General features: G+C 41.9%; 3 protein-coding genes and 3 long non-coding RNA genes across 22 annotated transcripts; 3 read left to right on the top strand and 3 right to left on the bottom strand.

Moving 5' to 3' along the window:
- The first annotated feature begins 79,674 nt into the window (after positions 1-79,674).
- GLRA2 (glycine receptor alpha 2) lies at positions 79,675-195,088 on the top strand. 13 transcript variants are annotated; one of them, XM_079972792.1, is made up of 11 exons: positions 79,675-80,855; positions 83,604-83,737; positions 106,947-107,075; positions 107,176-107,243; positions 118,914-119,137; positions 134,355-134,437; positions 135,352-135,489; positions 137,224-137,438; positions 172,762-172,911; positions 173,737-173,856; positions 193,586-195,088. In XM_079972792.1, exons 1-11 carry the CDS (start codon positions 80,845-80,847, stop codon positions 193,865-193,867), a joined length of 1,554 nt encoding a protein of 517 aa, XP_079828918.1. In that variant the 5' UTR covers positions 79,675-80,844; the 3' UTR covers positions 193,868-195,088. The 13 variants fall into 13 exon arrangements, with proteins under 13 accessions (XP_079828918.1, XP_079828922.1, XP_079828913.1 ...); XM_079972796.1 differs by having other exon boundaries at positions 79,675-81,264; positions 137,362-137,438; positions 193,586-195,087; XM_079972787.1 differs by having other exon boundaries at positions 80,323-81,264; positions 193,586-195,084.
- Positions 188,636-197,362, bottom strand: LOC307214386. Its single transcript, XR_013838019.1, has 2 exons — positions 197,112-197,362; positions 188,636-188,841 (listed from the first exon to the last, which is right to left on the bottom strand). It is a non-coding gene; the product is annotated as an uncharacterized lncRNA (long non-coding RNA).
- A 17,487-nt stretch (positions 197,363-214,849) lies between these two features.
- FANCB (FA complementation group B) lies at positions 214,850-228,692 on the bottom strand. Of its 2 annotated transcripts, XM_079972599.1 has the most exons (10): positions 228,377-228,692; positions 226,770-226,871; positions 225,200-226,234; positions 223,934-224,086; positions 222,718-222,810; positions 221,131-221,259; positions 220,321-220,469; positions 219,337-219,773; positions 218,362-218,599; positions 214,850-217,247 (listed from the first exon to the last, which is right to left on the bottom strand). In XM_079972599.1, the coding sequence occupies exons 3-10, from the start codon at positions 226,121-226,123 to the stop codon at positions 216,842-216,844; spliced, it is 2,529 nt and encodes an 842-aa protein (XP_079828725.1). In that variant the 5' UTR covers positions 226,124-226,234; positions 226,770-226,871; positions 228,377-228,692; the 3' UTR covers positions 214,850-216,841. The 2 variants fall into 2 exon arrangements, with proteins under 2 accessions (XP_079828725.1, XP_079828724.1); XM_079972598.1 differs by lacking the exon at positions 226,770-226,871.
- A 226-nt stretch (positions 228,693-228,918) lies between these two features.
- On the top strand, positions 228,919-253,541 carry MOSPD2 (motile sperm domain containing 2). Of its 2 annotated transcripts, none has more exons than XM_079972817.1 (15): positions 228,919-229,081; positions 229,732-229,792; positions 232,017-232,172; positions 232,956-233,042; positions 235,290-235,444; positions 236,936-236,996; positions 238,146-238,184; positions 238,512-238,636; positions 239,558-239,728; positions 242,970-243,082; positions 245,413-245,509; positions 246,747-246,843; positions 248,437-248,566; positions 249,630-249,732; positions 250,980-253,541. In XM_079972817.1, the coding sequence occupies exons 1-15, from the start codon at positions 229,073-229,075 to the stop codon at positions 251,124-251,126; spliced, it is 1,551 nt and encodes a 516-aa protein (XP_079828943.1). In that variant the 5' UTR covers positions 228,919-229,072; the 3' UTR covers positions 251,127-253,541. The 2 variants fall into 2 exon arrangements, with proteins under 2 accessions (XP_079828943.1, XP_079828942.1); XM_079972816.1 differs by having other exon boundaries at positions 229,729-229,792.
- Positions 252,036-277,564, bottom strand: LOC307214323. Of its 2 annotated transcripts, XR_013837912.1 has the most exons (9): positions 277,463-277,550; positions 276,890-277,103; positions 275,118-275,277; positions 274,283-274,392; positions 258,500-258,673; positions 255,353-255,436; positions 255,118-255,190; positions 254,001-254,040; positions 252,036-253,911 (listed from the first exon to the last, which is right to left on the bottom strand). It is a non-coding gene; the product is annotated as an uncharacterized lncRNA (long non-coding RNA). The 2 variants fall into 2 exon arrangements; XR_013837911.1 differs by lacking the exon at positions 276,890-277,103 and having other exon boundaries at positions 252,036-253,268; positions 277,463-277,564.
- On the top strand, positions 275,273-282,037 carry LOC307214419. 2 transcript variants are annotated; one of them, XR_013838062.1, is made up of 3 exons: positions 275,273-275,375; positions 277,547-277,750; positions 281,847-282,037. It is a non-coding gene; the product is annotated as an uncharacterized lncRNA (long non-coding RNA). The 2 variants fall into 2 exon arrangements; XR_013838063.1 differs by lacking the exon at positions 281,847-282,037 and adding an exon at positions 280,847-281,810.
- Positions 282,038-288,358: the final 6,321 nt, after the last annotated feature.

Genomic DNA, 288,358 nt, shown 5'->3' with positions numbered 1-288,358 from the left:
AGCAACATTCTCAGTAGGGTGGTCACTTATGCATTGCCAAAAGAGAGAGAAAATGTATTAAAAACTTCCCCCTGAAAAAGAGGGCACTGGTGTGCATAAAATTTGCACATACTAATTTATAGGTGCAAATTTAGAAATACAGCACATCTCTTTATAGTGGAGAAGACCTGCTCAGTTTGCTGTCTTGGTGCAAACCATTAAAGGACAACTTCAAGGCCCCTTTTCTCCCTTCTTAGGGTCTTTTATATCTAAACTGGGCTTGAAATGGACAGACAAGCCTTCAAACAGAGGATGCCTTCAAATAGATGACTTTCCTCTGACAGTCCTTCTCATTTGGTGCTCCTCTGTGGAGCAGGAATGCATGACCATGCTCTGTTCACTAGGGAGAGAGGTGTTCCTTGTGGCCTGTTGAGCAACAAGAGGGTTGAGTACAGGAAATTTGACAGCACTGACCCTCCAGTGCCTCTGGCCAGCTTTCCCAATTAAGAGTCTTGGGAACTGGGAGCCATTGATTCAACTTGCCTGATTAGGATGAGAAGTTACTCATAAAGGAAGAGTGAAAATGAAACTGTAGTGAAATTTTAGTAATCTGCTTTGAGAGCTTTTTGTCAAAAAGCCTTATAAATATTCCAGATGAGTGAATAATAATGAATCCTTGTAAATAAAGCAATATGGGGTTTTGGAAAGATGAGGCAGTGGATTATGGATTTATCTCTTCGCCTGAAATTACCATTTTATGAAAGGCTAATGATCTAGGACTCTGTAGGACAATGCATGTTGTTTATTTATTGACAGCTGCACAGAGGAATGGATTCTGAATGCACCCAGAAAAAGAAGGAGCAAAGCTTTTAATCTCTGAAAGCAAAAAGGCCAAGGGTTAGCTTTGGAAAGGCGGTTTTGCTGTTGTGTGTTTCAGGGCCTATTCCCAAAGTATCCACTGTGTCCAAACGTAAATGCAGAAATGCAGATAGAAAAGTTTGTCCAAGGTCACCACCTTCAATGCTCTTTGGCAATCCATAAATTCATTGCTTTCTTTGATCTCATCCTTCATCTTAAAGGTCAAATTTAAGTGCTTTGAACTTTCCATAGTCTCTTGGAATTTGCTAGAGAAATGACTTCAGTGTTCCCGCTTGAATCACTTACTGGTGGAATGCTGTGTTCCACTGAGTAGACTCTATGCAGACAGTCCTGACTAGTGGTGCAGTTAGATGATTTTAGACTCTGAGCTTCGTAGTCCTACAGGGCATCTTCTCTTTAGATGGTAATATGTGTTACTTTACTTTCTTCAAAATGTAATAAACCAACCCACTGCATCTGAGGGCCCTCCTGCTAATTTTACGGAGTGGCACATTGGACTTCTGCCTTTTAATGGAGGTGGTTCCCAATTCGGCTCTGAGTTGCTGATAAGACCATGACAGATCAACTGTCCTTCATGCCCGCAAGAATCATTCCTAAGTAAGTAAGCTATGCAATTACTGCCCAACTCTCCAAATTCCTGTCAACATACTGCAAATATCTAATAATTTCAATCTGAGAGTTAAGAAGATGGTTGCACAGTGTCAATGAACCAATGGCAAACTTATTTGTTATTCCTAATTTCTCATGAGTATTCCAAATGTGCTTTTATTTTTATTACATTTATCCTTATGACAACCATAGGAAATAGGTTAAGCTGAGAGACAATAACTTACTGAAGGGTCTCCATTAAGCTTCCTAGTAGAGCAGTGATCTGAACCTGTGTTCCCAAAGTTCAAACACAATATGGCACCCATTGCAGCACCATGACCTACTAACTAACATGTCCAAAGTCAGCATATGCATAATTGTCACTTGTTGGCAACACTACACAATGTCTTGCATGTATGAAAGAGCCCACATCAATCAAACATCTATCCATCCACCCATCCACTCATTTATCCTGTAATATAATGATTCTCAATAGAATGTTGAATGATCAAGCTATGAGAGATTAAGGCTGTAGTCTTAAATACAGTTAAAGGTAAAGGCCCCTGACAGTTAAGTCCAGTCGCGAAAGACTCTGGGGTTGCAGCGCTCATCTCGCTTTACTGGCCGAGGGAGCTGACATTTGTCCGCATACAATTTTTCCGTGTCATGTTGCCAGCATGACTAAGCTGCTTCTGGCGAAACTAGAGCAGCGCACAGAAACACCATTTACCTTCCTGCCAGAGCGGTACCTATTTATCTACTTGCACTTCGACGTGCTTTCAAACTGCTAGGTTGGCAGGAGCTGGGACCGAGCAACAGGAGCTTGCCCCGTCACAGGGATTTGAACTGCCTACCTTCTGATCAGCAAGCCCAAGAGGCTCAGTGGTTTAGACCACAGTTACTAGGCAGTAAATCACATTGAAGACATTGGGGCTTACTTTTAAGTAAATGCTGTATATGGTACCAGCTGTTCTGTAAGTGATGAACATGTATTTGTCCTTCAAAATCTTCGACAAATTCCTTTATTGTATTAGCACAGCTCTAAAAAAACAAACAACCATTGCCATCTCATGTTTCATTTCATTTCAGCTTCTTTTCATGTCTGTTCTTCATACTCCTAGCACTCTTTGTCTCAGTTAGCGGGTGGGTTAATCTGTCAATTTCAGCTTGTCTCAATATTCTCATTTTTCTAAACTTAGGTTCAGCTCTTCCCATTTCCACATCATTTTGCAATCAAGTTCCACATCATGAAAATTCATCAGCATTTTAGTGCAATTTTCTCCTAATATGCACATTTCTATGTACAGTTTTGCCAAATAAGCACATTTTTAGGAAATCAATTTCCGCTAACATTTTTGTATATTTTCACCAAACTTTATGCACGCTTTACGATATGCATTTTTGTAAACATTACTTAGCTGGAGAACGATGTAGCAAAATTCAGAGAAGTGCAAATGTTGATGCATGCCTGTGTGTCAGTTCTCATATTTTTCAGGAAGTCCAAATCAGGTAGATTCACTTTTAAATGTGAAATGAATTTTCCCCTCATCCCTATTCATCCCTATTCCCAGCAGGTCTTTCTCACTTGAGCACCTTTCTCTAGAAGTTATGGCCTGTGATCCATGAATCAAGTCATTAATTCTGGGTGCCCAGGAATTTGGGTTTGCATTTTTTCCAGAGCAGTGTGTCATGCCACATGCCAAGCTGCTTTTGAAACATTGCGATGTGGCATGTGTGTGGATTCAAAGAGAGAAAAAACCCTATGTTACTACTGAGCACACCCAAGGCCCTGGCAAGCCAAGGTGGATCGTGTCCATGGGCTATAAAAGTGGAAGCCCAACAAGATGGATGATCATTCATTAAGGCAATTTGTACAATATACGGAGAGGATTTACTTTATACAAGAGACAGTGTACATGCTGTAATTGCAGTATTAACAATTCAAGGGTAATAGTTAACATCAGTTTGAAAAACGCTATTTAGCAGTAAATCCTTAATTAACTGGAAATGTGTCTGCCTGTTTTTATGAGGCCAGGTATATTGATACTTAACTCCTAATTGGTGTTGGCTCCTGTAGCATAATGATTTAACCTGGTTTTCCTTCCTATGACTGCATACCCAAATGTGCTTGCCTGAGAGCAAAGTCTCACTGAAGTCAGTGGGAGTTACTTCTCAGTGATCATATATACTGAGATGTGTGCAGATATACACTGCATCTGTACTCAAAAGGTAGAGTAGAAATGCATTTTCGTGAGTTTTTCACAGATATGAAACAGCACATAGGAGGCCCTATAATGAGAATATTTTTGGCACTATGCCACAAATACAAAGTAGAAGAGCTATATTTGACAGGTGTCCTTTTGTGGGAATGTATAGCAGAGTTTTCCCAGTAGTGATGTATGGAAGTGAGAGAAGGACCATAAAGAAGGCTGATCGCTGAAGAATTGACACTTTTGAAGTATGGTGCTGGAGGAGACTTTTGAGAGTCCCATGGACTGCAAGAAGATCAAACCTATCTATTCTTAAGGAAATCAGCCCTGAGTGCTCACTGGAAGGACAGATCCTGAAGCTGAAGCTCCAATACTTTGGCCACCTCATGAGAAGAGAAGACTCCCTGGAAAAGACCCTGATGTTGGGAAAGATTGAGGGCACTAGAAGGGGACAACAGAGGACAAGATGGTTGGACAGTGTCCTCAAAGCTACCAACATGAGTTTGACCAAACTGCGGGAGGCAGTGGAAGACAGGCGTGCCTGGCGTGCTCTGGTGCATGGGGTCACGAAGAGTCAGACATGACTAAACGACTAAACAACAGTAGCAGAGTCAATGGGGGCTTTTTTTGGCAGGGGGATAAGGACCCTCCACAAGCGACCTGGTCCTGTGTCTGGATAAGCAGTTGTAAGTGATGCCCCCCGTAATTTGTGAAAAGGCATGGTGAGAGAAAAGTTAGGGCTTCTAGAAGGAAAGAGGTTTGTTTATTCAGTGGCTTAAGGAAATTTGTGTAGGTCATATGAACATGTGAGAAAGACAGTGGGTCACAATGATTAGGGGGTACATACATATTGAGAAAGTGAGAACCTAAATTGCAGGATCAGAAAGGCAAAGCAGTGATGGGAGAAGTCTGGGCTCCAGCATTGTGGAGTCATGTGATGGCATGGCACATAAATTAATCTACCTGGGACTAATGCATGCCTTCATTATATTTGCATTGGAGAAATGCAAGTGTTTGCCTGTTTCAGGTTCTGGTGTAGGAGAACAGATGCTATGCTCCAGCGCAGCTCCTGGCCAGAGGACAGACTACTAAGTTTGAGACCTTGATTCCCTCTTTGAACATACTAGTATGTTTTGTGCCTGTCTAGTAGTCTTCAGAAGTAGTAGTACATTCACAACGGGATTCTTTCTGGTACTCCTTTCTCCTGTAATGTCAAGGACAAGATCATTCCCTCCATGTGCAGAAGCTGATTGGAGTGGCATCTGGATCTTACCTCAGTACTAGCACTGGGATAGCATCCTCCAGCTTAGGGAGTGTGGCGCAGGCTGCAGAGTGCACACAGCTCTGTCCTCTATCATCTCACTGCTACTCCTCATCCCCTATATCTGATGCCTGAGCTAGCCACCTCACTCTTTCTAATAGCAGGTCTGGCCCTGGGTAAGAAAGAACCACCTGTGCTAATAATGAAATCAAGAGGATGCGCGTTGAAATAGCTGCATTTCAAAGACACTAGTAAAAATAATAAGATCAATGCATCTGATCTTCTTCTTGCACGGAGTGGGAGTTTTGACATTGACTTCAACTGGCTAATTATCAGTCCCTTAATTACCAAGTAAAGAACATCGGAGAGATAATTAACATTCCTCATCTTGGGGAGTCTTATTTAATTACTCAGAATGATAACTCTAATATTTATTTGCCATTTCATCCTTATGGCTTGTTAGTTATGTACAACATGCATCAAAGACACATTGAAAACAGGAGCAAAGGAGGGCAAAAAAGAAGCTCAAGCTAGCACATCAAATCCTAGCACACAAACAAAATCACAAACATTTCATCAAGCCAACTATTTAATAATCCCTAATTGTTGCATTGCACACAAAAGTTGATACACACACACACACACACACACAGCCAAAGCTTGTCATTTGCATCTCATCTTAAAAAGGCCAGCAGACAAACAAGACATTAGTATTATCTGCAAGGTCTTTTAGAACATATTTTAGAACGTCTTTTAGCCCAATGTGCTCTTTGTCACTTCAGGAATATACAGTGGTACTTCTGGTTACGTACTTAATTCGTTCCGGAGGTCCGTTCTTAACCTGAAGCTGTCCTTAACCTGAAGCACCACTTTAGCTAATGGGGCCTCCTGCTGCCGCCGCGCCACCGGAACACAATTTTTGTTCTCATCCTGAAGCAAAGTTCTTGATCCCGAGGTACTATTTCTGGGTTAGCAGAGTCTGTAACCTGAAGTGTATGTAACCCGAGGTACCACTGTGTGTGCATAGAGCGCCAGTTCAGATATTTTAGAGAATGGTGAAGTCCATGCTAGTTGAAGCCATCTCGGTCAGGGATGGAGAATCTGTTGCTCTCTAGATGTTGTTGGATTCCAATGCCCATCAGCCCCAGCCAACATGGATGGTGGGAGTCATAGTCCAGCAACAACTTCTGGAAGGTTAAAGGCTCTTGTTCCTCTTCCCCATTTTCAGTTTAGGATGCTGTTATCAAATCAATATCTTCATTAATCAGTATCTTCGTTAATTTGTCTAGATTGAAATGTAAACATTGATGGATATTCAACAAGGATTGTTATATCATTCACTTTAAATCTTCATCGTCACTCATTGCACTTATTAGTTGTTTGTTTTAGAAAATGAACCTCAAAGAGACTTATATTGCAAAAATCAAAACCAACATAAAATGAAAACAAAATGAAAGCTTAATAATGTTCACATACATAAAAGGAAGTCTAACACATCTCAGCTGCTAAGGGAGGCCACAAAACACATTTCTAAGACATATTGGGTAAGGCTAAGATCTCAGTTTTCCAGCACAAGTCCCAAAGAAAGGAACAGGTTCCATGAAAAAGGAAAGTCAAGTTCACAGGCTATCTGTCTAAAGGAAGAGGTCATTCATTTCCAGATGGCATAATCTGTAGGCCATAAATCCACAGATTAGCTTGCTTTGTGGCAAATTAATTCTCCTATTGATTCAATTTCCTTCTAATGTAAGATACTTCTTGACAGGCAAAGTGGCGTTTAAAAAATGCCCCCTAGAAGCGATTAGCTATTTCATGCTGTAAAAGGCTCCAATTCTTTCTCTCATCTGAAACTTTAACTATAGTTTTAAATTACTCATTTAACACGCCCTCAAAAAATTTAGTTACATTAAATTCAGTGCAAGGATGTAATGCATTTGTCCAGCGTACAGGATATTAGGTTTTCTTTCCTACCTTTCCGTAAGTACAGTATCCAGATTCAAATATATGAGCCCGTTGCTCTTAAGCAGCTGCTCAAAAAGTATAAATCCAGATTTTAGACGAAAAAGACTATCATGTGAATGGTACCAGTATATTTTATTTTTTAAAAAAATAAAATACCACGACACAAGAGATTCCAATGATATTAATAAAAGCTGCAGTACTTTACCCGCTTATTTGGGGAGTATGCTTAACAGTGCTCACTGGAAGGACAGATTGTGAAGCTGAGGCTCCAATACTTTGGCCACCTCATGAGAAGAGGAAACTCCCTGGAAAAGACCCTGATGTTGGGAAAGATGGAGGGCACAAGGAGAAGGGGACGACAGAGGATGAGATGGTTGGATAGTGTTCTCGAAGCTACCAGCATGAGTTTGACCAAACTGCGGGAGGCAGTGGAAGACAGGAGTACCTGCGTTCTCTGGTCCATGGGGTCACGAAGAGTCGGACACGACTAAACGACACAACAACATGCTTAACAGTGCAATCTTTTGCATATCTACCTCCCACGAAAGCCATGGGGTTTGCTCCCAAGTGTTCCTAGAATAACAGCAGGGACTGGGAAATTCCAGGTGTCCAGCTCCTATAATTCCTGACCATTGGCCATGCTAGCTAGGGCTGATGGAAGTTGAACTTCAACAACACCTGAAGAGCCATAGGTTCCCCACTCCCAGATTAGAGTTAAAAAAAATGTAGTGTAAAGGAAAATCAGACACTAACCAAATTCACTGAAAAAGAATAGAATCTGTACAAAAGTGTTCACATACCATCTCTTTAAAAGAGCAGGCCATGCACATATGCCTCATATTGCCCCGGAAATTTATACTTTCTGATGCAATTATGCAACTCAAAATGAGTTCAGTGACAGCAATTCAGATACAAGTTGCTGGGAAGTTTCCTATTTTCATTTAAGGATTGCTGAAAGGTGTGTTGCCTCTTTGGTGTCTGTGTTTCTCACTTCCTCACAAATGACCCTACTTGACTCTCCCTGGAAAATTGGGCACTTGGAAGGTATGGAATTGGGCAAAAGAACTTTCCAGCAACTTGTATCTGAATTGCTGTCGCTGAACTCATTTTGAGTTGCATGAATGCATCAGAGAGTATAAATTTCCAGGGCAATATAAATGAAAATATCCTTATTTTGATCTGAAGCATGTTGGAGGGTATGCAATTCCCAATGAAATGAGTAAAAGTTGTGGAAGCTGTCTCTCACACAACTGTGCACACCTCACATCCATCAATGGAGCATGTGCAGAACTTTTTGGTGGATTGTGGCCTTTGAATAAAATATAGAGAAAGTAACACGTTATTCCCTCAAGGAATTATTTTGAGAATAGTGGGGTGAGAACCTTTTTCCTATTCAAATATAGCAATTTGAATTGGATTTAGATAAGGCTGCTTTGTGAATGCAAATATGAACATAATTAATACAAGAGAAGGAATAGCATTCTGATGATCATGCAGTTAAAATTATTTAGGTGTGGAGGAAGCTTAAGCATAAAATTGCTTCCATTCTTTAACAAGCATTAATGAAAAAAGAGGGCAAAAGAGTCACAGACAAGCTGACACCATACAAATGTCCTTGCTGTATATCAGCTATAAATAGCTTACTGACTAAAGTAGATATATGTATATGGACTTACAATGGAGAGGCATGAAAAGAACAACTATATGCACTATGAAGGGCCTTTCCATCATTTGATTTACTACTGGAAGCCAATAGGCACCATCCATTTTTCCACCTTTGGGTAATTTAAAAGCAAGGAGTATACACAGGATTTTTAATAGGCTGCATTGTTCAAGAAATCAGCGAAAATATGTGCATATTTAAAATATGGAAGCTCTGGGAATTGCCTCGAATGTCTAATTTCTTTGAAGGTTTCCCCCTTTCCAACGAGCAGAAATGGGACTAATTCTCAAAGTCAATGTCTAGTAGATGATTTAATTCAGTAATGGAAAAGTGCTGTGGCACAGGTAGATGCAAATGCAACTTATTCACATTGTTTGTACATGATTTTCCACCACCCCAATTCAGCTCACATGTGGGGTTAAATGGTTCTCAGTCACCTCTTCAGAGTGTGATAATTCAGTGGTCCTTCAGGGCAAGAAGACATACAAAAGCCCTGTTGGCTCTAGCACTTTGTCACTAGCCATATCAGTGCTTCATTTTACTGGAGTGTAAAGCATCCTTCATTCATGGTGGCAGCGAGTTATTATTGATCCAAGGGACAGATATACTCTATAAAAATAGGGAGCTGCCTTATACAGAGTCAGACCATTCCCTGCCTGGCTCTGTATTCTCTACACTGATTGACAGCAGTTTCTCAGCGTTCCGGACAGGGGATGTTCCAAGCCCTACCTGGAGATGCTGGGGATTAAACCTGGGACCTTCTGAAGGGAAAGCAGATGCTCCACTAATGGCTATGACCCTACCCCATCAATATGGTTCCTGTCCATGCTTTCTCTGCACACAACATCAGTGGCATGCAGTGTTCCATCTGCACATCTCAACAAGGTGAAAAAGGTAGACAAATGTGAGTCATATTATGGTGAGAGTGACTCACAAAGGATTATAAAGTTGCATAAGAGTATAGTGAGATCCAATATTTTTTTGCCCTCATAGCTAGGTCCCTTCCATCAGGTATGGAATAGAGAGAGAGAGAGAGAGAGAGAGAGAGAGAGAGAGAGCGGCACACTTGTTTTATTATAGCAAGTATGGCCAATTTGTGGAAAGGCTACAGTCCACTTCTCCCAGGTAGTGTGAGGACCAATTGGGGTCACGCCAGCCCGAAAAAACCCCTCTAGCCATGCTCACCTTCAGTTCAAAGGGGTGGGAAGGCCCCATATCACAATGTTGCCTGACCGTGCATGGTAAGTGGATTTCATGCTTGGAACTAGGTTGCCCAAATACTTTCTTTTAAAAAAGTAATAGAATGGGGAATCACAATAATCTTACTCTATGTGTGTATTTTCAGACATAAGTCCCACCAAATTCAATTGTGATAGGATCTATTTCTAAGTTAGTGGGCATATAGGAGTGTAGTCTGAGTTTAACTTATGTCAGATTGTGGCTAGTTTGAGCAAAAGGATTTGTTTACACTTTCTATTTTGCATTCATATCGCATGAGGAAAACAGCATTCAATCATTGCATCCCCTTTCACCACAAACCAGCCAGGAGTTATCATACCATAACATTTCAGATTTTGATCATTGTAGGAATGATTCACAGCCTACTATAACTCATTTCACATTCATTCTTTATACTGTTATCCCGGCTAGCCTAAAATTGTGTCCTTTGAGAAATCTGCAGATGGCTCTCTAGATTGTTGGCATCAGTCTATCTGACATGTGGGGCAGCATAAATCTATCAGGCCTTTTCCTACAAGGCAGCATGGATTTTGTGCTGGGTCTGACTTTCAAAATCTATTTAAAGGTTCCAGCTGCTTACATTGATATTCACCTTGTATCAGAGGCTCAGTTTAGCTGCATGTTTTTATAAAGCCAAAATGTAAATTTTTTGGGGGGGAGGGGAGTCATAAGAAAGAAAAGAAGGAAAAAGATGTCTGGGATGTTGCAATTACTTTCTTGAATGATTAAATATAAATTTCTCCTTTAACACTCTCCTTGCTAGTGAAGCAGCTGTTGACTGGATGAGCTAAGAGAGAGAACAGGTGTTGATACCTGCTGCCAGGAATGATCTTGGAGGTATATAGGAAACTCTTCATGACAGTTTGAAAAACTGCAGCTACATGTTCACGAGTGTTGTAGATGGTGGTCACTTCCAGATGGCCGGTTTCTTGATCATTCATCCTGATTTGTTTGCACAAAGTTTATGCAGAGGTGAAATGATGTCCACTTTTCATTGAACATAACTTTGGATTTCTTTCAGGGAAGTTAGATGATGTTGCACCAAACAAATGTTATCCTACGCTTTCACATTAAAATGTTAATGAATTTTCATGAGGAATTATTTTTAAAAATTGCAAACTGATGTGGAAATGTAAAGAACTAAACCTAAAAAATTGGAAAAATTGGAAACCGAGAGAAATGGAAACTGACAGATCTTCCCATCCCTTGTTAGAAGGCACGCCCCCCCCCACTAGTCTGAACTGATCTGTGTCAGCCATGTTCCTTCAAGAAAGTTTTTTCCTTTATTTAATCACATTTATTGGTGCCTGCCTCTTCTTCCCCCTCACTACCAATGGAGAGTTACAGACTGAAGAACAGAGCAGTTTCTGAGGTGGAGGTGGAAAAAAAAAAGCATAGTTAAGGAAGACAGTCTATAAAGAAGAATAGAAGATTATATTGATTGGAGAAAAAGGGAGAGAGAAATATGGTAAATATGAGAACATTCTATGTCTAAGGAAAGAAGGAAGGGGATAATGGAACATTAAAAACCCTGCAGGGTTAAACTAAAGGTCTTTCTAGTCTGGCGTTTAGTTTCCCACATTGACCAATCAGATGCCTCTCAGAAGCCCTGGAGGTGGCATGAAACCCAGCAGCTGACTCTTGTAGTTGCTGCTCAAATAGGGTGGCCCTGTGTCCTACTTTATAGCGGAAAGTCCTGCACATGAAGAGCTGTCAGAAGACAGCTTTTTGTTTAAAGCTGCCCTCTATTTGAAGTACTGTCTGTCCCACATCCAGTTCAAATATAAAGAACAGGATGAGAACAGGTGGGGCCTTGAAGTTGCCTATCAACTGTTACTCCTTGGACAGCAGCCTGAGCAGGCACAAAGGTACCCTGGTCCCTGTCTTCAACACTATGATGAGATTTTTTGTTTATTCAGCACTTATGTCTAAATTAGCATAGATACATATACATCTGCATATGTAAATATTATGCAAATCTTTACTCTATTTTTGGTGACACTTTTTTCCTTTTGAGCAACTCGTAAGTGGCCGCCCAGCATAGGGTTTCTGAAACTGGAGATTGCACACAGCCAGTTCTTTCCCCCCAAGAAAAATAGGTTCCGGTATTCACCATGAATTTGTTACAGTAAGTAGGAGAAGTCAGTAGGTCCTAGGAGAAGGGGGGTCTGGAATGCTTTCTAACGATAACGTGTCAGCCAGCTGCTCCAGCTCTGCTGCTTCCCCCTCCTCTTCCATTATCTCCCAGCTTTGTTCCTCTTCTGTCTCAGAGTCATGATCTTCTACAGACCACCCATCTAAATCTATACTGTCCTCCTCTCCTCGGGAAGGTTCAGGAGAAGGCGGAGCAGTCTCCCCCATTCTTCCTCAGTCTAGTCCCTGACAGCAGTCAGACAGCAGGCTGTTGTGCATTGCCTGCTGCTTTGCCCCTTATATTCAATGCCCAGAGACATTCTTTTATGACCTGTTCTTGACTGTCTCTTAGGCAGATTCCCCCCAGGAAGTGCCAGTCGAGTTGCTGATAAAGATCTCCAGATTACACATCTGGTAGCCAAATTTGCTCTGGCAACTAAGAAGCTCCATTCTAGATATGTTAATGCTTTCTAATTTTAAAACCTCATGCTGTAAATTTTTATGCTTTAACTTTTATAGGTCTTGATTTCAGCCTTGTTCTTATCCCCCACTGTACATTGTAAAGGCCTTTGGCTATATAGAATAAATTGACTGATTGAATTAAAATAGCCCAAAAGCAACATAACAAAACAAAAATACAAACAGAAAAAAATCAATGGAAAGCAATACAATTTAAAAAGAAAACACTGCACAATGCAAAATTCCTAAGATGCTCATCAAACAAGGAGGCCATGTTTCCATGTTTTAGTTTCAGTTTCTCTTCTGACACTGGGCAATGTTGGCTGCTGCAAACTTTATAAAATGAGGCCAGAAGAGACTGATGTCTATAGCAAACAAACTTCATATATACCCTACCCCAGCTTGGATGGCTTTGAAAAAGGAGTAGACCGATTCATGGCTCTCATTGGCTATTAGCCATTCCCATTGCTGAGGATCACAAGCTGGGACAACACTCTTGGCACTCAGGTCCTGCCTTCAAGATTCACATATGCATCTGGTTGGCCACTGTGAGAACAGGGTCGTGGATGAGATGGGCCTTGGGCTTGATCCAGCACAGCTCTTCCTATGTTCTTACTGCAATAACTGAACACAGAGTAGCTGCTGCCCTTGGTTTCAATTCTCTTCTGGTGTTTTGCAGAACTGCTCCTCACACCCACTCCCAGAATGATTTGTTTCATACTTTCATTACAAACCTAATGAAGAATGCAGGAGAGACTTATATACCTATAACTAGAATATGCGTTGGATGACATGAAATCCCAACATGGAAATTTGTCTTATGTGAAGGGATGTTAAAACGTGCCAGCCCTATAAATAGTCAAATTACTGTGGAAGGCTATTGCATGGTTGCCATCAAACATCCCGGTGCCCCCTAAAAGGAGGATGTTGGCACACAGCAATTTTTACACACACCACAAAGCACCAAATACTTGTTTTACAAAGCCATGTTGCCCTTTTTGCAGTACCTCATAAATAAATCTCATCTTCTCCGTATAATAAAATATGACATGCCACTGAATACAAGAGTGTGTGTATTGGGCGGGGGAGAGAACCTGTGCTTTTATTTTGCATAAACTATTTCTACTTGCCTCACAAGGGCTTAGAGTTTTAAAATAAAACCTCGTCATGGGTTATGACAGCATTTTGCAGTATTGTAATATACGATTTTTAGAAGCCTTTTCCAAATGTTCAGCTGCTGACATATGAACTGCCTCTGCTCAAAGGTTACTGATTTTTGCCATGAAGTGGAGTGCTGCATAAACCTTTATTTTATTTCCTCTAAATTAGAGGAACATTTCCTTCTGTTGAGGCCTGTCTTGTTTCAGGGGTAATCCACTGCATACTAGTGGCATACGTTGCTCACTTGTGTGGCCGCCACTTCTTCCAATGCCTTCCATTTGCATTTTGAGGCCCCATTTGAGAAAATGAGTAAGGTCACATCCACGCCATTCGTCTAAAGCTCTTATACCACTTTAACAGTCATGGCTTTCTCCAAAGAACCCTGGACACTGTAGTTTGTTAAGTGTGGCATGAGTTATTAGGAGACTCCTATCCCCCCCCCCCCACAGAGCCACAGTTCCCAGAGTTTCCTGGGAAGAGGGACTGACTATATTAAACCACTCTGGGAATTGTAGCTCTGCTTGGGGAATAGAGGGGTTTCCTAACAACTCTCAGCCCCCTAAAAAGCAACAGTTTCCAGGATTCTTTAGAGGAGGCCATTTCTTAATCAAAGTGAAGTCTGGGGTCCTTTGATGCTGTCCTCATTTTGGTACAATGACATATTTTCTAGAATGGAGCCATGTGGCTCTTCTTGTTCTTAGTAAGACTCTCTTATGGTTAGTAAGACCCTTTATGGTTCTATTAAAGGAAGAAAAGAAATTGCCAATGCCAAGAGAATCTTTCTGATAGGGTTCAAGCCCATTTGGTGTTTTTCGTCATTTATGGAGATATTACAGCTGTGGCAGTTAACATTGTCATTGAAATGAAATATCACTTTCCCCAAAAATGTTAACTGCTCCAAAAAGGTAGAATCTTCTCTCATGTTTCTTAGAAACTGCTCACATAAAGCTTCCCTTAGTGGCAGAACCCCCTTCCATTAAGTTTATCATTTTTTTTTCTAAACTGCCTTATGAAATGTCACCATTAACAGCAATAGCTGATTTCATATAATTTTTGAGGAGCCTGTTTTGATCTCTTGCATGGGGTCGGGGAAAGGTCCTGTAACAAAGTTGTGACTTCGCTATATATCAGAGGGCCAAACTTGATGAGACAATGTATATCCAACTAGGGATCTCCCATCTCTTTACATTTTGATAAAAAAACACACCAACCTGGCCTTTTCTCCAGTGGCTCCCTGGTTGTGGAATGCTCTCTCCAGGGAGGCTTGCCTGGTATCTTTAAGCGGGGTGCTTATTGTTTTTGCTTTTTACCATGGTATGTATTTTGTGTTTTTATCTTGTAAACTGCCCTTCAAACTGGTCTTCAGATGAATGACGGTATAGAAACTTAACAAATAAATGATAATAATACGTTTTCATAATCTTGGCCTCATTTGCAGTGTGATGCAAATGGCTATACCAAGGGTATATGAAAACCCTGATATAGGTTTAAAGGGTAGGATGATCTGTTGTGGACTTATTTCTTGTTGGCTCAAGCTTGTTTGCCGAAGAGTGTCCACCTGTGGATGTCCTTCCACTGTCACCATCACAATTATGACGGTGGCTTTACTTTTTCCTGCCACATTTACAACACAGGATTGCTTTTCCAGAATCTTCTGGATAGTTGGATACCCCCCACCCCTCAAATGATAGAGACAGATACATCCATTCTTTATATGAAAAAGCACACCCATTCACAGCACAAGCCTATTCACCTTTACTGAGAAATAAGTCCCACTGAGCTTAATGGGGCTTACTCCCAGCTAAGGAGGTACAAGATTACAGCCTCAACTCCCAAAATGAAAAGGTATCACCTTCGTTACTATGTGGGATCAAGCATTTATTCCACACACACACACACACACCTCATTCTTACAGCATAAACAGGTCACATCTGTGCTGTTCTGAACAGGAATAATTTTAAAGCTTTAGAAATCTATAAAGAAATTCACTTTGGGGCCAGAAACGTCAGAGAGCAACCAAAAGGAGAGGGGGAAAAGCAATTCACCTCTGTAAATTTTTCCAGGGCTGCACAGCAGGGATGCTTTGCTGCTCACCCAGATTTCTTTACGAAGATGAAGGAAGACAGGGGTTTTGTTTTTTAAAGATATATATGATTAAAAAACCCCAAACTTCTGTTTTTCTCAAATATGCAAATTTGGGTCTCCCTAATTCATAATTTAACATTCTGTTAAGGTATTTCTTTGCTTCCCCTCTCCGCTCTCCCTACCTCAACTTTGTCTTTGTTTCTAACAATGGTGCCAAAGAATGCTGAATGAGTAATTGCAACAGAGGAATTGCAGACTTTAGGTTTGATGCTTTTCAGTTTAATATCCACAACACTGCAGGATTTTCAGCTACTCATTTATAGCCCTTGCCTGTGCAATCAATCAGTTACCCTAAATAAAAAAGAATAGCAACACCAAGCCTATGGTGTGTGAAGCTTTTCAAGTTATTATTTCAAGATTTTTTTAATATAAAAAAATCCAGCCATTATTATCCACACAGATTGCCATGAGCAGCTGTATATTCTACCATTTGCATGACTAAATTAAAAGCTATCGCATGCCTTGTGTGACTCACTCGGCATCATTGTGAGGAAGGCTGTGAACATTCACTGCAAATTTCACAGCATTCAATTTAAGCAGCCCTACAGCAAAAGGGCCTCATTCAATGCCTAAATGGCATCAGATGCAAATTGATTGGATGACTGTGTCATGTGATGCCATCTCACATCTTCTCAATGCGCTTGGCACTTGGGATGACACAAACCAGAAATCGAGGCGTTCCCAATAGAAAAGAATAACATCTGAAGATTTATTGAAGTATTTTAAATTACCAGATCTTACCTAAATAAAGAGGGACACAGGTGGCGCTGTGGGTTAAAGCCTCAGCGCCTAGGACTTGCCGATCGAAAGGTCGGCGGTTCGAATCCCTGCGGCGGGGTGCGCTCCCGCTGCTCGGTCCCAGCGCCTGCCAACCTAGCAGTTCGAAAGCACCTCCGGGTGCAAGTAGATAAATAGGGACCGCTTACCGGCGGGAAGGTAAACGGCGTTTCCGTGTGCGGCTCTGGCTCGCCAGAGCAGCGATGTCACGCTGGCCACGTGACCCGGAAGTGTCTCCGGACAGCGCTGGCCCCTGGCCTCTTGAGTGAGATGGGCGCACAACCCCAGAGTCTGTCAAGACTGGCCCATACGGGCAGGGGTACCTTTACCTTTACCTTTACCTAAATAAAGACAATGTACATGCACACAATACAGTGTGATGTGGTTGTTAGAATCTCTGGCTAGGAAGACTCAGATTCTCTCCCTCCCCCTTCCGCCATTTTTAAAAAGTAGGGGTTTTTTTGTGGGATGATCCATATTGATAGAAGTAATGCAAATGTAATGGAAAATGTGTCATATAAATACATTTGACTATAACTAAATCCCTGCTCAACCAAGAAGGTTACTAAATGACCTTGTGCCAGTCCCTCTCTGTAATCTGCAATACAGGGTTGCTATGAAGACATAAAGTATGTGTTTGCAACATATAAGCATCCTACATCTCTTGGGAAGAAAGGTGAGATTTTAGCATCATAGTGAAATACTGTAGATCTCCTTAAAATGACCACAATGGGAGATGCAAGACTTTTGAGGCGATAATTGTGTGGCCATTTTATGGCCTAGAAAACTTAAATAAGAATTAGTCATGGGATAGTTATTTATTTAATAACACAATGTACACATCCCTTGACTGGAGTAAAACCTCTAAGCAGTTTACAATATTACTACTTAATTTCCTGCAAGCTGCAACAAAGATAGAAAATACTCTTGGTCAACCATTGCTGGCTAAATGGTTTGCGTATCATGTACCATTCTCATGTTTCTCCACTACAGATTCTTCGTTCTCCATGAGCCAACTATAGAGGGTATCTACAAATGCTGGATGTTGTCCAACAGAGACTTTCATGTGCTTAAGCCCACTGAAATAAATGTGCTTTTATGTACTTGGGGCTCTGCTGGATTGTGGCTGCCTCTGCTCTTTTGTCTCCAGGACTGGTCACCCTGCTGACACTGGCATTACTGCCACACACCAAGTTGGTACAGACCCTCCAGTTGTCCCTATTTTCCAGGGACAAATTATTTCCAGGGACAAATTATTTCCAGATTATTTTCAGAAGCCATCACAGTTTCTGATTTGTTCCTGGAATGTCCCACTTTTCCTTACAGGTAAAGGTAAAGGGACCCATGACTGTTAAGTCCAGTCACGGATGACTCCATGGTTGCAGTGCTCATCTCGCTTTACTGGCTGAGGGAGCTGGCGTTTGTCCGCAGACAGCTTCCAGGTCATGTGGCCAGCATGACTAAGCTGCTTCTGGCAAACCAGAGCAGCGCACGGAAATGCTGTTTACCTTCCCGCTGGAGCGGTACCTATTTATTTACTTGCACTTTGACATGCTTTCGAACTGCTAGGTTGGCAGGAGCAGGGACCGAGCAACAGGAGCTCACCCCGTCGTGGGGATTCGAACCGCCGACCTTCTGATCGGCAAGCCCTAGGCTCTGTGGTTTAACCCACAGCGCCACCCGCGTCCCTCCCACTTTTCCTTAGGACGTCCCTATTTTTATCAGACAAATGTTGGAGGGTATGATGTTGCATTGGTGAGGCTGGGGTTGTGCAGATGCACTGGCAAAGCCAATCCAGCCCTCCCATTGGTACGCTATGCAGCCTTAATAATAATAAGTGACCTCAGGTGACCTCAACCCACCCCCCTCCACTTCCATACTACTCAGAATGTGGTGTCAGGAGACCAGCTTTGCAGAACCATCCTATTGTTCCAGCTTCTCCTGATGGTTTCTTTTTGGGGACAGAAGTGGGTTTGAACACACACACCAAAAATCTGAATAAAGCCATGTGGTGCTAGGCAATGAGAAGGAAGCATTTCCTGCTTAGTAGCTCCCTCCCAAGAAATCAAAGCCAGCCTTAGGTTGTTCTAGTTATACTGACTGTGCCTTTTACATAGGAACCCCACAGACAAGCTTAAACATCAATAAGTATAAGCAATTAACTAAATTACCTGTGGAGAGGGCACATCAAGCCAGGCAGAAGGCAATTAGGCATCTTTTAGTTCTCCATCCCCTTGCACATTAACACTACCCGAGCAGCATGGAGTAAGGAAGCTGAACTCTTGAGAAGTTCGCCTGAACAAATAAAATGTATCACAAGCGTTCCTGTCAGTTATCTGGGGGGTGGCTAGTGGGAAGTGGGTGTCACCAAGAACTGGGCTTCCCAGCACTGGTGTCACTGCCCTGTGCTGTGATGGTATGGGGGACAGAGTGGTGGCAAGTCTGAGGCAGTTCTAGGGCTGGAGTGGAGCCAATTCAGTGTTCCTGCAGCTGCTCCCACACCAACCTCAACCCCATAATGCCCTCACCCATTCAGGTAAGCGGTAATGATGCCGGTTCTGGAAGCACAGTCCCTGCCGACTGCCAGAGTCCACCTCTGTTTTTCTGTTTAAGTCATAGCAATTAGATTTAAGTTTGTGTCTATATAAAATAGGATCATAGAATCACAGAGTTGGAAGGGGTCCTAAAGAGTCATCTAGTCTAATCTCCTGCAAGGCATGAATCTCAGCTAAAGCATCTCTGCCAGAACAGTTTATGTAAATGTGCATCCCCATTTATCTTCTTCTTTTGGGGTGGTGCATTTTCATTTTTGCTATGTGTACACAGTTACTCTACTTTAGCACACCAGAAATTCCTGCTGTTGCCTATCCCCACTCTTCTGTGCTCTTCCACCTCTTTGTAAGCTCACTGTGGGTGACGGACCAGGGAAATACTTGGCCAGGGGCCCCCTTCAAACCTGGCACTCACCATTATTACTATTATTACTATTATTACTATTATTACAATTATTATTATTATTATTATTATTATTATTATTATTATTATTTTATTTTAATCCTTTATTTCCCATTCTTCCTCCCTAAGGAGATCAGTGTTTCTGGGTCAGGACATTTCAGTAAACTAATATAAATAAGTGCTAAAAAATAAGTAATGCTCGCAGCAGACCAAATAACTAGGGTGTCTCAAAAGCCTGAATGAAAAGTCCTAACTGCCCTCCTTGGTGCAAGCAGTGAAGGAGCCATATTGATTTACTTAGGGAAAGTGTTCCAGAGACGGGGGGGCCACCACAGAAAAAGCCATCTTACACCTTTTCTTTAATTTTCTATGAATAATCTAAGACTGTTGTTTTGTTCAAGTAATTTAGTGAAATCATCTTTGATTTAATAATATATTCTTATTAACAATCATCTAGTATCAGATTTAGCATTTCTTGTCTACAAGCAGCTAATTGACATCAATGCAGTTCTTGCCGGACATTATTACTTCGGACGAGGGATGGGGGAGAAATTGGATTCAGTGAGCATTTAAAGCCGAATCTACCAAATTTGCACTTTCTGAACCAAAACATATGGCTATCTTTCAAAATTTGAAGTTACCTGGATTTTGTGATGCCTTAATCCAACCAATGTTTACAAAAGTACATACTGGTTTATGAAGGGAAAGTACATAAAAATGAAGATATTCATGAAAATAATGTAGAAAGATGTTGATGGATTTTCATTAGGACTTAAAACCTCCCCACCCCATGCCGGCAAATTGCTGCATAATGTGGAAAACTGAATTTAAGATAGGAAAGATGAGAAACTGAGAGAAGTGAAATTAGCAGGTCCTCCCATCCCTACTTTAGACCATCGGGGTCAGTTGTTAGGTCCTATATAAAGGCCCTTGAGCAGCATGGCTTGGCTGCTCCAATCCTTGTGGCAGAGAGGCTTCAACAGAGCAGGTGACAAACAGGTTTAGAGCTCTAAACAAAGACCAACAAACTTAGCTGGCCTATTTCATCCAATAAAATGCATGGAAAACCTGATATTTCCATGATGTAGGGGGAAAGAGTAGCTGTGTGTTTCCCCTGCCCGCTACTCCCCGCTTCGAAGGTTACCTCTAATACATATCCGTAATGCTGACTGACAAGGGAGGAGGGATTCCAAAGAATCAAAAGCCTGCGAAGCCTTTTAAGGAAGTTTATCTGTAAAGAAAAAAACATTCTTATGGGTAACTGTAATGAGAACTTGCATAGCCGACTCGACAGGATTTAATTTCTGTGCCAACCTAATAAGTCACAACTGTAATGCATATATGGTATGAATGTTCTCTTGCCTCTAATGGGCTATTTCCGTTGATAGCATCACAGAACAACATCAGCTGGGCAACATGCTACTGTTGACTTGTGCCGGTGAGATTTATCTTTCCAGATGTGGGTTAATCTGTGGTTGGTGAGCAATGGCCTGCTTAGCATGCCAAATGATTCGCCTGCCTTTCTAAATAATAATGCTCAAGGTCAGCCCTCATTCTCAGTGTTGTGAAAAAGAGCTGTCGAGGGTTGAATGGCTGAATCCATTGACGGAGCCAGAGTATTTTCTTGATTGGAACATTTAGAGGGCAGAAGATATTACATTAATCCATCTTTGAGTGTAATGAGACTCCATATCACTTTCTCGTGCTGGCAGGCAGTTTTCCAAACGGAGTTGTTACTGAGTGTTTCCTTGATCTTTCTGTGCTCACAGGGCTACCTTTTAACTTATTCAGCCTTTGGCAAGTGGACACATTGCACTGGAGTTATGGTACATGCCCTGTGTTCATTAATAGACATGAGCTGGGCTTTTCTCCCAAAGCATGGTGCCTTGCTGAAGACCCCAACAGATTAGATATATATCTATCTATATGGCTTTAAAGGAGAGAAGCAGTTCTTGCGCATGTAAGAAGACATAAAATACCTGGTTACATTTGGAAAGGTCATTCTCTTTTCACTTCCCAAGAACTAGTGCTTTGGAAGAGAGCATAGAGCTGAATTTATTAATCCAATTTTTTCACCCTTCCTCCAATCTTCAGAAGCCTTTCTGTGAGTGGAATGATCAAGCAGATTCTGGAACAGAGTCTGTGCAACCAAAATGTAGTAAAGGTAATCAGAAAGAAAATATGAATAGGAAGGGGGGGACAGATGACCAAGGCTTTGCATGTGGATTTGTGAATGGCCACAATCTGGCTAATGTATGTTTTGCAGCTGAAACTCCTAAACGTGCTCACAAAACAGGAACTGCTTGCCCTTGTGCTGGGACTTGTGTGAAGGCATTCCCTGGGTGTTATGTGACGTTAGTTACAGTAATCCCACTGAAATCAATGAACTTTAGTATCTTGCCCATTGATTTCAGTGAGCCTAATCTGAGTATCACCAAAGCTGCAATCCTAATCATGTCTACTGAGAAATAAGTTTTATAGAATTCAATAGGGCACGTTCCTAGGTAAGTGGGGCTTGGATTCATTTGATAACACCCTCTGTGTTTTTTAAATTGCTTTCTACCATCACCATCTTTACCATCAGCCCCTACCTGTCTTAAATAAGACCCAGCAGCTGCAGATAATAGCCAGCTGCCTGGTCGGAGGAGATGCCTCTATGGATCAAAACATCTGGCACTACCTGGACCTGGGTTGCTAGGCAGCACACACTGGAGAGAAGAGACTCTGCTCCTGTGGTCACTACAGAACCTTTGCAGAGCAGCAGCTGAAGCAGCCAAACCACCAGCAGCATCTAAGTCACCCCACCCTAACTATAGCCTTCATAAATCACTGCTGCCTTTAAAAACCCTTTCTTATATTATGTATTAATTTTCATTTATTGGCAGCCATATTGGGCATCTGTCATCACACAGAAGGGTGGAATATACATATTTTAGATAAATAAAAAATCAAAAAGATTATGCTGTTGCTGTGTGTATGCACAGGGAAATAACCTCTGTGTGAAACAATCTTAGAGACTCAGAGCTGGCGTCCTGTTCCTCATACCGGTTGCTTCATCCCTAGATGAAAGTGTGGGGTTTTTAAACTGTAAGATGGGGCCTAATTAAAGCACAAGGAAGGGGGACTTTTATGAAAAAGAATCTCCAAGGGATGGGGGTAGGCCAAGGTTTTGAAAACGGTATAGGTGCAATATATTCTAAACAAAAAGCTAAGTTAATTGTAAATAATGTGGTAACAGAAGAAATATCCATAGAAAAAGGTACACGGCAGGGATGCCCAATATCCCCTCTGCTTTTTATATCAGTCCTGGAGGTTTTGTTAAATATGATTAGAAAGGACCAGTTGGTTAAAGGAGTTCAGGTCGGAGTTAGACACTACAAACTAAGAGCATTTGTAGATGACCTAGTATTGACCCTGCAACAGCCAGACACTAGCACTAAAAGAGTATTAGAACTAATTGAAATATTTGGTCGAGTAGCAGGTTTTAAATTGAACAAACAAAAAACGAAAGTGTTGGAGAAAAATTTAACAATGGAAGAAAGAGAGAGATTTCAGAATGAAACAGGCTTGGAAATAACAAAAAGGGTAAAATACCTGGGGATAAACTTAACGTCCAAGAATGTGAACTTATTTAAGGATAATTATGAAAAAGGTTGGTTAGAAGTAAAGAAGGATCTGGAAATATGGTCAAGGTTGAAACTTTCCTTGTTAGGCCGAATTGCTACTATTAAGATGAATGTATTGCCTAGAATGCTATTTTTATTTCAGACGTTGCAGATTTTGGGACAAGATGGACTGTTTCAAGAAGTGGCAGAAAGACATATCAAAATTCGTCTGGCAGGGCAAAAAGCCCAGAATTAAATTTAAGATTTTAACTGATGCAAAGGATAGAGGGGGGTTTGCCCTGCCGGACTTAAGACTCTATTATGAATCGGCAGCCTTTTGCTGGTTGAAACACTGGCTACTTCTTGAGAACACAGACATTTTGGATCTGGAAGGGTATGACAATAGCTTTGGTTGGCATGCATATTTATGGTACGACAAGGCAAAGGTGTATAAAGTCTTTAAAAATAATATTGTAAGGAAAGCATTGTATAATGTTTGGATTAGATACAAAGATTTGTTGGAAAGTAAAACCCCTAGGTGGGTGTCACCAATGGAAGCTAGGGAAGTAAAAAAGCTTAATATGGACTCTAAATGGCCAAAATATTATGAAATTCTAGAATATGATGGTGAAAGGGTTAAACTTCAGAGTTATGAGAAACTAAAGCCCAAGGTTCGAGATTGGTTGCACTATCATCAGATAAATGAGACATTCAAACAGGACAGGAAAATAGGATTCCAGAAAGAGAGGTCAAAACTAGAAACAGAATTGTTGGAACCCAATACTAAGAATTTATCAAAAATGTATAACTTGCTGTTGAAATGGAATACACAGGATGAAACGGTGAAATCAGCTATGATTAAATGGGCACAAGATATTGGACATGATATTATGTTTGCTGACTGGGAACAGTTATGGACCACCGGTATTAAATTTACTGCATGTAATGCTTTAAAAGAAAATATTATGAAAATGATCTATCGGTGGTACATGACCCCAGTCAAGCTTGCAAAAATTTACCACTTGCCTAACAATAAGTGTTGGAAATGTAATGAGACTGAAGGCACTTTTTACCACCTTTGGCGGACCTGCCCAAAGGTTAAAGCTTTCTGGGAAATGATCTATAATGAAATTAAGAAGGTCCTTAGGTGGACTTTTCCTAAGAAACCAGAGGCTTTTCTCTTGGGCATGGTTGGCCAATTGGTGTTAAAGAAGGATAGGATTTTCTTTATGTATGCCACCACAGCAGCAAGAATTCTACTGGCAAAGTATTGGAAGATGCAAGAACTACCTACTCTGGAAGAATGGCAAACAAAGGTGATGGACTTTATGGGACTGGCTGAGATGACGGGCAGAATCCGCGACCAGGGGAAAGAGACAGTGGAAGAGGACTGGAAGAAATTTAAAATATATCTCAAAAACTATTGCAAAATTGAGGAATGTTAAGATGTCAGGGGGTAAGAGGTAAAGAACTGCAGCAGTAACTAAAAAACTAAAGGAAACTTTATGAAAGGGAATTAAGACAATTGACTTAAGGGTTGCTAAAGAATCACTAAACAAGGATGCAGGGATGGGGAGGTATGGGGAAGTCAAAAGAAAGAAGGGTATGAAATGTTGATTTTGAAGCTATATTGGTCTAATTGTTTTGTGTGCTTTGATTTTCTTGGTTTTCTTCTGTTTGTCTTGTATTGTTTTTATTATCTGTCTGAAAAACGAATAAAAATTATTTAAAAAAAAAAATAAAGCACAAGGAAGGGGATGCTGTGGCCCACTAGAAATTGTTGTACTACGACTCCCATATTTCCTTGACCATTGGCCATGCTGGTTGGGGATCATGGGAGCTGAAGACCAGGGATACCCAAAGAACCACAAGCCCCCCCACCCCTGTTTTTCCACTTACCTAGAATATATCTGAAGTAGCACAGAATTAATGGCAGGGAAAGCCTTCATTGAATTCCCGGCAATTGCTTCCTCATTCATTCATAAAAACCTTTTTAAAAAGGCCCAGTTGGATGGAGCGAGTTGCCCATCAACTCCAGCATCATATTCTCACAATGGCCAACCAGTTGCCTGTGGGAAGCCCCAAAATAGTGCAACAGTGTTCTCCCCATTTGTGCTGCCAAGCAGCTGGTCTTCCAAGGCACACCCCTACACTGACATTCATTGATTTAGTCATTGGTTCATTCGTAGCTCTGAAAAGGAGTGAGGCATGGAAATCAGCTGCCTTGGTAAAGATGCAAGAGATATTCCCTTGTGGCTAGGTAAAGGTAAAGGTAAAGGTAAAGGACCCCTGACCATTATGTCCAGTCGTGACCGACTCTGGGGTTGCGGCGCTCATTTCGCTTTATTGGCCAAGTGAGCCGGCGTACAGCTTCTGGGTCATGTGGCCAGCATGACTAAGCCGCTTCTGGCGAACCAGAGCAGCACATGGAAACGGCGTTTACCTTCCCGCCAGAGTGGTACCTATTTATCTACTTGCACTGCATGCTTTCAAACTGCTAGGTGTGCAGGAGCAGGGACCGAACAATGGGAGCTCACTCCATTGCAGAGATTCGAACCGCCGACCTTCTGATCTGCAAGCCCTAGGCTCTGTGGTTTAACCCACAGCGCCACCTGTGTCCCCTTGTGGCTAGGAAGGTGATCTTAAATCATTGTCTGAAACTGATCTAGCTCTGCACCTTGGACTACTGATTGCCCATTTCAGTCCATAAGCATAATCTGTGGACAATGAAATATGTGGACAATGAGGTGGTAGTGCTAGCAATGTTAATTTATCAAAAGACTTATAAAAGAATATTACTGTTTTCACAATAATACCACAAAAGAAGAAATGATATATTTGCACTCAGGTGCCAATTAGTTCACTATGGAGCCACAGGCAAAAGCGAAAACATATGGAATTCTTAGTGTGTCACTTAAAAGCAATTGTTTGCTTTAATGATAAAATCTGCCTAGCCTTCCCGACTCTTCCATGTAAATTCCCATTTAATTTCACAGATGGCATCTCTGTCATCATTTCTTTCGCCAGAGAGAAGCTCCATTTCTTGAAACAATTAAATTTCAATTTGTTTGGTAGCTTGCATGTTCTCAACCACATTTTTAGCCTTCTAGGCACAGTGGGAGGAAATTCAGAGCTGTGATACCAAGAAGGGGGGTGGGGGGTGGGCAGGGACAGGCAGGCAGGGAGAGATGGGGAGAGGGAGAGAGAGAATGGAGTCAAGTTGAGGATAAACGCCTTGCCTTGCAATCTAAGCCACAAATCTGCTTTTGGGAGCAGCAGCGCAGCTAGAAGAGGTTGTGATTCAAATTGACAAGGAGCGAAATTGACAGTGCTGGTTTATAGAGTCTGAGCACAAGCATATTAATTAGAGTCAATCAATGGGAAAGCGGATGCTTGGATGAGAAAAGAGAACCAGATCACAACACAGAATCTGATCTGCTGAAACTGCCTCCAAAAGTCCATCCAATCCATCTTTTTTTCCATGCTAAGGAAAGTGGGGTGAGGAGCAAAAATGTTGGGGGGGGGGCCCTATTCAGACTGCATGGGAAAAGTACACCTTATTAATATGCAAGCTGAAACTGACAAAAATGTTAGGCGGTGGCTGATGGGTTAGACGTTATTGTGTACAGCTTTTTCTTTTTCCCATTCTAGTAGCATTACTATTATTATTATTTAAAGATGCAGCCTCATATATTTTAAATGCATGGCTCTGTGTCAAAACACCATGATCCTAGAAAGTCTGTGCAAAGCATGGAAGGGAAGTGGGATTGTGGCTGGAGGCGTTTTGAATGTTATTGCAGCAAGTTACCCTGCTAAAAAAAAAAAGGGACACGGGTGGCACTGTGGGTTAAACCACAGAGCCTAGGACTTGCCGATCAGAAGGTCGGTGGTTCGAATCCCTGTGACAGGGTGAGCTCCCGTTGCTCAGTCCCTGCTCCTGCCAACCTAGCAAACTGCCCCAGGAGTGCCTGCCCCCCAAGCCTGTCCCTTCCAGTGTTGTGATTCAGCCACCTGATGCAGATTACTCCATTGCAACCTGTGCTAAGTTACTCCCTGGAACGTATCCAGTAGATCTGGAATGTGGAGTTAGGTGTAAAGTGTATCAGCTTTATGTTAAAATAGGAAAAGGACTCAGGGCTGCTCAACAGCATCATCACGATGATACTTGTATGGAAAAGCTGCAAATAACTGCTATGATCCCTATGAGAGTTCCCTGCAAATAACTGCTATGATCCCTATGAGAGTTCTCCCCATCAGCCCCATATCCGCTCTCCACCACTGTGGTTAAAAGAGCTCTGATAAGTGGTTCTGGCAACTCCAGCAAAGTCACAAAACTTGCTTGTCAGAATCCCTTCTCCAACCCCAGTCTCCCCAAAACCTAGCTTCTGACTTTTATTTCTATTTATTTACTTTCCTAGCTGTATATTTCCCTCAAACTGAACACATTATGTGGCTATTGGCCCACCTCCAAGTAATATTTCAACCATGCCTTGGGTGGCAAGGGGTGAAGGCATGGTGGGCGTGAAGTGTCCCATTCCTTGTTGTTTGTCAGTTGTTGTGGAAATGCGCTGCCTCACTGTGCCTAGAATGTTTTATCCTGAGATGATCTGCAGGGATTATATTTGGGCAGCTCTTGACTGGATGTACATCTCTTCTATTTATTAGATGCTAAAACTAGACTGATTGGCAAGTGACATTTTTCGCTTCACCTATAGCAGATGGCATAGCTCGTTTGACTGAATGTGGTTCACCTTGGCCAGTTCTGTTTCCTGCCTGTGGCATATTATAATTTGGGTGAGAACGAGCCAATGATTTACTTAGACAGAGGACCCTTTTGTGTTGGCTTGTATGTGATGACCTCCAGGCTTTTTCCATCCCTATACTTCTGATTCCATTGCATCTTTTTAAGTGTGTTACTTCAAAATGTAAAGTACCATTCCAAATCCACCTGAAATTTAATTGTGTGAAGCTCCTCTTTGTGAAACTTGAATGAATCTGTGATTGATTACCATGGCTTTGTGCATCGGTTGTGCTTTTGTTATGTCATACAATCTGTTGACCAAAGGCAAGCAGAACTGACAGAAAATAAAATACTTCTCTACTTTTAGGATGCACCTCCTTCAGTTAGGGATTTTATTTCTCTGGAGGTAACTAAATACAGATAAAAACTATTCTGAGAGACTCTGGAGTTGAGTTGCATTTAGGTAAACCTTGTCTTCTCTGTCTCTGGTTCTTTCGGGGATAAAAAAATCTAGTAATGAGCTCGCTGAGTAATCATGTTCATCACAAGCCCTAAATATTAACAGTGCAACCCTACTCACATGTAAGTCTTACTCTGTTCAGTTGGGCTTCCTCCAAGGTAAGTGAGGTTAGTATTGCAGCCTCTGGCATCAAGCAGTTTAGGAGATGATAATTTTCCAGAATGGGTGATTAATACTGATTATATGCAACCTAGTTCAAATGAAAACCATGGGAGCTTTTATAGTCACCTTACTGGGATGTTAATTGCACTCAAAGTTAGTTCTTTAATTTCTTACATGTTTAAAAAGTGTTTTGAAAAAGTGTTTTGGTTTCAGTATTTTATTAAACCAGTATGAAACACAGGGCTTATTGTTTTTCCCAAAGGCTTCAATTGAAAGTGTGACTTTGTAGCACCCTGCTTGTGGTTAACGCTTAGCTGGAATGAAATATTCAATGCAGCAATAGAGAAATTAAAATAATAATTTATTTGTCAGACAAATAAATATGAGGCACAGTGGTATATGGTTACCAAGCTCTGGCCTGGCCTCCTGCCATTCTGGCCAGCACTTATATTTCCTTAATCCAGCCCCCTTGCTCCTCCTGTGGCTGCCTCTGTCCAATCAGCCTGGTTGAAATTCCTATTGGCTGTTTGCTAGAACCAATCACAAAAGATACACCCATTTCCTCTTGTCCTTTTATGGGAAACAAAAAGCTATATATTCTTCTATCTATAAATGACAAATAAGTAGTAATATATCTTACATGTGTCTCAACAAGGAACCTTAATTACCAGCTCACCTCGCCCTATTGCCCTCCAAAACAAATGGTTTAATCTCAAATTTTTATCTTAAACAGATGTCAAGGATCTTGAGTTCACATCATCATTGCAAGATCTCCTTCTCTTGAAGGTCTTTTAAACAAAGGCCTGACAACCATATGTATGCTCTAATGATGTTTCCTGCTTGGCAGGGGGGCTGGGCTGGTGGCTGATGGCCCCTGTGATCTCTTCCAACTATATGAAATAAGAATCTAGCATAAGGATTTAACATTTCTTGGCTTCTAATTCCTTTGCATAATTACATTTAAGCCAATATATTTAATACATAACATAGATAGCTTTTTAGAAGAATAAACCTTTTCAAAGTAAGGAACAGTTTCCAGCCTCAAAATAAGATAGAAAGAAAACCTCTTCTCCAGCCAAGCCAGTTGCCTTTTTCACTGCTCTTGACCTTTCAACCTTAGGAAAATATGGCTCAAGTTTAATGGGAGGCACATGGTTTTATTTTACTATTTATCAACTCTTAATTATGTTTTTCTCTGCTTTTTTATCTTCTGTAATATGTAGGGTCAGTGTAACCTTGGCTGTCAGCCTGTAATTCCCTTTTTACGACTTTGAGAATTGTTTTCTGCTATAAATCAGGGGGCCCCCTTATCCAGGAGAATAAACATCTTGCCAAGGTTCTTAGGCAGCTGGTCTTCTGCCTGGCATGAACATTTGAAAATCTTTAAGCTCATTTTAAAATACAGGCCCTGATCAAGCCTCAATAAAAATGCAGGCTATGATTAGATGCCTCAACTTGGCCTCATGCACTTTTTCCTCTTTCTCTCTTTCATGGGTATCCACAGGGATTTATTTTTTTCCAGAAAGAGGGACAAAATAAACACTTCAAACAAATAAACATAATTATCATCAGAGAACACATCTACACATCTCTGATGACTGAGTGGTGGTGGTGGGCTGACCTGACCTCTGATCTCTGACCTAATCCTGGTTTATCCCTCCACTGTTCCTCAATGGGTAGACCTGCTGCATATCTGAGTCTTCTCTCCAATCAGAACTACACTAAACATGTGGATACCTGACAGTGCCAGATTTACATATAGGCTAAGTAGGCTGAAGCCTAGGGCCTCTAAATCTTGACATGGAATGCTCTTCTATTGGAGTCTCCAGGTCCAGTACAAAGACCATAAGAAGGGAGAGCAGGGACCTTGAGGTTCCCAAAAGCTGTTAAGCAAGCAAACAAGCAAGCAAGCACACATGTCACATTTGTCACAGTCAGGATGCCTATGTCCTGGCCAGGCCTGCGCCCAATCTTGTTTTTGTACAATCTTGTTTGTTCTCAGTAACCAAAATTATATTATCAACATATACAAGCAGAAAAGTTGTTTTCCTTCATTTGCAAGGAATCGTACAAAACAAAGTGGCACTAATAAAGAAAAGTTCCAGGGTGGCAACAGAAAGCAAAGTAAAAATGCTTTTGCAGTTTGTCAAAACTATCCAGCAATATCAAGTTATAGAAAAACTGGTGCTATTAACAGTAATCCTTCTAGTTGGTTAATTGGTTCGGCAACTTCCATGCACATGATGTGTGATGCTAATTATTTCCCCAAAGAGTTAAATGATAACTAATCAGAGGCATCTACAGTTGCAAATGGCAACAAAATATCTATGAAAGGAAGAGGAGCAGGTTTGCTCAGATGTCTTGCAGGTAGAAATACTGTTTGTAATGAAGTGAGAGCAGTAGTTTACTTGCTTGAATTAACAAATAAGAAAGTTTTGAGAATTGAAATTCTAGATTAAAATTGATTACTTAATTGAGAAGGGGAGTGTAAGAAAAACACTGGGGCCTAATTTGAATAGTAGAGTGCCTGGTATCTGGTAGGCAATCTCATCCTTTATTTCAACACTGTGGCTGCAGACCAAATAATAATAATAATAATAATAAATTTTATTTATATCCCGCCCTCCTCAGCCGAAGCCGGGCTCAGGGCGGCTAACAACAATCAAATAATCCAAGATTCTAAAAACATTTCATTCTAAAAATTAATTAAAATCAAATTGATGGCAACCGTTAAGCAGGAGAGTTGTGAGATTCAGGTGAGGGTCAGATGCTTTGTCAATCCCAGCAGGTAAATGAGAGGCCTTCGCCCTTGCCAGGCCTTTGCTCTGGCCCGTGCCCCCTGCCCTGTGGTCACCCATGCTCTCTCTAGTGAAAGTTCATCCTTAAAGAAAACCATGGGGAGGTAGCATTTATACAATGACTTTGCCCTTGGTTCTAAAGCTAGGTTCTCCATTCATTGCTAAAAGAGAGCTCCTAATAGTGTACTTCACAGAATTATTCTAAGGCTGAATGAACTAAAAATGGCCATGTTCAAAAGTGATAAATAATTCAGTCCTTCGAAGCTATCACTCTCAGTGATGCAGTGAGTGCAATGCATCACATGGGGACCAGATTGCGCCATTTGTGTGGATATCGGAATATAGCTCTAGCTTTTCTTTGGGGACTGCTAGTTTATGATAGAAAGCCAGATGTGAAGGAATGTGCACATACCCTAATGTGAGACTGTCATGTTTGTCAGACAGAGGCAGCTTACTAATTAAGATTCTTATTTTTTTAAAGGAAAAAATGTTACGTGCCCTGTGTGTGTGTGTTTTCTCTACTCCTGTTTTTTCTGATCAGCAGGAAGTTCTGGGCGTTTTCCCCTCCCCCCTTTTACAGGGATCAGTTTCCTTTCAGAGGAGAGAACATTGTACACAAGTGATGACTCTGCAATGCCCTTTTATAATTTGGAAATGTTCAGGGACTGCAGATGTCTTGGAGCATAGAAACAAGTGCACATGTGCAGTGCAATCCTATGCATCATTACTGAGACGTAAGACCTGCCATGTTCAATGATGCATGCTCCTTGGGAAGTATGCATAGGATCACATCTACGGTCAGCTACATCAGCTTCAAAGCAAAGATCTAAAGGAGCTAATCTGGGTCTCTCTCAAAATCTCTAAGCAACTTAGCTAGCCAGCTGCAATGCCCCCATCCATTTATTTTCCATGTGTTCTGGAAAGGATCTGTGAGTTTTTTTGCACGAGTTTTCTGTGTATGCAAGAAAGTCATACCTGGATCTGTCCAAATTATTATTATTATTGTATATTTATTTATACCCCGCCTTTTCCCCTGAAGGGACTCAAGGCAGCTTACAACTAAAAGCAAGAACCACTAAAAACATAGAAGAATCCATCATTAAATTACAATTGAATACTGATAGAATTAAAACTATATACATGTATAAAATCAGTTTAAAATGTACTGGCAATTGCAATAAAAATAGCATGGCACCAGCCCTTTAACTAAAAAAGTGGTAGCAGCTCCTGAAGCCCACAAACTCATCATCTCCTGATTCTGACATAATTAAAAAGGTAGCCATTGCTATCATCTATAAATAAACTAAAGGGATTATGAAGCATCCATTTGTTGGTCACATGGAAGTTTTAGTGTGTACACTTACCTGTCTCATTGAAACGCTAGTTAGCATTTGCTAGATTATGCCAGATCATGACCACTATCTGCATCATCATCTCCACTCCCTTCTCCATCAAAAAGCGAAAAGGAAGTAATTTTGCTAGGAATGGGGTACCTGTTGCCTTTCAGTTGTTTGGTCAGCTTCCATCAGCCCCAGACAGCATACCCAATGGATAGGAAGGGTGGGAGTTGTACCAGCAACCTCTGTGTGGTCACAGGTTCTCCATCCCTGGTCTAGGATATACTGAATGATGAGCTGTTGCTGTGTCTTAATGAAGCATTTTCTCATGTGACTTATTGGTAGCAATGTCATGGGTAGAAGAGAAAGACGTCTCAATGTTTTTCATTTTCGTCTATCATTCTAGTAGTCTTTAGTATATTTTGCAGAGCATTCACCAATAAGAATAACACTTTTTTGCAGTTGGCTCTATTCAAATGATTCTGCATATTATTGATTTTTGGCTGGGAACTTACTGCAGTTCCTTTAATTATTTATTGGGAATTTGGAAGGAAGGCTTAAGGAATATGTTGGAAAAAAACCTTTTCCTTCTGAATATTAACAATTAAATATTAATTGTATACATTAGTATTTTTAAATGCCACAGATCCTTTGAAAATGGCAACACTTCCAAATTAGAAAGACATTCAGACAGCTATTTGCACATAAGAAATTGACAACTCTGCAGTTTTAAAATCTTCATAGGTTTCAGTTTGAATGCAACTTCCACAAGTTGTGTTAGTTCCCCATCAGAGCAGCATCCAAAACATTCGACCTTTGCTTTCTGCATTCCTGTTATCCATTGCTCTCCCATCAGTTTGCATTGACTACCATAAATTCAGCTGACACATTTTCAACCCAGTAAATTTCCAAAGTTGGCACCATTGATAGCTGGAGCTTCTCTGCAGCAATAACACATAGTTAAAATTGTGCGTATGTGGCGCAACCAGAAGTGTGCATTTATTTCAGAACAATGGAGCTGATCCACTTACTACAAAATGACTGTCACGGGTAATTTAAGGAGGAGCAAATGGGCTTCATTTTTGTTACCTAATTCACACCCAATCATCACTCATTGAAGATGGCTGATTTCTCAGTGACTGCCTCCTGTCATCCATCCATTTTATCTTTCCAAAATCCCCCAGAAATTGTCTCATTACAGGTCACTCTGGGGAGAAATGGTGGAAGCCACAAAATCATGGTGTCTGCTGTTTGGAACTGCCATGTATTGTTTGGGCTGATGCCAGTTCTCCCCAGAATACCCCAGGAAGAAAGCAACATCCAGAAGACCTGGGGAAATAAAATGACTTCTGATAGCATCAGTGCTACAGATCCATTAAGGAAGAAAATGAATGTGATAAATGATAAACGCAGTTTTTATGAGTGAATAATCAAATGAAAGGGTTTAAGTGCATAATGAAATGGAAATGAATAGAATAACAAAAGGGTGGAAATTCATGTACATCCCTTGATGTTAAGAGAGCTACAGAACTGCCACAACTCTGTCACACCAGACATTTAAATAAAGCACATATAAATCACAGAGAGAGGGAAAAAAAATCATGGGAACTGTAGTTCATTAAGGCTGCTGGATGTTGTAGCTCTGTAGAGGGCAGTAGCGGCTGGCACCCACTGGCTTCTAGAAGACAGGGAGACCAAGGTCATCGACAGGTGGAGTTTTGTCTCCATCCTTCTCCCTGCTCAGCTCTACAGGGGCAACACTGAGGCCAAGGAGGATGAAGCTGATGCAAGTAAGAAGTCAGTCCCGTGAGGTCTGATTGAGGGCAGGCTGAGGTTAGTGAGTCAGTGCCCCATTCACCCTAAGGGACCAGCCTCCAGTGCATCTTTTTCCTATGTGTCCCCTATTAGATTCCTGTGATTTGGGCTATCGGTGTGGGATGACCTGGCCAATAGCTCAGCCATGACCAGATAGTGTTGATAGCCCATAACATTCAGATGACTTGTCTCTGTGGGAACTAAGATGGTCCCAAAGGTCAGGGGATGGTCTGCCTGCATTGATATAACTATACAGTGGTAAATCTGGTTACGTACTTAATTTGTTCCGGAGGTCCGTTCTTAACCTGAAACTGTTCTTAACTGAAGCACCACTTTAGCTAATGGGGCCTCCCGCTGCTGCTGCTGCGCCGCTGCACGATTTCTGTACTCATCCTGAAGCAAAGCACAACCTGAAGCACTATTTCTGGGTTAGCAGAGTGTGTAACCTGAAGCGTATGTAACCTGAAGCGTATGTAACCTGAAGCGTATGTAACCTGAAGCGTATGTAACCTGAGGTACCACTGTATCTCCAATTGCTTTAAGTGTTGAGTATTGTATTCTCGGTTTTGCTTTTAATGTTGTGTTTTTAGGTTTTGCTAACCACCCTGCGCTCTGTGTGAGGAAGGGTGGATGATAAGATAGATTTCTGTGCGAAAAGTAACAAGGAGCAGAACTGCAGTGGACACATAATGTATGTATATTTTTAAGGATGCACAAATATTAGGAAATTACAATAAGCCTTTAAGTGGCTTCCTTCCAAAAGAAGCTAAATGCAGGGAAGGACTGCATCCCTGGAAGTTCCTCCTACTTACAACAATGGGGGATATGGGGTACAAGACTGTCTTCTGCTTGCTGGAGCCAAAATCCCTTCCAGGTTTTTTGTGTATTTATTTGTTGACAGCTATGTACATGAGACAGGTATAGGAGCTCTGAGGCAAAATGTTGGCAACTCAAATAGGCATATTTTCCTTCCATGTCTCCAAATGGCCCTGCCTTCCCTTGAGCTGCCTCCTCCTCCTGCTGGGGCTGCTCCTTCCCTGCACCCCCTCCCACTAGTAATTGCCTCTTTCCCTTTAGCCCATTTGCCCAACTGTGACACCACAGGGAGCCAGCGGCAACAGCTGAGGAAGCATCTGAACAGCCTCCCATTACCCATCTCGGTGGGGTGGGCAGGGGAAAAAGCTTTAGTGAACACTACTTAGTGTTTGTATGGATGGTTTTGTTCTTTGGCATTTGGTGGATTGATTTTATTGTCATTAGAGCTTGCATTTATGTGTTTTATTCTGCTTTTACCACGTACGCCACTTTGATGGCTTTATATTCTGAAGCAATCTATTATATTTGTTTAATAAATAAATAAGCAAGCAATAGTCACCTCCCATGCACCTCACTTTGACTAATGGCTTTACCAGTTAAGTGGGCGTAGGATTGCAGCATTTGTCTGCTAGAGCAAGGAACTGCCTTCCAATGATTGAGATAATTTGTGAGTTAATAGCTCAGATGTGATTTCAGGAAAGCAATTTCAATCTGAGTTTAGAGAAACAAGCCATAGCTGCCACTTTATTAACTGATAAGGTTATAAAAGTTACCGGGAAGTAAGGTTCCTACCAGCTCAGTGCATTTATTGCTGAGAAAATTACTTAACTTTCAGGGGATCTGTACCAGCAACATTCTCATTAACAGAAAGCCAGCCTGTTTTATCTTTGTGGGCTTCTAAGCACAGAGATTAAAATTCATTTTCCTGCAAAATTTAGGATTAGAATTAGTTCAGCAAATAAATTTCCCTTTGAGTGATCCATGCACATCTAGAAAAATCTGACCAGTGAAAGTTTGTTTTTCTTTTAGTAGAGTTGGATCAAGCCTACACCCTTGGGAGTGCTTTTGGGTTGCCTGAAAATAATTCACAAAAAGAAACTTCTACTGGGAATGTTAACCCATTTTATATCCATCCACCACTCTTGTCCCCTTCACCACTCACTGATGCTTTGGTACCACCACTGCCCTGCCAATTGTAAGGACATATTTCTCCTTCACAACATAGCCAATTAGGGATCACATGGCAAATGCATCCAGCAAATTAACTATACACTTTCCTCTTAAAGTCACCCTTGCCTCCAGCCTCTCCCTTTCCCTCTTCTCTTTTAAACTTGGGGAAGCTCTTCTGCACACTGCTGTCTTGGAGCCTGCCTGAGTACTGTATGTAAGTAAATACATCAGTTAAACTGCCAACACCAGTGCGGAGCCTAAATTCAGTACAGACAGCACAGCAAACATGATGACGTTCACGTTAGATGCTTAAGGTTTCACACACAAAAACAACTACCCCCCGTACATCTGTAATGGCATCTGTTGCAGTCGTAGCTTCAACATTCTTGGAGACGACAGATGTGATCCTATGCACTCGTAACATGTACGAAAGCTACACTGAAATCATTGTAACTAGGAACCAGGCAAAATGACCATTTACCTGGTGGCAATTTACTATGAGGTGCAAGTTCTCAATTTTGCCACATATTGGGCCAAATGTTGCCACACTTTTGCTCCTGATACATTGCAGGATCCTCTTTACCAGTGTGGTGTAGTGGTTAAGGGCAGTAGTCTTGTAATCTGGTGAACCAGGTTTGCGTCTCCGCTCCGCCACATGCAGCTGCTGGGTGACCTTGGGCTAGTCACACTTCTTTGAAGCCTCACTCACCTCACAGCGTGCTTGTTGTGGGGGAGGAAGGGAAAGGAGAATGTCAGCCGCTTTGAGACTCCTTAGGGCAGTGATAAAGCGGGATATCAAATCCAAACTCTTTTTCTTCTTCTTCTTCTTCTTCTTCTTCTTCTTCTTCTTCTTCTTCTTCTTTACTACGTCGCAGGATTGGTTTGATAGGCTGATTTAGTTCATTTATATGCCGCCTTTCCACAAGATGCGGTGTCCAAAGCGGTTTACAACAAATGTCCGCTTATTATTGAAACACAAAGCACTGGGATGGGGTGGGGAGAGGAACCGGTTTACAAAATGTATCAACAAATTCAAATAGGGCAAAACCCAACCATTTAATGAACATAGAATAAATTCAGTATTACAGATGAAATAATCTAGACTTCAATACATAAATATTGAGCAAAAAGAAAGTTAACAGGCATTAAAGTTCCAACTGCTTGTACGTGTCTTGCTTCACTTCAGAAGGGAGGAGTCATCTCACCACCAGTCTAGATGTCTTACAAGTGAATGATAAAGAGAACTACATCTTGCCATCTGTAGGCTTAGTGTACCATCCTGCTAAGTGATAAAGAGACTTATAGCACACAGCAGATACAGAGAGATGGTAAATGGCCATCTATGGACAACCTTCCTTCATAAAGTACAGAGATAGCCGGTACTTCTCAGGTTCAGACGTGTACCAGACGACAGTCATATCATTACTGTCACATGAAGTATTAAATTACATTTCAAAATGCTGCTTTGAGACATAATGCATCAGCTAAGAGAGGACTTGTATTTGGGGGGGGGGAGAGATTTCAATGGCTTCTTTAGATGTCATTCTGGTATTCGTGAGGCATTTTTCCTTTTTCTTGGTCCGTGACTGCTTTCTTTGAATTATTTCATTTCATGATGCTGTGGACCTTTTTGCCAGTGAAAGAGCCTTCTGTCTCACCCTTGAGAAGAGCCTGAATGAACAACAACAACAAAAAGTATACATTTTAAAACCTTCTTCTGAATAAGTAGTGTGATCTTAGATTAGTCTTTCTTAGAATATTTTAAACTGATATTTACAAAAGAGATTCCCAGTAGACATTTACTTCAAGGCATTGCGTTTCCAGTAGAACCTTGAAGTTTTACGGTTTTGTGTTGTTGTTTTTTAAAAAAGCAATCTACAAAGGCTGACAGCAGCAATGGCTATCCACTCAGATGACTTGGAAGATTAATATCTCTCTTAGCAGATATTATATGTGATAGCTAATTTCTAGTCTATTCAAAGACAGTGTATGGCTAAATAATGAGAAATAGCCATGCTTTGCTCGAAAACTTCCTAGACTAGGCTAGATGGGTGCAGAAGTGTTAAAGCCCATGCTTTAGGTCCCAGGTCCACAAGATATCGGTCATGATATTATGTTTGCTGACTGGGAACAGTTATGGACCACCGGTATTAAATTTACTGCATGTAATGCTTTAAAAGAAAACATTATGAAAATGATCTATCGGTGGTACATGACCCCAGTCAAGCTTGCAAAAACTTACCACTTGCCTAACAATAAGTGTTGGAAATGTAATGAGACTGAAGGCACTTTTTACCACCTTTGGTGGACCTGCCCAAAGGTTAAAGCTTTCTGGGAAATGATCTATAATGAAATTAAGAAGGTCCTTAGGTGGACTTTTCCTAAGAAACCAGAGGCTTTTCTCTTGGGCATGGTTGGCCAATTGGTGTTAAAGAAGGATAGGATTTTCTTTATGTATGCCACCACAGCAGCAAGAATTCTACTGGCAAAGTATTAGAAGATGCAAGAACTACCTACTCTGGAAGAATGGCAAACAAAGGTGATGGACTTTATGGGACTGGCTGAGATGACGGGCAGAATCTGCGACCAGGGGAAGGAGACAGTGGAAGAGGACTGGAAGAAATTTAAAATATATCTCAAAAACTATTGCAAAATTGAGGAATGTTAAGATGTCAGGGGGTAAGAGGCAGAGAACTGCAGCAGTAACTAAAAAACTAAAGGAAATTTTATGAAAGGGAATTAAGACAATTGACTAAAGGGTTGCTAAAGAATCACTAAACAAGGATGCAGGGATGGGGAGATATGGGGAAGTCAAAAGAAAGAAGGGTATGAAACTATGATTTTGAAGTTATATTGGTTTAATTGTTTTGTATGTTTTTGCTTGTGTTTTGATTTTCTTGTTTTTCTTCTGTTTTTCTTCTGTTTGTCTTGTTCTGTTTTTATTATGTGTTTGAAAAATGAATAAAAATTATTTAAAAAAAAAAGAAAAAAAATAAAGCCCATGCTTTAGGTCCCAGGTCCAAGAGCTATGGCTCAGTGGTGGAGCATGAATGTAGAAGACCTCAGGTTCTGTTAGTTTCTGTTTGTGCCACTAGTGCAGTGCTTTTGAGTCACAAGACTCTGTTTACATTCCAGAGATTCCAGGCTGTTGGAAGTCTCACAGAAGACAGGATGTTACTGGTTTCCTGTTCCTTTGTTTTTCAGTTGCTCTCTGCTCTTGCAGAGAGAGGATGTATTTTCTTTTCTGTCTGCGTAGCAAGAAATAAAACTCTTTAGCCATGTAGCTCATACTATCTCGTCCTTCCGCATGCTGCTGTATACTCTGCGTAATGGGGAAACGTGCTTGGAGCCTTATCAAAGGCTCAGGTCGTTAATCATCATCAGAGGAGATTTGGAAGGCTCGACCGGAGGAGTCATTCGGTCGAACGCAAGTCCGACAGGTTCAACCCCTGGCATTTTCAGAAGAAGAAGGAGAAAAGGAAAGGGATTTTTTTTGGGGGGGGTCCTGGACTTTCATCCTGAGGTGCAGCCCTACTCGCACCTCTGGTGGGGCTCAGAAAGGAGTCCTTGGAAGTAGGGGCTCAGAAAGTAGCCATCCTATTCCCTTCCTTGTGAGTGAACATCAGTAGAAATTAAATGCATCTTGGCTAACAAGCTGTGGTTATTTACTTTATTTCATCCCTGGTTCTTCAGTAAAATCCAAAGTCACTCCAGTAAAGATGTTTCATGAGGACTCCACAAGAGACCTGTAGTGGCTAGGAGCCATGGCTGAAGGCTCAGGAAAGCACAACATGTGCTTCCATTACAGCTGAAATGACAGTTTCTACCATCACAAATTAAAACTGGGGGCGGGAACCCAGCAGCCACTTCTGTTCTTTGCAATATTACAAAGCATAAGGGTTCGATTCTGCTACACCTTTCCTAGAGCTTGCCTCTTTCCCATCTGAGGCTGTCTGTGATGTTTTCTTCTGATCAGTGCTCTAAAAGGCTTCCCCCCTCACCTGTGCCATCATTCACCTGGAGCCTTAATAGCCTTGCCAGCCTACTGAAGCCACAAAACGAGAATGAAAAGAACAATTTAGGGAAGAGGCAGCATAAGGAAATTCTTCAGCACTGCAACATCTTCAAACATATATTTCTTTCCACTTTCATGCTTGGCAGGCCTCTTGCTATATTAGTTTCCTGCGACGGCAATGCCTTTTTGAAAGTGCTTTTAAGTTGTGGCTGTTTTTAAATGGAGGTTTCGCCCAACCCCAAATATAATTGAAAGTGTTCAGAACTTGATGGCTGGGGCCTAAATGGCATCACTTGCCTCCATCCTCTGCATTTATTAGCACATGGACTATTTTTTAAAAAATATATATAAAATGGTTGCAGGTTGCATTGCCCATTCTCTGCCACTTTTTCGTTTGACCGTCTTCCATTTTAAAACTCAGGGCAGCTTAGTATGCACACTGTAAGTTTATTGCTGAAAATGTTAGTGGTCACCTCCTTTGTATATTTATCTCTCTATGCTGGGAAGACTAAAAGCTCGTCCACACTTCTGGTTGTCCTGTGCCTGGAAAACACGGGTCTGAGAGATTTCCCACTTGTCCTGTGCTTTCCAAGTAGTTTTTCATTTGTCCTGCCATTTTGGCATGCATTCAACCAGTGCATCTTTCATTCACCTCTTCATAGGCAGGCTAGTGATTTGAAAATATGAAGAAATGAGCTCATATTACTGCTTTAGTGCTGATTGGGCCCAATCTAGATGTGATGTAAACACATCACGAACCTGGGAGATCCATCATCGACTCTCCCATTCTTTTCTTGTAAGGGTTAAAAGCAACTGTTTCCCCCTAGATTTGTTTGGGACTGCAGTGCTGAATGAAAGAGATCAATCCTTTCTCCTGTAACTTTTTCCTCCACTAAATTGCTCTCCTGTAGTTATTTGCATGTTGTCCTCCAGGACAAGTTTGAGATGCTTAGTTGAGGTTGTTATTTATTCTGCAGGGGAGAACATGCAGGAGCACATAAACAAGGGATCAAATACAGCCACAGGAAAGACACCACAAGACACACACACACACACACAGAGAGAGAGAGAGAGAGAGAGAGAGAGAGAGAGAGAGAGCTGCATGGATTTGCATTGTTCCCAGTGCAATTTGAAAATTCATCTTTATCAAGGGAAACAATATTTATATTCCTCCCTGAAAGCTGCTTGGCAGGTGGGTGGTAGGTGGGGAAAGACTTTCATGCCTCAGCTCCCTAAAACGGTCCTTTTGTCTTTGGAAAACGTAAGACTCGTGAAATAGGCAGAGATACCTCTGACACAGTTATCCATGCTCTAGCAACACATAGTTAGATTAATGTGCTGCATCTGAGGTGCTGCCTTTGAAGACTGTCCTGAAACTTTGGTTGGTTTGGAACGCAGCAGCTAGGCTGTTATCTGAGATGTGCCAGTTTTAACTGATCAGACTTTGTGCACAGTTTGAGACTGGGAACATGGGCCACCAGCAAAAAAAATGGCAGAAAAAATGCTGGCTTTGATGTGTAAGTGCAAAATAATTTGGGACTCCCATCTCATTTTATCCAGTCTTTAATGTACGCATCAGAGCAAATTTTATTTGTGGGTAACCCACCTTTGCAATGACAAACCTAGACAGCATCTTAAAAAGCAGAGACAAAACCTTGCCAACAAAGGTCCTTATAGTTAAAGCTATGGTTTTCCCAGTAGAGATGTATGGAAGTGAGAGCTGGACCATCAAGAAGGCTGATCGCCAAAGAATTGATACTTTTGAATTATGGTGCTGGAGGAGACTCTTGAGAGTCCCATGGACTGCAAGAAGATCAAACTTATCCATTCTTAAGGAAATTAGCCCTGAGTGCTCACTGGAAGGACAGATCGTGAGGCTGAGGCTCCAATACTTTGGCCACCTCATGAGAAGAGAGGACTCCCTGGAAAAGACCTTGATGTTGGGAAAGATGGAGGGCACAAGGAGAAGGGGACGACAGAGGACGAGATGGTTGGACAGTGTTCTCAAAGCTACCAGCATGAGTTTGACCAAACTGCGGGAGGCAGTGGAAGACAGAAGTGCCTGGTGTGCTCTGGTCCATGGGGTCACGAAAAGTCGGACACGACTAAATGACTAAACAACAACAACTCACCTTTAGGGATTAGGCAGGAGTGGTGACAAGAGAGGGCCTTTTCAGTGGTGGCACACTCAACAGACATATTTGTGAAGTGCATCCACTACTAAGCAGCGAGTTAGCACTTTTTATTTACCAAGGCTTGAGATAGTCAGATGGTGCTTTCAGTGTCATACTAGATCTATTGGTTCAGTTACAGATTCTTAACAAAGACATTGGATTCTTATCTCATTATACATGACAAAGCCATTTTTCACCTTCTCACCCCTTGCTTTTTCCTGCAAGACCTATTGCAGTCGTTAAGAGTCGTCAACAGGCTCATCACAGCTATCTGCCAATCACCCAGTCCCACCACCCTTCTGAGTAATACCCCTCCCCACCTTCTCACTATATAGAAGGGTCTGGTGACTTCTGTTTCAGTGTATCTGAAGAAGTGTGCATGCACACGAAAGCTCATCCCAAGAACTAACTTAGTTGGTCTTTAAGGTGCTACTGGAAGGAATTTTTTATTTTGTTTTGACTATGGCAGACCAACACGGCAACCTATCTGTAACTGGAACTATGGAAGGTACCACATTGAGCCGCATGAAATGGAAGTCCATCAACCTCACCAAGAAACTTGCACAGGTACAGACTGATATCTTCTTTCTTACTAAATTTTGTTTAGATCTATTGGGTTTATTGACCAATCCTTTATTGACTGCTGTTTGCTATTTGCATTTATTTTATCTTTGGTTAAATTGCCTTTTATATTCATTGTATCTTTTGATTTAGTCTTGTATTTTGGGTTGTTGTTTTTTACAAAAAGACACACTGCAGGCTATTTCGGAAATCTTTTTAGTGGAAATGAAGGAATGATGAAAGGAAAAGGGGGAAGGGATTTTGGGCAGATAATGACAAAAGCTGCCCAGTTAGAAACACAGTCTAACCTGAAAGTTATAAATTCAGTAAGCATATTTGCTTTCCTGCCACATGGAGAGAAGAACAAATGCATTTCTATTATCAGGGTGCTCTTGGCTGTGAGGCTGTTGTTATTTTTTGTATATTTTTATTCTGGATGATTTACCGTGCTTTTACACATGACGTGGACAGTGCTCTTTTGCAATTTGTTTTTAATTTATTTTGAGAAAAGCATAAATAAAGACTGATAAGAGTATTATTTTCTGCTGCTTTCCACTTGAGCAATTAAAGGTGAAATGAATGTGAAAGATGTATTTTATAAAGGGAGCGATAGTCCTGGAAATATTGTGACCTTCAGACACATCTACACGACACATTTAAAGCATTCTTATACCACTTGCACAGTCACGGCTTTCCCCAAAGAATCCTGGCAACTGCAGTTTGTTAAGGGTGGTGGGAATTGTAGCTCTGTGAGGGGTCTCCTAACAAATTTTAGGAGATTACAGCTCCCAAGGTTCTTTGGGGGAAGTCATGACTGTGAAAGTGGTATACGAGTGCTTTAAGTGTATGGTATGAATAGCTAACAATTCGCTTCCTTTTTATGAAACCCAAGACCCGCCTGCAACATGTCATTTATGCAACAATATCACATGGTAGATTTAGACTGGGCTGTCCACTTTATTAGTTGTTCTGCAGTGCTTCCTCAGAAATTGGCACATGATTGCTGTTTAGAGGGGCAATCTTGAAACAGCAGCCCCCATGCCCCCAAAAAACCTAGAAAATGTGTGGCATAATGCTGTTTGTGTTGCTGTGATGTGGCAGGTCAGTCTGCTAAAACCCAAAGATTTGCTCGCCTCCCATCCCAGGTAAGCTTACTCCTGAGTTTGCTGCCACAGTGTGTAAAACTGCAGGGACCATGTTATTCTCCCTTCCTAGTCTCTTATTTCGTAGAGCTCATGAATTTAGATGGAAAACAGTCAAAGCCTAGATGAATTACCAATTTATATTTGCTTTATTCTACTTTGACTGCCATGGCTTCCCACAAAGAAAGAATGCTAGGCATGGGGGTTTGGTGGGCTGCTGAGCCTCCTCTGACAGAAATCTCTGTCCCCCTCTGAAAAAGTACAGTTCTCAGGCAAGAGGAAATGTCTCTTAAACTAGTTTAACTGAAAAGTCCTGTGAAAGTTAACTTTGGAAGTAAGGTATTCGTCACAATTTGCTTGTACAAATTTTCTAGGGTTGGATCTACACACAGGAGGAAAGCGCTATAAATAAATAACAAATAAAATCTTTATAACAAAAGGAAAAAAACCTATGTAAAAGCACATAGAAATGTTTGGTGCTCTACATCACCCTCTGGTGTTGCATGTTTATAACACACTTAAAATGCTGGGGTTTTTAAAAATAATGTAGCTGAGTCCCAGGTAGGCTGCTAACAAAGCATTCCTTCTGATTTGTGGGGAGGTTCTATGATGCAGAGTCAAGTAATTTTTACCCTGCACTTTCTAGCACACTTCCCCGTCACTTACCTGATCACAAAAAGTCCCGCTTTTTTTTTTTTATTTGAAGTGGGTTTGCCACGCAAAAGCACAAATCCAGTTGAAATTGGCACCCTGAATTTGCCAGCATGTATTGAATCTCACTTGAAAAATGGCAACAGTCTATTGCGTTCAATTGGGCTTCCTCCCAGGAAAGTCTGCTTTAAGGTTGACAGCCTAAGGCTGAAGTCTGATGTGAGCAAGCCCTGTAAAATGTACTTAACTTACAAGAAACATGCACATAATTGCACTGGGCATCTGCAGTGTGATTTTCCCTACCGTTCAAGCCACTACACAGTTATTTTAAATCACATGCATCGTATAGGGAGGAATTCAATGCCAGGATCTTCTGATCATTCTGCCAGCATAAGCATTCCCACGTGCCAGACAGAATGGTCCCCCTCCCTCTCCCCCTGCACGGGTTCTGTGGGTTCTCACAATCCTCCAGAGCATTTTTTTTTTTGGGGGGGGGGGAGAGAGATGGGGAGATGGGGGAGGGGAGATGGGGAAAGCCCCCTTGCACTAGTGAGAATCATTGTGCCTTCTTCCCCATATGCACTGGGCTATCTGACTGTGGCCCATATTGTTTACCCTCCGTACTATCGATGCTCCTGTAGAACTTTGGTTATAATGAACAGAAGAGACAGATCAGGCATGATTTTTGAAATATAAGGTCTTGCATTCTTTGTTCCCAGAAATCTGCTCTGTCTTCTATCTATTAAATTATTTGAGAGTCAATGTCAGGAACAAACACGGGCTAGTTCATTTTAATACTGTCGTACAGAGTTTATTTATGGTAAATCTGAGGATTAGCACTACTAGAGGTTCAAATATTTTGACGTCAAGTGAAACTCCTGACAGCGTTAATATTAATTATCGGATTTTTATTCTAGGAAACCTTCTTTTAATAATTGATGTAAAGTGTGTGTTGCTGCCACTGTTCATTGTTTAATTACTTTTCTGATCAAACACATTAATGAAGGAAGACCTAATAAATCATGCAAGAGCATAGCGAAGTACTTAATTAGTATGTGTTGCGTTGATTGATGGTAATAGAAAACCACAGCAATCTCGAAAAGGTACTTAAATGTGACTGTGCTGTATTACAAGGACACCTTCAACCAAGTTTGCTATTTGAACTAAAATAGGAGACAATAATTTCTCTTTAAAATGCAGTCTTATAAGACACTAAGGCTGAAGTATCTGTTACTTTGCATCCTAAACCTTTAAAAAGTGTCTGAATTAGGGATGAGAATCCCATGGCTTTCCATATGCTTCTGAGACACTAACTCACCCACCATCCCTGACCATTGCTCATGCACATTGGGACTGATGGGATTTGGAGTCCAACAGCATATGGAGTGCTGCAGATTGCCTCTTCCTGGTAATTTGAAGGTTGGTTATCAAAATGCACGGTGAATGATGGATATTGGGCAAGGTAAGCACTGAAGCCTACTCCAAGTCCTAAACTTGGCACCTGAGGCACATCAGGTAGAGATACTCATCTGACTGCTGACATGAAGGAAGTTTGAAAGGTTAGATCCTGCTATCTGACCAGTAAATGTAAAGATTTATCAACAAAGGCTACAATCCCATATCCCTGCTTATCTGGGAGTCTGCCCCATGGAATTCAACGAGAATTATGTCTGAATAGACATTTATTTTATTTATTTCACTATTTATAAGCCACACTTTCATTTTTAAAAAATATAACAAGGTGATGTGCAGGATAAAACAAACAATAGTACAATAACACTGATAGAAGATGGTTGGTAAAAATATTCACATTTTAAAGGGCTGAACAGGACAGTTTTTAAAAGGTGTCTAGAAGATGGGTGAATCCTACCAGAATTCTGTTGACAAGCTGCTCCACAGGTCAGGACCTGCCACACTAAAGACTTGGTCTTTGGTGAATGCTGACTGAGCTTCAGGAACATGGGAGGCCACCAAAAGTGCCCCATCAAAAGATATCAGTGATTGAGGTGCAGCATAAGGAATCGGAGGGCCCTTGAGGTATTTTGGGCCCAAGTTGTTGAGGGCTTTGTGAATTAGCATAGGAACCTCAAACCTGGCCTAGTATCAAATAATGACTGTATAGGATTAGTAGCAGATGATGGAGCAGCGTGGCATGAGGTTGGTCAACTGGCTTCCCAATGCAGAGGTCATTGCCAGTAACTGAGGGGAGGAGGGGAGGTGACATGGAGGGCAACATGATTCAGGTCTTAGGAGCTGGCGCCAAGGCACTGTGGGGCTCCTTAATTTTATTTATTTCAAGAGGGTCAGACCACCCCATTGTTAGAGCTGTGAGCAGAGAGGTGTCAGGATGCTGTGCACACAATGTCAGGACATTGCGTTGGGCCCCTTCAGTGTGCTTCAGAAGATGGCGCCTCTGATTCAGGTGCAACATCAGGGGCGTCAGATTGGCTCTGCTCTTTTGCCTGAACCATGTCAACCTCCCTGCTGCCTCCCAGCTGTGATGGCCTGGGACTCGGGCTCGGACTTGGAGCCAGAGGAGTCTCAATCTGCACCGGACCCTTTGCCTCAGGCAGCAGCTGAACCTAGTCTGGGGCCTGATTCTGAAGAGCCCTAGTCTGCACAGGTTCCCCTGCAACAAGCCCCATCTGGGCCGAGTCAGGGGCCTGAGCCTGCCCTGGCTCCAGATGCGGGGATTACCTTGTTGCCTCCAGCTGGGCAATACAGCTGCTCCACTACCAGTTGGGTCAGGAGAGGCTGAGGGGTCTAGTAACCCACCGACATCTCCCGAGCTGCAGAGACTGAGGTCTGAGAGAAGGAGAGACCTGAGTACTCTCAGGAGGAGTGCTCGCCTTCGGGTGAGACAGGGAGGTGAGTCACCGGGGGATCAGGACCAGCTGTTACCCCGACAAAGATAAAAGGCTGCTGGACCCCACCCCAGGTTTTGGGAGCAACGTTGCTGTTTGCCAGAACCTGCCTGTGATCCTGTACCTGACATTGCCTGGCTTCCTGCCTCGTGTCCTGCCTTGGCCCTGGCGGACTGACTCCTGGCGGAACCCTTGGATTCAGGACTGACTGGATCTGGACCGTGTTGCTCGGCTTACCCCTGGGCCCAGCACACCAGCAACCTCCATGTTGGGAAGTCAGGTGAGCAATACTGCCCCACCAGCCACTCCGCTATAGGAATTGTGCTGTATGGGTGGTAGCAGGTGATATTACAGTGAAGGGGTTGGATAGGTCCTGCCCCCTCTTGCTGTTACCCAGAGTGGTGAGAAAGGAAGCTCTCCCCAGTTCGCCTGCATTCCTTCCAACTAAGTTTGCAGAATTCCTGTTAAGAAACTATGGTTTGTAAGCTACTTCAGGAGCCTTTTTTTGGCCGAAGAGCAGAATAATAAAAATAAATATGTAAAACACAGTGCCTATGTTTTGTAAGATTCTACAATAGCATTTTCAGCCATCGGCAAACCCTGTGTGAGAAAAAGAATCTCATTCAGTTCCAGGAATTCTTTTCCGATTTTTTTTTTAAAAAAACACACATTATTTTTACCTAAGCTTTGATGCCTTTCCCCACACTGATTTAATTAGTGTTGGAGTGACAACAACTTCTTGAGGAAGAAAAACCTGCATGCTGGTGATAAAGAAAAAGTAGGAATTTAAATTAAGGATAGCCTAATAGCTCTGCTTCATTTGCCAGACCTGATATCAGCAATAAACACTGGTTTTAGGCTGAGATGGTGTATCCAATTTTTCGTACAAAACTCAGTTGTAGTAAAGAAGACAGGAGATTTATGCACACTATTTGTAGGTTCCACATACTAGTGAAGATTAAAAGCCCTTGAACTTTCTAACAGTATGTACTTCTTTCCTGTCATGACTATATGTGCGTTTAACACGCCACATTCTGCATTTCATTTTTACTCATAGAGTGAGATCCGACAAAGCATTGGTAGGTGTCTGCTTGTGTAATGGGGCAACTCTTTCCACTTATCTCCCCTGCAGCCCCTCCATCACACCTAAAATCAGCTTTGGAGGGTTACGGGACTTTCCAGAGCAGACTTTGGGCCTAGACAGGGGCTTCAGGAAGAACTAGATTTCCTGTTGCGCAGGCAGGAAGACACCATTGGGTGTCACCCATGATGTTTTGTACTACACATAAGGTTTCCAAATATGCAAAGCATGTATTTCTTTCCAGACATTTCCTGTAATCTTCTAAAGAGGCCACTAACTGCTTTTCAGTGGCAATGTAATTTTCAAGCATATTCCTGGAACAGGTTCTTCCGACACGTATGTGTGGTGTATAGCATTTTGATGTGTGTATTTGGAGTGCATAAAGACAATGGAACTGGAGATGCTTGGTAGCTTCATCAGTGACATCAGGCAAAGAGGAGGAGGGCATTTTGTCAAGCTTCCAAATGGGATAAATCTGGGAGGGATTGCAATCGTTTTAGACATCAGGTCCAGGTAGGCAGATACTAAATAACAGTAGGCTATAGCAACACGGAAATGTAATGGAAAATTTAAAAGGTAAGGAGGACTAAATGCTACAGTGAATGCCAGGCTAAGTACGAGTCAGCAATGTAACTCTTTTACCTCACTGGTCCCATTCATTTCACTGGGAATTCTGTTGGAGCACTTCCCAGGGGAGTTTGACAAGGGACTTTTCTGCACCAGAGCAAAATGTGCATCCTATCCCAGTGTTGTCCTGGACCTTTCTCATTTTAAATCTGGGTCATCCAATTTGGATATTCGAAGGATTGCAAACCTCCAGATTGAAAGGGGGTGAAAGTCAAGGCAACTCTGGGATGAGGAGGCCATCATGTGGATGTCTCTGCTTTATTGAGGAGACAGGCTGCTGCAAATTTACATTTTTCTCCAGTGTGGATGAGTCCAATGAATGCATAAGGACTGAACTCCACAGAATGAAAGCTCCACTATCCTGCACAATTTTTATTATTACTATAGGGAAAATGCAATAGGTATGTGGCTGCTTCACATCACTCACTTAAGGGATTGCGTGGTGATGAAAAGCTGAGGTTCTACTTTGGGAATGCAAGTCATGAGTTGGCTAATTGCTTACATCCATCATGACATTATAAGATGTAGACATGAGAGATATTTTTGGGCCCAGTGACTTTTTATTTGTTTGATGACAGAAATGAAAGGAGACTTTATGGAAGCCAGACTTGATCGAGTACACTCTGCAACACAACGCCATTTATTTAGGAATGCTAAATTAGAACAACGAAGAGTTGTGACACAGGCGGTCATTTTTATTATTTTTAAAAGCACAAATTATTCCATCCAAAGAGGACCGTTCGTAGGGCATCTAATGAGCAATGTGTATTAAGAGGTCAGGCAATCATAGTACATATCAATCAGATTACTTACCCATTACAAAAATGTTAAGCATAATGCATACAGTGGCAGGGTGCCAACAGGGCACAAGGCAAGAAAAGGGTTGTTGTTTTTTTTGGGTCTGCCATTTGTACAACTAGACTCAGCAGGGATTTTTTTTGTTTTGTTTTTTTAAAAATCTCAAAACAATTAGGAAAATTAAAGGAAAACAAGTGGTACCCTGCTTTAAGTACACACCTGTTTAAAGAATAAGATAAGAAGGTTCTTTGAATGTCAAGCTAGGAGTTAAATGACTTCCAGGTGATCTGTTCGTTGAGCATCCATCCTAGTTTGTTGCACAAAGTTTGCAGGGTGGTTATATGATGTTCACTGATTTAGCATTACTTTTTTTCTTTGAGTTCAGTGAGGTTATACATGGAACATCAAATGATTGTTGTTCCACACGTTCCAGTGCATTTTCTCCCATCACTTTCCTTACTGCAAAAAGTCCAAATTTGGAAGGCTGGAGATAGGATTGTTGCACAAGAGGACCAAATTCAGTTTGAACAATAAGCTGGGTTGTGCCTGGATGTTGCCTGAAAAGCAGCAACAGTCTAGAATCATCCTGAGCTCTTAGAAGAAAGATGGGACAGAAATGCAATAAATAAAATAAAATCATCTGTCTTTGTCTCAGTAGGAGACTGGAGTAAATAAAAGCAAGTGAAATAAGACATGTTCCATTTTTAAACATTTTCAGAATTCTCATGAAAATTCACCAGCATTTTGGTAGAAGTTTATCCTAATATAACTTTGTCTGTGTGCAATTTTGCATTGATGTACACATTTTTGCAAAGCCATTTCCCCTAATACAATGCATTTTTGTTTGTTATTTTCACTAATATATGCATCCTAGTTCATTTATTTTTGCACACATTACTTGGCTGGGGAACTGGATTGCAAAATTCAGAGAAGTGCAATTTTCAAAAGGTGCCTGTGTCTCAGTTCACATGTGTATCAGGAAGTGTGAATGAGGTAAGTTTTCCTTCAAATGTAAAGAAAATAGAATTTCCCCCCAGTCCCTAGAGGTGTTACGCAAACCTGGGCTGTGTACACATTACCAGCATAAAATGCAGCTAGGTTAACCTTTTTCTCAATTCAGATCGAAGCAGCTTTGGGGTAAGACACATCAAAATGAAGTATTTCCTAAGAAATGGCATGATAGATAAAAATCGTATCTAATGTTGTGTTCATACCACTTCCAGGACCAGTGATGAGAGTGCACTGGATGCATAGTATACAACATTGTTTGGTTGGTAGTGTTTATAAAAGCATTTCATTGTTTGTTTGTTTTTAAAAGCCCACACACCAAGAATTCCTCTTTGCAGGAGAATTTACAAAATAAAACGATGAGAATAGTCTCATCATAGCTAACAATCTCCAAGCCCTGCTGCCCCCGTCTTCAATGATCTAATAATATAAATTTGGACATATAATCATATTTGAGTTTCTTTCAGGTGTAGAAAGGCTTGTTTTCTTTTTAATCTTCTGGCTGCATATTTCCTCTGGGTAATTCAACTCCTTTATCTCACGTTGTCTTCAGAGTGTTTGCTGAATCCCCAGTCTGATCCTTCAGAATTTACTTCTGTTTATGACTCTTGCGCACATTTTAATTATAATAGATGAGACAATTTAGCTTGAACAAGCAAGAAAGTTGAGGGCACATGATAAAGAGTAAACAAGTAGATCAGAAAGATTGATTAGTTGACTTAAAGGAGGGAGCAGGCATCTGTGACCTGACTGAAATCTGTTTGGAAGCTGTTGTTCTAGCTTCATCTTTTGAAACAGTGTGTGTGTGTGTGTGTGTGTGTGTGTGTGTGTGTAAGTTGCAGTTTGTTTTTGTTGCTGCCATCATTTTGACATTGCCATCCTGAAAATATAGATACATATAGATTCTATGAATGAAAGGGGGGGGAATCCTAACTATTTTATTTATATCTTGTTGTTTTGTTTTGTTTTGTTTTTTTATCCTGGTCTGTGACCGTAATAATGTTCATTCATTCATATAGATTCTATTGTATGGAATCTTAAATGCTAGATTCTATTTTATATATTCTAATATTTAATCTTAATATTTAAGATTCTAATATTTAATAGAATCTTAAATATAGATTCTATTGTAAGGAATCCTAAATGCTAGCCCCCTTTAGAACAGGAGAGGCTAACATGTGGGTCTCTGGATACTGTTGGACTCCAGGTGCCACCAGCCCCAGCTAGCATAGCTGCTTTATAGTATGGCAAACCATGGGAGCAGCCCAGGGCCAGCCCTATATGAGAGAGAGTGAAACAGCAGCTTCAGCCAAAAGGTGCAGGGAGCGGCCAGAGTTGTGAGTGCCATGTGGTCTGCCCTGCACCCTCTATCCTAGCCTTCTGCCTTTCAGTGCAGTAGAAGAAACTGTTCCTTCACCAGAGTCAGAATAGAATTCAACTTCCAGTCCAATTGGCACCTGTGTATGGTTAGGGGAAGGCTGCCATCTTGTCCTCAGCCTCAGGCTGCAAAATGTCGAGCTAGCTCCGGAGCAGCCACACACATTTCAGCATGAACATTGCAAAATAAGTCAACCTATCTGCCAATTTATATCTGCCAATAGTTACCCTGATACAGCAAGGGAGGTTTGCTGCTGAAATGCCTCCCAACTCATCACCACTCACTTATATGGGTTTAGATGTGAAATGCCAATCTAAACCCCAACAATAAGTATCTTTTAGTGTGGCAACAAAGGTTAATTCTTGACCACCTTTTTATTACAAGTGGTGTGCCAAAGGGGGTATTGATTTCAGTTTTGAGTATGACAGTTCCAGAAGAAGAGGAGGAGGAGGAGGAGGAGGAGGAGTTTGGATTTGATATCCCGCTTTATCACTACCCTAAGGAGTCTCAAAGCGGCTAACAATATCCTTTTGCTTCCTTCCCCACAACAAACACTCTGTGAGGTGAGTGAGGCTTAGAGACTACAGAGAAGTGTGACTAGCTCAAGGTCACCCAGCGGCTGCATGTGGAGGAGCGGGGAATCGAACCTAGTTCACCAGATTATGAGTCCACTGCTCTTAACCACTACACCACACTGGCTGTTGATGAACTGGAAAAGTTTCAGAGAGCAGTAACAAAAGATGAAGACAGGATGGTATGAGTAGCTCATGAGACCTACAGTAAGGTTACCAGATTTTTTTCAAAGAATCCGGGGAAACTTTTTTTTAAAAAAAAAGAGAAAAAAGTTATTTTTTAAAAAATTAAGAAGTAATATCTTCTCTTCTGTGCTCTCTTCTGTCACATGGTCTTCCTCTGGGCCCTGGCCTGCTCTCTTGGAGTGCTAGCCGCCATGGAGTAGGCTCGAGTTGGACCTGGGCTCGGTCAGGTGTCCTTGCCCTCCCTGTGCTCTCTTACCTCTGCTCCTCAGCAGCGGCGCGGCAAGGTCGGGGCTCCCCTCTTATTTCTCCTTCATCTTTCTCCTCTTTCTCCTCGCCTCCTTCTCCCTGCAATGGCTCCAGGGTTTTTACTGGCCTTGGAGTGCCACTGGGCAGTCGGTCGGGTGGCCAAGCGCTCTCTCTCCCAGCTCAATTTGGGTTGTGGGGGCATCAGCGGTTCCCCCAGTTGACGCACTGGGCGTCCCCGGTTCCCCCTCAGCAGTGGCAGTGGCAGCGGCAGTCTCAGCAGCCCAGAGCCAGCCTGGTAGCGCAGTTGGCTCTGGCTGGCTTCAGGAGCTGCTCGCTGCCATGGCGTCTGCCATTTTGCCTCGCTGGAAGTCACCATATGATGTGTCTTATGCCATTGAACCAATTCCACAACATTCATTCCTTACTAACATATCTACAACACAATTTAGGTGCTGCCACAGGAAAAGCTCTCTGCTGGGTCACCAGTCCCTGCACTCCTTTTTTTTTTTTTTTTTTAACAATTCTGAGCTCATTGCTAGCTCCAGGTCATCATGAAGCACTTAAAAAGCAGTGGCCCCATTACAGATCCTCGTGGAAGAACCAGTTTTCCCTTGCCTATTTGCCCATGACATCTCAGTTTACACAGAAGCCTTTGGTGAGAGAAAGCCCAGTCTACAGTGTTTGCTGGATTACCCTCGTCTACATACTTGTCGGCACACTCAAAGAAATATAAAAGCTTAAGGTGGTAGGACTTGCTTTTGTAGAACCCATGTGCTTGATACTTTATCTTGAATAATGTTTTCCACTGGCTTACCCACAATAGAGAGTTAGGCCAGTCATTTCCCCATCATTCCAGTTTAAAGCTATTTCTGAAAATGCTACCTGTTTCTCATGGACAGCAGGCATACTGAATTTGGATTAGAGTAGCATGAGGCTAATATATAAGGAGAAGAACAGTGCAGCAATGGAAAACGTTCTGGAAGGATGTCTTTGGAGTTGTATCATGGGGATATGGCATGTAGGGCCATGGCTGCAGAAAGATGGATTGAACACCCCACACATCAGCTGATGCACAAGGAGTTCTGCTCTGGCTCTGTCACCCACCCCCACCCTGGAGGGCCAATTTTGACACAAAGGTGGGACAACACAGTTATCCATCACCTATGTCAACATGATGTCAGATAATTGACAGGTGGGTGGTCCTGCCCATTTGTCAAAGTTGGTCTGCTGGAATGGGGAAGATAAACACCTGACCCATCTGGCCAAAAGCCAGATCCCCACCCCTCATCTATATATCACAGCAAATCCTGGTCTCAATTTCAGTATAACCTACCAGGGCGGAAAAGATCACACAGCATATTAGCACTCTTCAGGTCCAAATTCAGTGGTTGTCCTGAGGGGATGCTGATAAACAGTCAGTAGGACTTAATGAGAAACGGGGTATATATAACTCTATTTTAAAAATACTATGTTTCTCATTGTGTCAGTCTCCTGCAAGACCATTTACCATGGTTTTTTTTTATTGACAAAATTAATAAAACCATTCAGCTTAGTGGAAACATTTTGAAATGTAATTAGTATTCCATAATAGTGAGCATAAAAGCTGTCTAAACAGTATAAAAGCTGCCAGAATTTTAAAGACTAATTTTGATTGCCTCCTCATTGATTAATTCGCAGGCGCATAACCAAGCATTCATATCCCCGGCAGAGTCAATGATAAATAAACATGAGCCAGGAACCTGTGAGGAATATTTATTGACCTCACTGCACAAAATGCATTTTGAATTGTCAGGAGGACAACACAGCAGCCCAGGAAGAATTGGACCTTGGTAAAATTGATATTTTTTGTGATCTGAAAAACATTATGTGAAATAGATGCTGCGTGACCTTCTGATGCAATCAACAGCTTCCTTGTTATGGAGCAGTAACTGACTTTAATGAAACTATCCAAGGGTAAGCCTGCAACCGTAAACTTAATTTTTTTCTTAAAGTAAAGGTAAAGGTACCCCTGCCCGTACGGGCCAGTCTTGACAGACTCTGGGGTTGTGCGCCCATCTCACTTAAGAGGCCAGGGGCCAGCGCTGTCCGGAGACACTTCCGGGTCACGTGGCCAGCGTGACATCGCTGCTCTGGCGAGCCAGAGCCGCACATGGAAACGCCATTTACCTTCCCGCTGGTAAGCGGTCCCTATTTATCTACTTGCACCTGGAGGTGCTTTCGAACTGCTAGGTTGGCAGGCGCTGGGACCGAGCAGCGGGAGCGCACCCCGCCGCAGGGATTTGAACCGCCGACCTTTCGATCGGCAAGTCCTAGGCGCTGAGGCTTTAACCCACAGCGCCACCTGCTAAACTCCTTGGGTAGACATATATAGCATTGCATTGTAAATGGATATGAAAGGCTGCCATGATCGGTTGCCTTTCATAAACAGGCTTGCTTCACCAGCTTTATGCCCCACTTGCAGGCACCTAAAGGACATCTGGTTGCCTGCCTCTGGAAATAATGGCAGAAGTGTGGATTTCAACTCATCAAGGAAGAATAATCTTCACGAGAGAGGTGCATCATGACAGCTCACTCAAAATCCGTAGCTACGCAGAGTAGGGTAGCAGCCTCTAGGGGTTCACTGCCATGAGATTAGAAAGAAGGACATGAGATTTTTGAACCCTGCCATGGGGCAGGAAGGGGGAAAACCATGTCCCTGTTCACCTTTCTGATGAAGTTTAACCTTGTTGCAACTGTCCAGGGAAGGGATCCTGGGATTGTGGTGGATAGCTCAATGGAAATGCAAACACAGCATGTGACAGACATGGAATAGATGGAGCCCATGTTAAGAAATTTAAAGTCATGAGTGGTTGAAAAATAACCAAACAACCTAACATCTTCACCAAAGCAAGGACTTCAATGCTGAAAAACTGTATGTGATGCTAGGTTTGGTTTGTGGGGAAGAACACACAGACTATTGAACTCCATTGACAAGTTGTGGCTTGAGAGTGTATCTTCTGAAGTGTGCATTGAGTGTTGTGGAAGGGGAAAGGGCATTCAGTGAATGGTCCCTTATAAAGAAGAATCATGTCTGGTCAACCATGAGTGAAGAGCGGTTGAACAGTTTAGTGCTGTCACCCATTGAACATGAACTTGCTCAAGGTATTGATTTCTCAGAGGTCATCAGAGACTTAGTGAATGAAAAAAAAATCAAGAGGATGGCACTGAAAAACATGTCCAAGAAATTTATTCATTATATGATGCTGTTTGATCTGCCGCTGTCACTTGGATATTGTTCTTTTTCAAAAAGACATGGATATTGTTGAATATTCATAAAGAACTTAGCCTGCATATTTCCCTGATTGAAAAGTTTTTTTTAGATGCTCCTATCTTTTAATGTTTAAATATTATAAAATAATTATCTGATAGTTATATGATTATGACTTTGGAACTATTTATAATGGTTGTAGAATTCCCTGTGAGGGCTGAAACTCCGAAAGGCAGGTTAAATATCTGTTAAATACATTTTAAATCAAGACTGTGGATTCAAAGTAACTGTCCATATTGGTAGTATATGAACATGAACACCAGGTCTTGCCAATTGATTGACAAGCAGTGGGATAGGATAGGAGACCCAATCCACATACAGTGTGCAAGATCTGGGAAATTCAGTTGTCACTTGTGCTGTGGGCCATGGGATAGCCATCTCTGGTGTAGAGAAAGTGGACAGAGAGAAGCTTCATTGCCTCTTTAATAGCACAAGTGCTCATCCAATTAAACTAAATGGTGGGAGATCCAGGGAAAGCGAAAACACGTACTTCATCACACAGTGCATATGGAATTTTCCACCACAAGATGTTGTCATGAGTGACCACCAACATAGATGGCTTTAAAAATGTGGATTTGACAAAATTCTTGCAGGGTGAGGATATCAGTGGCTCCACGTCATGATGGATACATTTTAAGATCAGTGTTACCATGCCTCCAAATACGGGGGGGGGGGGAGAGCAGTGGGAGAAGGCTAGTGCCTTCACATCCTGCATGTGGGCTCCACATAAGCATCTATAGTTGTAGAAAGCAGGATTCTGGACCAGATGGGCCTTTGGTCTGATCCAGAAGGGTCTTCTTATGGCATTAGATGAATAGAAGCTTCTAGAGGTGTATACAGTATCAGTCTTCAATATATATCCAGGACTGGTATCTTTTCATTAGGTACATCATGCTCCCAAGACTGCTGAACAGTGTTGTGAATTGTGCTGCCAAGCAGAGAATCAAAATGTTGCTTACATATGGCACATTAACATTTGTATGAGCCTACTTCCACTCTTGCATCCTATTATAGCGGCTGTAGCAATCTGTCATCTATAAGGAGTTTCAAAGCTTGTTGAGAAACTCATAAATAAGCTACAATAGTCTTCTATTGTGCTGAGGCATCCTGAAACATCCTTACACAGTGTAATAGTCCTTGAGAACTAACATCGGAGAAGGCATTGCAGGGACCCCATGGATGTCCATATTATTTTTTATTCATGATCTGGACAAGACAAGATGTCCAAGCTAAGAAAGGGCAGTGTGTTGCTTTTTTAGTACAGAAAGAAGCTCCAAATTTCCAGGATTTAAGATGAAACTGAAGTACATTTTTGCTCTTTAGAGTCCTGAAATGCTTCTCACAATTGCATACCAAAAATAACCCGTTGTTTACAGTTACCATTTTGAGTCACGATCATTATAGTTTGAGTGTACCAATGCAGTTTGACAAAAGTTCGAATCTCAAGGGGATAGATATGCATGTCCAGAAGAAGTTTCCAACTCAGTTCCATGAGTCAAGAGGCCTTTGATAGTTTCATCCCAGGAATCTTGCTCAAGATGCTTTAGAGAAATTAGAATAAAATAAAGTGGATGAGTCATAACCACAGTTATTAGGAGCTGGCTGCATAAACCCTCCAAAATGGAATCTGCAGCTCAGAATTAAACCTGAGAGACTTGGGCTTGTGTGACTTGTTGAGCACAGACTTTCAGATTCTCCACATAGACCAAGAGGGTTCACATGTGGGTTACCTCTGAGCAGTGGGGTCCATTACCCAGACTCAGATGAAATGTGTGAATCCCATTATTTGGGCGAACTCTCTGGAGCCTTGTTTGAAATGGGCTCAAGGAAAACAATGAAATTAGCAAATCTGCAACCCACTGTCTTGCTTAGCAAAGAATCCCCTTGTAGCGGACATCTCTACATTTTCTGTCTTTGAGCGGACTATGGCAGAGGTAGGCAATGTGATAGCCTCCATATGTTGTGGACTTCAGCTCCCATGAGCCCCTATCAGCATGGACAGCGGTGGCAGGTGATGTGTACTGAAGTCCAGGAACACCTGGAGGGCACTACATTGTTTACATCTGGTCTATGCTTACACTCTGTAAATGACAGATAGTATAACCAGTGGGAGCTTCTTCACGACTCCCACTGAAATGAATGGGGATATTAATATACTAATAAAAGAGCACTTTTTTGTTTTTGCAAGAGGCGCTTCTCAATTGGGTTAATTTTGCCTGTTTTATGTTTCAGTGTGAAAGTAGTTCCCTGGGGGGAGCTGAGATATTTCCAGGCAAAGCCCCTAGCACTGAGAATACTTAGCTTTCATTGAACCAGTTCAATGCTGGTACTGTTTTACTGATCTGCTAAAGGTAAAGGTACCCCTGCCCGTACAGGCCAGTCTTGACAGACTCTAGGGTTGTGCGCTCATCTCACTCTAGAGGCCGGGAGCCAGCGCTGTCCGCAGACACTTCCAGGTCACATGGCCAGCGTGACAAGCTGCATCTGGCGAGCCAGCGCAGCACACGGAACGCCATTTACCTTCCCACTAGTAAGCGGTCCCTATTTATCTATTTGCACCCGGGGGTGCTTTCGAACTGCTAGGTTGGCAGGCGCTGGGACCGAACGACGGGAGCGCACCCCGCCGCAGGGATTCGAACCGCCGACCATGCGATCGGCAAGTCCTAGGCGCTGAGGTTTTACCCACAGCACCACCCGTGTCCCTCTACTGCTTAGCAATCTTACCTTATGTTTATGGGTTCTTCTTCCTGGGAGAAGAATGAGTGATCTCATTCAATAGCAGATCAGAAGGTAAATGGAACAATGTCACAACTACACACATATGTGATGAGGTCCTTGAGAGCAAATGGACCAGTCTTCAGGAATTACTGTCCTCATTCTCAATGGGCACTTGCTTTGCCTGCTTTCATTGCAAATCTAAAACAAAGTCACCAAAAGGGGTCAGTTTTTTTGACGCTGCTGAAAATGTTCACCAAAAGTGCTGCATTTGCCAATATTGAATAAAGTCTACAGTGAGATAATTAGCCAAGTCATCTTTCTGTCTCACAAGACAATAGAACAGTTACCAAAAACGAGTTTCAGTAGCGCATCTCAGTTTGATGGCCTTGTCGAAGGGGGGAAATAAAAAAAAGAAAAGGGAAATCAATTGCACCCATAACATAAACCAATATGGCTGGATTTTACAAGCTTTTAATTGACTGTAACTAATTGGTCCCTCCACAGGGTAGAATTACTTAATTTGCAAGAGACAGTAAAACACTTTGGTATGATAATACTTCTATGGCTGTTTGCATAGACTGTTTCGATTCACTGCTGCTTTCAGCTTTGAGCAATCATTTTTAACAGACCTGCAGAGGGCCAGGGGGTTGGGAAGAAACCACTCATTGTATCATTGCAGGAAATAAAATAGAAAAACTCCCAGCTATTATAAACTTAGAAAATATTAGTACTGTTATTTTGAAAACTTAACAAGACTGCTTTTCAGGAGAATGGCCAAATGCATACTGTTTCATCAGTGATGTCTCTTTGCACAGGCTAATCATAGTGCCAGAGTCCATCATGCTAATTTGATCTGTTTTTGTGTTTTACAACATATCCATAGTACATTAATTATGAACAAGAATTCATTTGGATAGATTAGCATGAACATCATTCATGGAATAAAAAGAAGTGTGGTGGGTGAGCAACAAATATGATAACAAGAAACTCTGAGAGTTAATATATTAAGAATAAACTCAGGATTTTGGAGGTGCATTTAATAATCAGACATGGCAGTTAAAATAAGGGGAAATAATAAATCCACATAGTGCATTACTTTTCTCTCCCCCACCCCCCAAGCTATGATACCTTTACCGGGACGCGGGTAATCCTTTCTTAGGCAATGGATCAATACCCCCCCCCCTTCATGAAGTGACATTGGGGGGGGGGGTTTCTTGTGTTGTTTTTGCAGTATTAGCAAGGGGAGAGAGCTTACCAAGTTAGCTGTGAAATGGGTTTACCAGCAGGTGGCGCTTATACAGCAAATATGTCTTGCAGCTGAATCACTGAAGACCCTTTTCAAAGGGGTTATTGGCTCACTCACCTAGTTGCCCTGTGGCTTGGCCAGTGCAGAGTATCTCTTTCAGTGGATTACAAAGCAATGGAGCGAGGATTATGGCAGAGTGTTATCTGCACGACAGGCCAGTTAGTGGATAAATGGGAAATTCTTGAAAACGGCCCAAACTAAACCGAAAGCCATTATCTGAAATGGGAAAAAGGATGGAAAATATTTATTTTGCCCTCCCTGCAAAAATGTAACATATCCAACCCAAGGGTGCATGAAAAGAATGCAAGGCAAAGAAGAAATTATAAAATCTGCAAATCACTCAGAAGCACAGGCATTAAGGTGGATTTTCCTACAGAGCCAACCTTTGTTCCTTATATAGGCATTGTCATAGGGCAAAAGAAGTAAAATGCTAGATGGGGGAAAAACATTTGAAGTTCATACCAGCCTTCCACAGTAGAGCACAAGAGTCAATTGTTAGTAAAAAGCTATGATTTTGAGGTGGTTGTTTTCTTTCTTCCTGAGAAGGCCAAAACAAATTTGATGAGATTAAGCCGTGGTGAGAATAATTGCTTTCTGAGCTTAAACACAAATCCATAGTTCAGATCTTATTAGGCTACAGCAAAATATGATTTCTCTAAACCTGAGATTCATATCCTGCCCAATCCTCAAGAGGTCTGCATGGGCAACAGCCTTTTTTAAAAAGAGAGCTTTAAAAGATCAATAAATTGAATAGGTATAAATATGAATATATTGTGGCATGCCACCCCAATCTCTGAGCAGTGTGAGAATCCAGGGGTTCACAGCGCTTACTTAAGGTTCGGCTCCTTTGGAATGAGGTACAGTGGAGACTGTGGAGTCTTTATGATATATGGTTTATTTACAGATATATGCAACCTATGATGGAGAGGTTCATACCATTAACACCCCAAAAGGATCTTGCTTCGCCTATAGCCTAAGGTTACCAGATTTTTTTCAATGAATCCGGGGACGCTTTAAATAAAATAAATAAATACTATGTTCGGGATGTTGATGCTGCAGTGATGGCAGAAGGGTGGCCGCCACCTTGACCTCAACCGCCACGTTTCCCCTTCCTCCGAGGCTTCTATCTCCTTTCTCCATGAGCCTGGGCAGCTCCTGAGTTTTGGTTCTTTGGTGGTGGTGGGGAAGCGGTGCATGGTGGGTCAGGCATGAAAGGCGGAGAAGGAGGGCCCAGAGCAGTGGCGGTGGTGAGGCTCGGGCAGCGTGATGCCTCCCTTCCCATCGGAGCAGCCCCAATCCCATTCCTACTTGCCTGTAAGCAGGAGGGGGCGGGGATCCCTCAGCTGGGAAGGGAGGCTTTCCGTTGCCTAACTGAGAGATCCCTGCCCCGCTCCTGCTTGCATGCAAGTAGGAGTTGGGAGGCTGCTCCGATAGGCAGCATGAAGCCCCCCTTCACAGCTTAGTTGCTGGGGTCAGGGAAGGTGGAGGCAGCCCGGAAGCTGCATCTTAGAGCCCCTGCACCACCATCATATGGGGACTTCCGAGCAGCTCCTGAAGCCAGCCAGAGCCAACTGCTGCAGGCTGCAGCAGTTTCCTGGGGACATTAGATGAAATCCGGGGACATTCCGGGGATGGGATTTGTCCGGGGACTTATTTGCAAATCTGGAGACTGTCGCTGGGAAACGGGGACGTCTGGTAACCCTACCATAGCCGCATCATTGGATTCAAGCAGAAATCAAGCCTTTCTTTCTCTCTCTCTGGCTTCCACCTGCTTCTAGCTTTTAGCCCCGCCCCCCCCCACACACACCTCAGCTCTCCACTCTCACTTTTGTCCTTCTAACTACCAGCCAATTGAGGGGCCCACTCAATTGACCTCTGGTGCTGAGCCGCTTCCTTTGTTCTCTTAAGGACCCATTACATAGGCTATCACCTCACTAGAAATTTAGCCTGACTTATATTCTAACACTTGCTGGATCTAGGGGTTAGAAGGGTCTTGGCATACAGCCTTTCCCCCCCTCCAAAGCACACACACACACACACACGTGCACACACACACACACACACACACACACTTCAAATAACAGTCTTGCACATCTAATGATTTTGTACAGATAAAAATGTTTGATAGCTCAGTTGGTTAGAGCATGGTGATAATAACGCCAAGGTTGCTGGTTCAATCCCTGTACAGTAAAGGATAGCTGCATATTCCTGCATTGCAGGGGGTGGACTAGATGATCCTCAGGATCCCTCCCAACTCTATGATTCTGTGGCATCATCTCTGGAAGTGGAATGGAGCTCTGGATTTGGTAGAAACAGTGCCAGGAAGTTATAGTGCACAAAATCTATAGACGTGAATAGGTATTGAAATATACTCGGTGTCCTGTAGTGATTTCATGCTCTTTATTGCAGCTTGTAAAACAGTGATTGAATTGCCCCCCCCCCCAACCTCAGGTTTTTATATATTATTTACACAATGAGTCCCATCTGATTGGCTGATTCTGCTTCCCTCCTGGAGTCTGATTGGTCTTTTCCTGTAAGCCAATCAGTTGTTGCATTCTAGGATCCTACTTGCCTTTTGTTCTAGGATCCAAGCTTAGTACATAACAGGTATTATGTAAGAGCTCTTGCACAACTGTCATTTATTCATATAAGAGTTGCAAGGGAGAACTCCCCAATGAATTGTCCTCTTGTCGTTTCCGTACACTGCTCTGGTTTGCCAGAAGTGGCTTAGTCATGCTGGCCACATGACCCGGAAACTGTACGCTGGCTCCCTTGGCCAATAAAGCGAGATGAGCGTCGCAACCCCAGAGTCGGTCATGACTGGACCTAATGGTCAGGGGTCCCTTTACCTTTACCTAGGGAGGGCAACTACCCAGTTATCTTTGTTAAATCCAGCTCACAGTGGTCTTAGAAACAATGATGAGATATTGGCGAGGAAGTAGGGTAGGATGTAGGGCCCCATGTTATCAAGGCTTTACAGGTTGAAAGCAACACACTGAATTACACATTAAAGCACAGGGTTTTCCATTGAACTACCAGGCCGTTGCTGCTAAGCGGCTAAGATTGGGCCGGAGGGGTGGGGGAGACCCACTTACTGCTGGCTATAAACTGAGGCCTATGGAATAGCTGGCTTGGATAGTGCTTGCACTATGACATTCTGCCTGCGCAAGTGTTCTTGGTGAGCCATGTGTGCCTACTGCATTTGCTTGAAGAGTGTGGGAAGCTCTGTAATGATTTGCACAATTGCATAGGCAATTCCAAGGGTGGAAGAACTGGGTGGGCTATTTTAATATTATATGTGTGTATCTGCCCATGTATCAAGCCAAAAGTTTCCTGGAATGTGCACGATGCAGTAGGATGCTTTCAGGCCTCAGTGCACTCAAACTCCCAAGACTACAAAGGAGACCTTGACACAGGCAGCCAATCCCTTATTGGAATGCTTTGAGCGTGTTGTGCAGCATGCAGGTGTTTTAGGAAAGGGTGGTGTCATGCAATAGTTTTACTCTCACAGTGGAATGATTGGTTCCTTCTCCGCTTGACTAGCCTATGGTACATAATGCTGTGATTGATGTGTGATGGTGGAGTTGTCATGGACACTATTGCATTGTCTATCAGTGTTGATACAGTTGTTTAAAGCAGTATTGTTTTCCCATCAACCAACAGATCCTGCTGGGAGCGCATAGGATCATGATTGCCTATTTCATTATCAGGCCAATATTCTGTCTGCATTAGCAGCTGCTGGTATAGCACGGTCATTGGATGCTTTCAAGGTGCTCTGAGTCCAGGTGGTCTAAGAAGCAGCTGTTTATATGAAGAAGAAGAAAGGAACACTGAATTAGGGTTCCTTCACAGTCCATCAGCTTTTCCAATTCAGCTGCAGCTGACATGTGGTGGGCAATTCATTCCCCCTCCTTACCAGGTCAGCTTGTGGATTAGGTACTTTTAAGGACTTCCAGAAGAACCCTAAGGGAATGCCCTTGCTAAATTCATTCAGCCCAGGATTTATTTATTTTTCTCTTTTCTTTTTTGGACAGTGTGCAATTTGTGGAAAGATTATTTTTAGCCCACCTTCAGTTTTGGAGTATCAGCAAGGAATGTGTGATGTTCAACCAACCACAAGGTGTTTATGTGCTTTCAGAGATTGCTGTTAAACATAGCAGAGGATTTCCCTTCGAATAATTCATCAGCCAATGATAGTTCCTTCCAAAGGTTTAAAGGTTGCTGCTTGTTATTTTGGGGAGTGATGCTATTTTCCCCTGTGGAGCTTCGACTAATTTATTACTCAGTCAAGATACTTAAAAAACAACAACACAACACACCAGTCAATTTATTTTACAGAGAATGGCAGCAAATAGTAAATTAACACCTTTAATAATCTTAGTTGATTCTCCCTCTTTCATTTTTCTATAGACACTATGAATAAGTGCGTCTGCAAATAAGTATTATTCAGCTCTCAGCCTCAGTTACCCATTCTGATAATTGACTAAAATGTGGGTGCAGATTAAGTATGTCTTGTTTGTAAGCAATTTTAATTTTTTGCTTTCCCCATCCCCAGGAGCTTTTATTTCATTATTGATCTAACATTTTGAAAAATGAATTAACAGCATGGCTTTTTGCAATGAAATATTTTTTTAAAAAACCACTATGAAATAATTCATACAAAATAAACTCTAAATAGCAATTTGGTGAAGCACCATCCAAGTAAATAGAAACACTGGTTAATTACCCCCCCCCCACATTTCAAGCAGGAAAATAAGGACATCCCCCCCCCATCCCACTGACCCCGTTGCTTGCCAGCTCGACCTCTGGCCTCTGCCTCCTCCTCCTCCAGGGCCTTAGCCTCTGCCATCTCAGGAGATGCTGCTCCAGCTGGTGTGACCTGGCAGAAGGCTGCACCAGCCCACCAGCATGTCCTAAGGAAAGCTGCAGCCTCCGCCATATCCTCCTCCACCAGTGCCCCAGACATACTTCTGGAAGCCAGCTTCCGGAAGTTCTGCGATGGAAGAAGGAAGAAAAGTGGCAGGGTCAATTTCCCCCCCCATTTTTTGCTCCCACTCTCTGGTGTGAGCCAACTGACTCACACTACAGAGGGAACAAAAAGCCACCCGTCTTTTGGTCCCATGCTCTGCAGTGGCCAGAGCACAGGAGCCAAAATGAGACATCCCAGATTGGGATCAGAAGCCAAGGCAGCTTCTGTCAATCAGTTATGTCCTGCTTAAAACGAGACTCTTCGAGGGCATGTGCCTTGCTGATAGACGCATACTAGGACTATGCACCAGATCTGGCTAAATCCCAGATCCTGAACTGGATCAGGATGATGTGGTTAGATCAGGTTGAGGCAGCTCCAGATTGTCCTGGATCAGACTCGATCCACCTGGAGTGATCTGGGGGTTGTCAAAAGCAGCAGCCTGCCCACAAGGACAGACAAAAAGAGAGAGAGAGAGAGAGAGAGAGAGAGAGAGAGAGAGAGAGAGAGAGAAAGAACAGGAATGTCTCCTCCCCCATCCTGACTGTTCAAGCCTCTCCACCAGGCAATTCAGGGCCCAGATCTGAAACAGGTTAGCCCTAGGGTTGGACTGAGCCACTCTGAAGTGCTTTCCCAGGCCCCAAATTGGATTGACAAGCTCATGCACAAGTCCTAATATAGATACAAAACCCATAAATATGCCCGACTATACAGTTCTCTCTGCTCACCCTCTCTCACTTGCTGCATCTCTTGTGAAACAGGTCAAGCAGCGACAGGAGGAAGAATGCCCATTGCACAGCTAGGCAGCTTATGGGGGCATGGCAGGTCTGCTCCCCCCCCCAACCAGATTGTGATTTAAAGGCAATACCTGCAAAATCTGTGGAGAACAATGTTAAATTTTACTATTATTAATTTACTATTTTAACTATTTACTTATGCATGGCACTCCTTGCCTTGATGATGCTCTATCTGCAGCACCAATCACAAGAAGCTCAGCCCCTTCCCTGCCACACCTTTCACTGGCTCTGCTCTACAGCCTCCTTGAAGTGAACTGGAAGCGACAGCAACTAGGAGGAGGTCAGGGGGCTCTGTGGGGGTTGCTAGTGCCCCTCCCTACAGAGGAAGGGGCCTTTGTGGGTGCCTGACATTACCAGCTCTTGATCCAGGCCCTAGTTACATACATATCTGCTTTAATTGCCTTGTAAACCAGGGTGACATTAATTGCTACAGAATTAGACTTGGGTACTTTCCAAGAGACAAAGGTGGCCAAATAAGCGAGGGAGGGCCAGGGCACACAACCAATTAGACCTGATTGGCTCTGTAGGCTTGAGAGTGATGAATAATGTATATCCTCATTGCTGCATATGTGTCCATCCTCATGAAATATGTGAACTTGTCTAGCTGCAAAAACAAATGAGACTTAAAAGTAGAGCAATAACTTGCAGCATTGTAGGGGCTTTTTGGGGTGTGTGTGTGTGTGACTTATTGATGCAAATACGGATCATTTGGTAATCTGTTATCTGGAAGAACAGCAGGCTGTACAATAAGCATATTATATTACCCAATGCAAATGATTCACAGGAACATGCAAGGGGTTCACATTCAGTTCTGGTGCACCTGAACCCTGCTTGCAAAATACTGACACTCTGGATGGTGCTTTTGGGCTTGCAAATCCACCAACTGTTTCTGGCAATGCCAATAGGCAAAATAGTGGAAGCCTTTAAATAAAGCAATACCCTGGAAGAGCCTCTCTTTCAAAACCAGGATGGCTGTTTAATCAACATAGGTGTGCTTTCACTTGGCAGTAAAGGCTGGCTACTCGGAGCATCAAAGCCTGCATTCCTGCCCCCCTCCCACTACCATTTCATAGCTGATCAGTGTGATGTTTCAAACTTCTTTATTCCTCTATTGATAGCAGAGATCAGATCCCTGCCATGACATCTTGTCTGTGTGTTTTGCTTTGGTAATCAGCTGTCCCCTGCAGGAGCTGCAAAGCCACATTATAATTCTGGGAAATCAGAGGATGCTTGCGACAGGTACTTTTCTTTTGAAGGCAGCCCCAAAGGATGAAACATGGATTTTTGAGGTTAAACTTTAAGGAGATTTGTTGCTTCATTGCTGGACTGTATATGTGGCAGGTGTGTAACACACCTTGCTGTATGTTTCGTATATCAGCTGGTGGTGTATTGTTGATAAGTTAGGGCAGTGTTTGAGCCACTATACTGCGTGAAAGGATAAAAGCGTAATACTTCTCTTGATGATGAAAAAGCATAGCATTTATCTAGTACTTTAGAAAATTCAAAAAGTACAACATTGTAGAAATCCTTAACATTAGATGCACCATGAGGGGAGGGACTTGTGGCTCTCCATATGCTGTTGAACTACAATTCCCATCATCCCCAGTCAGAATAGTTAGTGGTTGGAGTCCAACTGGAGGGCTATAGGTTCCCCATGACTGCTATGCATTATAGTCAGAATTATGATAACATATTGCATTTGGGGGTTGAGGTGAGGAGTTAGTGCTTATTCAAGGCAGCAACACTGGGTGTAGGGACTGGAATACATTTTAGTGGCCCACTTGACACACATATGAACCTAAAGCTCCAATCCTAACCCCACATACCTAGGAGCAAGATCCACTGGATTCTATAGGACTTACTTCTGTTCTGAGTAGACATGGTTACAACTGCAGTGTAAGTCACATTGTGTGTGGCACACGACCTGTTACCCTAGATGTTGTAGTAACATATTCCAACCAGATAATATAATTCTTGCTGGAGATGTGCTAGAAACATAGCAGTCTTGCTTATATGGTCACAGATTAGTTTATTATCATATTTACATATGGAAGCAATCTCCCAACCTCCCATCAGACTGGTGGGTGTCCAAGAGCAAGGTGGGTTGTGTTGATCCCCATATCCCGTAGCAGACCTGTGTGAATTATAACTCACCAAGCACATCCCACCAGCCATGTGTGGCAAATTGATCACTAGGGTCTGGGTTAATTGGACCAGATCACTTTGACACTGTTTCCACCTCTATGGTTTTGTGGCTCTGTGGTTCTATGCAATGAATGAGAACCATCTGGATCAAAGCAATCACTGGAAATGAAATCAAGAACTGTGACAGAGTTTTCCTGGAGACGCATTCTGGAATCCAATATTCACTTGGTAAATTATCTTAATAGCCTGATAACAAAAGACCTCTTTGTTAGCTGCATAATCAGTCCTACTTTAGACAGCTCTTTTGTGCAGCTCCTTTCTGCTCTGATTTCCTGTCATTTGCCCCTTCTGATCTTGCATTAGGAATATTAAAACAGAGGGCTTGCTTGCCTATCAGAATTCCAATTTTGTTCCCACGTTGCACACTTTCTGTGAAGACGCCTCTCCTTGCTTAGGGCCCATGCTAATAAATAAGAGAAACAAGGTTGAATGAGAATATGCATGTTTAGAATAAGGTTGCCTAGAGTGGGATCTAAATTGGGAAAGGAGTACGGCAAGGCTGCATATTGTCTCCCTGCTTATTTAACTTATATGCAGAATTCATCATGCGAAAGGCAGGGCTGGATGAATCCCAAGCCGGAATTAAGATTGCCGGAAGAAATATCAACAACCTCAGATATGCAGATGACACAACCTTGATGGCAGAAAGTGAGGAGGAATTAAAGAACCTTTTAATGAGGGTGAAAGAGGAGAGCGCAAAATATGGTCTGAAGCTCAACATCAAAAAAACGAAGATCATGGCCACTGGTCCCATCACCTCCTGGCAAATAGAAGGGGAAGAAACGGAGGCAGTGAGAGATTTTACTTTCTTGGGCTCCATGATCACTGCAGATGGTGACAGCAGTCACGAAATTAAAAGATGCCTGCTCCTTGGGAGAAAGGTGATGGCAAACCTAGACAGCGTCTTAAAAAGCAGAGACATCACCTTGCCAACAAAGGTCCGTATAGTTAAAGCCATGGTTTTCCCAGTAGTGATGTATGGAAGTGAGAGCTGGACCATCAAGAAGGCTGATCGCCGAAGAATTGATGCTTTTGAATTATGGTGCTGGAGGAGACTCTTGAGAGTCCCATGGACTGCAAGAAGATCAAACGTATCCATTCTTAAGGAAATCAGCCCTGAGTGCTCACTGGAAGGACAGATTGTGAAGCTGAGGCTCCAGTACTTTGGCCACCTCATGAGAAGAGAAGACTCCCTGGAAAAGACCCTGATGTTGGGAAAGATGGAGAGCACAAGGAGAAGGGGACGACAGAGGACAAGATGGTTGGACAGTGTTCTCGAAGCTACAAACATGAGTCTGACCAAACTGCGGGAGGCAGTGGAAGACAGGAGTGCCTGGCGTGCTCTGGTCCATGGGGTCACGAAGAGTCGGACACGACTAAACGACTAAACAACAACAAGAGTGGGATCTATGAATAAAACAAGCAAAGGTAATGACTCACATTGCGCCATTGTGTTTTGAAGTAATGGCTTCAGCTAATATGCAGTTAGGTAAAGCCCCAATAAAACTGCTCTCATGTGAGATGAAAACTAATTTGACATCCAAAACAGTGCTAGATTCAGGTTGGGGACAGCGGCTGTATGTGCTCAGTACCCACGTAGAAGATGGAGTGTGTCCTTCACATTCTTGTCCCTTACAGATCTTTCACCAGTTGATGGTGGACAAGGTGTGTAGTTCCTCTTTTCCTCCCTCTCCTTTCCACTGACCCTCCCTTGCTTACCTGGCATCCCACACAGTGGCAGTGGCAGCTCATGCTCATCATCACTTGCTCACTTCCATCACTTACAGAGAACATGGGAGTCAGAGGACAGAGCAGCACCAGGCACTGGTGCCACCTGATTGCTTACCCTCTACCATGGTAAATGAGTTGTGTTGGAGAATGTGTGATAGCTGCTTCCCATGCTACTCTTCCTTGCTCCCTCATGTTCCTTCTGCTGTGGTGAGGGACAATGTGAGTGATTAAGATCCAGTGCTTCTCAAATGTGGTTCTCCAGCTGTTGTTGTTGGGCTACAGCTCCCATCATCCCTAGCTAGCAGGACCAATGGCCAGGGATGATGGGAGTTTTAGTCCAACAAGAGCTTGAGTTTAAGAAACACTGGATTAAGCAAATGGTGGTGAGGAAGAGCAGGGGGCTCAGTCAGGTGTTGCTGGAAGGGCACGAGATAGATCGTGGTGCGGAAGAGTAGAAGCATCCGTTTTCTCTGCCACCCATGTCCCCTGCGTCCAAACCCCACCATGGAATGATGCCAACTCCACCTCCTCACCCTATGTAACAGCCTCTGCTATACACATATGAGGAAGCAGGCATTTCTGAAAACAGAAGGAGCAAGTGGTAGAAGCTACAGGCAAAGGAACCAAGTGGGGGACTGTCAGATTACTCCGGCATACAGCAGTGACAGGTGAGGCTATTGTCAGGGCATGAGTTGAAGCTTTTCTCTCCCTTTTTGGTGGGCCTTTACCTGCTTTGGTAGTCTGGCTGTGGTTGGCAGTGGGCCCCCTGCCACAATGTGCATATGTGGCATATGCCCAAGAATGCCAACTGCTGGTGAAGGCCTGCCAGGACTCAGTAGGGCAGCACCTTTCTTCATCTCTCAGCTTTGATCTACAACTACAAATAACATTTACGGAGTAGGCACATACAACTTTATATTTGACACTGTAGGTATGTGATGGTGGGGGGAGGTCAGCTCATGCATTCTCAGACTGCTAGAGAAAGGCTTGGGGAGTAGTAGTCAGGTCATGTCCTCTAGGGGCAAAAATAACTACCAGCCTGATGGAAATGAGGGAAATAAAGTGGAGGTTCCTCCTGACAAGGGTTGTCAGTGTCGACTGAGGAGGGAGCAGCAGAACAAATAGATGAGAAAGAAGAATATCCAGCGAACAGCTCAGATACTTGAACAACTGTGGTTGGTTTCAAAATTCAGCGATGATTATGGAGAGAGAAGGGGCCTGGCTCGTATGCTCTGGCACACAGAAATCTCCCCAGCATCCTACCTGGAGTTTGTGTTGATGGCAGCTGGATTTGGCTCTGAACTGCAAGCCCTGGATGATGATGATTACCTTAAAAATGGAAATGTTTGGTTTCATTAGGCATCAGTGATTGAAATGATTAGCCATTGCCTTACCCTGAAAGATAACCTGAGATTTATTATTCCTGGATGTGACTTTAATGCCTTTGCAAATTGAACTGTAGTTAATACCCTTGCAGTGGGGTTTTTTTCATTTCTGAAAGCTGGGTGGGTGAATTGATATTAATTTTAGATTCTTTTGCTCAATTACACTTTTTATCATACAGTTCAAGAAGCAGGCAAGATTCATTTTTTAAAAAATAAATAAAAAATCTCTGGCTCACCTCAGCAACACATTTCATTACCTTCAGTTCCACTACACTTTTAGCTATATTTACTCTTGCCTCTTTGTGTAAATGGAATTCTTTTATTTCTTTCAAATATCTGGGCACTATGACTGGTGCTCCTATTACTTGGAGCTGCTATTACTTCCAGGTAAATATGAATAAGGTTGTGGTGTAAACAGAAGAACAGCAGCACTGCACTCCTTGGCAAAAGTGCTCTAACTGATTTGCTTTTTCAGATGAAGATGCCTTTGTTTATTATGTCTTCTCAGTGAAAACATAGGATCCTTGTAAGGCAGGAGTGGGGGATCTTTTTCAGCCCGAGGGCTAAATTCCCTTCTGGGCAACCTTCCGAGGGCCGTATGCCACTGGTGGGAGGGGGGCAGAGGAAAAGTGGGTGGAACAATGAATTCAAATTTTACCTTTGTGTGGTAGGCAGGAGCAAGCTAGCAGTAAATCACATTGAGCAAGTGGAGTTAACTCTTTACTGTATTAGCAAAGCCAGGAACTGCACAGAAGTGTCAGGCCTAATGAGCAGAGCAACTCATCTCTGGCCCTCATTAAGCAGTTGCTCAGCCTTGTTACCTCTTCTGCTTCTGACATCTCCTCCTCCCAGTCTTCTCCCTCTGACCACACATTGTTGTCCCACCACCAATCCCACCACCACCCACCAATCCCACCACCAGAAGCTCTGAGACTTCTTCCCTTAGGGATTCCCCAGCTGGTTCCTCCCACCATCCCTCTATATCCAACCAGTCCATGACAGCTAGTTTCTGTACAGTCACCTCTTTATTCTCCATACAGGCAAGCAAGAAGCATTGTCAGAATTCAATAACATATTCCAGCCAAGCAAACAAAGCTGGAATTTGGGGGGAGGCCTGGGGAGAATACCAAGGACTTGAGGTTCCTTATCCCTGTTGAAAGGGATAATGCAATGTATAAGCACACAGATGTCAGGGGAGACAATCTTAAGTAAGAATGCTAAGAGAAGTAATGCATATTGCCCCAATCCAGCAAGTGTGATCTACACACAGAAGCAGGCTTCTACAAGCATAACTCATGAAATATACATCTGGAGGCACACTATAATCTGTTGGGATTCAGAACTTACTGGGTTAATGTTTGTTCTGAGTGTGCCTCCCATTCTGACGTGTGGAAAGAGGGAGGAGCTCTACTTGTTGTTCTCTCTGTGTCTCTGAGAGAGGACGCCATGAATGCTAGCAGTCCAGGAGAATTTGGGAAATGCTGAGCTGTAAATATTTGCTGCAATAAAGAACTGATGAATTTGGACATACACAGTGCTTGGTGTGTTTGGATCTGAAGCAGACTGCAACGGTTTTGATCCGCTGTGTTTTTACTCTGCAAGGCGAAACCGGAGAAGAAGAAGGTCTGAGATCAGCTTGGCTGGGAAGCGTGCCGGACCGCATTATGCTGGGGCTAATTGGGGCCATAAAGCAATTAGCTGGCCAGTGCAATTAAAATCTTATCAGATCGTCACAGGTTATGGAGGACCTAATTACCGCTAATAAAACTGTTGCTAAGAGTCTGCCGGTGAGCTTTGAAGTTTGAAGTCAGCTTGGCAATAGCTGGAAGACGCTACTGAAGCGGCAGAGGTCTGCGTTCTGTGTTTTGCCTGCTGCAGAGAGGCAAGAGTTGCTGAGGCAGCGAGCTGGGAAAGCAGCTGAGGAATCGGGTGCCGGAGAGCTGACTGGTGAAACGTGAGTACAGCAGCTGGGGCCCCGGGAAAGAGGAGAGAATGGCAGACAGCCAGGTCTTTGAGGACGTTCCGCTTGAAAAGCTCACTTTAAGAAGTTGGGCAACCTGGTCCAGAAGAGTAAGGGGTTGGTTTCTGGTTACTGGGCTTTGGGATGTAAGCCAGAGAGAACCACGTCCCCTGAATCCAGGTCCTGAAGGGACAGACATTACAGGCTTTGAGGCTGCGTTGCCTGGAGATAGCCAGCAGAGAATGCAAAGAGAGCTTGCTATGCTAAAAGCATGCGTACATGCATCACTTTTGCCCAGTTTGGAGGGCGTAAAGTCAGCAAGGGCTGCCTGGGAGGTGCTGAGAAGTTTGTGTGAAACTTCAGCAGGATGCCAGAGCCCTGGAGGAGTCATGCAGAGCCTGGAGATGGCTGAAGCCCCAGTCCCTGAGGTGCAAGTCGGGGGGGCTGAGAGTTCCAAAGGCAAGTTTCAAAAGTTTTCCACTGTGAGTGCTGAAGTGAAACGCAGTTTCAGCGAGGGCAGGGCTGGCACAGAGTGCTCTTCCGGAAGAAGGGGGGCCAGGCCAGCTGAAAGGAGCCCTGGGCAGTATTTTTCCACTGGGGATTGTCGTCCTCAGCCAAAGGCTGGAAAGCGGCGGAGAGCTAGACGCTTCAAGGCCGGCCACCTGGACAGAGTGAAGATAAGGCCTAAAGAGTCGCGTGGGAACGCAGAGGCCAGGCCGGTCTCCAAGGCAACGGAGGAGGCTACTTCTACGGAAGCTGCCAAGGTCCTGAGCAAGGGGGAGTTGGTTGCCAAGACAACCAGACAGAACTGCTGCAAAAGCCCAAAGAGAGGGGGCAGCGATACGTTTGTTGCCAGTATGGCTTTGTTTGAGGACAGCTCTGAGAGACACACTGAGTTTCGTCTTCTAATCGACTCAGCAGCTAACTGCAACCTGATCCCAGAGACCCCTGCAGTCGAGATGTGGAATTGCAAGGCAATTCCGGCTGGGAAAACTGTTCAGTTTGCAAGTGGGGAAAAGAAAAATGTGAATAATGTTGCAAATGTATTGTTTTCTGTTTTGCAGGAGCAGATGGAAGTTTGCATTGTGCCGGGAGTGCAACACTGTATTTTATCTGTGCCTTATTTGTTGAAAAAGGGGTTTAAGGTTTGCTTTGAACATGATTTTTGTACGATCTCCAAAGGAGGGAAGCAACTGGTCAGAGTTGCAAAGGGGCAGTATGATCTCTTCATTCTTAAAACGTCTCTGGAGGGTGAGGGGAAGGTTGAGAAAGCACAAGCCCTGCGTGCTACAGTTCCCACTCATGTTTCATGTTCGTGTGTGTGGCATAAGAAGACAGCGCATGCCTGTCTTGAAGAACTACAGGTGCTACCTGAGGTTTCCAAAGGCTGTAAAATTGAGGAATGTGCAAGAGTCCTAAATTGTCAGGCTTGCAGACAGGCAAAGGTAAGAGGGTGCAGTTACCCCAGGGTGGAGAGGGTAACCACAAAACCTTTCGATCTTGTGCACATAGATCTGTTGGGTCCCATGAAGGAACCAAGTTTGGGAGGGGCCAGGTTTCTGCTGACACTGCAGGATGATTTTACGCAGAACACCTGGACACATGGTCTCAAATCCAAGGAAGATGCAGCACAGCTGATTAGTCGTTGGATTGAGGAGGTGGAACTAATGTTCTCCACCAGAGTCAGGGAAATTGCTAGTGACAGAGGTTCACAGTTTACTGGGTCTGCTTTGCAGAAGTTCTTTCACAAGAAAGGGATAAGTCACACAGTGACTTCTCCTCAACAGAGGGGGGTGGCAGAGCTCAGAAGTGAGGCTCTGGTTAAAGCTGCACAGGTGATGCTGTCAGATTCTGGGTTATCTCCGAAGTTTTGGATGGAGGCAGTTAAATATGTGAGCTTCACCTGGAATAGGTCCTACAATTCAGTGGTAGGAGACACACCGTTTTTCATGCTTCACGGGAGGAAACCGCAGGTTCACTTCCTCCGTGAGTTCGGATCAACAGCCTTGCTGCCGGTGCCTGAAGCTTTGCGAGGGCCAGGTGAACCCAAGTTCCAGAAAATGATCTTCTGTGGGTATGAGCCAACGGCTCGTGCATGGAGGTTTGCGTACCCGTCAGGTGATCAGAGTAAGCTGCTGATCAGTAAACACGCTGAGTTCTGTAAGCAGGAGGAAAGGTCAAAGACCCCTGCCAGACGCGATATTCTTTCAGAATGTCTTTCTGATTCAGAGCAGGAAGGTTCTGATGAGGAGGAAGGAGAGCCAGGGGCTGAGTCTGCTGATGACGATCAGCTCACTGACCAAAGTCAGGAGCAGGATGGGGCATCTCCACAAGTTGTAAAAAGGGAGCCCAAGAGTGAGCCTAGTTCTCCTGTGAGGGTAATTCCAAGGGTTCGAAGACGCGTTAAGTCAGAGGGGGAATCCCGGGATGCAGAGGACACACCTGCTGACCACAGTGAGTCAGAGGAAGTGCCTGAGTTTGTGCCCAGGAGGTCCAGTCGCACAACGAAGGGAATTCCACCTGAGAGGTATCAGGCCACAGGTGCGTGGGTAAGTTTCGCACAGTGCGAATCTGAGAGTTGTGAGGATGTTCCACAGATGCCTGACAGGAACGCCAGGAGAGGGCGCAAGGCATTGGGGAAGGGATTGATCTCACAGAGGTCTGCAAAGGTACATCCACAGGTCTTGTCAGAATGCTCTGCAAGAGGGGGTGTTGGGATTCAGAACTTACTGGGTTAATGTTTGTTCTGAGTGTGCCTCCCATTCTGACGTGTGGAAAGAGGGAGGAGCTCTACTTGTTGTTCTCTCTGTGTCTCTGAGAGAGGACGCCATGAATGCTAGCAGTCCAGGAGAATTTGGGAAATGCTGAGCTGTAAATATTTGCTGCAATAAAGAACTGATGAATTTGGACATACACAGTGCTTGGTGTGTTTGGATCTGAAGCAGACTGCAACGGTTTTGATCCGCTGTGTTTTTACTCTGCAAGGCGAAACCGGAGAAGAAGAAGGTCTGAGATCAGCTTGGCTGGGAAGCGTGCCGGACCGCATTATGCTGGGGCTAATTGGGGCCATAAAGCAATTAGCTGGCCAGTGCAATTAAAATCTTATCAGATCGTCACATAATCTGCATAGTGATGCTTATTGGAACACCACTGAATAGGCTGGAACCATCTTTTTTAATGCATCTAGAGACATCACTTGATATGCATAACTATTAACCTGCAGCTGGAGACTGGATTGGGAAACTGCCACCCTCTGAGATGTTGTTGAACTACAACTTCCATCATTCCTGATAAGGGTGGCAGGAGTTACAGTCCAACAGCTTCTGGAAGGTCACTAGTTCCCCATCCCCTAGATTTTCATTTGAGTTTTTCAGGGTGTTTTTTTCCAGAAAAAGATTGACAAATTCTTTTGCATCATACAGGGGACAGTGTAAAGGGAGAAGAGTACCTGGATTCATTTTAATTTACTCCATTCCATCTCAGGTAAGCTGGTAGCAAAAGAAACTATTGCCTCCGCTACTTTTATTTTTCTTGCCAAAGCAGAGATGTCTCAGACCATGTTGAAAGTGACCAGGTCTCTTACAGCTTTACAAAAGAGGATTAAGCTCTGAGCCTAAGTGCAGATTTTGAAGAGTTTCCCCATTCATGAAGCCAGTCTTTCTCAGTAAGGGTGCTTACAGCTGGCACAGAATGGAGACCATTCACAAAACTGAGATAGGAGTAGTGTTGTCAGCCCATATTGCTAATGTCAATTATATGTGTTTCATTTCTCTGCCTGCCTGCGATTTGTGGGAAATAATGATGGTGGATGATATAAGCAGTAAATCAGGTCACCAAATCACGTGGCAAATGGTTACAAAATTTCACCTGGTGCAAAAACCGCACAATGTTTCACATAACACCAGAAATTATTCCCAGGCTGAAAGTGCAAGTACTACTCTCCATGTACAGTGGTCAAACACAAACAGATCCTTAAAGACTCTGGGCCAATCATCTTCTCTTTCCCACACCCATGACATGGTTGAGGTGAAACAGCTTCACCTCGGCAACAGGGAGACCATTCACAAAAGCATTTTGTGACTAGGGTTGCATTCAAAAGAACATGTTTTCAAATGGAAACACTGAAAGTGTGATGGTAAGAATGGTCAGGAGCAGTAGAGAGCAGGTCTGAGCTACAAAAATTCCAAGAACAGCATAGGTCAGTTTTGATATTGGGTTGAGAGGTCTAGCCTGGGGGGCAGGCATATATCCTATCAGTTCAGTTGATCTGGCAGAAATCTGTTGCATATCAGTGTCGAAGGCTAACTGCAGGACTGAGCTGCTAGAAAGGATAAATATTATAAAGGTCAGTGTATGTCTTGCTCTGCAGCAAAATGAAGCTCATAGTGGATGTAAGGTATGGTTCTGATGTTGCTTTAGCAACAGTCAGAGACTGAGCCCTATATAATAGCAGATGTTGCCCACACTGGAAGGTCTTTCTTCAGCTAAAAGGGCCCAGTCCACTCCAGAAGTCTCCTACTGCAACAGAGTGGAGGAGCTTCCAGTCTCACAGGAACTTTATGGACAGATTCAGATAGCCAGCGCTATGACTCTAACTAATGCAATAAGGCTTCCCCCTTCTCCTCCCCTATGCACTGTCCATGCCTTCCTGGAGGGCCAGGAGGAGGGGAGATAATGTTTACTGGGAAGTAGAAATGCTCTGGAGTGCTAACTTGAATTTCACCCTCAGTAATGGTGTCCTCTGAGTCTGAGGATTAATTCATTAATTTGTCAGACACAGATGCTTTATCCTTCCACATGTGATGAGTTTTAATTGAAATAACAGGTGAATAAATTAAAAGGGAAATCTAAATTGAATTGACTGCAATATCACATGACACATGGGGTCCAACTTCAAATTGCTTTACATATTATGGTGTGCTTAATGATGGTGCCTTTGTGATAGGAAAGAACTGGGCTCTTCACTCTTCCCTAATCTGGGGCCGGCCAGAAGCCAACTTAACTTTACTGGAAATGAGAGCTTCCTCTGGCCAGCTTCAAACTGGAACACCATGTAATGATTTTCTAATGGGAAACATGTAAAGTGTCCATATCAGATTAACGGAAGGAAAAAGCCAGCTCAGAAGTAATAGGGAGTTTCAGGGTTGGGATTGGGGACTGAATCTAATATTTCTCTTGACCCAAACAGGGCATTACAAATTTTAAATACTGATCTTCATGTATACCATTTCTTGATGAGCATTTTATTTGGAGGGAAAGATGTAAAGTTGTGTTTTGTTTTGTTTTTTAAATTTAAAAAGAGCCATAGAAAACGTCCCCTTTCACTCTGGCATCCTGCTTTGTCTTCTTGAATCCTCATGTGTAAAAAGTGGCAATAAAATTGGAGTACCTCCTTTGTTTGTGGAATGTCATGCTCAGTATGTAACGAGACATTTAAAAATCTGGCTGACATCTTCATCAGCCGTAGGAGGGGCTGGTTTGCTTGACATTACATTCCAAATTTCTACAGCAGAGCCAGAACGAGAGAGAGACACCACATCTTATTGAGTTACAAATACACAGGCACTCTGTCCACTTTACCTCTTAATTAAATGTACTCTGGAAACAGAAAGTTCTGCTGTAGAAGATGCAAATAAAGAGGCTCTTCAGTGAGCAGACTTTCTGGTGAGAGTTAAAATCACAGCCAGCTGAATAATGTCAAGGATCCTGCATATTTCCAGGAGACAATGCAAAAGGTGGCCTCTTCCACGATTCAAAAATAAGAGGCTATTCCTTCCCCAAGGTTGCTTTTTCTCATGCAAATAGGGCCCGTTTCCAACTCTTGAGGTAAAAAGATATGATTTCACTCTGCCATCCCACTGGCTCCACGCGCCTCCATTCTTACCTGTCCCTCCTTTCTCAAGCAAGCAAGGTGCAAAGATATGCCTTGTTTCCACAGAAGATGAGGCGAGAGTGGGTGGCTTCCATAATCGAAGCCCCTCTGGGAGGTTATGCTGTCCTCTGAGGCGCTTGTGGGGTTTCTTCATTGAGATCCTGGGGGTCTTTGGTGTCTTCCCCCCACCTCAACACTTCTTCCCATTTCAGGGTCAGGAACTGCCGTGCTGAGAAAGGCAGGCAAACCGAGTTCCCACAGCGCTCTCGCCACCCATGGGAAGCCGGGGCTCTCCTTCTATGCTACATACAGTCTGGCAGCCGTAACTCTCATGAAGTGGCAGGAGTGTAAATAATAGATATTTCTGAGGCACCATGGCGGGTTTCTGACTTCTCCCCACACTGCCTTTTCCCCACCCAAAGTGCCTCCTCTGTCTCTCCCCCCTCCCCTTCCTGCGCCTTCCTTGTTCTCCCCCCTTGGTATCCCTCCCGCCCCACGGAGCTGTATAACAGCAGATTTGGCCACGTCTTTCCTCAGATTTCTTCTCTCTCTCCCTTGCGTTTATGGGAGGAAGCTGGGACCCAAAACAGGCGATGGGACGGGAGAGTTAAGCGCCTGTTCCTGGAGGAAGAAACGTCTCTGAACTCCAGTCACGTTTGATGGAGCCAGAAGCATGCGCACAAGCTGAGCGTGGAGCTGTCCAAGTGCTGAAATTTATAGTCCGTGTGTAAGATCAGGGCTCCTTCCCTCATTCCGGCGCAGGAGGGAGCGTAGCGTTTTCCCTCCAGCTCCACACCAATCACCCCCTCTCGATATTTACAACTTGCCGATAAGGAAGAGGGAGGGAAGGAGAGAGGCAAACAGCTTCTTCCCCCATTTTTAACGACGATTCAGACAAATGCCGATGTGCAAGCCCAAGGGAAATAAGAGCAGATCTGGAAGACAGACCAGCGTGGCAGCAGCGCTATTCCCCTTGGCATGGTGCTAAGGTAGAGAAGGATTTGATTTTTCTGAGCGGGGTTCAGGATTTGGGTGAAAGCATCCTAGTGAACTGCCCGTTCAGATGCTTTGTATCTTTTGTGCTGGCTGTTTCGGATGTGCCTGGGCTTAACCTAACCATGATTCCGAGGACTGGTACTTTTGATTTTTTGCCGGCTCCAATGTATAGAAACGCAGATCTTCTCTTTCTGATTTTAAAGAAATTTAAATTATTGTTGGATTTGGGGATTTAGAGAAGACCTAGTACTTTCTGAGAGCCTTCCTCCCCTTTGATTGGCTCTGGAACCGTTTCTGGGATATTTTTCCACACTCAACGCAGAAAACAGGAGGAATGAACCGACAGCTAGTGAACATTTTGACAGCCTTGTTTGCCTTTTTCTTAGAAACACACCACTTCAGGTAGGTGAAATCAGTTCCGAAAGCCTCTATTAAACCTGTAGGAATTTAGGACAACACAGGAGGAGTACTCCATAAACTTGACATATTTTAGCTGTGCTGATAAATATTTCATTTTAAATTTATGCAGACCACAGACAGGTTTCCATTTGAAAATAGCTGTTGCTTGGTAACATACTTTTAAAAAATCCAAACGAGTTTGGGCAAGTGAAGTTATATAGGTACCCTTTCTGTTAGAGAGAAAAAAAATGTTTTATGGGCAATGAAACTGGAAACATTTCCCCATGTAATTGAAATCTACCTTCTTCAATATTACTGGAATCTCTCAGCTAGTCCCTTTTCTTCCTGTATAGGATAGTAAAATCTGTTTTTTGGGATGGGCTTATTTTTGTCTGAGGAAATATACTCAGGTGTATTTAGTTAATCTCTAATGCACTTTAATCTCCCTGTTGTGTTAATCATAAAGGGTGGCATAGGAGAGTTTCCACATCCTTGAAATGCATGTTTACCTGCAAAGTAGCAGTGCTTTTCTGTATTAGTGACTGTGAGTAAAAACTGGAAGACTGGAGCTATTCTAGATTAATTAACAAGGGGTAAAAAAAATGATATGAATTCATGTATGTGGTGCTAAAGAGACAGACAATTGCTTGCGGAAGAAACCTCAAAAAGAAGTCATTATCCCAGCAGATTTGATCACTTCATGAAAGATCTTTTTAACATTTAACATGCCTAGATCATATTGTTTTAACTAAACACCCTGTATGTTCAGCAGAAGGAAAAGGTGGATAGTTAAATGGACAAATCAGGTTTTTAGATGAGTTTCATTATGTGATTATTTCCAAAGGGATAATGTATTTGTCAATGTAACTGACAGCTGATGCACTTCAGTGAAACTGTTGGTGCTAATGAAAGGCTATTCCAAATAACAATGGTGTAATTGATCATTATCCAATTTTACAATTACATATTTTATCTACTTATCAGCCTACCCCAATTTCTCTACATACCAATTTCAAAAAGTGTTGTCATGTCCTGCTTAGCAATACTATTTGTTTATTTATTAAATTTACATTCCGCCCTTCCTTCCAAAGGAAACCAGGTATGTGATGTTACGAGAGTTGATGAGGTAACATGTTACTCCTTCATAGTGTAGGGATCAGGAATAGTTATTGACTTCAGTGTCCAATAACCCAGAATGCATATTTGTGCGGTCACTATATAAATAAAGAGTGATATCCAAAATTAGTCATACTCGGAGTAAACCCACTGAAATCAATGGACTTAAGTTTATTGATTTCAGTGCATCCACCCTGAGTGTGACTAATGTTGGATACCACCCATTGTATTTCTTTTTCATTTCTCTGCTCTCTCTTCACATTTAATCAATTTTTAGCACTTACTTTAAGATAACACTAGAACACAGCCTATTGTAAAAGTCCCTTTGAGAGGATTACTTCTGATCCCTATTAGATGGTTTATTCAAACATACATCAATTAAAGTACACATTTTAGACACAAAGGAATATATTAAAATGTGTGGGAGAGTTATTATGATGGAATTCATTCTCTTGTGGATCAAATTTGTTCATTTCAAGTACTTCTTGTTCTTTATCTTAAGGGGGAATGCTTAGCATGTTACATGAAGAAAGCTATGAAGGCATGAGAGCACAATTAACACCAAATAGGATATAAATTGATATGAATGCTGCAGGAAGGGGCCATTCTCCTTGCTTGATGTGGGCTGATTGAAAATTAAAAACCTCACATCTCAACATTTCCCGGAGGAAATAAATAGAATTGGTGAAGAACCGAGTCATTTAATTAATGCCTATTAAGATTGTAGAGTTTCTGTGCTTGTGTAATGTTCTGTACACTAACACAGCCAAGGTTTCTAACTCCTCTGTGATAAGTTTTGCCAGTTTTTCTAACTATGAACCCAAAGTAAGGCAGATGTGTATTTATGATTGTTGTTTAGTCGTTTAGACGTGTCCGACTCTTCGTGACCCCATGGACCAGAGCATGCCAGGCACTCCTGTCTTTCAATGCCTCCCGCAGTTTGGTCAATAGCCATATGCCTTCAGCAATACTTATAAAATTCTTCAATGATGTCTAAGTAAAAGCCAATATTGAACAATAAAATCTCAGTCCTTGACATTTTTTGCCTGATTCTTGAAGAGTTGTGACGCTGTTGGCTCTTCCATATTTGAGAATGATATGTAATACTTTATTAATATCATCAACATATTGTTGCATTCTTTTCAAATTGGCAATAGATTTCTCTCGTGAAATTATGTGAATTCAATCAAAGAATAATGGCTAATGATAGTTAACTATTTGTTTAGGACAACTTTCTGTAAAGAACATGATTCCAGATCTGGGAAAACCCCTTCACAGGCACTGTCTCCTTCGGATTTCTTGGACAAACTGATGGGACGGACATCAGGTTATGATGCACGAATAAGGCCAAATTTCAAAGGTAAGTTCTTTCTAAGTCCATTAAAAATTAATTGGGAGTCTGTAAAATACCAATTATGATATTTACATGTGCACTAGTTTAGGCCTTTATGAAGCTCTGTTCTCACAAGCATATTAATCACTCAGTAATTAAAATGTGTTTTGCGTATATGAATGATCCATCACAGATCCAGCACCATAAACACCATCCAGCACCATAAACAGAACTTAATATTTTGGAAATACAAATGCTTTTTAGTAGAGTGTATTCACTTGTAGGCATCAAGGCCTAGTTCACACACACTTGACTTCATCCAGCTGATCATTGTACACTAGATGACTGGGGTGTGAACTTGAGTGAAGACAATTTATTTGAGGTGAAGTTGCGCAAAATGAAAGCCCCAACTGTGGTGTTAGATCTGTTATGTCCCATTCATTGCTAGACATTGCGCTTCTCAAGTGATGAACATGCATGTCTGAATGAGCTTGAAGCGTTGAGGAATCACGTGATGCATATGCATGTGTAAAGTGGCCCAAGTAATTACTCTGATTTTAGGAATGTGGTTCTTTACTGGTTTCAACACAATTCTAAAAGTGCAGTTGAATTACCGCCATATGGAAACAGGGTAGAGAATTAGGTGTTTTTTTATTATATTCAACTTATGTTCAACAGACGTACTCATTTTATCCATAAACAGGATATTATGTTGAACATAAGTTGAATATAATAATAAAAAACCTATCCCATTGATTTATAAACAAACACAGCAATCTGTATATACATGTCCATGATAGTAGGCCAATGCCATTTACGTAACTTCCTTATTTCAGGTTGATCTGCTGAAGTCTATTTGGACTGTCAAATCCACTCTGAGATAAGTGAGCTGGTGATTAAAGAAACAGAAGGTTTAGTTATTAGCAAGTAAGACAGTGCACATGAAATACTTGGAGAGAGGGTACCCTCACCTTGGTGCACAGAAATGTTATCTTGTCCAATTCTAATTTAGATCTGAGCCATTGTAGACATGATGTGTTTAAAATAAATCTGTTTCAGCCTCTGCTGTTCAGTGGACAGTACAAAGGATGAGATTTCCAGAGTGGTATATAGACAAAATAATTGGGTTGTGTGGGGAAAACAAGTGTTTCTGCTACTTTTGTCATTTTCCTTCCAGATGTTATTGGACTACTGCTCCCATCAGCCTCAGCCAACATGGCCAGTGGTTGGGGATGATGGGAACTGAAGTCCAACAACAGCTGAAGGGCATCACATTGTCTGCTACATAGCAGTCAAGAGGTGGCACATTTGAGCACATAACCTATAGAAGACTGCATTTGCAAATATATCAGACTGCCACATTTTACAAGAAGCTGTGAGCTGAAGGTGTTGTTATCATTTGAAAAGAGGTTACAAAATGCACTTCTTTGCTTCTCACTTCTACTCCCTCCTAGAGCACCCTGAATCCATTTTTTCTGGAATCTTTAGTGTCTTCTGCTTCCTTTGCTTTCTAGCTGTTAAATCTTTGCAGGAGTATATTGAAACAGTGAAGTAAAAGTTGCAGAGGATGGGTATAAGCACGCAGTGGCGTAGCGTGGGGGGTGCAGGGGGGGCCGGCCGCACCGGGCGCAACATCTGGGGGTTAGGGGTAAGGGTAGGGTTAGGGGGCGCAAATCCAGGGTTAGGGGGCGCAAATTACTTGCCTTGCCCCGGGTGCTGACAACCCACGCTACGCCACTGTAAGCACGTGTGTCTGTGGTAGGATTGCCATATTTCAAAAAGTAAAATTCCTGACACTCGCAAAGTTGTGATTTTAAGCTACTTTTTCCATCGTGTTGCCATACATCTGGATGGTTTTCCCTGATATTTTGCCAATATGGCAAAATTCCTCGCTAACAACATTTTTACTCCCAGAAACCAGGACATGTCAGGAACTTTCCTGATTTATGGCAAGCCTAGTCTGTGGAAGATGCAATAATGCTAAAGGAAGGGCCACATTCTTCACACTACACAATGGGAATAGGGCCAAAGGTGGATGCAGAGAAGACTCTTCCTGTTGCTTAGAACACAGGATCCCTTTTGGCTTATAAGATCCAGGCTTAGGAAGCTGGCAGTAAACGATTTGTTAATTAATGAAACTTATGAACTGCTTGATTGTAAAACAAAACAAAAACACACACCACAAAGTAGTTTACAACAATATAAAATAATGCACAAAGTGTTGTTGATAAAAAAACATTTAAAAACAAGTATTCAAATATTCAAAGTGTAATTTAAAAAACCCAGTAGCAAATAAAATTTTAAAAATCCACATATAACTACATGTCTGGCTAGGCTTGCCTCAACAAAAAAAGGTTTTAAGTAGCACCAAAAAAAGTGCAGCAAAGGTGCTTACCTGATATCAATTCGTAGGGAGTTCCAAAGTATAGGTGCTGCCACACTGAAAGGTTTATTTCTTACAAGTGCAAAGCAAGTATCTTGTGGCACCTGTAACAGTGCCAGATACACAGATTGAAATGGTTGCACAGGCATATATTAGGTAAGGCAATCTGGCAAATAAACTGGCCCCAAGCTGTTAAGGGCTTTGTATACTAATAGCCTGGTACTTGGCCTTGGCCTTCTCCACTAATTACTTACAGCTTCCAGGTCAAGCACAAGGGAAGCCCCTAATGATTGTCTTGCAGTAATCCAACTTGCACACTTGCTCTTGAGAAGTTCCCAAATCCATATTAGAAGAATTTCACAAATAGTATGCAAGCTTTTGAGTTCTCCATATTCTGTCTTTAGGCAAGATGGTAAACAGGGTAGAGGGCAGATTAAAAAAAACAACTCCAAAAAAACCTTTTGCTGATGGTGAAGCAATGGCAGCTGCATCTGGCCTTCAGATGGAATAGGGGAGGAGATAGCAGACATTCAGATGAAGGTGCAGATTTCAGGATGCGCTGAGGTCCTGCAGGGAACAGGAAGCATAACAACTGCTGATTCTCCCACCCCTGAAACCCCAAAAAGGAAAGAAGGAGTGGCTGTTACTTCCATCCTTAGGCAAAGCACCCAGGCTCCTTGATGGGTGGAAAAAGAGAACCAAGAGACACTACACAATCTTTATGTTACTAAAGGTAGATGTCAATTTTAGACCATGTACCAGTTGATGTGCTAGGCACACTGTGTTGTGATATGCAGATTGGCCTAGTGAAGGTTCCTAATATGGCTACCTTTCTGTATTACTTTTTTTGTATGACTTGTTCGTGAGAACTTTCAAGCAAAGGCCTGAATTTATATACCCTCCTTCAAAACTTTCCATATTTACACCCCATTGATGCAATACATATTTATTAAATATTGATGAAGATGAAGCCATTTAGAACTCATGGTAAAAAGTTGGGTTTTGGACACGTTTTCTTTCTTAAGAGAAGGGAGGCCATTTTTTGTTAATTGTACACAGTTAAATTTTGCTCTAGAGCAGGGGTTGTCAACCTGGTCCCTACTGCCCACTAGTGGACTTTTCAGGATTCTAGATGGGTGGTAGGGGGTTCTACAGCACAAGCCAAACCCTCCTTCCATTGAGCACTGGTGGGCGGTAAGGAAATTTTACCATCAAGAAAGATGCGTTAGTGGGCGGTAAGTATAAAAAGGTTGACTACCCCTGCTCTAGACAATGGCACTTTCATAGTATGAAAACGAGGGAAGGATTCTTTGCTTCATGAAATACAGCCCTTATTTAGAATATAAAATAGATGTCAAGTGGGCTTGATTCAATGAACCCAGTGAGTGAGCAAAAGCTAGCAAAAGGATTCCTGCACATGCAACAGGACTCCCCCCCCCTTCTCCTCCTGTGCACCTCTATGCCTCCCTCAAATCTACTCTGGAGGGTTGGGAGAACCCTCCCAATAGTGTGGGGGGGAGAAGAGATTATTCTGTCTGCCACATGCTTGCACTGATGAAACAATCATATTAGTGTGATGTTGCATTCCACCTAGTATCTTATAACGAGATGCAGCACACATACACCATTTGAATGACAATGCTCATCAACTTTGGGGGGGGGTCGCCCCCTCAAATATTTTAGGGGAGCTGAAGGGACCTCTACCTCATATGTATGAGGTGCATTCATATAACACTTCACAGATCACTTCCAAAACTTGCATGCTCCTCCATGCTCTTAACTGGATAAGATAAATATATTGCTTTCTTTCTGTTTTCATTCCCTGACACCAGTATGGCAAAGAGTTGCCAGTGCTTGGAAGGCAAGTGATTGTAAAAGTGTCACTGACAGCAGCCTCACCCAGTTTCTAAGTTTTTGACCACAACTTCAAGACATCTAGAGGGCACCAAGCTGGTTTTGGAAGACATTGGGTTGGGCTGATTTAAAGAGTCTGGTATCGTGGCGAGCACATCTGAGCCTTTTACACTGTGGAGTGTTTTTGAGCTTTCCTGTGCCAGTAACTTCCAATGCAATCTGTGCAGTTTAACAGGTGTACATTAGCATTTAAAACATTTAATTACTGGCTAATGAGGGAATGCTACAATACAATAAAATGGCATATTTGAATCAGAAATATTCTCGAGCATTTTAAGCATGAGAAACAACCTTTCAAAAAGAAGAAAATAATTCAGATACAATTAATATGTGCCAGCAGGTAGAATAATTATACGAAAAAAGGAAACTCACCTTTCAACACTACCCTTGTATCTGATTCATACTACCAACCATTTAGTAATGCTACTTTCTATGCCAAATCTAACATGGTCTTGTAAGTGGCTTGGAGACCTTTTCCTTGTGTAACAAGCAAATAATAAGTTCAAGTCGTCATCTTCAGTGGCAGTGGGTAGCTGTTTTAAACAGCCCTCTAAAATATAACTACCCACACCCCTCAGATATGTTATGTATAAACGATCCTATAGGAAACTTTTGGTCCAGATGTTTCTGAACTACAATTCTCATGGCCAATGGCCAGGGGTGACAGGAGTTGTAGTTCAGCAATATCTGAAGGGCCAAACTTCCCTTCATCCCTATAATAAACAAAGGATTCCCAGAACTCACACCAGTTTAGGAGCCTCACAAACATCTGTTGAATCTTGCCCCTTTAACATGTGACTCACATAGCTGGACTTCCAACTGATTTCATCTGGTGATTGCTCCCATCATATCTCACTTCTACTTGACTTACTATTATCTCATTTAACAGGTTTTAGTAACTTCTATCCAAACTGTGTCCTGCGAACCTAGCAGTTCGAAAGCACATCAAAGTGCAAGTAGATAAATAGTTACCGCTCCGGCGGGAAGGTAAACGGCGTTCCCGTGTGCTGCTCTGGTTCGCCAGAAGCGGCTTAGTCATGCTGGCCACATGACCCGGAAGCTGTACGCCGGCTCCCTCGGCTAATAAAGCGAGATGAGCACCGCAACCCCAGAGTCTGCCACAACTGGACCTAATGGTCAGGAGTCCCTTTACCTTTACTTTTATCCAAACTGCAGCCTGGACAATAGAGCCAATCTCTCATACTTCTCTTTTAGAGTACGGCTGCATGCAGTTATTCCCCCCTCTACTTTATTTGGGAAACTTTGCATATGGGGAAACGAGTGATTGTATTTTGAAGGATTATATCTACAGCCTTAAGGACCACAAGCTCCTCATTTATAAAATGAAAGAGGAATTTTTTTCTTCAACAGTTCTAACATATTCATTGATTACCTACTTAGCTCCATTCCCTTTGGTGACCATGCAAGATGTTTACATGTCTTTTCTCTCTGTCCTCAACAAAAAAGCACCTGCCCACATTTTTTGGCACATGATGCTTCTTCCCAGTGCTCCACACGATATATATGCTGGCATGTCATTTTGCCATGAATAAGGCTGTCTTATTGTGATTACAATTTTTACACACTATTCACTTTATTTCAGCTAGTTATGCAACACTTAAGTTTCCAAGCTGTGTACAATAGGATTACAAAAAGCACACAGTAGGCACAATTAATTAAAATTAATAATACTGTAATAAAAAAAACGTACTGGCAAACCAACCTGTGTTCCAAATTGGTAGAAGGACATGATAAAAAAATATGAAGTACATAAATGTCATAACACAGATGGACTAGGCACCATACAAAACACATTTGTTCTTTTCTAGGATGGCTTAAACATCCAGATGTGCTTGAGGTCTCTTTTTCAATTGGGAATGATTTCTCAGCTTCAGTTACCCAGGGGTAAAAACAGCAAACTCCTTTGGGACTTCCATAATGAGGCATCAGAAAATACTCTTCTTTACTGCTCATTTTTAAAAAATATCTAATGAGGGGCCTCTGCTCTGCAATTGCTCTGGGGTGAATCTCAGGTTTGTACTTTGCATACTTCACTAGGGCTGTATAATAAATAAAGATGCATAAAGTCAATCATGTTGTTCAAATCATAAACATGACAATTCCTGAGCAGACACTGTCACATTTACCTTAGTTTGCCTCATTCCATGCCCCCAGCTCCTATTCTAATAGTGCTCCTATTCTGCAAAGCTGGATTCATAGAGATGAGTTTCTAGTAAGACTGAGGGATAAAGTGGGAATGGCAACAAAATGTTGCAGTGTTTTTCCATCTCCTTTGTAGGAGTGTTTCTGTCCATTGTTTTGAGCTTCCTTTGCCCTTCTTACAACGAGGAAAGAGTTCAGGCAGGGCATTTTGCCACCACCTTCACACTCACCACACCTTCACACTGCAGAACACCTTAGTGTCTAGATTATGGAAAGGAATGGTCTCATTCTGCTTTTGGACAGAACTCACTCTGAGCATGGTGTCTAGTACTGGGCAGCATAGTTAAAGATTGATATGGACAAACTGGATCATGGTCTGCAGAAGAGTGAGAAAGATTGTGAGAGGCCTGGAGGCCAAGTCCTAGGAGGAATGGTTGAAGAAGCTGGGCATGGAATTAGCCTGGAGAAGAGATTATTAAGTGATGATATGATATCCTCCTTCAAATATTTGAAAGGTTGTCATATAGTTGGTTGGAGCAAATCTAGTTTCTGTTGCTCCAGAGAGGAAGATCCAAACCAATGGGTTCATATTATAGAGGGGGGCAACTTAAAGAGGAATAATTTTGTGAGCTGTTCAACAGTGGAAGAAGGTAGACTCTTTTTCACTAGAGATGTTTTATGAGAGCTGGCCACATATCTGGGATATTGGCCCAGATCTGGGATGCTGGATTTTCTAGGAGAGGCTAGACTCAATGATACTGGAGATCCCCTCTATCTCTGTGCATCTATGGGTACTGAAATGAATTACAGTGGCACAATTACTGGGAGAGGCAGCCTTTATGACAGTTGTGTGCCCTTACATCAGTAACTGGATTGACCAGTGAGCAGAAAACAGAGGGAATGGACCATCATCTTATCCTATTCATAGCTTAGTGAGGCCAAACCTGCTTCCCCGATAAACATATGGCCAGGCAGCCTGTGTCAGGGCTTATGGTACATGATGTGTGTTTCCAGAGTTCTCCCCTTCTTACTGAAGCTACCTGTGCAGAGGTTAGACAGGGGTTAAATCACTTCTATCTCATTGAGTAAGCATGCTGGCCACTTTTAGTCCATGTTGCCCGCCACCATTTTATACATGAATCTGCCATGTCTAGGGAAAAGTATATAGGTGAATGGAAGAATGTTTTCCTTGCAGAGGGTCCCAGGTTTAGTTGCAGAGGGTCCCAGGTTGAGGGTCTCAAATCTCCCATTTGAAAGAAACTGGATAGTTTCTTCTGGATAGCCACTGCTTGTCAAAGTAAACACTACTGAACGGGATGGCCACATGGTCAACATAAAGCAAATCCCTGTGTTTTATGCTCAGGCTTTCCTTATTTCAAGACCCCTGAAATGCTGTCTTCCTTTCAACCAGGACATCTTGACTGAGTTGCCTGTATAGTGGTTAAGGTGTGCCTTAGCTACGTGATGTCATGCACGTTGACTTCACACCCACTGACAACCCTGAGACTTTGCCATGTTAGTATTTAGCTCAGATCTTGTGGTTTCGTAGTAGTATATTATCAGCTATAGCAAGGGACAATAGAACTTGCAAAATCCCTCCTGATAGTAACATAGGGAACCACAGAGCAGCACACGGAAACGCTGTTTACCTTCCCGCTGGAGTGGTACATATTTATCTTGCACTTTGACATGCTTTCGAACTGCTAGGTGGGCAGGACCAGGGACCGAGCAACAGGAGCTCACTCCATCACGGGGATTCAAACCGCCGACCTTCTGATCGGCAAGACCTAGTCTCTGTGGTTTAACCCACAGAGCCTCCCACATCCCTTCCCAAAAGCTAGTGCCTCCCTTACACGGCTTTCCGAAGGCAGTACAAGGGCTGGGTGGGGGCCATCAAATTTTGGCCTTTTGACACAGGGTGCCAAATTACCAAGGTCCGCCCCTGCACAAGGGACCAGGATAGGATTATGCAATGTTCAGGCCCACACTTTAAAGCTCAGCGTCCAAGCACTCTTTCGTTGCCCCAGAGCTTTCCCTGCAAGAACCCGCTCTCTGCAGCACAACAAACATCAAATTGGGTTTTCTTCAGATTGCTCTTTGCTCCAGTTCAACTTTTAAAAAAGCAGGTTTTTGTGGGGAAAGCTGCAGGGCAAAAAATGGAGAGAAAGATCTTGGACATGGAGCTTTAAAGTGTGCACAATGCTTGGAAAGTGTGGAGGAAATATAAATGTGGATAAGCCCCTGTTAAATCAAGAGGAAGACCAGGCTTTCCTCTGGCTTTCCATGGGTGGGATAGTTTGGATGTGGATTCAAACAGGCAACCTTCTTCCTGCAATCTAAAGTGGCTCCATCCCAGGAGAATTTCACCACAGGCTTGTTCTGAATGTATACATCAGCCCACATGTGCATGGATACATTTCTATGTAAGCAGAACTATTCTCTTTCCTCTGTTTAGCCACTGTCACCCATCCCACCCCTGAGGACTTTTGGACAAATGAGGCCGTACTATATATAGTGCCTTCAGTGCCAGACAGTGCTGTGACAGGGCTATTATTTCATGTTCTAGAGTGACAATGTGCCCCAAGTCACTCCTTCTGATGCAAAAGAACATGTGAAACTTACTGCTGTCTCAGTGTTTGTGAGCTGCAGTTTTGGCAGGGGTTGTGGGGGGTGTATCTGATTACAATTCATCTCTTGGCATCATGTTATTTTCATGCTGAGTCAATGGGTTTAAAGCTGGATAATAAACACACTGGACTAGGTCATTTATTTATAATTTACCCTGGCAATAGTTACAGATAATGGTTTTTGTACTTTATCTTTCTGGCACTGGGAATCAGTTTTCCGTGGATTTCCCCCCCCCACACACACACACGTTCAAACCCATTGCATGGCAATTTGCCAATACCATGGGGAGAAAAATTAATTACCGAAAATACTCAGTTAGAGAAAGGAAACATTCAACAGCAAGTAAACAACAGAATGAAGGGTGGGGGGAACAGTTGTTGCATGGAAACAGCTTCTTAATGTGTGAAGAGGGGTGGTATGTAAAGTGCTTAGTAGAAACCCAAGAGATATCCATTTCATTTGTTGTCTAAAAATGCCAATGTTTGTATTGAAAATGGAAAACTGAGCACATGTAATGGAGATCCGGAGAGATGAAGGTCTGATGAGACACAGTAGAGGAACGCCTTGTTTCTCACTCTTCCCCATGCACAAGTAAGCAATGGGTTGATCAGAGCAGTGCTTCACCCACCCACACCTTTGGAGAGGGAAAAGGATCACACTCACACCAGGCCATCACACATACAGGCTTCTTAGTGTAATATTACAGACCCTTCAAGACCCTTTTCCAGAGACGTCCTTGATTTGAAGAAGCCACCCCGGTTTCTGATTTGATCCCAGAATGTCCTACTTTTCCTTAGGATGTCTCTATTTTCATTGGATAAATGTTGGAGGGTATGGAGTTATCCAGCCCCCGAGCCGTCTGAAGGCAATCCTCTATAGGGAAGTTTTTTAAATGCTTAATGTTTTGTTCTGTATTTATATATGTTGGAAGCTGCATGGCTAGGGCAACCCATTAAGATGTGTGGGATATAAACAGTATGGGTGGTCACCTGTTTCTGAAGACTTGGTCATGTGAGGGTCTGTGTGTCCCTCAGTTCATGTTCTTCATCGCATACCATCAATCCAAGCCTTAATCTGTCCATTAATGCTACATGGGGAACAGTCACCTGGCAACCAGCTGCTGCCTTTGCATTTTGTCTGCAAAGTCCCTTTTGTGAAAGCTCCTCCTCTACCTGCCTCTGATCTGATGTATCTGTAGGGCAGGTAGGTGTGGCTTGGCCAAAAGAAGCCAAATGGGAAAGTCTGGCAGACCTATGGACTGGAGGCTCCCCACTCCTCCACTTGTTGGTGGGTGGTATTGTTTTTGGCTACATAAGGACTGACTGTCAGAGAACAGCCCACGTTGGACAAAAAGACTCCTTCCTGGTGCCTTCCAGTTCTATGATTCTATCAACTAATATTGCTATTAGTATGCACAATGATTGCTCAGGAGATAAAACCCAGATTTTGTTGGCCTCTGGAAAAGCCCTGGCTTTCCCCCTGAAAGTATTCTATTCCATTCCATTTGTTTTTACTTTCTACAAATACAGAAAGCTGCCCAGTGATCAGGTTGTGTATATTATCTTTTCAGCTCTTGAAACTAGGATTCAGATTTTGCTTGTCAATGAAGAGATGGCAGGAGGTCTCTCAATGCTGATAGATTTCACATAGATACAGTACATCCCAGTGTCATGTGGGGATGTTTGTTAGTCTGAAAAGAATGCCATGCTGGCACAGCAGAAGGAGACTGTCTGTAAAGAAGCAGGAGGAATGGTAAGCCAGCTCAAGACAAAGAGGAGAGAAAGTGATTTGTCTTATTTGAGCATGTCAAGAAACTACTGAGTACCATAAATCTTACACACACTTGAGAACAAATTTTGATCCAATAATCTGTACAACCATATCCATTTTGTCTCTTTTGTTCTCTGGAGACAACCAAGTAATACAACACAAATAAATAAAAGAAGTATGGGAATTTGAACAGTGCTCAACATGGATGTTGCCTCCCTCCTTTGTGTATCACACAACTGTAATTTAAAATTTTATATAGATTTGGGACAGCATTCAACCAAAGTTAGAGGAGATGATACCTGCCCCATCAGCCCCGCATAGAACACATTCTATTTATCAGGTCTTGAGGTTACCAGTGCATGATTCACCACAGCAGAGCTATCCCATCCAATAATAGCTGTAATGGGCACACCAGCTATAACTGGTAAAAGGCACTGCTAGCCACTGATGCTGCTTGAACCTCAGATAACAGAGATGAAGCAATAATACATAATTAAATCAATTTTAAAAACAAAAAGACCAGCAACGTAACTGATAATTAAAATATCAGAATAGACTTAAAATACCAAGCCCACCTAATAAAAAGATTGGCTATTACAAGCAAATATTTTGCTTGAATGGTTTCCATTGTGTAAAGTCTTTGGAAGGAATTCAGTGTGGCACTAAGGTGATTGCTCTGTCAATGCAAGCATTCCTGCTTGCCTGATGGAACTATTCCCCCCCCCCTCCTCTTCCCACCTGCCATTCTGGAGATTCTTCTGACTCCCACTCAGAGTCAATTGGGGGGCAGGGGTGGGGGTGGGGGAGTAAGGCCTGTTTCACTAGCAGAGGTTTTTGCCTGAGCTTCAACTAGTGGGACCCATTACAGTGGTACCTCGGGTTACAGACGCTTCAGGTTACAGACTCCGCTAACCCAGAAATAGTACCTCGGGTTAAGAACTTTGCTTCAGGATGAGAACAGAAATTGTGCTCTGGTGGCGCGGCAGCAGCAGGAGGCCCCATTAGCTAAAGTGGTGCTTCAGGTTAAGAACAGTTTCAGCTTAAGAAGGGACTTCCGGAACGAATTAAGTACTTAACCCGAGGTACCACTGTAGTTGAATCCGGCCCTGTGATTTTGTGCAGAAAACACAAAGATATTAAATTCCAACACATATCATAGAATCATAGAATTGTAAAGTTGGAAGGGACACCAACTTTTTTCCATTTGAAGAGGTCTGGACCCAGAGACACTTGAGTCAAAAAAAACCTGCCCCCTACTTGAAGTCCTGCTGTGAAAGGGGCTTGCCTTCAACTGACCAAAATCACTTAATGACATGATATCTAGCCTTGAGAATTGTGGTGAGTAGACGGTAATAGAAATAATTAAAATAAAACCAATTCTGATTTCCCATGTTTCAAGTTCAGCATGTTACATTTCAAGCCCGGTTCGATTTTCTTCCATGCCCTTCCTTTCCAATCCATCTCCATTGTTATCATTGCCCAGGCATTTAAGCAGCACAACTCTGTCTTCATTATGCCATTGTGGCACAGCAATTGGAAGCACTCAGTCCTTCCATTTGAGAGTTTGAATTAACTGGCATGTGTGAAAGCACAAAGTGTGCTTCTTTTCTCTCTCCTGTCACATTAGTTGGAATGGGAAGCTATTAACTGGTGGACTCTGAGAACTGACGGCAAAAGCACAACGGGTGGGAGCAGTTTGCAGAGACAATGGCTGCGTGCTCTTCTATGAACCCATCCACTTGTTTTGTGTTAATGTGGAAAGTTTTAATTGCAGCCCATTGAGTGTGTAATCCATGTTAAGATACCAGAGGTTCCTTCATATATCTAAGTAAAATTAAGGATTAGTCAGGAAGTCTCCATTACCAAGTATGACAAATGAAAAAGAGTTTGCTGCCCTATGTCTCCATCAGCTGCCCTTCCCAGTGCCCAATCCCAGCACAGCTCCTCGTCCACATATGACTCCGCTGCTTCTTGTAACCCTTCCATCAAGCTTTGGGCATTATATTGTCGCCATTGTTTTTTCTGCCTTCTCAAGGCTGCCATGTTACACCCATACATTGCATGTGAAGGAAGTTGGGAGTATCTTGGGGAATATGGTACTGGATGGGACAAAGGATCAGATATTGTAGTGATTATGGTGGGGTGGAGTGGGAGGATGTGACTATATATGCCTTTTAATTAGAAGATTCAGAACCAAACCTCCCAACTGGTCCATGGTATCTATTATGAGGAATCACTGGCAGTTGGATCCAACTAAAAGAGGGTGGAACTATAGCTCAGTTGGTTAGAGCATGGTGCTGTTAATGCCAAGGTTGCAGGTTTGATCCCCCTATGGGACAACTGTGTTGCTTCCTGCACTGCAGTAGGTTGGACAAGATGACCCTCAGGGTCCCTTCCAACTCTACAGTTCTAGGATTCTATTGTTTCCTGTGATGTACATGGTCATCATTTATCTCCAGGCTATAGAGTCTTTCTGAGTTTTTGAATATTTTTTTTTAACCCTCTGCAAAACCCGTAAAGCAGAGACAATGAGTGTGCACACCACAATATATCATGCCACCTTCAATGAAAAAAAAAGTCATCAGACTTACCAGCATCAAAGAAATCCCATATTTACCCTGCATAAGAATGATTAAGGCTGAGCTGAGTCTTGTAAATGAACATTTTCCATAATGCTGAAAAGCACTTTCCCTTTTTGTGATTTGGGAATCACAATAAAAGGGGACAAAGCTGTTCTCAAATACAGTGTGAGGGTGATCATTGATCCAACACAGTCAGGTCATGTTCAAGGCAATATTACACTAACTGTCAGTCTTCTTCTCACTTTCATTCCCATCATCACCATCTGTTTACTTGTATGCCGCTTTCCTACAAAATTGTGCCCGAAGTGGCCAACATCAAGCAATCAACAATAAATATAACAATTCCAAAAACATATTAAGAACAATTTAAAATAACCATAGGGTCAATAATTGAGGGGAAATGCAGCATTATATAAAGCAATACAAATAAGCTAACCTAATTTAATTTAACAGCTAATAATAATAATAATAATAATAATAATAATAATTTTAAAAAAAAATATTTATACCCCACCCAGCTTAAAATGAAACAGTTGCATTTGGTCAACATGTGATAAGGAAGCAAGATTTCCCCAGGTTCCATGTTTCAGTGGGTCTTGCTCTTGACTTTCATATGTTCTGTGGAAGATGAAATCAGGGCAATATTTGCATACAGTTATAGCTGAGTTTTTTCCAATTGATCAGGAACCCTGGGAATTCAGGGAGCAGTTTCTACCAAAGGTGTAGAGATTAGATCATGGGGCAGCAGATGCAAAAGCTTAGGACAAGGTCAGAGGGGCATGCTTAGCTTTCCAATCATTTATAGAAGGGTGTGGAAACGAAGGTGAGAACAGGGCTAAACCAAACACCTTTCACAATGCTGAGCTGCTTTTCCTTTGCTAGTAGTGAATCTATGCATAAACTAATCAGGTGTTCAGTGTGAGCCTTATTTTCTTAATGACTTCAGGCCCTACAGAGTGAAGGGGAAACTAGATGTAGGTCTATAGCTATTGTTGGGTGGGTGACTTTAAACCATATGTTTTGGGGTCACCTGGGTGTGATGTGTCATCTCTGGCCTTGATGTGGATGCTGAATGTGGCCAGGGAACCCACAATGTTTGCGACACAAAGACTTGTGAGTACTTCTTCTCAGCAGACCTGGCTAGGATTGCACTGTAAGCCACTGTGCTCTCTAAGGCTTTAATCCCCAGACCTCGTTATCCACATACCATTCTTAGGAGGCTTTTGTTTTTGCCTTGAGCAGACATTTCCTTACATTAGAAGTTCTGTCCTATTCTCACGCCACCTTTCTAACCCTTATTAAATTCAACAAAGAGCCGTACCACTAAAGCAGCACTCAACACTTCTCCTGAGCCTGAACTGCTGAAATTTGCAGTCTTTTTTGACCTCATTGTAGGTCAACCTCAAGGTGTCTTTGATAGCAACTATTTGAGGTGAAACAGCTCTGTTTGTCCTTCATGTTATGATACTTTTTGATCTAATTGGGAGGTTGTACTGAGAAGCTCTGAGTGTTTTTTTCCTGAACAGAAGGGAAGGCTTTTATAGTAAGCTACCTAGTACTGAGATTACTCAAATGATATTCAGAAATTGTTCCTTTAATTAGAAAATATCGGTACCTTACATTATTATTATTATTATTTTGCATCCTATTGACAATAGTTCAAAGCAGGTTAAAATAAGCCAGCATCTCATTTTATCATCTCAACAATTTATTTTATCCTGAGAGTCTGCTCCCTAAATTAACAAGGATTTGAACCTGTTTTGTTCACATCCCATCCCATCTCATTTTCATTTTATATTTTATTTCATACCTGATATTTATACCACCTTTTAGGGTACAGTTGCCCCTTCAAGGGGATGTACAAAATTACAGGAAGATATAGCCTCATTCTCCATGAATTGGTTTGAAGTCATCCGTGACCATGCACTATGTTAAGAGGTGCTTCCTTTTATCAGTCCCTAGTTGTAGTATTATAAGAGAGGGAGAAAAAATTCTCTACAGCATACATCTATTCCCTTATCATGTTCTCCTTCTCATCGTTTTTCCTTCATAAGTAAACAGTTGCAAACATTGTTTTAACATGAGAAATGCATTTTCTTAGTGGAAGTTGCTTGCAAAATTGTGTATATTAGCCAAAACTGCATACAAAAATGTGTGTTCGGAGAAATTCACACTGAATTTCTGACAAAGCTTCATACTTTTTTTTTTACAGGAAATTGCAAATTGCTGTCGAAATGTGGGGAACTGAATTTTAGATTCAATTTTAGAACCAAAATTGACAGTTTCTTCTTTCCCTGTGCATACACATGATCATTGAACATGTACAACTTCCCTTTAAGGACTATTTAAGAGTGATGCATTACTACATAATATATATTCAGAGCACTCATTAAGTACATGTTTATGCCTGAATAAGATTCCTGGAGCCGGTTTATGTCTTCCTGTGTCATACAGGGGAATCTGGAAACAGGCTCTGTGCAATTCTTTTTCAATGCCATCACAGAGCCATGTAGCACCGGTCATAACATAAACCTTCAGCCTGATTGGAGAGCACCAGCTGCTGTAAGAATCTCATTATATTATATGTTACTGCAAGTGGCATGGAAAATCCATAGCATGGATGTGGTTTCCAACTTTCTCTGTGTGATGGAGCTAGCACCGAGCTCCACATTAGTGATATGCATTAGCAATTTGGCCATGCAGCAGGGTGAAGCAACTTGCTTCAGGCAAGATGGGAGAGATGAAGGCAGGAATTGATGTCTCAGTGATGGGAGTGAGACTTTGAAAATTATTGTCCCTGGTGGGGGAGAAGAGGTGTCATTTGGGTTCCACTTCAAACAGCAAAATATCTACAGCTGGCACGGATTCTAAGTAGGACACGAGGAGATAGTAGCTCTTCTGTGTTGCTTAATCGGCAATAATCAGGTATGATCTGATTTTCCACTGCAATTCTGCTTTGTATACCAGCCTTCCTAAAACTCTTAGCAGCTACAATAGCAGCTGTAAAATGCTATAAGGTGTCCAGTTTGGGTAGCTTTAAAAGGCGTTACACACATTCCTGCAGGAAATTCATTCAAGGCTATCAATGGATATTGGCTATATATTGCCTCCAATATCAGAGGCAGGATGCATCTGAACACCAGTTGCTGGGGGTTGTGATCAGAACTTCCCATAGGCATCTGGATGACCACCCTGAGAACAGAATATTGGACTAGATAGGCCTTTAGTCTAACCAAGCTGAGCTTTTATGTTCATATGTCATTGGACTCCATAAACGCTTCATTCTTCAAGGCAGTGACCACCAACCTTGTTAGGTTTGCAGGCTCATTTGGAATGTGGAGCAAGTAAAGTGGGCACCACCCACTGTGGTTACTTCTCTCCTCCCCTCTCCTAGATCACCCCAAGACACAGAAAGAGAACATGTTCTATATCTATCTATCATCTATCTATCTATCTATCTATCTATCTATCTATCTATCTATCTATATCTTCTATCATCTATCATCTCTCCACTTTACTAAGAAATCAAGGTAAAAGACAGATTCACTAGAATTAAACAGCGCCTTCACAGACCATAGAGCTGAAAGAGGAAGCGAGAAAGAGTGGTACTCTTTCAACTTCCTTCTTCAACTCTACGTGCTTCTCAGTGGATGAAAGCATAACCATTCTCACCACCTCATGACCAAAAGAGCAGTGAGGGAGGGATAGCTCAGAGGGTTCATGAACACCAGGGAGAAGACCTCAATGGTGCCATGTTGGCATAGCTGTCAACTTACAGATTTGAAAATAAGGGACCAGCAGCCTTGAAAATAAGGGACCAGCAGCCAAAATAAGGGACCTGCAGCCTCACCTGTTCCAGGCACTCCAGTCTTCCTGTCCTCCTGCAGTCTGGTCAAACTCATGCTGGTAGCTTCGAGAACACTGTCCAACCAACTTTGTAACCAGAGGTTCAACTGAATAGAATCTGAATCACATGCACCACAAGGCCTATGCAGCCTCAACTTAAGATGGCTCCCCGGCCTGGCTTTGCACTACAAAGTTTTCAGCAGCACGTGCAACAAAATGGCGTCCAGCATTCAAAACCCCCCTCAGCTTGCATTAACTAGCCACACACAAGGCATGCAAGCTCCACCCCCCAGTCATTCTTAGACTTCTTATTGGGTGAGCAACACAGCCAAGCAACACAGTTGGAGCCTCCCTCCTCCCTGGCCGGCAGGGAGGGAGGGAGAGGAGCTGCTTCATTTGAAATTTAAGGGACATCATTTTAGGGACATTTAAGGGACATCCATCAATAAGGGACAGCAGAGGGACATGGTGCTGGAATAAGGGACTGTCCCTTCAAATAAGGGACACTTGACAGCTATGCATGTTGGTGATCCCCACACAAGGTGCAGTTCACAGGAAGCATCCCAACATACATGACATTGTGTCATGCTTTGACGTGTGGCGTGTGGTCTAAATCACTGAGCCTCTTGGGCTTGCCGATCAGAAGGTCAGCAGTTCGAATCCCCGCAATGGGGTGAGCTCCTGTTGCTCTGTTCCAGCTCCTGCCAACCTAGCAGTTCAAAAGCACACCAGTGCAAGTAGATAAATAGGTATCGCTGCGGCGGGAAGGTAAACGGCATTTCTGTGCACCCTGGTTTCCATCACGGTATTCCATCGTGCCAGAAGCAGTTTGGTCATGCTGGCCACATGACCCGGAAAGCTGTCTGTGGACAACCCCATAGTCACCTTTGACTGGATTTAAATGTCCAGGGGTCCTTTACCTTACCTTAATGGGCAAGGGCAGCTTTTGGAGGATGTGCCCACAGTGAGAAGCAAAATCAACATTTCTCCCCACAATCATGTCCCACTGGGTATATATGCTATGCTATTTATACCCTAGATAAAGAATTTAAGAAGATAAGAGTTTGTGCTTGATAAAGCAGAATAATAATTTTAGACCTTATTTGATTTTTCCAAGAAACTGCATAATCATAAAATAATACCATACAATTACTATATTTTAGGTCCTAGAGGGTTTTTTTTAAAACTATTTCTCTTTTTAATGGTTGCTCAAAATTGCTGTCAATGAATAGTAATATTGACTAAAAGGAATTTATGTCAAAGCCCAGCTTTTAAGTCTTTTTAAGTTCCATTTATTTCAAAATACTGCATGATGATTAAGGTTTCTCAACAGATATCTTACATAGGGCCCTTTATATTTTTGACACACAGCATCTAAGAAGCAGAATAATGTCCCAAAACTTCCACACAGAATGACAGCATAAAAGGAAGGGGGAAAACTAACTTCAATGGGAAGGTTACCTTTGATTTGTACTTGTAGCAGTTTGGAGGCTTTGTCATATACACGATTCCTTTTTCTGGATTCTTGTGATCATCTCATTCTGTCTTTCACATTCTGAATTTCTTTATGATTTAGTTGCGATACTGGCTGGTTGTATCAAAGTTCCTAAAATGCCATTTTAATTATTGCCATAAGGCCAGTAAGGAGGCATTGGTTTCCTCTTAAGGCCATAAAAACACAGAACGATAATGTTTTGCTCTATGATTTCATTCTTGGTGCTTTCACCAAGTAGAGGAATAGTAGAGCAAAGGGGTGTATCTGCATTCTCTATATTTTACAGGTTAATGTTTAGTAGGCTTGTTCTGGTGGTCGGACTTAGATATTTACAAGTGTCACAGGTGCCGGCATAGAAAATGGATGCCATAAGCAACAAGAATAAAAATATATATGTGATTCTACTTCTTACTGCTGAGTACCATTACATATAAAAAAGCACTGGGAGACCCCCTCCCCCCCAAAAAAAACCCCTTGTATTTCACACAAGGACCCACAACAAAGTAAACAATGCCTTATGAGGAACGGCTAAGGGAGCTGGGCATGTTTAGCCTGGAGAAGAGGAGGTTAAGGGGTGATATGATAGCCATGTTCAAATATATAAAAGGATGTCACATAGAGGAGGGAGAAAGGTTGTTTTCTGCTGCTCCAGAGAAGCGGACACGGAGCAATGGTTCCAAACTACAAGAAAGAAGATTCCACCTAAACATTAGGAAGAACTTCCTGACAGTAAGAGCTGTTTGACAGTGGAATTTGCTGCCAAGGAGTGTGGTGGAGTCTCCTTCTTTGGAGGTCTTTAAGCAGAGGCTTGACAACCATATGTCAGGAGTGCTCTGATGGTGTTTCCTGCTTGGCAGGGGGTTGGACTCGATGGCCCTTGTGGTCTCTTCCAACTCTATGATTCTATGATTCTATGATTCTAAGTATGGCAGCCACTGAAGGCATGAGAACTTCCCGGTGAATTGTGAATCGAATTACCAAAGCAAGTTAGAGCCTGAAGTCAATAGGGGTAGGGCTTCAACGCACGCAGTAGGTTGACATCAGCAAAATGTGGGTAACTGGACACTAAATGCTTTCAATTTATAAAGCACCACAGAGCTTCTAGAAGAATAGATTGGTAAGCAAGTCTCTGGAGAAGGCAGATGCAAGGAAAGGCTAATCCTAGCTACAGGATCTTTAGCAAGGTTTTGCTGATTCAGAACTCAACTACGAGAAGGTATTTTGTTTTGGTTTGGAAGAAATGAGGACGCTTTAGTGTTTTCATATGCACTGTAAGCTGCCCAGAGTGGCTGGGGAAACCCAGCCAGATGGGTGGGGAAAAAATAATAAAATCATGATTATGGAAAACTAAATCCAGGGCAGGGCTACACTCCAAATGGATTTTTCAGTCATGGGGCTGCTCCCATGAGGAATCTGGAGAATTATAATTCTATGAAGACAGTAGGTGCCGCAGTGCATCCACACAGTATGGGGCTGGATTCAACAAAATATTTGTGCTAGTTGGGGGCAGTGTAAGAGGTTCCACGTGCACAATGGGCCTTTCACCCTTCTCCTCTCCCCACTTGCCCCTCCAAAAAGTTGACTTGCAGGGGGTTAGAAGAAGAAGAGAGGGCAAATTCTTCCATCAGGCAGGCAGAAATGTTTATGTGGATGAAGCATACCCCTTAGTGCTCCTTTTAATTCCACCCTATATATTTAAAACCAGGGATCCATGAACCAACTCATTATTTCCTTATGTGCCATTAAAGCTATGTTCTTATATTAGGCCACTTTTTAAACGAAGTAATTACCAGCACTATGGCCTTGCCTCATTATACAGTATATTTCTTCCTGAAGGCTTCTGCCAGCTTAAAAATGTTTCATTGACATTATTACTGAGGTGTAAAAGTTAAAAATTTGCAGCTGCAATAATACCTCCAGCACAAATTGGTATAGCTCCACCGGATAGAGATAACTGCTTAGCCTTCTTGGAACTCACAGGTCACCTGACCTGTAAAATAAGATCTGCTTCAACAGAACCCATTCATTGCTATTAAAATGTAGTTTGAAGTTATACCTGGCTGCTGACAAGCCTACTGCTTTCCCAGAATGCCCCAGTGCTGAGAATGTGGCCGCCAACTTATTCAGTTGAGGCACTCTCTAAACCAGATCTGTGCCAGGCCTGGAATAAAGAGGTCAGCTCTGTTTGCTAGTGGCTTTCTTCCTGTAAATCTACACTTATGGTGCTCTGTGAACACAGTCCACTGGGCTGCTGCATTTACATTCACAAATACTGTGAAATATTCAGTACTTTAACAATGTGAATGACAAAACGGTAACAGTGGGACAGTTTGCATTATTCAGTCACATGAGGATTGATCGATTGATAAGAGTTTTTTGCTCTAGAAAGCATGATATGTAAATGTTGAGCCTGAGATATATTTCATAAATCTGAAAGCATTTATTAGCTAGTACATAAAATCACCTTGGTTAACAATGTCTAGTTTTATGAGGAAAGGCCACAGTGGTGTCACACCTTAGTGTCGAGTAGCCCTATTGCACTCACTGTGTCAGCTTATGAATGAAAGTTTCCATGACCGCTCCCAGGATGAGGACTGATGAGGCTGTCATGCAATCTGCATCATGCCTTGCTGTCTAGTAAAAATCAATCTTGCATTAGTGGAGACTGTAGACAGATCTATTTTGTGCAGTGCGTTGCCATAATCTTTTGTCTCAAATGTTAATGTTTAAATGAAATGGATCTGAGGCAAACAAGCGACCAATGACAAGTGATGGACAGATCCTGTTTGTTTCTTTCAAACATGTTCAACAAACATTTTAACAATTATTTGCATATATGAACATCTGTGTACTGCCATTCCTTCCAATATCCCAAGAGAGTTTGCAACACATAAATACCAGTACAATAAAATAGTCCATTACAATCCAATAAAAATCCAACCATCACCACAGTAGCCAGGAAATTCTCTGTGGCTAAATTATGAGTAATAAATTCTTCAATTTATTATTTCTAGACCATCCATGCAGAAAGGCATGAATAACATTAAATGCAGCACCAAAAATGATACGATAGAATACAAGGCAAACAATTATTATAAAAAGAAAAAAATAACCAGAGCAGACTAAACTACCAACTGTAAAATGTGCCTGGGGGCAAGTAGATAAGTGTCGACCTGGTGCTGAAAAAAATCATAAAATTGGTGTCAGTTGAGCTCCTATGGAGGGCATTTGAGGAAACAGGGTGCCACCACAGAAAAGGCTCTGGAGTTGTGGTGTATTTTTGTACTTTTGTCTTTCCAGGCTGTGATGCTTTATGGCTTACCTTTTTTATTTGTTATTTTCATTATTTCTGTTACATTTGCACTTTTAAAACAAAACAATAAAATAAAATTTTATATATATATATATATATATATATATATATATATATATATATATACATATATATACATACATATGAGAATGCAAAGGCCCTGCCCCTTGTAGATTGTAGTAGAAGAGTCAGCAGTAGAAGAGTCAGCAGTCAGTTTAGCCCCCTCGCTCCATAGATATAAATCATCTATCAAAGAATCCAAACATTACAATATTTCAGTTGATTTTTTGGCTGAGGGGTATGTGAAAAGCAACTGAAGAATCTGTTCCACAGGTCTTTTCTGTGCTGTATGCCAGATAATGTAAGAGCTCCTTTGGGAATTTAGGACTGCATGCAGATTTCATAATTTTCTAAGCCTTTTGCAGTAAGAAAAGCAAATAGTTTTATGGCGCCTTGTGTGGACCACAGTCCATTTCAACAGATGCATGAAGGTGTAGTCCTAAATTGGCAGGCATCAGTACCCATCATTTGCAAGAGTAAGACAGAGAGACGCAAGGGCAGAGGGAAATGAAATATATAAAAATCAGACAGTGACCATGACATAAAAGCATTATAATTACAGTGGCATTCAACAAAACATTTAACACACGCATTTTGGCAGCAGTGTGCTAATTAACACACTTGCTAGAGAGTAACTACTATTTGTGTTCCAGAAGCTCAGCTGATAAACACATTTCAAAATCAAAGAAACTGTCATGGGTACCACAAAAAAATACATTTCACAGAAAAAAAACTGGTGATCCTCAAAATACTTTGAGGATCAAAATAACTAGATTAAACATTTACACCCCTGAAAAACCCAAAGAAAACAAAGACAAAAAAGCAGGCAACGTCCTCAAACAACCCGCAAAAACCCATCGTATGACAAATTGGGAGGGGGCCTTGATAGGTGTGAAGGATAGTGCCTTATAGCCCCATAACACCCATGTTGGGGACTCCATAGATCACCTAGATGTGGAAAATGAATCTGTGAATGTTATTTAATCGATATAAATATTGTTCATTGCCGAGTCTCACCTTTTGCTTAGTTTCAGCAGTCACTGTTCCAGATTTTGTTTTTTTTTATTTTATTTTTAATATAGATGCTGGTGGAGCAGAACTTTGCTATGATATATATTGCAACATTTTTATTGCATTCCACAGGTCCTCCAGTAAACGTTACTTGCAATATTTTTATCAACAGTTTTGGATCTGTCACAGAAACCACCATGGTAAGTGTGGCAATGCCACTGGCAAAGAAACAACACTCCTTAATCTATGTCATAAACACAACCTGTCAATTTTTTTTTCTATTTATTGTTCAACTTGCAGGTCCTCCTGTAAATGTTACCTGCAACATATTTATCAACAGCTTTGGTTCAATAGCAGAAACTACAATGGTGAGTGGGAAAAACCATTGAAGCCATCTTGTGAAGGGGGGTGATGTGCTCTGGATCTGGGGAATTCTAGATGTAGGGGCTTCAGGTTTAAGGGAAACTCAACATGTACACTGTCAGCCTTAGGACAATTATAGAGTGTAATTCTTAGGAATAATTTATATAGCAATCTAGGATTTTATTTTTTAAATTATTTTTATTCATTGAATTTATACACCGCCCTACACCCAGAGGTCTCGTGGTGTAACCTCTAAACATGAGAAGGAGCAGAAATAATGGTTATTACTTAGATCAGTGATGGCCACATTTGAGAGCAGATGTTCCACAAGTCAAGCCCATCTCTCTCTCTCTCTCTCTCTCACACACACACACACACAGTGGTACCTCCGTTTTTGAACATCTCGGAAGTCAAGCATTTTAGTTTTTGAATGCCAAAAACCCAGAAGTAACAGCTTCAGTTTTCAAATGCTTTTCAGAAGTCAAACATGCCACGTGGCTTCCGTATTGAGTTTTCCGTAAGTAAATGCTTCCGCAAGTAAATGCTTTTGTTTTTGAACGTTTCGGAAGTCAAATGGTCTTCTGGAACAGATTATGTTTGAAAACCAAGGTACCACTGTATATGTATTTCCCATCAAATGAGGTGGAAAATAAGCTGCAGCACAACATTGACTCTTTGCTAGTCTTTGCTGTTCTTCTAATGTTGAGCTCCGGCTCCCATCAGCCCCAAGTAGTATGGCCAATTGTCAGGGGGGATGGGAATTGTTTGGGAGTCCAAAAACTCCCACAAAGTTGGGGCAGACTGCTCTGTGCTACACCCATCCAAGCACAAGCATCTTCCTGGCACTGCCCAGATGTGCACAGACTCCCATTGCTGATGCCAGTGGTGGAACACACACTCCTTATTCAGGTTAGCCGTCAAGGACTTGAATGTAGATTGTATGGAAATCAAGTTTATTTCTCTGAGGAATAAATGGCAAGGCACCATCACAGAATCCAGAACCCAAAGCCAAATTTAGCTTCTATTGAGCCTAATATTCAATAGGACCATTAGAGTTATATTCAAGCCAGACTGGTGAAGAATGCAGAAGAATCACCACCCAACTTGAAGATTCCCTCCCTTCCATTCCCCTCCCCCTCTCTATGATGTTTAAGTCCTCTTGGTGACAGCCACCATCACACACACACACCCCACACCACCTGATGGCTGTGGAAGTCTGAAGCTTTCTGGAGGCCACATGACATCATCATCCAGCAGGCACAGAAAGGAGCTCCTTCTCACTGAGCTGTTTCCAGTGTTACTCATACTCAGAGTAGACCAGATGAAATTAATGGACATGACTAAATTTCATTGGGTGGGCTCTGAGTAAAATGGAATTGAAAACAATTCAGTGTTTGCCCTTTTTTTGCTTTTTAAAGCCAGTTCAAAAATGGCTTCCCCAGCCCCACACTGAAGCCCACTCCCTTTAACACCCCCTTCATCACTCCCAGTTTCAAAGGGCCATTTTCACATTTCCCTGCCCAAATGAACTGAAAGTTACTTGCTGAAATATCAAAGTGTATAAAATACATTTTTTTAAAGTATAAAAATGAAAAACAGGGAAATGGCTATATGGCTTGGCTGAATTAAACGTAATTTTAAATTATGCCTGGTTACAATCTTCTTCTTCTTTGTAAAATTGTTAACAGGGCAAGTTATTTTCTTACATAAGTATTAAAATACAAAGGTCCCAGATGTAAAAAGATAAAGCAGTGTCAAGTAAGCATAGATCAAAGGTGCCTTTGTAATTTTGCAGCTTCTGCAGTCTGAAAAAAGCAGATTTGGCATCTGATTGCCTGCATGCTCCCCTGTGGCCACCTGGATGCATTTGAAAGCCTACAGCCAGTTGGTGGTCAGTGCGGCAGGGGAAAGAAATGTGGCCAGTTCACGAGGAGAACCACTGGTCGCCATGAGATGGCGGTAGAGAGGTGCAGGCCTATTTGGTGCTGAGAGGCAAGGAGTTGCCACAGCCAACGCTGTGGAAGTGTTGCTGAGTGGATAGTCACAGGGAGCACAGTAGACACTTCCTTTCCTTTGGGCATGTGCTGAAGTTGTTTTTCACCTGTCCAGAATAACTGCGGCCTTCTGACCTGGCATGGTTGCAGGGCTGGACAACAGTGGCCTCTTGTTCAAGACCTGTCCTGTGCTGGCTTGGATGCTTTGAGGCCTTGAAGTGGAAACACTTAAGAGCATGTGTAACAGAATTCCAGAAGGTAGTCTGCAAGTACAGGTTCCTGGGAACTGAATGGGATGCAAGTGGCGCTGTAGTCTAAACCACTGAGCCTCTTGGGCTTGCCAATCGGAAGGTCAGCGGTTCGAATGTGAGTGAGCTCCTGTTGCTCTGTCCCAGCTTCTGCCAACCTAGCAGTTCAAAAGCACACCAGTGCCAAGTAGATGAATAGGTACTGCTGCGGTGGGAAGGTAAATAGCCTTTCCATGCACTCTGGTTTTCTTCATGGTGTTCCATTGCGCCAGAAGTGGTTTTGTCATGCTGGCCACATGACCCGGAAAGCTGTCTGTGGACAAATGCCAGCTCGGCCTGAAAGCGAGATGAGCACTACAACCCCAGAGTCACCTTTGACTGGACTTAACCATCCAGGGGTCCTTTACCTTACTTTACCTTTTTTACCTTTACCTGGGAACTCAGATTCTCCACTGCATGGAGAATTCCCAATGGGAAGTCTAATACTGTAGTAGTAGTAGTAGTAGTAGTAGTAGTAGTAGCAGTAGTAGTAGTAGTAGTAGTAATAATAATAATAATAATAATAATATTTATTGAATTTATATACCATCCTTTATCCAAAGATAACAGGGACATTCACAGCACAAAAATACAATATGAGTACACAAAATACGTAATACACACAAATACAAATCCATGAGTCCCTCTCCCACAAACATATTGAAAAGTCCATAGAGAAACATTTTTGCCTGGTGCCTAAAGATATGCAGCAAAGGTGCCATGTGAGTCTCTCTGAGGTGGGCATCCCACAAATGGGGAGGCACTGCAGAAATGGCCCGCTCTCGTGCTGCCACCCTCCAGACCTCTCATGGAGGAGACACACAAAGAAGGGCCCCGATAATAATTGCAGGGTCCAGATTGGTACATATGGGGAGAGGCATGCCTTGAGCTATTGCAGTCCTGAGCCATTTAAGACAGGCACTGACCTGAAAACGTTCAGTATTTAAGGAAGCCCACTCTCCCCTCTAAGCAGTGCCACAGCAATCCTCCCAACTCAAGCAGAATTGCAGGGAATTAAATTTCACCTGAGACTTCACACTGGTGCTTTTGAAGGGCCTTGAATGGTGTTTCTGCCCTCTCCATTTAGGACTCAGACAACTGTAGTGCTGAGGTGGTAGGCTCAATTCAGTTCACATTTAAAGACAAATCTACCTCATCCACACATTCCAAAGCAATACACAAATCTCAGCACAGCCATCCTTCAAAGGCTGCACTTCTCCAAATTTTGCAGTTCTCCAGCAAATTAATGAGTACAAAAATGCAGACACTAGGGTAAAGTGTGCATAAAAATGCATATATTAAACATATGTTTAAAAGCATATTAATGTACAGAAATACACTGTATCTGGGAAAATATAAATATTAGTGAAAACAGGCTTTGCAAAAAAAGTCTGTGATAGGCGAAAAGTACATGCAAAAGTATGTTGGGGGAAAATATTGATGAATTTTCAAGATTTGCAAACCGATTTGGATATGTGGAGTAGTTAATTTATAATTATAAAAATGAGAAATGGACAGAAGCCAAACTTGACAGATTCACTCATCCCTTGCCTGGCATATCCTCCTTGCTCTTCATAAAGGTAAAGGTAAAGGTACCCCTGCCCGTACGGGCCAGTCTTGACAGACTCTGGGGTTGTGCGCCCATCTCACTTAAGAGGCCAGGGGCCAGCGCTGTCCGGAGACACTTCCGGGTCACGTGGCCAGCGTGACATCGCTGCTCTGGCCAGAGCCAGAGCCGCACACGGAAACGCCGTTTACCTTCCCGCTGGTAAGCGGTCCCTATTTATCTACTTGCACCCGGAGGTGCTTTCGAACTGCTAGGTTGGCAGGCGCTGGGACCGAGCAGCGGGAGCGCACCCCGCCGCAGGGATTCGAACCGCCGACCTTTCGATCGGCAAGTCCTAGGCGCTGAGGCTTTAACCCACAGCGCCACCTGCGTCCCCTTATGCTCTTCATAGAGTTAGGCTATTAATGGGGGGCTATAAATGTTTTAAAAAGAAAGGTCATGGAGGAGTTCAACAGGTCCACAAGTTCTGGGGATTGTGGGATGCGTAGGACAGACAGTCTTTGCTTAGGGTCAAAACCTGAAGAGCCTCTGGCCTGGTGGGTCTGGGTCACAACAAGACCTAAGATACCTGACAGTCACTTACATACATTTCAACATAAGGTTCTATAGCCATAGCAGGTTTTGCTGCAACACATCAAAGCAAACATGAAACAAAACTCATCTATAACTTACATTCTTTTGTCTCTCCCACTAGAAAAATAAGATGAAGTTCAATCTTATTCAGATCAGAACTATACATAATAAGTCCAATTAGGCCTAGTGCTCCTTAAAAATCTTGTCCCCTGCCCTTCTGAAAGTCTGCGAAAAAGGCTCTGTCAGCATAGCCACAGGGGCTTTCTAGCTTTATCCTAAAACCTTCTGCTGACCTTAATGCAGGCAGGGAACAACAGCAATATTAAGCAGTCAAAATCCTGCATGTCACTGACTTTACAAGATGGCATTCAATGACAATATTTGCACGACCTAATGCTGATGGCATTAATCAGACTCCTCCATTGCTTTGATTAAATCCCCTCATTGCATTTTTCTGTCTATAAGGTATGTTAATGTGTGTCTTTTCAGTGTTCATTACCGCATTTCTGCTAACAGCAGCAACAACAAAAGGCTTGAATAGTGAAGTAGATTCAAACAAAGATGTTTGGCTGCCATGTTTGCTTTAATCATAATACCTCCAGACAGCATCGAAGGAGTTCTGCTCGATTCAGTGCTGTTCCGATGTCTGACATTGACTTTCTTAAAGCTGCCATATCTTCAATGAGTAGCTTTGAAACGTGTTTATAAAATGGTCCTAAAGGCAAACATCAACTACTGCTCATCTGCTTTGCTTTATAAACTTGATGATGTGCTGGACAGTATTTCATTCTTGTGGTAATATAAAATCATGAATTTCATGAGGCTTCGAGAAGTTATTGTGTCCTCACAAAACACTGTTGACAGGTTGGACATAAAATGGGAAAATTTGGTTTCTCAATAGTCTAGGAAGGCACACAATGGACTGCAGGTTAATAATAATATTTTTAAAAAACAAAAACCTTCTATGGCCCAGAAAACCAAAATGGCCAATTTGAAGTAAACTGAATACAGAGGCAAGAAGAGGTATCTGCAAATATCTGATAACAAACTCAATGATTATTTAATATGCTTCAAGTCCAGCCAAAGGGGAATTTTGTGTTTTCCATAACTTGGGCTAGTAGACAAAGAAAACTCTCAATCACTGGAAGAGTACTGTAAATCTAACTATCATTGGTCTTCTGAGGAGTAAATGGTACTTCAGTTGCCTTACTGGTTGGCTGTAAAAGGCTGAGACTCTTAGACTGAAGTCTCAGGTAAGATTTTGTTAATCCTGGTTCTGAGTTTTATAGAAATAAACTAAGACATCTCAGGTCAACATTTTGCAATAGTTTTAGTATGACTGTGATAGTTTGTGATAAGTGTACTGATAATGGAAAATGTGTGCAAAACTGCTCATTGTGTGCAGATTGTATTTTGGGTTTGTTATTTTTTAAGATGTTTCATTTCCACCCCCCTCCTAAATATGATTTCTGGCAAGACAAATGTTCTTTCCAGAATCTCCCTATTCTGTCCTACAGCATAACTTGAGAAACTTACAGCACATCAAACACCCACAATTTATTTATTTTAAAAAAAACTCTTCCTATCGTAACAGCAACTGCAATAACGTTTCAAAAAATTGGGCTTGATAATGTGCTATCACATTTTGAATTGGTGTAATTTTTTTAAAAAAACATTTGTTTACTTGTTTGTTACGTTTTCATCCTTGCTTTGCTTCCTGCCTATGACAGCAAGGCAAGAAGCCAAAGTGTGCTCAACGTTTTATGTGACTTTTTTTTAAATGTTATTTTAAAAAAAAAAAAAAAGCGAGGCAAGAAGCCAAAACAAATTAAACTGACAAGTATTAAGATGAAATGGTGCTACACAGTGTCAAGAGAAAGCATTTCCTGAAATACCAAAATGATGAATATACATTTTATACTTATTGAAAAAGGTTGTGTCTAAATGAAGCTTGTATATAATACAGTGATGTTTTCCCATTGGTGAGGAGTTGCTCTTATCCCCTTTAAATTAGCTGGTGTCATAATTTGTCTGGTGTGTTGATTAGGCATTAATTCAACAGAAGAATTAAACAATTCTGCTGCTTGACATTTGTGACAATAACCTGTGAAATGCCCTTGTGGCTTGGGGTTTTCTTCAACACTGCGCCTGCACAACAGGACTTTCTTTTTCCTCAGCTCTTACTGCCCCCATTAGGGCCTCCCAACATTTCAGAACTGATTTTGGGGAGTGATTAGAGGCTGGAGGAGGCAGGAGATAGAAAACTAGCTCCGTTGCATAAATTGAAGTCCATTGGACAAGCAGAGCTACAGTGCTGGTCACAGCCCTTTGCTAGTGCTGCTGCATAGAAATAGATATAGCTAAATTTAATGGGTTTTATACCAATAAATATATTACCATCATTTTTAATCGCTCTTGAAGATTAATCTTCAAGATTATGAACTCAGATTTAACATTGCAGCTGAAAGCCAGCCCATCAAATATATTTAGGCCATGATCCTCAAACCATTTTTGGTGGACAGTCCTTTTGATTTCAAGGGGATAATTCTAAAATAGAAGATTTTTTTTTTTTTTGAACAATAGGCTAACCAGGTGCCCATAAAGTTCAGGGCTCCTGCATTCTTAATAGCTGCATGAAAAGGCGGGATCTTGGCTGGTGTAGACTTTCTTTCCACTTGCAGAACTATGATAGTGGCAAAATCACATACCCTTTTCTATTTTGTTATGCCAGGTGGCATCTACTCCACTTTCAGAATTCCCGAATCTCTTTTTAGGAAAGGAGGAAAGAGCTTCTCTGGTTGGGTGCAATTTAATCCCTAGATTCCCCACTTCACTGTTGTTTTTTAATGCTTGTGATTTGCTGCTTTAAGCGAAGTTTTAGTTTTCAGGCTACTGCTTTTTTCTGCTGCTGGTTTAAATGGTTTGTTTGTTTTTAATTGCAGGGTTGAGGTTTTGTAGATTTGTTTGTTTCTTTACATCATTATTAGGATTGTTAGTATTATTATTTGTATTGTAATTCGAGACTCCTGGGCCACGTGGTGCTTGGGAGAGCAGAATAGAAATAAATAATGAAGAGATCAATATTGCATCTGATCAACATGTTTGGAAGCCATTGCCAGGTCAACTGTGTGCTCATACAGTCCTGGTGTTGCCTCTACCTTGTGCTGTCCTAGCCAGATAAGAGGTGGTGATGCCATTGTTGGCAGGCAGGCAGGCAGGCTGCACAGCACAGCACTGCTCTGCCCCTCGGGCTGCTCCTATTAACTGCCGGGGATTTTAAATCCTTCTTTACCTCAGTGCTTATAGCATAATAGTTGTATCTGTGCAGTTTCATAAATGAAAAAGCATATTCTGAGTTGGATTGCAACTGTTTGCCCCTCTCTCCACCAGTTAGGGAGTGATCTTAGTTAGAATTCCACAGAAGTGCAACAGCAGTCAGATTTATGTTATCACATTTGTGAAAAGTGCTGCATTGGTGGCAGTTAATTAAAAAGGAAATCCTGGGGCTATTGATTTTAACACAGTGAATGTTAAAGCTGCCTTTCCCCCCCCCCCCCTGCAAAGAAGGAACCTCGCAACCACCACAAAATGAACCTTAATGGTGTTCATATTTTATACTGTATTCCTCATTGCTATTAAAATTAATAGAAATGTTTCCAGAGATTTCAGTGCCTAATGTTAGGCTAGGAGGAAGGGAAGGGAAGGAGAAAGCAAGGTAGAGCCAATACCATGTAATGATAATGAAAGGGTACTTTCATTCATCTCTAGGCAAACAACCCAATGAATCCACAGACGAGCTGGAGCCCGAGTCTACACCCTTTTCCTCAGTACTGTCTAAAAATGCCTTTCATCTTAAAAGAAGGGGGACAGAGTGCCCTCCAGATATTCTTGGACTACAGTTCCCATCATCTCCAGCCAGCATGGCCAGAGGTCAAAGATGATGGGTGTTGTAGTTCAGCAACTTCTGGTGTGTCCTTATCTAGTGTGTCCCTTTTGTAATTCTAACAACACATTCTTATGTGAGCTTATACAGGCTACAGTCCTAACCTCACTTAACTGTGAGTTGATCCAGTGGGACTTCATTCTGAATCGACATTGTGAGCCCCACTTTCTCCAGAGGAGCTTATTTCCTATTAAGGTTGCTTACGATTGCCACCTGAAATCTTGCTTATGTGAAGATCAGTTTCAAATGCAGCATTATAATTTGCACGGGGTTTGCTTTGAGGTGAAAGTTGCCATCTTGTAGGTGGGAGATTGGAAGGGTTCGTGAAAATGAACCTACTTTCTTTCCATGTTTCTGTGCATTTTTCATGACTTTTCATATCCATTGCTTAACTGGTCTGTTGGTGACTCAGTGTCGTCTCTTACTACGAAAACCACTTTGAGAACTTCTTGTTAAAAAACGTTGTATACATTCAGTATTCTAAGGCCCCATCTGCACTTAAAGCAGTATCATACCGCTTTAACAGTCAAGGCTTCCCCCAAAGAATCATGGGAGCTATGGTTTGTTAAGGGTGACTAAGAGCTGTTAGGAGACCCCCCCTCAAAGCGCCACAATGCTCAATGCTCGTTGTCCCTCACCGTCCTCTGTAACAACATGAGAATACTGGTCAATGAAAAGGTTTCTAAATGTCTTCATGTGTACAGTGATAGATACAAAATCACTAATTTGGGTTAGAGAATGACATCATTTTCAGGAGCGTTCAAAGACTCCTGGTTCAAATGTTCAAAGGAGCATTCTATTGACTTTCACTTTGGTGAGAAAGTTCCAATGATAAATGAACACAGAACATAGAAAATTGCCTTTTACTGAGTCAGGCTATTGATCTGTCTAGATCAGTATTGTCTACAGTGATTGGCAGAAACTCTGCAAAACTTTTTTCCCACTCAACCTAGCAATGCCAGGAGCTGAATCTGGGAGATTCTGCATGCCACTGAGCTCATATGTGTGGTTTTATCTAAAAAGTCATTCGTCACCTACATTCATGAAGGCAAGCCAATAAACAAGGGCACTTAGTCAAGCTGAAGTTTGAAAAGATTAGTGGCCCTATTATAGCACCATATGTAAACTGCCATCAAGAAGGAACTTCTTTCTTGGCACATAGAAGAACACATTACAGTCCATGTAATTAGCTGGACTGATCAGCTTGATGAAAATCTAAAACTCTTAGCCATGCAGCTTTAGGTAAATAAAAGCTAAATGAGAGATTATAGCCCCAGATGGTAACATTTGGGTCAAAGCCTTGATCAAAGTAGCCCATGCATATATTTTTCAGATTCCAACCCCTAGGAGCCCCAGCCAGCTTGGCCAATGGACAGGGATGATGGGAGTTGTAGTCTATAACATCTGGAAAGCACCACATTGGCTATTCCAGACCTAAATCCTCAAAATGGTTAATGTCGTAGTTGGAGTTGCTATAAAATGAGCCTATCATTTTGGTTTGGAAAATGTCACTCTTGATGCTGTGTTGTTTCGAAATAAGGAATCGATTCTGGTGATTATTGCATGGGCTGTACTATCTCAGTTTCGTCAGAGAAGCCTTTGGGGTGAAATCGAACCAATGCAGAAAACATCGCCTCCGTTACAGCTTTGAATCTAAAGAGCTGTGAAACCAGTTTCATTTCCCCGAAGACAGTTTGGACTTCTTTCTTGAAAAGCAGTCCCTCGTGCCACAACACAAATCTCTTTCATAAGCCGCTTGCCATATGACAGCTGTGTGTCTTTCTTGTTTAAAGGAGGGGAGCTAAAAATTACTCTGGGCATGTTCAAGTTTTGGGGGATGCCAAAAGTAGGTATTTGGATTCTCTGTCCATGTAGCTGGGAGCCAAAGAAGCTGCTGTCATAGGTCCCACCCTGACACGACTCTCACTCAGGCTGACTACAACTGCTGGAAAGCTCCAGAAGGCATGGCTATAGGGCAGTTCACCAACCGCCTTGGCAAGGGAGGTGGGAGACCAAGAAAAAATTGATTCCCTCCTATGTAGAATGTGAAAGGAAAGCCGCCATTTTGTGCTGGTTTTCCTCACCCTTCCATCCCTCTTCTCCACTCACTTCCTGTTTCAGGCACAGCTAATCCTCTTCCTGATATTTATTTATTTATCCAAGTTATATATTAGTTGTGTGTTGAGACCCTGAGGCCACCCCCTCATTGAGGAATGAAACACAAGGACACAGATATTAGGTTAATGATTATTGGGCAAATTTAAGCCACAACTTTATTGGTTACAGAATGTGAGCAGTATTGGCTTAGGCATTAGAATTGGCCCGACTATATCTGACTCCTGCCCATCACACAGGGAGTCCTGTAAGAATCAACCACTGGTAGGGGGAGCCCCGTCGGCGCAAAACAACTCGAGATCCCCCTGGGTTCCCGACGGGGTCATGGCATGGCTCTAACCCCGCCCCAGGCTTCCACACCCCCAGATTCCTTTCACGGAATACCCTTAAGCTTGGAGGGGCAGGTGATGGCCACACCTCCCCTCCCCCATCATAAGATCAACCAATGCCTAACTGCCAAACCTTACAAAGTTGTGACGATTGCTATGAGGTAGGTGAAAACCAAATGGCCCATGCCAATTTGCCAAGTGGAAAAATTCCTACCAGGCCCCTCAATGGCGACCAACCAAGGTCCATAGCAAGACCAATGTCGAGAACCTGAAAATAGGGAGGGCGGGCAGAAGATTGAGGAAGTGCACCACAAGGAAGTTCTCTGGCTCACGCCTTGGTTTAAATGGATCTATGACGTGGCCGGGACCTCCAGGTGACAAGGGACTCTGCCCAGAGGGGAGTGGGTGGCCACGTGGTCCACCGCAATCCTCCCTACTGGGATGTGGAGCGGATTTGCTTTTCACTCAGAAAGTCACATACAGAGAGAAATCAAACCGTAGAACCTCAGGCAGCGTATATGAAGCACTGAGTGGATACAGATGAAAATATCGTACAGTCAGTCAGTTATTACATTTTCAGTCTTCACCCCAACCCATGACTGATATTTCATCACAAATGGCTTCCCAGAGGAAACTGAGGTAAAATCGCCATGCCAGCATTTTATTACCTGAAGAAAATAATAATGATGATGATGATGATGATGATGATGATGTCTGAATCAACCCTATGGTGTCCGTGGTCAAAGGAAAACATAATGCCCTCTCAGCTAATTATATAATTGCTATTAGTCTCGAAGTCTAATAAAGCCGAATTACATCTAATCCAGGCAAGAGATTTAATAACTGGTGTGCCTGACATTTCTGCAGGACTACAGAGTGAACATTTTTTTGAGGCAACAGTGGAACGACTCCCGTCTTGCTTACAGTGAATACCCTGATGACTCTTTGGATTTGGATCCATCTATGCTAGACTCCATTTGGAAGCCGGATTTGTTCTTCGCCAATGAGAAGGGTGCGAACTTCCATGACGTTACCACAGACAACAAGCTTCTGAGGATATCAAAAAATGGAAAGGTGTTATATAGTATCAGGTAAACCTCTGTGTGTGTGTGTGTGTGTCTTGGGCAGGGGTTTGAACTTCCACGTTCTATTTTTGCTATTCCTCTTTTATATGGTAATGAGTCTTAAACGCAGAAGGGTGGTGGTGGTGGGGAAATCTCTCGGCTTCATTTTGCCCTGCTTGTTCTCTTCTCAAATGAGGAAATCAAGCAGGACAACAGAGCAAGCTAGTCTTGGTGAGAATATAAAAGGGCCCAGGAGCCCTTGCCTCCATCTACAGCAGTGATACCCACCAGCATCAAATGGAGCCACCCTTTTAAAAACAAAAACTGAAAAGGAGGACTTCTCGTTTTTGTGACTGAGCTTCATTAAAATGCAGAAAGAAAGCCTGATTTTTAAAATGTCAAAAAGCATTTTTAAAAAGGGCATCTTTAGACCTTGAAGTATATTAAAGTAATAACTCAGACGTGCCTATATATTTATGTAGCCTGTCCTTGGTTGCTCAACCTAGTTATTTAGGCATTTTAAAATGCAAAGCACAGTGACATGCCTTACACTGGGATGGATCTGGTTAAAGTTGGTACATGCTCTCACAAGCACCCTTTGATGAGATGTGATTAAGCAGGATGCACGCAGAGAATTGGAATGATAAAGAACCTCAAAAATAGCAAGGCTGAGGCATACATTGTATAAATGATTGTTGCAGCATAATCTTCATATGCTACTTAGCATGCTTCATTGGCTTATTAATAGCTTAATATTTGCAGTGAGGCTTGAAGATGGAAAGTCCACTTACTGTTAACAAGGCAAATTAATCATGGTTTTGAAAGTCCTCTTTTTCTTGCCACAGTCGGTTCTAAATCACCACCAGTGCCAATGTCTGCTTAATTGTTTAGTGAAATATTTGCAACTCTTGAGTTGTATTCAGTGGAGTTTACTCAGAGTAGACCAATTGAAATTAATGGATCTAGGTTAGAAATGCCCATTCATTTTAGGGGGTCCACTCTGAGTTGAACAAACACTGAATACAACCCATGATCTTGTGGTCACATGGAATTTGTCTTAAATGCAATGGTTCTAGGGCTTTCATCCATATAGAAGGAAGAACAGACTTTCACTGTCTTTCCATAGGCATCCATGAATCTACCCTTACCTGCCCTAGAATTAATTCTGCAATAGTTTCTGACCTGACCACCTTCAATCTTCTTCATCCCCTAAACCTCATGTAGACATTACTCTGTAAATTCAGAGGCTATTATATCAGGATATAATTAGGACCGTGTACAGACTCATATAAACAAAAGTCCATTTGTGTTAGTATTTCAAGTTTGCCATAGCCACACTGATCTTATTCAGACACTTACTTGAGAATAGTCAATTTTTCCTCTGTCAGCTGTACCCTGCTCCACATGCATTGCACTATCTTTCTCCCAATTATTCTTGCTATAGTCTGTACAGTGGGCTTAATGACATAGGCAGATTAAAATGACAGCTGTGTACCAATGGGAGTAGATTCCATTGGGAGTACATTCCATTTGGTTTCAATGAACTTCCTCATCATTCTAACCAGTCATTATGTTATGCAGAAAAAGTTAAGGGAGGTTTTAATGAAACCCAAAGCTCTATCCCTTCACTTCCCCATTTTTAGGCAAATTATGGGCCACCTGTAGCCCTACAACCAGTAGCTAAAATGAGGGAACTGAGCATCTATAGCCCTCCCTTGGTAAATTGAGGACTTCTTCTGACAGAGCTATGGCTTTGCTAGCGTATTAAAGCTGTGGTTGTATACTGACTTATAACGTAGCAAAAACCATTGAATTCAATGGGACTGAAATCCTGTAACTACTTTCCAGTCTGTAAGCCCCAAAAAAAGCAATTTGACTTCTAAGCAAGGTGTACATGTGCTGTGCGAGTCATTTGTAACAATTGTTCCTGTGTCTGAATTTTTAAAAACATAGGTTTCCTTCAGTTTGATCCTAAATGCACAAATACCATTTTTATCACTGGACCTTATTTCTTTTAGTTTAAGATTTGAAATCATGGCATTTTATTAAATTATTGGCTGTTTTACTTAATGGGCAGTAATAATGAATATAAACATAGCACTAACTAGCTTACTTTTGGGATAGGAAAAGCAACAAGCCACATACATACATACAAACATACATACATACATACATACATACATACATACTTATTTATTTATTTATCATTACATCTATATTTCCCCCTTTCCCCAGGTTGGCATACATAGTTCACCCCCTTCCCATTTTATCCTTACAACAACCCTGTGAAGTTGGTTAGGCTGACAGGCAGTGACTGGCCCAAGGTCACCCAGGGAGCTTCATGGCTGAGTGGGGATTTGAACCCAGGTCTTCTAGATCCTAGTCCAGTGCTCTAACCAGTGCACCACATTGGTAATATTATTTCATTGGCCAACCTCCACAGCACAGAAGAAATGAGACTAGAAAAAGAGGAAGCCTGAATGATAAGAGCACCATCAAACACAGCAAACATGTGGTTACTTACCAAGCGCTGTTCTCACGTTTAATCCCCAGAAAAATAAGATGTTTCTCTTTGCTTGAATGACATCAGATATATCTTACTGGAGGCAACAATGCAGCTGAGTGCTGCTATTTGCAGCACAGATGGATAATTTTCCTGACAATTTTTCATGCTGCAAAAGTAATATTTCAGGCTGTCATATCAGATTTGTAAAATTCAGGAGCTTGAATGAAAGTTTATCTGAAGCAGAGTAAGCATATTTTTGTGTTGAATCGAAAGCATGTCATCTCCCAGTTGTGTTTTATGGTGCATAGATGTATCTTTCATGGGTAATCAGCATGAAGAATCAGCATTGCACCTATGGCCATCAATTTTTATTTTACCTTGGGGTGTATTCAGACCAATCTAGCAGTCGATGCGGGATAGAATGCCATCTCAGCAATTTTCAGGTGGCCCTAAAACCACCCCATTGTGTTTCAATGAATATGAAGCCATCCCAGGATGCTACACAGAGCAAGGTTACACTAGCTTGCCCCATCCCCACAATCATCATCCTTTTCTTTCTCTCTTTGGGTGGCTCCAAATTCTCTGTATTTTGCAGGAGGGATTCAAATGCAAACTGGGACTTTAGGTTTGCACAATTAAAGTGAACAAAAGCGGTCTGTTGCCCAAACCCACTTCTTTTTAAACACAGGCTATATACAGACCATACATTTAATGCACATGATCTTCCTCAAAGAACCCAGGGAATGTAGTTTGTTAAGTGAACTGAAAATTGTAGCTGGGGGCCCCCCGCTAAACTACAGCTCCCAGGGTTCTTTGGGGGCAACATTGTGCTTTAAATATATGGCATGTTTGCAGCCACAGTTTGGAAAGTGATGGGGGAAAGCATGAAAAGTGTGGAATGAATGAATAATTAACAGGTAGATGTAAAAGGGCCTTGCAAACAAATCATGATGAATGCATTATGCTTGTTGCCTGTAAAATTATCAGAACATAAGGTTTGTGCAAGCAAATAAAGAGGGATGCTGAGTAAACAGGTCAGTTGGACCTGTTTTTCTCTGTCTGTTCCAGCCTTACCTTTTCTTGGCACATGCAACTCAGGGGAGCATAATTAACACGAGGCAGCAGCTTCAAGATAGGCAAAAGAAAGTGCCTCTTCACACAATTTGTCATTAACATGGCTTTGTTGAAGGGCCATGTTGGCTGGAACAGGACAGACTGCATAGACTAGTTACAAATGTTTCCTAAATTTATTACAAACTTTGGGACGGAAGCTTTTTACAGCATCTCTCTTGCCCCGAAGAAGGAGGGAGAGAAATTTTGAAATGTGCACCTGATTTGCCAGAAAAGAATTGGCAGTATTCTCTTCTTTATTGGAAAGGGGATTAGACAAATGGATAGAGGATAGATCTCTTGATGCCTTGCCATGACATCTAAAGGATGATTTTGTACCTAGTTGGCGTGTTTCCCAAAAACATCTGCCTGGTCACGATTGGAACAGTGGAATTGAACTTGATGGACCTTCGGTCTGATCCTACAAGGCCAAATGTTATGGGCCAAATATCATAAAATCAAATTCCACAGAGAACATTACAAAGTTCTGTATTGAGACAAACAAATCAAAGACACAGAAGAAGATAAGGAACATGTGGCTAGGCAGTAGTACATATAAAAGGGATCTTGGGATCTTGGAATTGTAGTTGATCACAAGCTGACATAGGTCAGCCGTGTGATACAGCTGAACAAAGGGCTAATATTAGTAAGAATCCTAGTTTCCAAGCTATGAAAAGCAATTGTCCTGTTAGTTCGACTGGTGTTAAATAAGTCAGACCTCACATGAAGTAAAGCATCCAGTTCTGAGCCCCATGCTTTAGGAAGGATTTTGACAACTTGGAATGGGCTCAGAGAAGGGCTATATTGGTCTGAGGCATGAAAAGCAAGCCTTGTGATTAATGGATTTAAGGAACTGGAGAAGAGAATACTCAGGAGTGGCATGACTGCCTTCTTCAAATACCTGAAGGGCTGTTGTTTGGAAGGGCAAAAAAAGAAAGAAAGAAAGAAAGCTCTCTGCCATAGCTGCCACAAAGGCCAAATACAGATCTAATGACCTTGTATTATAGGAGGACAGATTTTGGTTGAACATTAGGAATAACTTACTGACGGAAAGAACAGTTTGAAAATGGAACCCGTTTCCTAGAAGGATGGCCTGCTTTCCCTTGCTGGAGACCTCCAGGCAGAGAGTTCTGGCCAGCCATGTGCTGAGGAATGATCCAGTTCTGGATTTCCTGTGTTGAATTAGATGGCTGACAAGCCCCCTTCCAACTCTGTGATTCTGTGTTCTTGTTCAAATACATGGTTGGAAGAAACGGTAAAGAACCAAAGGGTTTTATGAACAAAGTCTAGGATCCCTTCATACTCTTCTACTTTGCAAGAAACCAAACCCTTAAAGGTCTCATATGAAGTTAGCATCAGTATATTTTCTAGAAAGTTAGGTGCTAAATCTTTAGTTGGTGCAAACTGGGATGATGACAGTGGGCACAATTCAGCAGAACATTCCTCTTTGTTAGCCTCATCGAAACGATTGCTCCTGCACAGTGCTTCCTCATCCCAGGGAATGACTTTGTGCTGTGTAACACACAATGTTCAGAACTCCAGAGAATATCTCAGATCTGCAATGTATATGGGTCTGTTAATCTGTGTGTGTGTGTGTGTGTGCAACAAAGAGAGCGAGAACAAGAGCTTCAGCTTGATGACTTTAATGTTGTTCTATAATCTAATGTTAGAATTTAAGAGGATTTTGACTTCTCTAGTAACACTGCTTTATCATGGAAGAGATTAGCAAAGTGAGAGGGCAGAGGTTATTATCATGACTAAAAGTCATTCTTTGCTCTGCAAACAGCTAAGTATTTTGTGCATATTACTCTCTCCTGTTGTACAGTGATATTGGCTGTGCCCTGATGACATTGACAGGTTGCCTTTTTTTTAGAAGGCAACACAGATCTTGCCTTCTCAGGGGAACGTTCCTTTCTCGATTTCATTTTTCTAAGCCCAGCACAAGAAAAATGATTCAATTATCCTCAGGCAAAATTGTATGAAATTCCTTGTTCTTTGGAATGACTTTTTAAAAATGTAAAGCATTCCACTGAGGCTTGAAATAGCCTCTCGGAATAATGAAAGTGGGCTCGAAGAAGAAGAAAATACAGAAAATGCTAATTGATGGAGCCTGCCTCAACAGAGTTAAAGCGCTTTTGCTAGATGTCACAGGAATGGTTCACACGTGCATCACATCCTTTTTGTACACTTGATTACTGAGTACTTGGGGCCAATTCACACATGCAAGTTCGTCACTTGATGACTGTAACATCAAGTGATGACTTGCATGTGCAAATGCGTCAAACACCTTAGCTAGAACTTACATTCTATTGAACACAACTTTTTGTACAGTGTGTTCACACATTCAGCTGCTGGCCATCAAGTCTAGGATCACCAAAGTCAGACAGTGTTGCTAGTACTCGGATGCACATAGCATCTTCACACAAGTCATTGGGGGTGGAGCATGTATGTATAAAAGCCAGCACTAACCCTTGCCATCGTATCTTTTTATCATCACAGTGCTCACCCTCTCTCACTTGAGGTGACAGGACAGGTGCCATAGGGTGATAGACAAGTTCCTGCCTATGACAGGGGCTAGTCAGCCTAGCGCTTGATTTGGCTCCCCCAGCTCCCAAACAAAAGCTCATAGAGCTCTTATTGCAGAGCCCTCTGGTGACAAGTATAGCCCATTAGGCCTATACAATGGCAGAAATAGTGCCTTAGGCCACTATATAAGTCCCGCCCACAACCAGAGGTCAGTTCTGCCCCATCTGTTGAGCATTGACCCTCCTGCTGGCCCTGTTGTTGTGAAGAGTACCATGCCAAACTCAGTACTGGAGCATTGCAGGACATTTATCTGACCAACCTTTTGGCTCCAACTGCTACTTTAATCAGTAATCAATTGGAAAAGACAAGAAGCACATAAGAGCAGGGATAACTACTTTTGATAACTGACTCACATATGGATCCTGCAACATTGCTAGGTTTATATGCAGAGATCCCAGAAAACTGACTGTGCATTGCAGAACTGGAGCTATCAGGCATGCCATCAAAGAACCGGAATTTTGCCCGCAACATTTTGAAGTCACACTTCATGTTGCAAAGCAGCAGAAAATGATTTAAATATCCTGAAAGTAACAGCTTTTCTTTTGAAACTCAAAATGCCTTTGCTTTAAATCCTTCCTCACTTGGTGGCTTCGTTTCTATCAAAAAATGAGCATGCTATATTTAATTAAAAATAGGAGATATGTTGGCAGAGCCCATATATAATTTTGTATGTAGAGAGCACTATTCTTGGCTGGAAAGATTTTTTTTAAAAAAATTGGCAGACAGTTTCTTATGGAAATCAGTATTAATAGGCTTTTTGGAGAATGCTTACTGGATGCAGGCCAAAGTACACATCTGTGTACATAAAAGTCTAACTGACAATGGTTTGCATCTGGCATGAACTGGTAGTAACTTCTGGTGATCCGTGTCCTATGCAAAATATTCCTTTTGGCAGCATAGCCAATGGTAGATTTAAAATGCAACAACAAATGTTCCCATTAGTCTGATTTGTAAATAAGTGCCATGAGACTTAAACAAACCGAAGCAAATTATTTCCGTTTTGGGGAGCAGTAATAGCATAGCTCTGCTCCATACATAAGATATTTCCTTTTTAATGATATTGTGTGGTACCAGACTTCCATGAAGATAATGACAAACTGAAAATATTTTAGAGAGCTACAGAGAGATGCTAATGGTGGATTCTTATCAGGACTGGCAGAAGAGTCATTTATTTAACCAACAAAGTGTAGAGAAGGAAAGGCAAGAAGAGTGTTGAACTATTTTAAAGTATGTGAGATAAAAGTTGGCCAGTGCTAGCCCTGCAAGCTTGTTGCTGTCTCAAGTGCAGTGGAAGACACTGTCCCATAGCTAGTGCTGAAGTCAGATTCAAGGGCCAGTTCTATTGCCACCAGTATGTGTGTGCATGTGCATTTTGTCCTTTGCCTCAGGCAGCAGGATCTCTTGAGCGGCTCCTGAAGAAGGGCTAAGGCAAAACATGTGAATTAACTTGTTCTCAGGCTGCAAAGTAGCATCAGTGCTTAAAGGTAAAAGTAAAGGTACCCCTGACTATAAGGTCCAGTCATGAACAACTCTGGGGTTGCACGCTCATCTCGCTCTATAGCCCAAGGGAGCCAGCATTTGTCTGCAGACAGCTTCTGGGTCATGTGGCCAGCATAACTAAGCCACTTCTGGCAAACCAGAGCAGCACACGGAAACACCGTTTACCTTCCTGCCAGAGCAGTACCCATTTATCTACTTGCACTTTGACGTGCTTTTGAACTGCTAGGTTGGCAGGAGCAGGGACCGAGCAATGGGAGCTCACCCCGTTGTGGGGATTCGAACTGCCAACCTTCCGATCGGCAAGCCCTAGGCTCTGTGGTTTAGACCACAGCACCACCCGCGTCCCTCTTGCATCAGTGCTTAGCGCACCATAAAAGGAAAGAATCCTTCCCAATCCCCACATTAGGTGAGATAACTGAAGGCTGTTCCCTTATTCTCCAGTTATTTACAGGACCTTGGATGTGTAAATAAGATTCATTGTCAAACCAGCTTGAAGGGTGCTGCTATGGCTTTCATTTTTATAGAGGGTTGCCTGTCATTGCTTTTGTATCATAACATATTTTTATATATAAATAAAACTCCTACTCACTTTATCTGTATGTTAACCCCACACACCAACAATAAGTGGTTTGTTGCTGGAATAATGCCAGACAGAAACTGAAAGGAAGTGACAAAAGAGTTTCAAGGTGCAGCCATGTTCCAACTCATAATATAAGAGGTTCTGAATTTAATTCCATAATGGCCCAATTACTACATTAATACAGATAATGCAGACATGCGGCACCCTTGAGGCTTCTTTGTTCTCTACCACCCTTCCCTCTACTCACAGACATAGTCTTCCTATCATCAGCACTGGCTCTACTATTAGACGGAGTGAGAGAGTAAATTTTGGTGGGAAATGGTGGCAGCCCCCAAGCTGCTTTCCTCTGTTAGATGGCAGAGTTTTGCATGCAAATGACCTGTCCTGGACTCCTTAAACTAGCCTGCTGCCTAAGGTGCAGTGGAGGATGATATCCTATCGCTGGCCTCTTGTACATGGAAGGTGAAGGCAGCAGCATCTTATCCTTTGCCTCAGGCAGCATAATGTATTGAACTGGTTCCACCCATCAGAGTGACAGACACCATACTACCGATTACAAGTCTGTAAGTTTTGTATGGGGGAAGCTGGAACTGGCATGGCAGTAATGGTCTTTGTTGAAAGGAAACATGTGGCTGAGCTTAGAGATGGTGGCCACTGGGTCCAATTCAGAAATTGACCTTCTGAATAGGCAGGCAATTCCCAGCCATTTTGTTGCTGGAAAGGTTGCATACAGGTAGCATAAAACTCAGAAGTGTGATCCACATTTCATTGAACATAGATATATTGTTTGCACTTTCAGTTTTGAAATTGCTGGCTATTATAAAGAGAAGGCAAATGTCCAGTGTTTATCCTGAGACGCACTAAGGCAATAAAACAAAAGCAAAATGTAAAACCTTAAAGCAGAAACAACTTACATTAGTTTTAACTACTAACCACAACCATATTTGAATTTAATTTCATGGATTTTCTGAAGGGATGATAGATAGATGATAGATAGATAGATGATAGATGATAGATAGATAGATAGATAGATAGATAGATAGATAGATGATAGATAGATAGATAGATAGATAGATAGATAGATAGATGATAGATAGATAGATGATAGATAGATGATAGATAGATAGACAGATAGATAGATAGATAGATAGATAGATAGATAGATAGACAGACAGACAGACGATAGATGATAGATAGATGATAGATAGATAGATGATAGATAGATAGATAGATAGATAGATAGATAGATAGATGATAGATAGATAGATAGATAGATAGATAGATAGATAGATGATAGATAGATAGATAGATAGATAGATAGATGATAGATAGATGATAGATAGATGCTACATTCCTTGACATACCACACCAACATGCAGTGACTCATTACAGCATATTTTATTACACTTTTAAAAAGAAAAGAGCCCTGCTTTCTGTTTTCGCCACCACTCCATTATGTGCTATGCAAAGTGAAGTGAAGCTGTATGAACATTGCTCTGTGTTTGAGGGAACATTCTCAGAAACATCAATATTTATGAGGCATCAAGTGCAATCTCATTCAAATGAGTCTCTGTGTAATAGTAGGGTGACTGTTGAATTTGTTTCTAAGTTTATAAAGCGCTCCGTTGCACTGGGGAGAAGGCATTCCTGCATTAATTAAATAAAAGCGAACTTTATTTTCTATATGTTAGGAATAAAGTGTATAAACCAGTAAATGATAAAGGAGCTTTTCATAACAGCTCCACAATCACACTCCCAAGGAGTGCCCATGGGAGGCAGCTGTGCTGATCCATGCATATCTCCCCCAAAAGAAGCAGTAAATACTGTAGCATAATACTCAATTTATCAGGATCCGATGACAAGTCATAGCATAAGTGTGCTCTGATGGTGAGCATGTTGGAATCTGGAAACATTTTTTTTCTTCTTAAAGAAAACTCCATTGAACTCAGCACTGTTTCAATGTCTCTTGCCACCTTGAAGTCCCCGTCAGGATAAAGAGTGGGGTATAAATAAATATATAATTACAATGGTGATGTGTAAAATATATTGAACTTTAAACAAAAGAACTTCTGCCTGTTGCCCCAGACAGCATGGCCAATGGTCAGAGCTGATGACAGCTGCAATCTAGGTGATACCAGGTTGATGAAGGCTGCTCTAAGAGAACAGGAATGACTCAAATTCAGTCCATCAAGCTCAGTGCTGTCTAGACTCGCTGGCATTGAGCTTTTCTAGAATTTCAGGCAGGGAGTCTCTCCCAGGCCAACCCCTAGCTAGAGATCAAACCTGGGACCCTCTGCATACAAAGTAAGTGGTCTACACTTACAGAGTTACATCTCTTTCCCATGGGCTGCAACAGCAAGAAAAAGAGGCATCCGTCATCTAACAGCAGGTCTCACCTACCTGCAGTATAGTTGCCTATAGGAGACACAAATCTGAAAACTGTTCCAAGCAGATGGGAAGAAAACGTGTTGAGGCAAGTGAAGAGGGAGAGTTGTGGTTGCTATCCAAACAGCCCACTGTCTTGGCTGCTGAACATGTTATCCTGCAAAGAAAAATACATTCATTCTAAAGGTGTTACCATTTCTCTTTTAATAGCCAGTGGGATGTTTTGTGCTTGACAACGTGCTAGTTCTCTCTGTGTTGCATTTTAGTCCGTTAAATGGTTTAATTTTATTTAGACATTACTATTTTTCACTTAGTGATGTATGGAAGTGAGAGCTGGACCATAAAGAAGGCTGATCGCCGAAGAATTGATGCTTTTGAATTATGGTGCTGGAGGAGACTCTTGAGAGTCCCATGGACTGCAAGAAGATCAAACCTCTCCATTCTGAAGGAAATCAGCCCTGAGTGCTCACTGGAAGGACAGATTGTGAAGCTGAGGCTCCAGTACTTTGGCCACCTCATGAGAAGAGAAGACTCCCTGGAGAAGACCCTGATGTTGGGAAAGATGGAGGGCACAAGGAGAAGGGGGCGACAGAGGACGAGATGGTTGGATAGTGTTTTCGAGGTTACCAGCATGAGTCTGACCAAGCTGCGGGGGGCAGTGGAGGACAGGAGTGCCTGGCGTTCTCTGGTCCATGGGGTCACGAAGAGTCGGACACGACTAAACGACTAAACAACAACAAATTTTTCACTTATTTTTTGTAGACTAAAGGGCTCTATGTTACCTCCTTTCTGGCTAGGCTTTAAAGTGCTTCTCAGCCTGGTTTTTCTGTTTTCCACACAGAATAACCTTTACTTGTTTGTCCCCATGTGCTACAGTTCCTTAGTACAGTGGTACCTCGGGTTAAGAACTTAATTCGTTCTGGAGGTCTGTTCTTAACCTGAAACTGTTCTTAACCTGAAGTACCACTTTAGCTCATGGAGCTTCCTGCCGCTGCCGTGTGATTTCTGTTCTCATCCTGAAGCAAAGTTCTTAACCCGAGGTAATATTTCTGGGTTAGCGGAGTCTGTAACCTGAAGCATAAGTAACCCGAGGTACCACTGTACTAAGCTTCTCATTTCTGAAGTTTTTATTCAATCTCATGGCTAGAAAATCACCAACAAGACATCAAACCGAACCCAAAGGGGTACTTCCGGAAGACCTGTTTATTGAGGATTCATTCTGATTTGTTTGCATCGAGCTCAGATGACATTGTGTCGAAGCCAGTATTATCCCACACTTTCCAGTGCATTTCCCTATGACTTTCTTTATTGCAAAATAAAGAAACTAGGTTTTAGGGAACCAGGTTTGTTGCACAAGACCTTCCAATTCAGCTATAATTGTGCAACCTGAATTTGTCCATATGTGATTTAATTCTACCCAGATATAGAGACAGTCCGCAAGTGCCCATAGATTCACTTGCACTTTCTTTTTCTCTGTTCTTTTTAGCTTACCCTAGCTGCTGCACAATTTGTTTGGAGGGCAATTATTACGTTTGTTGAAATATGCAGCATCTGGAAGGATCGTCTTTTAGCAGAGCAAGCTTTTTATGTTAGGAAGTTAGATGTTATGAAATAAGCTGCAATAAGGAGGAAAATCCACAGATAAGTGGATTTGCAAATGATCCTGAATATTATTGCTCATCCAACATTGTTAATGCTGGGAGACCTTCATTATAAATGTGTGGATGTTTTGTCAAGCACTGAATTGGGCTGAGTGAATTTATGTTTCAGACAAATGCTCATTCCTTAGAGATTGCTGAACTTTCTCCCATGTGTTTCGCGGAGAAAGGATAGCCTAGCAAAGGGCTTTCCCCATGAGGAGAGCTGTCTCTCATCTGTTGAATAAATATCTGCCTAAGGAAAGATATCCATCTCACAGTGGAATATCCCTGTTTTTTTAGTTCAGTTTGTCAATGCAAACCTGTCTAATATTTTGCTTTTGACCTATGCTACAAAACCATGAGAAAAACTAAGTTGAGATCTGTTCCAGGTTGGGTGGCAATTACTCATAAAGCATGTCAGAAAAATTCTTTTTTACCTTCAACAATATTTCATTTTGGGCCTTCTCAGTAGTGGCGCCAGCCCTGTGGAACGCCCTCCCACCAGATGTCAAAGAGGTAAACAACTACCTGACATTTAGAAAACATCTGAAGGCAGCCCTGTTCAGGGAAGTTTTTAATGTGTGACATTTTGATGTATTTTTAATCTTTGTTGGAAGCAGCCCAGAGTGGCTGGGGAAACCCAGCCAGATGGGCGGAGTACAAATAATAAATTATTATTATTATTATTATTATTATTATTATTATTATTATTATACAGTGGTACCTTGGGTTACATACGCTTCAGGTTACAGACTCTGCTAACCCAGAAATAGTACCTCGGGTTAAGAACTTTGCTTCAGAAGAAGAAGAGTTTGGAATTGATATCCCGCTTTATCACTACCCAAAGGAGTCTCAAAGCGGCTAACATTCTCCTTTTCCCTTCCTCCCCCACAACAAACACTCTGTGAGGTGAGTGGGGCTGAGAGACTTCAGAGAAGTGTGACTAGCCCAAGGTCACCCAGCAGCTGCATCGTGCTCCTGCGGCACGGCAGCAGCAGGAGGCCCCATTAGCTAAAGTGGTGCTTCAGCTTAAGAACGGACCTCCAGAACAAATTAAGTACGTAACCAGAGGTACTACTGTAGTACAATCTCCCTCACAAATAAACATATGTAACACAAATGGCACATCTGTTACATGCAATAGAAATGTCTGACAGGTAGGAAAGGTCACTGTATATTCCACACTAATTCTTAATATTAAAAAATAGCTAGCCTTTGCCATGATGAGCTCATCTGCCGTTCTATAGACAAACTGAATTCTGCAGACATGCAAACAGAGGAACATGGTATGTAGTTTCCCCCACCATTTAAGTGAATTATTATTTCTGTACAATAATCTGTAAACTCTCTCCCCGCCCCCAGCATTTGGTATGTGTAAATTTTCAATTAATTTACTGGATGTGCAGTGTAATCCTCTGCATGGTTACTCAGAAGTAAATCCCACTGCGTATAGTGGGGCATAGCCTCAAGTAAGAGTGCATAAGTTTGCCAACTTGCCTGAGTAAGCCCCACTAAACATTGTGGGTCTCACTTCCAAATAGCTGTTCTCAGACGGGCACTGACCTCAGGCATGACATGACCTACTGCAAGGCCAAGATCTGAATGAAGGTAGGGCAGGGCTTGGATGTTTCTTCATACTGAGCATCAGACTAGCAGCCTATCTTGTTGTTGTTGTTGTTGTTGTTGTTGTTGTTTAGTCGTGTCCGACTCTTCGTGACCCCATGGACCAGAGCACGCCAGGCACTCCTGTCTTCCACTGCCTCCCGCAGTTTGGTCAAACTCATGTTAGTAGCTTTGAGAACACTGTCCAGCCATCTCGTCCTCTGTCGTCCCCTTCTCCTTGTGCCCTCCATCTTTCCCAACATCAGGGTCCTTTCCAGGGAGTCTTCTCTTCTCATGAGGTGGCCAAAGTACTGGAGCCTCAGCTTCACAATCTGTCCTTCCAGTGAGCAGCCTATCTAGCAGCAGCATATGCATCCCTGCTGATTGCCCTGCCCTCACTAGAGGGTGCCTTTCAGTTAAAGGGCCCTAACACGCCATCACTTTCCTACTGCAACAGAGCACAGGAGACTTGTGATGGGGTCCTCTGAGTCTGAGAACAGCAACACCGCATGCATAGGCTGGGGCACAGGCAACCCAATGGCTCATTGGGTTGATGTACTTCTAGGGTTTCCTCCTTCTGTTTCAGTGCCCTTGTCCTCCTCAGCAATCCAGCTCTAGGGACATTACAGTAACCAAGCTTAATCCCCATTAATAAGACCCTCGTACATTCCTGGAATGCTTTGACTTTCAGATCGCTGAAGTGTAACACTACATCTGTTTTTTTCTAATGATTTGTTAATCTGAACAGTTTGAAAGTCCCTGTCCTGGTATGGCAAAGAATAATAATAAAAAAGGTGCAGCCCAGGTTTGGACTCAAATTAAGATTTGATTTCACTACTCCCCACCCACTCAGTGTGATACTAACAATTCTGTTTGTAATAGCGTGCCTCTTTCTTGACCAACTCTTAATAGAGGTTTCTTGACTGTAATGTGCACGTGTTTTTAAAAGAGGTCGAGAAAATGCGATCGGCATTTGTAGGATTGGTTTGCATATAAATCCGCTCTAGCATGCAATTTGCAAGGAGAGGCGTATAGTTAATTTGCAACAGAAAAAAAGAGATTTTTAATTCAGTTTGCCACATCATTTAAAATATATATGAGGGTACATTGGAAGCAGACAACTATTTTTTGGAGTTCAAAGGGACTTGTCTGTGAAAGAGCAGCTCTTAAGATAAGCCACATCTGGCATACTGACCTCGTTTCGCCATCAGAACTAATAGACGGATACAGGCTTTGATCTTTTTCATGTAACAATGGCTCATTTAAAAGAATCCCATTTTTGTTTATAATTCCATGCTTACTAAACGTAATTAAATCTCTTTTGCACTCCTTTAGGCTAACATTAACCTTATCGTGTCCCATGGACCTGAAGAACTTTCCAATGGATGTACAAACATGTACGATGCAGCTAGAGAGCTGTAAGTAATCAGATGCCGTGTGTGTGTGTGTGTGTGTCCATGTATGATTGCACTGCTTGAAATGTCAGCATTTAATGTCACTTTTATGCTGCTACAACCTCATGTTCTCTTACACTATGCTGCTGGCGCGTCTTTTCTGCTGACACAGAACTCTGCAATAACTGCTGCTGCTTCCATCTAACCAGGTTTAAATTGTCCCTCTCACATTTTAATCATGCTTGTTAGATAGCCTAAGCACTAAGGGTATTTTCAGACCACAGAGCCCAATGCGCTAGCTCCTGACCTTGGGAGTTTTTCCCTTCCCCTCTCCCCAAATGAGGGAGTGTTCCAAACTCTGCTGAGCCATTTGTCCTTACCTCTAGACACATTTGTTTACTCATAAGTTGTGGGCCCTCTGTATATATTTTGGAAAGCTGTGTGTGCGCCATGCACTTGGACACCTCTTAAAATATTGTAACCAAATTTTGCATGGTGGTTCCTGAGATCGAGGGGCAGGATTTTGTCTATATTTGGATACAATTGGATGCCATTTGGAATCAATATGGTAAACTAACTAAACCTTTCAAAACTTCATTGATTTTAACCACTACACCAATTTTTTGGTTTCTTAGAATTATAGAGCAACACAGGGTACAAGGCTGCTAGAATTATAGATTCCCTCAAACATGGTCTTATCATAGATATCTTTGTGTGTTTCCCTTATTTATACTGCAGGTGTACAGTCATTGTTATCATGTCACTCTTTGTGAGAAAAGTAGTGATTATAGTGCTATTTAAGAGTTAATTTAGTGTATCTGCCATTGATGTTTTCCCACTGAAAACCAAGAGTGCTTTTACTGCCATAATTTGTCTCTCTTGCCTTTAGACTGTGCTACTCCGATATTATCTAATCAAAGATAATTTGTTTATTTTAGTTGGCTACACTATGAATGACCTGATATTTGAGTGGATGAGTGATGGTCCAGTGCAGGTAGCAGAAGGCTTAACTCTGCCACAGTTTATTTTGAAAGAAGAAAAAGAACTTGGCTATTGCACAAAACATTACAATACTGGTGAGCATTTGCTTACTGTTTTAACAGTTAACTTCTGCAGATGACAAGAAATGGGGTTAGAGGGGTAAAATATAAGCTGGGTGTGGAAGGGCGAGAAACGCATTTTATACAGCCTTCCCCAAGTTGCTGTCCCCAAGGTTTTGGACTATGACTCCCATCAGCCCCAGCCAGCATGGCCAATGGCCAGAGACCATTAGAGTTGTAGTCCAAGACATCTGAAGAGCATACGAGGATCTTCTTCCAACAGTATATGTATGCATTTCTCTGTAGCTACTATGAATTCCGGTTCTTTACTATTTCATTATGTGGACTACATTGCACCCCAAAGGGTCAGAAAACAAAGAGGTTGTTTTTAAATTTGAACCAGGAAATACATTTTAAGGGGAAATGCCACTCAATTGCAATGCCTGGAAAGTTCATTTTAAAAAGTAGTTCTTGATCAAATTAATCGTGTCCAAATAGGAGCTTATTCCTCTTATACAAAATGAACTAGCTCAGTTCAAGTTCATCCCTGACAACATTTTATCAGCATTCAGAATGCTTCCAAGCTGCTGTGCTCAAAAGTAAATAAGAGGCAGCACACAAGTATTAAGTAGTCTGACAGACAGAATGTCAACAGGTGGAAGTGTTCACCAAAATTGTATTTCCATACTCAAAAAAGTTTACTCTATTTAATTTGTGCCAGTCACATGGCACAAGCCATCGTGTGCTTTGTTCCCGTACTTCTACTGAAAGCTGTTGGAAGAAAGCAATTCTCTTCAGTTGAGAAGATAATTGAATTACCTCACATTCCTTCCTTCTGATTGTTTTACCACAGTGATTAAGTGACTAAGCACCATTAACTACAGCTGTGCCTCCGTATCAGCCTAATAAACCTTAGAAAGATGCCATCACGTTTTGCTTTCTAAGTTTCATTATAAATGTTCAGTTCACATATCTCTTTTTTAAAATAAAAAATAAAAAGCTAAGAACCCAGGTCTCCTGCTGAGTTTGGGATAGGGAACAGACAAGAAGAAGAACTAGAACTCATTCAAAGTTCTACTCTAAAATTAATTTTTAATTCAGTTTTTGTACACCCTGCAATTGGGGAAACTACTTTCAGGTGTAGTTCATAAATTTTTGGACTAGTTCGGTGAACTAGTTCACTCCAAGCATTGCTGAATTTGGAATGCAGCCAAGTATTATGTTCGAAGTCGGGTTACTAATTACAAGCATTGGTGACTTCGATAATTTCCATTGTCAAAGATATAATCCACTGTCCGGTTTTTAAAAGGAGCTTGTTTATTTGATACAGCAACTCCCATTGCTGAAAACATCAGGCCAAATGCCCCAATTCAAGTATTTCATATCTGATTGTTCAGGAATAAAAAATTGTTTGCCGTTTGAAAACACGAATAAAACTACAAAAGCCCTCATTATACAGTAATAAAACTATATATAGACTATCCAGAAAAAACAATGTGTATCCCCACCCTCCATGGAAAAAATGTGTTACAGTAAATTGCGTCAAGTGATATAAAATGTCAAGTGAGCATCTTGAAGTCAGCTCCACCAACATAGGGTGCCAGCCACAAGAATTTGTACTGTATTTTGAAGTCCTTGGTGAAAGAACGAAGGAAGGAATAATATTAGACATTTCAAAACTCCCTGTGCCTAAGGCAGTTAATTTATGCTCATAATAAAAGAAGATTAAAATGTACAAAAATGATTTATAAAAGCAATTTCATGTTCTAGGAAAATTTACATGCATTGAAGTAAAGTTTCATTTGGAGCGTCAGATGGGATATTATTTAATCCAGATGTACATTCCTAGCCTGCTGATCGTCATTTTGTCCTGGGTTTCTTTTTGGATCAACATGGATGCTGCTCCAGCCAGAGTTGCCTTGGGCATCACCACAGTCCTGACAATGACCACTCAGAGTTCAGGCTCCAGAGCTTCTCTTCCAAAAGTAAGAATTCTCTGCTTAACCCATTCGCTAATGGAAAGCAGTGAATGCTATCTTCGCTATCATCTTTTGTGTCATGCTCCTTAATTTTTCTCACGCATTTTAATTGCCAGATGGCCTAATTCTCCATATGCTCTGCCCTGGTGAAATCTTTGGATTTGGTCCGTTTTACTCTGAGAGGGGGCTTCTGTGTGTGCAAGAGTGTGATAGTTAAAATACGTAATGCAACATATGGAAGGAACAGGATAAGGTCATGATTCCTCTTGGGAGGCCATATGCTGGGGGTGACAGGAACGCTAGTCCAACATGAGGAGACAGAATCATTGGGATTGCATGGGCAGATTTGGGCCAATGAAAGTGTTCAATGGTTGCAACCACACAATGCAAAAGTGAATTCTCTGATTGCGTTCTTGTCCTCTGTTTACTAATTTACATCTCCTGAAACCTTCCTTACAGCTCTACGTATATTGGGTTGATTATGCTTTTTAAAATGTTTCCATTGGATTCCTAAGCATGTTTAAATGGAAGGAAACATGACTGATTTGAATGTGACTTATGCTGTTACAAACACGTTTAGGATCATGGTGCACTTATATTTAGGAAAACCTCCTCCTTTGAGTAAGGGGAGTTTTGTTGCTGCTCCCTTGTCCTTCCAGCTACAAAAACAAAAATGAACAGGGTTTTCCATCAATTGCACATGCAGAGCCTATGAACAAGCAGCTTATATGTATGTAGGCTCTGTTCACACCTTCAGCTGAGCATGATGGGGTTGCTACTTCCCACATAAAAGCAGTCGAATGATTCCACACAGCTTGGTCATCTTTCAAGGCCATGCTCTGCAATGACTCACATTTAATTATATTTGAAGATGGTGTAGTCTGCTGAAATGGGATATTTTGCTGAAACTTTGAAAATTGCACAGATTTTGTTGATGTTGCTCTTCTGGTGGTAAAAACGAAACACCACTGAAAAATCTGCTGATTCATCACTGTTGGCTCAACTGAGTGGCTTGCTTTGCAGAAGACGTGGTTTTACATGCAGATTGTAAGGAATGAAATGTTCCATGGAGAATACTTCTATATTTTCTTCACAAATGTATGTGACATTTTATATCTGGAAAACAATTTAGAAAACATGAAACTGCTTTATTCCTGGTGAGACTATTGGTTCTTCTAGCCTTGTATTTTTCAGTCAGCCTGGCAATAGCTTCCAAGCAACCATTTCCCCAATCCTTTTAGGCGGAGAGACTATTTAAAACTGGAGACCCTTTTAAGTGAACAGGGAACCTCCTGCATGTGCTCTGACATTCAGCTATGACCCCTCCTCAATTTAGATGAGTGTTGGCAGATGGCTAATTTTATCCTCCATCTGAATGTGGCTGTTTTAGTTCGGCCAAGCTTTAATTGGCATTTTCCTTTGGTTTAATGTTCAGCATTCTTTGCTTACAATTCCCCATGGCTCTGGCCTTACTACCGGGCAGAGTCCCCATCTACACTATACCAGTTTAAACAGCTATGGTGTCCCCCAAAGAATACTGGGAACTGCCGTTTGTTAAGGGTGCTGAGTGTTGTTTGTTACATTTCCCAGGGAAATGTATGGAGCAGATAGGACCAGAATTAGGCAGCTTCCTGAAATGACTGGGGTGTGGAGCTGCAACTCCTAAGTATTTACTCCTAAGCTGGCCTCTTGTCTCCAGATGGAAGACACTGTCAAATCGCCAGTGTTGAACTTAGAGTCTCCTGGCAGTCCAGTTGGATTCTATATGTTGAATGAGAGGGTGCCATATTGTCCTTTGCCACGGGCAGAAAAATGTCTTGGCCTGGCTTTATGATGGATTGCTTGTAGATGCCTTCTGGTGAGTAAAGGAATATTATGTTCAAGGTGTGATAGCTGGATGCAACTGAAGAAGGGCCCACAAGAAGGGTGAATGTAATCATTTAAATACGGGATTTGATACTTGTAATGATCTGACTCATAATTATTTCCCAGAGTCAATGCCTCAGTACTCAGGTTAGGCCCCATTCAATTCAACAGCAGCCCCACTTTGTGAAGCAAGGGATTGGACACAATGGTGTTGTAATGGTTCTAGGGGTTGCTCGTGCGTAAGCAGGTACCTATCTCCCCGGCTGGGTGCAAACACCTGGCTGGGTTGCCAAAGTGAACCTTTTTCTGTCCGGACAGCCACTCACCCGTGGCTGACTCAATCGCTGGCAGAATCCGTGAGTGGGCGTTTCTTAAACTTCTTCCAGCAAAGAAGTTCTTTGACGCCTAGTCTCCGCCTACCCTCTCTGCGCGGAAGCCTTCTGCACAGGGAGGGCGTGGGCAATGGAGGACCCCAACTCTCCCCGCTGGTCCCAGGCAAGGAGTCATGAGACCGCCTCTCCACTTCCCCCAGCTGCCCCCCTTCTCCACTGGTGCTACGCTGATTCTCTTCCCCAGAAGATGGGCTGCTCCTCCCGATCCCTGGACGCTCTCTGGAATCCCTCTGGCTTTTGCTCTCCCCCTCCAGTACTGATGGCAGTTCCCTGACAGGTGTATTGAGGGTGGACCTCAAACCAGACAGCGGACCTTCTTTACTGATTATATGATGGATTTAATAGACCTACAACTAGACGCTATGACTTGCTTTACTTAATATGATTGCTAGCGGAATTACCTTTGACTGACAGCAGTGTGAAAAGTTTGAAGGTGCTGTTTTGAGACATTTTCCTGTTATATGAGCCAGTGAAGACAAATAAATAAATATGGTAATTCTAGGAAAAAAGAAGAATGATTTTTAAAAGAATAATTTGTAACGGTGGAGGGGACATTCTCATTACATGAAAAGGATTATCGAAACCTCTAAATCTGGACTTGTTGAGTTGAAGAACATTAAACCGTATCTTTGGGGGCCTGCCATGATTATTTATTTCACAGCTACTGCTCTTCTTCATGTCAGATTCCCTGATGCTAATGCTGTTCTGTTCTGAAGACATCGAGATTGCTTCTCTCAAGATGGATTGCTGTATGCAGTCAAATGTGGCTCTCTATAATACGCTTCCAAAACATTTTACCTACACTTTTAGAGTTACCTGAGATGTGCAATTCTGTAACTGAGTTGGGCAACCAAACTACAACCAGTTTGCAAATGTTCACAGATAGTCAATGTCCTTTTCTTAGTAAAAAACATAGGAGGTCAGGTCATTGGTCCATCTAGCTCTTCACTGTCCACTCTGACTGGCAGCTGCTCTCCAGGATTTACACTCCCAGTCCTACTTGGAGAATGTTGCAGATAACCCAGGATCTGATGCATGCAAAGCTACAGCCCTTCTCTTATTTTGTATTAAAGTTTTGTTTTTACTGTGCTAAGTTTAATACAACAAGGATTGTACAGGTTCGATACAACTAGCATTGGCTTCAGTGGGAGAAGAATAAATTCTTCCTGTCCCAGCCAGGGCTTAGAAAGTGTACTGGGTCATCTACCATTCTCACACCCCACTTAAGATTGCTTTGTTAGTTTGTAACCTTAAAGATCTTACATAATATACAAAGATTTTGAGATTTTTATATCTATATGTTTCCATCTATATAATTAAACACGAGATGCCAAGGCTTTGTGTCTGGTTTCCATGGAAATGCACCGACAGCAACAGGTGTGCTGCATAATTATAGGCATTGGTTTTTAGCCTGAGAAAACACTAATCCACAAAATGCTATAAAATATACTCTATAGCATGTGTAACCATCCTTCTGTGCATGTTCAACTCATTGGGGAGAGTGTTGAAACATCCAATATTGGGACTTCTCGGAAAAACCCCCCAAAGAATTTGTTGTAAAGCCTGATGTTTAAAAGCGACAATAGAATTGGTATCTCAAAAAATGGTAGTGCAAACTCCTTTTCCCATTCATGCATGAATACTACTGTGGTTGGTTTGCTTTTTGCTGGGCCTGAAACAGGCTTTACCTCTCAGTGGCCTAGTTTGCATGCGATGATGAATGCCACAGTGAATGATTTACCATGAACACACAGATATTGCCCACTAATATGTGAGATAAACAAACCACAATTCTTGGCTTATCATAACACCCGAACCAGAGACCATAGTTTATGCAAATCACAATCAGTAAGCCAATAACAAGCCTTAGCTATATTGAGATAATATCCAACCAGGTATTGTGGTTTGTTTCTGCCACGCATAGTAAAGAGAGAGCAAAGTGGATGAGATTGGCACATTCATGGAAATCCATTCACTATGGTTTGCCATGGTGTGTAAACCTCACCCCAAGCAAATCAGAACAAATGCTCAGTAAAGATCAGGAATCATCTAACCTTTGTGTAAGCTTTGTGCAAGCAAATCAGGATGAATGCCCACTTTTAAAAAATGGTCTGGAGGTGCCCTGAATCACTTCCAAGCTCTTGACATATTGCCCCTTATGACTGCTGGACAGGGATCAAGGAGAATTTTGATGCAGTTCACATTTAAAGGCCAGCCTACCAGATCTGCACTTTCTGAAACAATACAAAATTTCAAAATTTGCATTCCCCTGAATTTTGCAAAGCGCCTCTCCAACCAAGTGATGTGTACAACAATTCATATGCTAGGGCAAAGTGCTAAAAATATGAATATATTAGTGGAAATAACATGCAAAAATGTGTTGCGTTAGGGAGAAATGCTTTGCAAAAATTGCATGGAAGAAATATATATATTCGTAGAAATGTTGGTGAATTTTCATGAGGACTTAAAAAAAAAAATCATGAACAGGTGTGGCATTGTGGAAAGGTGGACTTCAGACTGGAAAAGAGAGAAACTGAAATGGATTTTATCAGGGTACCCTGGGCTGGACTGGGCTGAACAAAACACAAGTTTACCTCTTGCTGACTCCCTCATCTCTGATTTTGTTTCATTTTTGTAATTCAACAAGTGGGACACTTGGAGGTTACATTGAAACATACATGGGAATGATGCATATTTGGGGATTGTCACCACTTTTGTTCCTTTGTTGGGTGGTTACCTAAGCAGTTATTTGAATAATGATCCAAATATATACCAAGGGATGAACAACCTCTCAGTGGGAACCTATTTTTAATGCACAGTGTGACACAAGTAACATGGAACTCTCCCCCCAACCTGCCCACCCAGTTGTCCTTATTCCACGTCATAAAGGCTTTTTAAGGCTCTAGAAAGAATATTTGGATTTCACAAAAGATCAGCAATTGCACTGTTATAAATACCTATAAATTTTTCAATCTCGTGTTTGAAAGTCTGGATTCTATCGTGTAATTGCATTCGCTTGCTGGGACTGGCTGCTGTGAGCAGACTGCCAGTGACTGCACACATTCACGAAGATTTGATGTTTAGGTCATTCTTTAGCACTGCTATTGTGTCCTCTTTGATGATGGTTCCCTTTTCTCTATATGTATCATTTTGATAACTGGAACCATTTAGGCCTGCTTAAACATATTGATGCTTTTGTTCACTTTGAGGAGTAGGCACCTGAACAGGGCAGGTTTTGGTATCTATTCAGTACGCAGTACAAAGCAAACACTTGCTCCGCTTGTGATTTACAAACTGTTCTTTGCCAACTATTGTTACCTGAAGTGTCAGCATTTATTTTGGATTAAGGAGCTTTTGAATAAGACAATGGTTTCCATGCAGACTGTAGCAGCAGTGTGCCAAAATAAAAAGAGGTTTGCATTCTGCACAACACAACATACAGAAATAGCTCAATTGCATTACATACACACACGAAAAAGTATTGTGCTAGAGTCTGAATAAACCCTTTTGTAGACTTGCTCAAAATCTTTGTTCCTTTGTTTCAAAAATAAAAGGCTAGTGGCTATCGTCTTATGTGTTCACTACATCTCTATCAACAAATTTAGCATTCACCCATCATAACTATTTTGTTGTTGTTGTTGTTGTTGTTCCTATTGTTCCAACTCCCTGCTTTCTTAGTCATGTCAGCTGGTAACCTAGGAAGATTTTAACCAAGACTGAAGCCCAAGTACAGGAATGCACCTTCAGCAGAGGTCTGTTCCACTAATTACTTGTACGATCTTGTCAGATGAATTATGAATTACGGTCAATTTACTGCTTAGATTTAGTTGTCATCCAAACAGCTCTGACTGAAGGCAAGGTAAAAGGTAAAGGTACCCCTGCCCGTACGGGCCAGTCTTGACAGACTCTAGGGTTGTGCGCTCATCTCACTCTATAGGCCGGGAGCCAGCGCTGTCCGCAGACACTTCCGGGTCACATGGCCAGCGTGACAAGCTGCATCTGGCGAGTCAGCGCAGCACACGGAACGCCGTTTACCTTCCCGCTGGTAAGCGGTCCCTATTTATCTACTTGCACCCGAGGGTGCTTTCGAACTGCTAGGTTGGCAGGCACTGGGACCGACGACGGGAGCGCACCCCGCCGCGGGGATTCGAACCGCTGACCATGCGATCGGCAAGTCCTAGGTGCTGAGGTTTTACCCACAGCGCCACCCGCGTCCCATGTGAAGGCAAGGTACGCTCTGTCTAAAAGCTCTGTCTATTTTAGAGTTCTTTGAGAGCTTCACTAAGCATGAAGATAGGGGTGACCCAGAAGACACTGTGTACTTGAGCTTTCAAATACATTCCTGATGAAGCTTAGCAGTCAGCAGGTAGACCTGCTTTTGGATCAGTTACTGGTTAAAGAACGCAAAACAGAGAAAGTAGGAGTGAATGAATGGTTCTCACAAGCTTGGTTCTCACAAGCTTGGTTCTACGAGCTTGGGGTCCCCAAGGATCTGAATTGGGTCAAGTGCTTTTTAACTTGGTCCAGAGCAGGGATGGGGAACTTGTGGCCCTCTAGCTCTCATCAGCCACAACCACCATGGCCATTGGTCAGAATGGGGGAATGGGCATTGAAATGACAAATGCATTCAAGGGTGACATGATGCACTTTGAAGCAGGAAGCCCTGACCTCACATGCACACTGATGGGGTCTGAACTGACAGTGGTGTACCAAGAAAGAGATCTTGGGGTTGTTTTGGAGAGGTCAATGAAAATGTCAGTTCATTGTGTGACAGTTGCAGGGGGTCAGGAAAGTGAACTGTATGCTAGAGACCATTAGGAAAGTAGTTGAAAATAAAACAGCCAATGATTATGAATATAGCTGGGACCGAGAAGCTTTTTCAGTCAATCCCAGCCCTTTTGCATCTGGCCACAGCCCAATTTCTTTGATGCCTTTAGCAAGTCAGACTCAAGGGGAACAGCAAAGCCCCTAACTGGCGCCCTGAATAAGCCTGTAGAATCTAAAAACATCTCCTCACAATAGCTTCCTATCTGGTTCCTATTTTGGTTCAAGCAACTGTATGCCTTGTTGTGTTGTTACATATATTTTGTAGGATAGTTAAGTATGGAAACAAGAAATATTGTCTTTTGCTTATTTCTGGAGCGCTGAAATAGCGCTCCTGAAATCTGCTGGTTTCCATTTTATATCATAGACTTGCTTTCCCTTTCTTCCTATCTAGCGAGAGACAAGAGCAATATATTACTGTTGTGTTGATAGTGGTAGCCTATTTATCATGACTTTGGTGGCATATCTTTGGGGAGAAAGATATTCATGTTTCTCTAGGATGACTGGGGCAAAGACAGATGCTTTATAATTTTAGCAAGGCCGCAAAAAACTCTCTGTGTGAAAAGCCTGCCTGAGCAGTACCAGCAGTGGAGCAAATTGGTTAATGTAAAATTTCCCAAACATGGCTCTAAGAGTTGATTAGCTTCACAGTTTCCATACATTAATGAGGCTTCCGTAAAAGCTGTTCACAGTTTAGACGATTTGCCCTGAGCACTTTTCTCATTTAAAGGCATGGAGCGGGTGTAATGAACTATATAGCAGGTTCATTTGGTCAGCCTCATTCAATATTTGGATTATTAGATAGCCATCTTGCAGATATGCTTGCGCCTCAATTAAAAAATGACAGCTGTACCTGTCAAATATATGTGGATGTAAACTGAACCAGGTCACTGAAAGGGGGGTATAGCTCTTGAATGCTTTGCTTCTAGAAGGTCTCAGGTTCAATCACTAGCATCTCAAGTTTAAAAAAGGTATCTGAGGCAGAGGGTAGGCCAGGTTGGGTACTGTCTGAGGGGTTTGGTGTAGGAAATTGCAGTCAAACCTAACTATGCGTAAGTGCTACTTAGTGCATGAAGGGGTTAAGACAAGCAAGGTCTGTTCCTAGACTCAGCTAGGTCACCCATTACCTCCATGAGGGAGGAGGTGAAGCTTCTTCTCTTCCTTTACTCACTGTCTCCCATCATGTAACTGACCAGGACAGACATGTCTGAACTTACTCCAAGTTCATGTTTAAAACTATTAGTGCTTTACCCCCTAGAAAATTAGGTGCTGGTACTCACCATGAGGGACGCGGGTGGCAGTGTGGGTTAAACCACAGAGCCTAGGACTTGCCGATCAGAAGGTTGGCGGTTTGAATCCCCGCAACTGGGTGAGCTCCCGTTGCTTGGTCCCTGCTCCTGCCAACCTAGCAGTTTCAAAGCACGTCAAAGTGCAAGTAGATAAATAGGTACCACTATGGTGGGAAGGTAAACGACGTTTCCGTGCACTGCTCTGGTTTGCCAGAAGCGGCTTAGTCATGCTGGCCACATGACCTGGAAGCTGTATGCTGGCGAGATGAGCACCGCAACCCCAGATTCGGCCACAACTGGACCTAATGGTCAGGGGTCCCTTTACCTTTACCTTTTACTCACCATGATGTTGAAGTTTTTAATCTGTGATATTTTAGTGTATTTTTGGTTTTTATGGAAGCCGCCCAGAGTGGCTGGGGAAACCCAGCCAGATGGGCGGGGTACAAATAATAAATTATTATTATTATTATTATTATTACAGTAAGTGCCACACTTTTTAACAATGAAAACAGGTGCTGGTACTGCGTACCCTTGAGTACCCCCTTTTAAAAAAAACCACTGGAAACTATATAGTGTACTTTGCATCCAAGAGTAATCTACCTGTGTTCTCCTTGCTGCTGCATGGAACAAGGCATGATTCAGACCTTTGGATTTAGTAAGTAAAGCTTTTTAAATTTATTTAAGAGTGTGTGGTCTGCTCACTGCTAGATGGATTGAGAGAAGGTGACAGGAGCTTTAAAGCAGACTAAGTGCGATATGCAAAAGATATTCCACACTGTACTACTGCTTAAATCTGAGAGTGTTTTTAACTCTGCTGGGGGCTTTCTCCTGCTGGAGAATGTGAAAAGCCCTGCATTTTGAATTTAGGTGCCCAGTCAATTCTTTTGTTAATTACCTACACATGGGTCTGACCTCGATCCCTCCACACTCAGAAGGGCCCCACACTGGTCTGATCAGTCCACACTGCTAAAGTTCCCAGGATATTTTTTTGGTAGGGAGGATGTTCTTTAAATGTGCTTTCAATGTATGGTGTATATACACCCCAAATTTCTAAGTCTCCAACCCCTGCAGATAGGTCTAAGGTTGCCAACTTTTTTGTTATAAGAAGGTAGCTTTGTTCCTGTGCCTTTAACAGTAACCCGACATGCTGGCATTTAGCAGAATGAAACTTTCCCAGGATTTTAACACCATTGTAGGAAATGCTTGTGTTGCTAAATTTTCAGGAGCTTTAGAAGAAAAATGACTGAGACCTTCAGACACTTATACAAATGATGTTTACACATTAGGACAAAACAAACTCAGATTATTCCTTTGCTAAGAAGAAGAAGAAGAAGAAGAAGAAGAAGAAGAAGAAGAAGAAGAAGAAGAAGCAGCAACATGAAAATGGAATTCTAAGTTTAAACATGTGCAAGAAAATAGAGCATTGGCACTTTTTCCCCCACACAAGAAACACAGCAAAGGGGTGGGGGAATCACACTGAGGCATGGATGACAGAAGGATATGTAATGAGCCATTAAATTATAATAATTAAAATCAATTATCTCACCAGCTAAATACAGTCATATTTATTGTTGCGTGTACTTTCTCGTACAGTGGGGGAAAAACAAAAACAAAAAAATCAAGGATATGCTTGCAGTTTTTTCAGGAGACTTACAACTGAGGCAGGAGAGAGTTCCTCACATTTGTGTTGCTTTTCTTCTTCATCCCGCCCTCCTTTTGTTTACAGTTTTTTAAAGCCAGAAGCTTTATTTGCAGTGCTTGCAAATAAGTTATGAGGCAAGCACTCAAGATACAAACTTGTGTTTTGTACTGACAAACAGCAAGGTCAAAATGGGTATGCAATTTTGATAAGAGCTTTCTCTTTCTTTTGTCACTGGATATTCTCAGATCCAAAGGCAAGAATGAAGCTGAGATCAGCTTTGTGAAACTGGGCCAAGAACTCCTCAAACATAAAGTACCAGCCCATTTTATCTTTGCTTATTTTTGAAGTACGGATGGGTAAGGAATTAAAGAAGATAGCATTAAGTGTGAGAGAGAGAGAGAGAGGGAGGGAGCAATGGAGTGGCGCTGTTTCTCAATGGATAATTAACAAGGCTTTTGATTGGTATTGTCATGTGGCTCTGAGACATGTTCAAATGCAAATGCTGTTCGTGTAGTATGAATAAATTCCCGTTATAAGACAAACACTGGCATGTCTGCCATGTCACTTCTCTTGTTTGGTGTATTAGTGTACACTGGAAAGCAAAACATTGAAAAACAGTATATGTAGGAAGAGGTGGTGTTGGGTATTGTACCATCAAGAAGTTGCTGACTTCTCCCATGGAATGATTGTTCTGGCCATGGATGCTATGAGGGTGGTAGCATTCATCCATTGGGGGGCATGCACAGCAAAGGGAAAGGAAGGAATTTCACTGGGAAGGACAGCAGGCCAGAAATTCATGTCAGTTGGAGGGGTTGGCAAGAGAAAGGACTGTCCCAGCTAGAGCTGATGAGCCGTTTTTGTCTCCCCCTCTGGATGTGTGGATGTGTGTGAAAGTGGATGTGTGTGAAAGAGTCATAAGTAGAGGGAGAGATCACGGCCTCTGAAGCTATGGCAGAGCGATTGGGACATCACCAAGAACATGTCTTGTTGGCGTTGAAACATTTCCAGTGGCTTCCTGTTGGTTTCCAGATACAATACAAATTCTGCTTCTGAGATTTTAAAGGCCTTCATAGCTTAGAGCCCAGGTTTCTAAAGGAGCTCCTGGTCCCTGCAAAAAGCTGCCCAGCTCTTATGATCTGGTAGTGTTAATGTTACCTGAGGTCAGGAGATCTATGACGCTCCAGAGGGCTTTCTCGGGGAGGTGGTGAAACACTCTTCCCCTCCTGAAGTGCCTGCTTTGTCTGTTTTTCAGTGACAACCTATGAACAGGCTTTCTGAATATTTGGGGAGATATAGTGGTGGATATGTAAGGTGATAGGTTTTAATTGTGCTTTATGGTTTATGTCGTCTTTTATATTGGAACAATTTAACCTGGGGCCACTTGTGATGAGGGGCAGAATATACATTATACAAATAAAATAAGAGCCTAATAAGAGCCCTGTTAAATCCAGGCAAATATGAAACATTTAGTAATGATTCCCATAAACACTGTTGTTATGATAATCTATTTGGGACGCAGGTGGCGCTGTGGGTTAAAGCCTCAGCGCCTAGGACTTGCCGATCAAAAGGTCGGCGGTTCGAATCCCTGCGGCGGGGTGCGCTCCCGCTGCTCGGTCCCAGCGCCTGCCAACCTAGCAGTTCGAAAGCACCTCCGGGTGCAAGTAGATAAATAGGGACCGCTTACCAGCGGGAAGGTAAACGGCGTTTCCGTGTGCGGCTCTGGCTCGCCAGAGCAGCGATGTCACGCTGGCCACGTGACCCGGAAGTGTCTCCGGACAGCGCTGGCCCCTGGCCTCTTAAGTGAGATGGGCGCACAACCCCAGAGTCTGTCAAGACTGGCCCGTACGGGCAGGGGTACCTTTACCTTTACCTTTATGATAATCTAATCCTAATCATTCAGGGTTCATTTTAGCTATTATATAGGATAGTCAGAACCTAGCTCCATGTAGGGACACTTGCATGTGTGCAGGTGCTCCTCATTAAAAGCGCATCAAGAGTCAAGGATGGGGCTTTTTACAATCTATAACTGAAGCAAGTAAAAATCCCGTTTTTAAAGGGATGCATCCTGTCCAATATACCACAGACTAATCATACAGAACAGGTTCTTGATATTTCCTTTGTTCTCTATTTTTCCATATCAATATTATTGCATTTCTAAAGCCATGCATCATCAGGAGTTTAGGTGTTGCTGCAGCTGGTTTGTTTTTCTTAAATGTATTTAACAGTTTAGGAGACAAGGTGCTACATTTGCTTTATCTAGTACTGATTCTCAAAAGGTGGAAAATTCAGTAACTGGAGTAGACGTTAAACCTCATTTAACAAATAGACATGCAGTGAGCCGTTTCAAGCAATAGTTTGCTGTTCTGGGAAGTTTGCCAAGAAAAGCATTAAAATCCCTCTCTTTTCACAAGGCAGTCCTAGGTATGTCCAGGTAAGGGTGTATGGGATTGCAGCCTTAGTGCATAGGTTTAGGGAACCCCACTACTACATTTGGCTTGGTGTTAACATCTAAGAGACTATCTTCTCCATCAGTAAGTCTTGGGATAGTTCAGTTGGTAGAGCATGAGACTCTTAATTTCAGGATCATGGGTTTGTTAGCCTCACATTGGGCAAAAAGATTCCAGCATTGCAGGGAGTTTGACTAGGTTACCTTTGTGGTCCTTTCCAAGTCTATGATTCTATAATCTTTTAATAGCCCAGCTAGAATACATTTTGGTATTAAGAAACAACTGAAGGTGGCTAATGAGAATACCTCTAATGTATCTGAAGCAGCAAATATTAAAGACAGTATCTGACAGTGACTAAAAGTTTCTCCTTTTTGTATCCGACAAAAAAATATATTGTACCCAACAGTTAGCAGATTGCAGATTGTCAAAAGTAAGACGTTAACTCATCTATATTTATTTACCAAATCAATGATATGATTTGGATCTAAAAATAACTTACGTAATGTAAGGCATAGATATATAGTTCTTATTTGTTCCAACTCCCTCTCTGTGTCTCTCTCTCTCATATTTCACACATTTTCTTTTCTGAGAGAGTGGAGTTGCCAAGATACCATAAAAGGTACTCCTTTTCTCGGGCTTTCCAGCTGTGAGTAGAGAGGGCATGGGAAATCTTTTGTGAACTCCTCAGCAGATGCTGCAGACAACCTTTGTGGTTCAGAGAGGTGTGGACAGTTTTAGCTAAGTTCAGAGAACTGAAGGTTGCTCTTATCTGTCTCAGTAAGTTTCAGGGATACTGAATGGCACTATTTAGAATTGTCTTTTTTGGGTGCTTTCAAGAATGCAAGTACCAGGGCACAGAATTGTCTTTTTTGGGTGCTTTCAAGAATGCAAGTACCAGGGCACAGCCTATTTTACAGTCCATGCCAATTTCACACGTATTCATTCTTGTTCTACTCATTTCTGAATTAACCTGCATTTTTTTATTAAAAAAACCCTACATAAAAAGTTAAATATGTAATATGCTATGTATTTTATCACAAAATGCATTTTTAATACGTTTTATCTCAACGTATACATTTCTGGATCCATTTTGTAATGTATTTGGGTACATCCTTTAAGCTGAAAAGTGCAAAGTCTAATGGATAAGTACATACCAATTCACACATTAGCCCAGGAGTTGTGGATCAGGTAAGTATACAATGGAATTGATAGAATTAAAACTCATCAAGCATCTCTATGCACACAACACACCATGGCTATGGTGACCCAGTTCCAGCTGACAATTGTTGTTTGCCTTCTTTGGTCTTTGTTGGAAGTGTATGAATGAGGCCAAGCCAAAGCATTTTGCTGCCTGTGCTGGAATAGGGAATGGTGCTGTCAGGATGCTGTCAGCAGCTCCTAGTTGGTTAGCCAGGAAAGTATAAAACAAGGAAAAGTTTCTAACAGCCCTTTTTTATTTCAATCTTTACAGAGAGGGGCTATAGAACCCTGCCTCTTGGATAATGGCATTGTCCTGAGTGAATCTCCACCGCCCGTCTCTCCCACTTCCTCATTCGTCATCATCACTTCCTCTACAGGTGCTGCTATGTGCCCTCTGTCTTTGAGCTCTTTGCTCTCCTACTTTTAAGGCTCACTGGGTTCTAGGAGAGTCTGGAATGTTTTCTAATGACAATGTGTCAGCTGGGTGTTGTCCCGGCTTTCCCGTGATTTCCTAAGTTTTCCCCTCATCTGCCTCTGAGCTGCTACCTCCTTCAACCCCCTGTTGTAAATCTGTACTATCTTCCTCCTCCCTGGAAGGGTCAGGCTGGGGAGGCGGTCTCCACCATTCCTCCTCTGCCCAGTCCCTGACAGGTGCATCTACCATTTGCCACCATCCCCAAGACAAGGTGCTTAGCATCTAGCAGCTGCAATAGCTTCCAGTCCATTTCTGAGCCTGGTTCAGGCTGCTGGTCTTATCCTCTGAAGACCTTTATGGCTTGGGATTAGGTCTGACATATAAGTTTGTTGTTTTGAGCTCCTGGACCTGGGGAGGTAATTTCAAGAGGCACAAAAAGTTTTCAAAAGGTTCCAGGGGGGCTAACGCTGGCGTTGGCAATGATTTGTTTTTTTATTTATTTATTTATTTATTTATTTATTTATTTATTTATTACTTTAATGTTGCCACTAACTATAGATGAGGCGCTCCTTTTGGAAGCTGCTGACTCAAAGCTACTGTTTCCACTCCCCCTTGGGAATGCCCCTGCAACAGTGTGCCATCACGAGGCAGCATTAATCCTAGGATCTGATGACTCTTTGGTATTCCCGTGGATAGAGAGAGTTTGTTCAGTGGTCTTGGGAAGCACCTGCTTCTAGATCTCTAAATGAGACGCATTGTCCGCACATCAAGTTATGCCAAAATGCCAAGGGAACACAAAATGACTTTACTCATCCTAACGGGAACCAAAATGTTCGCATTACATAGCACCGCTAAGTCAAGACAAATGTGATATTGTAGGTAGCAATCACTAACCACAAATCATAGGGATGGTGACATTTACCTAAGGGGAGAAATGGAGATGGGAGATTTTGCTGTTACACATGAATAAAGACGAGCCTGTTAATGACAGTGATGTTGATGAAAAGTGAGCTGCAGGGAGCTGTTCACCAGAAAATTTAAGGTCAGGTAAAGAAAACCTAATAGTCTCTTTTAAAACTGCTGTCAAGGCAGCATTCCCCACACTTAGTTCCTGTTCATATGGAACGCGGTAGGGGGAAGGAGCAGAGGGAGACTTCATAAAATTTTGTACTGGCTTTCTCGTTTGGAAACAATGGATGGAAGGCACAACCCTTATCTGTTCAGTCTGTATCTGTAACTGAACATTCCCTTCATAAATAACATGAGTCCTGAAGCTCTTTCAGGGGTTGTTGGCCTGAAGTGAATGCTTGGGTGGACCAGTGTCATAGCAGTAGGCTCCCCCTGCCCAATTCATGATAAGTGTAGAGAATCTTGCTGCATATGCTTTGATGGATCTGGCCACCATGACAATCACAAATCAGCCCACTAAAATAGCATCCTGTGCGTGTCCCTGTATCACAGGGCTCACTAGTGTGACACCCATGAATTTAATGATACCCTAGAAGCCTTTCCAGGGTGCCTGTAAGGCCTCTGAGCCCCCAACCTCACTGCCCCTTTGGTCATAAGGTGCTAAGGGTTATTACCTTTTTCTCACTTTAGAAATACGCAGAGTTGAAAAAGGAAGTTGAAAGAGTGACACTCTTTCCCACTTCCTCTCTCAGCTCTACATGCTTTTCAAGATGCAGATGAATTCTACTGGACATTTATCAGGATCAACTGGAAACATGAAGTGCGCTCATTTCTGAAGATAAGCTTCAGAGGGCCAGCTTGTTTGCCCACCCAGACGATAAATTGGTTTTGGGACAACAGAGACAATGCCTTTTCCGTGGTTGCTCTCCAGTTAGGGAACCCCTTCCAAGTGAATTGGTTCCCTATAATACAGGCCATCAAATGGGCCTTGGAAACATGCTTGGTTGGTGTGGACTTCCTCTAAAGGTTTTTGTAGCTGCAGGGCTTTTCTTTGCTTGCTTGTTTTTTGTACAATTGCTGAGGGCTTTTAATACATTTTTTATGAGGTTTTATTGACCCATGCTTTTAAGATGTTGTGTTTCTAACTGCTGTGTTTCTAATAAAGTTATTTGAAACTTGTGCTCAAAAACCCGCTTGTGGGTTTCCCACAGGCATCTGGTTGGCCACGATGAGAACAGGATGGTGATCTAGTTGGGCCATCAACCTGATCCAACAGGTTCTTCTTATGTTCCTATGAAATTTGAATACAGTGGTACCTCAGGTTACATACGCTTCAGGTTACATACTGTCAGGGGTTCAGGAGCAGAGGCACAGGGAAGAGAGGAGATGGAGAGTGAAGGGGAAGAATCCGAGGGGAGCGTAGGAGATGACAGTGGCCCGAGGGATTCCATGAGCCTCTCCAGCGAATCGGAAGATTCACAGAAGGGGGCGCCAGTGGCCAGGGGTAGGGGGTTCCCAAGGGGAACGCCCCAGGAGCAAGGGGGCAGCAGGGACTCCCAGAGCAGTAGTTGGAAATCAGGACCAGCTTCCCCACCAGAGCAGAGTGGGGGGGGAAGAGTCCCAAGTATCGGGACCAGTGCATTCCCCACCAGGGAGAGAAGACGAGGCAGGGCTGACCACGCCTCCATCGGAGAGTCGGACAACGGAGGGGAGGTCAGATCCGGCCAGTATCCCGGAAGAGGGAAGCAGTGACAGAGCTAGTGTAACGGTTAGGAGGAAGGTCACTGGGTTGGCGCGAGAGGCAAGTTCAAATGTACAGGAGCGTGGGACAGCAGAGAATGAGGATTGGGAACCGGGTCCTAAAGCCCACCGGAGGCAGGGGGAGGAGCTAAGCGACTCAGCGTCGGAAGAGTCCAGAAAGGGCAATGCCCCAGCGGGCAGGAGGACCCAGAGGAGGAGAGAGCAGCGGAAAAGGTGGAGCAGGGCTAGGATCTTAAACTGGTGTCAGAGGGGAGGAGACTCAGACAGGACTTCGCCGATCTAGGATTTAAGACGTAGGGCTGCGCGCTGCGGCTTTGAAATGGAAACTGAACTTCAATAAAGACTTTTGTACATTACGACAGCCTAGCATTGGTCCTCTGTGAGCTGGGACCTAGAGGCAGCTCTGACACATACGCTTCAGGTTACAGACTCCGCTAACCCAGAAATAGTGCTTCAGGTTAAGAACTTTGCTTCAGGATGAGAACAGAAATCGTGCTCTGGCGGAGCAGTGGCAGCAGGAGGCCCCATTAGCTAAAGTGCTGCTAAAGGATAGGAACAGTTTCAGGTTAAGAACGGACCTCCGTAACGAATTAAGTACTTAACCCGAGGTACCACTGTACATGTTATATTTTAAGTATGCTCTGAAAGATGATATTTAAAATACTTAATTCATTAAGTAAGGAACCTTTACTGAAGTTCTCTTACACTGAGTAGATCCACTGGTCCATGTATTATCTTTAATTATGATCCCTGACATATATAAAAGGAATAACAAGGGTATTTGGGGGGGGGGGAGTAGTAGCAGAGAATAGAAAATTATACTTTTTTAGATAATTCCAGCATTAATATTCCATACTTCTTTAGCAGAAGATAGTTGCATAAAAGTATTAACATTGCATTTTTACGTCTTTAAGAAAGAGCCAGTTTAAAATTCAACTCTGAATTTTCTACATGACATGGCTTTTGCATGGCCAGTGTTTGCCAGTGGCATCTCAGAAACTGTCAGATATGTGGTATACAAGGCTGAGGTTAAATATACTTAATGACTCATACTGCAGAGTTTTGTCTGCTTTCCTCACTAGAAGGAAACTATCTGCACACTGAGCTCACAACTTTCCAACTGATCCATTTAGCAAATGCTGATATTCATGTATTGAACACTATGTGCATTGGCTGCAATCCTGTGCCCACTTGAACTCAATGTCTAGAGGGCTTCAGTAGAAAGGATAGGAGGGGAAGGGAGGGAAAGAGAGGAAAAAATGGAAGGAAGAGAATATCTTAGAGTCTATAAATAGTCCCGCTTTATCACTACCCTAAGGAGTCTCAAAGTGGCTAACCATCTCCTTTACCTTCCTCCCTCACAACAAACACTCTGTGAGGTGAGTGAGGCTGAGAGACTTCAAGAAGTGTGACTGGCCCAAGGTCACCCAGCAGCTGCAGGTGGAGGAGCGGGGAATCGAACCAGGTTCACCAGATTATGAGTCTACCGCTCTTAACCACTACACCACACCTGGTGTAGGGGAGGGGAGGAGATAGGGACAGGTCAACAGAGAATGTTCATCAGCATTGCCAAACTATAATTCCCAGGATTCTTTGGAGAGATTCAACCCTATATAAGTTTGAAGATATGCCCCTATTGGCTAGAGATCAACAGGTCTTCTAAATAAAATATCATCAACCATTGTATCTTCCTGTAGAAGGATAAGGAAATAGAATCACATTTCTTCTATGTCCCCACAAACATATGATTACCCATGCTCTTGGAAATGCTAAGATGCTAAAAAAAAAAAGGTGGGGAGGGAGAAGGAAAAAATAAAACTCAGATACCAGTTCTTAAACTTACGAAGTTCTTATAATTATCATCTTAAAGGGAAATTGTTCTGGGAGAAGAGGAGCCGATGGCAGCCAGTCTCTTAACATAAGAGAAGAATGCAGCACTGCTTCCCATCTCTCCCTTAGCTACAGCCTGGTGGAATTTGCATTTCATATTAACATTCTGAATATCCTTAGTGGTATTTCTGTATTGAATAGTTAAATGGGTGAAGGTGGATCCATGCTTAGGAGAGAAATTGAGGGAGGCACGAGGATGGATGATACAGTGAAAAGGAAAGAAAACTCTTCATCTTTTATGAACTGAAAGGAAGAGGAACAGCTGGAGGAGAAACAGAGATGTGGATGAACTAAATGTTGTACAGCTAATCTGCTCACGAGTAATCATGAGTAATTAAGAAGGGCTTTGAGAAATGAGTTTCTCGTTAAGTAGTTTGGGACAATGGAGCATCTCCTGTGTTTTATTAATCAGCCAAGCTGCTGATTAGAACCTTCACTTCTCATTTGAAAATAATTATAAAGTAGTAAACAACACTAGTAGGTGACCTTTGAAAACTCAAAGTATCCTTCTTCTAAAATAATTTTGGAAAGGACATGAGCACCTCTAAGCAGTTTTTCAGAACCATGTGGACATGTAAAAGGGAAACGGCTCATTCCCTCAACACTCAATTTAGTCAACCATGACAGCTTCAGAAGAATAGTCATTTTGGTCCATAGAAGCAAAAGAACATAAGGAAACCAACATAAGGAATTTTGTGACCTGTTTTCATAGGCTCACATGCATTATTTGTCTCCATCATGAACCTGGGGTATATGGGGTGTTGGTGGAGGAACACACCGCGCTCCTTCTCAGGTAGTTTGTCCAACTTTGGTCCCTACCCTGCACTCAGCTCTCACTTGTGGCTCCTGGAAGCTGGGGGAAGTGAGGGGCAAATGGGGCTTGTCAACCTGGGAAGGTAGGCCATCTAGGAGAAGATAAGCTCTGATCCTAAATCTCTGCTGCCTTGCACCTTGGGAGAAGCAAAGGCTAAGGAGCAAACCCTGCACAAATCTAGAGTAGAGTCCCTAATAATTATTATTAGGGCTGGGTGATGTCTTGTACACCTCCTTCCAGCAACTTCTGTGGCCAAGCTGGCACCAAACATATTGCTCTGCTTTCCTTTGGACCACAACAGTGAGGCTGGGGGGCACGTTCTTGTCATCTTCAATCTGCACCTCCAGGCCCAAATAACAGCACAAAAGCAGGCATAGACATGCCCATAGTCAAGGAGCTTTAGGGTAACCACAGATTATTTTCTTCTGTAAAAGGTGGCTTTGCGTGACACAATACTCTGATATTTTAGAATAATGATTGCAAGCTGCTTCACAGTCCTTTACAGTCCAATTTTATGCATGATTTAGATACATGGCTGGAGAGCTCTGCTGAAAAATTCAAAGAAGTGTGGACTTGGAAGAACATACTGTTTTGGAAAGTTGGGTAGATTCGCTTTCAAATGTGAACTGTATTTAATTTCTCCCCTCTCCCTAATCCCTGAGCTGGTGGATACCTTCCCCCTCTCCACAGTGCTTTTTATCTGCCCGGATCTTCCCAGCTTTGGTGGCCTGATAGGTTTCTTGGCTTGCTTTTTCACCGCAGCCACTGTAGATTCATGATGACAGGTAGGTAAATGTCAGTTTACGTGGAAGAAATAAATTCAGCAGGTTATGTGTGAAACAGTTCACCAGGGAAACGAAAGCTTTGTTATATTTCTAATTACTAATGGCAGAGGAGATTGTACTGACATTTCTGGCATTTTAAAAAAAGAAATCATAAGACACAAAGGTGATTTAAAATCCTTGAAAGCCCCTCTGTTTTTACCACTTCTGTACAGCAACTTGCAAGTAATCAAAACCAGGGGTCACAGTTCATTTCCTTTCAAGCACACCTCTGTTGTTTTTCAGTACCTGCTGAAGACCTTCAACAAACCTTTTAAGTGGAGTTCCCCTCGTCTCCCCCCTATCTATGTATAGGATTTGAAATTGTTTTTACCTTTGAAATGGTCTTTATATATAAAATTGTTTTGTATATGTTTGGATTGCTGGTGTGTTATTGCTAAATCACTTTGAGATGTTTCCTAGGAAAGGATCCTTAAATGGAACAAAATAAACTAACAAATAAATAATTTGCCAGGAGGGTCAGTATCATCAATCCTTTGAATATGGAACTTGGGTGGTCTGGTGCCTCTCAGTTTGGCAGTAAAAAGGTAGGCAGCCAAAAACAAGTAGTTTCTGGATGCTCATGGTACTCCTCAGATAGGCTAAGAAGAAGAAGAAGAAGAAGAAAATTAAAAGATAAAAGTGTCCTTAAAAGGGGGGGGGTGCAACAAGGATCCATATCCAGAAGTCCTGTGAAATTCTGAAGGTTTCTGTGGAAGATACAAAACAGCAGGTACTGATGCCCATTTGGACTTGTAAGATGGAAGACCAGGAGGTCAACAGCAGGTGGAGCCAGAACTAATGACAGGCAGAGCCATCTAACTCTAGTTTTGTCCCCATCCTCTTCCCTGCTGAGTTCTACAAGGGGAAACATGGAAGAGGAAGCTGCTACAGGCAGTGCCATTCTCTTGATGATAGTAAGAAAGAAGTCATGCAGGTGGGGTTGACTGAGGGCAGAGTGGACCAGCTTCCACTCAAATGGAAGGAAAATGGTTGTGAAGGGGGATTGGGCCATTTAAGGTCTTAACAGCTTATAGTCCTGGATGTGAGGCTAAAAAGAAGGGGGAAAGGGCTCTCTCTGAACTCTGTGGGGAGATTTCAGGTGGGAGGAAAAGGGGGGAAATGAAATCCTTCACCTTTTCCCATCTCCAGAGGCCCCCCCCCACAGAGAGAGACAGAGAGAGAGAGAACATATAACAATAAAACAATTAGCATGGTACAGCTCCCACAGTTTCAGGAGGAAGGAAAGATGCCCTTGTTCTTTCTCTTTCCCATCCAAATGTCTTTAAAGTATGTGACATCTTTGGCAACCTCAGTGTCAAACAGAGTGATTTGAGAATCACAGCTTCCCTTTGATGACTTACTAAAGTGCCAGGAGTGAAGAGTAAATGGCAGCCATTAAATATCTTGCCCAAATATTGATGTCTTACATAATTGGAAAGCAAATATGAATACATCACAGGCTCATGGTTTATCAGAGCCCTAAAGTAAATGGTTTTAAAACCTTGTTTCCACAGTATTTTAATACATTGGGGGGGGCTGTATACACAAACACAAACACAAAACAACAATGGTTGACAACAAAGGAACGAAACATACAAAGTAAGACGTAAATATATTCATGAATATATTGAGTGTCATATCAGTAACTGCAGGACCAGACTGCATGTCTTACAGTTCATGATGTTGTTGCTGTTGTTTTCTTTTGAAACTGTTGTTCTTGTTTGGATATTGAAAGAAAAACAGAGGTTTTTCAGAGGATATAAGATGTTATTCTATGAGATAGTTCCAGGAAATTCCACTTGACTGGATCACAGCAGCCCTGTCATCTCACCTCACAATACAGCATCTGGTATATATAAAATATGATCCTAAAAGTCAGGAATCTTCTAGAGCTGCATTTATCCTGCAGACAGAAGCAGAAATTGCATGCTCTCCCTGTATGCTTAGAAGCACCTCAAGATGCTCAAGAGACCCCTTTGATCAGGGTTTCTAGAAAAAGGGGTGCCATAAATCACCCTTGTTCTCTTAGAATGGCAATGGCACCCACCTGAGAGGTGCTGAAACTGAGTTCAGCTGAGTTCCAGCTGAAACCCCCCCTGCTTTTTCACCCTGAGGGCCACAATCCGAAAAGGGCAGCCTGCTGAGAGCTGCAGGCCAATGATGGACAGAGTGAGAGGCAAAACTATACTTCTGTAAGACATCCCAGCCAAACAAAAACCAAAGGTTTCCATACACACAGCGGCAGGTGGGCCAGAGTTTACTCACTTGAGGCCTAATGGCTGAACAGAGTTCTGGATGAGCACACTCAGGTCTTGAGCCTGAGGTTCCCCAATCTTTATTTAGTCTTCCCAATCATTGCAGATAAAGGCACATATTGTTAACATTTACTGAAAGCAATAGAAGGCAGTATATGCAAATCATTTAATTCTTCTGTTGTATTCAGTGAGCTAACAGTTTCTACCTACAAGTGGAAGCAGAAACAGAGAAGTTGTTGGGTTTCCTCCAAGTTACCTCAAAATTTCTTCACAAAACACTGCTGCATTATGCTTGACAAATACTTTGCCTTTTCAGAATCCAGCAAATATGAGGCTAGCTTATTTTGAATACAAACGTCTTTTGGATGACTCAGGTTTCCAAAATGAGGTATTTCTGAAGTGTGCAGAAAATGCTTTAGATATGCATGCAGTTGCTAAGGCAATAGGAGGGTCAGGTGTTTGCATGTAGCTGCTCATGGGCTTCAAGGCATTGTTTAAACTTAATCTTGGCCAAGTTTCAAAGCTATGCAGCGCTGAGATGCATGACCAGCATCAACAGGCAGCATAGTCAGGCACCAGCTGGGGGTCCACTGCTAAGCAGAAGCCTTTGAAACAAACACCGATGCTTCTCCTGTTTCCCAGGTATTCCCTTTCCACCCTCCTTTCTTCCTTTGACTTGCCAGAGTTGACAGGGTGGGTCTGAGTCTGTCACCCAGAAGTGGTCCTTGCCACAGCCCTGGTGAGGCCCCCTTGCTCTCCAGCTTCCCACCGCAGTGGGCTGCTGGTGTTTCCCAAGAGGAGAGGGGTGAGGGGAAGGGAACTGTGAGGAGCAGCAAGAGCATGAGATTGGCTTTGCCATGATGCACAGTGCTAAGCTCCCCATCCTTCACCCCTACTGTCTCCCTATCAGTGAGCACCAGTTAGAAACCAGGCTTCCTATATTTCTGCTCCAGCTTTCTGGAATTCCAATTGGCACCCAACTATATCCAAACAAATACAATAAATAAATCTCATTGATCTCGGGAACATGAAATTTGATTGTGACATCTTAAGAGGTGTCTAGATGTATAGAGAAGAGACAAAGAAACAAAGAACTTCCCAGGGTTTTGTGTGTGTGTATTTTTCTTAGTTTTCTTTGGTAGGTCTCCTTCTTGACAATGGGAGAGAGACTCTCAGATCTTAAGGAGGTGGGGTGTCCCGTGAATGCATAATGTACATAGAGTCTGTAAGCTACTGATCTGAATGTTTCACAAATTTGAGGGTGTGGTAAATAAGATATCCAAAACCATGTATTGATTTACAAGATAAACCCTAGATTTCTAAGGCTTCGGTGGAATTTTTATTGCAAACTCATCCTAGCAATAAGTTGTACAACAGCGAAGGAAGAGGGGAATGTGTTGCTGCCCAAGACCAAGCAAATTCAGTATCACATTTTTTCTTCAATGATATTTGTATGTGCATTGTGAATGCCTGTCATATATGATATCTCTGCCTATATGACACCCATTCACTTTAAATCTGCATTCTGAGAGGGAACATTAGATGCGTTTGACCAAAAGAACTGCTGCATTTGAACTTGCTATTCTCATAGCAAAATCAGACCAATTTAAGAGGTGGGGAATTCATTGCATGTCACTTTCTGCCAATCATCAAGTATATTTGCCCTTATTTTCTCATTCTGCCAACCCACGTTTCTAAATTGCAAGTTTATGCTGAGATTCATCTCTTTTAACATTAGCTTCCTTCAGTCCCATGGTAGCACTTTGACTTTTTTGAAACAAGAAAAAAGAAACAAGATAGTAATAGCTGGAGGCAATGTTTCACAGCCAATAGTTGAACTAGCTAGGATATGAAGGCATTTGCCATCTAGTAATGGTCTGTGCTGCTAATTTGGAATTAGCACAACTTTTATATAATTTCTAAATGAGTTACAATTTATCCACAGTAGCAGGTGGCAGAGTGGTGGTGCTCACCTGACCTATGGCAACTGAGTTACAGCTGGCAGCTGGTTGGCACTGTGCAAATACACCAGCAAGAGCACCAATGGTGCTCCTGCTTTTTTCACAGAACTCACCGTCCTGCTCCCTTGCCCTTCCAGCTCTACCTCCCAGTAAGCAGCAGTGATCCATCTGCCAGGAGGTCAGTTAAGTGATGATGCCCCACAACTCTCATTCCATTCCATTCAGCACGCACAGAATCTGCATTCAGTGAGTTCCACTCAAAACAAGGCGGTGACACTGTTAGCAAACAAATTTCCAATTGCAAGAGTGAAGGACAGCTCTTGGAACCCTGAAAGCTAACATTCAGGCCAAGTTACACAGCTGTTGTGTGCATGGCTAGCCACTCTTTTACTAAAGTCCCTTTAGATTACCCTCTTGAACATGGTGTCATTTGTTGCTAGCTTGAGCAAAGTAGTTGCATGAGGTGTGGTGGTGCACACACAACTGAATGCACTGGGTTTTAGCAGACTGCACAGATTTGGCCTTTGCATCGGCATATTTAAACCCAGAGTTCTATGTGCTCCATCACTCCCCATGCAGACACTTCAGTTCATCAAAGCCATGCCTTCCTGTCATTGAGAGCAAGTAACTACCAAGCCCAGGAGGGGCAGATCTCAGGGACCAAAGCCCAGATAATTCTTCACAGTGATTGCATCTTGGTGTTTGATTGTTCAGTTCACTTTAAACAAGCCTGCAGAGGCATGCCAGGCTGCAGTTATGAGGAATGGTTTGTATGACAGGTTCATTGTTCTCTGTGGGCTTAATAAAAAGTGACCATCCATCCTCACAGTTACTGTTTGAACTGCCCATCCTCACCTTCTGCGGAAGCATGTCAAACAAAAATATCACTGTGCAGGCATGGCCACAATCCATATAACAGAACCATAATCATAACACTGGGTACCATATGTTATAAATCTAGAGCAGCATTCCGCTTCATATAGGCACATAAAACTTTTATTGGGCCTCATGATTTTCCACACAGACATTACAACATTTTAGGATTTTGTTCAAGTGGAGCTGCTTTTTTCTGCCCCTCCCCTCGGTTCTTTTGTAGTCATTAGCAAAATAAACACTTGTGATAATGTGTGTGCGCATGCACGCGCACACGCGCACACACGTATACATATATGTATACACACATTCTCCAGCTTTATTCTATATAAAAAATACATTCTATAAAAAGATGAAGGACTCCAAAGGCCAAAGGAGAAAAGAATTATTAATTTGTCATGTGATTGGACCAAGTTAAAGTCTATCATCTGGTAAGCAGCAAGTGGTCTGGGTCATCCCATGATGGGGAAATGGGTTCAAATTGTGGTACATCCCAACTTTGAGATGTTGCAGCCGACCAGCTAGCACGATCAATAAACCACTTTATTCCAAGTAAAGGGACGGTCAGTCAGAAAAGTTGCAACTCCCAGGTTGTGCATTAAGTTCTCTATGGGATTGCAGGAGAATATTGTATTACAGGAGCATACACTATTTCTGTTGTCTTAACATTTCATAAAGGAGCTGGACAGGCACCTGATGTGGTCATCTTTCAAAGCCAAGCCATAAATAAAGCTTGATGGGTGCACTGTAACTAACAAGTTTTCTTGACAGCAAGCAACCTAGAGAAATCCATCATAGTGAGATAAGTGCACGCACTTATTTTCACAAGGTGCAACATGAAAGGGAATCTAATAAAACTGGGCTGGCTTAAAAACAAGTCCCTGTACACCTGCATTTACAAGCCCAACTTTAAAAAAAATAAATAAATACCAGGAGTCCAAGAAGGAATTGTAGGAGGTAAGAGGTGTATTTTCACAACATTGTTCATATGTTTCAGTGAAACGGATATTTAAAGGAGAGAAAGGATTGATAACTCTTTATACTGCTTTGGTAGCTGTGCCCAAACCATACCACCCAAATACATTTCGCTGTGAGACTTGGACTGTTTCACTCACCTTTGGCAGACTTGCTCTGCAGATGTTCAAGAACATCACATAGGTCTTGCAGAGACACAGAGTAGCTCCAGAAAGTATTCTGCAGAAGAGATTCGAGCACATGCCAGGAAATTTAGGGCTGCACAATTAAAGTGAATCAAAGCACTCTGTCACCCTAGTGAAACAAATCCACATTTTGAATGGACTTTTTGTGGTTAGGAAATCGACGTGGGAAAGAACTGAGAAGTGTGGAATGAACAAATGGTTAACAGGATGATGTATAAATACCACACAAGCAAATCAGGGTGAATGCTCATTGTTGTAGAACCATCCCATAAACAAATCAGAACAAATGCTCAATAGTCAAACCACAATGTAAGCTTTGTGCAAGCAAATCAATGCAAATGCTGTAGAAGCAGCTCATCTGGAAGAGCCTTTGGTACCTATACACAAAACATGCCATCCAAATATCTTTCACTGTTTGACTTTCAGTGCCTCCAAACTGTCACTGTTTGCAGGAAGGATTCAAGGGTAAACTAGAACTTTATATTTGCCCATTTACAGTGGATTAAAAGGCTGTATCATGCTAGCAAAGGGATGGAAGGTTCTCTCCAGTTCCCAGTCTTAAATCTGGGGTTCATTCCAACTTTCTTTCGTATAGCTTTTCAGCTCTGTGTCTGAGCAGGTGTGCGTATGTTTGTCCTGGCACTTTCCATGGGAAAATCCGTGTTTTTCCACTCCATCAGTTCAAACGACATTTGCTGTTTTTGTGGATTCAGTGGTAAAATGCACTGGGCCAAAAAACAAACAAAAATAATGCTTGGGCATGAAGCTTTAAAGCACTGACTTGTGCCTGGAAAGCACACTGCAAAAGGAAGTCTGGATGAGCCCTTTGCTCTTCAGACTTCTGCAGCAATGGGGCGTTCTCTTTTTCTTTCTTTTTTTTAAATGCTCGTGAAAATTCACTAGCATTTTAATGTGAATTTTGCCCAATAAATACATTTTGTATGCAGTGGCTGGAGCTGATGTGAGTTGTAGTTCAAATCATCTGGAGGGAAGAAGGTTGGAAACAGCTGAGCTAGATGAACAAGTCCAAAAGAATTCCAAAAAAGCTGATGGTGGCCCGTGTGCAAAAAAAAACTGTAATAGTCAACCCAACCAAAGAAGAATGGCAGCTTAAGTTGACAGAATACATACAACTTGCAGACTTAACATATAGAATAAGAGAACAAGAAGAGCATACGTTTAAAGAAGATTGGGAAATGTTTATATAATATATGGGAAATAATTGTGTACAGCTGAAAACGCTGGCAGCATTAAGATAAATTCAACAGTGTAAATAAGTTTTGATGGATGCAATAATAGAATACTGATTGATATAGTCTTTGTAAAATATGCAGGGATTTATGATATATAAAATGAACCATGGAAAGAGAAGAAGGGAAGTCACTGATATCTTAAGGATGTAAAATAAGTATTTTAAATTGTAAAACAGAAAACATAATTAAAATTATATAATAAAAAACCCTATAATAGTCAAAAGTGTAAGCTACCTAATTCATTTAACATTTGATAGCTTTGATATTAAGTGGAGAGCACTTTTGATTTAATTGATTTCAACATTTTGTTTAAAATGGTAATGTGAGTAGCTTTGTTGCAAAATTAAAGGTATCGTTTATTTTATTCAGCATTGCAAAACATAAGCAAAATGAACAAAGAAATGCAGTATTTAGCAGCTGGAAATGTAAATGTTTGAATTGTCCAGTTAAGTGTTCTACATGTGGGTGTGTGTATGCACACCCACAACTGCGTGTGCACACACAAACAGCTCTGTATTGCTTTTGCCTTTGAAAACGCTGGTGAAATTCAGAATGACTCCAACTATGCAGGTGACTGCAGTACATTAAGAAAATACATTTTCCACACTGTAGTTTCTATAGCAGTCACAACTAAGTGAACCATTAAAACTGATCCAGTTCACTGAACCAAATAAGAAGAACCTAAAATTAGAAAAAGTAAGCCTGAAGCTATTGGCTTAAAAAAAAATACTCTTGATCTTTGCTGTTGATGATTAGCCAAAAAATTATTTTTAAAAAAGCCTCCTCCTGAATTCTTTTCTATCATTTGAAGCTTCTTTCAAAGCACACAGATTTCTATGACTTTCTTCAAGGCATAATTATGAAAGGAAGTATATTTGTTTATTTCTTATGACTGATAGTCTCTCCATATTAGCAATGAATAAATTAAGTCCATTGGTTAGTGACAATTGCCTTGCCGACACTGAAAACAACATCAGATTAAATGATGGAATGAGAGCAAATGAGGTATCTCCTCTTATTATGATCACTACCGATCAAGCCTCTTCTCATCCAGCTTGAAAAGGTCCTTGTCATTCTAGGTTTGGGTAGCTGAAATATCCTCATTCCGAAAAGGAAAAAGATGGTCTTTCTTCCTCAAACCATGATTAGGGCTAGAAGACTTATGTGCAAACCCCACCTCGAGTCCTGTTTCCTTCACAGAAGTGAATGTGGAAGCTCTTTAGCAGGCTTCTTCAAACATGGCCCTCCAGATGTTTTTTGGCCTACAACTCCCATGATCCCTAGCTAGCAGGACCAGTGGTCAGGGATGATGGGAATTGTAGTCTCAAAACATCTGGAGGGCCGAGTTTGAGGAAGCCTGCTCTTTAGTATCTTCTGAGTGCATAGATTGGGGTACATTTTTAATAATAATAGTAATAGTAATAGTAATTATTATTATTATTATTATTATTATTATTATTATTATTATTTTATTATTTGTACCCCAACCATCTGACTGTGTTTCCCCAACTACTCTGGATGGCTTCCAGCATATATAAAAACATAATAAAACATTAAACATTAAAAACTTCCCCGAATAGCCCTTGCATGCTTGTTACCCCCACGCGTAAAATGAGACAGATTTATGAAACAAGATGTAAAGTGGTGGTTTGAAGGGATCCGTATGTGTGTTGGTTTTAGGTGAAATGTATGACTATGGATTGTGGCACTGTTGAGTGTTGGCTTCACTGCTATGCTACAAATTCCTTGACTCTTTTCTTTTTATGCAGATCATACCTGATATGATGACAAGGTGCCCTTGTCATCCAAAATATTAATAGTAATCCTAGCAATAAGCAACCCTGAATTCAATTTATTTCATTATTTTACAACTATGTTTGGTCAGCATGCAGTACCCCTGTAGTCTAGTACTCTAAAGACCGTCTCTGTGAATAATTTCTTCCCCCTCCAAAAGAGTTTTATATAGCCCAAATTGCAGTTTTCTTCACAAATTACACTTGAGCAAATAAGAGCACTTTTCAGTCCTTTGCCACCGGCAGACTCAAGGTAACAAGTCTGGCCTCTTTCCAAGGTAGAAGAGACCTTGATGACATTGGAGATGGAATGGGGACATTCCAGTTTATGGGGGTGGGGTGGACATGTTACACAAAATATTTTTTTTTAGAAAAGGCAGAAGGCAAAAATAGATCTTATATTATTTGTGCCATTTAATACATTTGAGTGATTTAATATTTTGCAGATGTCAGGGCAGGTAAAAATGCTCCAGGTATCTTTGGTCAAGAGCAACTGCAAGCACATTTCCTGACGTATATCACTCATAGTCATCAAAAACAAAATAATTCAGCATCCGCATGAGATATTTGGTTTGGGTTAAGAAAAAATGGCTTTGAATTGATTAATGATCATTTGACTGCATGGCAAATTATGGATTTTTTAAAAATTAATTTGTTTGTCACAGTATCCAATCCTTTCTCTAAAAGTGAGTGCCTAGATTCCTAGAGAAGAGTGACAATCGACGGAGAAGAAAATGGCTAGAGAAATCTATATCTTCCATAGACTGTAAGAAAAGCTATGCTTTAGACCATGGGTAGGCAAACTAAGGCATGTTTTTACATGAGTAGAATGTGCCCTTTTATTTAAAATGCATCTCTGGGTTATTTGTGGGGCATAGGAATTCATCCCCTGCCAAAAAAAAAAAAAATAGTCTGGCCCCCCACAAGGTCTAAGGGACAGTGGACTGGCCCCCTGATGAAAAAGTTTGCTGACCCCTGCTTTAGACCACCTACACCTGGGGAAAGTGTTATTCCATTGGGATAACAAAGGCTGTGTACACCCTACTTTTAAAGCACATTCAAAGCACATGGATCTCCTCCAAAGAATCATGGGAACTGTACTTTTTAATGGGTGCTGGGGGGAAGCCATGTGTTTAAACATATAGTGTGCATGCAGCCAATGCCAGATTTTCTGAGCTCTGGGGGTGGGGTGGGGGGAAGCTGAGGGAAAAGATGAGAGGGGGGACATTTTGTTCATACAGATGTGCTAGAAACAATGACTGAGCAAAGCATGGCTATTCCACAATAATGAATCATCCAGTGACCTCTCATTGCATGGTTTTATGTGGACTACAGTTAAAGTTAGGCAATCTAGAAACCTTTGGGATTCCCTAATTTAGTCAATTAAACCAGATCTAGTCCACTTCTTTTGGTCAGTGTGGCAAGATCCACCTCTCCATGTAGTCTAAGTCAGCATAAGGGTAGAGTGAAGTAAAGCACCTTTCCTTGTTTCTTCTCAGTACAGGAAGTCCTCAGGCAGTCTAATATGGACTCCTATGTCCTGTGGCTTTATTACTGAGCACTTCATGGTATTCATAAAGTACTGACAGTATCATGCTGACTCTTTCTTATCCTGGCCCCGTGTACCTGAGTAGAATTGCAATGCTTCCATACAGTGCAAATAGCCAGCATGGGAGAAGTGCAATTAGGAACTGGACTTCGTCAGAGAGCAAAGGATTAAGCACTCTTTGCCTCCCCTTGATCTGGATCAGGCACCCCTGTGCCTACATGTTGTTTACTCTCAAATAAGAATTCATATAATTATTAATGGCATCTAGTTTGGCCCACAAAGTGTTGTGTGACAAGCTAGTGAGCCACTAACAAACACGGGCCAAAAGATCTAGCTTTGTTCCCTTAGAAGCTAATGGTCAATATTGAGAATTACACTCCATAACAGAAAAAGGAGACGATATATATCTTGCTGACACTTGTGGGAGGTTTGCCGATTGTTGCTATGGATGCAGGATTTTATACCTATGATTCTGTTTTTTATTTATTGCAATGCACTGAGAATAATGCTATATTTTCTTTCCACATAAATCTATGTGATTCTGCCTTGGGGCAGAATATCACTCTGGGGAACTGATTTGGATAGAAGAAATGGGCACATGGGGGTATAGAATCATAGAAACATAGAATTGTAGAGTTGGAAGGGATCCTGAGAGTCATCTAGTCCAACCCCTTGCAATGCAGGAGTTTCAACTATATCATACATGACAGATGGGCATCTAGTCTCTGCTTAAAAACCTCCAAGGAAAGAGAGTCCACTACCTCTTGTGGGAGTCTGTTCCATTCTCAAACAGCTCTTACTGTCACAAAGTTCTTTCTGATGTTTAGTTGGGATCTTTTTTCTTGTTACTTGAATCTATTGGTTTGGGTTTTAACCTCCAGAGCAGGAGAAACCAAGCTTGCTCCATCCTCCATGTGGCAGCCCTTTAGCTATTTGAAGATGGCTATCGTATCTCCCCTCAGTCTCTTCTTCTCCATGCTAAACATAAGCAACTTCCTCAGCTATTCATCATAAGACTTGGTTTCCAGACCCTTGGTTGCCCTCCTCTGTCCATGTTCTAGTTTGTCAATATCCTTCTTAAACTGTGGTGCCCAGAACTGGACACAGTACTCCACATGTGGTCTGACCAAGGCAGAAAAGAGGGTGACTATTTTCTTTCAAGATGTCCAAGGGATGTTTGTCCTTTCTTTTATTCTACAAATAACCTCTCTGGTGGCCTGCACTCTGTAGCCTTCTGGAGTGCCCACTCTAATAAGAAAGCCCAGCCAAGCATATTACGTGGCAAGTCCCCTCCCCCGTGTGAAATGAAGACACTGGACACATTATTTAAGGTTAATGGGCATAAAAGGCCACAGCTTTATTGATTACAGAATTGAAAGGTATTGGCCTTAGGCACTCGCTCCTATCGACTACCCGGCATGGAGACCGGGAAGGGTTATCCACAAGCCGTGGGAGTCCTGTTGAAGTACGTCAACTAGGATCCCACGGGTGTCACTGCTCAGGGGCGTGCCGGAGGCCCTTACCTCCCTAGGTTTCGGACAAGGCAACGCCCCCCGGAGTCCTCTACCGGACTACCCTTTTCATTGGGGGAAGGTGATGGCGCTTCCTTTCCCCCATTCATTTGCATAACAATTAACCCCTGCCAATGCCTAACCGCCAATACCGCGGAAGTTGTGGCGTTCGCTACGAGGTAGGCAAAAAAACCAAAAGGCTAGAAGTGCGCCAAATTGGAAAAATTCCTACCAGGCCCCTTGCGGCGACCAACCGGAGTCCATAGCAAGGTCATAGCTAGCTAAGCCTAAAGGGTGGGTGGGATGGGAAAACCGCTCAGCTGGAAAGGGGAAAGAGGGCCGGGCATGCCTGGCCTTAAATAGGCTAGGCCCTGCCTCCCCAGCCCGCCGATTGGCGGGCAGGGTCGAAGGCACGCCCAGGGATTCCCTGTTCTCGCGGGGGGCAAAAGGCCAGCCCCCGCATGTGTGGGAGGGGGTAGCCCACAAACCCCTCTCCTCCCAAGCTCGGAAATGGCTTTGTGGGGCTCCCAGAAAGGGAAGGTTGCAGAAGACCCAGAGATGGTTGTACAATGAAAGGGGGCACTCACTCAATCCTAAACACCCCTCACCTCCCTCATAATTAAGGAACATTTTTTAAAATGTTCAAACAAAATTATAAAATAAGTTCTCTAGAATCCTGAGAAAGAGACCAGGAGGGCAGCCTTTTCCTTATGAGCAATGATTCTCTAAAACCGTGAGGGCAAAATTCAGCACAGCACAAAATATTACAGCGTCAAAATAATCCAGCTAGTGCAGCATCTGGAAGTTTAAGTGACAGGATGGCTAAGTGCCCTCCTGCCCTCAGTGCCTCTAGGGAAGGAATTTTTTTTCAGTCAGAAATGCAGATCCTTAAGGCTTCACATTCAACAATAAGGTGACTCAGAACAACTTCCAGGTGTTCATACATTCCTTATAAGGTGGGTGGTTTTATGGGATGGAGGGCAGGGGAGCAGGGAATAGGAAGATATGCTATGAAGGTGTTGCAAATATATATTTAGAAGAGCTCACAACAAATGCCAAGTACAGCTGTACTGGAGACCAAATCACATCATGCATTTAAAACTGGAGTGGCTTCGTAACATTTTGCTCACTTACAATTAGGCAGTAACTTGTTTGAGATGGCGCTGAATGAATGAAAAAACAGAGGAAGGGGAGTGGGATGAAACTCAGGAGGTTGTTGCTGCTTATTATGAATGTGTTCCGAAACCAAAATGAAGGGCAGCCCATTTCTTGCTATTTCTGCCCTCAGGTCCTGATGGTCCTTTTTCCTAAACCCTAATGGAGGAAGTGAGACCCTTCTGGGTGCGGTTGGTCCCTCCCCCTTGTCTGTTTGTGTTCTGCTGCCATTTCTTTGTGAAAGTCTTATCATATACTGACAGTGTCCATTGCTGTCTTTAAACCTCCTGACTCTACTTATACACATGTCTTACTGCGTGTTGATATGAAAATAAGGCCCACTGCCTTCATTAGGACTTACTACTTACTCTCCAGCAGTAGCAGCTGGTGATGTAGGACTGAGGGTTATGAGAGGTAACCTGCTCAACCCTACCTCACTAGCTACCACTGTTCCCTAGTTAGTGTGCACAGCATTGTGGCTGTAGAGTTATTCTAGATACTATGCCGAATGTAGTGGTGGACAGACAATAAAGTTCTCAACTTCAGTCTGCTGCAAAGGTGGTGATATTTCTGAATATATAAAACACAAACTCCTTCATTTGGCGTTTCTTTTGGCGTTTCTGTCAGGACTCACTTGTTTTCATGTTCCTCAAGAGTATTGAAAAGTGTTTTCTAATTTCAGTGGATTTTCTGCAAAAATTGTAAACACACACCTGTCCAATCTTTTCAGTTCTTCTCAGCACTGTTTCTCTTCATCATATTTCCCCTCATAGTCCTCAGCCACACTGCCCTTGAATCTGAGTGGCTGTGGCGGCCAAAGTGATTTTGATAATGATGTCATGATGTTACGTCTGAAGTAATGATGTCATGAACACCCTGTGGGTTATCGCAGCCAATCACACTTGAGGAGACTAAAGAAAATGGCACTGAGGAGAACAGATCAAAGGGGTCACCATACAGTAACAAAACAATGTGAATGTTGGGGATGTGTATGCAGGGCCGTCTTACCCATAGGGGCTAGGGGTGTGGGGCACCCGGGCACTGGGCTCTCAGGGGCTCCAGGCCAACAGTCTGGGGCCCGAGAGTTGAGTCTGGGCAAGAGCCCACCCATCATTCGGAGTGCCATGGTGGGCTCTTCTGCTGCACCACGAGTTTGGAGCGGCTGAGCCAGCGAGACTCTGAGGCGGGTGGCTGGCTCCATTCTCCTGCACTCCTGGGACTGGGCAACCTGGGTGGGGCACCAGGTGGATCTTTGCACCCCGGCACTGCATATGCTTAATATAGCCCTGTGTGTATGTATTCTGGCCATCTGTTTGACTGGATCAAATGTAGTACTTTTCAAAGGGAATAATAGCAAAATTAGAGAACATTCAGTGCAGTTCTAGATTATGTGACAGTTTGCAGTGCTTAGTAAACACAGAAGACAAAGGCTCTCTGTGCAAGCCCACATCCTCTGTAGATGTTTTCTGTCTTCATCTCATGCAGATCTGTCATTCCTCATTACAAGATGCCATGATTTTTATTTCCCGTTTCCTTTGTCTTGTAGGTTTCTTATGTAAAAGCTATTGACATCTGGATGGCTGTGTGTCTTCTCTTTGTGTTTGCTGCCTTGCTCGAATACGCAGCAGTGAATTTTGTGTCAAGGCAACATAAGGAATTTCTCAGGCTTCGGAGAAGGCAGAGAAGGCAAAACAAGGTACAAGACTCTATCCTCCATATAATCATGGTTTTCCCCAAAAAATAATTGTTTGCACTCTTCTGATTTCCTCCCTTTAGCACGCAAGACACAAAATATATTTCTTTATCTCCTCAAAATTTTAGTCAGTGAAAGGAGCTAAGAATATAAAACAAGAGTTCGTTGTGTTTCTATCAATTCCTGAACTGAAAACAAAAGGTTTTTCATATTTGCAAAACAAGTCCAAGTATGTCTTTCTGTAAAGAAATATTCAATATTGAAAGGGCAAACCCATGATATTTTGCAAATTTCAGGCTTGCTGTGAATATTCATGTCACTTTTAATTTGAATGTCTTCCAGGCACCAGTCTTCATTTCATTCTTTTTAGCATTGTTGTCTTTAGATTCTGCTTTAGCTGCCAATCCATCAACCAGTATTTGCATTGTAGTAGCTAAAGTGCCTTTATTATGTTGAACTGGAATTTTAGAAGTAATTTATCGCTTGGAGTCCTGACAATAGCTACTCATTCAAAGTTGATTTTCTCTTGACCTCCATATGATATTTACCACCCATCTTTCTCAACAAACAACAACAACAACAACAACAACAACAACAACACATACACCATACTAATCACATTATTTCAGCTACTATTTGCTTTAGTTTGACTTTCATAGCCAATTCCAATCGATATCCTTCTCAATTGCTTTACATTGTTCACCAGGATGCTCTTCAATAACTGTGCCATTCTTACTTTTCTTTTTGTTTTCCTTTGTTTCGTTTCATATATCATTGCACCATTTCCATTCTTGCTGCTGCTCTCTGTTCTGACCAATCTGGGAACAGGCACAGACTGTGGCTATTGGGAATGAAAGCGTCGAGTCGGTACGGCGTATGAATGGCTTGCGGATGAAAGAGTCACCAGCACACGGGATAATGAATCAGATCTGCAATCCAAGTTTGAGGGTAAAGAGAGAGAGAGAGAGAGAGAGAGAGAGAGAGAGAGAGGTTGTATGAAAATGATGTCATAAATTGGCAACTGCCAATATTTATGGCATCGTAAGTAGTAGAACTCTTATGTCAAACAGAACAGTTCTGACCATATGTAGATCTTGGTATGTTTCGACTTCTTGTACTCTGTCTTTCTGCTGCTTTCCCATTACATCTTTCATGGCAGTCCTGCTGCTTCTTTCACCATGGATTAGCACATACATGGGTAAGCTTACTTCTGCTATTATTTACAATGCACTTATACTGCTGAACTTTGAAGTTGTGACTCAGAGCCAATCTCCATGTGGCACTGATGCCATGAGTGCAACATGTGTGTCTTGTTATTTCAGTGTAAACAGAAACCTCAGTAGTAGTAGAACGGACAGGACTGGGCCCAGACAAGGGAAGGGGATTTGACTCTTCCCCTCATCCTGTGACCTTATTAAGCCCCATCACCTGCTATTATTCCCCAGAAGCAAAGCCTCCATCTATGCCAATGGAGGCTTTCCTCTTAGGGACAATACCAGCTGTGGGTAGGGCAATTTTCATCAGGATCATGGTATGGGGAGGCACGTTATCCTGCCGTGTGCCATGACAGACTCTCCAAAGTGTCCCTATTCTCCAGAAGCTGTTTCTATTTAGAGAAGCTGTCCCGGTTTCTGATTTGATTCCAGAATGTCCCTTTTTTCCTTAGGACATCCCTATTTTCATTGGATAAATGTTGGAGGGCATGGAGTTATCCAACCCACAAGCTGTCTGATCCTGTATAGGGAAGGATTTTTTTTTTAATGCTTATTGTTTTATTATGTTTTTATATATGTTGGAAGCTGCCCAGAGTGGCTGGGGCAACCTAGTAAGCTGTGAGAGGTGTAAATAATAAAATTATCATTATGGACTGGGATGTCCCTAGTTTCATTGGAGGGTATGCCATGATCCTGCTTGCTCCTCTCCTTGCCATGGCTGCTAATTACACTGGACAACTCAGACATGCTCACTGCAATTAGTGTCGTGTTTCGTTTGGCAAACAAGAAAGCGGGGTCACCTGTGAAGAATGCTATTGTGACAAGTATCCTACCTCTCATCAAAATGCATTTTCAGAACCCAGTTGTGTGAACAGAACAGAAACAACCCTACCTGCACGTTTAGGACATCATATTTAAAATGTTGCTGATAGTTGCTGAGCAGCTTTAGACAAACGCATGGCCTAGTCTCAAAACAGAAGAGCTCTGTTGAATCAGATCAAAGGCCCAACTTTTTGGAGTAGCCAAGCAGATACCTCCAGGAATCTTACAAGTAGAGTTTGAAGGCAACAGCGCCTCCCACAGCGCTGCCACACAGTGTTCAGTGAACAAGGAGCCCCTGAGCAAGGAAATTTCAAAAAGCCCAGTTATTAAATAGTAGCCTTTGATACTCTGATCTTCCATGACTTTCTGTAATCCCCTTTGAAAGCTATCTATGCTTGTAGCCATCATTGGCACATCTTGTGGCAGTGATACCCATAAAATAATTGGACATTTTGTAAAGAAGCACTTTCTCTTGTACTGCCAATTAGTTTCATCAGATTAGCTTGCATTCTCGTGTTATGCAATATGTGTGGGGGGGGGACCCTCTACCCACTGTCTCCACTTAGTTGTGCTATTTCACATTTATAATACTATTGCAACCTTCCATGTACAGAATCTGTTCCAATCCCTTCATCATTTTTGTCGCCCTTTTGTGCATCTTCTCCAGTTCTACAATTTCCTTCATGAGCTAGAGCAACCAAAACTGTATCTAGCATCACTGTCACATCCAGAATATTTAATTTGTATTGGGAATTTGCATGAAGAAATGCTGTCTCATTTATGAGGACAAAAATCACTTTGAAATCATATATATTCTCCAACCCTACTACTTAGAAGTTTATTTAGAAGAACATTCTCAACCATAGGAAGAGAAGAAAGAATACTGTGCTGAACTGAGGGAAGCAGATTAGCTTTGAGGAAGGCCATGGTCTAGAGATAAATCACATGATTTGCATGCAAAAGGCCCTCAATACAATTCCTCATATCTCCAGTTTCTTTAAAAAAAATAAAGACTTCTTAAAAAAATAAATCCAGGTATACCAACACTCTTATAATAAAAATGAACTTTCTTGAACTTCCCCCTACTTCTGGATTTTTTTACATCTCTGCCAAGGCTGGTGCTAAGTAACAAGAATAATTTTTGAAACTAGGGTAATTTTGCATTATAAGGGAAGTATCTGCCTTTGTGATCAAAGCAAAAAGCACTGTGCATGCTGCAAAGTCTTTATTCTGTTGTCCCTGAATAATTCAAGAAGCTATTGTCTCATGTGGCAAGTCAAGCAGGATATTTCCCAAAAGGCTGGCAACAGCAAAAGCCGACCTCTGTATTAGGGTTGACAATGCTGATTCTGTTGTTAGCACTGATGTTACATTAATACTGGTGGGATCAAGAAAACTGGAGCTCAGGGGGACGTGTTAATTGATTTGCATATTTATGCCGCAATAACCTGAGCAGATGCACCTGCAGACAGAACAAGGTGCTTCAATCTACATCTACTGTACATCAATACCCAGAAGTCCAGTTACTTCCTCTATATTATAAAGATGACCCTGTGATTTGCTTCCCCCCGCCCCAGCAGACCAGTCTAAAAGAAGTATCTTGCCCCCTAGAAACAGCTGTACAACTGGAATGATCTGGTGTATCTTGCTACTCTGAATATCATTAGTCATGCATCAGCCAAAATATAGGGAGGAATGGGATCCTGGATTTAGGATTCTTTGGGGGCATGACCCTTACCATAATGGAAAACAGGGAGCATGCTTAAAATGTGGGCCTTCAAGCCACTCTCTCTAGCCTTTGAGATTCTCCCTGGACCATGCTATCTCTGTAGACCACACTTCTCACTGACTGTTCTGTGCCCCCTTCAAATGCTTTTGCTTGGCTGGAATGCATTATTGCCCTGTGCTAATGCCTCTTGCTTGCCTAACTGAATGAAGGAGAGGGGATGAGTGTGCAGACTAAATTCTTTCAGGGCTGACTTCAGTCTCGTCTGTTGCTCCACATACTTTTGCTTCTGGACACCCCCCTTTATTTGCATCTGACCCTCCCCCGCTTCCCCAGAAGGTCGACCAAATGAATACTTTTTGAGGGCTAGAAAAGGTTCCATAGCCTCCAACGTTTCTCTGATGAGAATAGGGACGTCCTAAAGAAAAGCAGGGCATTCTGGGATCCAATAAAAAACTGGGACGGCTTCTGTAAATCCAGGACCCTCCCTGGAAAATAGGGACACTTGGAGGGTTTGAGGTTCCCTGCTGCTGATCTCAAAGCAAAAGAAAAGTCAAAGGTTTTACAAGAGTAGTGTGGATCTGTGTCTCATTATCATATACATGGCGAAGGATGAAAATACATTTGCATACATGTTAGTTAGGAAAGAGCTTGCTAGTTCACTCTCATTTAGCTCCCGTACCCTGGATGTCTAAAGTGGCCTGCCAAGAAATTCAAGCAGTCACCACTCAGAAAATCCTTGTCATTATCAGCTGCTTCTTCCTTACACCTCTGTGCTGCATGATTCAAATCAGAAGTGGCAGGAAAGAAAGAGAAAAGGGGGATTTGTGTCTCACTCTGTGATACCTGCAGCCATTTCAAGAAGTGCAGATGAGTTTCGGTGCTTTCAGAAATACGTACAGTCAGAGGGCTCATGTGTGAAACACTTTTATGTATCACAATGTGGAGGGGCGGAAATCTTTTGCAACTGTGGAAGCATATCTCAGGAACTAGCTGGAGAAGCAGCAATGGCCTGCTTCTAGCTTAGGGAATGTTGTAGTAAACATTTGGGCATCTAATATGGACAGAGTACAGAGAGGGGGGGTGAGGGTCTGCATACATACACATGCTACATTCAATGCACATTCTTCCCCTCAAAGAATTCTGGGCAATGTAGTTTACCCCTCACAGAATTGCAATTCCCAGCCACCCTTCACAAACTACAGTGCCAGAATTCTTTCAGAGAGAAAATGTGCTTTAAACATATAGCGTGTATATGGCCTTAGTGTTTGTGTGTGTGTGCTTTGAAATGTGCTTTGAATGTGCTTTAAAGGTATGGTGTGTACACAGCCTAGTGTTTCAGCCATATTGCTGTAGCTAAGACGTGAGCGACGTGTGTTTGCAAAGCATATATTCCATAAATGTGCATGGGTTGTTCCCTATTGCTGGCTGCTGCTGCTTTGCTTCAGTGCTGGGTTGTTTCTTCCAAAATGTGAACTTACCTCATGGACAACTCAGTTGGTTAGAGCATGGTGCTGATATCACCTAGGTTGCAGGTTCAGTCCCCCATAAGAGACAGCTGCATATTCCCTCATTGCAGGGTGTTGGACCAGATGATCCTCAGGGTCCCTTCCAACTCTATGATTCTATGGGGGGGGGGAATGAAATCAGTGCCTTGAGATTTCTGGATGGGCCTTTGCCAGACAGAGACAGATGATTGTCCCTTCTCTTGCCTTGTCCCTTCCAGCCTCCCCAACCCAATCTGATAACGTGCTGTATTATTACCACATCTCAGTCATATCAGGAACGGAGACAACAAAAGGCTGGGGCTATTTGTAAAGGCATAGCTTTATTACTTAATTTTGACTGAAATGAAACACTCATATCTTGTCAGTATATATATATATATATATATATATATATATATATATATATAATACTCCTTTCCCCAGGCTGGATTTGCCTTGAAAAATATTCAGTGCTTCTGTCCCCAGTGGAAATGTTTTATACTTCCTCAGATCCTTGCGTTTCCTAGCACTTTGTGGTAAAATGTGCCCTGTTTGTTTTATGTAACATTCCGCATCATGTGAATAATGGAAGTGCTCAAGGAAAACCCTTTTCGCTGGGCTATTTTTAGCCCTCACAATGCAAGCTCAAGCACATGGGTTTCATTGTGAGAAAGACAGCCTTAATATAAATGGCTTTATGATTCCCACTGCCATTAGCATCTAATTTGCTTCAGGCAACCAATAGAAGTTGGTTGGTTATACTGAAGATCAACACTTCTTCAGGGCAGACCTGTTGGCGGTTGACTGTGTCACAGTGGTGTGGACATTTGGCACCCTTTAAACACATCCACAGGGATGCCGGTGGCACTGTGGGTTAAACCACAAAGCCTAGGACTTGCCAATCAGAAGGTCGGCGGTTCAAATCCCCACAACGGGGTGAGCTCCCGTTGCTTGGTCCCTGCCGACCTAGCAGTTTGAAAGCACGTCAAAGTGCAAGTAGATAAATAGGTACCGCTCCGGCGGGAAGGTAAATGGCATTTCCGTGCGCTGCTCTGGTTTGCCAGAAGCAGCTTAGTCATGCTGGCCATATGACCCGGAAGCTGTACGCCGGCTCCCTTGGCCAATAAAGCGAGATGAGCGCCACAACCCCAGAGTCGGTCACGACTGGACCTAATGGTCAGGGGTCCCTTTACCTTTACTTAAACACACCCACAGAGCAATCCTAACTATAGAAAGCTGGTGTAATGTACACCCGTGTAAGTCATGGCAGCTTAAGTTACTCCTGTTCCAAATTCCATTGACTTACACCACCCTTTCTGCTGGCTGGTTTTCACCAGGCTGTTAGGTCAAGTGTCCAAGCTAGAAGGGGTTTGGACAATCTCTCCCTGCCCCGTATTGCACTGGATTTAGGGCAGTGCATGTGGTTCCCCCCCCACAGGACACCAAGCCAAGAGGGTGCAACATTGAAAAGATCTGTAACTGGGAAGATCCAATTGGGAGCGCCAAATTTTGGGCTCATTCAGGGCGCCATATTACCAAAGATTACCCCTGCTTGCACCTCATAAGTTCCATGGACTTAAGCTGAACTGCAGCGAGGAACTGACACTGTCTCAGCCAGAGCTGAGCCAGGAAAGCCCAAGATCCTCAGAATCCAAACTCTCATCCCAGTGTATCAGTATAATTCGGGGACACAAGGAAACTTCAGCCCACTCTTAGAGCTTTCCTGTGGTTCAGTAAAGAAGAATGCCTCTAACGTCCACAAACCCCTGTATGCTACATTGCATTGTCATTTCTTATAATGCTGAGTTGAGTGTTATCTACTGAGAACTTTTGGCTCAAATTTTAGATGTCAGGAAGTAGGTGCAAGGGGGCTAAGATACAGACTTCAGGACTGGTGGCCATTGATAGCCTTATCCAGTGTGTAGAAGAGACGTGACTTTTGACATCAAACCTGTTTGCAATAAATTAATGACCAGTTATCACAGAATTTTTCTTTTTTTTAAGGGGAAATACTGTGGAAATCTTGAGCAACAGGAACCCTAGGAAACTCGGGCCTAGTTCTCACTCGGGTTGTGCCCAGTGGCGTAGCGTGGGGGGTGCAGGGGGGCCAGCTGCACTGGGCGCAACATTTGGGGGGGCGCTCGCACTCGCAGCTCTCTGCCCCTACCTGGCTCACTCACTCTCTCTCACTGCAGTGCTGGCTGTGCGAATCCGATCCGAGCTGCCGGGTCGCCGCCCACTGTGGAGGGGGAGGGTGCCAGGCGTGCGTTGCGGTGCTGAGCGGAGAGAGAGCGAGGGAGGGACTATCTGGGGGAGGGACAGTGCAGCGGCCGCCCAGCGCAGCGCTGAGTGCGGGAGAGAACCACACCCGACCAGCCCAGGCAGCAGCAAGAAGAAGCTGGCAGCGGCGGCAGGTTAGGGGCGCAAATTACTTGCCTTGCCCCGGGTTAGGGGGCGCAAATTACTTGCCTTGCCCCGGGTGCTGACAACCCACGCTACGCCGCTGGTTGTGCCACTTCAGAATGTGTATGGATGGCACAGTGACTCACATGATCGAACGTTACTCAATAAGAAAATCCCTCCAAACTAAATGTCAATGTTTCTGGATGGAGAATTAGTCACTCAAGTATGTTCTTATCTGTACTCCAGAGTGGCAATGTCCAGATAACTCATTGAGAAATCAGCCTTAAGAAAAGTAATCCAAACCAAGTAATCTACTCAGCATATTAACTGTTGCACAATTGGACAAAGATTTATTTAAAGGGATAAGTAACAGATAATTTTGTTTTGGACACAAAATCATTACAGGAGGAAAGAGGGTGATTCATGGGCTGTAACAGGCAGCCACAGAATGCCAAAGGCAGAGTTTTGTGGTTTATTTGCATCTATCCATTTGGGATCAAATCTGTATTCCTTAGCCAAGAGTAGACTGCTAGAGAGCCTGGGAGGTTTTTTTTTTTTTTTTGTCGTTTCTTTTTTTCTTTTTCTTTTTAACCTTATAACTTTTTGCAAGAGGCCAAGTGATACTCATCACCAGGTAAGGAAAGGGCTGTACTTCAGTTCACTGGGTTTGACGTACAATTTGCTCATAAACAGCAGGGAACACACCGCAACTGTACTTTGCCATTTCCCAAATGATGAAAAGAGCCCACCTGCTGGGTGCAAATACTCCCATTCTTTTCTGTGCCTGGAGAAAGAGAATAAATTGAAAATAGGACATGAACAGCTGGAAAAGAACCAGAAAACAAAGCACACTTTTATTTTTAAGGCCACAGGAGCACAGTTTAAAAGCACCTTCCAAAATTAAACTGCACGCACATGGAAGTTTTTTGGTTTTTTTAATGGAAATGTATACCATGAAGGATCCTTTTTTCTTTTTTTCCCCCATATTTATTTTTACAGTTCCTAATACTTGATTTGGGCCTTGTCTTTAAAACATGAATGCTGTTGCAAAGCATCTGTTTCTGTAGGAGACCCTGTGATACAGATTTCCTAATTTCTGTCTGCACTTCTTAATACAGGCATGGGGAACCTCAGACCTAAAGGTCTAATGTGACTCTCCTGGCCTCTCAGCCTTGCCCACAGAACTCTCCTCAGACCACACACCCTTCCCTGCCACACACCTCTCAACTTCTACATTGCACTCCTTTTGTTTTTTGTTTTTTTAATAATTTTTATTAACTGGCCAATCACATCAAATTAAATCACATCATATAAATTCCGAATTACAAAGCCAAATTTTTAAATTTTGTTGGGGGAACCCATACTTCAAGATCCAAAGGGGAATTCAGATCATCTTCTTATTACTGCGTTAATGTCCAAATCAGTCCCAATCAGTCCAAACAAAGTTCATAATTCTATCCAGTCTTATCTTGGTGTTGCCACATCATATCTTGTTCGTATAATTTCTCTTTTTCCTTTATGATCTCTTCTGTTAGTCTCCTTAAGCCGATAGCAAGTGTAATAATCCTGTGTGGATTTCCCGTTCCTCCACTAAGTCCAGATGGTTTCCATATATCTCCTTCGTAGATAACATCACTTTATCCATCGTAAATTTTGGCATTTGTCGCTCTTAAGTCCCACCGAGGAGTTGATTCACGATATGTAAACAACTCTATTTCTCTCTTTCTCCTCCCAGACCCAAGAGCTCCCACAATGCCTCACAAAATGGCGAACGGCATTTTTTCCTGACTGCGTCACTCCAAAACTCTTAGCTTTCCAGCTTCATCTTGAAACATTGCTTTGGATCGAAAGTTTATCTCCACACAGCCTTAAATCCACAGCTTAAGTCCTTAATTTCTGACTCATTAGGGGAGGGGGATTCTTGTTAAATCACATAAAAAGGTAGAGGCAGGTTTCCCCCCCCTCCCCCCCCCAGTCATTACCGTATCTTGACGTTCTTCTCGTATTTTATTGTTGTCTTGTTATCAGAGATCTCTTCTGTCAGCAGTATTTACTCCCCTTTTTCCTTGATGTATGTGCAATTAATCATGTCCAAATTATTTCTTTTAAAGATCATTGCAACCAGCGGCGCGAATCGGGGACGGCGTCGAGGAGTGCCGAAAATCCCACAGGAGGGCTTTGTGCCTAGTGCCCCCACCCCCACAAATTCGGGGGTGGTATAGGGCACAGCAGGCAAGGGCCGTCCCCCCCATAATCCTGGGGGGGTTAAGGAGGCTAATTACCCCCATCATAGCCTCCAAATTACCTCGTGTGGGTCGGAGAGATGTTATTGTCAGCCATCTTCCGATGCGCCACCTAGTGGCCCCTACATTGCACTCCTTTTGAGTGTTTTTGCCTGGCTAGAATGTATTGTGATAAGCTGGTGGGCACCCCCCTTGTTGTTGGCATCTGTCTGTCTTGGGAGACAATGGAGGATGAAGTCAAACTGTTGTGGATGAAGTCAAACTGTTGGAAGGTTGCATCGCCTGCTGTGGCTGTACCCACCAATATGGGAGAGATGTTTCGTTGCAGTTGGGGCAGATGAAGGTGTCTGGTTGTGCACCATGGTGTTTCTCTCTGTGCTCCTCCTCTCTGTACTCCTAACAGCAAGGAATCTTGTGCTGGCTTATTTAGACCAGCCTGGCTAGTTAAGAGCAAAGATGTTAACAGATCAAGCTGCTGATTGCTGGTCTTTAGTGCATCAAAGGAAGGGTCTCAGGTCTGTGAAAGATGGGTTGCCAAGGTGATGGCAAGGGAGCAGGCTGTGCTCACAGGAAAAATATGTCTCTAAAAGCCTAGCCTTGTGATGTGAGATGGATGGAGAGGAGTTGCTTAGGTGAGAGGTGTGCTGCGAAGAGAAAGGAGAACAAAGACAGAATCATTTTGGCAGGCTGGCTGAAGGGAAGCTAGGAGGGATGCCTTGGATTCCAGTGCTGCACTGCTGTGGGGAAGAAGCCACCATTGAGATGGCCACACTGTAAGATCTGGACTCCCTCCCTCCAAATTCAGGTGTAAATATGTGAATAAATCAAAGGAACACAGGCTCCTGGAACCCCCTGGAATATTGCTACCACTCTGCAGAGATTGGGGTGGTGTCCAACCTGTGTAACAGTATCTTGGAACTCTGATAATGCTTCTTGCTTGCCTAGATGGGGAGGATAGAAAGGGAGGTGTGAGCAAATTAAAATGTGTTGCTCCACCCACTTTTGCTTCTGGCTCCTCCCACCTCTGGTATGTGGACCCTGGAAGGCTGCCTAGAAGGAAATCCTCCGGCTGAAAAGGACTCTTCACTTAATGGATTAAGCCAGGATGTGACGGGAGTCCCGTTTCTCAGATTCTCCAGCAGCAATGGAGGACTGCTGTGACATTCCAGGTGACCCCTTACAAGGCCCTGGGCATCATATATTACTGAGTAAGTTTCCTAGTGTGTCCACTGAGTTCAGGCTTCTCCTAATTCGTCCTTAATAAACTGCTTCCACCACCTATGAAGGCCTCCCTAATGCTTTCATGTAGAACGCTTAGAAAAAGCTATACCTTTTTCTGAAAAGCCACAGAGAAAAGCAATGGGGAAGCTACGCTGATTACAAGATGAGCCTGGGGAACTCTTCCATAACTCATGCTGAGTTTCTTTTTTTAAACCTCTCCCTCCTCTTCTTTCCTTCTTCATTTCTTCCTTTCTACCCCATTCCTATGAAAATCACTTCCCTCTAGCATTTCTGCTCTTCATTATTATTATTTTTAAAAAAACTTGTCTTTTCCTTCAACCTTTTTACTACACTACAATAATTATTGACATCAGATTCAGTTTAACTTAAGTTACAAAAAGTGGTAAATGTTTCTAAATTATACATATAGAAACACAAAGTTGGCTTGCAGGTTGGTTCACCTGCTGGAAAAGAAATGAATAAAGTGTTTGGGAATGCTTCCTCCCAATGTGAGGGGTGTGACCTAGCTAAGCCTGACAGGACAGCTTACTCTGTAACCTCTTCATGCATTGATTAGAGTTAAACATGTTGGTTATATGAGACTGATTTATCCCACAAGTGCGTTCAGGATGATAAACTAGTGTTTCTCACAAGGATGGCTGGAAGCTGGCCACATTCTTTCGGTAGGTTCTGCTGTTTCCCAATATACTGTTGCTCAGCTGTCTTAATAGAATGGACCCATTTACTAGAATGAGTCACACATTCATTTTTAATGCTCTGCTTTCCTTGGTGGCAACAGAGTTGCCTCCTGGTGCTCTGCAATCTTCATCTGCCTCAAGAACTGCTTATTAAGAATGGAAAGTGCAGTCCATGTTTCATAGAGATATACTAGACTGCAAGGGTATTGCAGATTATAAGCATGTTCTTTTTTATATAAAAAAAAACCCCCCGAACACACTTGGATTTGCTAGCTTACAATGGAATGTTTTGCTTTCTCCAGGCTTATTGTCCTTTCACCTGTAATGGCACATACTTGTAGTGATGCTCTTTGGTGAAAATCTCCCTTGAGTTTGCCCTAAACTTCCCTTGGTCATTTTTAACAGGTGGTTTCCCACAAGGAGAGCTTCAGCCCTGTAGGTTTTATAGTCAACTTCCTAATTTAGCAAAGAGACAGTAAGAGCTTGTAAAGCTGACAGCATCTGGCCTAAAGAAGGTTCTTTTGCCCGGTTCATTTGATGAGCAGGTGACAGCCAGCCAGCCAGCCAAGCTTCTCTCTTTGCTATGCTGAACCACTGCAGGAGAGGCTATGCTCAGCTGGCAAGCAGATTAATCTTTTTATTAGTGAATGTTTTGATGACAAAGCAAAGTACAGGCACTGAAGCAGAACAGACCATTCCTGTGGAAACTGGGTGCAAGAAGAGGGTGTTTTAACAAGTAATTGTGAGGACTAGCATATAGCAAGGCATGTGAGTCCTTTTCAGAAAAGGTTGGAGTCCAGTTAAGGACTGTCGAAGGGCCATGAGAGTCTTGCCCTGAAGCAAAACTTGTCTGGAGTTTGGGGCTTGGCAAATGAATGCTAATAGTTCAGCAATTTGTTCCATGGCTAGAAAATGAAATGGACAAACAGCAGACCTCCGAGCTGAGGATGTTGCAGTCTAGGTGTCTATGAAAGACACCTAGATTCCAGCTTGAGTTGGACTGAAAAACAAACATGGAAAGCTAAATTGGGGCTCTGTGAACATTTTAGGGTGTTAGCTGTGGGAGCAGAGGGCATCGGCTGTCTGTTAGCAGGTTTAAACTGTTCCTCCATCTATACTCAGACCGTATATTTGTAAATAAGCTCAACTACAAAATGGAAACCACTCCTGGGTCAAGTGGAACTTTTCAACTCTTGGAGAAGTGGGGCGAGCTTAACAGTATTATTACTTATTAACGGTGGGCATTAGTGTCATATCTGAGAGCAGTAGATAAAACTCGTCTGCCAGAAATAAGCACTGTTACAATATTAAAATGGGACCTTGCTCTCAAGATTGCATGCCAAGGTTAAAAAGACCCCACATACAGGCTGGAATGAAGCAGGCTGTGGTGCTATGCTATTATTCATTGCTAGGCGGGAAGTAGGTTTATCTCTCCAGAGTCCTTGGTAGGGATGTCACCTTTTAGCGGTGTCCTGCTTTTACAAATGAGTTAGATCAGGCAGCTTGGAAATGGGAGTGTGATTGCGCAGCAGCTGCTGTGTCTCTTCAGCATGGCAAAACCAATCCAGGTTGGTGCTGTTTACATGTAGGCAAGCCAACGCAACACAGAGGTTAATGAATTATTGAGCACCTCTCTTAAATTGGCTGGGGCATAATTAACTTTACTCTTTAAAGTGCTGGGTCCAGGGGGGAAGCTCGCAATGTGCATGGAAAAGGGGGAAATGCCATTTTTCACAACACTATGTGGCAGATTGAGAAGCAGGAGTGGGAAAACAAAGATAAATTGAGTGAGATAACCTCATTGTAGATACACTTGAAGAATAACTGCAGGTTGGGATGGAAGTAAAGAAAACTAAAAGCTACAATCTTCATTCATCTCCCACTCTCACACACAAACACACCCCAACTGAGTCCCATATTACAACCTGTTTACTTTGTTTCAGGACATTCAATGGGTGCCATTTTGTCTGATATCATCTATAATGTTCTTCCCCTTCCATTTGTATAGTCCCGTTCTGTGTCCATTCTTGGTCACTGTAGAGAAGTGATGGCCAAACTTGGCCCTCCAGCTGTTTTGGGACCACAATTCCCATCATCCCTGACAACTTGTCCTGTTAGCTGGGGATGATGGGAGTTGTAGTCCCAAAACAGCTGGAGGGCCAAGTTTGGCCATCACTTCTCTACAGTGACCAAGGGAAGCTTGGGAACTGGCCTTTCTGTAGAAGCTGACTGCTTAACAATTACCCAATGGGTGAAATTGATCCTGCTACTGTCTGTCTCATAACCTGCCTCACTGGGTTGTTGTGCTGATAAAGGGTAGGGAATGGACCACATGTGTCACCCTGAGGACCTCAGAGGAAAAGAATGGCTAAGTGAAATTGTGAACTCAGAAAAATCTATCTGAATTGATCCTCAGCCTTAAGAAAGCTTTTGGCACCTGATCACTATACCAACACCAGACATTAAAACAACAAGTCTATTTGTTAGATTACTTTAGAATGATAAGGTGAGATAGGTTCTTAAAGCAAACAAAGTGGCCAAAAAAAAATAGAAACTACATAATTTCAGTACAGAAACAGGTAAAAAACAGAAAACAAGCAACAAATAACAAACACAAAATAGCAGATAAGATGCCACATGTAATTAGTAATTATTTATGTAGTACATATTTCTCGTGCCCTCCTCTTTCTAGGCAAGATTATCCTCTTAGTTCGGAAACATCAAAGAAACAAATCAGCTGAAACAAATCACTGAAGCATGTTCAGAAATTTCTGACTCCCTCTCCATTCCACACACACACACTGTGTTATTTGTGCTGCAACCTTCCTTATACCTGTGTGGTGACAATCAGTAATGTAACCCTATGACCAGGGAGAAGAGAGCACCTTTTAGGCGTTTGAGTTAAGCCATCTTTACTGACCCAGAAAACGATGCCTGGGTTACTTGTTGCAAACAAAAGATGTGCAAGCTGATAGAAAGAAGAGGGTTGTGGTGGTTTTTCTTTAGCTAGATGAAATGCCACTTTGAGTTACTCTGCTACCCAAAGCTCTTATTTTATTGTTGGCTGATGCTGGTAATTCTTCTCCGTGCTGCTTGTCTTTTGTGTTTGTCCTTTGATCTCCACCAGCTCTCTTGTGGCTCTCGCTGTTTAGTCTTGATGCACACAACACAAAACATTTGCTTGCTTCATTTTCTTGGGTTTTTTTTGTTTTGTTTTGTTTTGCTCCTTTGTGACAGTTGGCATTCATATTCTCTTCCTGTATGGTATTTGCTGTTTCTCTCATGTGTTATCCTGGCGGAGTTCGCAGATGATGAGCCCACATGAGGCTGTCTCTTTAGTCGCTTCCAAAGTTTAGTCAGAGTTGGCTGAGCTTTTTTTGCCCAATGGCTGCTGGTCAACCCTCGGGGGGGGGGGTCACATGCCACTTTTTATAATCTGCTCCAAAAACTTCCCTGACCCCTCTGCTTCTCCTCTCTCTCTCAGGCATTGCCTGATCCACTCTGATATAGCTGCACAGTTTATTTGCAGGCAGAAATATGGAAGCCCCTCTACCTGTCTTTGGCATGAATGAACAGGCATGCCTGGACAGCTCTAAGATGGATATCTGGCTGCTAAGGAGAGCTTCATGTTTAAATTGATGAGCCAGGTTGATGAGCAATTTCATGTTAAATTTAGCCACTTCATCATGTCCTGTGTCTCACAGGCTTTTAACTCACACCTTTTGGAACAGTTTCAAAGTCTTTCAATGAAAACAGACAGGTTATGTGTGTTGCTTGTGTATGTGATGAGTCTGAGAGCCAATTGCTTTCCAATTTTATAAGGGCCATGTGAAGATAAAAGCATCAAAACTGATAAAAGCTACTGAAATGAGTTGAACTGAAACAGTGCTCCGTCTGTACATAACCATCGAAGTGTTTTCCGTACATTTATTTCAGTATATCTTTGCCTACTTGAAGCCTGCATTTCCCAGACGCAGATATCAATTTAGCAATAGGAAGGACACCCACACAGCACTATCCTCCAAAATGCTCGAAATACCCTCATTTAAATTAGCGGGAGGTGATCTGCAGACTTGAGGCAGCAGCAGCAGCGATCAATTGCATTGATGAGCCTTCTTCCTGCAAGATGCGTTGGTAATTGGGAGGAAAACAAATGTTAGGAGTTTGCTGGAGATAAATCTCAAAGCTAAAGCAAGTCTCACTTATCTCTTGAACATGTGTTACCACAGCTGCTCGTTTAAAACTGGCATAGAGTTTAATATTTAGGGCAGATGGGATTGCGGGGGGGGTGGTGGTAGGAATTGTTGGCACTGGACTTGTTTGCACTATTCTTACTGGGCAAGGATTCATTATTTCCCCTCCCCATCATATTTTGGATAATTAGGACAAGACATACCATTTTGGAGGCTTTCAGGGACTTCCTAGCCAAGTGCCAGCAGGGAGGCAAGAAATGGCCTTTTCCCAAGGACCTATTTCTTATCATGTATGTGTTCTTGAAAGACAGTGGGCTAGCCACAAAATTTATATTTGCTCTAAATAATAATCGTAATTATAATCATAATACCCCGCCCATCTGGCTGGGTTTCCCCATCCACTCCCATTATATTGTCTTTAAATCTGTACACCCCAGCAAAATAATGTTTTAAATGCACATACAATTGCTTGTGCACATGCTGCTCAAAGAAAATATCTGAGTTGCCTGTTCACAAATTTCTGACTCCCTGTGAGGGAAATAAGAATCTCTCAACATCTCTTAACCCCCTACGTGCATATAATTTAATTTTATGCACTACGTGCATATAATTTAATTATATGCACTATTCTTACTGGGCAAGGATTCATTATTTCCCCTCCCCATCATATTTTGGATAATTAGGACAAGACATACCATTTTGGAGGCTTTCAGGGACTTCCTAGCCAAGTGCCAGCAGGGAGGCAAGAAATGGCCTTTTCCCAAGGACCTATTTCTTATCATGTATGTGTTCTTGAAAGACAGTGGGCTAGCCACAAAATTTATATTTGCTCTAAATAATAATCGTAATTATAATCATAATACCCCGCCCATCTGGCTGGGTTTCCCCATCCACTCCCTTTATATTGTCTTTAAATCTGTACACCCCAGCAAAATAATGTTTTTAATGCACATACAATTGCTTGTGCACATGCTGCTCAAAGAAAATATCTGAGTTGCCTGTTCACAAATTTCTAACTCCCTGTGAGGGAAATAAGAATCTCTCAACATCTCTTAACCCCCTACATGCATATAATTTAATTTTTTAAAAAAAGAAAGCAGGGATTGGTAGAGGAAAGGGAGCTGGCACAGTCATAGGTCATGATCCGAAAGGCTGCATAGCAAGCCCTCCATGAACGATGTGGCTTCTGAGTCTCCTCCCAACAGATCCCTCATCTGCTTGACAAGCCATTTTTAAAGCTCAGAACTTTCCTCCCACACTCCTCTTTTAGCATCTCCTCAGGGCATATCTATGCTAAAGAGCCAATCTGCATATTCAGAATGAGGTGGTGGGTAGAGTGATGTGGTAGAATTCTGGACTGTACCACTTCAGACTGCAGGTAAGTGTAGGTGGGTGTCATGTTTGGAATGCTTTTGGTTAGGGGAGGGGGAAAACATGCTAAACTTCTCTACATGATGTAACTACTTTGCCACATTGGGGTCAGTATTTTTATTTGGAAAGGTTTAGCATAGACCCATAGTGATTTCTTTTTTCTTTTTTAATGTGAACAAGGATTCAAAAAGAATAACCCCTCTACTGAGGTGGTATAGTCTAGAATGCTCCCATGTCAGTAGGGATGGAGGAGAAAATCAATTTGGTTTCTGTTTAAAGGCAAACCTACCTAATTCATGTTTTCTGAAACATTCCAGGAAGCACAAAACAGCCATCCTTCAAATTACCTGAATTTTGCAATGCAGTTCACCAGCCAAGTAACATGTACAAAAATGCGAGTGCTAGGATCAAGTATGCCTAAAAATGTATACATTAGTGAAACTAACATACCAAAAAAAATGCATTATGTTACAGAAAATTATTGGGCAAAATTGCATTCAAATATGTATCAGGAGAAATTTGCACCAAGTTGCTGGTGAATTTTCATGAGGGTTGTTTTAAAATTTCACAAACGTGTGTGGAAATGTGCAGAACTGAAGACTGGAAAAATTAGAAATGGATAAAAAGCATAAGTCACAGATGTAACCATCCCTGCATGTCAGTCTTGCACCTCGTTCTGTATAATGGGTACGACAGCTAGTGAAGCAGCGGTTTCTTCTCCTGGCAACTGTATTTCTTTGAGATGGATATGAACCTGTAACATAATTCTCAATATCCTTGCCAAAACTTCCATTCTCAGATTGGAGAGGGGGACATCCATCTCCCCCCCCCACTCCACCTCTTTTCCCCTTTTCTTCCTAATGTCTCAACAAATGAAACTGATTTGTAAAAATGTTACATGGGGTGGGGAATGTGAGAGAGAGACATTGCACACACTTTTGTAAATCAAGAAAATCATAAATAAATAAATAAATAAATAAATAAATAAATAAATAAATAGAATGGGGGGGCAGTAGGAGAAAACTATTACAATAGCATAGCAACCCTATGGCCCTGGAAGGGTTTTGAAGGTTTCTTCTCTTAAAATATATATATATATATATATATATTTGTTGATTTCCAAAAAATATAATAGAGCAACCTTGAGTATACATGCATAGCAGAATCCACCTGCAGACAAAAATGATAGAATTCCTGATACAGAGTCAGACTAGATCGCAGCAAATGATCGAATTATAATAAAAGAGTTGTTCCTAGATTTGTATGATTATTATGGGTCAGTATAGCCCGTACATAGGGAAGCATGGATCTTGGGAGGGCTTGATAATTTTGAGTCCTAATTAATAAAGGGAAGCATTTAAAACCGCACTTCCTAGCCAATCTTTATTCGCTTTGCCTCTCACCACCCGCCTGTGTTGTGTAAGACGTTTGGACAGGACTGTAACCCAGATATTATTGAACCATGACTACCATTATTGTGTACCATGTACCATTATTATACATGACTACCATTGTTTAGCAATGACCATCCAAGCTCCCACCAGTAAAAAAAATAAACAAGGAAAGTTATTTATCCTTAACTGTCAGATTAAGGTCACTTTCCAGAGCTTGCAGTGCTAAGCAAAGGGCAAGCAACAGGAATTAGTCGGTAGTTTCCCCAAGACAGTGTGAGGGTGTGTGAGGGAGCGACTCACACATAAGGAAGTCTCTCTAAATTGCTGTCACCTCCTTCATCAGGAACTCCAGGCTGGCATGTGTAAAGCAGAAGCTCATTTTGGGGAAAATCTGGACAAGCCAGATGAACGTCTCCTATAATAAGCTATTAGCATATTTGAGAGTTTCCAAATAAATTTAAAACACAAAACAGTGGCTGCTGAGAACCTGTTCTCCTTTAATTAACCTTCTGACCTGGATTTGCATTGCTTCTGCGTGCAGCACTAAGGAACAGGAAAAGCGTCCTGGGAACGCAGCTTCGCTCTATGCTTATGCAAGTTCTATTAAAGGTTTTAAAAGGAACTCAGTTCATTCCAAATTACCAGGGCGGGTTTCCCTTGGTGAGGAAGATAAATCAAATAGCTACCTTTACGGAAGGGGGGGAAAATCCATCCAATTTATAATTTTATTTTCTTTGGGGTGCTGAGCACTTAGACCAGGCTTCCTCAAACTCGGCCCTCCAGTTGTTTTTGGCCTACAACTCCCATGATCCCTAGCTAGCAGGACCAGTGGTCAGGGATGATGGGAATTGCAGTCTCAAAACATCTGGAGGGCCGAGGTTGAGGAAGCCTGACTTAGACTCATAGAAGACTTACACAGAAGCATGCAGAAGACTTATGTGGAACTACTAAAGGGATGGTATTATTCAGAGTAGACCCACTGAAACGACAGGCTCTAACTTAGTTGTGCTCATTAATTTCAACGAGCCCACACTGAGTAAAACTTAGTTGAATACCACCCAAGCTATCTAAGCAACGTTTAGTTAGGCAAATTACATGTGTGAAAGAGTTGTGTTGGGATGTCTAAATGTCAGATCAGATCTGCAACAGAAATGAAAACCAGCTTCATATTTTGTCAGTACAGGACATTGCAAAGGGGCTGTTGTTGGGATAAAGATAGAAACCTCTAAAAGCAAGTTTCCTAGCACGCTTTACAAAATAACATTTCTTAGGATTGTTTTGAGGAAGCCAGTGTTGTTTTGCATAATACTAAAACTGCTATTCATAATCCATCCTCGAGAAGCTTAACATGTCACACAAGGGGAGTTATCTCATTTTCACAGCAACCATGTGAGGTAGGTTGGGCTGGCAGATAGTGACTGGCCCAAGGTCTCCCAATGCTTTTCATGGATACCGCTCAACTGCCCTAATTAAATTGGGACATCCTGTTTGGGGGCCCTGTACTCTCACACGAAAGCATGGCACTCAAAAACATGTGAGAGCACAGGGCCCCAAACACGTGTACTTTCACACGGGTCACATGACTTGCTTGGGAACATAGCTCAGAAGACATGCATCACAGTTTTTGGCCTGGACTTGCTGAAGGGTATGTTCACTGCCAGTACTGAACTAATTGGGACAAGGCCGTGTCCTACGGTCTGGTCATGACATCTGTCCACCACTCCATTGGGAAATCGATAGAATTAGAGGATATCCAAGTGTTCTTTTGTCAGAAATATTGTGGCACTGCCCATTTGGAAAGCAACATTATGAACAGAGCTCTTGCTCAACAGCTTAAGGGCAAAAACTTAAATGAGATTTGCATAGACAATTAACCGCCTTTCCCTTCCGTTGCTCACCCTCCAGGATGAAGATGCTGCTCGCGACAGCCGGTTTAACTTCGGCGGCTATGGGATGGGTCACTGCCTCCAGGTGAAAGATGGTGCAGCCATCAAAGCCACGCCTCCCAACCCGCCCCCGCCCCCACCGCCAAAGGATTCCGATTCCATCAAAAAGAGGTTTGTGGACCGTGCCAAAAGGATCGACACCATATCCCGAGCGGCGTTCCCGCTGGCCTTTCTCATCTTCAATATATTTTACTGGATTACGTACAAAATTATACGCCACGAGGATATACACAAAGATTAGAAACGTTTCTGTCTGAGCTGGGACCTTCTAGCCAAAGTGACTCTCTTGTAAATAAAGAGTGAAATGTCTTTCCTGTCATTAACTGAGGGTTTTGTTTTCTGTGGTACTAAAGAGAAAGGGCGGGGTTAGAAGAGGAAGAAAAACAGAAAGGAAAGTTTCGGTAACAATTGCACAAAATGAGATACTGTGAGATCACCAAACGAGGATTTGCCCTGATTTCCTCCTCTTGCTACGTGGTCCTTCCAGACTCTTGCCAAGATCAAGCAAACCTAAATGGGGCCATTTTCCCTCCTCCAACCCCCCCCCCAGTGTCTCTAAGCTATATTTAAGAAATACTTTAAAGCATCTACCATGGGACTGTCTGCAATGGCTGCACTGCAATGAGTTTAAAGAGGACCAAACTTTTTTCAGGGTAACGCTGCCTTTCTATATGAAACAAGTCTAAGCTACATTCCATTAATGTCTGTAGTTAATGATTTGCCCAGAAGTCTCTTTGTGGATTGTAAATTATTTCTACTAACAGGGCATGGGGGGGTGTCAAGGGGGACGATTTATACTTTAATATCCTTGTGGGTGTGCATTTTAATATTCCTGCTTTCCTAGAACTGTAGTTTTTGAGGTCCAACTTGTGTAGGGTGTGGTTAATTTCATAGTGTCCACTTGTAGAAACAACCTGAGAAATGGCTGGTTTTATCTTGGTTCCAAGACAGTGCACTTATTTCATTTCATTTCATTTCTGCCTGGTTATTACTATATTTTTTATTATTGATGACATTCAGCATAAGGTGCCAAAACTGTAATTTGACCTATCGTATTTCCCTGTATCACACTGTTGATTAAGAACTTGTTTCCTGACCTAGCTCAGTTTAGCATTGACTTTCTATTGCTGCTCTCATTGTAGCTGCGAGTTGATAGCTCTGTAGGTAAACACGACTCGTTTACAGACCTCTAATTTATATCTTTACTATAAAAAAGAAAGAAAGAAAAAAGTGGCTATCATTTTAAATATCATTGACTTATCTGAAGAATTTTAAAAACTGTACTGTGATTTTCATAACCTGTTAACCTTTTGGTGCCAGAGCTATGTGGTCCAAATCCTTGCTATGTGTTCTAAAGTAGAAATAAAAAGTAAACGAAAACCAAACCAAAAAATGAGGTATTTTTGCTTACATGGGTGGCAGGAGTGAAACCTGGAAGATTTTTTTATTTTAATCTTGTTTTTTAAGTTGCATTTCAATCAACTTGTTATTATTATCGTTGTTAGCTGCCCTGACCCCGGTCTTGGCTGGGGAGGGCGGGGTATAAAGAAAATTTATTATTATTATTATTATTATTATTATTATTATTATTATTATTATATTTTTATTTTTTAAAAGCTTTGCTATTTCCCATTTTCTGCAAAAGGGTTTACTGCAAAAAAATTAAAATGTATTATTGATTGGGGGGGGCATATTTTCCTTTTATGGCTGCTAGTTCTTGTTGCAAGAAAAAACCCAACCCACAAACTGAACTATTATGGTTGCTTCCAGATGACCTATTTTATTGAGAAGTAATTCTGACTTGTTTGCACAGAGTTTATGAAGACACTCTATGCTGTCCACTGTTTACTGAGCATTCATCTTTATTTGTTTGCAGAGATGTTATATGGTTCCCTGCAAATCAGTTGCTATCCCACACTTTCTAGGGCATTTTACCATCACTTTCCTTGCTGAAAAAAGTATTTTTGTTTGCTTTTTGAATTACATTTGTTGCACAATACTGCCAAAGTTTATTAAAGCAGCCCTGTTTAGGGAAGTTTTTAATATTTAATGCTGTATTGTTTTTAACACTTGATTGGAAGGCTCCCAGAGTGGCTGGGGAAACTCAGCCAGATGGGCGGGGTATAAATAATAAATTATTATTATTATAAATCCATTTAAATTAGGCAAATCTACATTTCCAAGTATGTGACTGAATTGCTCCTGCAATTTAGTGATCATCTGAAAGCTACCTTGGGGCAGAGGGAGTAAGCCCACTTCTGGGCTGTTGCTATTTTGAGGGGTGATTAAATCACACACCAACAAATTAAGGTTGCAGAAGTGGATTTGTTGCTCTTGCAACAAACCGATTTAAAAATAATAATCCAGGAAGGTGACAGGAATATGCACTGGAAATTTTGTTGTAACATTTGCTTGACGGAACATCATGTAATTTTCCTGCAAACAAATGAGAACGAATGCTCAATAAGCAGCAGACATCCTATTACCTCCACATAAACTTTCTGCAAACATGTCAGAATAAATGCTTAATAAGGAGGGTGTGTCTGGAAGCTACCCAAGTCTCTGGAAATCCCAGGTAAGTGCATATATATGGGTTTTATACTGATGAAATTGCCAGAGAAGATTCACAAAGAATTAGAATTATAAAAAAGAAAGAATTATAATTATAGCTGTTTAAAATCTTTTATTTCCTGAAAGATCCTCCATTATTACAAAGCAAGGATCAGCAAGGATTCTCTTTAGTACTACTTGTATTTTTTGTTCAATATTTATTAACATCTTGTTTCCGTGCTTTTACCTTATAAGCTACCATTGCCATCTGTTACAAGAAATGAAATGAATTATCAGCCAAATCACAACAATGCTTTCATTTCAAATGAAATTCCTTCATTAATCTTAAGCATTCTTTTTTCCCCTCCCCCACTTGGTCAATTAATAGTTAATTTTTAGTTAATGCATCTATTTATCAAATCGTTTTAACAGAACCATGTTAAACATTCTTTTGTGATGTCTGTCTCCAAAGAGAAACACGGAGATTGAGCAATAATTATGTAGTGTTGTGTGGTTCTTTCCCCCCAAAAGGTGTAGAGAATGCCTGAAACTGGCACCAGAGATCAAAATGGCTGAGCACCTGCCAAGGTGCCACCTCACAGAAAAGATCCCACCACTGAGAGCATCTGAGTCCCGGTGCTTTTTCTCCCTGTTGTTTATTGTTTGGCCCAGAAGGGATTGTGGAAGTGAATAGCAATGGCAGAAATGACAGTGAGCGACAGCTGCCCTCTGCTTCAAGTGTTGGCAGATGCTAGGCTTGTGCAATCTACTTTATTTATATCTTCTTCTTCTTTTGTTACTATATTCCCAAGGTCCACTAATGGGAAACAGGTGAAAAACATTGACTCAGGAGGCAGAACATACTGGAAGAATTCAGGACAAGATGCCTATGATCCCCAAAGTAGCAAACGATGTTGCCAGATGATAAAACTTACCATTCCTGACCATTTGTCATGCTTGCTTGGGCTGATGGGAGATGGAGTCTGACAACAGATGCCAAGCCTTTGTTTTCTCTCAAACAATTTTTGTTTCAGGAGAAAGTACTCTGTCACTGGGCTGCAGCCCTTTCCCTTCCTTTCTCTGGCAGAACTTGTGCTATTCAGGGCTTCAGAATAGGCAGAAATTCAACAGGGCAGGAGTTGTTCACTCTGGAAAATGCTAGCTCTGCATTTGCCCAGAGTCTTGTTATCAGCTGAAAAGGGAAATGTTAAGGGGAAGTCAACAAAACAGTACAAGTGCACCTGACAGAATTGACCTTAAGAAGGAAGGAGGGGGAAAAACAACCTCACAAACTCAACCTATTACCAGAATACCAGAAAACAGCAACCAAATTGAAGCAGATATTGAAGCATCTATGCTAATGCTCTGTATTCTAAGGAACACAGAGATAGACTCAAAGAGGAATGAGATTTCATGATCTGTTTCATAGGTATCTCCTTAATTTATTAAAAATGATAGGAAAAGGATAGAGCTGAATAATCCAATTTCCTCTCTCCAAAAATTCTGCCTGACTTGTTGGCATTCATAGTAAATAAATATTTATTTCCTTTTCTAAACAAAATAGATATGGTTTCGACAAAATAAAGCAAAAATAAAGCAGTATTCAGTGATCCTGAGAACACATGCCTGCTTCTATAACTGTAGTGCCTCTGCTAGACCCTTTTGGGAATCTAAAGATTAGTCACGACACAAGGCATTGCATGCTGATGACCTCTTGCTTTGGACAGGACTTAAAATGTGTTTATCGTATCATTCCAAAAAATAAAATGTTCCAATGTAAACACTGACAACGGGAGTTATGTTAAAAAGTCATTTCTCCTTTGAACTTTGGAAATGGTATTCATGGACTTGATTCGTAGCATGTGATTTCATTCACTTAGATCAAAATGCTGTGGAAAGGCGAGTTGGTTTCTTTAAGCCAATTTTCCTCCTGCGCACAAGAGGCACAAGATCCCTGCCACAGCTTTTGCAACATGATTCAATTTCAGTGAGATTGTCCCTACCCTTCATCACGAAAGCAGGTCAAGTTTGTGAAGGCAAGCCTTGAGGCAGATCACACCTCCAACACCTTTCCCTTAATGCAACCAAGCCAAGCTGTTTAGCAATCCATCTGTAGCCTCGCTCATTTATGCTGGCCATGCTTTTGACAGGGCTGCTTGGCTGCATGTTTGATGACAGCAGTTCAGCAGAGTTGGAGCGCTCCCCCATCATTTATAAAGTCGGGCGGGGAATGTATAGAAGCCGCTGCATGTATCAATAGTAATGGATGGTGTTGTGTTAAAGGCCTTTCATCTGGAAGAGACAAATACAGAGCGATGGTCTTGCAACAGGTAATCCATCATGTGAAGGCCACTGGAATCAGTCTGCATGTGATAATTACAACGTGTGTCTGTAGGGACAGCTCTGGGCAGTCTTGAGTCTACCAGGTTCTTTTCTTTAGGGGGGAAAAGGTGGAGAGGGAATGAGCACAGAGGAACTACAAGGGCTTTTTTCAAGTGATGCAGTTATGCACACTATATGAGCAGGAGAAATGACCCTGAGAAGCAGGATTTGGAACGCTGGTTTACAGAGGTATCATCTGGCAAACGATGGAGAGGGAAGGCAGGCCTGGTTGTGGTGCACAGATGATAAAGAAACTTATGGTTAAAGACAAAAAAAATACTTCAGGAAAACATTCAGTCATGGTAAGTGATAACAGTCTCCCAAAGCTGTGAGGCAAAATACCTATACACTATATAGAAAATATAAGATAAGACAATAAGGCATAATATTTTGATAATTTTAATTTGTGGAATGTTGACATTTATTGGGGGAAGTCTTTGTGTTATCAGTTACGATTCTCAAAGTGCGTTAACAGTCAATCCCTCTTCCCAGAGAATTCTGGGAATTGTAACTCTGTGAGGGGAATAAAGGTCTCCTAACAACTCTCAGCACCTTTAACAAACAACACTTCCCAGGATTCCCACTCATGAATCTATCTGAACCTTATTGATTAGACTTTTCTCTCTCCTTTCCCTCTTTTTATGTGATGCTCCAAATAAGGGTGAACAAATCTGTCAATTTTTGGTTTTCTCAGCTTCTCATTTTCACCCATGTTAAAATCAGTTATCCTCCTTTCTGATAGATAGATGATAGATGATAGATGGATAGATAGCTAGATGATAGATGATAGATAGATAGATAGATGATAGATAGATAGATATAGATAATAGATAGATTAGATAGATAGATAGATAGATATTCCTTATGAAAATTTATCGGCATTTTAGTGTGGGTTTCCCTTAATCAACACATTTTAGTATTATCTTAAGCACGGAACATATTTGTTGCTGTTGCTGTCAATTATGCCAATGGTGGTTCATAACAGGTGGTAGATGTGGAAGCTCAGGCTTGATGACCTGCATCTGCACTAAAAGAGAGCCAAAATTGTCTCTGGCCTCTTCAGCAACCTCAGCTTTTGCATCTGGAGTCCATCAGCCCCCCCCCCAGGCCAGGGCCCACACCCAAAATATATACATTTTTGAAAGGAATTGTCCCTAAAAGAATGCATTTTGTATGTTAGTTTCACTAATATATTCATTTATTTCCACACTTATATCTGCAAAAAAAAATTGTACACACTACTTGGCTGGAGAATTTTGCATTGCAAAATTCAGAAAAGTGTGAATTTTGAACGATTGCTGCGTTTTGGTTCAGATATTGTTTCAGAAAGTGCAATTTTATAAGTTTGCCTTTATTTTATTTTTTTAATAATATTTATTAAATTTTAGTTTAACAATAAAATACATAGATAATAACACAATCTTTTCCAATATCCACATTTCATATTCATCTTTGGACTTCCTCACAACCCTTGTTCCTGCTTTCTAAACTCATAAATTTTACCAGCAAATTATTAACTTGGTTTAATTCATATAATATAATTTTCCAATATTAATATCTCAAATTTTGGGATTTAACATACTCTTATTAAAACTTAATCATAAAATGTTACTTATCCAAAATTTATCTTTTCGTCTTCCAATTAAATTTAAATTTATATTCTTTATAACTAGTTTGTTGAAGCCATGTTTTTGCTAATCTTACATCTTTCTTAACATTCATACAATTTACAATATTTTTGTAGATAGTCCTTAAATTTCTTCCAGTCTTCCTCCACCAGTTCTTCTCCCAGGTCTCGGATTCTGCCAGTCATCTCCGCCAGTTCCATATAGTCTATCAGTTGCATCTGCCATTCTTCCAGTGTGGGTAATTCTTGAATTTTCCAGCTTTTTGCGATGAGTATCCTTGCTGCTGTTGTAGCATACATAAAAAAGATTCGATCCTTCTTTTGCACACTCTGACCAACAATGCCTAAGAGAAAGGCCTCTGGTTTCGTAAGGAAGGTATACTTAAATACCTTTTTCAGTTCATTATAAATCATTTCCCAGAAAACCTTCACTCTAGGGCAAGTCCACCAGAGGTGAAAGAATGTTCCTTCAGCTTCTTTACATTTCCAACACTTATTGTCTGACAGGTGATATATTTTTGCTAGCTTGACTGGGGTCATGTACCACCTGTATATCATTTTCATAATTTATAAGTTTGCCTTTAAATCCCCCCTCATCCCAACTCCAGATTAGTATTCTAGCACGTGAGAGGGCAGTATGTTTCTCCTTTACCCCATCCGACCTCGGTCTTTGATATGCAAGGTCAAGCAAGGTACTGAATAGTGATAGCCAAAGCAAATAAAATGCAAATAAACCAAAAGCTCAAGCAGGAAATGAAACAGAACAGTCAGGAAAGAAATCCATATCCTTTTTCTCACCCCCCCCCCAATTGAGCTAAAACATTTTAGAATAATGGATGTCTTTTTTAAAAAAATACCATTCCAGTAAAGACCGTTAAGCACAATGACCTTTACACGGCAATGGCAAGCACTACTGGGACTGCCTAGCATTTGATCAAATGGAAGAAACTTTTGGCTAATGTAATATGAGTGAGAGAATCTGATTACCAAAGATGAAGACGTCTCAAGGGAAAGAAAAAAAGAGAGGATGCCATGTCCAGTATATGGGCTCCTCCCAAACAACTTTTTTTTATTGAGCCTTCATCCTGATTTACTTCCACAAAGCTCATGCGGAGGTTAGACTATGTCTGATTTGCTTGTTTGGTAGTTGTACGTCTTCCCATTAATATTCGCTATTATAATATTCATAATATTCAACCCACACTTTTCAGTTCATTTCCCCACATAGCAGCATCAAAAGAGCCCAGTTCTTATTTTTAGAAGGGGGTAGGGGTTTGTTGCACCAGGCCAGCGTTGACAGAGCACTTTAATCTCCCTTAATTGTGCAAACTTACATTGCCTGTATATCCTTGAATCTCTCTGGCAAAATGCTGCCTCAAGGCGGCTTAGGATCAAAAGGAGAGTGTTGAGCAAGGGCTTGAATCAGCGACCTTTTTATTTTTTTGAAAGCTGTTGTGCCACAATCTGAGACTTGCTAAACAGGTACTGTGCCAGGCACAGGAATCCTGAATGGAGAAGGCTGCCACTGTGTGGTTAAGAATGCAGAGGGTGAAATCGCTGCGCTTTTTAACGTCGCAAGCAGGAGTTGTGCATAGTCTCTTTCTCGTGGGAGAAAAATAAGAAAAGACGGCTCTTGCATCACTAAATCCTTCTCCTAATCAAATTAACCCTTATGTAAGCAGAATTAACACACCGTCCCCATGAGGAGCAGATAAACCCACACGATTGTTCAAGGCTGCTGCTGCAAACAGTAGAGCCAGATTCCCTCCGTAATAATCGGGAGCATAGGCTGTGATCTCACGTTCAGTTATGTGCACATAACATATGTCAAAACTAATGGGATTTACATCTATGGAACAGAGCATAACATTTCTTGTCAAATGATTTGTTTCCTGCTACAAGGAACAGACTGGAAAAACTGTCCCTCTGCTTATATGTTGAACCCAAGAGATTCCTAAATATTTTGTGGCATATCCCTGCCTGATTACCAGCTTCATCAGGAAGCAACATTAATATTTAAATGTCACATTTTGCTGCCTCATTTTAGTGCCAAAATTATTAATCCTGCCACAGTTTCAGTCTTGACATTTTTTCAGATCCCTTGATGAATTTCAGATTTATAGTCGGCCCCTGTAATATCTCCTCAATCAATTTTGTCACAGTTCATTTCGTGTCTGGCAACACAATTGCATCATGTGGCTTGTTCTCATTATATTAGCGGTGAACTGGAAGTTTAGCTCTTCCTCACCCCTGCCCTTCCATCTTGGCTTTTAGTTCAATTTTTCTAGATGGTTTTTTGCCTTATTGAACACCCTCCCATCAGATGTCAAGGACACAACTTTCAGAAGACATCTAAAGGCAGCCCTGTATCAGAAAGTTTTTGACGTTTGACATTTTATGTTTTTATATTCTGCTGGAAGCCGCCCAGAGTGGTTGGGCAAGCTTAGTCAGATGGGCAGGGTATAGATAATAAAATTATCATCATTCTTATTACTGATTAGAATGATGGTATATGCAAAATGAGGGCAGGGAGTATCTTCAACCAATTAAGTAGATAGGCCTCATCTGTGTTCCTCTGCTTTAACCAGTCATGGCTTTCCGCAAATAATCAAGAAAAGTGTAGATAGCTGTTAGGACTGGACAACCCTATTCCATAGTCTCCAGCTGTCTCCCAAACGCCAGGACCAAGTGTTTCAGGAGGTTATACAGCACCCACTGGTTATCAAGCATTCCTTCTGATTTGTTTGCAGTGAGGTTGTACAGTGTCGTGTCACACAATCATTGTCCCACACTTTCCCCTGCATTTTTTATAAAGCTGGTTTATGAAATCTGCTTTCACAAGAGTTCCAAACACACTTTAATTGTTCAACCTGACTTTGCCAGTATGTGGTTAAACCCCACATACAAAATTGTGACAGTCTAGACCGATGTCTACATCATCTCCCTTTAAGCAAAGGAGCAAAATAATAATGGTGATTTTTTTAATCCAGCATCAATACTCTAACATGTCAAGAAAAACCAGGGGTTTCTGGGAAACGTTGACAACATTAACTAATAACTGCCCTTCACTCTCTTCTTCCTGACCTACCTGGCTGATGTCTCTGAAAACGTTGCATCTTCTTCTTAGGTTTGAATCATCTCCTGGGATTGAATCTCGGAACAATCCACTTCATTTATCTCTGATCTCCTTATGGAAAAAGCCAAGAAGTGCTCCCTTGGGAACGATTACACTCATTCAGATTGGCTAATACACTGTAATGGATTACAAAGACAACTAAAGAACAGCTTAGATGTAAGGCTATTTACTAAATATCCCTCCCCGCCTTGCAAAAAAGAAAGAAATCAGATGTATTTGTTTCTATTGTGATTACTTGTTGCTGTTTTTTCACTCTGTTGATTTGCAGAACCATAAACGTTCTTTTAAACTTATCTCTTTATCTTGTTTTATTTCTGTGCTACCAACTACATCCAGCTTTCAAGATATTATTAGCATTACGTTTATTCTATTCCTCTGACATGATGTCTCCCAAACTTGGGTCTCCAGCTTTTTTTCAGATTACAATTCCCATCATCCCTGCCCACTGGTCCTGATAGCTAGGGATGATGGGAGTTGTAGTCTAAAAAAACCATGTAGAGGATGAACATTAGGAAAATGTTATACTGTATATATGCAAGAATAAGTTGCTTCTGGGGGCCCTCTGAGATTGGTATGTGTTACTCAATTCAATCTGATGCTCATCCCATAAACTATTTTTGGTTTGTTTGGTTGTTGTTTTTTTATAGACAGCATGGGTCAAGGCAAATGTCACAATGAAATGTTTCGGAAGCAGTAGCTGACTACATTTCAAAACATAATTGGCTCTTTGAATCTAGAGAAAGAGACGCCGAGGCTGTTTGCGCCGCACTTGGCTGTGCCAGAGAAGCAGATACCGGCCAGAATAAATAACATTTGTAAAGCAAACAATGCTCAAGGGGAAAAGAAGAAAATGTACAAGGAAGCAGACAGACATGGGCAGCGTTATTCTCAAGGGCACAGCAGACATGTAATTATAAAAATGATAAAGTAAAATGCATTTACCCTGACTTCATGTATTTTTTTCAGCATAGCTTTTAAACCTTGTTTAGGGTCCCTGGGTTGGTGGTGGTGCAAAATGTCTTCCCCATATGCAAAATCTCTGGCATAATTGATGGGCAACTTGGCTGTGGGTATCAAAAATGCATTCGTCAATAAAATGAAAGCATTTACTTTTTTTCAAAAAATATTTGCTCACCTCCACATATGCATTCCTAAGTTATCTTTCTCATTTGTTAGATTAAACTTTATCAGATAAACCAGGGTGAAAGCTCAATAAAAAAAGTTGCCTTTAGGAGCCCTGAGACACTTTGCAATTGCGGACCCATTGGTCCCTTCTGAACACCAGGTAGGGATGGATGAGAAATTTGGCAAAGTTCATATTTAAAGTTGAACCTAGAAAAACTGCTGTTCCTGAAACAATAACGCCAGTCAAAACACAGCCATCCTTCAAGATGTGCATGTCTCTGAATTTTGCAGTGCAGATCTCTAGCCAACTAATGTGCACAAGAATGCATGTAATAGGGTAACATGGACATATATTAATGAAAATAGTGTTAGGCCTGGACGATGCTGAGTGTTGAGCAAAAGAAAAATCAGATAGTACAGACTGTAAAGAATTATGTCTTGGAAAATAACTGATATTTCATGTATTGAACATGAAGGTTTTTGTCTATTTGCGATGAACCTATGCTCATCGCTACTTCCGACTCCAGTTTCAATGTTATTTTCGAACAATGTCCATGTTCTTCTTTTCTAATGCACAGTTGTGAACAACGCGTCAAAGTAACAAATAGATGATTGTGTTATTCTATCATAAGAAATTATTAGTGCCATTTTCACTGTAAGTATAGCAAATGGCACCTCAGCACTTCCTCTCTATAGATAACTTCAATGTAATGCTATACTAAACCATGGTTTCCTGTTACAAAAACTACCTCACAAGCCTCCTGCTCTGCACTTCCCCCTCTTCTTCCACCATGCATGTGAAAAAATTGAAAGCTTTTACTTGAGAACTGACCAGTTTCCCTGTTATAACCAAACTTAACAAACTGTAGTTTTTCCTAACTATGGTTAGTTTATATAAACAAGGATCAAACCTGGTTTGTTATTCTGCTTTGTTAAGTAATCACACTTACAGCAACCCACAGTCTCTTGATTTCAGGATTCACAAGAAGAGTACTCTGGTTAATTTTAAGTGAAAGCTTCCAATTTCCCATCTATGGATATGAAGGAAGGGGAGAAAGGAAGTGTGGAAGCCCAAATCTCATTCAGTCTCTTTTTCCTATAGTGTTAAAGCATGACATCCTCACCAGCCTAAGCTCACCAATGGGCACGCAGCAAAGTGTTGTTGTTCTACCATGTCCATCAGAATCATTTATGACTGAAACAGGCAGTGTAGAGAGACAGCAGCTGCTCCTGTTGAATCATTCAGTCATAAAATGAACCTACCTTGAAAGAACAGGTGGTGACCATAAGCCTTCCAACACAGATGACCCCAAAATGAGGGAAATTATCCAGGTGGGAATGAGTGAAAAGAAAAGCACTTGTGGACCTTAGCTCCCACCGCTCTGAGTTTCTGGCGTACTCCACTTTTGGCAGACAGTTAATGGGATGGTTCTGGCTAACGTGAGCTTGGATGAGTTTCTGGGCCTGGAGCAGATGGTACCTTCTGGGTACCTTCTAGATTTTGATACATTTTATTGTAGCCTCAGAGCAGGTCCAAAAACTGAGAATCAGCAGCCAACCGTTCCTGGGAGATGATGCATGCATATAAATTGCTGCCTGATACCTGAGGACAGTGGCTATTGTTCTCTTTTTGATCCCAACCTTGATTACAAAGGGTTCTCCTTAGCCTTTGCTCGTGTGATATTCCCATCAGCAGGCGCTGCTTACCGGAGCTATGAATATGAAATTGTCTTACGGAGGCAGTACGCAATGGGGCTTCCCCCTCAAGAAACCGCACATACTCATTCATGCTCAGCCAGTTCCAAAGTGCTCCTGGGCCCGTCGTGAGCATGGATTTGCAAAAGCGGAGGCAATTCTGATAATGCTGCCAACCCTCACAGCAATGGGTCACTGGATCCTCATAAATGTTAATACAATGTTTATAGCTCAGACTTCAGCGCCACATGGACTGCAAGCTGTTTCACACTTCCTGGGAGCTCTGTGAGGATGTTGGATTGAGTTGCTTGGGAAATCAGGGCAGTCCCCAAGGTATATTTCAGGCAGTGCTGATTCCACTTTCCCTATACAGTGGTACCTTGGTTTAAGAACAGTCCGGTTTAAGAACGATTTGGTTTACGAACTCCGCAAAGCCGGAAATAGTGTCCCAGTTTGAGAACTTTACCTCGGTCTAAGAACAGAATCCGAACAGTGGAAGGGCACCGGCGGCGGGAGGCCTCATTCCCACAAACACGCCCAGGATTTTAGCCCTGCAGTCTAATCCTATGCGTATGAAGAGCACTGAGTTCACAAGGAGTTCCCTGCCCCCCCCCGCAAGTAAGTGTGCATAGTATTTCACACTCTGCCACAATGAATTGTTGCTCTATATAGCACCCATTACGTATGCACCTCCCTGCATTATGTTCTTCCACCTCCTTACAACAATTCTGTTAAGATTGTAATAGTGCCGTCTCACTGAAGAGAAATTCCTTGATATTCTCTGCTGAAATGGATCCTAAAGTTAAGTCTTTTTCCAGCCCCCCCCCGCCCCCGCCCCTTGTACAGCAAGACTCTCCAGATTAGTGTGTCGCTTTTGTATCTTTATTTCATCACTAAAATGAATAACAATTCCTGGTGGGGAGAACACGTCATTAGAGCAGAATAAATATAAGGGTTGGATGTTTTCACTTATGAAGCTAATGTCTGAAATAGTGTGATGGATTAAAATTATGCAGAAGCTGTTTCCCAAGTACTCCTTTAAATTTACAATTATCAAGTTCCCCTGTGTTTGACTCTATATGTGATCGCAGCTGTGTTCTTATCCATGCTTTAGAAAGTAGACGCTGAGCAATGAGCTGCAGTTGCTTTGGTAACTCCGTGCCTGGCTTAGCACAGCCAGATCCTCATGTAAATACAGGTCACAGGCTGCCCTTCCTATTCCAGATCATAAATGGATTTACCCTTTTCTGGTGGGCGTGAAATGAGCTCATCAGGTTATAATCGGGCATCGGCATAAGCAAACTCTGCCCTCCAGATGTTTCGGGACTACAACTCCCATCATCCCTGACCACTGGTCCTGTTAGCTAGGGATGATGGGAGTTGTAGTCCCAAAACATCCAGAGGGCAGAGTTTGCCTATGCCTGGGTTATGATCATTCCTTCTATGATGTACATAGTCATTACATTTATGCCAGTAATTATTTTCTGTCATTTTATATTATACTTCAGAGAACATCTGAATAAGTCACAACTTCTAACGAATGCATTCAATGTGATCTGAATAAAAGCAGGTAAATTTTAAGATCTGATTGGTTCTGCTCTACTTACCATTCACATTGACGTAGCGCAGAACTTTACATGCCAATTTGATAAAAGGTGAGCCCTTTGCATTCGAATTAGAATTTCATTAGGAAGGACAGTGTTTAAACACCTTTTTTATGTATCTACCTAATCTGTTCTAGGTTGCATTTTATGGAGTTTCATGTATCGGCATTAAATAGCAAATACAGAGTTAAATCTTCATCTATTAAAAGCTTAGTCAAATATGATTGGCTTCATCTGGTGCATTAAAGAGTGCTGTGGAGAAAGTTAAGTATTCAAAACTCTGGTGCCATCCCCAAAAGGCCCTGTCTCTCTGCACTCTCTCAAGTATTATGAACAGGTCCTTGTCCTTGCTTCTTGATGAGTCACTGGCCCTTAGTCTCCTGCTTGCTACCACCACTGTCAATCAAATTCCACATGACATGTTTAGCAACTGCCCCTCCAACTCAGATAAAATTAGAAAAGATGCAGAAGGTACTGAAAAGAGAAGTAACACCCCCCCCTTTTTTTAAACTGGAAATCCCAGCTACTGGGATTTAACAATATAAATGCTCTTGAAATCTTAGGGTTCATTGATTCCTGTAAAGCCAATGACTTGTAGCCAACACTGCCGTCTTGGCTCTCTCAGCACAATGTAATCACGGCACATGGACTCTCAGCACAATGATCACCCAAAGCTTTCTATGACTACATGGCCCAAGCAATCAACAGCTAAAGCAGAGTTCCAAGGTTCATAGCTAGCTGCAAGCTCAGATGTTGTCCCAACCCCCGGCATGTCCCTTGAGCAATCCTTTTGAAGATTAGGACACACTCATTCAGTGGCGTAGCGTGGGGGGTGCAGGGGGGGCTGGCCGCACCGGGCGCAACACCTGGGGGTTAGGGTTAGGGGGCGCAAATCCACGGGTTAGGGGGCGCAAATCCATGGGTTGGGGGGCGCAAATTACTTGCCCTGCCCCGGGTGCTGACAACCCACGCTACGCCACTGCACTCATTCACATGGAGCTTGCCCCAAGCCAACAGACCAGGCAAGTACATGGGCACCTTTGTGAGTAGGCTGGGCCTGCTTGTGCAACCTACAACCGACTTCATGTCAACACTGGTTGCTCACAATCTGACTTAGATAGTGCCTGCCTCCCTAGTGGTGGATGGAACAGGAGATCAGATAATGCCTCCTCCATGCTTTGGGGAGTGGGGTTTGCTGTCACTGAGGCAGGGCTCTCTTTCTCCTGACAAACTTGTTTGGTCCCAAAGCAGCATCCAGTTCAGCACCTCCCAAGCCAGGATCAAGTTCTACATTATTGTCCCATTCCTTCTCTCTTTCAGAGGAACACTGTCATGGGGCTCATGAGAACTCCTATTGCACAAGCCGAACAGGCTTCTGCTCACACAAGGGGCCCTGCCCTTCATCTCCCCTCCTCCCAAAAAAATCTGTTACAATGCGTTGGATGCAACCCGATATCTGAGACAATTCCATTTCAGCAAGGAGCAGTCTGGCTCCACCACCAAAGTTCCCTCAACAGTTCCCTACCCTTTGCTTAGCTTAGACTTGTCTTAAGACTCAAATTCCTTTAGAGTTAGGAGGCAGTATAACTGCTGAGGAAGTTGAGAAGCTCTCTAATCCTAAACCCACAAAATCAAGTGGAACAATTGTAAATATTTCATCATTTGTACTCAGGAGGCACTTTCAAGGAGGGGAATAGAACGTTCCCCAGACTCCAACTCCCTATTCCCCGCATAAATACACTATATCCTAGCTTTCTTGCTTTTTCTTCAGAAATTGGTGTTGGGATTTAGGTTTAAGTTTGACTGAATGTTTTGTCCATTTCTGTGGCTAAATATGGGATTCGTGGAATGTTTTAAATTACTTATGTGCTCTTATAACCTAAACTCAAGCTTCAATAGCCAGTGTTTTGAAAGGTCTGGGAATACTGAATGAGTCAGCAGCTCTGTCAGCGTATGACTTCAGGGCAGGCCTTTTGTTCTGACCCTTTTTTTTGGTGTCTGGCCAAAAAAGAACACCATGTGCCTCTGTTCTCAAAATGGAATATTCCATGCTGGACAGATGCAGAAGATACACTTAAGGGGCCCAGTTTTCAGAAGTGCTGTGCGTTCACTCAGAATGCAATACAGTGAACATTGCCAAGGCTGGGGAAGGGAGTTTGACAAACTGTGTGTCTTACAGTAACGATAACAATATGTCTCAGTGTATCGTCATCAGTAAGCGACAGTCATTCTCTGTACATCCGGATATGATCTTTTATGGGGGTCCAGCCTGTTGGTTTTTAAATAAATAAATTATATTCTTAGAGGCAAAACATTTTATTTTATTTTTGCCTGCCTGAATATAGTAAAAATTTCAGACCCATCGCAGTTCTCTAAGGCCTCCCACCTGCACGCCTACATCACTCTCATGTAGCCTGGCAACACCTGATGTTTGTAGCACAGGGATGGGGAATCCTTTCAGCCCAAAGGCCTGCATTATCTTATGGACAGACTCAGAAAATACTGTACTTGAGATATGACTCAGGACTAGAGGGGGGTGGAATTCTGAGAGCCAGATCTCAAGAGACCCGGGGGAACCCTGACCTGAGCCCCCTGAATGATCGGTCCAAAACTTTCTAGAAGATCTCCTTTTCTGCCTCTCTTGGTCACTAAAGCCTTCATGGAGTAGGCTAAAGAGCCTTGCAATGTACTAATTGCTACAACCGATATCTAGCTGTATGTATGCCAGACTCAGTGCCATAGGGAAGCGGCTTGTAAAAGATGCCTCATGACCCCGTTTTATCCTCCTTAAATAGCTTTTCTCCACCATTTCCCTCCTTCGCCACAGTAATGCTGTTCAATAATGCAGATGTAATTTTGTGGCTTGATGTTCTATTTTGCTTTTAGAAGGAGGCAGTATGCTTTCCCTCCTCCCCAACCCCCTCATTATTTGGAGCATGCCACTCTCGTCTGTTGTTCTTCCAGCGCTTCAGGAAAGAGAAGACCTTATTTAGAGCAGACATCGCTCATCTGTCATTACTGTCAGACTCTGGGCTTAATCAAGCTGTCTCCGTTTGTTATATTTTGAAGCCAACTCTTCGCTGTGTTTGCATGTGCACACATGCATATACAATACACAGGCCCTCGTCCAAGGAAGGACAAGTGCAACAGATGGCTGTGTGGTGACTCTTAAAATTGGATTGTCACAGAATTCACCTCCATCCGATGGCCAAACTAGATGATACACTAGCTGTTCTCTGCCTTTAAAAGCGGGTTTCAAAAAACAAATTGTCAGCATGGTGGCCTGGTCCATACAGACCCTTAAGAGTGCATGTAACTTCTATGGTCAAACTCTGGATCATTCCTTCCAACACCAGCAATTTTTATGGGGGGGGGGGCTAACCTTTGGTTCTCCAGATGTTGCAGGACTACAGTTCCAATTATGCCCAACGTTTTGGCCATGCTGACTAGGCCTGATGGGAATTGGAGTGCAACATTCTCTGGAGGGTCAGAAGTTAAGCACCCCTGGCATAGGGTACAGGGAGGAAGCTCCCTGTTTAAAACGTAATAAGCACCTTCTCTGCCCTCCAAAACTGATGATAGCACCTATCAGAGCTGAGTGAACAGATCTCAGGGCAATGCTATCCCTCATCCTCACGTTACACAGGCTTGAAGATCAAGGCTGCGCCCATATATACATTGAAAGCAGTATCATGCCACTTTAAGCACCCACTTCTTCCCCCAAAGAATGTTTGGAAGTATAGTTTGATAAGCTGCTGAGAGTTGTTAGGAGACCTCGCTATTTCCCTTACAGAGCTACCAGGGTGGTTTAACAATCGATCCCTCTCCACAGGGAAATCTGACAACTGTAGCTCTGTGAGGGAGACAGGAGTCTGCTGCCAATTCTTAGCACCCTTGACTAACTACAGTTAATGAGGATGCGTTTAAAATCCGACTGTTGCTTCTCGTATGCAGATTAGGTCAAAGAGAGCAGAGTTTGCAGCTGAGAAACTTGAAACAGGAAGAGGGTGCTTAATACTTTTCAAGCTGTTGCTTGGTCCTGCCAGTTGCTTTTCCCATTATCTCTCATATTTGTGAGAGGCTGTGGAATTTGGGATTAGATAAAAAGTAGGGAGGTTTTAATGGATGGCTGGATGGGGAGAGGGAGGGCTTAAGAACCTCCTTCTGCCCAATACGTTTCCATTTTGTGGCAGAATCAAGACAGAGTTTAGTTTCACCTTCACAAGCCAAGGATCTTTCTCAAATCCATATACTCAAAGTTTAATTTCTATTGGTGAACTGAAAGTTGACTTACAGTAATTGTTAAAGTGCACCCAGGTCATTTCTGGTTAGAAATTAAACTATCATGCCTCAGCAGAAGCTTACGTAAATGAAAAGAGAACAGTATAAGCCCCCAATGCTAACCAGGGCATAACAAATGTACTTACTCATGCAACAAAGATGAAAGAAAACAATCTCTTGAGAGTTGAAGCTTTCCTACTGGTCAATGGAAGACAAACTTTTTTTTTGGAAAAAAAAACCACCTCTGGCTTAAAGACAAGAGAATGGAAAATCTAGATGAGAATAAGCTGGTCACCAACACCAGACAGAAGTGCTCTTGTTCAGAGTTTCTCCAGCCAGCTTGGAACAGAAACAACATATTTACTTATTATGTATTAAAAGTATTTCTATTCCACTTTCATTATAAAAAAATTAAAAAGCAATACACAAAAAAAGCAAAAACACAATACATTAAAATGCAGAAACATAACAATAATAGTACTGTAAGTTACAATAAAAATCATTGCTAAAAGCTCAACAGTAAAAATGAGAAGAGCCCTTTGGGATTTCTCTTACTCCTGTACTGAGGAGCAGCTCACCACAAATTACCAAAAGACTTTAAAAAATGGTCTTTTTTCAAACGCTTGCTGATCAACAACCATGAAAGAGAGGTGATGGCATTCAGATATATTGGTGTAGTCTTCCAGTCATCAGGACTGCAGAGAGCCCAGTCTGCATGTTTTTGAGAATGTCCAAAGAACTACCATTGCCCTTCCTAGGTTCTTTTTCTCGAAAGGAGGCTCACACGTTCAATATGTGACTGAAGGTGAGAACCCAACTTACACATGGCTCACAGCTGTGCATTTACAAGGACTTTTAGTAGATATACAATGCAGGCTTTTTTGCACAGCACAGTGGTACCTTGGGTTAAGAACTTAATTTGTTCTAGAGGTACGTTCTTCACCTGAAACGGTTCTTAACCTGAGGTACCACTTTAGCTAATGGGGCCTCCCGCTGCCACCACATGATTTCTGTTCCCATCCTGAAGCAAAGTTCTTAACCCAAGGTACTATTTCTGGGTTAGCGGAGTCTGTAACCTGAAGCGTCTGTAACCTGAAGCATCTGTAACCCAAGGTACCACTGTACCTTTGGTGTTCCATGTTGCACACCAAATGCCTTAACTCAAAGAGTAGGATCTGGGATGACTCCACTAAAACCACAAGTTACAAAACACTTATCAATCCCTGTATAGACAGCAGGAATGTACTACTACATAATCCAGTTCCATTTTGGCATGCAAACCAGAAACTGCTATTGGATTAAATCTTAATCCCTCTGTTTTAGCCTCTTTTATTTCATCAGATAACTTCTCCTCTGGTTGGAAGAGAGATGTAAAGGTGGAACTATCAGACTTTGGGTCATCGTTCCCTGCTGTTACACTTGTGGCCTTGAAAACTAAGGACACAACTAAACTAATCTGGGATGTAGCACTGCAAGAAGACTAAGCTTGGATCGCATGCTGCCAGGCAGCTGGAAACTGTAGCAAAACCTTCGTTCCAGCTGTTTATCTTTATGCTCTAGAAATTTCCAAATATCATAGAGCTTTCACTTTGGCCTCCTTTAATGCCTTGCCATCTGCTCTGCTGGGAGATACACACACACACACACACACACACACACACACACACTGCTTGTAACCACTGTGCCTGCTCGTCAATCGGGAATCAAAACAGTTGAGGACATTCCTTATATATTACCCCCCCCATTTAAACTGAATTCCCAGGCAGTTCTGATAACCTCCCTCCTTTTGTCAGATTCCACTAACTACAAAATCAGTACCAAAGTGGCAAAGTTCAGTGCATTACTAGGAACGGGATGGTTAAGTCTCCTTACCAACCACACTATCAGTCATCTAGTGATGTTCTAGGGAGGGATAGGATGCTGAGACAGGTGGCATCCCCTCTTTATCCTAACCCAGGCAAGACTTGTCTAAACTGAATGTCCTTTTGCAAGTGACCTAGAATGGATTTGAGGACACTACGACTGATGCGTCATCCAAAGCAATTTGAAAAGAAGGTGTAGCCATTCCTTCAAAGGGAGTTCAGAAAGAACTGCCATCTCGTGCAGGCTACAGACATGCACAAGCACCTGCAAGGATCAGTGAACATTCACAAGGTCTTTTTTATTTTTTAAGTTGTGCTTCCTTTCAAAACACTGGAGACACACCAATGAAGTAAGCAAATCAGTAGATGGAATAAGGTTAGCTTGATGTACTGTAACCTTTAAAATACCGCATGCGATGACTGACCACATGGAGTGCTGGTTTCTGCACAGACTCCCACTCCTAAGCCAAGAATTACAATGACCTGGCAATCGTTTTAATCTGTGGAACTGAGGGACGAGGTAATGCCCAACCCGCCCTGAAGCACAATAAAAACCTAATCGAACTGCAGGATTATTCCGAAATAGAAGTTGCCAATTGGGAAATATGGGGAGATACTAACCTGTTAAGCAGTTATTTCTAAACTTTTCCTCTACCCAGAAGCAAGAGCTCACAGAAGCATTTATGTGCACTCATGGGTGCAACGAAGCAGGCTCTGCAGCCCATGAGAAGCACTGGCGAACCTGAGAGGTTACTTGCGTTTATGAAGATGTTTGCTTGAAGTCTTGCCAGGTTAGAAGGCCAGAAGCCTTATAAAAGTAACTACGGTTTGAAATTCTTGAGGATCCTTTTCAACCCAACCCAACACAAAAGGGGTTAAATTCTTTCATTCCGTGACAAGTATGAAAATGAACAGCTTTTATCAACTCAGTTCGTTCCACATATCAAACCAATGACCAGAATGCTACTTTCAAAAGTATTTAATGGATAACTCTCTACAAGTGCATGATAATGTTTTCAGAAAATTGCCAGTCAAAGCTAACAAGGAGGCGCTCAAATGGCCGCCAGATATTTCTTCGTATTTGCAGACAGTTTCTTACATGGGGTAGTTATCAAAAGCTTAACATCTTTTTGCAACACATGTAAACCCAGCCCTAAGAAAGTTGTCACTCGCTATGCTTCTAGCAAAAGAAGCAGCTATAGCCTACAATATTCTGTATTTCCCCCTCTCCATCTCTTCTACATGAAGAAAACAATTTTAAAATAAGTATATAAATTTGAAGAAACAGGCTTCTTCTATAAATGATAGACCCTTACGTAGCCAGAACCACATGAGAGGTAACAACAGCTGTGGGGAAAACCTCAAGGTTTGCAGACACACAGTAAAAATACCATGAAAGGTAAAAACTCACAGAAGAGCTTGAGAAGGACTGAACATGCTTCCTGGAATAGAAGAGAACTGTTGAGGAAAAGGAGAAAATTGTGAAGAGGAGGAGCAGAGGGCATGGGACAAAGAGAGAGCATGGCTGGCTGGCAAGAACCCTGAACAGGAAGACTCCCAATCCGAAATATTTTGCAGCAGGCCCCATTTGCAGAACATAACATCTAAGGGACCTATTGAGAAGAATAACACTAAATAGCCATCATAATGTATAGGTTTGAGCAGAGATTTGGAAACCCATTAAAAACACTGTTTAGTGCATGAAGATTATTAATGAGCTTTCAGCTCTCTGCACAGCTGCAGGGAAACTGCTTCGTTTTACCGATATATGAAATGAAGAACAATTCTGTAATCCCAGTATGGAATAAACAATGTTTATTGGGAAGTTTGATGATATCTAATAGGTGGCGTGATCAAGTTTCCTGTTACTGTAGCTTAAAAAACAGGTTACAACATGCATGTAAACAAGTAAGGCAAATATAAAAATCCAGCCTGTCTCTAGACATGCTGAGATTTAACATTTGTTAGAAAGCCAAGAATCTGGTTTGCCTATGTTGCTAGCTTTCGGTTGCTCAGCAACTCTAGTATCAGTCTGTAAAAACACAAATGTGATGTATATTGTGCATCACATTCTCCAACTGTAGTCAATAGAATCAAATGTAAAGATGAGTGGAAAGCTTCTATTCCACCACAATAAAAAGATAAAAAAGTGTCCGAAGAGAAATAAGTGCAATGGAGCTATTGGAAAGGAGAAGTATCATTGGAGAAAGGCTTTTGGAAACATAAAGAAGCATGAAACAGAAGCTGACTTTGGGATGTGCCAACAGGTTGGCTAACATCTGCAACATTCCTTGCACAAGTATGCATAGAAGTTTAAAAGATACCTAATGGAAATATATTCTGGGTATCTTTGTTCATGGAACAGCAGAAGTGTACCCATGTATGTATTGAGATGCGGTTTTGAAAAATTGTAGAAATACCTCTTGCCAACTCATTTTCAGTGAATATTCTGGCCACAGTACTTCTGTGACCTAATTAGGATAGCAAGCTGCTGGGCAACCAATTCGCTCAGTGAAAAAACAAACAATGGCTATCCTTACTCTCCCACCGTATCAGGGTGCAGAGTTTATGATGCAGGATCTTTTCCGAAGCTATGACGAAAGACAGACTTTAAAAAATCTGTTGGGTACACGAAACAGCAGTGTGGGCGAAACAGAAGAAAGCAGGTGACAGCAAATCAAGGCCTCTGTCTCTCTTTCCCAACCTGTTGCTCTAATCAGAGAAGCACAAGCATGGAGAATCTCAATACAGAATACTGACAGAAGGCAGCTTATTGACCACCATACTTTTTGTTCAGGCAGGCATTTCACCATAGCTCTTGGAAACGTTGCAAAATAATTCCCTTGCAATTGATCACTTGCTGAACAAATATAAGAGCACTAATGGATTCTTCATTTTAATCATAAATAGGAATATGAAGCGCGTCACATTATAGCTTTGGCTAAGAAATAAGTCAAAGAAGTTTGCCGAGTAATGAGCACTGCCATGCAATTGTGTCAGAATTCAGCTGCGATTCAAATACATTCAAAATCAGTCTCCTGTACAAGGCACCACCCACTGTTCGGTTCATACCCAGCATGCATTGCTTCTGCTCCCTTTGAAACTGCTCTCTGAACTGTTGCACCACAGAGACGCTACTTGCTTCTTTGCTCTCCTCATAAATCAGAGACAAGCGGTTTTCAGGTTGGCTTAAAGCTGCGGAGGAAGCTTGCCGGAGAGTGACCATTTCCTTTTCTAAAGTTAGTGCAAGCTGTTCAGCAAGTACCTTCTTGCTTCCTACCCTGAGTGGTTTTATCTTACAGGCTGGTGGCAACGATCCGGTAAGGTTATGAAGGCACTGGAACAAAATCGTTTCATGTCTGTAAAGCAGATTTGTAAAAAAAAAAGGTCAGTTATCATTGTTCATAAAAATTCACGAGCAGAAGTTTAAATGTAAACCAGAAGCTATTCAGAACATGAAGCACCGTACTTAAAGGTGAAAAAAAGAATTTCCCTTTGGAACAAACGCGAAGTATAGGGAAAGGCAGGAGCAAGCAGGGCTCAGCAAGTTATACTGACAGTAATGTTCCCTGAGAAGTTACAATTAAGGTTTAGAGCAGGGAGGAGGAACTTGCAGTCCTCTAAACCACAACTCTTATCTTCCTGATTGTTGACCATGCTGGCTGGAGATGAGAGTTGAAGCCCAATAGCCTATGGGGACTGTGGGTTCCCCATGCCTGGCTTTTACTTAAACAATCTGTTTAAATATTGTGCTCAAAATATGCATTGTAACTGAGATTAGTATGTTTGGTATTAGTAATCTTTGAAAGGGAAAATGAGGTTCTTTCAAGCTATTCAGTGAGCTGAGTTCCATGACCAAGACAATGAAACTCTATGGGAATTAGGATATAAACATGTTTACATAAGTGAATTAAGCCGTAATAGAAATCTGTTTCACAACTCAATATTTTATAGTGTTTAAAAGCTCTTTCTAAGGTAGAATACTTGGAAGAATATTCACTGAGCATGAAAACCTGTCCCGTAAAAAATATCCTCTCAGTGAAAACCTGTCCCATAAAAAATATCCTCTAAAATGACTGAGCAAAATTCTAAGGAAGTTATGTGTATTTTCTATGGCTGTGCCCACCTGCTTCCACCTGGCTTGCTTGAATACCAAATTCAAAGTGGAACATCGTATGTTTCCATAAGGTAGATAGCAATGTTAGTTCTGAAAATTCCACAAGGTGTCTTGTTTCAAGTTTATATCATTTTCATTGAATGAAGCCGCTGTAATTAGTTCTGGGGTCTTCTAAGCTCACCTACGCAGATCACTTAAAATGTTTACAAGAGAATCCAATGACCTACTCATCTAGCTAGCATAGCACAGCTACTCAAAATGGTCTTAGATTGCTAGCACAGCAATGGCTATAGCTGTCATGCTCACAAGGCAAAATGAGGTGAGAAAGGTATCTCCAGCTTTTCAATTGCCATTACCTGTAAAATACTGTTAAAGTTCCTTCGAATGGTGTTTTGAGATTCCACTTGAAGACAGTGCCATTCAGATTTCCGGATTTACAAGAGATGAAAGTATTGGGATATTCTTTTATTGCTGTACACTCCATTTGTTCCTGCAGCCATGTTTTTATGTGAATCAATGTACAGTCAGACGAAATGATTTGAAGTGACACCTTGTGTGACACTGCACAAAGTGCAACAAGATCTTTTACGGAGCCTGCAGCAGGGGCAGAAAAGCATTCGTGAAATTAAAATGGTGTGCAGGGCATTTAAAGCATCCCTTCAACTGTTTCCCCTTCATTTTAAATCCTTCAATTAAGCAAAATCCTAGATCAAATCTGAGATCTAGATATTGCATTCCTTTAGACTAGCTTATTTTATGATAGGAAGGCATTTGTGGTTAATTTTTGCTGCCCTATTGTAAACTCTTGGTGCCAGTCAACGAGTAATTTAAACTCAGCGTAACGCTGCTTGTTTGGTGACAACATCCCTCCCACATCCTGCATATTATCCCTAAAACCAACCAAGAACAACCTCTTCGTCGCTCAGGTGGCTGCTTCAGAATTATTAAGTCATCTTCCTAGTGACACAAATTAAATTTGAAGCTTTCATCCAGATCAGAGTGGGGTGGAATGAGAGAGAGAATAGACATTGTTTCAGAGACGGGGAGAAATGTTAAGTGTTCCATTGCTTTTTAAAGTAATGTTTTGGCTCTAAAGAAAACTATTGCCACCTATTCAGCTCTTTGGGGCAGAACTGGCAAAATACGTAAGTCAGAAACCAAGTAAACCTGTTCTGGGTTCAATTCCTGTTCAAGTCTTCTAACTAAGGTCAACATTTCCTATACTACAGCAGGTAAGCTTAAAAAACAACAACAACCTGTAGTTCTAGCTTTTAAATATACAGTCCAAAAAGTACAGCAAGTAGCTACCAATCCCTGCATAAAAAGTTTACCTGTGTATTTATAATCTTTTAGATTTATCGAACCTTTTCCAGCAGAAATCTCAGCCAGACTTAATAAAATCTTCCCACATAATAAAGTCATTCTTTTGCTTTTCTGCAGAATTTCGTCATCTCTGCAGCTTCTCTTCGTAGCATGTAACAGTACCACGCAGCCTACTTCATGCAATGCTAAGAAAGGGGACAGCTGGGTAACTGCAGTGAAGGTTTTTGTCCTATCCACCTTCACCTGAGAAGGTTCCCCATTGCACTCCTTCCCATCATGGCAATCGAGCTTGATCCTTTTAAGCAGAGGCTCCAGTTGCCAGTGGGAGGCGGATTCTGCCAGCGCAGCTTTCTTCAACGCAACTACGCTGCAGCGGCACTTAGCTGGAAAAGCCAAAGGGCATTTCCGAACCATTACCAAAGATAAACGGACGTCACTGAGCAGCCTGTTCAAAAAAAGAAAAATGCAGACTTAACAAACAAAAAACAAATGCAGGAATGGCAGTGTACTGTGATCTTCTTTTGATATACTTGAGATTTACAGTGTCTTCATAGTAGCAAAAACATACACTAAAATGTACCTTGCATTTATACCATATAAATCTAACGTACATTCATCCAACTCAGGATTTTTTTTGCATTTTCTTTTGGAGCCATTCTTAACTTTTCTATTTTCTACTGTGGTACCTCGGGTTAAGTACTTAATTCGTTCCGGAGGTCCGTACTTAACCTGAAACTGTTCTTAACCTGAAGCACCACTTTAGCTAATGGGGCCTCCCACTGCTGCCGCGCCGCCGGAGCCCGATTTCTGTTCTCATCCTGAAGCGAAGTTCTTAACCTGAAGCACTATTTCTGGGTTAGCGGAGTCTGTAACCTGAAGCGTATGTAACCCAAGGTACCACTGTATTTTTAAATTTTGCAGTTGTAGGCTATATAATCTCTACCAATAGCAGCATTTATCTGTAGTTAATGTATAGGATTTATACAACTTACAAGTCATATGTGTCCATTAGTTTCACTCCAACTACTAAGCTGTCCTCCACCACACGGTACCAAACCTCCTGCACAAGCTGCTCTTTGTCTAAAGATGGAGTTGATGTGCCATTATCCAATGGTTCATCCCAGAGGGAAACAAGACCTGCCTTTCAAGAAAAGACACACACATCTACACGTATGCCCAAAACAACCCTGTGTCACAGTTCAAACAATTCCGGAACCAGGAAAATACTACTATTCTTCATATATTTCAGCTAAAAGATTAATCAGTATAGTACATTCCACTTTTACAACAAAATATGCTAAAGACTTTCCATAACCCTCTATAGGGTTTTTTCCAATCTACAGCTGCAGCTATTTACCTACCTGACAACTTCAAAAACTGCACCCATTTTGAATTGTTCCTTTGTTCTAATTTGAGAGAGAATTCCACCCATTGGTGAACAGATAGAGTTCTGTATTACTCCACATAAACTATGGAAAGGAACCAGTGACTGCAATGCTTTGAGCTGAAAATATATGTATGGCACAGGAACCTTTCTGTGATAGTCATGTCTTTTAGCAACAAAATTTTGTACCTGTATTTCCTTAAAGACTGGCTATTTTTGGCTTTAGTGAAAAAAGTTGACCCCAAACATAGAGAAATATTTCTTACATGGTTACAGCTACCAATGATGACTCTTATGCAAAGTATTGGAAGCCTGTGTCCCTACCTATTATAGAAGAATGGAAACAAAACCTGTTTATATTTTTTTTAAAAAAAAACATGTCTCTGTTACAGAAAAAAAAAATCTTCATGTAGCATACCTTTTCTGCACTTGGAAGACTGTGTTTTTGGTCTTGAACTAGGTCGATCAATGCTCCACAACTTTCCACCAGAACCTTTTCTTTGAGCCGTAAATGCTGCTGTAGCTCTCGAACAGAAGCAAAACCGGCCTATGGGATACAAAAGGAGTTAGAGAGTTCATGATGATGACACTGCGAGAGTAGATGCCTTTCTTTTGCAAGATATTAAAAGAGCTAACAGTTGTAGATTCCTCTCTCATTGTTAAAAAAATAAAAACCATAGCTTAACATAGAAATGGGAAGTTCTGTGGTTGCTGTGATAATTATTTGATGAAACCGACAATGCAGAGAGAAAAATCTGTAGCTACTCACTGCAGAAATTGTGCAGTTACCTGAACTTTGGACACTGAGTTTCTTTCAGCAACCTGCCTTTCTTTTATACTCCCAGTCCTCAGCTAGGCTGATGTAGATACCCTTTTGCTCTTTGCATGTATCCCTTGGAGACCTAAACTGCTAATCTGTAGCCCTTCAGATTTTGCCCATAATTTACTGGCAAAACTTATGCCAGTAAAGGCTGAATGGGAATGAATGAATGAATTCCTATCATTCCTGGCCAATGGCATGTTCCCATCAAAGGTCTTCATAAGTGATTCATAGGAATTCACAGCAAAGTAGCAGCTAAGGTTATATGTGTCATCCACAGTAAGGTAAAGGTAAAGGTACCCCTGCCCGTACGGGCCAGTCTTGACAGACTCTGGGGTTGTGCGCCCATCTCACTTAAGAGGCCAGGGGCCAGCGCTGTCCGGAGACACTTCCGGGTCACGTGGCCAGCGTGACATCACTGCTCTGGCGAGCCAGAGTCGCACACGGAAACGCCGTTTACCTTCCCGCTGGTAAGCGGTCCCTATTTATCTACTTGCACCCGGAGGTGCTTTCGAACTGCTAGGTTGGCAGGCGCTGGGACCGAGCAGCGGGAGCGCACCCCGCCGCAGGGATTTGAACCGCCGACCTTTCGATCGGCAAGTCCTAGGCGCTGAGGCTTTAACCCACAGCGCCACCTGCGTCCCTTACGTCATCCACAGTAGACAACCTCAAAACTTGATGTAAAATAAAGTCAGCAGCAAGGCACCTAGAATAAGAAAAGCATCATCATCTCAACATTAGGTTTTCAAGGACGTATACAAGGCAGGAGAAGGAGGCCAGACAATAATTCCTAGTGCTTATCGCTTGTTTTAATTTGGGTTGGAAAGTGAATCATGGGCAATAAGCCTTTCTTTCCTAGCTTCCAAACAAACTAGTGATGGCTATCAGCACTTCAAAACCTGAAGAGAGCAAGGCTATAGCCCTGTGCACATAGACCTGAGAGTAAGCCCCACAGAATGCAGCGAGAAGTTTAGACACCGAACACTCCAGTAAGTTAAGATTCCCTCAACACAACTCAACAGTAATTATAGCAGGGAATACTACCTGGTACGACTACCTGGTTCTGCATTTGCAAACATCAATGAAATGGAATGATCCAAAACAGAGTTTATGCTGCATGAAAGTTAATACAAAACAAACCCCAAGTTGTCAAGACATATCAAGAGGCAGATAATGGATCCAAACCTGCAATCTTGCTTCGAGTCCTTTGATAGTAAGGAAGTGGTTCTTTTGTAGCTCTTGTGTAGAATGTGAGTGATCTTCACAGCTTATGTTATTCTAAAGACAGGCAAAACATATTTAACTCTATGCCTGAAAGTAAGTGAGGCACGAATGTGGAAAACTGAGCCACACAAGGACCAAGTAAAAGCCTTTCATTCATGTGCCGCCCAAGTGAAAATGACAATTGTATGCACTTCAAAGCCTACATTTCTCTATTTTTATAATAAATGTTACATATAATTATAATATTGTAGATTTGATGCAATATAGATTTATTAAAATATATGTACAGTGGTGCCTCGCAAGATGAAAAGAATCCGTTCCACGAGTCTCTTCGTCTTGCGGTTTTTTCGTCTTGCGAAGCAACCCTATTAGTGGCTTAGCGGATTAGCGCTATTAGCGGCTTAGCGGCTATTAGCGGCAAAGCGGCTATTAGAGGCTTAGAAAAAGGGGGGGAAGCGAAAAAATCGCAAGCCCATAGGGAAATTCGTCTTGCGAAGCGCCTCGAAAAACGGAAAACCCTTTCGTCTAGCGGGTTTTTCGTCTTGTGAGGCATTCGTCTTGCGGGGCACCACTGTACTTTAATTATACCCCAACCATTAAAAAAATATTCTACACATCTACTGGTTTTCAGCTGAAAGATGAGATTGATAGTACATAGTAGCCTGGTTTGGACATAACTGCAGCTTGTTCTTAGGTAAGCTTTAAGTATTAGGCTCAAGCACTTCCCATCTCACCTCCGCAAGATCAGAAGCTTCTGTTCCTGTTTCAGATTAACCAGTTTCATGTGCCATTGATCTTCAGTGTGCTTAATTGAAACAACTTAACTTCAGAAACTATTCTTTTAAGTTGAGTTGTTCCAACAGACCACAGTTAAGATTAACCGGTTCATTTGAATTTGGATGACTCTGCAGAATGCAGTTAATCTAAAAAGGAATTCTTCCTTGTAGCCATGCCAGAGATGGGAGCATATGCAAGACAAAGGTTCTCAGAGGCATGGTTCAGCATTATGTCAAAACAAGGTCACTGCAGAGTTATGAAAGGCATTTGATTATGCTAGGCAGACCTTCTTTCAAACCTCCTCAATTTGAATCAAAGCAAGCCGTGAAGCAAATGACTCTTTGCCTAATACCTTTTACCGAAACCTTTCCCAACAATTTCCCCAATCAGTAAATCTTACCACATGGTGAACATTTCCAAAATTGGATATTTGAAATGTATTTAAACTTTCTGAGATGGAGTCAGTCTTTAGAAGAACTAAGATTTGTTCGGTTCCAATGCCAACAAAATCATCTACCAAAATAGACCTCACATTTTTCCAGGAAGAAACCACCTGCAATGTAAGGTGACATTGGAAATGTTTTCATTTCGTTAATATCTACATTATGCACATGAAATGAAAATATTCTCATATTAGACAGCTTAAGCTAGTATGGTGTAGCAGCAGCAAGACCACAATGCACCAACTACAGTTATAACAGACATTTCAAGCAATTTTATTCTTCAATTAATTTCAAGAGCGACAAACTTTGCGTGAATCCATCCTTAGATGGAGCATGGACATTTTATCATCTGCTGTGTTATGCATTCTTCATTCTTCTGAAATTTATTTCTGGTGCACCTACGTTCATTGAACACACAAGTATTTGGTTTTGTGCCTTTGTTCAGGACTTCATTTGAGTGAGGACATATATTCAGCCCTGGAACAAGTTATAAAATTATTTCAAAACTGCCTCCATGACTCCACAGAGAGCTTCAACACGGAGTAACTACCATGAGCTCTGGGTTAAGAGGAATGACTTTCAAAGAAAGTAGAATGACACCTAGGTTGGCATCAGCCCCAGCACATCTCACTACCCCTGTTACACACAAGAGGTTCTGCAACATCAGAAATCCAGGATGCATTTAAAGCTTCCATGTAGGCAAAAGGCTTCCCTATTCATCTCAACTGCTAGGAAAATCCTCTGGAGGAGAGATGTGGGAGCCAGCTTTATGTCATCTAGCCTGTATACCAGCTGTTTGCCATCTACCCATCACCTCTGAAATTATGGGTAGCCAGGCTCCCTGGAATGCAGTAAAACCAATACTAGAAACTGTATTGTTTGTTAACTCTTGTTTTGCTTTGTATTTATGTTCTTAAGACTCAATTATTATCATTTTTTTTGTAATACTGAATTTATTCTGTGTATTCCAAATTGTGTGTTTGTTTGTTGTCATTTTGAATTTACTGATATGTTCTATTTGTAATAAAGAGCACTGGAAATACAAGGTTTTGAATGTTTGCTGTAAGCCGCTTTGGGCCCTGCCTATTGTGGAAAACAGAATATAGGCAAGCTCAATCACTCAATACGTGCATCAGTTTCTGCAGAGATTTGTGTTGAGCATATTGCATAACATCAGAAGGCAGAACCTTTGCAAGCCTAAGAACAAAGCATCAGATCAATACCTGTAAATTACGCTTCCATAGTGCACACACATCTCCTGAAGCAAAGGTTACAACCACCAACTGGCTGTTTCCTTCCACTGCTGCTACCTGTACAGAACAAGGGTTCTCATATGGAAGCTGGTGGACATCTTTTGGTAGACCATCTTGGAAAATGATGACTTGGCTTTTGCATGTGACTACGACAACTGACGTCCTGAACTTGCTTCTCACGGCATCGACTTCACAAACGTGCACACACGATACCACACCGCCATAAGCATGAGGAACAAAAGTGGCCCTTGTTAGCGCTTGCTGTTTCTCCACTGCATAGGCAAAGCACTCAGTACCCCAGATGAATGCATCTGATTTGGGAACACTTTGCCCATTGCCTCTGTCTGTCAAACAAGCAGCTCTTGTTCCCAGAACAACAGCACCCTCACCCTTAATCTCACCCGCCCATTTGATGGAACAAAGCTGAACAGGGGCACATAAAACAGTGCAAGTTTGGGGAGAAATGTGAAACAGGCTTTTTGCATGGCTCCACAAAACCGTTGGGCCAGAAAGCAACTTTATGGGTTCTTTCAGTTCATAATCCAATTTAAAATGCAGAACCAGCTCAAATTTGTTACTGTTATGAAGCAAGAGTAAAGTATATTTTGTGTTCTTCTTCACTTTCTTTTTCAATAGAACACAAGGGTGAAGGATTCCTGTTCTGAAGTCAGATCCACAGCTGCAATGAACCATTTCCACACCATCCTCACAATCGCTGAATGACCCAGTAGACGTCTCAATAAACTGTTTAGTACAACTGTCAAATGACATTCTCCTGACGTGCAATTTCATCACTTTTGTACCACCGCCTTGTGTGGATTTCAGTTTTGACAGCTGGAAAATCAGGAGTTCCCCATTATATGACAACAACTTCTCTTGCTGATCCATCAGCATATTTCCTTAAAATACGTCCACTGCAAGACGACCATGAGTTAGTCTCCTGCTTTTCAGTAGGATGATTCTTCTGTTTAATGTAGCATTTGATCTGAGCAGCATTTTTCCAATCTGAAAAATAATAACTGTTTGGCAATACAGCAATAGAAAGCAGATCATTTTAACCTCAGTAAGGAAGGCTCAGTCTGTGCCCATAAAAAAGTCACATTCACACAAATAATTCAGTTCAGCAAAACACTTCCAGCTGGATTCTAAATATGTATATCTAAGTAAAGAGGGCACTTCCTGATAACCGTACCTAGGATTGCAGTGTTTAACCCAGGGGTGGGGAGCTTCAGGCCTGGGGGCCAAATATAGTCCTAAAAGTCTCTCCACTGAGCCCTTGAAAGCTGTCCAGGCCACATCGCTCACCAGCCCTTCTCTGCACTCTGTTCAACACCCAACCACACTCCCCTCAGCTGCAATTCCCAGCAACTAATATTCAGGCACATACTGCCTCCAACAGTGGAGGGAAAACATATCCTTGGTGGCTAATTGTTATCACTGATGTGGCCCTGGAAGGCTGCAAGTGAGGCTGAGTAAGGTCCCCTGCTTTCACCCATGTACTGTTTACACTTAAAGATGAGTTAAAGCAGAAGGGTACCACCTTTAGCTGCCAATTCCTATAGATGTTCAAGAAGTAAGGTCCACTGAATCCAGTCCTGGCATTAGTCCAGCCAATCGTCACTAGTGACAAACATCTAAATATCTGAAATTAGACAATTTTTAATCAGGATTAGACACAGAAATCTAGTAAATCCCACATGTAATGCCAGGGGAAATTACAACTGTCCAGCATAATCAAGCTTTTCCCAGGATGTAAATTACCTCAACCAACAGGCCTTAAAAGCATTTCTTGCTCTGGAATGCAAAAGTAATGGTGCTACAAATAGCTAAGTTCTAATCTAAAGATGATCCGGTTTCTCAGGCACCTATAAAATGTCTACTCATAAGCAAGCCCCACTGTACACATGTACGCATCTTAAATGAGTACAGTATACAATAGCAACCTCAAAGGAATGTCATAGGGGATACACTACTGCTATTGAATACAAGAGACAGGCTCCAAGGTGACCAGATGCGAAGGAAGACAAGCCTGTAACTTTAATCACTGTGTGGAAGTTGACATTTTGACAACTACAGCTGGTCATGCTATCAAGGGAGATAAAATCTAAAGAGTTTCTTCTGAACAAAAAATACAAGAGCTTTTGCATTTCAACCAACCCAGCCACACTGAGTTAGAGACAGTGATCACATATGTTCTTTTTTAAAGGAAGTGTTGATTCTAAAAGTATGTGATCTTAGTTATCTGATGGTGCAGGACACAAACGACACATAGGCTTACAACCACTCTTTTCTCTTTCTGGTTTGTGTGGCAGGAAAACAGATCTGACCCATGTGTGAGTAAGAAATAAAAGAATCGGCTGGGCACCAAGATTCAAAATGCGGGGCGTTACACATTCTCCAGCCGGAGAGAGCCCCCAGCAAGGTTTAAAACAGTCACAGTTAAGCAGAAGCATGCTATGGGAATAATTTACAGTGGTACCTCGGGATGCGAACGGGATCCATTCCGGAGCCCCGTTCGCATCCTGAAACGAATGTAACAAGTGACGGCGCATCTGCGCGGGATGTCATTTTGAGCGTCTGTGCATGCGCAAGCGGCAAAACCCGGAAGTAACATGCTCCATTACTTTGGGGTTGCCGTGGAGCACAACTCGAACACGCTCAACCCGAGGCACATTCGACCCGAGGTATGACTGTAGTTTGCTTGCAGAGCTCACCCTTCTCTCTAGCGCTCTGGCAATAAACGGACCACACTCTGTTAAGTAAATTTAAAATGCTTGGCTTGCAAAATTCAAAAGTCTGATTCATGCGCTGTTCCACGCAGCAGCAAGGAGAACACAGGTGGAATACTATTGGGTACAAAATACAGAACCCAAGTTTCAAGGATGTAGTCTGTGCTGGGAGCCCCACTGAGCTCAAAGGGGCTTACTACCAGTTAAGAGATGTTCAGATTGCCTCCTCAGAATCACTTTACTTTAGCCCTGTCAACCTAAGCGCGGGGGGGGGGGGAGATTAGTTCTGTAAACCACCCCCCCCCCAGGCCACACAAGCCACACCCACTGGCATGGGGGAAGGCAGTGAAATCTCCATCCTTATCCTGGTCGGCATCCCTCTGTAGGAATACTAAAGAGCCACCTTAGGCGCACTTACTTGGAAGTAGGTTCCACTGATCTGAATGAGCAAAGGGGGCAGGACCCGATGAGCCTCAAGACAACGCGCGAGGAGACCGCGGGAGCCCCTTTCATTCCCCACCAGCAACAGCACGAGCGGCCGGAGCTTCAAGCTCCGAACAATCCCGCCAAACAACAGAATCCTGGGAACGGAGTCACGTTACGTCATTAAGCCGGGCGCCATTGGCTGTAGCAAACGAAATGGGCGGGACCGTAAAGGGATAGGCGAAAGGCCGCGCGCGGTAGGATTGGACGGAATCACGCCAGGAAATGAATGGGCGCGGCTTCCAGAGAGAGAGAGAGAGAGAGAGGGGGGGGGGGGTTGGGAGGGGGGAGGAAGTGGGAGGTTGTGGTTTCGCGTCTGCGCGCGCTACGTATGATTTGTTTGTTTGTTTTTGTTGAACGAGAGCTGGGCCTGGTTGGTAGGCGGAGAGAAAGGGCGGGGACTTTGTTAGCCGTTGAGGCCGGCGCGCGCGTTTGTGTGGATGTCCGCGCGCACGCGCGGCGTCGGCTGGTGTCGGTTCCTTACCTCAGCCTTGTGTCACGCGCTCCTTTTCTCCGGCGCCTCCGCCCACCCCTTACCCACCCGCGCTCTTGGTCTCGCCCGTTTCCCTCGCGTCGCCGCCGCTGCTGCTGCTGCTTGTACTTCTACTTCTAGTCTGGTGCGGGCAGGACCATGGCGGATGTGAGTAGTCAAGAGAACGCGGAGGGGGGAATTCTCGGCCCATTTTCATGACTATCCGCCGGGCTGAGGCGGTGGGTCTGCCGGGGCAGAACCGCGGGAGGGGCCGGTTGGTCCAAGAAATAATGGCTGTTGGGTTTATTTCACTTTATTTTTTCGCTGCTAGGGCGGTAAAGTTGAGGTGACTGGGTTGAGGGGATTTGAGGTAGAGCCTATGGGGCGACGGGAAAGCCGCACGAATATCCCCCAGCCCAACTCCTTCACAGGTGGGGAGTCTTCCTCGGGTGGCCCTGCTTGTGGCACAGCAGACGCCCTTTTGGGGTGTGCCTTAGCTTCCCCCCTTTTAAAACTTTTTAAGAGATGAAAATCGACATTGTGCCTATTAGGTTCAGCCTCTTTGTAAGGGCCTCGTTAACGTCAAATGTGTCTGGGCTGCACAGTTCCACAACAACTCCCGAGTTTATCATTGTTTGGGGTCCTTGGTTTTCGACTTCTGATGTTTGGCCGTCACTTGACAACATTCTCTGACCCTGGAAATAAGGCAGATGCTCTGCCGCAACTTGAGGAGGCAAACTATCACTTTAAGGAGGGCCCTGTTCTGTAGAGGTTTGTGAAAATGGCATCTTTTCTGTGCTCCTTTCCCTTTCCAGCAGGACTCCAGGGCTCCATTAATAAGTGAAACCAGAAGGCGCTTTGAGGCAGAATATCTACAAGGTTGGTGCAGTTCCCAAGCATTTCATTTGTATCCCACACCTGCAGTGTTCCTGACATGGCAAATACAGGATTGGCTCCTTTTAAGCCCAGTAGTCTATTGTAGGCCAAATACATTGTGCTGGGTTAAAAAAAAGCGGATCTTTTGTACTTGGAATGTTTGGACATCAAGGGACAAACAGCTTAAGTGAAATGCTACGATTTTATATGGCCGCCTCTAGTTAACATTCACATTTTGCTTACTAGGTTACTAGTTGTTTACCAAACTTAGATGCCTCTGAAAGGAGTTTCCTTGTCTGCCAATGTCAATCATTCATCTATTTTATTTAACACCTCAGTAGTATACATGAAATTCCCAGTTTTCCTAACCAAGCCAGCCCTATGTAACTACCACAAGGTTTCTTTGTCATGTACCTTTGCACCTTGCCCTGGGGCTGATGAGCATTAACTACTGTTGGATGTATTCCATTTTTAGTACGGGCCAGACTTGAAATAGTAGGGCAATATGATATGCATTAAAGATACGAAACATTGGGTTTGTATCAACAATCCCATGTAGTATGTAATGACAAGCAATTTTTTTGTCTCCTGCTTGTTTCTTGGCACTTCTTCCTTATGAGGAGGCTTGACTTCTCATCATAACTTTTCATGACTTCTCCTGGTTTGGCTTGGTCATTGAGGCCATGTGCCATTCTACAGATCTCCTGATAGCTGCCCTTTCTCACCCTGGTAGATCCAGTTACCAAAATTTCCATGGCTTGTCTGACACTTTGAAATGATCATACTTTTCTTGTGGGCCTTATCAAAAGGCAGGGTGTACTGCTCCCATCATGAGCAGTCATTTTGCTGTCTGAAAGGGGAAATGAACATTTATCACACAGATAGTATGAGAAAGGCTATGTTCTCTTATTTGTCCTCTGACACTTACTTGCTTTTATTTGTTAACAATCCATGAAACTAGTTAATAGGTGTATGTTGGTTGTCTTCCTAATAAACACACCCAGTTCAATGTATTCTTCAATGTGGTGATCCTATTCATTAATGCATCATTGTTTCTTCCTGAATCAGCCTTGACTTTCCATCACATACTTAGGAATTTGTAGCCTAAATAAAAGCTACCTGCTTCTGACTAAACACTTGAAGGATTGGGCTGTTATGAAGTAAGTCCTGATGATTTTCCCAGCAAATTTACAGGGAACCAGGCAGAGGGCCTTCTCAGTAGTGGCACCTGCCTTGTGGAATGCCCTGCCATCAGATGTCAAGGAAGTAAACAACTATCTGACTTTTAGAAGACATGTGAAGGCAGTCCTGTTTAGGGAAGTTTTTAATATTTGAAGTTTTATTCTGTTTTTAGTGTTCTGTTGGGAGCCGCCCAGAGTGGCTGGGGAAACCCAGCCAGATGGGTGGGGTATAAATAATAAAATTATTATTATTATAGTTATGTGAACTTCTGGTGCTGTGTGCATTGCTCAGTGAATGAAATCAAAAGATGCATTAGTCAGGAAACACTTTTTCTCACTCCTCTCAGATTCTTCCTTTTTCTGATCATGAGCTAGTGCAGAGCTTTCCAAACTGTGTGTCACAACACCTTAGTGTGTAGGTGTGTTGCATGAACACTCCCTGTGCTCCTCCTGGGGCTGGAAATGGTTTAACCTCTGGTTTGCTAGTAAACTGAATTACTTTTGTTGCAAAATGATGCATGTCTAAAACGCGTGTTGCCAACATGAAAAGTTTGGAAAGCTCTGAGCTAGTGTTTTTTTTTAAAAAAGCCACAAACCAGTTACACAATCCTGCTACATTTTAAGGACCTTTCCCTACCTGTAAGCATTTTTGGTGTACCAAATGCAAACTTAACAAGCTTTTAATGACTTTTCCTGGTTTATCTTGGTCATTGAGGCTATGCTCCATACTATAGCTCCTGATAGCAGCCACCTCCAGCCTGGTAGGCCTATTTACCAATATTTCTGTGACTTGTTTGACACCTTACTAGGCCACAGTTGCCTTGTGGGCCTTGTCAAAAGGCAGGGTGCACATACTAACATATATTTTTAATGTTTTGTAGACACTTGGAAATAAAATATATAAAGCAGAAATAGCATGCCTTCATTATCCAAATACGTTCTCTTAAAATTGTAGTATTCCTGCTCAAACTGTTAGGAAACATATGTATGTGTCAGTTTTTAAATTTGGTCATATTTTCTAATGCCATTCTTATTTTATTGACCAGCAAAAACAGATAAATATGATTCTAGAGATACAGAGAGACTACAGCAAGATGATACCTGGGTTGATAATTTTCTGATATGGCGAGATGATAATGTGGACGATACATTAAAGATGATTGATGAAAGCTTTCAGTGGAGAAAAGAGTATGCAGTTCATGGTAAGATATTTGATATCTAATTGTAAAAGCAGTTGCTTTTCAAACTGCATTGCTGCTTGTTCCATATGCACCTCTACGCGATAGTTATGTCCCTACACTCCTAGGGTGAGTTGTTAATAATATAGTAAAACCCCAAAAGCAGCCTTTGAGTAAAGACATTACGTTCTATACTGAGAAGATACTGCAAGTAAATAGCAGCAAAGGAGAGCTGGTGTTTAATTAGTATGTATACGATTGTGTGCATCCCTGCAAAGTCAACTACAGTATATAGAAATATTACTGCCCTAAATAAATGCGGGCACACACTGTTCCATAGACAAATTCTCTGCTTGAGAATAATGCCTGTTGTTTAGTTGTTTTTCATCACTTCATAGGATTATTTTGCTATTTCTGTCTGTACAACAATGATTTATTCACTGACAAGGGCAGTCTTCATACAGCATCCAGGAACCAAAATATTTATTCTTGGTCTGACAGATTATTGGTGCTACCCTTGTGTGTTCAGTCTATCGGGGGTTCCTACTCTGTCATAAGTGAGAAGAGGTTCCCTAAAATGCTTTAAATTAAATATTACACCTAACTCTTTTCCAGGCTTCAATAACTTGTCTTAGAACCCTGCCGTTCCCTATTACAGGATAATCAATACAATATGCTATGTTGGAGTTATAACGCTGTGTTTCAATTGAAATAAATAACTGCCCCGCCCCCAAGTCTTGCTTTAGAACTTCAGGATTTTGTTATAGTATACTTATATGTGCTTATAAAAAACTTGCTTTTCTGTAGACTTGACAGAATCTTCACTTCCAAAGCGGTTCTTTGAACCTGGTGCCATTTACCTACATGGTTATGATAAGGAAGGCTATAAAATCTGTAAGTCTGCCTGTTCATCCGCTTACTCATTTACAAGTAATGCAAATGTAATTATGCTTTCAGAGTGAAGAGAACTAAACTTTATGATAATACAGACAGTAACAGGTTATTGGCATCTGTATTTGAGAATACAGATGAAAGGTGAAAGGCTTTTGGGAATCGGTTTACAATGAGCTTAAAAGAATATTTAAATACACTTTTCCCAAAAGACCCGAAGCCTTTTTGCTGGGAACGACGGGTAAAGATATTAAGAAAGAAGATAGAACGATATTCCTCTATGCCACCACAGCAGCGAGAATTTTATTGGCACAATATTGGAAAGTGGAAACTATCTCCAATATAAATGATTGGCAAATTAAAATGATAAATTATGCTGAGCTTGATAAATTAACAGGTAAATTAAGAGACCACGATGAACAGAAATCTCTGAAAAATTGGAGTAAATACTGGAACTATATTGGAATAAATGCTTAATATGATTGGCGGGGTCAGAACAATACTACCAGCGTGTGAATTTAGGCCTATAGATTAAAAATCAAATACGTAATGGAAGCAGATATTCGATACTTACCAAAAGGATGGAAGGAAGTCCAGGAGGTGGTTTTTGCGTGTGTGTGGTTTTTTTTTTAAATCGTTTACTGTTTTGTGAAACAGCCAGATTAATCTATCTTTGTATAGTTAGAGAGAGGAAAAAGTTGGCTTGTATACCTTGACGCTTTTTTTTTTGTTATAATTTTTTCTTTTGTATTTGTTTGTATGTTTGTTATGTGCATAACCTCAATAAAAATGTATTTGGAAAAAAAAGAAGAAAAAAAAGAGAAGTAATAAAACAATACTGAGGCCATATCACAGGGAGGTAGTTATTAGGCAGTCTTGTATTTAATGAAGGCATGCAGGGTATAAACATTTACTTAATTAGCCATTCGTTTTAGGAGACACATCTTCAGTATCACATGAAACTAACTATGCTCAAGCATATTCTGTTCAAAAGTGCTTATGTGTCTTTCCTCTTCCTCAGTATAGCTTCTTGAAATTTGACTGATTTTGTACACTGATTGCTAATTCTTCCACCTTTTGAAGAAAACCTTTGGTGGTTTCAATTTTTCAACATATTGGATGCCTTAGGAAGGCATCTGATGGTGCAACCCAATTTCTTTGGGATAAATAAATGTGTCTTTATTGAATGGGACAAAGATTAGTGGGGTAAGATAGCTGGAAATAATGGCAATCTATTGCAACCAATGCACCTCTTAGATTTCAGATAGTACATGGGTAGATGAGTCTTAAAAGCTCAGGACACACATTTTCGTGGCCCTCTAGCAGCTATGGTGACTTATTTACCAGAAGTAATTTATTTATTGTTAACTGGAAGTGTATACTCGATTCTAACCAAACTAGGAGGCTCCCCTGCCCATGTACTATCTGAAACCAAAGGGGCACATTGGTTGCCAGGTTTAAAAAAAATTCAGCTCAACTACCTCACTAGATTGTTCTCTTAGGTCTGTAGCCCTATTCTTCTCCATGGGGCTCGCTTCTGAGTAGACATGTATATGATTTTACAGTAGATTATCTTTGTTTCGTTAAGAAAATTATATTTGGGCAAACCATATATAAGTGGATTTTAAAATCCCTTCCTAAAAGGACTCGCTCAACATGAAGACATGTTTTATATCTTGCATTCATGCTTCAGAGCATGTAGGAGGAGGCAAAAATATAGATTCACATTTTTCTTCATAATACCTTTCTTCTGTCGTTTTAAAAAAATCTTCCAGGGATTTAAAATAAAATGCAGTGAACAAAACTGTATTATAACTAATGCATGATAAATAAAAATGTATATACCTTAGAAAATAAAAATATCTCCTTTACTTAGGAGATAGAAAGTTTAAGAATAAGGACATAATCCAACCCGTGGGAGGGGGTGAGTTGAATTGTATAGAGGTGATGCTTTGCTTAGTCCTGCTGGCCTGCATCTTTTATGTGTGTAGGTTGAAGCTTTGAAGCAGCATTCCATTGGAACACACCTGTCAGCCAGATTGCTATGCCATTTGAAGGCTGCCTTATCAATTTGCCCCCCGCCCCCTCTATCTACTACTCTCACAGATGTGGCAGGGCTGTGGATATGGTGGTTGCCTCACTTCTCTGCTAAAGCCCCATGGGGCAGCATCAAGTGTCTGGGTTGTGTCATAAGTAGCTATTAGGCAAACATGCATGTTTATTTGTGTTTCTCCCACCCCACTCCATTAGTTTGGTTCAGGGTGAAACTTCATGTAAAAGATTCTAAAACTCAATTTGAAAAGAAGAAGCTAGTAGCCTTTTGGTTGGAACGCTATGCCAGACGAGAACACGGAAAGCCTTTGACAGTGGTATTTGACATGGCTGAAACTGGAATTAGTAACATAGTAAGTATGCATATTACTGTTTTCCTGTTCATGTGTCTTAAACAAAACATTTCCAGTTGGAAAGTTATATACAGTCATACCTCGGGTTGAAGTAGCTTCGGGATAAGTATTTTCGGGTTGCGCGCTGCGGCAACCCAGAAGTAACAGAGCACGTTACTTCCAGGTTTCGCTGCATGCGCAGAGGGTCAAAATGGCGTCATGCGCGGAAGCAGCAAATCGCGACCCACGCAGACGCAGGTTGCGTTCGCTTCTGGATGCGAACGGGGCTCCAGAACGGATCCCATTCACATCCAGAGGTAGCACTGTACTGCCTTTATGAAGCCTTTTATAATGGAGTACTTAGATTTAAATTATTTGCCTTTCAGCATAAATCTAACTGTTCTGGATTGACTTGTTTATGAATCATAGCCAAAGCCAGCTGTTTAATAAGAACTATGCTGAGTCTACTACAGTGGTGCCTCGCAAGATGAAAAGAATCCGTTCTACGATTCTCTTCGTCTAGCGGTTTTTTCGTCTTGCGAAACAAGCCCACTGACGACTTAGCGGATTAGCGCTTTAGCGGCTTATCGGCTTAGCGGATAAGCGGCTTATCGGCTTAGAGGGGGGGGGGAGAAAAAAAATCCCGCAGGAACTCGCAAGACATTTTCGCCTTGCGAAGCAAGCCCATAGGAAATTTGTTTTGCGAAGCACCTCCAAAATGGAAAACTCTTTCGTCTAGCGAGTTTTCCGTCTTGCGGGGCACCACTGTACGTACTTAATTAGCAGTAGAAAGTGCTGCAATCATACATTCTGTTTTGCAACAAATTTTTATAGGTTTTAGGGCCTGTTCTCTCAACAGTCTCAGAACTCTTAACCATTAAAAATAAAGGCCTTGACGTCTTTTATCCATGTAAACCTTGTTAAGACTGCCAGATGCTTCCTGATACCACATATAAGATTTAGCCTAGATTTTCTTACGCTGTCTCACCACAGATGATACCATCTCACAGAAGTATTTGTCAGGCCTATATGCATAAAGTAACCCTTTAAACTGGCCTGTATGTGTTGCTCCAAGCCAGTTTGCATATATTTTATAGGGTTACTTCAGAATCTGCTAGATATACAGTGGTACCTCAGTTTACGAACTTAATCCGTTTTGGAAGTCTGTTCTTAAAACAAAACCGTTCTTAAACCGAGGTGCACTTTCCCTAATGAGGCTTCCTGCTGCCGGTGCCCTTCCGCCAGTCGGATTCCGTTCTTAGACCGAGGCAAAGTTCTCAAACCAAGACACTATTTCCGGTTTTGCAGAGTTTGTAAACCAAATCATTCTTAAACCGGACTGTTCTTAAACCGAGGTACCACTGTATTTTTTACTAAGGTGAGATATTCTAAAATTAAAAACGTTGAAGCACCTTCAGCACTGGAACTGTTGAACAGAACTTTCTTGACGTTTTCTGAAAGCTATAAGTAGAGTTTAATCTTTTGTTAATTGGTAATACATCTTTATTTTAGGATATGGATTTTGTCCGATACATCATCAACTGCTTTAAAGTTTATTACCCTAATTACCTCAGTAAGTATGATAATAGCATTTATATTATACTATAGATTTAGAAAATAAATGAAAAACAAGAGTTTCTCAAATCTTAGGGTAGTATCAACCATAGTACAAGCTGGTTCCTGAAAATGGAAGTTTGGAAACAAAGTGGTAGTGTGAAGAATTCATAGAAATCTGAGGTATATTTTGAGAGGTTCAGTGGATTCGAGCCTCATGCTGTTTTTCTCCCTGCCCCTGCCTAAATATTTTGTCTGCAAAATGGATTACAGTAGGCATAAAATAGATTGATCCTAGGATATAAGTGGCACTTTTTTATATAGCAGCAGAAAATAATTCTTCACAACTGCCATGTTCACAGTATAGTTCTTTTCACAATTTGTCACAATTGGGAGGTTTCACTATCCAATTACCTCAGACAGTCTAATACTCAATTAATTAACAAGGCCTTTCACAGAGCAGCTATTGAACTGAGTTTTGTAATTGTCCCCCTCATAAATATTTTTTTAAGTATTTCTATATGTATTAGGTAAATCATACTAGGGAGTAAAGAATGAACTGGGTACCCTGGGGCTTTTCCTGTCCCCCTTCCCAATATAGTTTCTGGTATCCTGAAAAGCCATTCCAGGGAATACAATTGAAAGGCAGCCAGGGGTAGCGGTGGGCAGGCAGCACACCTGTGAGTGCAAAGATGCATTTACCATTTATTTTTATCTTTAGACTTCAGCCAATTAACCTGGGAGCAGACACAGATAGAATTGGGCTTTCAATGTAGTCTTTCAAAGTTTTGATTACTCCATTTTATTTTAAATGTTTTTATTAGCTTTTGTGTTTGATTTTTCAAATACAGCTGTTAGGGAAAGCATTCTGCTCATATCTTTATAATTTACTTTTATATCCCTTTACAGACTAATGTATCAATGATAAATCTTCAGTTATTTTGCTTATAACTAAGGTGACTCCCACCCCAAGAAATCTAAACTCTGGCCTATTTTCCACTGAATAATGTATTTAAATTACACATTCAGAATTGCTAATTTATGTAGTGAAGAAAATGAAGAGGGGAGTTTAACAGAACAACAAATAAAGTATTTTCATTTCATAGGAAATTTGACAGTGCTAAAATGCTATATTAACCACAAAAACCCTCTTCTATTGTTCATGCAGCAAAAATTGTGATCTTTGAACTGCCCTGGATAATGAATGGTAAGTTAAAATTTTAACTTGTCTTATCTGGAAGGATTGTTATTCAAAGTTATATTTTATGCAAATCCCTTATTATTGTTGACACGGGAATTTTTATTTGATTCTAATGTTTTTGTACAGTGTATCTTGTGTCTTATTTTTACCTGTCCCAAACATTCAGGGAAGGCAATGACAGCTTTTTTAAAAAAAATAGCAATCAAATACCATCTAAAATATATTTGCTTCCAATATTTGCTAACAAAACTAATGGGAAGTAAGTTGTGATTGTGGTCTGTGTAAACAAAATAGTAGAACTCTTTTCAAACTATCTTCCCTTTTCTTACCCAGCTGCTTTTAAAATTGTGAAAAGTTGGCTGGGTCCGGAAGCAGTGGGTTTGCTGAAGTTGACTAATAAGAATGAAATCCAGGAGTATATCAGTGCTGAATATCTTCCACCCTATATGGGTGGAACTGTAAGTATATTGCTGCTGAACTTAATGTTTGTATTATGTTGTGAAGGGAAAGTATAATAAATATATAGACTGTACACAGTTTTGGAATTAAGTAAACAATTATAATACATTTGTTTTTAATGATTAATTTGTGTTCTACTGTTTTGTTACTAATTTCTGCTTTTAGCTATTTTTCCAATGGTCTTTTTCTGTGTACTATGATTGTTTTAATTAGTTTTCTGTCTTGTAATTATGACCCTCTTTGGGGACTGTGAAGTTGCAATTCAGCATATAAATAATTACTGTTTTTAATTCTGTAGTCTTCACAGTCATCAAACCATCTGCTTCCAGAGTAGCAGTAGTATTGTTCTAGAGCAGGGATTATTTTTTGGGCTTCTCAGATGGATTAAGGGCTACTAGGGCTTTCAATCCAGTCTGTGGTGTCATCTTTGAGACCTTCTGCTTCCTGGGAGGGCAGACTTTCAGGCTGTCATTAAAGTGAATAATGACTTATCACTCAGCAGTGGAAGCTATCATGCAGTCTTCTGATATTCACATTAATCATATTCCTGCTTTTTAATTCCATTAAACATCAACCATAATTTGTTAAAAGGCATCCTGCGCAGAAAATGCTGGAAACGCGGTCTGAACACCATTTCCCGTCCATTAGTAAGATTTGTGAGATAACAGAATTGCTGAATTAATGCAGATTAACTGGGCATTAACCAGGTTGTATACCCAATGATACACTAATGCTTTGATTTGCTTATATTCTTACGTAATTTCCTTAAACACTAAATGTAGCAATATAGTTCTTGATGTTTTCTTCTGCTTAGAATGCACAGATAAAACCAGTCAGAGTTGAGGACCAAAGAATGATTTGGTGATTATGTTTATCTTTCACCACCATCTCCATAACACACTAACATCTTTGTATTACAGGATACCTTCAAGTATAGTTATCCTCCATTGGTTGATGATGATTTTCAAACTCCATTGTGTGAAAATGGACCCATGACTGGTGAAGATGAAGTTGAAACCAAAGAAGAAACAGACATAGATAACAAGGAGAGTCCAGATTCTAATGAAGAACAAGCACTTAATTCAAAAAAGGTATCCCTGGACTGAAGGTTACATAGGAAAGAATGATACAAACAAGTATTTTATGGCAACCCTCCAAGCATTCAATGTTAAACTAGTGCAGTGAATAAAGCCTAAAGTGTCATTGGTTGGTTATTATGTTCTTGCTGTCAGGATCAAGAAACCAGCCCAGAAAATCATAGAATTGTAGAGTTGGAAGGGACTCTGAGGGTAATCTAGTCCACCCCCCTGCAATGCTGAAATCTCAACTACAGCATTCCTGACAGGTGGTGATCCAGCCTCTGCTTAAAAACCAGCTCCTGAGGGAGACTGCTCCACTGTCGAACAGCTCTTACTATCAGAAAGTTCTTAGTATCTCACTTATTGTGAGCCCTACTACCTTCTGGAGCAGGAGAAAACAAAGTTTCCACTATCTTTCATGTGACAGCTGTTAGTAATAACAACAACATTAACAACAATATTTAAAAAATTATATGCTGCCCATCTGACTTGGTTACCCCAGACACTCTGAGTGGTGTCCAACAAATTAAAACACAATTTAGATTTACACAGTTTAGATATTTTGACGATTGCGATCATATCTCCTCTCAGTCTCCTCTTATCCAGGCTAAACATACCTAGTTCCCTCAACCGTTCCTCGTAAGGTTTGATTTCCAAACCCTTTATCGTCTTGGTCATCCGCCTTTGCACCCATTCCAGCTCATCAATATCCTCCTTAAATTGTGGTTCCCAGAACCGGACACAGTATTTAGGTGTGATCTGACCAAGGCAGAATAGTGTGGTACTATTATTAGGTGTAGAATCTGACATTTGTCCCTATTGAAATTTCTTTTGTTAGTTTGGGCCCAGTTCTCTATAATCTGTTAAAGTAATTTTGAAACCAAATTCTGCCTTCATCGGCATTGGCTACCCCTCCCAGTTTGATGTCATCTGCAGATTTGATAAGTATCCTCTCAATTCCTTTGTTCAAGTTGTTTATAAAGATGTTGAACAACAGGTTTGGGAAAGAACCCTGCGGCACCCCACTTGTCATTTTTTTCCAAGATGATCCTTCCCAGTACCTTAATTCTGTGCCTGTGAATGTGTTGCTTAGCTGTTAACATTATGCACCAGTTATCCAGGAATCCTAAGCAATCCTTCTGAGATACCAGGAGACTTTGCCTAGAGGAGACACTTCACACACAAACACACACTTTCCTTATTTTACCTTATATGAGAACTGGAGTTACTTTGTGAAGCATACACACTCAGCAAAATTTGCATGCTTTAAATTTTTGAGTGGTAAATTTTAGAACACTTCATAAATGATTTAAGTGATAGAAAGTTTATCGACCTTTTCTTTTCTTGTGCGTTTGTCTATATCTGAGCTTGGAATGTCTGCATTAGAGTAGTTTTGGTCCTGCACAGAGGATCTATATAAGTTGGAGTTGTTCCTACTTACTTACTTTTAGCCTTTTTTTCCTCCCTAAAGTTCTAAGTACTATCAGAGATGTCTCATTTAACCCTTGGTTTGGCAACTAAAGTGGTGTCCATGTGACATGGTACTGCCTTGATAATATTTTGTCTCAGTAATTTGGGCACCTTATTTATTTGAGAGTGCATGTTGAAAGTAACACATTTGGATCTACTGTACTGCAGTTGCAAGTAACATCTATGTTCACTTTTTAAAAAGTACTGTGTAGGGGTTACTGTGGAGAGTTAAATATACATAGTTTTTTTCTGTTAGATGTTCCTTTCAAGTTTTGGGCATTATAGTTACCTGAATGCTCTTACAGTTTTGAAAGCATGCACTATATTCCATCACACTCCTAGCATTTATTTATTCATGTTCTTACATTAATATCCCACTTTCATTCTGTCATAGACCCCAAAGGAAGTGTACATGTGAATCCCAGGTGGTCAGTTGCTCAGGCACTGACCAGACCCAGACCAATTTTCCAACTGCCAGTTACATAAAAAAAGAAAAAAAGGTTAAGACAATTCATTCCATGTCTTCAATATAGTTACTTCATCATTCAGTCCTGCCAACTTTTCATTGATTTGGTCTGAAGTCTCTAGGTATTTTCCATTTCCATTTCATATCTCTGATTCATTTTCTTTCCCCATTTTATCAAACACCCATCCTATCATTTTTAGTTATCAACTGTGGAACAATACCAAGAGTCATTGGGAAATCCTGATGCACTTTTGCCATACTGGATGCTTTTGATTTTTTGGATATTATTAGCAACTCAGTCTACCTTAATATTTCCACCTTAAGACAGGCTATGGATGTGATCTCTCACAATAAATTCTTCCCTGCAGCTGGAGTAATGTCTGATGTACTTTCAGTTCTTTAGTGGCAAGAAACAGAAAAGGAGTTAAAGATTTTTCATATAGGGGATTCCCTCATTGGTTTAATCTTTATTGCTAACCATAAATTAAGCTTTTTGCTCTGCCTTAGACACTTTTAATGACTAGTTTTCCTTTGTGTTCTTAACAACAGCAACTTAGAAATTTTCAGATTAAATTTTCACCAGCCAATAGAGGGATTTCTCTAAGTTTCGGTTTTGCTTGTCCCAGAAGTGTTTGAGAGGAGGTGGATCTTTCTAACTATGAAAGGTGCACAATGGGCACAATGTCAGTTTCTCAGCTTGCCAGCTCATTTTAACTCCTGTTTAAGCTGCCAGGCATAGACAGCAGAAAATAGCCTTGATCAAAGTATTTGAGGTTGCTCCCAGATCACTCTTATCTTCCAGAGTTATGAATAGTCAGACCATCTGTCTGACTATTATCAATCACCACATGGTTATCTTCTGTCAGAGGAGAGCTAACAGAAACAGCCAAAATGCCATTCCTCTTGGGAGTCCCCAAGTTTATCAAGATGTTGGAATAATACACATGTAAACAATATTGTTTAATTTGTATAGCTGAAAATTGTGCTTGGATTTCTGATAAATGTTGTGATGGAGTGGGGCAGAAAATTGGATGAAGACTAGGAAACCTCAGACACACCAAGGCATCTTAATCTTAAAGTGTATTCCCATTTATCAAAAATAAAAACATTAGCTTCATTATTTGAAAAACTTTCAATATGTATAAAACTCTGTTTACCTTATATCAAACCCAAACAAAAAATTGTTAAATGTAGGTTTAGTTAGTGATAACTTTCATTTACTGAATGAAGCAGAGTCCATAATTTGCAGGCATGTCCTTTTACTTGATAGTAAAATATAATTGATTCCTGAAAAGTGTTCCTTGTTTGTTTCCCTAGGCAAATTTTGCAGAACAAACTCCAAAAGCAGAAGAGTGTGAAAAACAAGATTCCAAAACAAAAAATGCAAAGAAAGCACTAACCACTTTTAAAGGACCTTTATTGCACATCAGGTATTGGTAATAATTTCATTAAAAATGTAGTTCTTTCCATATTGTAATATTGCTGTTCTGTGTCTTAAAAATTACTTGAACGTGAAGGGAAATATATTTGATATTTTAAGAATTGTTTCACATCTGATTCAGAGGTCTTCTCTGAAGCGCATGTTTCTTTACGAAGGACACGGTGGTGTTGATGAAGTCAGGGTTCTTTTGGCAAAGAAGTTCAGACACCTGGATTTCTGATGAATTTGGAATATGTTGTGATGGATACACATTTTATGAGTGTATTATAGCTGCTTTTCTCCACCCCTCACAGCAGTATCCTATTATGTAGTCAGTTAGTGTTATGTAGTTATAGTGTGGGAGTCAAATACTGTACCTTAAGTGGAGAAAAATATCTACAAAATTGCTCTGATTATAATTATTACTTTGTTAATTTGTATAGTGCAGAAAAGTCTGTAAATTGAACTGTAACACCTGTTGAAGTGTAGATGTTTACTTTTACATAAGCTGTAACATAAAATATGTAGAAAATATCCTGATGTGCCGTAAGAATTTGAAAGCATTTGAAAATGTGACTGTTTCATTAGAAATTTGAATTAAAGTTTTTGTTTATACAAATCTGGTATCAATCTAGATTTTGGGGATGCAGTGGAAAATCTGTAGCAGTTGCATTATTGTGATGTTGATTACATCTGAAGTTTGTACCACATAGGTTTCTGAGCAGGTAATTGAAGATAATTTTGGAACACAAACTTCTAATATGGCCTAGGAACATTCCAACCTAAGAAACATAATTCAGAACTTCTAGCATTTGATTTTGTCACTAAAATAAATTCTTCATGTGATTATAAATGAATGATTGATAAGTTCATCACTTCCACTTGTCTTCCAGAAAAGAAAGGATTATTTCATTATTTCAGCCTAGTTATGTCATGTATATCACCCAAGCATTTGATGTACATCAACATTGCAGTCAGGAATTCCATATACTATAGGCAAGCAAGTTCATGAAATTCATTGTGGCAGGTGAGCAGGTTGGTAGAGGAGTAATACAGCACTCTGAAACCAAGCAGACTGCTGGAGGAGTGAAACCCCTTCATCTTCACCTGGCGTAGAAGTGCAGTTTTCCATACCTTTTCAGCCAGCCAGTCCCCAGCAGGCTAGTAACCTCATTGACTTAGGTGTCTGTAGGTTCATAATGTGTTTGTGGGTATGGGAGAGGGGGAATAGAGATTATAATAAAGATGAAATGTTCTAACATTTTTTCCAGATCTAACATGTCTTAATTTGGGCAAAATATATTCCCACATTTTAAATTTCATTTTGCATTGTGAGTGTTGTTATACAGATAAGTTGGTGTGCATAATTCATTATTGCAATGCCTATTTGTTGGGATCCAAAGAGCCACCTGACTGGTTCTGTGCACCAAGCCTTGGGCTTGTGTTTCTCAAGCAGCAGTCCCCTAAGCTATGTGTCAAACCTCTTCTAAAGATGAGGAAAGCTCAGAAAGCAGTTGTGTTACAGAATGCGAATCTACTGCTTGCATGCCTTCAGTGCATGCAAAATAGCTCTTTGGGTCCCAGGTACTGAGTTGAGTGTTAAAAGTGCATATATTTCTGCTACAAAATAAAATAGTAAGAGCAGACTTTGCCTCAGCATATGTAAAACACTTTCGCTTTTTCTTAAAATGTTGAACTGATACAGCTATTTGGAAGTTCCTGCTGGCCATAAGTGTTGCAGCTCACAATTTTCATACGCAAGAGCCAGATTCTGTCTCGCCCATCTTCCATTTAAAAATTATATCCGGTAGTAGGGCTGTGAAAGCGTTTGGAGAGTTGCTGCCGTTCAGAGTAGACAGTACTGAGCTAGATGGACTAGTGATGTGATTTCATGTCAGGTAATACTACACACACACACACACACACACACATATATATATATATATATATATATATATATATATATATATATATATATATTACTTACCCGAAAAGATGACAAACGGTTGTTTTGCCCTTGGCTTGTTGATGCTTCATGATACTTTGTTAAAATACATGTGTATTTTCCCAAACACATATTTCTTAAAACTCGGAACACAAAATGACTCCTGGATATGATGAGTAAAATAGAAGTATGAATTGCTTTTCAAGTGAAAATTTCACTGAAAGGACTGTTAAAAGTATTTGACATTTAGCAGTATACGTTGAAGGATTGGGTTAGAGCCTGTTAACTGAGAGATAGTGTTCTAAATAAGCACAAACTTGATTTTTAAGAGAATGAATGAAGTTTGTAAACCTGTAATGCAAATAGTTTAATACATATTTGTGATTTTTCATTAGTCCAGCAGAAGAACTGCATTTTGGGTCCAAAGAAACTGGAGAGAAGAAATGCTTGATCGTTCTCACAAATGTGACCAAAAATACAGTGGCATTTAAGGTAAATACTGTGTTTATGTGGTGATTAACCTGACTGAATAGTAACCATAATAGCTGATGAAATGGTTTTCAGAAGGTGTCCATAACTTTCTATGACAAAACTGTCAAACCAGGACCAGATAAATGGTCTTAAAGGTGGAGTAACTATATATTTTTTATATTATACTGTATAACTGAATCTCATCAAATGTTTGTCACTTTAATATTGCAGTGAAATGCCAGATAATAGCAGTGAAGTATCAGGAAAGATACCCCAAGGAAGAACATGATATGCAGTTTATAAAGCTAATGTGGAAACGTGTGTAAAACTTACATGGAAAGAGTGAGAGGAGATCTTACTCTCCCATTATACTAGAACTTGTGGTGTCCTAATGAAGAATTAGCAGTACAGTGAGTTGAGAGCAGAAAAGTATATTGTTTTCTTTGGCTTAATTTACATAATTCATTACAGTGATTGCTTAGATTACATTTAAGAAGAATTGGGTGTTGTCATTGGTTATTTGTTATTGATAAGTGGTATCAACAATAAAAGGTTAGTGTGAAGTGTTCAGCCAGCATGGTTTAGTGGTTAAGAGCAGTTAGACTCATAATCTGGGGAACCAGATTCACTTCCCTGCTCCTCCACATGCTGCTGCTGGGTGACCTTGGGCCAGTCACACTTCTTTGAAGTCTCTCAGCCCCACTCACCTCACAGAGTGTTCGTTGTGGGGGAGGAAGGGAAAGGAGCATGTTAGCTGCTTTGAGACTCGGGTAGTGATAAAGCGGGATATCAAATCCAAACTCTTGTTCAGGGTTAAAGTCTGGCACACATATATTCCTGTTGAGTAAACATGCAGAAGGTTCTCATGACTCCTGCTGATTTTGCATCCTATACTTCCATCTTTGCACTATTGCACTCTCTCTCTCTCTCTCTCTCTCTCTCACACACACACACACACACACACACACACAGCATTATGTGGCCACTGTGCATGCCAAGTCCTCATTGCAAACTTTGGGCTTCCCCCAAGCCTGTTGATTACCCCCCCCCCACACACACACACACACACATACTTGGGAGAGTAAAGTTTGGTATTTTGTGGAAATTAAATGGAAGATTAGTGTTCAGAAGCAAAATAACACAAATGGAGAATACTAATCAAGTTTTTGTCCCACTGGTAAGTTGTGAGCGGAATCTAGTCCTCTACATTGTTAAATAAGAAAACTGGTAGCATTTAATACAATTACACTTTGTTTAGGTTAGAACAACTGCTCCTGACAAGTACAGAGTGAAGCCAAGTAACAGCAGCTGTGAACCAGGCACATCACTAGATATAATAGTATCTCTTCATGGAGGTAAGTAAAATCTTTTACACTATTGTATAAATAAAATAAACAAGTTCTGTAATGTACATTACTGACAGCAAGCTTGGAATTCTACATGTACTAGAACATAAGCATTAGTGAAACCAAATAACTGTTCAGATTTCATATGACTGCTTCTGTCTAGTCCAAATCTCCCAGTTCAACCTTTCACTCATCCTCAGTAGTGGAGAGATGAAGCCTGTAGAATTCCATAGGCCAAAATTTGAACAAAACAAACCCTAATAAAGTTCATTGCTCAATCTCTTTACAAACCTCTATCATTACTAGCCTGTTTCTAAAAATTCTGTTGTTTTTCATGCCTCCTGTAAATATGCAAAAAGTTAGCTACTGATTAACAAATAAATATACTGTTAAAGAGGCCTCGTATTCAAGTTGTGTACTATTTAAATGACCATTTTTTTGCTTATCAAAATTTTGACATTGAGGAACATATTTCAAATAAGTAGCAGCCTCCCTGATGTAGCATAAAGATATTTGAGTTATTTTCTAGAATGATTAGGAGAGCAGTTGGATTGATGTTGATATCATATATATATCATTTGATTCTTTTTGTGTGTGTATATAGTGTAAACATTATATTGAGCCCTGCCCTAGAGAATTTAAGAATTCAAAACATGCTGGATCCTATTAACATTTAATTATTGTTATTTTTTATTTATTCTGGAATTGGGCTGCATATTTAATGTTGGATGAATAAGTAAAAGGTAGTGTATTCTTTCAAAAGTGTGTGTATGGGGGGGGAGAGACTATTAGAATGTATACAACCTGTGTTTGAAAAACTACAGCAACTAGATTTTGGAAGAATTTATTTTAGGACAGCTGTGTGATAGGTATATGGTAAAATAAATTAATCCCAAATTATTTATATGCCCCATGAATCTGCTGTAAATTAGTTTGGGGATTTTCATGAACCTACAATTAGCTTATGTCCACCAGGGCTTGTTATGAGATCTGAACACCAGTTACAAGATGCAATTTGAACCCACTTTCATGCTTTGGAAAACAGCCCAATTCAGACACAAAGTCTGAATCCCACTTTGGAGAAATGATTCTTTCTACCTTTCTCTGCTACTGTTATGGGGTTTTTTTGTTTTTTGTTTTTGTTTTTTAAAAAACCTATCACCTACCCCCCCATGCCCACTTTTGACCAAAATAAATATCATTTGCTGAGTAGATAAAGTCTGCGAATTACAAGGGGCACCTTGTAGATTGAGATTAAGAGGGGCACCTATAATTATGAAGGGGTGAAATTTGTGGTCATGGAAGCCCCATTTGAGGGGCTTTCATGATTTCAGAAGGATGACAGGAAGTGGCTTTCTTGCAGGTACAGCCTTTATAGTTTTACATTTTAATCTCTGAATTTATCTTATACTCTTTCATAACTCTTTTGTGAATTGGCAAATTTTGTTCAGTGCTTCTAATTATTGCATATCTTCAGTAACAAACTAGCTTTTTGTATATGTAGATATAGTCAAGGGTGTGGGTTTTTTTGCTCGTAGTGTATAAACTTTTGAAATACTGCCTAAATCCAAAGGAAGTAAAATTGTCATGTTGATTAAACAGGTTGTGCAGCTTCCCTGCAAGATCGTTTCTTGATTATGGCAGCAGAAATGGAGCAGTGTTCTGGAACAGGAACACAAGAACTGGGTCAGTTTTGGAAGGAAGTTCCAAGAAACAAAGTGATGGAACATAGGTAAGCATTTCACATTGTTTTGGGGGACATATTGAGCTGCCTATGCAACTGAAAACAAGTGTTCCATATTGCTTAGTATCTTGGTAGGTGAAATTTGCCAGAGATGCACCCTTGATAGGCATGGTATAAAATAAAGAACGACTTGTGAGTTCCTTCCTTAGGAGTTGCACAGATACAGCTCTTTGAAATATTTACTGCTGGTGTTTATAATTACAAGTATGGTATATATGTAAAAATGATTTAAGAAGAAAGAGGAAAGTTGCCAGTAACTAACTGCCTGTTCTAGAGTACAGAGCAGCTTTTAAACATGAAAAACAAAAAAAAAGCTACTGGGAGAAGAGTAATGCAGCATGTGTGGCCAGCTGCAGAACATGCATGGCAAGCTTTACCACACACAAAAAATAAGAGAGAGGACTCACCTAGACTGGTAAAGAAAAAGCGATTTATATATGTTATGTAACAATATGCCACCTGATGGCGACGTGGAGTCCCGTTTTTCTCTACCGGTTTTCCCTGTTTAAATTTACAAAGCTTTAAACTGAAATGCTTCTTTGATGTGTCTAGATCCAGCCAGAATTATCTATTGCCCTTCCAAGCCCCCTTCCTTTCCCTTTGAAATCTAGTACATGTGCACAGCCAAAGATGAGAGCCAGTCTCCAAAATAGTGTTCTCATCACTCCCTTTCAGATTGTGTTCTCCCTAGCACGTAGCGCTGTCTGTAGCTAGTCAGTGTTTATGCAAGCTTCCCAAACCATTACCACTTATGTTTTGTGCAGGTAATCTTGTCCTTCTGATTGCTGGTTCCTCAGCAATAGGGCCAGGTTTCCTTTTGACTCCAGCACTCTTATAATTGATGATGATCTTCTCTTTGCTGGTCACTGTGGTGGGCAGGGGCAAGGTAGGGAAGCAGAAATAAAGGCTGCATCATTGAACATATGAAACAAATACCAGCAGGGAATGGAATCTGTGAAGCAGAAGAGGCTTGGAGAAAGAAAGAAAAAATAACCATGTCCTCTTACTATTGTACTACATTTCACTGTTCTGCTGTTTCTATTTGTCCCAGGTTAAGATGTCATGTTGTGGAAAGCAGCAAACCTTCTTCTTTAACAATAAATGAAAATTCCTTCAATGTTCCTGCAAAAACGAACGAAGATTTACACGTACAGGTAACACTTGTGCATATTAATATATACCGTATTTTTTGCACCATAACACTCACTTTTTTCGTCCTAGAAAGTAAAGGGAAATGTCTGTGCGTGTTATGGAGCGAATGCCTGGGGGGGGGGGTCTGCTGCAGTCGTGAGCAGAGGATCCATGGTTCCTCTTCCTTCCCTCCTCCATGGCTCGCTTTGAAACAGCAAAGCGGGAGAAGAGCCGCTGAGTGGGGAGAAGAGAGGGACAGAGGGCCTGCTTCTTTAAAGGAGCAAAGCAGGAGAGGAGAGGAGCTTGCTTTAAAGCAAGCAGGCTCTCTGTCCCTCTCTCCTCCCCACTCAGCTCGCTAAATAGCATTATTAGCAGCATCCTTCTCCACACACCCCATGCGTGCTCCTTGTCCCTTGAGTGCTTTTCCTTCCCTCCCCACTTAAAACGTGGTTACAAAGCACGGATCCACATGGATCCTCAGGAGTTTTGCACTGGGTCACCCCAAATTCACCATCAGATCACATAGCATGTCCATGGCTACATCTTGCACCAAAAAAATCACGCACCCACTGTTTCATGGGGCCGCAATGGCGCAAAACGTCGTTATAAAGCATGGATCCACATGGATCCTCAGGATTTTTGCATTGGACTACTACAAACTCACTGTCAGATAACATGTCTGTGGCCACAGCATGAACCACAAAAATCATACATCATTTAGAATATTTTTTTTTCTTGTTTTCCTCTTCTAAAAATTACATGCGTGTTATGGTCTGGTGCGTGTTATAGAGCGAAAAATATGGTAGCTTCCAGCTATATCTGTAGGAATGTGCAGTGCATTGGGGGCTTTCAATATCCTCCTTCCTCCTGTAGCCTTTAGTGCCCTTGAAAACCTGAAGAACTGAAGGTTGGAGACTCCCCTCCAGGGTGACTGTTGCTGTATTCTAAGGAGCTGCTCTTTAAAAAGCAATAGATAGTGGGGAATTCAGGACAGAAAGAAATGAAGTATTTTTTTACAGAACAATTTTTACAGAATTATGTAACTGGCCATAAGGCCATGTAGTGGCCACAGTATCTAATGTGAGGAACAGTAATAGTGATAAAGAAAGTACTGTGAGCTTGGTATATGTTGAATGTATGGCTAGCACATAGCATGCCTTACTTATATAGTAGAACATAGGCATATTTTCAGCTAACTGATAAAATACGTGTTAGGCATTAAAATTGTGTGATTTATTTATTTATTGTTTACTCCCCTCCCCCTTTCCAGCTAACACAGTTATTGCAAGCTAATAAAAGACTCCGCGAACAGATTGATCGTTGCGTCTGGTTCCAGCAATTGACTCTCTTGTTTATGTTTCTATTACTGGCCAGTACTACCTTTTGTATCTACTTGTTGTATGCGCCAAGGAGCTAAGTAGCAATGCTTTGTACGATAAGCCCTCTCTGCAATTCATTTGGAAAAGGCAAAGAACCAGTACTATGAAACTGCCAAAAAGGAGATCTATATGAGACTCTCCAGAAACTGTGAATCACAAGATTGTGATCTATGCCTTTAATCAACAAGTAGAGTGACTTTGTTGATATTTATTAAAGTACAGGAAGTAAAACAGGATATTAAAGGAGTCATTTTCACTGGGCAACCTAATAACTGTTACAGAACAAAAGATGTTTATGACTTAATGTATTTTTACTTTTATTTCTGTCATGCAGAAGTATACAAGATGTATCAAAACAATTTGTGCATAAAATGTATTTCCCTTGAAATGAAAGTGCAAATTAGTAACAATATAGGAAAGCCTCATTTATGCTATTTGTACATAAAAGGAAATGATACACATGCTCATGCAGTTTGAAATGGAAGAACTGCAGTCTGGGGGGTGGTGGTCTTTATTCTTGCTCACTTCCCCCCCCCCCCCCGAAATTATTACAGATATTTAAGATTATACTATTTTGCATTGAATACCTTGTAGCCATAATTGCCTGGAAATGCCTGCAATGGTTCCAAAGAGCCAAAATAAAAGTTAGTTTTTCCAAGAATGCCATAGTACATTACTATATACCATGATACCTGAAAAAGAATTGTGCAGGAACACAACTCTCCATTCTTCAGTGTGTCTTAATCTACAGAACTAAACTAACTAGTTCAGGAGTGCAACTATATCATGCCATGAAATTTATTGTCAGTTTCCCACTAGGTTGGTGTTCTCCTGTAATTCAAGGACAACAAATAGAACACCATAAATTATTATTTGTTATTAAGTTTGGAATAATTCCTGTAATTTCTCAAATATGTGTTGTAAATCACGTGTGATATGGAAAAAAAGTAGGAAGACACAGGTATACAGAGGAATTGCAAATAGTGCTTTTTGAAAACCATTACAAGAAAGCATTTTAAAAGATGAATAAAAACATTCCCAGTTAAACATTCCTTTTACATAACTATAACTATGCTATATGAAATTTAAAAGTAAGAGAGTGCTCATGTTTTGGTTAACATTTAATCTTTTGTAAATCAGACAAGTTGTAACAATACATGGTGCAGTAAGTCATGTTTGCAGATGCAGTCCTAAGATCAGTTCTCAGCGCTTCTTTCTGCTGTAGAACAATTTGAAGCAAAAAATCTAAACCAGCCTGTACTTGCAATCAGGCACTCATTGGTTATGCTCTGGAGCACATCATGTGCAGGGACTTCCTCTTTCCTTCTGCGTATGAGAAGCTCTATGTGCACATAGGCACTTTTTGCTACACTCTTCTGCTGTTCCTATTTTATGTAAAGGAAAAATATCCCTGAGTAGCTGAGCTTCTGCATATGCAGTGATGTTGCTTCACTCCAGTGGCACTAAGCTCTCATAATTGAGGCCATAATTTATATCACATACTACTTATTCCACTACAGTGTATCTCACCTTGATAATGCTGCTCACTCTTCTGGGTTCTTGTATTTTATTTTTAATTTATTAGTAATAACTTTGTGGGAAATGCAGTTTACTTTTACAAGTTAAACCAATTTTCAGCTATTGGTTTCAGTACGCTTAAGCATGTATATCTATTTGACTGTTACCTTAATGTGTAGAATTTGGCTATGTTCATTTAGCTAAGCTTGAAATTAGAGAGGATGACAGCAGATTTATTTGGCTTGTTATAATAATTTTATGAGTCTGCTGGCTTCCTATATAGTGCCACCTTGTTTCAAATCCCAAACCCTAGGAAGATGGGTCTCTCGCTACCTACTCATTTTACTGAAACATTCACCAAAGGTTTTGATCACTGAATTGACTTTTATAAAATTGAACATATTCTAGACAATAATAATGCAAGGTGATTTTAGTCAAGCATTCAATGATACAGGTATGAAATGCTTTTATAGAATTTACCTTTGTGCCCATGGATTTGTTCTGTATTGGCTTATGGTTTCAGCTGATCATAAGAAACATATCTTTCTTATGCAAGTCACTTCATATTTCACAAACAAGCCAAAACAATTTGATTAATTGGTCTCTCATCAGTTGCATTACCTTCAGTTAAATTCTATTATTGTAGTTCCTCAGCAAGTCAACTGTAAGTACAAAATATAGAATAATTCTAGTCTCAAATTAATATTTTTTAAAATGCTTATCAGTGAGTTGGATTAGATTTAATTTCACTTTGTTAAATGTTTTCAGAATATATTCATAAGTATATGCCAATTAATGCTCTTAATGGTCTGGTGCTTCAAATATTTTCAGTATTTTATTACTGTATTCATATTTTCTATGTAAAATCGATCAGATAGACAACGTTTTATATTTTAATATGTTATAAATAAATAACTGCATTTGTGAAACAAAAAGGGGGAGACGTGTTCATTGTAGTTCTTAACAGACACAGTTTGGACATACGTTTTTTCAAAGTTCAGTTGCGTTTCTTGCTCTTTCTTTTTAGTTCAGATTGTATTTAAAATGAAATATTACATTGCCCTTCCATTCTACCTCATTTGTAACTTAAAGAAAATTCTTCAAGTTATGTAGCCCCATCGACTTTAGTACAATACAAATAACCAACCTTTAGCATATGCTGCTAGGTTGTGTTTGTGTTGTGTGCCTCCCCCCCCCCCACTGCACACATGTATTTGCCGTTTATAGAACCAAAGGGTTGCAGGTTTTATTTCTGAGCAAAGAAGCATAATATTGGGATGTTATGAAAATCATGTTCTCTTAGGTCTGAAAAAGAGGAACATAATTAAAGTGTCCCTGGGTATGACCAGCCAAAGTTCAGACAAATAGTAGGTCAAGCATCTAGGCAATCTTACCTTTTCCTTGCCACTGCTACCCATTTTCTGGAAGTACCCTCTGTGAAGGCAAGCATGCTCTGGTTTTTAATTTTCACTTAAAGAAGGTACTTATGCTCTACTCTCAGCCAAAACAACTTCATTACCCCTCCCCCTCTTGAACTCTGAAATTTCTTTCTCAGAAAATATAAGGAGGGCAGGTTGTGCTTTTAAAAACAGGCCACAGAATGACTCAGAAGCATGTTCAAACTCAGGAATGTGAGCGTGCAACCAAAATCACCCCAATCATCTCATTATTTGGGTTACACAGAGAGCTGATGAACTCTAGTACAGAGCATACAGCTCATGTGACTTCAGTTCCTTCCCTCTCTTGCCCATCAACAAAGCACTTTAATCAGCTGTAAACTTGTTCATTTTTAGCATTTCCTTCTTAGTTGTGTTGAGTTTGGGTGCAGTAGCATCTTTCCTTTAAAATAAAGTATTGCCTTTCCCTCCTTAGTTCTGGGGCCTGGCACTGACTGGGAAGAATCAGCTGCAGATAGAATACATGAATTAGCATGATAATAGGTAAACTTCCACTAATAGGAATTGGGTTTCTACCTGAAAGAGCCCAACATTGGTCAGCGCCAGTTCTTGCTAAAACATGTATATGCCAGCTGCTACTGCTATCACTGACCCTTCTGACCAGAGACACAAACACGGTTTACAATGGGGGTGGGCTTCCAGTCCTCCACTTGCATGCCCAAATGCCATACTACAGATTTGGATGGAGGATTTACTAGTGGCCCAAACTCAGCCAGCAGAGAAACCTTTTGTTCTCTGGATACTCCGAAATGGCTTCAAGTATTCATCCTCTTCACTCTCCCCACCTTTTCTACTGGAGCTCCTGTTTCAGACACTCATGAGCTAATGAGACAATGGAGTGCTCCAGGCTTCCTACCTCCACACACACCCCCTCTTAAGACAGGTTCTCAAAGTTATCCTCTCCTCCATGGAGCCTAATTTCTAGAAAGCCAGGCAGAAGTCAACCAGCTAATAAAATATGTAAATAAATGCTTTCTTAACTACAAGGAACACTAATGAAAAATGCTCAATATAGAAATAAGCTGCCCGTGGCCCTACAACACCAACAGCTTACTTTAGGAGGAGGAGAAAATCACTTCCAAGTAATAACAGCTTGAAGAAAAGCTCAAACACCTGTTCTACAAATCCTGGGGAGGAAAGCAAGAAATTGGGAGTGTCATTTCCCTGGCAGGAGCACCGAAAAAGCTCAAAATAGAATGTCAGGGCTTCTTGCTAGCGATAGTGCTATTGACAAATTGCTCCAAGAAAAAACAAATTACTGCAAACAGCATCAGTTGTGTAAAACTTACCAGATCATGCAGAGGGTCTGTGAAACAAGAAATGAAAGAGCGAGGTGATGGGTGGTTCTTCCCCCTTTGTATGCAGTTCATTGTCTGTCTGAATAGAAATGACAAGCTTAATTCATTCCTGCAGGGTGAAGTAGTGACTGATCACTACCATGGAGTTCAAACACAAGTACCAGGAACAATTGCCACCTCCTACGCTTTTGTTTCCTGTACAACAAATTATTTGACAGGTACTCCAACTGATGCCATGACCAAAAACGTTGCTCAAACAGGAAAAACTTGATTATTGAATACGATGCCAGGCAAAAACTTGCTGTCTTAACAACCTGCTACTGCTTTGGGTAGGCATAGTACTGGAAAGGTTGAACCACAATGCCCTAGGCAGACTTAATACGAATCTGAAAGCTGGCAGCAAATTCTGTCCCTAAAATGCATATTTGAGGAATTGTTTATTCCAGGGATGGACCTATGGCTCTTCAGATGTGGCTGGACTCCCAGCCAGTGGCCAGGGATGATGGGATTTCCATTCCAAAAACATCTGGAAGGCCGCAGGTTCCTTGCTTTAGACATTGCATGCAAAACAGCTACAACAAAAAGCATGTGCCAAACAATGAACAACAGAAGAATAAGATGGCAATCGGGTCTTTTCCTCAATGCCAAGAGAGCCTGGCATTGAGGCAAAACCTACTACTCTGTTTCGTCATGCCTGCTTTCTTGAGAAGCATAACAATAAGCCATGACTGTGGGTTGTCTTCAACTAAGTCCTATTCAGAGTAGACCCACTGAAATTAATCTACCAAAGTTAGCCATGTCTATTACCTTCTCTGACTTCTGGCTTTGCTGGCTGGGGTTGATGGAAGTCTGCAGTATCAAAGCTCCTCAGCCCCGCTTAAACAACCAGCCTCATTAAAGAAATTGTACATTTCCCCAGAGATGGCCACCTGCCATATTGATGTAAGTGCCTAAAAGATATCAGAACATACTACAAATCCGCTCCACTCCCCAGTGGGGAGGAGTTGTGGTAGACCACGTGGCCACCCACTCCCCTCTGGGGGCGGGGGACAAAGTCCTGCATCCCCCGGAGTTTCCCAGCCATATTCGCCTGCCAGCAAATCCACTGGCTGGGGGGTGCGTGGCCGGCCTCATTTAAACTGAGGCGTGAGCCGGAGAGCTTCCTCTTGGCTCGCTTCCTTGATCCCCCGCTCTCCCTCCCTATTTTCAGGTTTCAAATTTGGCTTTGCTATGGACCTCGGCTGGTTGCCGTTGAGGGGCCTGGTAGGAATTTTCCCACTTGGCAAATTGGCTTGGGCCATTTGGTTTTCACCTACCTCGTAGCAATCATCACAACTTTGTAAGGTTTGGCGGTTAGGCATTGATTGATCTTATGATGGAGGAGGGGAGGTGTGGCCATCAACTGCCCCTCCAAGCTTAAGGGTATTCCGTGAAAGGAATTCGGGGGTGTGGATCTTGTCTGAAGTCCGGGGCTGGGCTAGGGCCATGCCACGACTCCGTCAGGAACCCAGAGGGAGCTCAAGTTGGTTTGCATCGACGGGGCTCCCCCTACCAGTGGTTGACCCTTATTGGACTCCCTGCATGATGGGCAGGAGTCAGATATAGTCTGGTCAATTCCAATGCCTAAGCCAATACCGCTCACATTCTGTAACCAATAAAGTTGTGGCCTAAATTTGCCCAATAACATTAACCTAATATCTGTGTCCTTGTGTCTTATTCATCAACGAGGGGGTGGTCTCGGGGTCTCGATGTGCAAACAGCTGATTTCCATCCCAAAAATAAACCAGCTAGTAATAACCGCAGCAATCATCCTCTGAACAACATCCAGTCATTCATCTCCAAATAGCAAGTTCACTGTTGATCATTCAGTGTCTACAACATCATGATCACTTTGCAAACACCCACATTTTATGTCCTCTCCAGCTCTATAGATTGCAGTTTGCACATTCAGCTGAACATTACTTAACTGTATGCTTTTAACAGGCCACTCCAATGGAAACCGTTCCTGCTCCACTCGTGTTCTCAAAATAACGAGATTCAATGCAGTTCTTTTCCTCCATCTTTTAAGGAGACTATTCTGCCCCAAACTACTAACAGCAACAGTAGCATTGATGCTCATTTTTTATTAATTTCAGTAATAACTTTGTTAAGTCCTAACTATTAGCAGTTTGGATGCAAAAGTATATTCAAGAAAGCAGTGTGCAGTAAATCAAACTTAAGATCTTGGAGATGGCCCCTAAAAATCAATGAAATATTTAGTAGGTATGTGAAATTCCCTTGCATTCCATTGTACAGAAATGGGTGGGAATTTGATTTTACTGTTCCACAGTTTCTGTACCCAATAGCCAGATCCTGTGTTTCTGATTTAAATCAATCAGCACAGCCAGCTTTTATCAAGCGGGATTAAGTTTTCAAGTGTTTCTGCTTTTGCAGATGTCAGGTAAAGCCTTTTGAAATATTTTTTAGTGTGGCTGTTTAAAGGATTGTACAGCTTGACTGACAGAGGATATGAAAAAGAAGGTAATTATCTCAGGAGCATACTGGACTGTATCTCCTTTGCTATTCTTGTTCGACAAGGCGCTAGCTGTGGATCAGGTGCAATGCTCACTCTCTGAATTTGCAGAAAAGGCTAAATACGTAGCAGACACTTTAGAATTTCCCCCTGCCTGCAAATAGTGAAGGCTAAACTTGGGAGGCCTTTGCACAAAGCTGTTAAATGCTTTTTTGTGGCCTTAAATGCAGATGTGAGAGGTCTCTGATCCTCAGCCTGACATTTGGATCTCCTACCTTCAGCTATTCAAGAGAAGGTACTTTTGACAATATGACATTCGACAGCAGCCCACCCAACTCATTTTAGCGTGGTTTTCTGAGCGCCTTTTTTTAGAAGCCAGAGAAAGGCCCCAGAACAAAGTGTGGGGTCAGTCAGCAAAAATCAGTTGCCCTGACTTGCTTAGCAAAAGCACAGTTGGATACAACTCAAAGAGATTTAAAGTGTGTTGATTTTGCATTAGTCATTTGTGCTTTTATGCAGGTTCACAATCTCCATGTGCTTTTCCTTATACGATGGATTAAAAATGAGATAAAACAAGCAAAAATTGCTTGTTTTATTATTTGGCTAATACAGCAGTATTTTGTCACTTGCCTGCAGTCTCGATCAGGGTGAATCATTCCTGTGATGCTGGAAAATTATGGAATGCAGTGTGACAGGTTTCAATTCTCCAATGATATTTGAGTGCCCTAGTGCTGGTTGCAAGGCTTTCATTTTTTATGGAAAGGGAGCGCTCGTTTTGCAAAGAGAAACGTTCCAAGTGTCTGTAGAGAGAAAGGAAGAGACAGGCTTTTGCTGTTTATAATGCCTAAAGGACCAAATACGCAAGAAACGACACACAATTAAACAAACCCTGCTTTAATGTTTCATGACATATTTTATTATGAAAGAACCCAGCAAAACTTTTCAACTTTAGTTACATTGAAGTTCTCAAGCAATGCAACAGACACAAACAATTCATTTTTCGAATTGTGATTTCCACAGAGGATTCTGAATGTGGCAGAGAAGGCAGGGCTTGAATTATAGGGGCAAGGAAGCCCCCTTAACTTTTACAGCAGTCCCCTTTTACCTACTATTTTTAAAATGCTACGATTTGACTGTGGATTTCATTAATGGCCCTCCTAACTTCCCCCATAATTCTGCTAGGGGAAGATAAGTTTGTTGCATTTGTTTCAAACACATTGGAATTTTATTTTTAAAGATGCAATTATACACTAGTTTACAGCTGCACTGACTTGCCTTGTGAAAACGCAAGCACAGCGATACCCATAGAGTTCCATGCAAAACAAAAGGGAACAATTGAAAACCACACAACTAAAAGGCAAGAATTAGCATCTTGGAGTTATATTTAAAGTTCCAAAGGTGGCAATTTGACCAGGGCCCGAATGCCTGCCATCAGCTCACTGGGCACACACAAACACACCCTGCCTCCTAAAGTTTTGAAGGATACTGGAAATAGTTTTGTAATGTTGTGGAGGAATTTTGGAGGAGAGAAACACGCATGGCTTGTTAGCTTTAAGTAGCTGAGGTATGCAAAGTGAAGTTACTTAGCAGTAGTGCAAACTGTCAGGGGCTTATTGTTAGAAGCATTCCTGACAGAGATGGAAGAAACAACAACTCAGAAATCAGAGCAAATTGAAGTCACAAGATAGCACTAGTAGGCACATAGCACTAGTAGGCATGGGCGACAGAAGGGATGAGACAGGGATACGAAAGAATGTTAGTACTGTGAGGTTATCTCTTATAAGACTTTACTTGCAATTACAGATAGTTTTTAGAGGTCCTAGGGGCCAGTAGTTTTTTGTTGTTATTTAAAGAGGCCAGGCACCCTCAGAGCTCAGAGGGCTTCCCCCACCCCCCAGTCTTTGCTGACCTTCATTCTGAGAAAACTGAACTCTGAACCCCATAACAAGCCCACCTCAGATTGTGGGGAAGCTCAGAGTTTCAGTTGCCTTCTCAGACACACTCCCAGCCTAAGTCTGTGCTCAGCTGCATGCTGAAGCCTTGTGGGCCACTGATTTGCATCCAGATGCATAATCTCGTTAAGACATTCAAAACCCTCTAGTACATTTCCCAAACAAAATCAGAGGAAGGTGTGCATCATTAGGAAACAGTTTGCATAATACGTAAATTATGCAACACAGATCTACACTAACCCTATTCATATGCAAGTAAGAGTACAGTATGGGGCAGGGGAGACAATTCTGTTCTGGTGCCAAGCCTGCCTCACCTCTGCTCATACCAGCCTAGCAACCTGGCACTCCTCTGCACATTAGAACTGACATATCAGCTATGCCTACGAGCACAAAGTCCAATGTGCATAGGCCAAATCATATGCAATCTTGACCTGGCATAATTAGGGGGAAAGGACTGCAGGCTATTGAACCTACTATTTCCACAGCACATTGTGCAAACCATTTTCTTGAACGTATGTATAGCTAGAAAGAATTATTGAATAGGAGCATAAGAAGCTGCCTTATATTGAGTCAGACCATTGGCCCACTGAGCACAGCTGAAGTGGCCGGCAGCAGCCCTCCAGGACTGCAGACAGAATTCTCTCCCAGCCAACAACTGAACCTGGAATCTTCTGCATGCATAGAAGATGCTCTGACCCTTCCCCATCATTTCTAGACAAACGAGTTTTGGTTTTTAAGTCCTTAATTTTAAAAACAAGAGGATTTTATTTTTCTGCTGTCTGCATTTAAATACTTTAAGATTTTGGAAATGGTACCCAAACCTTCGCCCAATATATGGAGGAGAACAGGTTTGCTGTGAGACAGAGCTGGCCCTACCATTAGGCAGAGGGAGGCAACTGCCTCAGGCAGCTGATTTGCGGTATCATGAAAGGGGAGCATATAGTTAGCTATGAAATTTACTGTTGCTGTATTTTTACAGTCAGGAAGGGATTGCACAAATACTCGATTGTGAAATTTTCTGTCTCAGCCACCTTGGATACAAAATGGCATGACTCTTGAGAGAGATTGAAGATCATTTGCTGCTGCACCTCAGGTAGTAACATGTCTTGGACCCGCCCTGCTGTACATACATATTCAGATCATATTGCTTAATGCTTAAAAGTAGTAAGGCTTCAAAGCTTTAATCAAGTGCGGTTTGAATGAAGGCCAAATTTTGAATGTACAAATAAAGCCACTGGACCCACATTTGTACATATTACGTTAACAATGTAAGCCATCTCCTTCCTTAGCTATCTGGAAGCATTTTGAAAAGAATCATTAAGTGCACGAGGATATATATTTGTTTTGTACCCAACAAGGAAGACTAAAGCACTGCTTCTCAAACAGGAACTTTTCATGAGATAAGAAAAGTTATTTATACAAGTACATTATTCCTAGTGATGGCTGCTTCCCTGTTCCATCAGACTCAAGAGCCCATTGGACTTGAATGATTGAGATTCAATCATTCGGCAAAGTAGCAAGTTTGAAAATGACTGTCACTTTTCACTCTGTCTCTATTATAGCGCTCGCCTATTCCTGTTATCAACGTATCCAAAGCGAGTTATTAATGTCTCTTTTCACTAGGAATTACCAGGGCTTCTGCCTGTTTATTAAACTGAACTCTCTAATCCCTCAGTCACTGAACATTTAGTCATAATTTGTTCTCACTTTGAGAGCTGCAGTACAATGTGATGTACTGTGGAATGAGAAAAGTAATCTTTTTTCGCCAGCTGCTATCCTTCTGTTTTCCCTCTTTGAATTTATGGATTGAGCTGTTTCCTACCAAATACCAAGGTAGATCAGGTCTACCTTGATGCAGGTTTAATCTGTAGGGGCTCTTTGATTGACTGCTAATCTTCAGACAACGCTAGTCCTGGCCCTGTGCTTACATTATAAGCTCAAGTTTCAAGGGCAGTTGAAAAAAGAAGAGTCACTGCCACACTAGATATTTATGTAATGATGTCCTTTAAAAATCCTAGTAAATGGCAGTTCTATAGTGTTTTAAGTCCAGAGTCTCTTGAGCAAAACAATTCTTTATAATTATTTCAACCCTTTGCAAATCAAATATTGAAAGAAAAAAAGAAAAAAATTGCCGGAGACAAACTGGCTCGTCTGAATAGGCAACATGTGCTAAAAACCAAAACCTCTTCTGCTAGTGAAACAAGACATTATACAGAAGTTCTTATGTGCAGAGGGCCCAATTTGGAAGTGGGGTTTCCAAGAATTAAATGTAAATTCACCTAGAGAGCACCTATATTTTTAGCCAACTCCCTAGTTCTAGTGACTACGGCTATAATTGTGTAGTTATTTATTTAAAATGTACCCTACTTCTCTCCTCCACAAAACAACCAACTGTGATCCAACACAAATGATCAAACTGAAGACAGCAGCCAAAACAACAACACGCAAATTGCAGGTCTCAAAATCAACACGTCAAGCAGTAAAAGGCTCAAAAGCTTATTTAAACATGAATCTTTTCAATTAACAGTGTTTAATTAAAGAGAGGTTGATAACCTAATCTCTTGAGTGAGTGTTTTCCACATTTGGGGCAACACCCCAGAAAAAGGCCTAGTGCACGTTAATCAAATGAGATGGTCTCCTATGTATGCGGAGTGCAAGGTTTGTGAACATTTTTGTAATGCCACCCAAAAACAACTTTTGCAGCTAAAATTTTACACATACCCCAAATTTAACATGGCACTAGTCCCTCCCCCCAGACTGGTAAATTTTCTGTTCTATCCAATGCACACTTACCTGGAAGTTAGTCCCTCTGAATTCAGTAGGCCTGCTTACTTCTGAGTAGACATGTATACAATTGGAGGGCATGTATAGCTCTGTGACTGGGTCAAATGTTATATAAGAACAGGCAAGTCCAGTGGCCTGGACAAATCAGTGGCTAAAGAAACTACAGGGTTGGAAAATATAAAATAATACAGATATGCTTTTCATCCTTTCCCTTCCCCGTTTCGTTTTCTAAGATGTCCTTTTAAAATAAGTGTTCTTTCATTTAATCATACTCTGCTTGATGAAACAGCTCATTGAATCACAAGTGCCATCATAGTATATGTGCAGGCTGCTTTATAAATATAATTATTGTTATTTATTATTCATAATCACAGTGCATGATTATGCCACTTGAATAGAGAGAGTATATTTGTGTATGTGCATTTTTAATTTTATTTTTGTATTTAAGATTTCATTTCCACGGGAGCTGTCGTATTACTGGGTCAGTTTCTTGCTACCTAACCACGTGTGGCTTAGTTCAAGTTTATTAACAATAATCCCTGATTAGGTTGCCCCTAATCGTCTTATATTCAGAGATTTGTCTATAACACAAACACATAACTGTTTATTTTGAGATTGTGGAAATCTAGGGCTACCTTGCTTGATCAAAAGCAGAATTCTGAGCTGCTTCTCACTGTGGTAAGTACAATCTTTAAAAAGAATACCACGGAGCAATAGCTTATTAAAATATAGTATATCTATTGTTTACTGTGTCTGTATTTATTTTGTCCTTCCCAAAGAGTATATCTGTTTTTTGTTTTTTGTTAATATTTATTAGGTTTTTCCAAATTGGTACAAAACACAAACAAAAAAAACAAACATGCACAAAAAATGACAAAAATACAAAAAACAAACGAACAAGACAAATGTAATTTTCATTACTTATTTCCATTAACTTATTTCCCGGACCTCCCCTCACCTCCCCCTTTTGTATTCCAATTCGAATTCTTAACTCAACAAATCCTTATTATAACTTATTATGACTTATTTTAACTTATTACTCGATCTTCACATTACAGCTGGAAACCAATTAATTTCTGTCCAACACCAATCTAACATTCATTAATTTTGCAATATTTCTGCAAATAGTCCTTAAATTTCTTCCAATCTTCTTCCGCCGACTCTTTTCCCTGGTCTCGGATTCTGCCGTGGAAACCAATTAATTTCTGTCCAACACCAATCTAACATTCATTAATTTTGCAATATTTCTGCAAATAGTCCTTAAATTTCTTCCAATCTTCTTCCGCTGACTCTTTTCCCTGGTCTCGGATTCTGCCGATCATTTCTGCCAGTCCCATGTAGTCGATCATCTTCATCTGCCATTCTTCCAGAGTGGGTAAATCTTGCGTCTTCCAGTATTTTGCAATCAGTATTCTTGCTGCTGTTGTCGCATACATAAAAAAGGTTCTGTCCTTCTTTACCACCAACTGGCCAACCATGCCCAGGAGAAAGGCCTCTGGTTTCTTCAAGAAGGTATATTTAAATACCTTTTTCATTTCATTATAAATCATTTCCCAGAAAGCCTTAATCCTAGGGCACGTCCACCAAAGGTGAAAGAATGTACCTTCAGTTTCTTTACATTTCCAACATTTATTATTGGGCAAATGATAGATTTTTGCAAGCTTGACTGGGGTCATGTACCACCTATACATCATTTTCAGAATATTCTCTAAGAGTATATCTGTATTATTGGGGGGTTTTGTGCATTGTTAGTTTTCCATATTCCCTCAGAAAAGCCACACTGGTGCAAGCATGCCAGAGGCTGATGAGAGCCAAAGTATATGGAAGGGACCAGCATAACAAAGGCGTATTACAAATTATGATCAAAGTCCTGCCTTGTCATTACTTTCAGAAAGCTTTTCTTCAGCTAGTCAGAGCAAAGTCGAGTATCACTGCTGCTTCAGGTGTGGTTTAAAAGTGACATCCTGAGACAGGGATGGGGAACCTTTTTTCTTTTTAGATAGAAGACCTTCCAGCAACCCCACTTGCCAGTGATGGGCAGGGCCAGAGACAGGGTGGAGAAATGAAGGTCAAGTTTAGCTATCCTCTGTCTAAGCAAGCAAGAATTCAAGCATACGTTCCACCCAGGTGAAAACACTTGAGGACGCTGCAAGAGAAGGGGCGAATGAAGGCGTCGTGACACCCGGGGCGGAGTGTTGCTACATAGGGCACATGTGCGACATCACTACGTACAACACATGGGCTGTACATAGTTTGCCGGCAGCAGTGCTCCAGCGCCATATGGACGGTGCCGGGATCCTCTGCTTGCAGCTACAGCCGCGAACGGAGGATCCTCCATTCGCAGCTGTAGCGGCAATGGAGAGATCCCACCACCATCCGTACGGTGCTCTAGCGACGGCGGGGGCAAACCACTATGTACAGCGCATGTGCGGCATCACTACATACAGTGCATGCGTTGTATGTAGAGATGCCACACATGCGCTGTACTTAGCAGTTTGCCGGTGGTGCCGCTCCAGCGCCGTACGGGCGGTGTTGGGATCCTCTGTTTATGGCTGTAGCGGTGACAGAGGGATCCCACGGCCATCTGTACAGCGCTCGAGTGGCACCGGCGGCAAACCGCTATGTACAGCACATGTGTGGCATCGTTATGGGCAACACATGCATGCGACACCAAACATGCTCTGTACATAGCGGTTTGCCGTCGGCGCCGGGATCCTCTGCTCATGGCTGCAGCCGCGAATGAAGGATCCTCCACATGCGGCTGTAGTGGCGCGATGGCTGCTCGTGCCACCACGCCTGGGCCACGGTGGCAGGGCAAGCACCCCGTGGGGTGCTGCCTTGTCACCCTCCCAGATGTGGAACCTGGGGCGCACTGCCCCCCGCCCCCCGTTGCGACACCACTGGTGAAGAGGGCTGTGTGGCTGGGGAGGAAATGTAGCCTGGAAAAAGTCCCAAGGGCCATGCAAAGAGATATCGAAGGCCACATCAGGCCTCACAGCCTGTGATTCCCTTCCCGTTGAAAAGTGGCACTGGTTAATCAATGGCTGCCCTGTTCTTCCTCTTGCAGGCAGGAGGGAGCCTTAGCTCAGCAGAAGAACACATGTTTTGCATGCTCTTCTAGTTAAAGGATCTCTAAGGGAAAGACGCATGCCTGAGACCTTGGGGTACTGCTGTCAGTGAAGGTATTTAATCATTTGGGTGTTGTTTTTAAAGGGAGTATAAGGCTATGATCAAGCCGTTAAACAGGCTTAAAACAATGGAGCAAGGAATCTGCTCATTAGGGATCATTAGAATCTCATTAGAATCTCTCCCTTCTACATTGCCAGAAAACATATGTGACAGTCAAACACCTATACTCTTTCATCCAAACAGTTTTCCCACCCACCCCTTTTCTTGTAGTAAATTCTCCCAAAGAAGTGGGTCTCTCAGCAGTGCTCTTTTCAGCTGAGCACCTAGACTAAATTCTCTATAAAGATCTTAAAGATTTCCCTAACCCTTCTCAGAAGTGGTAGGGTTAAGGATTTTGGAGGCTTTAATTAGCTTCATTCCAGAGTTTATATATTTCATGAGATTACTTTGAGGTGGCTAAACCTCCAGTTCAGCCGTTCCTAAGTACCTTGGGCTAATCTTCCACCAGAAGTGCTCATTGTTTGCCCCAAATTCCAGGAGCTTTATGGGAAATAAGTTAGCACATTCAAATCAAATCAGTGCACTAATGATTTCCTGTGAAACATGCCTACCTACAAGCAGCATTCAATAAGAATCTTTCGTTGCTCTGTTGTATATGTGACCTACAGCCCAATCCTTTACATGTTAACTCACAACTGAGGTCTCCTTGTCTAACTGTTTACCTCATGCTTTTACAGATTTGAAATGTTACAAATAAGTTGCAGCTGAGGGCCAACCTGAATAAAACATTGTAGGACAGGTAAGCCCCACCCCAAATTATTGATCACATGATGCGACACATGATGCGACACATGCACACCATTTGAATGACAATGCCCATCAACTTTTTTGGGGGTGGGGGAACTGGCCCCTATTTTATTTTATTTTATTTTATTTTATTTTATTTTATTTTATTTTATTTTATTTTATTTTATTTTTTTATTTTATTTTATTTTATTTTATTTTATTTTATTTTATTTTATTTTATTTTATTTTATGGGAGGGCGGGTGAAGGGACCTCAGCCCCTAGGAGTTGGCTCCTATGGCCATGTGATAAAACTCGGGTATCTCTTTTTTCCTTTTTGCTGTACGATTTTGGTGCGGCACTATGTAAACAACTCAACTGACATTCTGAGACTGGAAGGAAAGACCTAATAGGATGCCTAATAGGCCATTCAGCATCTTTTCCCCCCCTCCCTGCTTCCCCAAATACTTGTGAATTCTTTTTCATCCAAAGCTTCCAGAGCACTTTACAGACTTGGCAGCAGGCATTTATAGAATGACCTCGCCACAAGGGATGGTGTGTGTTTTTTCTCCCCCTCCTGCTTGGTTTGCAGTTAGTTTATGCCCTTAGGAATGAGACTTCATGCTCACTCCAAGATTTTAAAACACACTTACATAATCACAGCACTTCTTGTTAACTATTTAAGCATTCCACCCAGCCCTGTGACAAGACTATGCTGGTGTGTATATATAGGATGGTGAAGGAAATCTCTTTGTCCTCCTAACTTCCCATTCCTTAATATTTGCTCTGGGCTGATCCAAGATGCAAACCCCAGAATGCTAGTTTTATTGCCTGCTCCACCCTCCTGCTTATCTCCACTTCACATGGGTCACCAAAATAAGGTGTCACATCTGCAACATACCGGTACTTTTAAAGCACTCTTATACCAGTCATGGCTTCCACCAAAAGAATCCTGGGAATCCTGGGTGGTGAGAATTCTTAGGAGGTTCTTCACATACCTCCCTGACCAGATGTGGAAAATCTCCACATAGCCACACCTCTGTTCAGGTAAACACCATTTGCAAAGCATGAGTTTCTAGACACTAACTTGCTCTTTGTTCATGTTTTGACTTAATGCACAAAATAAGGAAGGTACTGGGTACGGGAGAGGCAAGTTAACCCTGTAGAGCCAGACATTTTGGGGGGCAAGATATTGGAAGTCTAGGGGAATCCTTGGGCCCTGGAAAATTATATTGCCAATACTCACAGCTCATAGGTTCCTAATTGCAGAACAAGACAGCAGTCAATATCTAACCTCCTTCTGCCTGCTTGCTTCCAAAATCTCACTGATTGCCTAAGAAAGTGGTTCAAGCAAACCTCCTAGCCAGATTTCAGAGCTGTCTTTAGCTGACGTGACTCAACTTTAGACTTGGTGTCGGCTGTCCTATGGTATCAGATGACATTCTGCTTTTTGTTTTGTTTCTACCTCTCTTGTCCCTAAAGAGATGTCTTCTTTCCGCTCCCTTTGTACCAGCAAGTGTCTGATAGTCACTTCTGACATTGTCAGGTTGATTTATCTTAACTGGACCAGAAGAATTTTCTGCAACACTTCCCTTTTGGGATGTCTCATTGTGCCCTGTAACAATAACTTTCCGCATCCTTTTCAGTTGGGACCTCAACAGGGTTGGAAGATGGAAATGCATTCCTAACCCATTACAGCTTCCCATTTACTGAGACCCTGGCTGCGTGTTACCTCATCACATGAAACTGTTCTGAAGAAGAGCAAGACTCTGACTGTTGAGAATTATGTAGGTTCTTCAAGGAGAAAGTTGGAAGGGATTGTAGACCCATTGATCACCTTTCTCCAGTATTCATTCATGCTTGTCGTAGCTCCACTGACCACCTTTCTCCGCTGTTGATACTTATCTCTCTCTCAGTTAGTGGCTATTTTTTCCAAGGAATTGGGAAGAGCAACCACAATCAGCTGCCAATGAAAGAAAAGATAAAGAGATGGAACAGATAGCTATACAATCCCCTCTAGTTTCCTCTGGCTGTCTTTGAGGGAGCCATTAGAATTCTCAGTAGTCAGGTCTGGTCTATACAAGCAACAAAAGGCCTCTCAAAGAAAGGGGCTGTGAGACTGCACCCAGGGCCCCATTCCACAGTTATGTGACATTGGCCCCCATCTTGATGTGGCATGGCTTCCCCTGGGGGCATGCAAAAAGGACCCTGTCATGTGTATCCTGGAACTGTGAAGTCACTAAGGTCATACCCTCACTAGTGTCATGTCCCTATTTTCTCCAATGAAAATAGGAACATCCTAAGGTAAAGTGGGACATTCCATGATTAAACCAGAAAAATATTGTAAGTGGGGATTGGGGGGAGAGAGAGAGACATCTCAAACTGTTACATATTGTACCCAAAGGGATTTTTTTTTCTCTTACTCACTTTCTGGCAGGTGCCCCACATTTGATTCCCAGTAAAATACAACAGAACCATTTTTAATATGTATTTTTAAAGCATTCAAATAAATGGCAACAAGCACAATATCATGGGGAGCCAGACTTGAATATTCAAAAATGATAAACACACACATGAAATGAATGGACTTGGGAGCTTGTGTCTGCCTACCGAGTTGTACTTGATCATAGATAAAATGCAAGCTCCCAAGACTTGAATGCCTGTAGACGTGTCAGTGGCTGCCACAGCAGCATTTAGCGTTCGGAAACCTTAAACTGCAGTTTGACAGAGGGCAGCTAACTGCCAAGTATGAATTTGCTCATGCACCTAATGGGGCATTTGAATGCCACCTGCGCCCACCTCACTCCTGCCAAAGTAATAATTCCAAACATATGATATAAACTATAATTCTTCCATCCCCAGTTCTGTTTACTGTGTTTCACAGAATTCAAGCGGCTGCTATAGGGATATCTTTATCCTGGCAGCATCCTACTTTCCCACTGAATTTGAGAAGTTAGCATCTCTCTACTCAAGACTCAAACATTACAATTCTCTTAGGTGTTATCTGCGAGATGGCCCAATCTGAAACAGCTACTGACCAACAGCAGAGGTGCTATTTAAGAGGGCCAAAGGATATGGAGCTAGAAAAAATGGCCTCTCCTTTTTTGCAAAATCCTACACATATTGACTCAGCAAGCAAATCCTGCTGTGTACTGTGAGGCTTGCTCCTACATAAGTGTGACTAGAATCAAATCTTGAATCCTGAATATATCTCAAAGCAGGCATCTGACCCCCTCCTTTGGTAATCCTCATAGAACTCTAATTAATGGTTGCCATTAATTTGATTTTGAACTGATTTTAGAATGAATTTATTTTAGAATACTGTGTTACTTTTATTGTTGTTAGCCGCTCTGAGCCCAGCTTCAGCTGGGGAGGACGGGATATAAATAAAATATTATTATTATTATTATTATTATTATTATTATTATTATTATTATTATTATTTCACCCATGTGAAATGATCCCCCTACTGATTTCAAGCAACAGTTAGGGAATAAACCCCAAATCTAGCTCTGGCCCTCCATCTACTTTGGCACTCCTGGTCCTAATAATGTCATACCATCAACAGCTCATTCACCTGCATGCTTTCAGCAGATTACATCAGCCAAAAATGCATGCATCTTCCACAAGAAACAGCTGCCTCCTACTTGTTCCACTGTATTCCTGTTTTGTATTCTAGCTGCTCATACCTCAGGCAGGCAACGCATCATACTTATTTACTCATGTCTGCACTCCAGTTATTTGCCATTGTCCATTCTCCACCCTGTGGAACCCAATCCAATCACTACTATGTAGAGTTTCATATGGAAAACTATTCAGCAGGTACAAAATCACATCAGTCCTTGCGTTCACATTCATGCACCTTTTCTTTGGATTTGGATGGTGGTTAGGCTACAGGTTACAACAGCAGCTAGGGCTGAAGGCCCAGCCAGCATTAATTCTGCTGCAATGGTGCTGTCAGTACAAGACTTCCGGGCAGAAGTCCATGGCTCCCCTCTGCAGAAAGAGCAAGAAGGCCCCACCCCCACTATAGTACAGCTGGCTTGCCACAATCTGGATTGAAGTAATACACCTAAGAGCACTTCCCTGCAACACACACAAATAGCACCAGAGTCCAGAGTCTAAAATTATCTACATTGCACCACTGCTCTGTTTCCTGCAGTTTAAATCCCCCATGAATCAGGCACACACAAAGCACTTTTTAACCCTTTCCTGCTAAGCACAAACAACAAATTCTTCCCTGATTCTGCCTGGGTCCTTGTATACAAGAGTAAGCAGCCAAAATGCATTAAAGGAAACCTCTGCCAACAGTGTTGCTACTCTTGGGAAGACAGGCTTAAGAATCCTTTGCCTGTAGGCCAAAGTTTATTTTACATTAAAAGCACTTCCAACATTATTTTCAGAGCAATAAGGAAAACGTATTTTCCATATGTGCCATGTCAGGTTGGATTTACACCATCTTTGGAACTGGTACAAATGTATAATGGATGTGAAGTGTCAATTATTTTTCTGCCATGATTTTGGTTTGTTACTTTTTATGGAAAGGGGATCTTCGTCAACAAGATGTGTCCCACTTTACCAGTTGTGCACTAAAGACACATGCCAGCTGGATGATAGCACTGAAAAGCGGTTGTTTCCGCATGACAACCGATTAGATCCAATGCCCATTCAACTGTGTCAAGTTCCATTCCATCCTTTTTCAACACAGTGGTCTTAGTCTAGCAAAACTCCTCATATGACACAGCAAGAGGTTATGTTTATTTCATAAATTTATACACTGGTTGATTGTTTGTTGGGGGGATGGGACGACTCAAAGCGGATTTTAAATACAGTGGTATCTTGATTGTCGAACGCCTTGGTTGTCAAACAAATCGGCTCCCGAACACCACAAACCCAGAAGTGAGTGTTCTGGTTTGCGAATGTCCTTTGAAAGTCGAACAACCAATGTGGTTTACACGGCTTCCAATTGGCTGCAGGAAGCTCCTGCAGCCAATCAGAAGCCTTGGTTTTTGAACCATTCCAGGAGTCAAAGAACTCTCAGAACAGATTAAATTCGAGAACCAAGGTACCACTGTCCATGTACATGGGGCAGAGGGTTCCATCCATTATCATTAGTTCTTCTCACACCAATTTTGACATTTCACCTGGCACTAGCGGAGATAGGAGATGACAACTTGTGTTTTCAGTTCTGAGGGGCTTCAGAAACCTATGGGGGACTGAATTGAAAGGGGCACAGGAAGTGTGCACAGATTCTACTGACATAAATGAGTCCGTTTACACCAGCCTTCCTCAGTCAGGTGCACTCCAGATGTTTTGGACAACTTTCATCAGCATGGCCAATGGTAAGTGATGATGGGAGTTGTAGTCCTGCATCTATAAGGCACCAGGTTAGGAAAAGCTGTTATACCTACCAGACATGATTTTTTGATCCCTTGTATAGGAATGGGAAACCTGGCTCAGGAAATAAGTATAATATTTTGTGTTAATTAGCTGTGGATGGTGAATGGTAGCGAATAAGCAAAACAAATAAAATACCACAGAAATGCATTTGGTAGGGTTGCCATTCAAACAGTGAAAATCTGGACAGAAAAGTTGTTGTGGTATTCCAGATGTCTGGGAAATTCCAGCCGTATGGTAACCCTACATTTGGATTGTGACGGTCTTCCCCACCAAAGAGATTTTCAAAGATTAATTTCAAAATAAACATTTTATGTAATTCAGAAGACACATGCCAGTATTACATACCGTATTTTTTCAACCTAAAAGGAGCTTACAGAAAGTAATTTGTCTGTCCTTTTTTTCTCTCTCCCTTTAATTAGCAATATAATTAATTTGAATAGTTCATTCTCAAGGAGGATGTACTGAATTGTGAGCAAACCTAAGTGAATGTTTACTAGATAACATGCATTAAACAAGCCATGAACAATAGCTTCATCAACAATAGCACAAAAACATTATGGAACTCTGCAGCATGGTGTAATGCAGCTGTCCAAAAATAAAAATAAAAGACTCAAAATTGCTTGAAATTTGGAGATATCACAATTTAGTAGCCACAAAATAGTGAGGGATGTTGTTTTGTTTGTTACTATGTTGTTTATTTCTGTGTTTTTATATTGTAAACCACCTGTGACTCTCAGATGAAGGGCAGTACAGTGGTACCTCAGGTTAAGTACTTAATTCGTTCCGGAGGTCTGTTCTTAACCTGAAACTGTTCTTAACCTGAAGCACCACTTTAGCTAATGGGGCCTCCTGCTGCCGCTGTGCCGCCGGAGCACGATTTCTGTTCTCTTTTTTTAAAAAATAATTTTTATTAACTGGCCAATCACATCAAATTAAATCACATCATATAAATTCCGAATTACAAAGCCAAATTTTTAAATTTTGTTGGGGGAACCCATACTTCAAGATCCAAAGGGGAATTCAGATCATCTTCTTATTACTGCGTTAATGTCCAAATCAGTCCCAATCAGTCCAAACAAAGTTCATAATTCTATCCAGTCTTATCTTGGTGTTGCCACATCATATCTTGTTCGTATAATTTCTCTTTTTCCTTTACGATCTCTTCTGTTAGTCTCCTTAAGCCGATAGCAAGTGTAATAATCCTGTGTGGATTTCCCGTTCCTTCACTAAGTCCAGATGGTTTCCATATATCTCCTTCGTAGATAACATCACTTTATCCATCGTAAATTTTGGCATTTGTCGTTCTTAAGTCCCACCGAGGAGTTGATTCACGATATGTAAACAACTCTATTTCTCTCTTTCTCCTCCCAGACCCAAGAGCTCCCACAATGCCTCACAAAATGGCGAACGGCATTTTTTCCTGACTGCGTCACTCCAAAACTCTTAGCTTTCCAGCTTCATCTTGAAACATTGGTTTGGATCGAAAGTTTACCTCCACACAGCCTTAAATCCACAGCTTAAGTCCTTAATTTCTGACTCATTAGGGGAGGGGGATTCTTGTTAAATCACATAAAAAGGTAGAGGCAGGTTTTTCCCCCCTCAGTCATTACCGTATCTTGATGTTCTTCTCGTATTTTATTGTTGTCTTGTTATCAGAGATCTCTTCTGTCAGCAGTATTTACTCCCCTTTTTCCTTGATGTATGTGCAATTAATCATGTCCAAATTATTTCTTTTAAAGATCATTGCAACCAGCGGCGCGAATCGGGGACGGCGTCGAGGAGTGCCGAAAATCCCACAGGAGGGCTTTGTGCCTAGTGCCCCCACCCCCACAAATTCGGGGGTGGTATAGGGCACAGCAGGCAAGGGCCGTCCCCCCCCCCATAATCCTGGGGGGGGGTTAAGGAGGCTAATTACCCCCATCATAGCCTCCAAATTACCTCGTGTGGGTCGGAGAGATGTTATTGTCAGCCATCTTCCGATGCACCACCTAGTGGCCCCCCGATTTCTGTTCTCATCCTGAAGCAAAGTTCTTAACCCGAGGTACTATTTCTGGGTTAGCAGAGTATGTAACCTGAAGCGTATGTAACCTGAAGAGTATGTAACCCAAGGTACCACTGTACAGAAATTTAATTGTTATTACTAATAATGAAGTAAGGTTTTCAGTGGCAATCAGGCAAATGGGTACCACTATGGGCACAATTTAAGTATGCGCCAGCAATATACATACATGATGATGATCATAAGTTTCTTATTTATACCCTGCCCATCTGGCTGGGTTGCCCCATCCACACTGGGCAACTTCCAACACATATAAAAACATAACGGTAGCAATATTCAGGTATTATATCAGGGTTTTTACCTTTCGTGGCCAGTGGGCACATTTGGAACTTTGATGGCTGCCATGGGAGTGTAGCATAACATAAAATGGTTGCCATGGGAATGTGGGGCAATACAAAATGGCTTCCACACCTAAAGGAGCAGACAAAGAGATAGGACCACAAATTAGTGTGGGCACGTGCAACAGGGAACAGGTGCCTACTTCAGCCAATGAAACACTCAAAAAAAGAAGCTCTGTGTACCTCTTCTTTGTTCGGAACAGAAAAGAGAGTGTCCACTGAATATGCTGGCATCCACTGAAATGTGGGCTTATTTAAGAGAGGGTTTTATGTATGAAAGGCTGAGCCAGTGCAAACAGGAACGGTGCAGGAAGAGCAAAGAATCTTTCACACAATGTAGATTTTTGAGGGGATACGTAATTAGACATTTCTCAGGCACCGCAGGAGATACCAGCAGGCACCCTGGCACCATGCTGGCGGACCCTACATTAAGTTCTCTGTGCTGAAATAAAGCTGCATGGGGGAAAGGGGGGGGGTGCACGCCACTGCCAATGTCCTCCTCCCCACCAGCTTCACTTCCCGTTGTGTAAAAGAGGCATCTAAGAACATTCCGCATTTCCAATAGAAGCCTCTGTGCTGATGCATTCAGCTGAATGCAGTTTGAAGACTCAGAGTCAAAGGTGAAGCCACCAGTTACAGGGAACTCCCATGCCACCCTCAGTGAGTTTGATTTAACACAGATAACCATGCATAAATATGGCTGTGGAGAATATACTGTATTCAATACCGGAACCATTGTCTATCAGATGGGTCAAGCTGAAAGGCTTAGAATGATGCAGTTATAATGCAGCACCAAACCTGAGCATGAAGAAGGGTGAGAAATTAGTCTTGAATGTGGCAGCAGGGGTCCATCTGTTCAATTTCTGACGTATTATTTATCATACTAAAGTAGGTCATTTTTAATCGTGCTTCTCCATTCCTTCTAGCTCACAGGAATATACATCATGCCTTCTCCTTGCTAAGAAAAAGAAGAAAAATCAATAAAGGCTAAATAAAATTTAAATCAGGATGTTCCAGTTTGACACACACAAGAGAACTGAAGGTCTAAGAGTGCCAGTATTGTCAGTACAAAAGCGTTCCTGATAGGCCTGGGCATACAACTCTAAGTGAAATCTAAGGAGCTCAAGCTGGGATTTTCTGCTTTTGCCATGACCCAGCTGCCCTTTGCTTCTGGCTGAATTTAAAAGCAAACCTATCAGATTTGCACTTTCTGAAACAATATGCAAACTAAAACAAAAAGAAAAAGAAACAAACAACCATTGTTTGCAATTCACACTGCAGAATTTTGCAGTGCAATTTTATGTTCAAGTAACCTGTACAAAAATACATATACTAGGGTAAAGAGTGCATAAAAATGCATATATCAGTGATGCAACATACAAAGGTATCTTACATTAAGGGAAATTGTTTTGCAAAACATGTTTATTAGGCAAAATTTCCTAGAAAAATGTTTGCATTGGGAGAAATTTGCACCAAATTGGTGATGAATTTCCATGAGCACTTAAAGCAATCTGAGGTATCCTATCGCCCCAGGGATACACTTTCAGGGGCCATAGGATTGCAATCTAAACAGTTTGTGTTTTGTTTTCTGGTTTATGTAGCCCTGACGAAAATAACATAATGTATTTTATTTTATACACCATGAGCTTTGGAATGATTCCTTCTTGTTGAAAATTGTTTAAACAACATCAATATCTCTGGCAACACTTGCTGCAGATGTATGCAATGACAACAGCTGAAGACCTGAGAAAACCACTTTGTATATTCTAAAACAGGGGTCAGCAAACTTTTTCAGCAGGGGGCCAGTCCACTGTCCCTCAGACCTTGTGGGGAGCCAGACTATTTTTGGGGGGGGGGATGAACCAATTCCTGTGCCCCACAAATAACCCAGAGACACATTTTAAATAAAAGCACACATTCTGCTCATGTAAAAACACCAGGCAGGCCCCACAAATTACCCAGAGATGCATTTTTTTTAAAGGACACATTCTATTCATACAAAAACACGCTGATTCCTGGACCATCTACGGGCCAGATTTAGTTTTAGAAGGTGTTTGGGCCGGATCTGGCCCCCGGACCTTAGTTTGCCTACCCATGTTCTAAAACGTATCTGATCAATACAAACCAAAACACTACACATGCAGAGGTTTCCTGTTTTGCTCATCTGAAGGCAAAAGCTCCTTCAGCTGCATGTCTGAGCTCATGATGGAGGATGGTGAAGCTATTGCCTTGATCCAACAAGTGAAACACATGTGTTTACCAGAACTGGGAAGACCTGAGCCAGCGGGCAGAAGCCCCACTGAAATAACCTTCAAAACCACGTGTGGACTGAACCCAGTTCTTTTCCTGAACTGATTACTGGTGCTCTTCAAAACCGTTTGATAAGGCCTCATGTTTGCACTCTCATGTTCACCTTTTAGACCCTTGTTGCCATGCCCCAAGAGACACATCCGCAGCACCTGTTTGCACATGATCTTCCCTCTGCTGTACGGGAGCCACAGTTCATTGCTTATTTACATACACCCCACAGAGATGCTTTCATCAAACCCCAAAAACACACACAACCATGCCTGCTGTTGTGTATCTCCACTTCCACAGACAAAATGGGTGCTATCAGAAACAGGTCTTAAATTCCAAGTCCCTGAGTGGGTCAGCTGCAGTCAAATGCTGGGTTTACATCCAGATGCAGCGGATGTTGTACAGTTCCCCTTTGCTTCTCTTGCCCAAGATGCTCTTGGCAGAAAGATGGGCCTCAGGTGGGCAACTGGGATGAGCACTGATTAGCTGGAAGAGGTAAAGAGATTTATACATCCAATATAACGAAACCTGTATGATCCTGTATAACTTGCTCGTTGCTAATCTCCTTCCAACTGTGCTTTGGCACGGAACACCAAACCTACTCCAGCCCAATATGCAGCTCTGTATATTTCTCTGGTAATTAACCTTGACAATTTGAAGTGTACAGCTTCAGCCTGGGTATCATGCTCGTTCCTACCCTCTGTTGCTAAAATAAAATTATATCTTTGCTCATCCATTCATTTTACATGTAGAAAGACAGATGGTTCCTCTGGATTGTTCCGTGCTGCAACAGATGCCGTAATTGAGGGATGGAAAACTCTGCCAAATTAATTAGATACCCTTACCAATTTGGATGGAAAGGACAGTGCATTACCATTCCGTGCTGTAGAGCTTCTGACACATTGGGGTTATCTTTGTTGAATTTGCAGGTTTCCTTGGGAACTCTTCCCATTGTTCAAAGTGGGACTAGAACCGCTTGCATCATGAGGGATTTGCCAGGTGCTGAACGGTGAAGACGCAAGAGCAGCAAAACGAAGGAGAAGGGAGAATTGGGGGACAAAAGCAGAAGTGTATCCAAGTGTTTATAGAAAAGTCAGTGTATCCTCACTTCCATTCATCCATTAAAAAAACAGGTAAGGAAACGGACCATTGTTATTCTAATGAGCAAAATGCCCTTCTCAGTATGATGGGCAGGGAGGATGTGAGGAACTGGGTAATACATGGACCCCTAAGTGTGCACACATGTGCAGAGGGTTCCTCTGCAATCCTTAAAAAGGAAGCAACACCCAAAGGTGGCTTCAATTCAGATCCTCTTCACTGCACGGTGCTATGCAAAAAAGTAAATAAATTCGGTCAAAGTGGCCTAATGAGCAAGACCATCATAGAAGAGAGAGAAAGCTGACTTAGAATGGAGCATCAACTTTTACACTCAAACCAAGGGGAGAATAGAAAACAATAAAGAAAAAAACGTGGTCTTCTTAAATAAAAAGAGCCCCGTTGGATCAGATCAATGGCCAACTAGTCCAGCATCCTCTTCTTGCAGGGGCCAAGCAAACTGCCTCCAACAATGGAAGGACAACATAGTCATTTTGGTTTGTAGCCATATGCTAGCTCACCCTGCCGTCTCTGAGAAATGTATTACTGCAATAATTTTATCAAAGAAAACCAGTTATTTATTAAAATATTTATATGCTGCTGCATCATAAAAAAATAATAATCACAGGGGTTTACAATATAAAACAAAAACCAGACAGCAAAGCCATAAAAAGTTAAAAACAAGTTAAAAGCAATAATAAATAAGTAAATAAATAAATCTATAGACAATTGTGGGGATGTACTCTTAATGGCCTGCCTAGGGCTGGCAGAATACAAAAGTTATCAGCAGGTGTTTAAAAGGTGGCACTGAAGGAGCCAATGTGTATCTATTGGCAGAGTCTTCCACAGCTGATAACACGAAAAGCTTGGTTTATCACTGTTGTCGGTTGACAACCCCAATTCAGGGAACCATCAGAAAAAGTGACGATAATTCATGAAGCAAAACATCTTTTTTCAAGCAAAGACGCAATTCATGTGAGATTGAGAAAGCATTACAACTTGAACCTGGTTTTAAGTATTGCTGAGTTCAAGCTGCATCAATTCAGAATATGACTAGGCCAAACTGACTCCATTCCACTTTCTAAGAATGACCGCTCCTCACTTAAAACGCGGGGCGCCCTTTGCGTGGACGCGTGCAGCCCTGGATCTGGAGTGGCCCCATCAGCATAGGCTTTGCCTTCCCTCAGGTGGGATACCTGGAGGTCCCCGCCAACCCCAGTGAGTTGTCCAATCCCACCTGGGGGAAGCGTTGCCAGGGAAACCAGGCCAGGTAGGGGAGGGATTACCTGCCCACACAATAGAGGGTGGATCTTACCTGGTAATCCTCACTTGGCTCCAGAGCTTCTCCCACCCTACCCACCCTCAGTTAATGTCTTCTTTTGCAGCTTAACTTTTCTTCATAGGTTTTGCAGGTTAACCTTTCTCCACAGGTATGCGGGCGCTGCTACGATAAGGTCGCTGTTGACGGGCTGGAAAGGAATTTCCCTGCATTGGCAGGTTTCGCCTTTCCCGTAGCAAAACGTCACAACTTTGGCGGTATCAGGCCTTGGGCGGAATCCTTTAGTCCATCTTCCTCTTTGAGGCGGCGATACCAGAGTTCCCCGTTAAAGGGGTTTTTGAAGGGAGGCTTTGGCCGTACGCCGAAAGGTCGTCATTGCTCTCCCCTGCAGCGGCGTCAAGGGGGGTGGCTATCTCTGCTTGAACATATGTTCTCCAGAGCCGGCCCATCCCTCCCCCACACACACACTGGATAACCCTGATGCTCCCTAGGTCCCCGGCTGGGGACTGGGGAGGGAGAACGCCCAATGCCTGAGCCAAGGTCTACCCACATTTGAAATTTAATAAAGTTATGGCCAATTTAATCCCATAGCACGTTGTCTAGAGTCGTTATTTCACATGACGGGGGGGGGACCACTCGGGATCTGGGGACTCCGCCTGTCCACGCAAACAAATACCCCTCTCATATTATCAGTTATTACTCTTCTACAGGACTGCTTTGACACACGGGAGCTGGCAAAGGGGAAATGACACAGCAGTTTGAAGGATAGTGTCAGGGGCTCAGGAGCAGAAGCACAGGGAAGAGGGGAGATGGAGAGCGAAGGGGAAGAATCTGAGGGCAGCGTAGGAGAAGATGACAGTGGCCCGAGAGATTCCATGAGCCTCTCCAGCGAATCGGAAGATTCACAGAAGGGGGCGCCGGTGGCCAGGGCAAGGGGGGTCCCAAGGGGGACACCCCAGAAGCAAGGGGCCAGCGGGGACTCCCAGAACAGCAGTTGGAAATCAGGACCAGCTTCCCCACCAGAGCATAGTGGGGGGGGAAGAGTCCCAGGTATCGGGAGTAGCGTCTCCCCCAGCAGGGAGAGAAGAGGAGTCAGGGCTGACCACGCCTCCATCGGAGAGTCAGACAACGGAGGGGAGGTCAGATCTGGCCAGTATCCCGGAAGAGGGAAGCAGTGACAGAAGTAGTGTAACGGTCAGGAGGAAGGTCACTGGGTTGGCGCGAGAGGCAAGTTCAAATGTACAGGAGCGCGGGACAGCAGAGAATCAGGATTGGGAACCGGGTACTAAAGCCCGCCGGAGGCAGGGGGAAGAGTTAAGCGACAGCGTCAGAGGAGTCCAGAAAGGGGAATGCCCCAGCGGGCAGGAGGACCCAGAGGAGAAGAGAGCAGCGGAAAAGGTGGAGCAGGGCTAGGATCTTAAACTGGTGTCAAAGGGGAGGAGATTCAGACGGGACTTCGCCGGTCTAGGGTTTAAGACGTGGAGCTGCACGCTGCGGCTTTAAAATGGAAACTGAACTTCAATAAAGACTTTTGTACATAACGACAGCCTGGCGTTGGTCCTCTGTGAGCTGGGACCTAGGGGCAGCTCTGACAGATAGCTATTGCACTAATGGGAAGACTGGAGGGTTCTCAACACTGGCATACTGGAACAAGAACTAGTATTAAGGGACAAACTTCACCTATTTCAGGATATGTGTGATTCTTCTTAAAAGCAGCCATGTGGTGAAGGGCCATTTGGATCAGGGCAGGCAATTTCCCAGTGCAAAACATCTCCCTCCCGGTGCATGCTTTCATAATACATGCTATGGCTCTGATCTCAAACACCATGCTTCGAAAAGGTGCATTTGCTTTTAGGGAAAGAAGGAGACATCGGGAGATCCAGGCATGGAGCTTATTAGTTTGAGCCAAAGACAGTTGTACACAGGACCATGATGACATGAATTAGGATACCCAGAATTTTAAGGGAAGGACCCAGGTTCGATAACCTATGACAAACCTTGGAGAGCTGCTGCTAGCCCCTGTTAGGAACAGTGGGCCAACTCTGGATGGAGAAGTTTCCTATGCTTAGGCCGATGGCAGGTCTACTTATTACCAGCGCCACTTAATAGGCCCCTCAAAACAATACATGGCAATGTTATGTGTGAAGACTGCCAGATGGGTCCCATCAGTTGTTTTGACTGCTTTTATACTTCTAGCAGCTACTACTAAGAGTGCCTGGTGGAGAATGTCTACATGATGTGGGTCCAATTTGCTACATATAAAACCTTCATGGGAACCAGTCACCATACAGAGGTTGTTTCAAGTAGTGCTCAAGAGTCAGAGAACGGTGGCTGATGATGTTTATAGGCACAATATGTGCTTCCCCCAAAGCTTTCTGTTTTCCACAGACTAATGACTTATTGGTCCGAAATGCCTTTAACTATTAGCATCAGGTGCATGCTTCTGCAACAGAGTATAGTGTCATTTAAATAAATCTCCTCACATATGAAAGTACATTTTAGGCAAGTTTGGGTCATTTTGTCTCAAGTTCTTTGCAGGACTTTCCCCCCCCCCCCTTCATAGAAAGAGACTAGAAAGGGTGCAAGAGAAACTTAATAGCAAGAGACAGCCCTGTCACAAAAATTAGTCACTCTGCAAGGGTGGTTTTCTCCCCATTCTGTCGCCATGCCAGATAGATATAGAAAACAGCATATAAGAAGAATGCGGTCAAACTTTTGACTGTTGTAACTTTAGGTTAGCTTTTTTTCTAATAAGTTTCAGACGGGTTTTTGAAGCCCTCTGTTAAAACTACCCTATCAAATTTGCGGTGTTTCTTAGAATAGGGAGAAAGAACATAAATGATTGTGTCTTGTAGGAATGTAGGACTGCTCAAGTCATGGAAAGCATGCCATAGACAAAGAAATGGAAGGTTTTTGTGTGCACCTAGAAAGAGCCTAAGGTTGGTTCACCTCAAGATAGATTTCTGCCTCTGTTTTCTTGTGGTGTAGTCGCCCTGATCATGGCCCAGCTGAGGGTGAACACCAGTAACTGACAAAGGTGCATATATTAATACTGTATAGCAGAGAAAAGTTTAAGATTGCTCTGTCAACTAAAAATTACCATTCTAATTTCATTGTTCTCTGGTCATGCCTCTGTGTCAGATATTCAAAGTTCACCAACATTCCATCACGTTGGGGGGTGGGGTGGGGGAGAGTGAGTGTTTTCTTGTTATTGAGCTTTATTCAAAGCTATACTTAAAAGCCTTTAATAAGACACAACAGAGCTTGCTAATAAAGAATGCAACTGAAAGGGAACCAATTTAAAGGAATAAACATGTGCATTGCTACTGCCTATTCCTCCTCCCCATCACTTATAAATGCTGATATATTTGTGAAGAGGCTTACACTGCCGTGTTTGCAGATCACTCAGCATGCTGGACTATAAATTCTTTATGTACACCATTTGCCACAATGATTTTGCAGGGGCAAAAAATTGTTTGCATAAACTTTTCTGGTCCAGGTTATTTCTTTGTGGTCCTGAGCTGTTGCTGCTCATATAAAAGTTGCCAGAGGTTCTGCTCTTGTTCAAACCCACTTCATTTTGCTCTAGCATTGGAAGTTATGTGCTCTACAATGATCATAAAAGCATGAATATTTCTTTGATTGTAGGGTTGTCAGTCTCTACTACCATATGTTTACTGGTCTCAGGAGGCAAAAAACAGACAACAGATTCACAATTAGGTGGAAACTTTTCCTTAAAATATTTAAAACTGGAGAAGAATAGTTATTACTAACTAAAACAATTACACTCATGAAAAGGGTTGCTACTTGAGGGTCAATTTCCAAATCTATAGTTCCATATGCTCCTCATATTCCGTTTGAGATCGAACAGGCACTTGGGGAAGCGTTGAATGAGCTGAATAAATTATTGCTGAATTTCACTTGAGTGTACATAGCTTCTGCTTCTCTTCTCTTTGTTTAATTCCTCAGCACTAAAGTATGTTTGTGCTGACATATTTTGCAAAATGAAAATGTAGGATACATTCTCCACAGCCAGGGCCGGATTTACGTATAAGCTAAACAAGTTTCCTAGCTTCCTTCCTTCCTTCCTTCCTTCCTTCCTTCCTTCCTTCCTTCCTTCCTCATGGCATACATGTTGCTGCTTTCATCACCAGCTGTCTCCACAACCACCCACAATTGCTCTGCTTATGATCTGGCCTGCAATCTTATGCTGGAATAATCATATGCTACATGATCTATGATATCATACATTACAAATACACCACAGTTTGTTGTGCCCTTCATTGTAAGGAATCCACACCTGAGGTATGTGCTGCCACCCCTGAAACCTTTCACCACTCAGGGACTGCCTGTGTAGGAATGCTTCTTTGTGGGCAGTCTAACAGAGCTCAAAGGGCACCTAACAGAGCTCAAAGGGCATGTCCTTTTCCACATTCCAGGTTTAGACTATAACTTAACGCAAATACTGCCAATGGCTACAACATCAGCCAAATTCACACCCAAACACCCACCCACCGACCCACCCTTGCTTGGTTTATCTTCTAGTATGATGAACAGTTTTGGATAATGCAAAACCTTGAGAACTATTTTGTAACATTTTGGGTAGGAAATAATAATGGCATTGCTCTAATGCGAATTTTGGAATTTCTTTGGTGGTTGGTTACAGTCATATTCAAACAAACATAAATAATAAAACCAACGACTTGAAAATATTTTCCCGCATATCTCTAGGGCTTCCCCATTCTCTGCTTCCATCGACAGGGACCCATGTCTCCTCTCCCCTGGGCCCATTTGGTGCCCAATGCATCTGCACGACAACCGCTCTGTAACATCCCTTGGGTGAGGTCAATATGAAGAATGAGCTAACCTATCGTTTGTAGTCCACCCCTTGGTTCTGATCTTCAGGCCATACTCAGGAGACTCTGGTACCTTCGCAGCAGTGATCTTCATTACCACCAAACACAAGCTTTTAAGGAACCAGTTCTAAGGCTGCACCAAACGAAAGAAAAAGAGAAACCTCTCAAAAACTAACAGTCCCTCTTAAAGCTATAACACAACCACACAGTATAATTAAAGCGCTATGGTGCTACTTTAAACCATCATGGCTTCCCCCCAAGAATCCTGGGAGTTTGTGAAGAGTACTGAGAGTTTTTAAGGAACCCCCGTTCCCCCAGGCCAGCCCAAGAAACCTTGGCACCTGAGCCAAACCAACAAATGTGTACCCCTTTCCCCAGCCCGGCCATGCAACCTGCCATTTTGTACAACACCATGCACTCACCAGTCAGCATGGCGAATGGTCAGGGACGACATGACACTGACAAACCATGTGGTGTAATGGTTAGAGTGGCAGACTAGGGCCTGGGAGACTAGAGTTCAAATCCCCACTCATTTTAATGTTTGATGTTTTATGTTTTTACACATGTTGGAAGCCACCCAGAGTAGCTGGGATAACCTAGTCAAATGGAATGTAGGGTGTAAATAAAGGAGTTGTTATGGAATAGGATGTCCCCATTTTCATTGGAGAAATGCTGGAGGGTATGCTAGCTCTGTACTCCCAAGCCCCTCAGGAAGAACTTGCTACCCTCATTTTATTCCATAAAATACATTTGTCAAAAAGTAAAACCCTTTCCTCACCACTTTTTAAGAATTCTGGTTCAATAACAGGTGTTTGGTAAGTGTGAAGGAGTAACAGATAAATACATGGCAAAGTATGTGGCAATGACTGCTCCCCGCTTAAAACGGGGGGCGCCCTTTGCGTGGAAGCGTGCAGCCCTGGATCTGGAGCGGCTCCATCAGCATAGGCTTGGCTTTGCCTTCCCTCAGGTGGGATACCTGGAGGTCTCCGCCTACCTCAGTCAGTTGTCCAATCCCACCTGGGGGAAGCGTTGCCAAGGAGACCGGGCCAGGTAGGGGAGGGATTACCTGCCCACACAATAGAGGGAGGATCTTACCTGGGAATCCTCACTTGGCTCCAGAGCTTCTCCCACCCTACCCACCCTCAGTTAATGTCTTCTTTTGCAGGTTAACTTTTCTTCACAGGTTTTGCAGGTTAACTTTTCTTCACAGGTATGCGGGCGCTGCTACGTTAAGGTCGCTGTTAACGGGCTGGAAATGAATTTCCCTGCATTGGCAGGTTTCGCCTTTCCCGTAGCATAACGTCACAACTTTGGCGGCATCAGGCCTTGGGCGGAATCCTTTAGTCCATCTTCCTCTTTGCGGCGGCGATACCAGGGTTCCCCGTTAAAGGGGTTTCTGAAGGGAGGCTGTGACCATACTCTGAAAGGTCGTCATTTCTCTCCCCTTTGGCGGCGGCGTAATGGGGGCAGCTATCTCTGCTTGAACATATGTTCTCCAGAGCCGGCCCATCCCCCCCACACACTGGATAACCCTGATGCTCCCTAGGTCCCCGGCTGGGGACTGGGGAGGGAGAACGCCCAATGCCTGAGCCAAGGTCTACCCACATTTGAAATTTAATAAAGTTGTGGCCAATTTAATCCCATAGCACGTTGTCTTGAGTCATTATTCCACATGACGGGGGGGGGGACCGCTCGGGATCTGGGGACTCCGCCTGTCCACGCAAATGTAGGAAGTGTCATATGGAAATTCCTGCTTTTGTTTTATCCTATACTCTGCTCTGGATAAGGTGGGACTGATTTTTATGAGTACTGAATGAATACGCCGTCTTCTGCTTCAGTGCAGGGAATCGGGTTATGTAGATCTCTTTCCCCCCTGCTAGTTAAAGACTCTAGACTTCTTGCACTTTAAAGAAATCAGTAACTGCACAGGATTGATGTGCAAGATTTTCTGTGAAATATTTATTTGGTGGGTAGCAGAAGAGAATTAGTGGAACATGTTAAGTGGATGGGTTTTTATAATGAAACGTCCCTTTTTTTAAAGGTACCGTGAAGTGAGAGTGCTTGAAGTTTTAAAGATTCTGAAACATTTGATAAGGCTCTCAAGGACTTGCAACCATTATATTAATATTTGTTATCAGTGGCACTTAGGTTCTCCTCCATTCACTCAATGAGTATCTTAAACAAACAGGTTTGGGCAGGGGACAAACCCAAAGCAAAAGCGTCAGACACATTTGGTGGTGCGGAGCATGATCAATGTAACCCTGCCAGTGAAGCACTTTAACACCCCATTGATTTCAGTGGAAAAGTTAAGTACGTACTTAAATCTCTCTCTCCACTCCCTTTGAAATCGAAAGAGTTCATCTCTGCCTGGTTTCCGCCCAAAAAGATTCGTTTAATTCTTTTCCTCACCGAAGTAAGAGATGTTGATGCAACTGAACTTAACTAATGTGGCTTGTATTAAATAAACGCTATCCCCTTAAAACAGAACGGCTCCATCTCATTACAAGCACTTACATTTATCACAGATTCAATACCTACTGTGTTTCCTTGCCCATGTAGTCTAAATGATATCGGGCTGGTTACTGCTTCATTATCCAATAAGCACACTATGCATGGGCTTAGGGTGGAGAGACACAGAGAGAGAGATTTTGGAAAGAATTTGACATTTGATTTTTTTTTAAAAAAAGCATCAAAGTAGATATCAAGGGAGAAGTCAGAAATTTGTTGGACTTGCTTACTAAACTTGCTTACATGCTACATTTTTCTGTTCTCTGTTTATTACTTATCCCAATCTAAATTAGTGGGCATCTAGCACGTGTTGCACATATATACATGCATGTGCATTTCAGAATGTGCATGTGCATTTCAGAATGCAAGTTTTATGTCATTAAAAAAAGTAAAATTTCATGCTTAGTATTGTTTTTATTTTGAATTACATTTAGGGAGGCCCTATGTTTTAGTGCTTACAGCCTCTAAAGGTCTCAATCCAGCTCTGCAGGTGGTGAGCTAACAGTTAACTCTTGGCAATTAGGAATCAAACATACAACAGAGATTGCTGCAGTAGCTTGCTCTACAGGAAGAGGGATGGATGTGCTGAGGTGGAGTAACAGTATCACCATGCACTGCCATCAGATGTGGCTCACTAAGGAGGGCAGATCCACTTCACCAGCCTCCTGCCAACTGAATCACAGTTACTTACTGTGAGAAGGAGGGGCAAACAGGTAGCGAGTTCAGCATGGTGCAAAGACACTGGCGGAGCCAATTCAGTGCTCCTCATGCCCTGTTTGCACCATGCTGACCTCCTCACAATCTTACCACTCCCCTTCCCTGTAAGCTACAGAAACCCACCAATCTGGGAAGCTAGTCAAGCAGCTCTGCCCCACCTAGCAACCAGCTTCTGACTACCATGCCATTGGGCCTTGAGGAAGAGCGGAAACATACCAAGAAGAGTTTGGATTTGATATCCCGCTTTATCACTACCCGAAGGAGTCTCAAAGTGGCTAACATTCTCCTTTCCCTTCCTCCCCCACAACAAACACTCTGTGAGGTGAGTGAGGCTGAGAGACTTCAAAGAAGTGTGACTAGCCCAAGGTCACCCAGCAGCTGCATGTGGAGGAGCAGAGACATGAACCCTGTTCCCCAGATTACGAGTCTACCGCTCTTAACCACTACACCACACTGGCTCTCAACAAGCCAGTGAATAGGTCGCGGTGGCTCTCGCTGTTCTTTGTCTTCACCATCATCACCACAAGAGGGGCCCAGAATGGCAGGAAAAGACAACTGTTTAATAGATCAGATATGATTAAGATCTTGGGAAATGTAGTAAGTTATTTTAAAAAATCATCATCATCATCAGACTTTGTGTTTGCAAAATGATGAACTTGGACATACTTGTGTTGTTACCAACTGAACTTGCAGATGATGGTTCTTTCCACTGAGTAATCAGAGGTGGAAGGAGTGGTGGTACTTTTTAGTTACAAGACACATAATTGGCTGGGGCACAGGTGGCTAAAGAGAATAGTGAATTTCATACTGTTAGGGTAGGGGAAAAGTGTCTGTTATGAAAGATATACCTGAGTGAACAACTACAACAACAAAGGAGATGACTTTCTCTTAGGAAGCCATTCTGTATTGATCAAATGGAAGCTATTTGATCTGCATCTAAATGGCCAGTGCATTGCAGGAAATAAGAAAATGCAGAATAGTTGAATAATCAATGTGACTGAAATTGACAAGCAGCAGGATTCTATAATACACGCTGTCCTCAAGAGGAAAATGTGCATATGGCTTTCCTGAATCTCATTATAATTTATGTATTTTCAAGATATAAAAATTGATGAAATACATTTATTTAAATCCCTGGAAAGAAATAATGGGTAATACCGAAAATGAATTCCAGGAGGCAAATTTACCCCCAGGGGATAATAAAATGATTGAAGTTCAAACCATTAGAAACACGATCCTCATGAAGTGCCCCCTTTTCCTTATATAAGATAGTGGGTTCTTTTGCC

Source organism: Podarcis cretensis (assembly GCF_951804945.1).
Source record: "Podarcis cretensis genome assembly, chromosome: 4".
Classification (NCBI taxonomy): Eukaryota; Metazoa; Chordata; class Lepidosauria; order Squamata; family Lacertidae; genus Podarcis; species Podarcis cretensis.
This window is presented reverse-complemented; position numbering and strand designations above follow the sequence as displayed.

Excerpts from the sequence above, each read along its gene's own strand:
- MOSPD2 (XM_079972816.1), top strand. Across the intron at positions 232,173-232,955 it reads AAAAGAGTATGCAGTTCATG|ACTTGACAGAATCTTCACTT; the intron begins GTAAGATATTTG and ends GCTTTTCTGTAG. Across the intron at positions 236,997-238,145 it reads TTATTACCCTAATTACCTCA|CAAAAATTGTGATCTTTGAA; the intron begins GTAAGTATGATA and ends TTGTTCATGCAG.
- FANCB (XM_079972599.1), bottom strand. The coding sequence starts at position 226,123 with ATGCTGATGGATCAGCAAGAGAAGTTGTTGTCATATAATGGGGAACTC. Across the intron at positions 224,087-225,199 it reads TATGGAAGCGTAATTTACAG|GTGGTTTCTTCCTGGAAAAA; the intron begins GTATTGATCTGA and ends CTTACATTGCAG. Across the intron at positions 221,260-222,717 it reads GACTCGAAGCAAGATTGCAG|GCCGGTTTTGCTTCTGTTCG; the intron begins GTTTGGATCCAT and ends TGTATCCCATAG.
- GLRA2 (XM_079972787.1), top strand. The coding sequence starts at position 81,197 with ATGAACCGACAGCTAGTGAACATTTTGACAGCCTTGTTTGCCTTTTTC. Across the intron at positions 83,738-106,946 it reads AATAAGGCCAAATTTCAAAG|ATGCTGGTGGAGCAGAACTT; the intron begins GTAAGTTCTTTC and ends TTTTTAATATAG. Across the intron at positions 137,439-172,761 it reads CCAGAGCTTCTCTTCCAAAA|GTTTCTTATGTAAAAGCTAT; the intron begins GTAAGAATTCTC and ends TTTGTCTTGTAG.